The sequence below is a fragment of the Aricia agestis genome, chromosome 10, assembly GCF_905147365.1.
Source record: "Aricia agestis chromosome 10, ilAriAges1.1, whole genome shotgun sequence".
NCBI lineage: Eukaryota > Metazoa > Arthropoda > Insecta > Lepidoptera > Lycaenidae > Aricia > Aricia agestis.
In genome coordinates, this window is record NC_056415.1 from 4,992,793 (window position 1) to 5,220,933 (window position 228,141).

The window sequence follows — 228,141 nt, forward strand, 5'->3', positions numbered from 1 at the left end:
GATGGATAAAACTTGAGTCGGCAACTTTGGCAGCTCATATCTTCGAAATGTGACTCTTTACGTGGTTTACTCCAAGATTTTTTTTTGTTCGTATTAATGTAAGCTATCCATTTTTGAAAAAAATATTCGTGAACGCGAAAAAACACAATAACGGACAGTAGGTCGGCCAAAATCTTCATATCCCTTTCCTACTACTAATAAAACTTAAAAGTTTTTGAGTCGATCTTGATGATAATATGTATTGTTTTTAAAATCTGGATTAAGGTGTGCGCTACATAATATTACCTAGTTATCATAGAAATAAATATATTTCGTAACTGTATTTACGTAAATGGAACCTGAGGACATTATATATTTTATAATTAACATTAAAATAAAAGAAATGTTATAGAAATGATAATACAAAATACCGTACATTAAACGTTTAACACAAAATAGTTACTGTTAAATATAATTTTCTTTTTCTTTCATTGCACTCAAATAAAAGGAAGAAAAATGAATTAACCTATATTTTGGTATATATATATATATATATATATATATATATATATATATATATATATATATATATATATATATATATATATATATATATATATATATATATAATATTATCTATGGACGCTTCACACCACGTCTGTCTGGCCCCGTGGTAAGTACCTGAAGGACTTGTGTTACAGGTACCAGACAACGGAAATATATTTAATATTTTTATACTATGCATATATTTAAGATTTTTATTATATGATACACAATTTACACATATTTAATACACATCCATGACCCAGGAACTTTGAAAACTTTTTATTCCGTCGGCGGGATTCGAACCCGCGACCCCCGGCTTGAGCTACTAACGCGCTTACCACTGAGCCACAGAGGTCGTCAAATATATATATATATATATATATATATATATATATATATATATATATATATATATATATATATAACTGGTAAATATCTATATATATAAAACTCAAAGGTGACTGACTGACATGGTGATCTATCAACCACTGGACCGATCGGGCTGAAATTTGGCATGCAGGTAGATGTTATGACGTAGGCATCCGTTAAGAAAGGATTTTGATCAATCCTACCCCCAAGGGGTCAAAATAGGGGATGAAAGTTTGTATATAATAATACTTGCTAACGTGAGCAAAGCCGCGGGCAAAAGCTCGTTTATAATAAAAAACTAAAACACAGTGTAGAGTACAGGTGTAAGCAAATCCTATACAACATGATAACTATTGTATGGAGCTCGTAGGCTTGTAATTAGGCTCCCGTTACAAAAGACAGCGCTCTGTGTTACAGCCATGCGTATTTCTACTTGGTACCGGATTGGTACTTTGTTTTCTGCTTTGGTACTATTGGATATAATATGATATATCTCTATCCTATATTATATTTCTTCACGTTTAAAAAGATTTAATATTTTTATATGCGTACCTGGCCTGGTTTCAATGAAACCGGCCACCGTCACCGAAACCGGTGTGGGGAGTATTATTACGGGCGAAAATCGAAATACTTTACGCGGCAAAACAACATTTGCCGGGACAGCTAGTATTACCCATAAGTTCAGTTTTTTAAACCGTCGCCTTTGAAGTCGGTAAGTGGACTATAATTATTTATATGCTAATAAAGTACGCTATGTTTAAGTGCCAATTAAATTAAATACACTTTTTATAGTAAGTGTGAGCTTTTCAGTTTCAGGTCGTTTACTATATATTTATATTCAAGAATGTATATTATTTATACTTTATACTTTACTAGGTGACGTCCGGAACTTTGCGCCAAAATTCGTTTATGGCGCGGGAACCGTAAAATTTTCTGGGATGAAAAGTATCCTATGTCCTTTCCCGGGACTCAAAGTATCCCCATACCAAATTTCAGCAAAATCGTTTTAGCGATTTGGGCGTGAAGATAACAGACAGACAGACAGATAGACAGTCACATTTTTGCATTTTTAATATTAGTATGGACATCATCCATACTAATTTTGCTACTACTAGCTGTCCCCGCGGTGTTACCTGCGATTAAGGGAAAATAAATTGAGATATTTTCCTGCAGTAAAAAATAGCCTTGTTAATCTAGGGTATCAAATAACTCCATACCAAATTTTATTAATTAATTAAAGTCACTCCAACCGTTTAGACGTAAAGAAGTAACAAACATACAAAGTCATAAGCTTTCGCCTTTTTAAATTATTATAATATCTAATATATATAAAATTCTCGTGCGAGCCTATCTATATATATCTGCTAGGGTTGAGAATCGGACATCTACTTTTTATACTGATAAAGTGCATTTGTTGAATAAATAATAGTAAATTATTAAAACTCGAGACTGACGGCGATTACTGTTTGTGCGACCGGATAGCGATGGACGTTGCCATGGTGACATACTTATTTAGTCACTTCAATAAAGCATTTGCTTGCTTTCCGTTTAGTGTGGTTATATCTTATTAGAGTGATTATATATCTTTTTCTATAGTCAATGCTATTTGGGCATTTTATTAGGATTTCATATATATTTTCTAAGAAGTGGTTCTAGTTTAGTTTTTATATTTTACTTTTATTCGTAGTTTACTAGTATACAGTCTACCGATATGAATTAACACTATAGAGTATATTAGGTATATATTCAACCGGTAAAAAAATTGTCTTTCTAAGATATAATAAAATGCATGCAAAAGTAAAAAATATAAAATATATCCTTACGGCGTTACCGAACAAATGCTAAAAGTTTCCTTCTGAAACAGAACCAAGATTACACGTTACTTACAATTTGGGACAAATGAGACAGGGGCCCATAAACTTATAATGGAACTTTTCGGATATCAAATTCGGAAAAAAGGTCTCAACTGTATTCGGTAAATGTTCGGCGCCCGAAGGAAATATAATTAATTCAAATGTGGACAAAATCCTGGCTCACTGGGATACAAGTATCTTATGTTTGTTTCATGGCTCGTTTTTAGGAGCATTTTTGGGGTCGGTGTAGAGCCCTATAAAACCCTGTTAGGTCTTCATTGTCTGTTCGTCTGTCGCTCACAGGTTGTTCTTGCGGCTTTACAACAAATGGGAAAAGCAAAATTTTATACGTCATGCCTACAAATACATTATAATCTTTTGACGATATAATATGTTATTTGACGACCTCTGTGGCTCAGTGGTGAGCGCGTTGGTAGCTCAAGCCGAAAGTCGCGGGTTCGAATCCCACCTACGGAACAAAAAGTACTTAGCACGGGGCTAGACTGACGTGGTGTGAAGCGTCCATAGATATATTATTATCTTTTTTATATCATACATAATATCCATATCCAGTAACGACGTCATTTCTTTATTTAGTCAGTGGTTTTTTTTTCTGTATAGAATGATAATAATAATTAAAGACTTGAGAGGCAGAACACTATTTAAACTAATACTAAAAAAATGCCCCTTTTTTGCATAAACGGAGGTTGTAGAGCCGGATGAATGATTTGAAATAAAAAAAACAATTGTGCATTTTATATGTAGCCAGATATGAAGTAGATAAGTTACAGGGTTTGTTCAATTTGTAAGGGAAAAATGAGTACTTAAATGTTCGTATGTTACAGAATGTTAGACTTAAATAAATTTCTAAGGAATTAAAGTCCTGAGTAGTCCCGCCCGTCAGACGAGTTTTAAGAGGGCGACTAATCCCAAAAATCAAACATCGTCCTTCTCTCTTCACACTCACGCCCGACTTTCATATACCAGGTGAAAAAGAACGACGCGGATTCATCGCCAAATTAGTTTTTTCTCAATAACTCGATAAATATACAACATTTTAAAAATCCGCTAGGTCGATCTCTCAATGATAGAATTTTATACAATGTGTTAAAATATTAACTTAGTTCAATGCACGGTTATGGCAATAAATGAAAAATTCGTGAAAATTAGACGCATCTTTGTGATTTTTTTCTATAGAGAAAATTTTAAGATATCGTGTTTTTGCTCAGATCGAATTCTCGGAAATATAATGTAGTATCTAATTTTAGAAAATGAAACAATTCGGAGCTTATATTCAAGTATAAAAATGAATTATAAAATCGACACTTTAGGGTTAGTCGCCCCCTTAAGGATATAAAATACTAGATGACGCCTGCAACTCGGCCGTTGCGCCAAAATTCGTTTATCGCGCGGGATCCAGACCTATTTTCGGCTTAAAAACTATCCTATTTTCTTTCTCGGGATTCAAAGTGTCTCCATGCCAAACAGAAAAATCGGTTCAGCGGTTTAAGCGTAAAGAGGTACCAGACAGACAGACAAACAAACTTTCGCATTTGTAGTATTATTATCAATTTAGCCGCTTACGGAACCATTGTGCGGGAATCCGAATCGCGCTTGGCCTCTCCTTGCGTACGTGAATATGAAGTCGTTATGTTCAATATATGAAACGCCGAGCCAGCGCATGATATGGAAGGATGAGTGTTAGGAAATGGGTTCCGTAGATTGATGGAGGGGTTTTTCTGTCGCGACGTATCCCGGTGTGCGGATGAGACGGGTTTTTTTACTTTTTCCCCGGCCGTGACGGAGTGATTTGAATTTCCGTCGATATGTTTTGGTTTTTCGCGAGTTTCCGTAAATCAGTTTTATGTTTGACGCTGTGATATTGGCATGTTTTCAATCTTTACAGTTTTTCTAGTGTAATATTATGACATAACTAGCTATTTGACCGAGCTTTGCTCGGTATTCGATAAAACACGCATAAAATGACATTTTCTAAAAATGATTCCTAGCTAGATCGATTTATCTCCCCCGAAACCCCCTATATACTAAATTTCATGAAAATCGTTGGAGCCGATTCCAATCATATATACTTATAAATATATATATATATATATATATATATATAAATATATATATATATATATATATATATATATATATATATATATATATATATATATATATATATATATATATATATATATATATATATATATATATATATATATATATATATATATATATATATATATATATATATATATATATATATATATACAAGAATTGCTCGTTTAAAGATATAATATAAGATATAATAGAAGACGTAAAAGACAAAGGCATGAATATCAACCAATGAAATCATGTCACAAAAACATGAAACGGAAAAATATACTTACCTGTTAAAATATATTTAATCCTGATTTACTTACGCTTAGGCACAGTAGGTTTAAACTGATTCATCAGTAAAGATGATTCAAAAATCATATCATAAGATTTTTGGGTACGTTGTCTGGTTGAGTAATTAACATAAACAATTATTATTTTAAAAAAATATTGAAACAGACTTCCAAGGTAAAACAATATTCTTCAAATGATCTAAAAAGTATGAAATAATTCTTATTATTCATTAGTGCCTTTTTCAAAACTCGACTAAACCTCAACGAATTCTGTACTCAATTTTCATTCCTTTGAAGTCGGTATTAGCCCAGAACTGAGATACTTGAAATATAACTTAGCCAGTACCGACTTCAAAAGAAAGAAAGGCCGGTCAGGCTTTACAGTCTGTGGCGAAACCCGGGTTAGCTCGCAACAAGGTGATGCTGTGTTTGTGGTGGGATTGGAAGGGCATTATTCATTATGAGCGCCAGGCAAGACCATCGATTCTGAACTGTACTGCGAGATTAAAGCAAGAGTTTGCGAAAGCGACTGATGAGATTAAAGCAAGAAGTTGAGAGAAAACGGCCGGAATTAATCAACAGAAGGGGTGTGGTTTTTCACCATGAAAACTCAGTAAAAATTACGGGAGGTTTGGCTGGGAGGTGTTAATGCATTCGCCGTATAGTCCTGACCTTGCATCTTCAGATTTACATCTGTTTCGGTCGCTGCAGAATTCCTTAGGCAGTATCAGGTGGACATCATAAGAGGACTGCCAAAACCATTTGTCGTAGTTTTTTCATCAGAAGCCCCAAAATTTTTATAACAATGGGATCATGTCCCTACCAACAAAATGGCAAAAAGTTATCGAACAAAATGGCACCTATAAACTCTAGTCAATTGTAAATAAACTTTATAAAAAAACCTTTTGAATTTTTATATAAAATGCGAAGAAACTTTTTCCCAACCTAATAATTATGGTTGTGATGATGATTATCAATCAAATTGATGTATTGGCCTACGAATAATAAAAACTAAGGAATCGTAACTCCCATACTATTACCGTTTTAAATTTGGTTCCTTTTGATCTGTCATGTAACGTCAGCTTAGTACCGCTCAAGGTCACCTAAATATTGCAAATGTATTGAAATGTGTTATACCTAAGGTACACTTTTTTGACAAGTATTTTGGAGCATGTTTTTTGACGGAGTTACTTTTCCTTAGTTTTTATTATTCATAGGTATTGGCTTACGCTTTCAGTTGTTTAAACTACGCCGAAATCCCCGAACCAGTATCTATAAGGATTCAAAAGTTCTGTTCGGTACCTTCGGATCCAGGGTATAGCCTGGTGTGAAATCCTACTTTTTGGTAGCATTCACCTCGAATTCTTCAGAAAAAATAAAATCACTATATGTTTCCATACAAACAAGGTCCCCTCGATTCCTCATGGATCCCATCATCAGATTACCACCCTGTGCAACAAAAGGATTATGAATTTTGTATGTTCAACCATTACGGCGAAGTTATAGTTGAACATACAAAAACATATACAGACGAACATATAACCTCCTCCATTTTGGAAGTCGGTTAAAAAGTATAGACATTACAATAGATTAATTAAGGGCCAATTTTTCAATCGTTTCATAACTAATTAGAGACAGTTTATTTCGGAATTAATTCTTAGTGTCTAAACTCTAAACACACTAGGCCGAAAAAACATTTGCCTGCAATGTATTTTAAATTACTGATGAGTGATGAAATGAAATGAAATGAAAAATATTTATTTCTAAGTAGGTTAACAAAGTTAACACTTATAGAACGTCGTGTCTACATGAGGCCTACCACCGGTTCGGGAACTACCCCGCCGAGAAGAACCGGCGCGGCGTAAGAAACTCGCAAGAACCGGCGGATGACACACCATGCCGAAATTACGACGAGTTATATTGTATGCGTAGCGCATTGCTGGCGTAATCATGCCGAACTTCGGCCGCGTATTTGCGGCCTAGTGTGTTTAGACACTTAGTATTTTTTCATATTTGCACAAAATCTATCAAAGTGCCAAAATAAGGTAAAACTTATTTACTATTCAAACTATTATAATACGCAAAAGTGAAAAGTATGTTGTAATTTGACATCATTTGTACGCCGAACATTAAGAACATAATTTAATATACGATATATAATTTAATAAACTTACTACAATGTATTCGGAGTATGCCAATGATTTCATAACAAACAGGAAATAAATAACTTTACTTATTGAGTTCGTTGCTGCGATTTATAGAGAAAATTCCATTATATTATTTTCATGTTTGCATTTCCTTTCCACAATATTCCCGCGTATAATGAACCTCGGAAACTTTAGATAACAGCAAACTGTGATTTAAAAACACTTAATGCCCGGGGCTGAAATAAAAACGACTTATCCGGGGAAATTTCTGCATGAACGTAAATACCGAAAACCATCTCGTAATCAAGGTGCAGACGAGCTACAAATTAGTCGCATAAAATGTAGTAACATTTTATGCGACTAATTTGTATATACTTATATAATATAAGATGCCACTATGTTTTAGAGTCAGTAAAATTTTAATTTTAACGTAATACGGTGATGCGATGCATTTTTCAAATGACCCATTCGAAAATTGAACTTGAATTTATTACACGAGAAGTAGGTAACACAGTAAATTGACCGATTAGTCGCCCACGGGCGGCGTAGAAGTGCCTGTTCTAATTTTGAATTACTAATTTCAATATAAATCTTCAACGAGTTGCGTCGTTGCAAAGAAGTCTACCATCTAACATTGCAGAGCTCAAAATATGCAGAATATAGTCTTTTTCATATTTTGTTAATAACTCACTCCTTATTGTAGTATTAGTAGCTCAAATTGTACGTGAATTGTAACATATGTTGTTAGCCCAAAATCAGTATCCCGTCTGCGCCTAATGGTACCGAATTTTTCATTACAGCATTGAGACAATGGGCGAAATGAACCGGTATGAAATAATACGGCCATACAACGATACTATGTACTGTCTTGAAAGAGCACTCGTTTGGATAGGAAAATTATAAGTATTGTCACAGTATAATTATCATAGAGTAGAGTTACTCAGCCGAGTTTTTAAAATGAAACTCCCTCAAGGCGAAGACGAGTTTAACGCGTATGCACTGTGATATTTTATTGTATTGCTATTTAAAGTTCTTTGGTAGCAAGCTAATGTGTGCGCGTGCCCGATCGGAAACTCTAGTATGAAGACGGTGTACTGTATTATTTATACTGTGTCATAGTCGAGGAGCAGTTTGCATTCAATTTGTTGAAAGCCATGTTTGACCCGATTCGCGTAACTATCTCCGTAATATTTTTATATTTCGTTTCATTATTATAAAACGTGCTTTTGTTGAAATTGTTTTTTGCTGCTCTGTCTTGGTTCGTGAAAATGAATCATGCCGTAATTAAATATAAACATAATTATTTGTCACCTGTCGTGATAAATAATTATGTTAATGTTTATGCTGTATACACACTTCTTCCTAAAAATATTATTATATATATAACCACTGAATCATTTTTGGTGTAACTAAAATAAATTTTGATATTTCATGAACAAATATCAAAACGTTTTATCATTTAAATTATATCAAAATAATTACTATTCATATAATACATGAATAGTATTATATGAATTATACTATTCATGTATTATATGAATAGTTTTTTTTCCCGCGCGAAAAAAAACACATTTCGAAATAGAGAAAAACATGTTAGGGTCAATTCAGACCGCAATGCGACGCGTAGATGCATTTTTAAAATTGTATGGATTTGACAGATTTCAATTGCGTCAGACGTCTTGCGAATCTGTCAAATCCATACTAATTTAGAAGTGCATCTACGCGTCGCGTTGCGGTCTGAATCAACCCTTACGTTGATCTATCTCTGGTTTGGCCTACTAGAGATAGGAATAGCTCACATTAGACATTAGAGACATATATTTTATGTCAATTGTGAGCTATTACTATCTCTAGTATTACTATCTCTAGTAGGGAATACCAGAGATAGATCAAATATTGGGAACGGCCGTTAGAGTGCTATGTGCAGGCTTCGGGGGACGGATTGAAAAATGTTTTAGAACTGATTAACTATAAGTCTATCAGGATCTAATGGCAAATTTGGATGGGAGCTTTAAAAAAAAAACTTTAATCATTGAATATTTTTTTACATTTGCATGTATCACACACAGAATCGGCCGCTATAAGGAAAAAAGTATCAAACGTTTTGCTCCAATGTCCCCAGTATTGGTAGCGTCAATTTCTTTTTTTAATTTTTTGCCATCAGATTCTGGTAGACCTATACCTATCCTGACTTATATAGGAGGGAGGTGAGACCATAAAGTTAATATACCTACCGGAATGGAGAAACAAAGGCCTGAGCAAGAGAGCTATCAGTAACACTGCGTGGTAAAAAGAGACGTGTGTCAATACATGACAGCAGCACTCTTTTTTTGACGCCCAGTCGGCACGTGCCGCACGTTGACAATTTAATTTCATAGAAATCATGTTCAATCATGCTTGTGTAAGTGTATACGTACACATATTTTTACACACAGATGAAACCAATTTCGGTTACGTTTGACAGCTCGAGATTGTTGCTCTTTTCCGCTAGGTATATTAACTTTATGGGTGAGACACACACTACAAGAGTAGGCTCTAATGATGAGTGAATTTTATTACAACTAACCACAAATATTTTCACACGAATTTATACGTGGGAGAGCCATGCTTCGGCACGAATGGGCCGGCTCGACCGGAGAAATACCACGTTCTCACAGAAAACCGGCGTGAAACAGCGCTTGCGCTGTGTTTCGCTGAGTGAGTGAGTTTACCGGAGGCCCAATTCCCTTTCCTATCCTCCCCTATTCCTTTCCCTTCCCATCCCTACCCTCCTCTATTACCCTATTCCCTCTTAAAAGGCCGGCAACGCACCTGCAGCTCTTCTGATGCTGCGAGTGTCCATGGGCGACGGAAGTTGCTTTACATCAGGTGACCCGTTTGCTCTTTTGCCCCCTTCTTTCATAAAAAAAAAAATTAAAATAAAATAAAAAAACAATGGCGGTATAATGTACGATCCCTGCGCCATTAATATTTTGAAGTAGGTTCTAATAATGAGTAAACATTATAAAATAACCACACACGTTTACAATTGCACATACAAATAATAATTATGTTCGACATCCTACTCAAATACAGAGGCGACGTGGCGTAGGCGACGTGGCGTAGGCGACGTGGGCGACCGCCCACAGCCTCGCGGTCCTAGGGCCTCCGGCCCCTTTGACCACTAGGACTTTTTTTAGGATTTACGAGTTTCGATACTCATATTTTTATACATAAAAATTTGAGTTTAAACAATTCTTTCTCTCAGTAAAATCCGTCCTCTAGTGTCATCAATCAGGGGGCCCCAAAATATATCTTGCCCACATCAAATTTTGGTCTTGCTCCGCCACTACTCAAATGCGCCATTAGTTGATTAAGCTCAGCGCAAAATACATTTCCTGTGTAATATTGTATTGGTTACCGGTGGAATTGCATTAGTTCTATTGGAATTGCATACAGTCCATTGTCTGATGCTGACTGGCTTAATGTAACTATTGCTTTTGATGTCTGCACCAATTTCGATCGAAGACGTTGAGAGGGATTAAATATCATATTATGTTCTGAATCCCTTGGTGTTCGAAGTGATTGAATGGGGAGTTTTCATATCGCGCGACACGATATCGCATCGGATATCGGAACGATTGTTTTAGGTATGAGCGACGAATTTGTTGACACAAAAAATTGTGTTTAAGTATGATTATGCATGATTATAGAGGTACCAAACTACGTTGGTCCCCCATCTGCCAAGGAATCAACTTCTCTGATAGTACGTGATTTTTTTTTATGAAATAAGGGGGCAAACGAGCAAACGGGTTACCTGATGGAAAGCAACTTCCGTCGCCCATGGACACTCGCAGCATCAGAAGACCTATACCTTACAAGTGCGTTGCCGGCCTTTTAAGAGGGAATAGGGTAATAGGGGAGGGTAGGGAAGGGAAGGTAAGGGAATAGGGGAGTGTAGGGAAGGGAATAGGGTAGGGGTCAGGGGATTGGGCCTCCGGTAAACTCACTGACTCGGCGAAACACAGCGCAAGCGCTGTTTCACGCCGGTTTTCTGTGAGAACGTGGTATTTCTCCGGTCGAGCCGGGCCATTCGTGCTGAAGCATGGCTCTCCCACGTAAACGATTATATATATTTTTTAATTTTACCACTCTACGACCTATATCGGGTAAAAAAAAAAAAACTTAATATTTACCTATTGAGGCTTCAGCTTTTTGTCACAACTTTTTGGCAAAAAATGTAATAAATAGATACAAAGCAATGTTGATGGCCATAAGCTTGTATAATCGTTGTTAACATAACAAAGGACTTTTAATAACCAGTGCAGCGGTCCCGTGGGATTCGTGCCATTGACATACTATATTTCATACAAAACATTGTAATGAGAAAATATTGAAGCCCACGTAACACTATGTATGAGTTCTATAAATTTTTTTGATAATTTTGGCTCTAAAGGTCACAGCACACATATCAACTCGGAAAGGGATCGGCACCGTATCGCCTCGAGCCGTTCAACATTGTTTGTATGAAACTCCCTACTGCAACGCACACTATACTCGGCGCGGCTAACCTTGGTCCCTATGACACTGACAGTTAATAACATTGTAATGGCGTCACTATTAAATTAGGATCATATTAGAGCGGTCTAAAAATGCCATTTATAAATTTTATGTAGCTTGTATAAAGCTACATAAAATTTATAAATTACAATGATATTCCGTTGGAACTTTTAACAATTCTTAACATTTACAAGAAATTATCTCAACCTGAAATTACGTTTACGTCCTGCAAAACTTACGTTGTGTGATGACGTAAGTTTTGCAGGACGTAAACGTGAATTCAGATTGAGATAATTTCTTGTAAATGTTAAGAATTGTTAAAAGTTCTAATGGAATATCATTGTAATGGCATAAAGCTGCGTAAAATTTATAAATGGCATTTTTAGACACATCCAATATGATCCTAATTTAATGGTGACGCCATTACAATGTTATTAACTGTCAGTGTCATAGGGATCAAGGTTCGCCGCGCCGAGTATAAGCGGAACCGTAACGTAATCGCCTCGCCTCGGAAGGGGACAGCGGTCGGCGAGCCGTAAGCGAGGCGTCGCGTCGCCTAGCCGTAGCCGAGTTGGCGTACAGGCGCTACTAATACGCTTTGTTAATACGTGCATACGAGTACGTTAGGTTGACGCCTGGTTGACTGCGAGGCGAAGGCGATACGGTGACGATCCCTTTCCGAGTTGACATGTGTGCTGTGACCATTAGTTGACAATTGTAGATTGTTTAATATAATGTTATTAATCAGCAGAAATAATTAGGAATGTATAATGTAAAATCGAACTGTAAGCGCCATCTTCTTAGACGATACGTGGGTACTTATAATTTTGTTAAAATAAAACTAAAACTTCACTAAATTAAAATTACACATTTAGGATTGGTCGTCGTCATAAATGAATGAGATTTGGCTAAATATCGTAGCCATGAAGCTATAATGATCGTAGCTGCTGCAATAATCAATTTTATATCAGTTCGACTCTAACAAAATATCTTTCCGTGATATATTTTGCACATTATTTTTTTCGTAAATAGGGATGACGACAAGGTCAAAGATTAGCTGATTTTTAAATAAAATAAAGACATAGCGATAAAATATAAGTATTTCCAAAATTTCAGTTTCATAACGTTTACGTTTTTTTTTGTTATGAGCCTTCAAAGTTGGATAGTCAAGTCGATTTTTTTTATAAAATGCCTTAATTTTTGTATACTTACCATTCGATAAGTTATGCAATTTATAAAAAAAATTTCTTATGATACCACTTTCATAAACGCAATATTTAACATAGCTATCGAACAAACTACCTAAGCGTGACGTCACAGTTAGGTATAATTTTGTGTGGATATCTTGGAGAGTTTTTAAGCTATCAAAGTCATATTTTCACCGATATTCCTATTTTTGAATGGTCCTTCACTTACCAACAAGAAAAAAAAATTTCGTCATGCCTATTCTTTATGCAAGCCTAATTATTTTGTATGACAATGTCCGTAGATGGTATATCAACGTGACGATGGTAATGCGGGTCACGTAGTGGACTAACGTGAAGTGCAATCGGGCGGTCGAAGTCGAAGTATCATGGGAGTCGTAACAATGCTGAAAATGCACAGAACTTATAGTCCTGTTGTAGAGAGTTCTAAAAATATACGTGACTGTAGTGAAAGCCGTGACGAGGAACTTCATAGGTGCGTCTGTCACAATATGGTTTAGACCTTACCGGCAGAGGAAATATTGTATTATGGTATATAGTGCATACGATGTTGAGCTTCTATCCATATCCATTCACGTATCCAGTATTTAAATCCTGTGGCCTCGAAAAATATTTTTTTTTTTAAATCTCTGTGGCATAATAAAAAAAAAAAACATTTATGCGCTGCATAATTTTGTTCCCTGTTGTGATTGGGTGTAATTTTCAATTATGAAGAATATTTCTAAAGGAACTTTTGGCCTAAGCAAATTGTGGATTACAGTAAAAACCTGAACACATTATTACCACTTTCCAACTGAGATATATCATAAACCACTAAAGCGCAAATTACAGTCATCCTCCAGAATCCGTAGATTAATCACTGTTTTCGTCCTAATTACTAAACTTTCAGCGTGTGTATAATTCCTTTAATAACTGACCACTCTCAGAGAAGCAATTTTCCCTTCTGAGGTAATCAAAACGTACCGATTCAGTTTTCCTTTGAAGATGAATTTAAATAATATTAATTATTCATGGCATTTAAGTAATAGTCCAGGAAAATATTCAGTTGGAATCGTTTGATAGTCGGAGCACGTTCCACGGGAAGTTTTCAGTTATTTGTCAGCGGGTCTTGGGACAAACTGTGTTAGTGGCCGCTCCGTGTGCACGTGAGATTTACGCTAATTCAGAATATAAAACAGAAGATTACATAAAAATAGGAGATTTTGGGTCTTTTCGTGACTTTCGTAAAGTTGAAAATTTGGTAAGACGTCCTTGTCCTTGGCCTTAGGGTAACGTTACTTTTCTGAAACGAACGAATGAAATTTATGACGTGTTTTAGCTAGTGAACGCTACTATTCTGAAATAAACAACAGAAACAACGCTATGGTGTGTTTCTATGAGTGAATGATGTAACCGGGAGCTTATGGGGAGGAGTCACTCCTAGGAACGCGACATGCAACTTTAGAGTTACTTATGTATTTTTTCTGGTGTTGCGTAAGTCTATGTGCGACAGCTATTATAGTTTACCATCAGTTTATCTGTCTGCTCTTTTCCTATTTTCTGTTATATTTTCCTGACTAAATTCGAAACAAATGTATTCAGAATGTCGGTCTGTGGCTCCTACCTTTCATGACTAAAAAATTGTTTTATTTTCTATTGTAATTTCTCTAATTATAATTAAATCTTTATTATCAAACCAGTTCTTCAAACACTTAGCGCATACCAGATTGACAGGATGTAAAACATAGAGTAAGGACCTGTCCGCGTTGCGAATTTTAACCGCGTGGATTTTTTTGTCAATTCTGTAACACATTGAATCTTTTAAGAGTATATGCACTGCAGATGAATTATATGAATAATAATAAATTCGCGAGATCAAAAATCGCACGGTTAAAATTCGGAGTGTGGACAGGCCCTAACCTATATATTTTTATTACATGTTGTGAAACGTCAATAAAGATTATTATTCTCTTCGCATAAGTTTATTCGAACGTGTACGGGCCGTCAACACCGCTAACGTTACCGCCACAACTCCCTAATGGTGATTAGCGTAAAACTTCACGCGGTACTTTGGTAATGTAGGTTTAAATATAATGGCTGATTAGGTACATAATATGCACACTAATTTTATAAATGTAAAAGTGTGTTGGTCATCTAATATAGTATATCAATATTGTCAATGATTATAATAAAATTATAATTTAATAATTTTAATTTAATTATTCAAATTATTTAAATTTCTACTAATTATGAATTAAATCAGCCGCAAATCAGATCAAGCTTGTTAATGTCTATACATTAACATGTGCCGAGCCTCTACCGTATTAATTACAATCACCATAATGACATGTTTGTCGAACTTTCAATTCAACTAAAGGGTCAATTCAGACCGCAACGCGACGCGTAGATGCATTTCTAAATTTGTACTGAATTGAAAGATTTCAATTGTGTGAGACGTCTTGCAAATTACATTAAAATCTGTCAATTCCATATAAAATTTACAAGTGCATCTTACGGCAGCTACGCGTTACGTTGAGGTCTGAATTAACCCTTAGAGTGAGATGTACAGCGCCTTTCAAATAATTTTATAAAAGAAAACTAGACGTAACAAATAAAATTACAAATACGTAAGTTTATCGAAGTATCATGCCAATTAGAGTTAAAAATGTTTAAACTTCCGAGCTCGCCGGGATCTGTCATGGTTACTAACGAGCATCGAAATACTTTACTATCCAGGAAGAATAACTTACGGCAATACTCAGAGACAGTAAATGATATTTAAACTTCAATTTAAATTTTATTGAAGAGTTTAACAGATAATGTATGGGGCTTATGTCAAAACTCAAAATCTTCATTTACACTTACAATTAAGTAATTAATATTCGAGTCTGAGTTCGGTAGTTATGAGACAGTAAAATGATTCCACAAAATACACATCACTGGTGGCAGAGTAGACAAAACTAAGGAGTACCTCGAAAACGGGTGAATATACGCGAGTTGGGCACGAGATCTCTTCTGAGACTGCCTACTCTTTAGTTCTGTTTACTCTGCTGGTGGCACTGACCTCCATTATATAAACGTACGCTGGACTTATGATACCCACCTACTTTTTGTGCCTATTTGAAGCGGAATCAGCGCCCCCAATGCGGGGGAAGAGAATTAAATCTGACGTAAATTGCAAATGGCCGCTTAACCGTTATTGGTTGTCATCACTAGTATTAGTTCCAAGTACTCTCACTACTGCTATCAGCGCCAATAAGGTGACTTTCAAACGTCATATTTTTTTACGTTAGATTTAGTTCTCTTCCCCCGCATTGGGAGCGCTGATTCCGCATCAAATAGGCTCAAAACATAGCTGTCATTTCAAAGGGTATCATAAGTCCAGCGTACTAGTATAATGGAGGTCAGTGGCTAAGATGTGTTATCACTTTGTGGAACTACTTTTAGTTGGTTTTCAATCTCAGGTCGGTTATAACAGCTTATATACTTTTTGTTGCTTTTAATAACAGTAGCTAGAGCCATAATATATGAGCGGTTGAATGTATTCTGAATATCATTCTATAATATGGTGATTCGATGCCCACGGGTAATGGAATATCACCCGGGGCAAGACGCTCATATTATCATTGATTCATTTTAAATATAACGTCTAATTTCTGAAGTAAATCTTTTTTAGCAGCTTAAATTAGACTTGATTGCACCTCAAATAATTTTTGAAAAACGATAAACTCGCGTCAAGATACGTTACGGTACCTGATCGTAAATTCGTAAGACCAAGATAAAGATGATCGCCATACGCCAATAAGGATTAAATCATCAATCAACAAAAAAAAAAACAATAATCTAAATTTAGTTACGGTTTGAAATAATAGTATTTTAAAAGATAAAACCGACTTCAAAATTGTACGTAATTAAGAAATAAAATTCCGTATCTTAAAAACTACTGAACTGATTTTGATGAAACTTGCAGTATTCCCTTAGTGAAACCATACCTTATACAACAAAAAAGATTTACTCAAATCGGACTTGTAATTCCGGAAATATGCGAACACAAACATAAAAACATACAAACATATTTACATAGTATACGTATTTGGCACATTTGTTAAGACACTGAAGTAGACTAACATATACAAAAACTAGGCAGTTCTGCAAATATTACATACATACGCGTCGAATTGATAACCTCCTTTTTTTGAAGTCGGTTAAAAAAGGAATTTTAAATCAACACATTCCCTTAAATATATTAACTTTTCATGCTCTGCGTTTTTGTTTCGAAATAGATTTAAAATTAAACTGTTGTTTCAAAGCAATCCACGTTTATGGGGATTTAATTTTCAAACTCGGTTTATGTAAAAAGTGTAATTAGTTTTTCATTAAAGTGCGATTAACGAAGTGAAGTATTTCGGTTTCACGTTTTTATTAAAAGAAACTGTTTATTATGCCTAATTTCCTCCTTTGCATAAAAAGTTGGACAACTTTTAATAGCATCGGAGAGCAAAAATAACTTTTTCGCAATTATACTTGTTTGCGAGTTATACTTCTTTGAGTCCCTTTTTGTAATGAAATTACTTAAGTAACTTGATGGTATGTCTGTGTTGGGAGCGCATTATAATATGTTGCCATATTTAAATGTATTTCTGCTTATTTTGTTTGCTTTTCTTTTTATATTCTGTTATTTTTTTTAAATACATTTAGAGCGCGTCTTACCTAAGTTTTGTAAGTAGCTCCTATATCTTATGATATTATATTATTGAAATGCTTTACACGGCCAGCAACAATACCTTTTTGTGACTGTCCTTTGAAAAATACTCATTGATATAAATAATAATATATTTACTCGTACGCTTAAATTCATCATAATATTTCATAGCTCGCGCACTCCATACTAACTATTTCAACGCAATATACAAATTATTTCATTTATTTAAATCAGGCATCTTGGCCCATATTATAAATACCGTACAGACTAACATAAGTACATACATTTAAACTTAACACTTAATACGCATTGTCTGCGACGTGGGGTGCGACTTGTGAAATAATATTGTCCTACTAGCAGTAACGTTTCTTTGCCATATAAAGTATTTCGCCCGTATTATTTTATTGAAGTGACTAAATAAGTATGCCACCATGGCAACGTTCATCGCTATCCCGTCGCACAAACAATGGTCGCCGCCAGTCTCGAGTTGTAATAATTTACTATTATTTATTCAACAAATGCACGTCTTATCAATATAATAAGTACCCAGTAGCCGATTCTCAGACCCACTGAATATGCATATAAAATTTGGTTGAAATCAGTAAAGCCGTTTCGGAGGAGTACGCGGCCTAACATTGTGACACGAGAATTTTGTATATAAGATTATATTACTTTTGAAATTTCTTCCAGCATGTAACGTAACTATCGCATATGAAAAACATAAAAAGCTCGTGTGAATCGGCCATTTTGTTATGTAGTTACGAAAGATTATGTCTGTGCTGGAGGGTCGCCAGCGCCGAATGCCAAACACCCTGATCGATGGCCGATGGCATTAGCAACACCGATGACCAAATGCAGATATATGTATTTAACAGTAGGTGCTCAAAACAAGATTTGTTTATCACGAACAAAGGATTTTTCCGTGATAAAAGATATGCTTTAAAAAAAGTTATGCCACAGTGTCGTCAGTCTCAAGCTTATTCATACCATATTTGGTCTCAATCTCAAACTATGTGTGCACCGATTTTTTTTAATGTATCATTTTAGTGATTGTCGTATTGAAATTTTGACTCTTTGTTTCAAATAATCAATAGTCGCACATATAAAGCTTAAGTGGTTATATCTTTTTTTTATAGTTCTTTATTTTTTGTATAATAGTAAAGAAAGGTTGTCGGATACCAAAAATTAGTTTGTATTCATTAAATAATTAAAATAATTATTAATTAATAATTAAATAGAAAACTTGGGCTGAGTGAACATAATATGCCAGGTTCACACGGCATTGTCCTGCACGTTTCCTGCACGTTTTTTTTGCAGTACAATCGACATGTGAATGGTTCTATATACATTGTATGCACCACTATTCATTCGTTAAGACGGTATACTGCAAAAAAAACGTGCAGGATCGTGTGAACCAAGCCTTATTTAGTTATATTTCGTCACTTTCATAATAATGAAAGTGACGAAATTGTTTGCTACGCGGCCGCTACGCGCGCCGGGTCTACGCGGCTACGAGGCTACGACGCTCTACGAAAATAGCACATTTCTACGAACAGAGACAATCATATTGTGCTCGTTATAATGCGTAACAAAATATCACCTGTATTATACTTCTTGAATATACAATTTACATAGAGTATAAAAAGTAGTATTAACGTATTTTTATGATATTATCACAAACATTTAAAAAAAAATACTACTGTAACCCAATGTAGTAATTTTTACTAAATAAGATTTTCCCTTGTAATATTATTTGCCCAATATTTTATTGCAAAGAGTATAAATTATCATTTACCTATTTAAGGGTCAGTTTACACCAGTACGGGACACGTCGTGCCTTGGCTTGGTGTGAACTTACACTAAGGGAAACAGACCGCGCTTGTATTATGCAGTCCGCTGCATGTTTCTTTTAATATGAGAAATACATTTTATAAACGCTAAATTACATTACGTACAGTTGGCTCAACTGTTCTTTGTAAATATTATGTTTATGAGAATTATGTAAAAGTATATTTTTAACGGATTTTATTTAGGAATTTTTAAAGCTATTTTGAATGTTTTTTTTTAAATGAAATAAGGGGGCAAACGAGCAAACGGGTCACCTGATGGAAAGCAACTTCCGCCGCCCATGGACACTCGCAGCATCAGAAGAGCTGCAGGTGCGTTGTCGGCCTTTTAGAGGGAATAGGGTAATAGGGAAGGGTAGGGATGGGAAGGGAAGGGAATAGGGGAGGGAAGGAAAGGGAATAGGGTAGGGGATTGGGCCTCCGGTAAACTCACTCACTCGGCGAAACACAGCGCAAGCGCTGTGTTTCACGCCGGTTTTCTGTGAGAACGTGGTATTTCTCCGGTCGAGCCGGCCCATGCTTCGGCACAAATGGGCCGGCTCGACCGGAGAAATACCACGGGCTCATAGAAAACCGGCGTGGAACAGCGCTTGCGCTGTGTTTCGCCAAATAAGTGAGTTTACCGGAGGCCCAATCTCCTACCCTTTTCCCTTCCCTACCCTCTCCTATTTCATTCCCTACCCTTCCCTATTCCATTCCCTACCCTCCCCTATTACCCTATTCCCTCTTAAAAGGCCGGCAACGCACCTGCAGCTCTTCTGATGCTGCGAATGTCCCATGGGCTACGGAAGTTGCTTTCTATCAGGTGACCCGTTTGCTCGTTTGCCCCCTTATTTCAGGAAAAAAACTGTAGTTTTGGTAGGTTAAACGTTAGGAAAGTGGATCAAACGTATGTTCTTAATACCATGCATAGAATGCCATTATTTTAATTCATACCTAGAAGGTAACAATATCATTTAGCGTTACTTTAGAAATATCTTATCCCTCACCAAATAAAATAAAGTTCATTCAGCATAAACGTATAATACGATCATATTGAATTTATTATTGAATAAAAAGCGAAAGTATCTTTTGTGCTGCGCTCGCAATTTATCTGTTTAATCATCGAATGTTGGATTATTCATCGGATCTCACAAAGGTAACTAAACGAAGGGAGCCCATTAAAATATTCAAAATGACTGCCAATCTTATATTCGAGCGGATGAGAGCAGCTTTGTATATTTATAGATCCTCGCGACTGATTGCTCCGCAAATTAGAGGAAAAAGATTTTTCTTTGTGACTTCTTAACTGAGTACTAAAATGGGTATTTTTTACAAGGGCCAAACTTAAAGTTTGAAGAAACTTATTTGCCACATATTGTAACTTTAAAAGGAGTTTTAGTGAATATTTTTTTTATGAAATAAGGGGGCAAACGATCAAACGGGTCACCTGATGGAAAGCAACTTCCGTCGTCCATGGACACTCGCAGCATCAGAAGAGCTGCAGTTGCGTTGCCTGCCTTTTAAGCGGGAATAGGGTAATAGGGGAGGGTAGGGATGGGAAGGGAAGGGAATAGGGGAGGGTAGGGAAGGGAATAGGGTAGGGAATTGGGCCTCCGGTAAACTCACTCACTCGGCGAAACACAGCGCAAGTGCTGTTTCACCCCGGTTTTCTGTGAGCGCGTGGTATTTCTCCGATTGAGCAGGCCCATTCGTGCCGAAGCATGGCTCTCTCACGTCAATTAATAGGGAGAGGAATACTAAAGGTTTAAACATGAAGTTTTAGCCATAGACTTAATATATACTGTCGTATAGACCACCTGACAACCCGAAAATGCGTGACCATTTTCGATCTGTCAATGTGTGCGTGTGCTAGTGATGTATATTTTACTATCGATAGTATAGTCCGTTCGAGTTATTTTACCTCAGTTTCTATAAGAAATAAATATAATGCAACTTTGACAGATTTGTATTTCAAATTAGGTATCATAAATTTTGGTGACAATTGAAAAGTAGATACACATTTTCTTTTGGAATGATTTTTCAATCGTCGGATGTGTTATGACATGAGGTTCTTATAGGGGTAAATAATATACACATAACACATTATAAAGTTACTTATTTATTACTCAGGTAAAATCTATCTGGTAAATCAGCCCTTACATTGAAAGTAAACGTTGAAAGTAAACAACACACATAGTATATTATATTTTATTCTTAAATTAAATACATATCATAAAAATTTTTATTACAATTATTTTTAACCGACTTCCAAACAGGAGGAGTCTAGACGTTCGGCTATGGATATATTTTTTATGTATGCTCAACGATTACTCCGCCGTTTATGAACCGATTATCAAAATGTTTCTTTTGTTGTACATTGTATTGTTCCGAGTAGTTATCATGCTCACAAAAGTGGTGGTCTGGTGATGGAAACCATGAGAAATCGAGGTGACTCCTTGATATTCAAATGGGAACATATGGTCCCAGAAAACGTTCAAAATCTTTCGATTAATAAATTTAAAAAAGTAGTCAAAGAACGTTTTGTGCCAAAGCCTAATAAGGTCAATGATTTCATAAGCGATGGCACATCTTGGGAGTAGAATGCTGAATGACTGCTTGCAAGGCTACTTCTACAAAAAATTAAAACCGACTTCCAAGGTAATGGCAATAGTAATATTATACTTAAATGAACTAAAAAGTATTAAATAATTCTTTTTCTGTACTCAGTATTAATTCTGTTTTCAATCTTCATTATTTTTGCAATCGGTACCAGTTAACCTAATCGGCAGTTCTCTGACAGAACAGGTATAACTGCAACTTATATACTTAGGACAGTACCGACTTCAAAATTATGAAGATTGAGTACAGAATAAGGATTATTTAATACTTTTTAGTTCATTTAAGTATAATCTTAAATGAACTAAAAAGCAATAATTGCTAATAATTGCTTATTTTTAATAATTGCTTCAGTAACAAGTGCAACAGTATGTCAAACTTACTGGTACAAATAAAGTTGGGATAGCTCCTTTAACCAAAATAGTATTTATTCTACTTTTTCTTTAAAAATTTTCAATGAAATGTTTGCTACATATTGTTGAATTTTTCTTGGGATTCCAACCAACACGCCCAATTAATTTCAGCCATTCCTCTTATTAGAGGATCTTGAGGGAATCTGTAAAACAAATGATTATGATATATATAAATATAAACCTTCCTCTAGTTTTAGAGTCACTCCATATTATAGTATTTATATTATATTAGCTATTAAATAAATAAATAATAAAAATAAATAAAAATTGGGACGCCCCGCCCCGCTCATACATTTTGACACGTCAGAAATTCTTTTAGTATGATGGGTCTACAACAAAATGTATGAACAGAGTGCGTTCCGCCAGGCGTCCGAATTTTGCTGATCAGAAATTTCGGATAATGTGCGGCCGGGCTTAATTTTAGTTCTATGTTAATGTAAAATATCGATAAGTATATCGATAAATTTGATTTAAGCACTAGCGTATATGTAAAAAATTTTGATGAAAAATGTTTCTTCAAAATTTGTGTAATTTAAGAACAATAGTACCTTTAGTTACGCAAAATATGAAAGTAAAAGGGAGGATTTACAATATTTTATTTGAAATAGAGAACTAAAGACAGAATATAGCAAAAATAAACACTTCGTAGCAATTAGGATATGAAGATTAATTACCTGTGAAATGTATATTTTTCAGGATTATTCTTATGATTTACACTGCTAACACTTACAGCACAAGTCATCATTTTTAAATATAATAATATTTATTAAAAATAACAAACAAATTGAACAATATATTGGAAATACCGAAAGGGCTTAAAAACGACTGACGACTTTTGAAGACCTGTCAAATAAAAGTGGTTACAATTTTCATTAGACTGCCTCTCTCTTTTCATCTTGTTATAATTCCATAAAGGATTTTCTTCTCTCTCGCACTCTTTGTTGGTCTTTAGCATTATAGGTTTATGGTTTTAGCAAACAACATGTCAATCTATTGATTGACATGTTGTTTGCTATGTATGTTAGTGTACTCTATTGAGTACACTACGAGTTACAAATTATGACCCGGATAGCTTTAATAATATATCGTCAACTGCCTAAATGTACGAAAATTATGAAGAGATAAGATTTGTCTACGAAGTAAGTAAATTTTCGATAGCCTATAGTTTTTAAGCTTTTATCGCGGGTTTTGAGCGCGGCGACTGAATCAAGATTCTCCGTTACGAAGAAAACCCACACCACACCCCACTCCGATAGTGCGACACACTCGGTGCGGCGTTGCCAGACTTCAGCACTGTGTTCGTGTGCGTGCGACTAGACGTAAGCGAATTATAATTGCATAAGTTGATAAAAAATGCTATGCTACAACTTTACCGCGGCAGTTCCCAAGTGCCACACGTATTTTTTTTAATGTTGGTATTTGTACAGAGTTTCACATCTAGACAGTGTAAAATATAACGTACATGTCAAATACAGTTTCTTTGAAAATGTTGATACGCGAATTGAAAGCCGTCCTATTTAGCATCGAAATAAAATCGCCATTCTGCGAAGCGGCAGATCAGCGTTGTTTGTGTCCGGGTACAAGTTTATCCCACTTTGTACGTACACTTTTGTACAATTTGTAACTCCTGACTTTGATCGCTCCGAGTGCATCGATACAGGAGTTTATCAGATTTGCGTATGTTTGCAAACTATTTCATGTTGTATGTTAACATTTGGCCTAGTTTGTTTATTGTAGACTAGATGGCCATGTGAATTTTGTATACTTTATATAATACTCTCCTCCCAATATTAATTATCCCTGGACGTCTACGAATATATGTATCAGGAATAAAATTAAGCAAATCGGTTTAACCGTAGCGAGCGTAACAAAATTTAAAATTAATTTAATTATTTATATAAATTTAAATTATATATATTATAATTTTTATAGTACTACTTCTATCAAAGAATTTATAGAGTGACTTGCTCACGCAGGTTTGTTCGTCGTCGGTTATAGTCAAGTCCAATAGATAACGAAAAACACTGACTGCATAATATGAATCCAATTCTCTAATGGTATATGGAAATTAGAGGTATAATATAGATTATATACAATACGTAGAGTAAGTGAGATAGATGTCGTAAGAAGAATATAATTCAACTGAACGTGTAAATAATTTTATAATGCAAAACGTTTTATTTACCTATTAAGAAAATTATACGACCATAGGTGCTGTTAAAACTTAAACGGAATTCAGAACGTTAAGGTGTTGATGTTGAATTAAAAAAAAAATATGAAAATTGCAAGCCTTTGACGTAGTTTTAGGCATATATATTTTGAAGTTAAACTTTTTAGGCGCTTTGTGAGTAAAATAAAAAGAAAAAGAGGGTCGAAATAATTTCGGAGAGAGAAAGCAGAAATAATTTCACTTCTGACTAGTAGTCTCAGTACCTCTTTTTTATATGTGAATTAAAAAAATATATAATTTGCATAAAAATGTACAATACCTTAATCAAATCAGACAACAAAAGCCGGGACAAAGTATATTAAATATACATGCTGGAAATTCTTCCTTCTCCCTTCTGTAGATAAATCGCAGCGTTACGAGCCAATCGGAAATGTATTAGTATTAATTATATAGCAATTTGACTTCCCTGCGCGTAAGCTCAGGCGTATATCACGCAACTCTCGTATCTCGAATATAAGGAGATACTCGTAGTTCTCAAGACTTACTTTTGTTGCAGCACAACGTTGTCCCCTGTTTCCTCCCTGGATAATTTATTTATTTATTTTGGAAAACCAACAGCTTTTATTTACAATACAATAGAACAAATTTTATATAAAAAGAAGGCCAATAACAGGTTTTCACGATTAGAATAGTGCCGCGCCGGTAGAGTTATATTTTTTTTACTGAATATCTATGGCCACTATTAGCATGTCCCTATGTTTTCTTTCATAATCTAATAATTACAAAAATCCAAAAAATGGCCAGATTTTCCACTGTGTTCAAGCATCCAGAAAACAAATTTGGCTAGATTATACAAAAAAATGATAAAACATGGGAACCTTGCTTTAATTTGTAACGAAAAATGTATTTAAATCCGTTAAGTTTTGGAGAAGAAATCAGGGGACAATGAATCGTTAATTTTCTGTTATTTTATAAGATCAAGCTGCAGTTGTCTCTATCGCGCTCTGCGGGGGGAGGCTTGTGGTTAGGGAGACAGCAATAGATTTTACAAATACTCGTTTTTCATTTCTATAGCCCTAGTGTCTCCTTTAAGGCAACATCACTGCCGCCTACTGAGACATATTTTAATGTTGTTTAAACTTCAATTTAACGAAGACTTTGACAGATATTGAATGGGCTTATGTCAAAAATTTTATTTAATTACAATTAAGTAGTTAATATTCGTCTGTAAGTGCGGCAGTTAGGGTCATAATAACTTAACTTTAATATTGAAGAGTTTAATAGAAGATGTATAGTCTTTTTTATTTACATTTTCATTCAATTACAGTTAAGGAATAGTTAAGACTCTCGGAGTGTGGCCGTTAGTAAAGCCGGCCGGCCGGCCGGCAGTAAAAATATGAAAGAATACTGAGAGATTTTCGGGGCGATATGTAAGATTTCCTTTGTCTATCCGTTAAAAGAAACCCGCGTCCAGATAGTTTTTCAAGCACACTTATTTAGTTACCTAGCCTCGACTTTCATTTATAAAATAAGTTATTTTCAGCCAAATTATTTGCTCTCTACTATATAATTCTTTTAAACAGATAAAACTAAAATATATTGCAGTAAGCTGGCTAATCTTAAAGATAAACGAAACAATTATTTAGCGTTAATTCTGTTGACTCGCGTCCCAGACCAACATTACTCTCTATTAACATAACACCGGCTTAACGTGTAATATGAGTGAAGACGTAAGTGGATGAAGCGGATAACTAACATTTTATAACACTAGAGCAGTGGCTTCCAAACTTATTTTGTCTACTGCCCACGTTGAGAACAAATTATGTTTTTGCGCCCCCATTGTTTCAATTTATAATGCATCCAGATGAAATGAAATTACAAACTAACCCCAAAAACTTCTTAGGGCGTTCGCCGCGTTGAGCGTGTGCCCGGCGCGGCTGTCCGGCGCGGGCGCCGTCTCTCGCAGCGGCTAGTATAATTTTGATCTCGCGGGTGTACAGTCGATACCTATGGATTTTTTATTGATATATTACCTTTTTTTTTCGTTGGGGGAATGCGTTTACGCATCCCAGGGGCTTGGGGAAGACCACCGAGGTACGTGGGACTCCCCGGGGTGGACGGAAGTCGCACCCGGGACTACCCACTAAAACCCCAACGGAGTTCCTGCTCCTGAAGGTGGGACTACGGGAAACGCGTGATACATGACCGCAGCTCTGCCTCTTCAGGCTCAACTCGTGGACACCATTCCACATTACTCCGCGACGATGCGCTGGTACACCTAGCGCATCGTGGCCTACCCGATTGATATATTACCTAGCCAACAGACAACGACACCGACGTGTATAAAGGCGTCAGCCAATCAGCCCATTTGTCACGTCTAGATTGTTGACCCGTCGCCCGTAGGGCGGGCACCACTGCACGCGCGGCCGCCGCCGCCTCCGCCGCCGCCTCCGCCTCCGCCTCACGCAGCGCTGCTCTATGGGATGACTTGAAACAAGCACGCCTCGCGGGTGGCCGCGCCGGGCGCACGCTTAAGGCCCTGTATTCCCAGAAACGGATGATTTTCAAGATTTAAAAGTGACAGTAGACACAAAAATATAGTTATTTAAATTCTGCAAAAATATATGTGTTATTAAACTAACTATATAAGGATCTAACATAATTTATATTCTATTACACAATATCATGAACTTCACTCGATAGAAAAAAACCCAAAGTCACCTCTTCTTTTAACGAAATTTCCATACTATGTCCAAATGATTTGGAATTTTCAGATAATTTTTGCACTGAATTAAAGACAAAGAATATATTTAGGGCGTTTCGTTTTTTTAACTCAATTTAATTGATGTATAAAAAAACGACGATCGAAAACTATAAAAAAGCAGGCGCAAAGGTTCGGCTGGTACGCTTTCAGTCATACACTTATACGCAATTTTTTTTCTTGGTCCCACACCGACCTCTTTAGACCTTCAGCGCCCACAAGGGGGTCTATCGCCCACTTTCCGAAAGGCGGCACTAGGGCAATTATTAGTTATTTCTATTCTAATATTTTGAACAAACCGTGTAACTTACCTACTTCATCACCTGGATAATATGTTTGGCTATACATAAAATATACATTTTTTTTATTCAAATCGTTTACCCAAAAGTTTATGCAAAAAACATGTTAGTTTTTTTTTTCAAATTGTTACTTACCCACTTTATTCACTTACGTCTTAAAGTGACATATACCTTCATTTGTTTCTTTCGTTATCTAGTCACGTTCGTTCAGCAAGTTTGTGATTTCTTATGACACAGAATCAAATCTTTCCCCGGAATTGCCGTCGGTATATATGATATTCACATTCGGTACATCACGTTTTTCTTTTTTATTCAAATCCTGATGAAACACGTACCGGGTATAATTTTATTCGGCCCTTAAATGTTATTTTGGAATCCACGTCCCTCACAATAGAGACGAAATTGTACGCGAGCGAGGTGTGCGTAATGAAATAATGTTTTATGCGCGCTAAAACATTTTTTTTTGTTTAATATTTTAAGAGGATTTACGTTTTGTTTTGCTGTGGATTCGACGCACCTATTTTAAATAAAAATACATTTTGAAAATATTTGCTAAATGAGCGTTTACGTGTGAACAAGGACAAAAATGAATAATTTAATAGGATACATAATGTATTTATCGTATTATGAAAATCTATATTAAAAGCTAAATATTTAGTTTTAATAATAATTTTAGCTAAGCTTGAATTGAAAGTTAATAGCGTACCATTGATTCTATTACCATCACCATTATTTCTTGGTGCTCGAAATTCTGGCACCACGTTCTAGAGCACGTCGCCGTCGGAAGATTTAATAAAGTCGTATCTACAGCGTTTAGCGTGTAATGGCGCCCGTGGTAAACTAATTAGCTGCCACTTTGGCCCCTTGATTGCTTTTGACACGTATCTTTCATGAGAGAACACTTTAAATATACTTAACTAGATGACACCCGTAACTGCGCTTAAATTCGTTTATACATTTTTACGGGATAAAAGTATTTTATAAATGTCCTTTGCCGGGAATCAAACTATCTTCATATCAAATTTCATCAAAATCGGTGCAGCGGTTTAGGTGCGAAGAGGTTAAACAGAATAACATATACACTTTCGCATTTATAATATTAGTAATTTTAGTATGGATTTAACGTTTCGACTTAACTGCGCTTAAGCTCAGGCATATCCTTACTTCCATACTAATATTATAAATGCGAAAGTGTGTCTGTCTCTCTCTCCGTCTACTTTGAGTCCCGGGAAAGGACATAGGATACTTTTATTCTTAAAAATGTACGGTTCCCGCGCGATAAACAAATTTTGGCGCAACGGAGTTGCGGGCGTCAACTAGTTATATCATAAAGCACTCGTATTTCGAATATAAGAAGATAGTTCTTGAAGGACTTGTACTTACTGTAGCACACTTACTGATTGCTTTTGACAAGTATCTTTGACGAGAGAACACTCTAAACACTCCATCCACCCGCGTAAGGAATTTCCTGAAAACCGTGCATTTTGTCGCCAAAAAGTAGCCTATAATCTTCCCCGTGATCTACGCTATATCTGTGCCAAATCATTATAATATACAAATCGTTTATTATTGCGTTCAAACAAACAAACCCTTCAGATGTTTAATATTAATAAAATTTAATATATAACTATAGATTAAATCTACAAAGTCTACAGGAGGTTCCGAGGACGACTTCCGAACACGTCGCGCCCCACGTCGCAGACAATACGTGTTAGTGTTCAGTGTTAGTTTTATAGTATAAAATATGTTATGGGTGTTAGTCTATAAGGTATATATTATAATATTGGCCAAGATGCCTGATTTAAATAAATAAATAAAAAAATTAACCGTCGTTTAGTCGCCATTGTGTGCAGATAATATTATGCAACAGATGTTACTTTAAGAATACATTATGAAATATGTACTCCGCTTAACTTTCGAGGAAAAGGTTCGTGTAAAAACTACAATACGTGCGCACATAAAACCTTTATTACACACTAAAACCTTTTCGAATAATGCACCTTACGACACACGGTTTATACCTATGGAAATGTTTTTCTGTTACGGGACAGAACAGCCTTTTTACGTCCATGGATGACGGTAGTTGCTTTCCATCAGGTGACCCGTTTGCTCGTTTGCCCCCTATTTTTATTTCCTGATTATTGTTTCACGTACTCACTAGTTGTTTAAGTATTATAGCAATTGATGATATTAAAACTAGATGACCCCGTGAACTTCCTATGACTTTCCTGCTAATATAAACCTTCCACAAACATTTTAAGACTAAAATTTGCCAAATCGCTTCTAGCTGAATCGTGTTTCTCGAGTTTTAACGAGACTAACAAGTAACAACATATCATTTTTATTCAAATAAATTGACATTTAAATATTTATAATTTATGTGAAAGTTTCTTTTTTCTGTCTACCTGGAACTGTTCGTCTTAACCGCTTAACCGATATTGGTGGACATAGAATATAGTTTTTATCCTGGAAATATGTAAGGTTCCTTGTCACAAACGAATCTTGGCGGAACAAATTAGTACCAGGCGACGACTAGTGCTATACCTATTTTAATGCAATCTATATGTGAAATCGTGTGCCTTGTAATTATATTGATGACATCCGCAACTCCGTTGTGCCACAATATCGTTACTCGCGCAGGAAACGTACATTTTTCCATGATCAAATGTCCTATGTCCTTTCCCGGGACTCAAAGTGCAATGCCAAATTTCAGCAAAATCCGTTCAGCGGTTTCACAGAACGACAGACTTTCGCATTTATAATATTAGTATAGATACAGATAGTACTAGAAAAAACGCGAATTCGCAGAATATAGAGCAAGTTACACAGACTTTCGCATTTATAATATTAGTATAGATAAAGATAGTACTAGAAAAAACACGAATTCGCAGAATATAGAGCAAGTTAGACAGTGTAGGTAAAGTTGTGAGTTTGCATAGGTAATCACCTCCCCAACCCTGCTTATCTCACAAAATCACGGAGGATAAGAAGTTACTGCATATTGAATGTATAAGAGAACTGCTGCAGTAAAAATACGGGGTAATGTTTTATTGTGGTTACTTTGTAGAGTTAAATAACGAATGGCTTATTGGATACGAAACCCGAACGAGAGATCAAATGTCTCGGAGGCTTACGTTATTTGAATATTCTTATGTTAGTTCCAGTATACACAATTTGGTTGCCGAATACATTAAATTTGGTTATCTTATATATAAAATGCTCGTGTCACAATGTTAGTTACCGTACTCCTCCGAAACGGCTTTACTGATTTTTACCTATAATATGCATAATATTCAGTAGGTCTGAGAATCGGCTACTGGCTACTTTTTATATTGATAAGTGCATTTGTTGAATAAATAATAGTAAATTATTAAAACTCGAGACTTACGGCGACCATTGTTTGTGCGACGGGATAGCGATGGACGTTGTCATGATGCCATACTTATTTAGTCACTTCAATAAAATTATAATATGGACGAAATACTTTATATATAGCAAAACAACGTTAGCCGGGACAGCTAGTAACTTACAAGTTATTTTTATTTAATACCTAAGAGAAAATTCTCCATGAATTTTTTCGAATGAATGAATTTCATGAAATCGAGTAGTTTTGAAGCCTGATACATGCCAACGCATTATCAAAATATATCCATACTAATATTATAAAAACGAAAGTGTATCTGTCTATCTAACCGACGAACCGATTTTGGTGAAATTTTGTATGGAGATAGTTTGACTCCCGGGAAAGGACATAGGATACTTTGTATCCCGGAAAAATGTAAGATTCGCAAGCATTTTGGCGCAACAGCCAAACTGTTGCGCCAAAATGAATTTTGGCGTTACGGGCGTCATCTAGTCTTTATAATATATAAGCATCGTTAATCATAAAATTCTTGAATGACTTTACATAAGAAATTTTGTATGAATGATTCTTGACTCTTCAATGACTTTGCTTATAAGTTCTAGTAGATTGAATAGTGCTTGAATAATACGGTTATAAAATTCTTGATGTATGATTCTCGAATGATTTTCCTTACAAAATTCTTCTTCATTCCACGTTCATCACAGCCAAGTGCGAGTTAGTTAGCGTTAAGAATGCACTTCTATCTGAGAGTGTTTAATCCCGTATCCCCCGCTCGTCTAACGCCCTTTGTCCACTGCCGACGTCACTTTGACGTCACCAACAAAAAAACTTTATCCATCAATATGGATAAAGTTTTTTACGGAAGTTCGTACCAATATTATAAATGCGAAAGTATATCCTTCTATGTGACCGACGAACCGATTATGCTGAAAATTTGTATGGAGATATTTCGAGTCCCAGGAAAAGAACATAGGATACTTTTTATACCAGAAAAATGTATGGTTCCCGCGTGATTACTGAACAAGCGAGCTGCCTCGCGAGGCAGTTGCTTGGTCGATCAGGACGTGCCTCGCTCGAGGGAAACGCATGCGTTGCTTCGCCTGAGCGTGCCGCGGCCCGAGCTGAGCGTTGTCGGTTTTTGTCGATGCTCAAAGGGGCCTCGGTACGCTTGCCGCGCTCACTAGGCACGTCCTGACCAACCGAGCAACTGCCTCGCGAGGCTGCTCGCTTGGTCAGTATGCGGCTATTAACGAATTTTGGTGCAACGGAGTGGCGGGCGTCAATTCGTTGGAAATAAAATTCCACTTTATGACCTAGGCTATAAGTTTCATTTTCTAGCCTAGGTCATAAAGAGGCATTTTTTTATTTTTGTCGGTGACATCCCGTCGAAGGCGACAGTGGACGGACGGTCTAATGTGAGATAAAGGGGAGTGGCTCGTTAAGTAGCAGCTTAAATGATAACGTTGAAAAAGTTCAAGAATTTCACGCTCTTTGTCTTTTAACTTTATACATATTTTTGTATGTTAGGTAATGTGATACACGATTTTGTCGTAATATTATGCTGAGATTTTTTAAGTATCATCAATAAAATATACATACCTACTTAATGCATTTTTATTTAAATCGCTTTGTCCCTTTAACAGTATGTAGGTATATAACGAGAATTCAATTTTATTCAAGTCTAATTATTAAAAAACCTAGGATTTAAAATAATAATAATGTTTTTTTACAAAATTCGTCCACTACACATTCTGCATTAGGTGCGTTTTTTTTTTAAATTTTTCAACATCTCAGCAATTCTAGGTACTAACATCTTAATTTTGTATTTGTTAGATACCTAAAGCCTAAAATTACGTGATATTAGTGTAAAAAGATCGTAAACACTTGTTCAATGACTGTCACTTCACTCACAAAATAAAACGACGGATGAAAACAGCCCGCGGGCCGGCTTTGTCCATTATACCTGTGATAACCGATCAGCCGTACTAGTCGCCAGTGTTAAAACCCTCCCTTTATGTGACTTCTGACATGTCTATTGTAGCGTTAACTGTCCTATGGGTGTTTCGATAACGTATTCTGTATATGGGACCTTGGGGCAAGGGGTAGTTAAACATATTGGCTTTTATTAATAAGATCTTTAGGTACTAGCATCATACCATAATGTACACTATAGATTTTATTATTTAGAAGTAAGATTAATTCACCAATATAACAAAGAATTTCACAATTTGGAGTATAGGTAGCATAAACGAGCCCCGGGCTTCTATTAAAATGTGTAGTTTCCGTATAAGTCAATCGAAGCCGTCGCTTCAAAATTGATGCATTTGGAAGTGACAAACAAGTCAAACTATGACTCCCTGTCAAAAACTTGTCATTTTCTATACAAAATACAAATCGCGATTGACAATGGAGTGTCAGATGTTTCTAATCTACTGTCAATCATGGTTTATAAACCGTCAAAAAAGTCACGACATTAATAGAGTCGCCACTTGTTTCCGGTGTGGCCTCTTATGGCCACACTGTATCCAGTCACTATAAAAGATTTTGATACTTTATATTAAATACAGTTTAAAAACACGTTGTAAATATTATGATTTATATATATTATGTAGTTAAGAAAATTTTAAATAATTATGATGTAGTTATATCATGTGTTTAATTTACGACATTACAAGAAACAATCTTTGTATATGTCATAGTCTGTCTCTGTCAAGAAAGTGAAGAAATTAAAAAGTGGCAACATCGTAGTGTCATCCCTTTCAAATCAATCTAAGAAATAATCGGTCAAGTGCGAGTCGGACTTGCGCACGAAGGGTTCCGTACCGTTATAGAGCAAAAATCAGCCAAAATTGTGTTTTTGTATGGGAGCTCCCCTTAAATTTTTATTTTATTTAAATATTATTAAATAACACATATTATAATTATGGCCTTTGTGAAAATTTCAAGTGCCTACTTGTTGTCATCTTTGTTACCGAGCAAAAAATGTTTGAAAAATTATGTTTGTTGTATCGGAGCCCCCCTTAAATATTTAATTTATTTTGTTTTTAGTCTGTGAAAATTTTAACTCTCTAGCTATTAACGTTCTTGAGTTACAGCCTGGAGACAGACGGACAGACGGACAGAAATCAAAGTCTCAGTAATAGGGTTCCGTTTTTACCCTTTGGGTACGAAACCCTAAAAAGAAATGACACTACACTGTTGCCACTTTTTAACTTCACTTTCTTGACGGACTATATAAAAATGCAATAACTCGATTAAACGGTCGAACTGATGTGGCTAATTTTAGTCTTTAAATATTCCTGGAAGTCCAGGGAAGGTTTATAAGTGACACGAAGTTCACCGGGACTCTAGTTCTCTAGTGCTACATATTATTATGAATTTATAACACCTGTTATTTAAGTACCCCCTCCCTGAGAGCTGCAGAGCTACTTTGATGACCAGTGAGAGCTGAGAGAAGCTCACTCCTTTTTTATTATGGAACTACTTATTTAAGAAAATACAAAAAATAAATAAGTGAAAAACAGGGTTTTGTTATTTTAATAAAATATGATCATCCAAATAATATTCTACAATGCAGCCGGAAACAGAATCATCGTCACTTTCTAGGTCCATGTAGTGGTGGTGGTACAACAGTGGTGTCACAGTGAAGAGGCACTTTCATCTTCAATAATCAGCTCTTCAATATTGAATTTAGGATATCCTAATAAAGGGTTAGTTCCCACTTCTTGTATTTATTTTCAGTGTTTCAAAATGATAGCATAAATTCTCCCAGTCATTTCGGTTATTTCGTTAAACGCTTTTTCTGCTACCTGTAAACGTAACGTAAAAATTAAAACGTAATAATTATAATATTATATTACCCTGCATCAAAGTGTTAAAGGAGTTAAGCACATACACTGTGACACGAGAATTTTATATACCTACGTCTAAAAACGCAAAGCACCTAAGTGAAAGTATCAATCATTGTTAGGCGCGTTATATGATAGATTTCTTTGGCAGTTCATTGTTTACGTAAACATAAGGTTTAAGTAAAATTGTTGTTTTATTATACCACATAATACTTACTCAGGCTACTTAGAATTGCATTATACAATAAAATAAACAAATAAAATTGATAAAACAAACGCTTAATTACCTGCTACTATGGCGATTGTGCGATCAGAATCGGAAATGTGGACGCGAGAATTTCAGTGATATTTTCGCGTATTACTATTTTTCTTCAATAAAAATCTTCAAATTTTCAGCACTATGACACGTCTTTCACTTTAATTATTAATATTAATCACAGTACCATGTTGTTTTCACATTGTAAAACTAAATTTAAGCAAATTTAAAATCTTTGTTTTTTTTTTTTTTTCTTCTATTTTGGCAACTTGAAAAATCTTTGTTTTGTAAATTTTATGTCATAGAGTATTGATACAACAAAGGGACAAATGTCAAAAGAGTGTTGCTATTGCTTAAAAAAAAAAAAGTTTCGCCTCCTAGACATTCTTGACGCACTATATGTAGAAAATAACAAGTTTTTGACAGGGAGTCAATGCATGACCGCTACCGCCATATTTCGCCGAGTACAGTATAGGTTGGTTAAAAAATATTAACTCACTTTACAATGGCAAGAACAACTCAATTCGATAAAGCTAATGGATACATTTTAAATAATTTGTTGAAATCGCTGCAAGGATCGCAAGGCGAGCGGAACTGAAAATTATTCTCCCGGTGTCTTCGGGCGAAGTTGGCAAGAAGTCATTTTCAACATCTGATTTGTTAAGTTTGACGGTACGAGTAGCGAAGTTAGACATGTATAGTCGGCGAGCTCGATCGGGAGGTAAGGGGCGGTTCACTTTGAAATGCGAAGAAGAGATACGATGCTATGCAACTTTAGGTGCTTTCTTTGTAAAGTTTTGTGTGTGACTGACAATTAGTCAGAATGACAGTGTAATGTGAAATTAATTCCAACACTCACCAACAGTCAAACGAAAGTCATGATTGATGGAATTGACTGACCAGGGTCCAGGACATGACCGTCTAATGGATGCCAATAAGGCGTCCAGTGTAAGAAAGTTCGCTTTTGTGAAGCATGAGCAACACGATGAGCCTGGCTAGTTAAAATCCTGAATATTGTGTAGTCTGTTCAGTGTCTATCGCCCAATGAGACAGGAGGTGAAAATTTACTTAGAACCTACTCAAGGGGTTTTTAACACATCAATCCTCAAGCGGCACCCGGCTGTCACATAACATACGTGTGGGAAACCCATGCTTCGGCACGAATGGGCCGGCTCGACCGGAGAAATACCACGTTCTCACAGAAAACTAGCGTGAAACAGCGCTTGCGCTGTGTTTCGCCGAGTGAGTGAGTTTACCGGAGGCCCAATTCCCTTCCCTATCCTCCCCTATTCCCTTCCCTTCCCATCCCTACCCTCCCCTATTACCCTATTCCCTCTTAAAAGGCCGGCAACGCACCTGCAGCTCTTCTGATGCTGCGAGTGTCCATTGGCGACGGAAGTTGCTTTCCATCAGGTGACCCGTTTGCTCGTTTGCCCCCTTCTTTCATTAAAAAAAAAATTTGAAAATCTATTGTGTCTGTGATTCCCACGATCGAGGTATTAAGCACCTTCAAAAAAGTAAGATGTGTATTGGACATGTGATTATTGTTCAATGTTCAGTGCATTGATGATGTTACATGATGACACAATTTATTACTATAATATATAATTCAAGCATATTACCATCCAGTCTCGATGTAATGTAACAAGAAACATTTTTTTTATTTAATATCGACTTAACGTCAAACAGCGGTTTAATTGGCCAAAGGTTAGTTTTAGGTTTTAAACACCGAAAAATAGTGTAAGATAATCATGATGAACTTCAAGACGATATTCCAATAAAGGTGATTCTGAAACTCTCAGTTGAATAAAAATAATATGTACTACTAAAAACATAGACTACGAAGGCGACAATATAATAATGAAACAGGAAATCGGCCAAGTGCGAGTCGGACTCGCGCACGTTGGGATCCGTACCGGTATAGAGCGAAAGTAGGCAAAAAAATGTGTTTTAGGAAATCCTTAAATATTTACTTATTTTAAATTTGATTATTAATTATTAAAATAAAAAAATAATTAGGGATGTTGTGAAAATTTCAGAAGCCTAGCTGTTACCATTATTGATTACGAGCAAAAAAGGCCAAAAAAATCTGGTTTTTTGTATGGGAGCCCCCATTAAATCTTAACTTTGTTTTGTTTTAAGTACTTGTTGTTATAGCGGCAACAAATATACATAATCTGTGAAAATTTAAAAAGTCTAGCTAAAGAGAGAGATACAGCCTGGAGACAGACAGACAGACGGACGGACGGACGGACGGACAGACAATGAAGTCTTAGTACCTAATAGGGTCCCGTTTTTACCCTTTGGGTACGGAACCCTAAAAATTGCACTCAATAATAACGCAAAATGACGTTGAGCGTAATTTTCTTCTTTTAGTACAAGATATAATATGTTTTAACTTTGGCCGTAACCATCCGGTTTATACTTACGTTTACTGTCCCCCGTTATGACTTGTGGCGCCAAATTATATTGGCCATAAGTTAAAACGACATAATATATATATACGTCTAATTTTAAATTATAGGATATAATATTACTTCAGAGATTTACTTCCGAGATTTATGCACTAAAAGTTGTTCTCTTCACGTTGGGCCGTGAAGAAGAACCTTAGAAGAATCACGAATTATGAAATATGAAGGCCTTAGAATTAAGAACGCTTTTTTTCTCGATGATATGGAATTGAGACTGCTTCATTCGTAACGTATTTACCATCAATGAATATAACTTTATAATATTATGTTAATCATTTTGTAAACACAACTCGAAAGTAAGTTGACATGGACACAAGCAGAAATCCAAAAATTAGTGTTTTTGGGGTTTAAAAAGATAAATTTGACAAGTACAATGTGTCATGTAGTTAGTCAGGTAACATGCAACATCTAGGAGTAAATAAATACAGTTATTAAAGCTTTACAGCTTTTGAGTGACACAAAAGGAAGATTTCGCAGTCTAAATAATTAGTAAGTAATAAAATGCAGCTTTTGATATTCTCACACCTGTTGGTATAATTGATAATTTAGTGACCGTTCACCTTATATCATTAGGCCTGTAATTACCTAACGTCGTTAGTGCGAGGGTGTTTGTTAATTTTGAATGTTTCGTTCCTAATAGCGAAGCCACATCCCGTTGCGTTGCGGACTGCGGTACCGCAGCGTAGTAATAGAAGTTAAATGCTATTTTCTATTAATTTCACTAATGTGCTAATTTTCATGTTATAGCATTCTACGTTGCTATTTTCTAAAATCGCGACGGCAAGTTAAATTATTTATTTACGCCTCTATACACCGACGCTGCGAACGGCGAAGCAGCGATGTACCGATTTACTGTCTCACCCGCCACACGACAATGTCTTATATTGCATCTCGCTCTATTCTTATTTCGCATTGGTTTCGCAGATATTTCGCGTTTCGCAGCGTCGGTGTCCTAGAGGCGTTATTGCTGCAAACAATATGAGCAATCGCATTTTTTCCCAATTTAATCACGATTTTAATTATTGCTAATGTGCATTTAACAATTATTTCTTATTGCTTGTCCTATTTTTACTAACATTACCGAAGCGTATGCTCCGTCGTGTTGTTTCGTCGTCGGACGCTGTATAAAAATTATGGACAGCTGCAGATAACGACGCAACGTATCGCAACGCAATTGAGCAGGGTGCTGTGTGGCTTCACTTTAAGTCCTATACGAGGTGCCCCCTGTGTCCTCATCAATGAATCTGAGAGACACAATTAATAAAGTGTATAACAATTAACACCATTTCAAAATCTCTTATTAAATTATTTTATGAATACTTTTGTAGTGATATAATTTATAATTTTCAATTGCCAATATACTCTATGTAGAGTACTTAAAAACTATTTCGTGTGATTTGGAAACTTTTGGATTCTATTTATGTACAATCATTTTAAGAATTTTATTATTATTCTGTTTCTTTTGGCCTTCAGACTTCATATACAATTAACGGATTTCAGTTGTATAATAATATAATGGAGCTGCATTAAAACTCTACATACCCTGCGAATAGCAAGATGCGGAAAGCAGTTTAAGAGTAACAGACCGTGTCGTTTATTTTGGTTTTATCTACCTCAGCAATTACCGGACAATCTGCGGAATTATGACTATTATAAATTCCGTGTTCCCGGTAAGAAAGCCGTTAGGGCTTGCTTAAATCATTTTTATTAACTTGAAAGGTTGAGTTACGAGAAATTTCTGCCGCTTATTATTCGGCCGCCGCAACGAAACGTACAGATTTTCTTTAATTGTATTCTCCGCATATACAGGGTGTAACAAAACTAAGTGATAATACTTTAGGGTGTGTAACCGTTCCTTGTAGAGATTTCACTGTGAAAGTCAAGAAAAAAAAAGTTTTCAAAGAAAGAAAGAAAAAAAAAAGTTTTCACTTTTGTATGGGAAAACTCGTGACGCTCGGGCCCTTGTGAAAAAAATTTTTGTCTTTCAGCGCTGCCACTTTCTCAGTGAACTCTCCACAAGGAACACGTAAACACCCTAAACTCTCTCTAAGTATTATCAATTATTTTTGTTATACCCTGTACATTTTAAATGAGCTTTTCTGAGATATCTTTTATATAGTCGTTGATATTCAAACTTGGAAGTGAAGCATAAAATATTATGTTTATGTTTAATTATTTTATGCAGTTTTTTGCTATAACAAAAAAAAATTGCAAGTTTAATCTTCGACATCGAAAATGTGTTGTACCTGTGGAACTGCACAATTCTCAAGTAAAAATCTCAATGTCGTCCCCAACAGTTCTTTAGCAGTATCTATGTATATGTCGCAGCCGACTGGTTTAAATAGCCGTTCAATCACACAGCTAGCCTTTTGACTGAACAACGCCATTCAATCACACGGCTATACGTCGTTTAGCTGACTTGTTGACTACAACGTTCAACACTACAGCTAGACGACGCTTAGCCAACTGGTCTGTTTTTCTTTTGGCGGGGGGCCGTGCCCCCCGAGCCCCCCTTTTATTTAAAGGCGGTCGCCGGCTGCTGCCGCAGCACGCTCGCTACGCTCGCTCGCCTCCCTCTGTGTTGTGGTCTAAGTTCTAACCTAACCTAACCAACTTTTGGACTTTCTGGATTGTGTTTGTTTTTGTTTTGACGGGGGGGCTGTGCCCCCGAACTCCCCTTTCGGGGTAGGCTGCGTCCATCCATTTCATAATCCCGTAATTTCTCCTCGAATATTTGTTGAAATTTTAATTCACTCGAATGTGCCTCGATAATTTTTGTCTCTTTAATAACACTTGTAACTTTTATTAACTACTTTCTTTCCGAAAAACAACCACAAACACCAACAAACACTGCTAGTTAACGCCAAATTGTAAATAAAACGCACCTAGCGCCGCAGCGGTGCGCGCTGAACTTCTTCAATTAGACGGCGGCTTTTAAATCAGCTGTAGTGTTGAACGTTTTGAGCGACTAAAATATTCAATAGAAAAGCTAGACGTGTGATTGAATGGCGTTGTTCAGTCAAAGGGCTAGTTGTTTGATTGAACGGCCATTTAAACCAGTCGGCTGCGACATATACTTGAGCAAATCTCAACACCAATTTGCTCGGAGTTTTCAATATTGGGCGTCGGTTGAATCTCGTTGAGATGAGGGGATGCCGTAATCTCCTGAACACATAGCGCTATGAAAACGTAAGTGTTCATAAATTCTGTCGATGCAAAGGGACGGGCCTATGTTGGGTTACACGAAAATATTTCGCGTAGCGTTATTTAGTTTTAACATAAAACTCGATACTTTTACCTGATACGCCAAAATATTATGTAGACATAAAAAACGTACCTACTCAGTGTATGTTTTTCTAGTATAAATATATTTTGTTGCGCCGAAATTTGCTGACCACGCGATACACGTACATTTTGCAACAAGAAAATCTCTTATGCCCTTTTCCGGGACAAGTATGTTCATACAAAATGTTATAAAAATCGGTTCAACTGTTTAATAGACGAATGTCGGATAGGCATTCATAGACACACGTCTTCTGATTCAAATTAATATTAAAAGCCGGTGGTAGGCACCAGTGTAGTGAATATTTGAAAAACACCGATGTTTAGAGAGAATATTTGAAAAAAAAATATCCTGAATAAAAGAAAGTAGTATGTATATTGTTTAAACTCGTAGTATAGATATTATGCATATTGTATGTGTTGCATTAAAAGCGTATGCGGAACCCCCTATACACATCCCTGTCACCCTGACCATTAGAGTGCTCGGTTATGGATCATTGACAGGCACTGCCAGTGGTCCCGAGCAAATATTTCGGGCCCAGCCTGTCGTGTGACGTCACAGGCCATTCAGTTACCTAATTAGTCAAACGCCATTCGCTATTCGAATAATTATATTGGTGCCAATTTGAACTTAGTTGCATTATTGTCAGTTAAGTTTAACCAGTTTCTATTATTTTGTTTACCGGCTTGCTAAAAGTGGACGTGGTAACAAATAATATTAGACGTATTTTAATCCATCAATCCCCAAGCGGCAGCCGGCTGCCGCATAACAATTGAAAGTCTATTGTGTCTGCGATACCCACGATGGAGTTGTTAAATAAAAAAGCTAAAGAAATAATTTAATCGGAACTTGAAATGGCAACGAACTATTGAAGTTCGTATCAACCACTCAATAGAGCAACATTGATTTGGTCGAGTTATATATACTTTTAAATTTTTATAATCTTATAACTATCCCTAATATTTACGCGGAGTCAATCTTAATCGGTTTATCTGAATTATTAATGGGTAGTATAATATACCAACCCAGTTTCGCATTATATTAGTACGGATTTGCAGTCCAGCTGAGAACTAACACTATTATCGACGGAGCATTATAATCAGCCTTTGTCTGTCCTCGGTAATTGAGATACGGAACTGAATTAGTACACTACTCAGGTGATAATTATTATTGAGGCTTGGCGCACGCGGCCACAACCATCTCTTGTCGCTGTCGCCGATCGTCATACTCTAAAATATCGAATCGAAGGAGTTGGAATTAGAATGTTTCGTTTGTGTTCTCGTGTATCTCGTGTATTTTGTAAGCGGGTCCCTAGACGATCAATACAATTGCGCAATATCATACACAAAAATTTTTGAATAACTTATTTGACAATAAGATTGAAAGGCAATTCAATATCAACCCTAGACGGTCAATAATATTGCATAATACGAGATATTATACAATAAAATTGATCGTCTAGGGCCCCGCTAATAGTTATCCATGTATTTCTTCGTTTTACCTTCTGTATATTTTTTTAAGATAAGCACGATGCCCTTCCTTTTGAAGACTCAACAGGACAAACAAACAAACAACCTTATGGTATTTAAGCCAAAGAAATAGCGTCGCGAATAGTAGTCGCCCGTCTGCTCCAACCTCTACGCCTCATGAGTCATGCTCTCAATTAATTGAATTGATTACAAGATTATAATTATTATAATTCTATAGCTGTTAAGTATAAATGCTTTGTATTCGTCTATTAATAGCTTCAGATGTTTTTCATGACTTAATTTGATTAAAATGCAGCATTTTGGATAAGTTAAGCAACTTTAGGAGCATAAATTTATATTTTTATTTTATCGATAGTACGACAAAATTTATAATGCTCTATGTCTTATGTTTTTATGTAGGGGTGTATCATAATATATGTATTCTTAACCTGAAATATAATAATTGACGAAAGTCAATTATATATATTTGTACTTTTAACCCTTAAAACTTTATTTGGCTTGTTGAATAAAAACTGGCCTACGTAATTCACCTACTTACTATTTCCATGTAAATTAAATGTAAATAAAAACTACCTTATCGTGAACGTGCGGGATTTAGTATGGAAACTCTACCTTTTCAGTAAATGAACATTTGTTTTGTGGTGAAATAAGAGTTAAGTATTTTCTTCAGCAAGATTTTAAGTGCAGCAGTTTAACATGCTACGGCCCGGTTGCGCCAGTCTGGGTTTAGGTAACCCTGGGTTAAATATTGTTATTTTCTTGTTTCCCGTATTCATAGAAAAACATGATATTTAAGAGGAGTCCACACCGCCGTTTTTCCATACAAACGTTGTCCTCTGTTTCCTCCCTGGATAATGCCGGTAGAGTTATGATTTTTTTCCTGAATATCTATGGCCACTATTGGCATGTCGCTATGTTTTCTTTTTTTCATAATTTTATTATTAAAAAAGAAAAGAACGTCCAAAAACAAAAAAAATGGCCAGATCTTCCTCTGTGTTCAAACACGCAGAAAACAAAACTGGCTAAAATATACAAAAAAAAAAAAACACGGGAACACAGCTCACGCCTTGCTTTAATTCTTAATGAAAAAAGTACTTAAATCGGTTAAGTTTTGGAGAAGGAATCAGCGGACAACGAATCGAAGATTTTCTGTTCTTTTATTAGAACTTTTGTCGTGTTGTCTCTATCGCGCTTGAGACTTGAGATTGGTGAGATAGCAATATATTTTCAAATACCTATTTTCAATTTCTCTCGCCCTTGGTGTATCCTCTTAACATCCTTTCTCGAGTTGGCACGAGTTATTTTTCCCTCCATTAAAAAAAGGCATTATTAAACGTAATAACTAACGCAAACAGCGCTTGCGCTGTGTTTCGCCGAGTGAGTGAGTTTACCGGAGGCCCAATCCCCTATTCTTTACCCTTCCCTACCCTCCCCTATTTCCTTCCTTACCCTCCTCTATTCCCTTCCCTACCCTCCCCTATTACCCTATTCCCTCTTAAAAGGCCGTCAACGCACCTGCAGCTCTTCTGCTGCGAGTGTCCATGGGCGACGGAAGTTGCTTTCCATCAGGTGACCCGTTTGCTCGTTTGCCCCCTTATTTCATTAAAAAAAAACTAACGCACAGTACATATTGTACCCGACCGCGGTAGGAGAAAGCTTGTTCTTAGAGTAACTTATACCTCCGTAGGTATTAAAGTGTTCTTTTCTGAGTGACATCTTGCGCTTACTCTAAGTACTTCTTTTGGTAATTTATGTGATACCTATTAAAATATAGTCATAAATATTCAATATACTTTAGTAAAATATTCAGTAAAAATAATATAAATGAACCGGCAATATTTAAGTAATAATAAGTCCTTTTAGTCTTTATGAAATGTTAACATTTATGTTTTATTGGGTGCGAGTTGCTTGACCCGATTCGGTAATTCCTGCTGCATAAGTCATTCTTAATTGAAAATTCAATTCGAGATAATGAAGCTATTGTATGTAAGTGTATGATTTTTAAGGCGAATCGTTTCATGAATTTTTTACTTACATGGATGATAGTTTATTGGTAGTTTTACTTGAATATCCTTATTTACTCGTTTAAATTATGTATAGGAATAGGCGTATCGATTAATAAGTAAATATGGCGGCCCGACGAAATGTTATCGTTCAGCCGCGCGCAAAGTTATCGTGCGCCTAATTTTACATTTTATTTTTATACGTATCTATGTTTGTCCCACCGAGAATTTTCCCACAGATAGGTCGTTGTAGTCCTGACGTCACTGCAACTTTTGAAGATCTAATATTGTGATTACTTCGTATTCTAATACCACCAGTAATAGTTTAGTCAACTCGGTGGACTCTAGTCCACCAAGTTGACTAAACTACCAATTTTATTTTAAATAATAATATCTATAAGGCGTCCATTATATATTTGTTATAATAGCCCAGGTCACATTTTATAATAGGCATGATGACAATTTGTTTTTTTGGTTGGTAAGTAAAGGCCCATTCTAAAATAGAAATATTGGGGAAAAATTACTCTGATACACATAAAAATACATAAGAAATAAAGCTGAATGAAATTTTGGGTATACTTATTTTTAATCGTTGTGTCTTTATTTTATTAAAAAAATAGTTAATCTTTGACCTTGTCGTCATCCCTATTCCCAGTTATAATTACGGCGAATCGAAACAAATTCATGTCACAACTAAATGTCAAAATCTGTGCCTCATTGTACCTCTAGTAAAACTCTGGTAAAATACACTGACGTCAGTAGATTTAGTCAAGTTACAAAGACATTACGCATAAACCTGGCCAAGAGACACTCTCGATATTACTCTCTTTATTTGTTGGAACAAAAAGCGAAGCGAGAACAGCCGTTGTGTACAGATGTACACGTTTATTGTGCAGACACAGGCGGGCTGTAATACTACATTTTGTGTCTAATTTATGTGTTAATTTTCCTCTACACGTGCACGTTCAAAGAATGCAACGAATTACGGAATAAAACAAGTGAAAACTTAAATTACTATTGCATAATAATTAATACACTTTCGGTAAAAAGTCGTGTAATTGTGTTCGAAAACCCTTCCATTTTCAACGAATAATTTTCACGAATAGAAGTAGTTGACAAAATCCGGTCACAGCAACTTGTTAAACTGAAATTTCGGATTAAGCAATCTGAAAACAGTGACTGTTGCGTTATTAAAAAAGAAAGTTTGGGTTATAGTTCCAAACTCGCTGGGTTCGCTCGCTCGTGCGGCGAAGTTCACTTACTGGGGCCCGATTCTTAAGTCTTCGAAATGCTCGAAGGGAAATTCATCTTTTTTAAATTGTATTCATACTAGTTAATGCCCGCAACTGCGTTGCGCCAAAATTCGGATATCGCGCAGGAACCGTACATTTTTCTGGAATAAAAATGATCCTGTGTCCTTTCTCGGGAGTCTAAGTATCTCCATATTTAATGTAGAACCTCCATTGTGGGTATCGCAGACATAATAGATTTACAATTGTTATGCGGCAGCCGGCTGCCGCTTGGGGATTGATGAGTTAAATCAGTTCAGCGGTTCGGGCGCGAAGAGGTAACAGACAGATACACTTTCACAATTATAATATTAAAGTAATTTGCATTAGACGAATATATCCGATCGCAGGCCATCTCACTCGTGATACAGCAACGCGAGCGAGATACCCTGCGATCGAAAAGACGTTCAACGCCTGAGAATCAGACCCCCGGTCGCGCCGCTCGCGCGGGCCTGCTACAACTTTTATTACTTCTTGGCTGGCGTCGCTTTTACATGGTAGTTTCGTGTAATATTAACGACCATAATACGTTTAAACTTTACCTTCACCTGGCTCGTGAGTGATGAAATTGGATTTCACATGGCTTTTGTAACATGTTTCAATACCTTGAAGCGAAGACGATATTCTATGCTATTCTATATAAGTACTTAATATAATATGCTATATTACGACTTATATATTAACAACTAGATGGTCAGGTGAACTTTGTATTACTTCCTTCCTAATATTCGTAGAAGTCCAGGGTAGGTCTGGACTTCCACGAATATTTCAAGACTAAAATTAGCCAAATCGGTTCAGCCATTCTCGAGTTTTAGCGAGACTAGTAGTTACATTTTTAATTTATTTACATAGTGGTATAAGTATATGGTATTTACAGGTAATCGTATAAGATTCCTTTTAAAAACTTGGAAATATTAGTAGCGGTTCGACTGACGTAGAATCTCGTAGAGGTCACGGCGTGGCGCATAAAAACCCGTAGCATTAGCTCTACGGGTTTTTATTCTGTTTAGTACAGGGCTGTAGCTAGAGTCAAATTTGAGGTAGGGCAGCGTCGGTTACAGGTAGGGCGGAAGCAAAAAAAATTGGTCAAGTGCGAGTCGGATTCGTGCACGAAGGGTTTCGTACCGTTATAGATAAAAAATAGGCCAAAATTGTGTTTTTTGTAATTGAGCCCCCTTTAAATATAAATGTTATTTTAATTGTATTATTAATTAATTAAGTGATTTCGCAAAAATGTCCAGTGCCTACTGTTGCCATTAATATCACTATGCAGCAAAAAAGGCCAAAAAACACGAATCCTTAAATATTGATTTTAGTATTTGTTGTTTTGATTTATCTCTAGGTCAATGATGTATTCAATTCATTCAATAGTTATTCTTAGATACTTAAAAAAATTCTGTGACAAAGCATGAGCACTATATCTAAGAACTACATATTATTAAATCCTCAATTACGAAGAACAAGCGAACAATATGGTTAAACTTCTGGATGTAGTGATCCACGAGTAGCGATTGTATTTTGCGCTTTCACCTGTTTTGAGCAGTGAGGTTTTTCGTCGTCAATTTGCTCTTCAACCTTCCGTTTTTTTCCAAAGAAAGCCCGTATATCCATCGCGAAATCAAAGAATATTCAATTTAATATTATGTCAATACAAAAAAGAACTGTATTTATTTTTGAAGAAAACACTCTTTACTTTACTTCATTTGAACCAAACAACCAACAATCATAAACAACCTTTCGGTAATGTAAAATGTTTATTAACTGGGATTCCCCGTACGAAAGATTGCCGATATTGCAATCTATGGTATTCACAGATACTATTATAATTAAATGGACGCATCGCTTCATGTAATCGTGATTCAAATGCCATCTATACACAGAACAAAGAATTATTATCGACGACTTCTGTGGCCCAATGGTTGGGCGTGTGGCAGCTTAATCCGGGGGTCGCGGGTTCGAATCCTGCCAACGGAACAAAAAGTTTTTAAAGGTATAATAAAAATCTTAACTATATTATAATGTATAGTTTATATAAGAATAAAGTATATTTCTGTTGTCTAATACCTGTAATGCAAGTCCTTTAGGTCTTCCTTTTTAGGGTTCCGTACCCAAAGGGTAAAAACGGGACCCTATTACTGAGACTTCGATGTCTGTCCGTCTGTCCGTCTGTTTCCAGGCTGTAACTCAAGAACGGTAATAGCTAGAGAAATGAAATTTTCACAGATTATGTATTTCTGTTGCCGCTATAACAACAAATACTAAAAACAAAATAAATTAAATATTTAAGGAGGGCTCCCATACAACAAACGTGATTTTTCTAACATTTTTTGCTTAACTATCAATGATGACAACAGGTAGGCACTTGAAATTTTCACAAAGGCCTTAATAATATATGTAATTTAATAAATACCTAATAATAAAAGTAAAAAAAAAAAATTAAGGGTTAGGTAGGTAGGTAGGTCCCATACTATTTTGCTATTTTGCTCTATAACGGTACGTGCGCGGTATAACCCTTCGTGCGCGGGTCCGACTCGCACTTGGCCGATTATTGGTATTTTTAAGGTAGGGCATTGTGATTTTAAGGTAGGGCATTGCCCCACTATGCCCCCCCCTAGCTACGGCCCTGGTTTAGTATCATCGTTTCTTCCATGTAGATCTTATTTTTTATTGCTTATTTCGGAAATTATTAAAAAACATTATAAAAATGTATATAATGTATGAAATTAATTCATTAGTATTTAACATCAACAAAATATGATAAAATATAACTCAGTAATTTTCAGATTAGTTCAATTAACATGAAAGAAAAATTATGTACTCTCAACTAATCTTATATCTTTAAACGAGCAATTCTTGTATTTGGTATATAATATATACAGTGTGTAACAAAAATAAGTGATCTCTCATATTTTCAAACAAACTGTGCGCGGGTTTTTAGGGTAAAAAGTTTGCAATAAAAATACCTCATCTTTATTTCATATTCTAACATTTCCATAATAAGAATATTTTTTCCATGCTACTTGTTTATTGCTACTTGTTTGTTACTTGAGTAAGCCTGCAAATTGAACAGGACAAAATAAAAATAATAGAACTTCCTCCTTTTGAAAGCCGGTCAATAAAATAAATGGTGAAAAATAAAAATACTGTACTGTGCGTAGAAATACTATAACTTTTTAATATATTTTTCAAAGTTGCTGTGTTAAGAAATATTACAAAAGACATCTGGTAAACTTATTAAAAAAAGAATCCAAGTCTCATAGAATGTACCTATCGTTTTTAATTTAATCAAAGATTTCATAAGAATTCGAGTTGGGAAGTTCCGTAGAAGTTTGTCTCCAACAATGCCCTGAGTTATATCGCAGTGAATTACAAAATTTAATTATTACTAGCTGTCCCGGCAAATATTGTTTTGCACTATAAAGTATTTCCGAATTCGCCCATCATTTTATTTAAGTATGGCGCCATGGCAACTTCCATCGCCATCCCGTCGCACGTCCACACGGGTTGCAGTGAACACAATCACATATTATATATTTTCTTACAAAGCGAAGCTTGACGCACGTGCGTAGTCTCTCCGTGCGCTGTGGTGGATTGGCGGCTTTAATGTAAAGCTTAATTTTATCAAGAAAAAACAAAACTAATTCAAAATGCCAATATAAGTCCTAACACCAAACATAACCCGCCTTTACGTCGTAGTAGGTTAAAAACAAATGTTTTTGTTTCGAAACCAAAAACAGTTGAATAACGTTTGCGCTTTGTTTGTTCTAAGCTCATTAGAGACAGTTCGTTTAAAATTTACCTGCGAACCGCAAAAGTTTTTCGGGAACTCTAACCGACTCGGGGGGTGACACTCCACGTTAATAGTCGAAGTCGATCCCGAGGGGTTTGAACTTCCCGAATATTAGGACAAAGACGAAACTTGGATATTGTATGGACGTCCATCAGCTACGGAATAAATCGTTTGGTGTTATTTTCCCTCTGAATTCATTTGAAAGTTAACTTTATGTCGTCGAAATAGGGGTCTTGCTACAGGTAAAATAGCATAGAACGGTGGGCACGTCGTTATTAAACGAGGTACCGATATATTCAAATTGGAATATCTCGTGAACCGTGCTAGAAACTTCTGTGTCAGGTATTATTGGGATCAAACATGAAGTTAAGGTTAATAAGCTGTTCGGAAGAAGATCGTAAGATATCTATATATTTACACTGTGTTACACTGTGTTTGCATAAGGCAAAATGTCTGTTAATTAAATTAACATCATAACTAAAACAAATAGTCTATTTAGGTATATTCAACCTGGAAATGTAAATTGTTCTTGTAGGACAGGGGTCACCAATTAGTTTCGCTCGAGGTTCGTTTTAACTTTTAAGAAATAAAATGACCTTCACGGTCCACACATTCAAAAAAATATTAAACAAAATGTAATTATGAAAATTACAAAGGTGTTTTGTTTGTATCAATGAGAAAAGTGTCAATTTTTGTTGCTACATGCTTGGCCCGCAGTCCGAACACGGTCGGCGGTCTGAAAGCGGACCGCGGTCCGCCATTTGGTGACCCCTGTTGTAGGATATAAAAAATACACTAGCTGCGACGCGGGCTAAAACTAGTAGGTACTAGGTATACATACTATATAAACGATTTTTGTTTAAGTAACTTTATTAAAAATTTTATTTTGCACATATTAAGTATACAAGTAGTAGTTATAGCGTATCTTGTGATGGTATGACAATAGTTATAGCTTCACAAGATACGCTTATCAATGACAAGAAAACATTTTAGTACAAAAATTGCTCCACTATATAATTTTTTACTTCCAACCTACGAATAATATAGTTTTTATTATTCGTAGCTTCCAACCTATTATTATTTATTTCAGAGCTTTCTCTGTTCCCATTACTCCCACCAGAATACGGTAACAGTCCGTAACGTCACACCATTCACCTTTAGTACCTAATTCATTTAGGTCACGTTTTATAATTAATTTACTAAACGTGAGACCGCACTACGCGGCACTACGCGGCTGCGACGCGATGCGACACCTCACGTTCCATAGAACTGACGTTTGGTGTTGCGTCGTGTCGTGTAGCCTTGACTCTCGATGTCAGTTGCAGTCTTAAAATCACGTAAAAATCAGCATCCATTAATACACACTCAAGAGAAAACGTTTAAATGGATTTGAAAACCTTTTGATATAGTCTATAAAAGAGATCCATTGTCTCTTAAACAATGGCATCGCGAGATAAATATAATAGAACGGTATCTAGTGTATTGTCATTTCGACTCGTCGCCCGTAAACAAAACACGGGGAAAGGCATTTTCAATTCAGTGTGAAATGCTCGAAGTTTTCTGGGTATATTTCCGACTGGCTATCGGCGATTATATAGGAATCGGGTTACATTTGTGCAGTTAGGGGGAGCTCATCAGAATCACGTTACGGAGCAAATCGCCGAGCTGCGCGTTATACATTGCTGTAAATATTGGAGTGTGATCGCCGAACAGATTAAGATAACTTTCTTTGTCTTATACCTTGATGTACGATATCAATATCGAGAATATTTGAATACAATTTTCGGCTACACTTTTCAATGTCTTGATATAATTATTACATCTATATTCTTATATATAAAATTCTCGTGTCACTATGTTAGTAACCGTACTCCTCCGAAACGGCTTTACTGATTTTTACCAAATCTTATATGCATATTCAGTAGGTCTGAAAATGGCTATGGAATGGCTACTGGGTACTTTTTACATTGATAAGTGCATTTGTTGAATAAATAATAGTAAATTATTACAACTCGAGACTGACGGCGACCATTGTTTATGCGACGGGATAGCGATGGACGTTGCCATGGTGACCTACTTATTAAGTCACTTCAATAAAATAATATGGGTGGAATACTTTATACTTATGGCTGGTTTACACGTATTAAGTAGATAAGTAGTAACTAAATTTTAAATTAATTTGAAGTGCCTGCCCGAAATGTGTCAAGTAACAAGCTCCGCCTGCCAACATAATAGAAAATAGTCAAATTACTAATTTGAAATTTCCTTGTTTAGTACTTAACTAAATTTTAACTTGCTACTTGCGACTAAATTTTGTGTTTACATGCAATAAATAACTTAAAATTAAGTTAACATTTAGTTAACTAATACGTGTAAACCAGCCCTTATAGCAAAACAATGTTTGTCGGGACAGCTAGTAATAATATTATAAATGCGAAACTGAGTCTATCTGTCTTGCACGATTAAACCGTTGACCCGATTCTAATAAAATTTGTTACGTAGCGCCTTACTTGAAGTCTTGGGAAAGGAGATAGGATATTTTTTATCCTGGAAAATGTACGGTTCCTCCGCGATAAACGAATTTATTCGCAACGTAACGGAACGGTTGCGTGCGTCATCTGGTAAATAATATAAAACCGGCCAAGTGCGAGTTGGACTCGCCCATGAAGGGTTCCGCAGCGGCAATAAGGTTTATTTCTATGAAATTAAAAGGTTTTCGATTTATTTTTATATTTCAGTTGATTTAATGAAAGTTAAATTAGGGTTTACTATTTATGACGTACTTATAAAAATACTACTTGCTAGATCTATCTATCTATGCTAGATCTCGTTCAAACTAATTTTCGTTGGTAGTTTTTATAGTAATGTAGGTACGTCATATTTTTTTTAGAATTATCATACCCCTACTAGTTAGAGGACACACACACACACACACACACATTTTACCACTTTGAAAGAGTCTCTCTCGCAAACTATTCAGGTGAGAAAAAATTATATAAGAAACCTCAATATGATTTGAAGACATAACGCACACGTATAGGTTAGAATCTAACTGAAACAAAAAAAATCTTTTTTCATCTAAACGTTAGATGAAAAAAAGGACCTATGGGGACCCCTAAAATTTTATAATAATTTTTCTATTTTTGTATCAAAATCTTAATGCGGTTCACAGACTATAATATCTGCTTACCAAGTTTCATATCATCGTCTCTTATAGTTTCGGAGAAAAGTGCCTGTGACATACGGACTAACAGACAGATAGACAGATATGACGAATCTATAAGGGTTCCGTTTTTTGCCATTTGGCTACTGATCCCTAAAAAGTATCTACCTTAATATAATTCTATCTTATAGTCAAGCAGTTCTTTTTGAACAGAAAGCAGGTAATAGATACCATCATTATTGACTACAAAGGTATTATAATTATAACATAAGAGAGTTTTCCATTAAGGGAAAACTAAAAGAAATCCATTAAGCTGGTGTATTGTTGGTGTCGTTATTGCTTTGTCTACTCATATTGTTACCGTATACAAAGCAAGAAGCTCCAGATTATACTATACTCGATGACGCCCGCAACTCCTTTGCGCCAAAATTCGTTTATCACGCGGGAACTGTACATTTTTCTGGGATAAAAGTATACTATGTCCTTTCCTGGGACTCAAGCTATCTCTATACCAAATTTCATCAAGATCAGTTGTGTGGTTTAAGCGTGAAGAAGTAACAGACATACAGTTTTTCGCATTTATTATATAATTATATAACTATGGATTTTAAATCGACCTCGATTTGTTTGAGCTAAAGCCACTTTTGTAACATTGCTATAATTTTAAAAAGTCTATAGTACCTAGATAGATTTTTCAAGATTCGAGGATGTAAAAATACGTATTTGTATTTAAAAATACAAAAAATACTGATCCGTACCTATAATAATCTTGGTGAATAATCTTGTTCTTAGTAACACACAGTTACTTGTTGTTATTGTAGGTAGTTTAAAATACTTTTGACTGATTTTTTTTAGTTGGGAAATTAAACTAAAGTGGTAAGTATAATAAACAGTTTTTATATACTATTTTTCACTTTAGTTTTTACAATAGTTTACAATAAACGTGTCCGGTAATGAAACTCATCACACACAAATTAAAAATATATCCGTCAGAAGTAAGTATTTTAAACTATTCACAATAAAATATAGAGGATGCGAAAATTTTCAAAGACACAATATCAATAATAAGTATTATGGTTTCGTTCGTACTTAAAATACAAGCTAGGTCTAGTTTGAGGCCTAGGACATCAACCTTTAATATGTTATTATAAAATATGGTCTTTGAATTATTGAGTAAGTAAATTAAAGTTAAATAAATTAAAAGGTACTTCGATCGCGGATTCCAGGAAATGCAAAATAGCATTTCCTGGAATCCGCGATCGAAGTATTAATTTATTTAACTTTGTATTCTATTGTTGTCGCGATCACCTGTGCTCTTATGGGGCTTGAAGAATTAAGAGAATACACCAGGGGCTAGAGAAATGAAAAAAAAGTACGTGTAATATCTATAGCTGTCTCCCTTTCCTCAAGCCTATACCACAGAACGCGATAGAGACAACTGCAGAAAATCCAGAAAATCAACGATTCGTTGTCCCCTGATTCCTTCTCCAAAACTTAACCGATTTAAGTACTTTTTTCATTAAAGATTAAAAAAAGGCTTGAGCTGTGTTCCTATGTTTTGCTTTTTTTTGTATAATATAGTTCCTATGTTTTGCTTTTTTTTGTATAATCTAGACTGTGTTCAAACGTCCAGAAATCTGTTTTCTGGACGTTTGAACACAGCGGAAAATCTGGCCATTTTTTTGGGTTTTTGAACGTTCATATCTTATTTAATAATTAAATTATGAAAAAAAAAAGAAAACATAGGGACATTGTATTAGTGGCCGTAGATATTCAGGAAAAAAATTATTACTCTACTAGCATTATCCAGGGAGGAAACAGGGGACAACGTTTGTATGGAAAAAAGGGCGGTGTGGACTCCTCTTAAAATAAATTACAACGTCTCAACCTCAACCGCATCTTATGCAGAATTTCCACGACCTACAAGGAAATGAATTATGTTTATGCCGTAAATAATGTTTAGTAATCTTGGTATAAAATAACTCGGGCATAATTGGAGGATGAAAATGCTGCAGGTGTCCCGAGGCGCGACATTTTTACGGCGGGGGAAGAGTTAATAACGTTTTATGTAAAATACGCTAAGTGCTTTAATTTGAGAATTGCGGAGATGCCGCACTTACATTCTCTGTTATTCGGTTAATTTTGTTTTCCTGCGTGTAATGCGTACATAATGTATGAGTGGTGCTTTACCTACCTATGGGTACTGATCCGACAATTGCAATTCGACATTCGACTCATTCGACAAAATAAATTCAGCTACTGAAAGATGAAAAAAATATTCTTGCGATTTTATTATACTTTTGGCTTATTACGTTATAAAATAATAATAAAAAGATGATTTTGCGAATTAAAACATTTGTGGTAGACAAAAATACTTTGGGTTTAAAAAAAATCTATGAGTATTTTTGTTATTGTACTTTTTGTTTTCTAACTCTTTTATTTGAGCTATTTCTGTAAACAAGGGGATATTCGGCTAATTGATTTTCATAAATTTCCTATACCTCATCTGCCTGGCATGACTTTACGGCTCATCAGTTTATATCCAAAGTACCGCCATGTCGGACGGTGTCAATTTGGCATACGCCACGATACAAAAGTGACGCATCAGGCACATCGGCCCTTAATCGGAGATAAATGAATTACGCCGCCATCCATCACTGTCCGCTATTTTAAGATAAAAGCCCCAACGGTCTGCACATTATCGACGTTCAACACTATATTAATAACTCTCATGAGATGGGACTTTCTGATATGAACTGAAAGCTTAGAAGGATGAAACACAGGTTTACAAGGATTTTCAGCGTGTCAGCAATAATACAGCCCTCTTATAAGTGTCACTTGAAAATCAGTTTCACACCACAGTGTAATTTTAGTACCTTTTTACCCGACTACGGCGAAGCAAAAAGGAGGGTTATGATTTTGGCCTGAATGTATGTATGTATGTATGTGGGTATGGATGTTCATCTATTCCCTCGTAAATTTAAAACTATACCCGTTTTATTACATGTGGGAGGAAAAACTAACATCGGTGTACAGTCTGTCAAGAAAAGAGTAGACGCTGAAATAAATTATCCAAACAATATAATCACGGTCAAATGGTAGTTTTTGCGCCTTGTGTTTTCACAGAGAACACTAATAATTGTACACCTTCCTTCGCCTCCTTCGATTACGGATTCTTGGAAGTGCTATTGTATTCTATTGTTGTCGCGATCACCGGTGCTCTTATGGGGCTTGAAGGATTAAATATTAACGCTCTGACACATTTTTATTAGCAATTAAAAATGTGCCTACAGAGCAAATGTTTATGTACTTTTTGTGATTTGAAAATATAAGCTATAACTTGAAGAACAATAATTGCCTTGCATTCGCTCCCCTATGAAAATGTCGTCTACCACAAGATTCTTGTAATGTACAAAAAAGTAAATTGTCACAGCCTCGTGATTGGGCTGTGATTTGGCATCGAACATTTCCTAGACTTTACCCGTTAGAGTAGAAACGAAACAAAACTATATACAAAAAAAAATATTTATTTATACTTTTTGCACAATGTACAATGGCGGACTTAATGCCATATGACATTTACTATCTACTTTACATAAATATCCATAAAACAAAGCATTTTGTAGATATTGTGCAAACTAGCTGTGAATTCCCTTGGCGCCGGCCGGAATGGAGAGGTATCAGCACTATCCCCACACCTTTAGCTAAACAAAGGAAAAGATACTCAAGTACCTATCCCGATTTACAAAATTGAGATCACTTGGATTATTTAATAACATTTGAGTAGTACATTTTCAATACTAGATATAGCCAGGTACTCCGTTGTTAGAACTTGTTCATACCCTAAAAACATCACACAAACATTCGCCTGTATAAGTTTGTAGACTAGATGAATAAATAATATCTATAATATCTATGGACGCTTCACAACACGTCAGTCTGGCCCCGTGCTAAGTACCTAAAGGACTTGTGTTACAGGTACCAGACAACGGAAATATATTTAATACTTTTATACTATACATATATTTAAGATTTTTATTATATCATACACATATTTAATACACATCCAGACCCGGGAACATTGAAAACTTTTTGTTCCGTCGGCGGGACTCGAACCCGCGACCCCCAGCTACCAATGCGCTCACCACAGCCACAGAGGTCGACGAAAATCGCGTAACTCCGTTGTTCCGTCGGCGGGATTCGAACCCGCGACCCCCGGCTACCAATGCGCTCACCACTGAGCCATAGAGGTCGACGAAAATCGCGTAACTCCGTTGCACCAAAATTCGCTTATCGCACGGAAACGTACTAGACTGTAATCAACAAGACTTGGTTGACCACGGTACCCTAAAACGGAACCCTAACCAGCTGATTTTTCAAATATTGGTAGGTTAATAGTTATATAATTAAGAGTAACATTGTCCTACAAATAGAACAATCAATATTTTAGGACCATCAAATTTCTATCTCTGTTAGCTACCACTTTCAAGATTTTTCGCAGATAAAAATGTTGTTTTACTTATGCAGCTTACAAAATGAAGCTACTAACAAAAAATTAGCTTAATAGTAATAAAAATTGTTCTAGGGCTCCCTGAATATACGTTTTCCCGAAATAAAAAGACGTATCCTATCACCTATGTTATATCCCGGGACTCAAAGTATCTCTATACCAAATTACAGCAAAATTACGTAACAGACAGACAAACTTTCACTTTAATAATACTAATATGGATACTCATAATTCAGAAATTGGGCATTACTTACGTTATCCTGCCAAATACTCACATACGGTTTTGCTCGATCGAGCAATAACGTCGAGCAAAACCCGCGGTTCGGGCTTTCGTCCACACATTCAGCATTGCTCGATAGTTTTATTCTAAATCGATATATTTAATTCCATCGAGCCGCTCGATGCGAGCCTTCGAGCTGTCAGTTTAGCGGTCCACACAGTAATTATTACTCGATTTGGAGTAAAACTAACGAGCAAAACCACATGTGAGTACTTAGCAAGTCTATTTACTGAGCTTTCTTTCACTAAAGCTTGACCGCTGTAAAGTCGACCCACTCGTACGAGGGTCGACTTTACAGCGGTCAAGCTATAGCTTTTTTGATTAGCCAACGTCAAAATAACCAACAACATTGAACATATCCTTGGAAGAAACAACTCAGAAACTGAACTGTTTAAATAGATATTATTTACTACGTCATAAATACTCGTTTACTATTTACATAATACAACAGGAGCGTATTGAACAATAGGAAACGGTGAACATTTCTCAAGACGTTCGAGGCAGTATTTCTTTGGAATTGCACCTGGCCTGCCTCTCGTTACTTACCCTGACAATAATCCCGGATGGAGGCATTTTTTACCTACGCCTGGGTATGCACATTGTAAGCGAATGCATTTATTTAGGTTCTATATTTGCTACTTTTGTAATGCTACTATTAATTTCGTTTGCTTCTAAGTTCTCTTAGGACCAGATGATTTTTACAAACAGAGGTTGTTACAAATAAAAGCGAAATAAATTTTAAATCGTTTAATAAAATAAGTGATGTATTAATTTCATATAAAGAACACATTTCAAGAGCAGTCATTTGCATCACTTAAAATATACACAAAACCCTTGGGCTACGCCAGAGTCGGGTACAAGGATATAGACGATGGATTGAGCTTTATAACTTTAAAATCAACTACTGTTAAAAACCAAATCAAGCACATAATACAGACTTTTCTAAGATTTTGACTGCTCTTTTTTCAAACCGCTCAATCCATTTCCTACGTCCGTAGTAAACAGAAAATAATATTAACGTTAGATCAGATTCCTTGTTCATTACATGTGGGGCGATGTAGCGAGCTCATAAGGTCTGCATTCGGAGCGAACCGGAAAACTTGCGGACCAGAAAATTTTTGATAAATGAATGCCGCACCCTTGCATTCAGTCATACCCCATTTTTCCGCTATCTGTGTGGAATCGCCGCGAATTTGCGAGTTTTAATATGATATGATGTAATTTGTTATTTCTTTGGGGGAATATCTGGCACTGAGTTTTTGTAATGACAGTGAACATAATATTATGCTGAAATATTTTAATTGCATACGGGTTTCTTTTTGCGTAAATTTGTTTTCCTGCTTGTAAATATCTTAATGCTCGATACATCGACCCAAATATTGATCTTACAATTTAATACAACAGTTACTGTTAATAAAACAATTAGAACCGAAATGCGAAGCGTAACTTTTAAGAAAAATCGTAAGGCCGTTCTACGTAACGTCGTCCCATCGAAAAAATCGGAAGTGTAGACATAAGATTCTAAGACTATAAAGCTTTCTGTCCTTAAACGAAAAAAATATATTCGTTAAGTAATACATATTATATAAAATATTATAATAAATTACGCTCTATGAATAGTTGATCGCGTGGAGCGCAATATTTGTTCGCGAGGCGTTTTGTGCGCTAGAGACGTTTTTTGAGCTTACTTTTTACCATTGCTACCCCGAATTGTTATTAATCCAATTGATCCAGTCCCGATATCACAGGCCAAAAACAGTATTACATACACATCATACATAATAATGTAATACCAATTACCACGGCTTTTTTTTAATAGACCGAACACGTTTGACGTTTATTGAAAATACCATTTTACAGTTTTAATTATACCGATACTGCATCGAAACGGAATCGAATATATTGTATTAATGTTAGATAGAAATGACAGCATCAGGGTAGTATATTTATGCTGCAATCATAAACGAGTACTGTGATTATAGCAACCTATTTTAGACTCATAATATGAGAATGAGAGGAACATTTCGCAAGCAGAACCACGTAAACAAACACTGCGCCGTCTATAATATATATCTATATTTTGTTACAAATAAGAATCTTTCGTATTCAGAAGTTTTAAGTACCGACATCTATTATTTCCTGTAATAATATTCTTTTATTCGTCCATTTCCTCCCGCATAAAAACTTGTTCTTATCAAAATATTATTTCGTTCACGACGACTGATGCGCGATATCACTTTTGTAAAATATGTTAGAGTACATTTACAACATCATTAAATAAAACATGTTGGTAACCCAATTTCACTCGCAACGGACGCCATTTTGTTTGCTCCGCCATTTTGACTTCATTGCGAATTTCGAATTCGATCTCTGCGAACTTAATTATTCCATTACAAAAGTACTTTATCATTATTGCACAGGCTTTTTAAAGTAAACTAGTTTACACTTGTAAGTATGTTTACGCCATATGTGATGTAAGGTAGGAGGTTAGTAAAATAAATAAGTATATGATAGCTAAGTATAGTGATCGAAAATAATGGTCAAATGCCGTGATAGGTTCATACTGATACAGAACTGTTGGTAGGACTCATAGTAAAAAAACTTTATTTTTCAGGTAATTTGGTTCACATCGATAAAAACAAAATGATCAGCCTATGCTGCGTTTACAAATAAATATGATGCCAGCTCTTTAATACATTTTATGCTAACACTTTATAAGTACTGGAACAGTGTAAACCCACCATGAAATGGCACAGATATTGTTCTAAAATTGTTCTACACTAAAATGGTACAAATAAACTACAAAAGTAAAATTGTATCAGGTACAATTAAAATACTAACATAAGCGTGTGGAGCTGGAATGAGTACTCTAATGGATAGAACGAAAAGTATTTTTATCTCTTAAAACACATGTAATTTTAAATCCAAATATGTCATAGTTCTATAGCAATTTCACCAACATTTTGTAATGTACAGCGATAGTATTAGCATAGAAAACATTTATGTACTTACTGTTGTAAATGGCTAAGTGTTTCATTGGGCAAGCAAAATTATGTACTTTTAATTATACAACACTTGACTAACAACATACAATAAAAATATTCGAACTATCAATAAATAATTGATTTTTGCTGATACAATGAACTATTTAAATTAAAATATCACTCTCCATAACTACATTTGATAGACAAAGATTTTATTAATCAACAATAATATTTTCACATAATAAAAACAATTACGTATTGCTACATCCAGTTTACAACGTGGACATATAAACCTTAAAAATACGCACTGATCGAGTATTTGAAATCGGATATAATACATACTGAGGAATTTTATTCAAATATCATTTTGTCTTTTTTCAATCTAACCTTTGCCTCACATGCCAAAGCGTGGACCACAATGCTAGTAGCGAGTACGCAAGCTACTGGCACGTTTAAGTGGGCACTAAGGTGCCACGCACACTTTGAATAGCGCTTGTATTTTTAACCTTTTAGGTTGCGGGGAATGCTATCCATTCGTGGATAGTTCATCTTTGAGCCACTGGGGGACGGCGCGGCCGAGTCTCACGAGCAGCTTGGATAGGGCCGTGTTATGAGGCGTGTAATACCGCTTGAGGAACTTGGCGGATCTCTCCTCCATCGGCGGATAAACCCGCCCCTTGGATTTGCCCAGACATTTCGTTTTCTCGTTACTCACCGCCTGGCAGAAGAAACCCTTTTTCGGATCATATCTGTAACAAATGAACCGTGGTGAATGCGAGTCAATGTTTTAAATATAAATTACAAGGACCCGAGCTCGACGATTTTTACATGGGTGGATAAAGGATGAATAAATGAATGTTACGTGTTATGCTACGTTAAAATGTGCTATGAAAACGGATAAAAATATGAGCTGCTTATATTAAAAGTAAACAATAATTTTCAATTTGTTTGCTGCCTTATTATCGAGGATATCTTTACTTCACATTGAAGGGTAGATATACTTTAATAAGCGACTCGTTTTAATGGAATCTCATAGACAAGGGTCCAGAGACTCAAAGCTTAAATTAATTAGTTTTAATTACTCGCAAAATTAAAACTAACAACGAGGAAATTAAGATGCTCTATTAAATTGTTTATGTTAGTTAAAACAAGAGTGAAATTGCTTTAAGTCGTTCCACGTGTCGAGTAGCAAATCGAATTAGAGTAATTGAGCTTCAAATTACAGCCGGAGTCACGGCCAGGACGAGTTAATCAATTACAATGGAAACTTCTCAATTTTCCCAACTCGGGGACAATAGGGAAATATAATTATAATGATTTATTGTCATAATTCCGCCGTTTTGTTTTCAAAACACTTTATCCCACAAACAATTGATCCCGCCTAAACTTTGCCTTTTGTTTCGACTCGTTCGCGCGCTCAACTATTCTCCTCGAATATAATTATTAATCACGATTCCCTGGAAGTTACATTAATCTTGAAATTACGTTCACGTGAAGGGAATGGTCATATAACATTACGTATAGACGGCAAAGGGTTAAGGGAACGGTCCCTTTGTGTAACGACAAACAGGAGTATTAATATGTCAAACAGAACAAGAACAGATACCATCTTATCCGCTTCGCCGCACCGGTCTATTGAAATCGACAGTTTCGAATATCATTAGATTGTCTGTCAAAGTTTTAATGCTATTAATATTAGTACGTTCATTGATATCTTTGTCGAGATATAAATAAAAATTTCCAAGCGCATTATTTAATGCGTACTTACATATACTATAAGATACTAGCTGTTGCCCGCGACTTCGTCCGCGTGGACTTCAGTTTATAGCGCGCGATGTCAACAAAATTGGTGTCAAAAGCTTTTATAAAAAAAAACCCTGGTACCCCTTAAATCAAAACAGCTGTGCAGTGTGCATATTATAATATTTCAATTTTTTAAATTAATCTTTATATTTGCTAAATTTTTAAGCTTATTTAGCACCCCAAATCACACAACTTTACCCATAAACTATTTATCATTGATTGATTGAAGTACTGATTTATTAAATAACGTAAAGAAGAAAGAAATAAAGTAAAAAAGAAATAAGTTACGTAAAAAAGAAATAACAATCGAAAAAACCGAATATAAGATAATACCACCTCTTATAGAAATACTTTTGGGCAAGCGTTAGCGCGATGTAGGATACGCACGGCGCCATCTATTTTGAATTTTTGGGACTAACTTAATTTGAACAAATTTACGCATTTTTACCCTCTTACAACGCTTTTTTCCAGTAAAAATGTAGCCTATGTCCTTTCTCAGGCTTTAGACTATCTGTATACAAAATTTCATTACAATCGGTTCGGTAGTTTTGGCGTGAAAGCGAAACAGATAGACAAGACAGAGATACTTTCGCATTTATAATATACTATAAGATATAACATATTTAGAAAGGATTACACGCCATAAGCGATGGGATGAAAAAGGCAATAAATAAAAAATATCAAATTTTATTTATGAGGATGTTACGTAGGAAGGTATTGAATCCTCAACTCTGGGGGATACGTTTCGTTTTCGGATTAAAAATAACGAAGTTAGAATTGACGGTGAAAGGAAAATATAAAAAAAGAGAGGTATAAATTAATATTAAAGTTGTTGAAATCATATTATATACCGTACCTCCTACTATCTAGTATTCAAATATTGAAAAAAAAAGGTCTTGAAAAAAATTTATAGCCAATCGATGTAGAGCTAACTAAGATCTAGAAAACATTCATTACTAATTATTTAATTCAATTAAGATATAAATACTTTTACGACGTTATATTTAACAGAAAATATATTACCTAAAAGGAAAAGTTACATATCAAACCCGAAATCCTTTCACGTGACACACTTTTTGACTCAACATTCCATGTCTACTTGTTTGATTAAATGATGGAATACATACGGTAAGAATTACATCTAATATATAAAATGCTCGTGTCAAAGTGTTTGTACGCGAACTCCTCCAAAACGGCTCAACCGATTTTAATGAAATTTTGTATGTAGTATCAGAGAAGTTGATTCCTATGCAAATCGGGGACCTAAGTAGTTTGGTTGCGTTACGTCAAACCCAGCTGACAGATCACAAAGATATTCGACCAAATAACGTTGGTCTATCAATTGCATAGGAATCAACTTCCTCGATGGTACATTCGTTAGGCCTAAAATAGGTTTTTATCTACTTTTTATATTGATACTAGAAACAATTTATATGGCAAAATAACATTACAGCTAGTATTATATTTCATAACAGTACTTACTTAAGTAGCCTACTGTAGTCGCGGTAGGGTGCTAGCTTGAGGCTTCTCTGCAGCGTCGCCATGACAGCGGCAGGGTCAGAGCGGAGCTGCGCACCGTCTAGGACCAGTAGCTGGTGCGCGCCGAACTCCGCCGCCCAGCGCTCCAGGTAGTGGCTGTACTTGCCCGGGTTGAGGCAGCGATTCCTGAACAGAAAGGAGCTCATTATTATTATCGTTTCCACTGACGCGGAGCTGAGCGGAGCGGAGCTTAGCGGTGCCGAATTGACCAATCACGATGCTCGAAATTTTCGCTCCGCTTCCCTGTCATTCCGCTGGAATAGCACGATTGGTCAATTCGGGCACCGCTAAGCTCCGCTCCGCTTCAGTGGAAACGCACCCTAAGGTTATATATCGGCCCGTTGCCTCGGGCGAAGCGGGTATCTTGATGCTGATGATGCCTGCTTCGTTTGAGGCTCGGTGGATTGGCTTTTTGACATTTCATTTGTCACCAGGTGCCGCTATTTAGCATAAGGGTCTATCATGTCAAACTGCTGTCTATGTCACGATATAGCTGCCATGTGTCACGATACTATGTCTATTTGACACGATAGACCTTAAGGCTACATAGCGGCACCTGCTGTCAAATGAAATATAAAAACCATCATAGCCAGCAAGCGTATCGTTGACACAATAGTGATAAAAAGTATCACTGTATTATACGAAATCGGCACTGTATTATAAACATCTAGGATGTGATTAGGTTTGTTAATCCATCATCTGGCACCTGCTACAATATTGACAACGGAAACTAACAAAGTTAACGATGTCATCAAAATCAAATTAGTTCTAACTGAAAAATCAAGGGAATTTCTAAAAGATCCCATCAACAGATCACAATTTTGGTGACAATAGGACCCAAAATAAAGTAGACTCTACCATAACGATAAAAGAACTTTGAAAATTGGTTTACAAACGACAAAATGATTGTTGAACATACAAATAAATGTAGCCGATTATAATCGGCCAAGTGCAGAGTCGGACTTACTCAGGAAGGGTTTCCGTACCGTTATAAAACAAAAATAGGCCAAAAAAAGGTTTTTTTTATACGGGAGCCCCTTAAATATAAATTTTATTTTTAATTATCGAAGTAAACATAACATAATTATTGAGGATTTAAAAAAAAATCAAATTGCCATTATTGGATATTATGGATATGGAGCAAAATAATTAAAAAAAATCACGTTTGTTGTATGGGGTTGTGGAAAAACACAATCTGTGAAAATTTCAGAAGTCTAGCTATAGCGGTTCTTAACATACATCATGGAGACAGACAGACAGATGAACAGACAACGAAGTCTTAGAAATAGGGTCCCGTTTTCCCGTTGGGTACGGAATCCTAAAAACGACGAATATACATTAGCCCCTCGTTGTTTATTATGCATAAGGAGGTCATTTCTATTTTCATACAAATCAACAAAATATGTGTTTACATATAAGCAATATTTACTTGTCCCTAAGTCTCAAGCTACAAATTATGTTTGCCTAATATCTACAATATTAAGAATTCAATCCAGTTTTACAATCAACGGTATTTGTTTACCAAATATCAATAGAAAGGAAGAAAAATAGCTTTATTTTAATCCAATTTGGCATTTACTCGGAAATTCACGATTCTATTAGAAATGTAATAAATATTAAGACGGATAAGCTAAAGTAACTTAAGTGATGCCTTATTAATGTGCCATTTCGTCGGCCCCTAATCTAATAAATTGGAATTCGGACTTCATTTGGCACGGCCCTTATTAATTTAACTACATTATTTGCTAGTAATAAGATTGAATGAATCATAAAATGTAATATTGGAATACAATTTTTCCGTCGTTATCTATACCGAAAGCCATTTTTCAACGATAGAAAATTTTGCAGCTACGCCCATTTGTTAAACTGATGAACAAACCGATTAATTCGAACACGCACAAAACGAATTACACAAATTGGTCTAATCATGCAATATTTATCGATGTTTAATTATTTAAATTCGTTTTGAATACTGATAAAATTGTGTTTTATACGATGACATGTAGCTGCTTTTTTTTCTTTGATACTAACCCAATAAGGCCCCTTTACGTTCGCCACGATGGATAACGATGATTGCTGCCATGATGGCGGAGCTGTCTATAGTTTGCACAATCGACTTCGTTCACATAATATTATTATCATGCACATCTGACTTTCGTAATCGCTTAATGTATTGGTTCATCATAGACCAACATATTGTGCTATATTATGTGTATTTAGTGTCCCATCCTCATCAATCTCATCAAATTTATTCACAGTAATTTTGCTATAAGCCGGTCCCTAGACGATCAATTGTATTGTGCAATATCGACAACGTTAATTTGACAATAAGATTGAAGACGCGCGATGTTCAATATCAACTCTAGACGGTCAAAAATACGTACGCAATACGTGATATTGCGCAATAAAATTGCTCGTCTAGGGGCCCGCTAACTCGCTACGATTTCACTTTGATATCCTTTGTTAAGAGCGCACCTGACCCTAACTTGACTACATTATTAAACCTAGATCTCAAAATCTGTAAGGTATATAAAACTGCTTTTTGACACAATTAACTTCAGTTCATGAATATTAAATGCTCAAGACGAAAACACGATTACTGAAAAAATGCTCGGTAGTTTCTTTTTTACAAAAAACCTTGTTTTAGACACATTTTTGCTTGGATCTTGGAAGTTTGCTGTCTTTTCTTTAATATTTTTTAATATCTAAAAAGGCATTGATAAAACTTAAGTTTGCTCAAAACACTTTTTTCATAATCATTATAGTTTGTCTTTTATTCAAATAAAACTAACTTGGCGATGATTCCGTGCCGTCCTTTTTCACCTGGCATATGAAAGACGGACGTGAGTGTGAAGAGAGGAGGACGATGTTTGATTTTTGGAGTCAGGAACGCTCTTAAGAACATTAGCGGGTTTTCGTAAATACCTGAGGTCCCTGAGCGGTTTTGGCGCGGAGTCGTTGGCTGTGATGACGGCGTGGAAGGTGTAGTTGTTAGCCACGGGGTCACCGTGCGATCGGATGTGTTGGTACCACGAGTACGCCCTGTGGACAAAGTATTAGTTGAAAAAAAATCGTATGAAAAATCGCGCCATTGTCGCGTCACGCGGCAATGGCGCTACGCGACAAAAAAATTCTATGGAACGTGAAGTGTCGCGTCGCTCTGCTGCAGTAGTGTCGCTTAGTGTGGTCGCAGCGACAAAACTTCACGATAAATGAAACCTATGTGACGTTACGATGTGAAATAGTTCCTATAAAAATTTGAATATGTTTAAAATAACGAGAAGATTTTTTTTCATTCTCATCAGCAAAATGACATCAGAATCATTGTGATAAGTAAAAGTCTACGTTTCTCGCAAGGGTTTATGAAATATGAATCATTCTAGTAGTCATTACATGCATATTCTCTACCGGGCCATAATAGAATAGAATGAAAGGGTACTGCGTAGGTTAGCATATGAATTCGATGTGATCAAACGACAGGGGGATGTGGAGACTAAATTCAGTGGCACGATGGAATGAATTTATAGCTGGAGAATATTTTGAAGTCAACGTAACGTCACGTTTCATCAAAATGCATTTGCATCGTTCAACCTTAGTAATGTTATAGGTGTAACACTAGGTAGACCACTAGCAAGATTTGAAGCTTCAGTCTGAAATTGCCTTTACTTTTTGAAGCTATTATAAAGTTTTTTATTTCATTTATAATACTAATATGTATATTTATAAAAAATATATATAATATAAAAACAAAAAAAAAATGCTAATAAAAATTTAACCTTTGCTCCATGTATTAAGTTAGTCACGATAATTAAGAGATTGCCATAAAATATGAATGATATTGTGTCTAGGTATTACTGTATTTTTCTTTTATACAAAATACTTGCTATGTTTTAAATATCTCTATTCCGAGATGCTTTTTATCCAACAGCTGGAAAAGATTTTCTTGTCGTGCAATTTTTTAAAGAAAACAACGACGGGTTTAAGCGTAATACCTAGTCGGTGTGACACGATGAAATTTGTCTCTAGCAACTGTACTTTTCTTTTAAAATTTAGTATCATTTCGTTCATGAATTTTATATAGCCCTGTCAGGAGAACTCTGCCCGTGACATTCCTTAAATATAGCAATTTTTGTATGAAATACTCGGTGCTGTTCTCTCACTATGTTACCCTTTTGAACGTTTCAATATAAAATGTCTTGTCGCATAACGAATGTAAGTCAGACGAAGGTGAACAAAATGTTAAAGGTTATATAATTTATTTACCATCAAATATTTATTTTAAGAAGTACATACTTAGATTGTCAGGAAATTCTTAGAAAACTGTAGGTAGTTACGGAAAAAAATATGATAATGTCTCTTGTAAACAGTAAATAAGCTGTAATCTGCATACAATAATCGTAATATTTTATACGATATCATGATACAATATTATTATACAATAATAAGAAAACATCAAAACAATCGTAGTCGTTATTAAAATTAGTCTCCCCTTACAATATGTTTGCGACATTAATATATTTTCGTACAATAACATTGTTTATACCGACCCGAACAGTCGAGAAATATGGGACACCGGTATTACTTGGAGAGCATTAATTGCCTGTTTAGGGAGTGATACACTGGGACTAGGGTTACCAAAAATAAGGAAAGTCCTGACAGAAAACAGAGACCTGAAAATAAAACTGGACATTCTGCCATTTCCGTGGAAATACAAATACAAGATGTTGATCCGTTACCGTCGTTAATGGCACGGGAATCGTACATTTAAAATCTTAGGGTTATTTGACGTGGGAGAGCCATGCTTCGGCACGAATGGGCCGGCTAGACCGGAGAAATACCACGGACTTACAGAAAACCGGAGTGACCACCAAAGAAAAATCTATTTACCAAATCACAAATTGGATATATAGGAAACGTGTTCCGGATGCGTCCACACAAATCCGGACGGATGGTGTCCCCGAGTGGGACCGAATTAACCAGCCGTAACTGCGCTACTAATTTTCTTCTCTCAAATGAGTTTTTTCATACAACACTGCGGTGGGATATTTATGCGCTATTTGCTTGAGCTCGGATTAAGTACGGGCCCGCGTTTCGCTATAAATTTTCTATTTGTTCCTTCCACTATTAAGAATCTGTTCGATGCACGAATTTCGTTCCGCGAAGCTTTTAGGCTTTTTTATATTCGTCTTTTTCGTTTTACGAGATATGGCAACGTATTCGATATTTCATTGTAAAGACTTTTAATATATCAGTTTAGTTTCTACTGAAGCAACTCTATGTTTATAAAGTCTGTTCTAGGACATGAATACGTCTTTACATACTAAGTTTTTCAGTATGAGAACTGTACGACCCAAACCACAAAGCGAGTCATAAAAATTCACGCTTGCCTAGTGGTTTGGAGAAAAGCACTTCTCATGATTTATTGAATAATGTTTAATCACAAAAACTTTCTCAATTTAAAAGTTATAAAGTAATAAACTTATCTAGCCAAATTGGTTGACCTAAACCGGCATAAAATAAATTTGAACAATTTCGTCTTTTCTTCAGCGTTGTTTAATTTATTCAATCCAGACTTGAGTATTATTTCAATATTGTTTTAGACGAGATCGATCTGTTCTAGTTTGTAAAGTAAATTCAAGTATTAGAGACAGACGTTATTAAAATGTAACCTTTTTATTTCAGTTTTTCGGCTTCATACAGAAACCGTGTTCTGGTTCAGACAATATCACGACGAAAATTGTAACACATAGTCGAAGTTTGAATAACTTATCAAAACCTTGAAGTATCACAGACACTTCAGATTCTTTTGCTAATGTATTGTTAATATTTTATATCTCCTACTCTTTTATAATTTCTAGCTTTTTTTTGGTGGATCAATTTTCCTATCTTTTTGCTTAAAGTGTGTGTACTATCTCATGCCACTTTTTTTTTTTATTATTTCCCTATGTCTGCGGTAGGCCATCATGTAGGATTCTTATTAATAATAAGTAAGCTGTTAGTTTACCACCTATTTGGAAACAACCCATTATTTCACTCTTCATTTAAAACTTCATGACTTTCTGCCGTACTCAGAGACATTATGAATTATGATTATCCTTCAATTTAATGAAGAGTTTGACAGATAATGTCAACTTTTTAAATTAATTACATCTATGATCTATGTAATTAATGTTCCACTCTGAGTGCGGCAGAAATACTTACATATAATAGTACAAACCTTTTAGACGGTGATATGAGTATGGCGATGATTTTTGCGTTGGGCAGCAGCGCGTGCGCACGCCGCGGCACCAGCTCGCCGTCGAAGTACGTCGCCGACTTCTCGAAGTAGATCCTCGTCGAGTTGCCCTCTATAGGCGGGAAGAAGTTCAGATACCTGGGGACAAAAAGACAATTATGAAAATGTAAGAATAAAAGTACAATCAGATAAATAGATTTATAGGATAGGTATGAAGTAGATAGATAGGAAGTTAATATTACAGCTGTTATAGCGTATTTTAGCCACAACCGTTTTTAATTTGATATGAGGTGTCAAAAAGCCAATACAAGATTTAGTGTCTTGTCTTATAGATTTGACTATGATCGTCATTTTACGTACAATAACGACTTTTTTACGTAGAATAATAGCTGTCCCGGCAAACGTGGCTTTGCCATAATATAAAATACCTATTTCGCCCATATTATTTTATTGAAGTGACTAAATAAGTATGTTACCATAGCAACGTCCATCGCTATCCCGTCGCACAAACAATGGTCGCCGTCAGTCTCGAGTAGTAATAATTTACTATTATTTATTCAACAAATGCACTTATCAATATAAAAAGTACCCAGTAGCCGATTCTCAGACCTACTGAATATGCATATAAAATTTGGTAAAAATCAGTAAAGCCGTTTCGGAGGAGTACGGTCACTAACATTGTGACACGAGATTTATAAATATATATAAGATAAAATTTCTATACGAATTTCATAGCAAAAAAACCAATTCAACCTTAGATAACAGCGCAAAATAGCCTGTCAATCTCTTGACTGGAGTCAATCCGGTGAATTGTGGAATTTGTGTAACGGCAAACAGAGGCTGCACTCGCGCGCGGGGATACAAATATTTATTGACATCTAGCTCTGAGGGCCGTGGAATAAACTTGTTTAGAAATTTCTAGAAAATATACGATAAGTATGGTATTTTTCTTTGCATCCATACTAATATTATAAATGCTAAAGTATGTCTGTCTGTCTGTATCCTCACACCCGAACGGCTAAGCCGATTTTGCTCAAATTTGGTATGGGAATAGCTTGAGTCCCGGGAAAGGACATAGGATACTTTTTATCTCGGAGAAATGTACGGTTGCCACCCAACAAACGAATTTCGTCGGCGTCATCTAGTAGAATATAATAGTAGGTTCTCTAAATGTTTCATGATATTTGGATCCGTACCTACAATATAATTTGACATTATTTTATTTTATAACGCAAGTGTAGGACTGCCGACTGGGAGCCAATTCTTATGCCTCGAAATCCTGATCTGTAAAGCTCTCTCGAGCCATTGAACGAAGATTGCAGGTATAAGACTCTTCTTATACCATTGCTCCCTCTGGAGCCTGATCGTGCGAATTGTTGTACAAAAAATTTCGTATGATAACAGGAGTTATAATAATTATTAACAAGCGAAGAGACCATTACAATGGACTGCGTCAAATGCTTCCACCATGCTACTCTTTTACTCGTATAATATAATCTCTGGGAGTTCTGCACTACGTTCTGGCGTGGATCCATGGTAGACATTTAAACCTGCACCACGAGGTCTTCCCACAAATTACTGCGGCCGTACGAGCCCTGCCTCGTTAGCTTTATAAACTGGCTTAAACTTCGCCAAATTACTAAAACTAGAGATCGCCCAATGGTCGAAATTCGACCTTACTTGCAACGACATTAGGACTACTACCTATATTTTGTAAAAAATATTGACTTCATCATAGTTTTTTTCAATTCTTGTCTCTAGGACTCAGCTAATCTCAGACTGGCCGTGTAAGCATTGTCTAATAGTATCTAAAATTAAATTAAAAAAAACAATAATCCATTTTCAATTTGTCAACTTGTCAGCAGACTTCAACCATAAATAAAAGAGTATAATTCGTATGTATAGGCTTGTCACTCTAAAAACTGTCATTTTTTCTAGTAGTAGTGTCGTAGTGTGTGTAACGTTTTATTTGTTAAAAATATATATGATAAAAGCATAATTTTAAAATAATATTAGCTCGATGTACTCCTTCACCATATAAACTATAACTGTGCGAAATTTCATGCACCTACGTTTCCCCATTTTTCGTAAAAAGGGTTACAAAGTTTTTCTCTCACGTATTAATATATAGATAAGACTTTCATGAGTCACAAACCGAAAGTGAAACAAAATGTAGATACTGATATAGTTACCCTGATAATAATTTGGGAATGATTACTTAAGTAGTTAATAATATTAACTAAATAGAAATGACTATTGTTTGTATCAAATACCTATTGGTCATTAAATTATTTACAATACTGTAATATTCTCTTTTCATTGTTTTATATTTTACGTTAATACTATACCTACTTGAACTTTAATATGTTATTTATATATTATATCTTCAGGCAATACCTTTTATTATGTGTGTACATTGTACCTATATCAAAATTAATCGAACACGTGTAACCACTTACGTCTTTACCCTTTCTTATCTCCTCTCGAATCATGAAATTCATTTATTCAATTATTTGGTCCCAATTGAAAGGCCTTTGTCGATTGTACTTGAGCTCTTGTCTAGAATCGAAAGCGGCTTCATAAAAATACAGATTAATAAAGGAAAAACAGAAAATGGCTCAAATTGGACCCAGGTCCACCGCTAAGAGCCCCCGCATACTGCAGACTTTCGATCGGCCGATAGTTTGGTTTGTCTCAATCTCAGTTTGATTATTGATCAGTATGACGCTGTATGGAAGTGCCACAGATTTTCTTATTTTCCTCTTCTGAGGGAAGTGCGCATATGACAACGGTACCGAGTCGGCCGATAATTAAGTTTGATGGGCAATACGATTTCCTTCAAACTTAACCATCGGCAAACTGTCGGCCGATGCCTAATTAGTACGACGTTCTTCTACGCGCGCACACGACGCCGACTGTTTGGTCGGCCGACTCGGCAGAAATCCGAATTGTGTCAAATTTTCCATTCAAAAATCTATCGCTATGAATGGAATAGTGCGAGAACAATCGACCAACTGTTGTCTAGTCTGCGCACTCACCAGCAAACCAACTGTTGTCTGTTGAGTTGACGTAGTGTGAGCGCTTACAGCCCAACCCGATCAAACTATCGGCCGATAGAAATAAGTCTGTAGTCTGCGGGGGTTCTAACCCAGATTTCAGCCTTTTTGACAATTTGCCAAGACACCTATAATCTAAATTCGAAGTTCGCTATCGATATTGGAAGAAATGCTAACAGAATTTTTGCCGGGAAACATCAAATACAATTTGTGTTATGCAATATTTGTAAGAATAAAACTTTGGGCAGTACTTCAGAAAGTATTTCCTACTTCAAGCATGTGAGTAGAAAATTGTTAGGTGGGCCATTTCAGAAAAAACGTGTACAGGGTATAAAATTTCATTTTAATTTTTATGTCAAATTTTTCTTTTTTTCTACAATGTAATAGGAAATATACTTTATTATACAAAAAAACAAAAAAGAACGCGGAATTTAAGGCATTCTCCTGATAATATCGAAAATGTCACATAATGCTACCTGCTCGTTGTTTTAAATTGTTTAAAAATTAACCATCTTATTTAGCACTAATACATTTTTGGGATCAAAGGTACTATACAAGTTTTGCAATGTGTAAACAATAACAATAATCAAAGAAAAGTGATTAATAACAGTAAACCTTGGTCACATACCTGAACAAAGAAATTTAAACACCTGCACTTCAACAACATTTCCGCGCTTTTCACTACTTAGTTTGCCAGTAAAAACAAAAAGACGTACCTATCGATGAAGAACATACGTTGTTTTGCCAGATTGTGCCGAATAATTTCTAGTATTAGAAGAATTTTTGCAAAAGCGAGCGGTCACAAAGCGGAATCTTCCGGAAGACTAAAATTTTCGTTTTAAATTCAAATTAATTTTTAAAAGAAATTACATATAAAAATATATAATTGATACTTTCAGCTGATACATTTGACTTGTGAGATTATAAATTATGTATAGAAATTTTTCAAATACTGGATATTTTTTAAAATCAATCATTATCTCATCTTAGTTGGGAAGGGAACGATACTTTAAAACCTTCGTAACAACAATACTTTAAAACCTTCGTAAGTTTTTTATTTAGTAAAGTAACAACAAGACGACAATTTATATATATATGTATTTAAACATATACTTTTTTCACTTAAATTAATATATTCTGTTAAAAGTAATTTATCTCAACAAAATAAATTAACAAAGTCGAGGGACAAGGCAAAATCAGGGGGTACACGTTTTTTTGAAAATGCCCAGGTACACTTAACACGTTAACTGCGTAGACCCAAATCCTTAACCTAAATTTAAGTGCGTTACGGGGATGAGCACGCCCCTTTATGAAATTAATTATTATGCGTTACGGGTGCAAAAGTGCCCCGTACACCCGACTTCATTTAAACCCCTCTAAAATTGTCAAAAATAGTATTATCATTGTTTTTCTTATACCATTTCAAAGAGTATTAACTGAACTACACTCTCCTTACTCCGCACGTAGGTACAATAAAAACAAAAATATATATAATGAAAAATAAAGTGCGGGGTGCTTCTATCCCCGTAACGCAATTAAAAACAAAAAATACGGGATTCCAAAAACCCCTTAACGCACAGAATACATTTTTATCGATAAAATGTTAGTGATGGGAGTAAAAAAATTAAAACTATCGATATTTTAAATAGATGATACTCGTATTTATTTATTCATAATAATTATAAGAATGACTTTAGGGAACATTCCAAACAAACATATTTTTATATAAAAAATAAATTATCTTAGAATTACTTAACACTTCGTTAATGCGAATAACCGATAGTATAGAAAAAAACTTTACTGAATTCTAATGTTTCATATTATAACACTGCAAACAATATGCTTTATTACACTGACGACAAAGTGTTTTAACTTTCTTTACTTTGTTATCTGCTTCCCGACTGCTCATAGATTTTCTTAGCTCCTCATAACAACCTGAACATTTTTTTTTCTTTTCACCAATTTATGTTTAGATTCAGAAGGCTCCAAATCATCAGATTTAACGTTGATCAAATTTGTGAAAGAATCAATGATGTGTTCAACAAAACCTTTTTTGGAAATGTTTGTGTTTTTCACAATATTGTAAACAATCCAAGCATTGGTTATAGCAGTTCCAAATATCAACTCCATAGCTACTTTAGCAATTGGTGATAGGTTTGACCAGTGCTAGGGCTGGTGATCACATCGTATCTTGGACTTAGGTTTCGCTGAAGGACCTTGCGGAATAATGGTGATGATGGTGGTCGTCGGGATAATCGTGAAGATGTTGATACATCATGCTCATCGGCTTCTTCATTATTTTTACCATGAGATAATTCCAACATACGCCGCGAACGCTTCATTTTGAAAAATAGTCGATAAACACTTTGCTTCTTAGGACGCGCCTACGCAAATGAGCTCATCACCCCGTACGGGGTAAGCAATAATCTGTACGGGGTGATATAGACCCCGTAGACGCACTTAATTACAATTTTTACTCGCTGGTCGCAACGGGGCTCAAGAAACCCCGTAGATTATTATACCGATTCTTGATTCAATTTCAAGCCAGGAACATAAATATCTATTCATCTCATTCATACAACAAAAATCCTCAAAAATACAATCCCCGCAAGAACGAGTAGACACTACTTTTTCAGCACCGCACTGACTGATGTCAACGTACGGGGCGCGAAAGTACCCGTAACGCAGTGAACGTGTTAAAAAGTCTAGAGAAGATATTGCGGTTAAATCTTATTTCGAGTAAATCAGGATGAGGCGAATTAGAGTCACAGACCACAGTACAATATCAAACAGTAAAGTAACTAAGACATGTCCTTGAAATCAATGGCATTTAATATGATACATGACTTGTCTCTGACAATCTCTCTCTCGATTCTCGAATTTGTTAAATCCAGTTCTGAAACTGACTGACATAGTGATCTATCAACGCACAGCCCAAACCACTGGACGGATCGGGCTGAAATTTTGCATGCAGGTAGATGTTATGACGTAGGCATCCGCTAAGAAAGGATTTTGATAAATTCCAACCCCAAGGGGTTAAAATAGGGGATGAAAATTTGTATATAATAATACTTCTTAACGCGAGCGAAGCCGCGGGCAAAACCTCGTTACTTATAAAATATGAAAATATAATTTTCATAATCGTGAAACAAACTAGGTACTTATTGTTTTCTTTTGAAATGTCGACTAATCTGAACGAGTTTAACTTTATCTCTGGATAGGAAACAAGAAACAAAGCTGTTATAAAAGTAAATGAAAAAAGCATAATTGAGATACAGTTTTATGCACATAGACGTTTCACTCCATTTATTGCACTAATCTGTACCACCAAGTTATATGAAATCACACTTATGTGTGCATGTACCAGACTCACTCACTACACAGACGGTCCGGTCTGAAGATCATCTACTGTATACTATTTACATTGTGTTAGACCAGTCACGTATTTCCGCACCGACCACTTGTCACTAAACGTGATAACCGTTGCGACATTGAACCGTTTCCCTTATTGTGCTAACGATTGACACAAACTAGGCCATCTTACACAAGCTACACCACGGCTGTTAGGAAATAAACGAATGAAATAGATGATATCGAAAGTTTCAGTCAGGTATTTATAATAACTAGGCACAGAATTTCATACAAACTTTGATATTTTTTATGATGTTTTTGCCTTAATTCGCCGTTTGAACTCTTAGTGTGAAACGTTTCTTATTTTATTTCAATTTGTTAAGTACAAGATGGTCCCGTCACTCGTAGTTACATATTTTGTAAAAATCCTGTTTACTAATAATTAGACATGGCCAAAATGCCTATCAATGCCAGAAACACCTGGGCATTGATAGGCCTCTTATATATAAATAAGCTACCTAGAAATGCCCAACATGCCCGAGAGTTATACATTACCCACACATATTTAATTGAAGCGATGTTAAGTAAGGTAAATACTGCTCCGGATTCTGCGCCACGATAAATACATATCTTTTATTCAAGAGCCATCATTTTAGCGAATAGAAATATATTCGAAAATGTTGCGAGCGTAAAAAAATGTGTATAAAATCCGCACCTTTAATCCTCGACGCATAATCTACATAATAGAAGGAAAAAGTAAAAATATTTTTTGCTGCGAAACGTTAACTGCGCGGCAAATGTGTGAGCAAATTAAATTTTCGCGGTTAGCTAAAACTTTGCGCTTGAACGTTAAATTTCTACGATCGACAGAACTAAAAAAATCTGCTGAACAATTAGGGATTTTTATCTGCACTTTGCAATTTTTGCAATTAATTTGCGAATTTAAACTGCATAAGAAAATTTAGATTTCATCTTAAAATACAATTAATATTATTAGTCACTAGTATCTGCCTTATGTCGGCACTACATATAGGCGAACGCGTTGGCCGACGCGTTGGCCGGCGCGCTGGCCCAATGTGTAGAACGGGCGATATACCCACCGCCAACGCGCGAACGCCCGTACTACACAATGGGCCAGCGCGCCGGCCAACGCATCGGCCAACGCGTTCGCCTATATGTAGTGCCGACATTAGACACTATTGTACCAAACAAACTTTTTATACTACGAGCTACGAATGTCACAAAAGTATTTTTTGTGTTTGGATTATTTCTTTTATTTTTCAAAATCTGTTATTTGCAATAGCAATATTCCTAATAAAACTTTGATAATTCATCAAACCATTCCGCATTCTAAAACATTCGACCAGAAAAAAGAAATTAACTTTGCATTGGCACAATGCAGTATGCTGTATGCACGAACCCTAAAATAGTAACTGTAAAGCAATTTGGGCGACGTTTGTACATTTATATTTGGTACAATCGGCTGTTTGTGTGATTTTTTGTCCGTTTTGGGATAGTAAACAAGCGAGTTAGTTAATTGGCCTGCACGACGGGCTCGGTTTTTCAATTTAGCGCACTCATCCGTGCGCCCAATTTATTTTGTAGATTGAGTACCTTCAAATCTAATGACGGAGATGGCTTTGATGTTTTATTGGTGCCTTTTTTGTGTATCTTCGTATTGAGTTCGAGCTGAAAATTAAAAAAAAATCCAAATTGATCAAAAAATCTTTCGAAATTGTCCCAAATGATGCCTACCCAAAAATAGAGATCGAATCCGGGCGAAAACGAAAGTATAATAGTGGTAACAAAATTACAACTCATGCATATCAAAAGCATCCAACATATTACATGATACATTTGCCATGATACCTGCTGCGTAATGGTCTAAAAGGATTTTTCACATGAGGCCCTAGTGCTTAGTGACACTTGACAGGGTCACCCATTTGCACTATAATGGCGGCTTTCATCCGCCCACAATTTTAAGATCGTTCCATAAAAATTGAAGGATAATGCGAAGGTTAGGTTAGGTCTCTTTGGTGGGGTGAGGATCGTGAACGGGAAATGGGAATACGGTATTGGTAGAAAAAACCCCCTAGCCAAGACTTTCTTTATCGCTTCTTTATAAAATAGCCGATCAAAATGTATGGAATTGACATAACGAGATAGAACGTCAACTTATTACTATCGAGAGCTTATGTCAATTCCATACATTTTTATCGGCTACTCTATAAAGAAGCGATAAAGAAAGCGTCTTAGCTAAAGGACCAGTTCTCAGACGGGTCATTATCGGTAGACTTCGGCTGCGTCGGCGCCGCGCTGTGTCTGATGGGGACGCAGCCTTCGATCAGACGGTCTCACGTTATTGGTAGCTTTCCTTGTTATTTGTAGATATTGTACAGTGTACACATACGATTTGACCCCATCAGTTTTGTCAAGCGATCTTAAAATTGATTTCCTCTTAGGTCTCAACTCCGCAGCGGCCTTCGAAGAAACTTGCCGCGCCGCCGACTGAATCTTAAACAACTTGTACCGTATACAACTTTATTATAATATTGCTTGTATCGATCGTGAGAAAATATAGGTGGGCAACTTCAACGACGCGACGTATTCGAAAAAGTAAGTGATCAATCTATTTATCTCGACGAAGGTACTTAGGAGGCGTCCACAAATTACGTGAGGTGTTGAAGGGCGGGGGGGGGGGGGGGGGGGGGTCAAGTCAAATCTCATCTAATCTTACGTTGGAGGGAGGGGGGGTCTCGGCAAATCTCAAGTATTTTTTTTTATCGTAATATAATTAAGATTATTCTCTAATTCGTTCGAAAGAAAATAATTTCGTTCATGCATCTACTGACTGTCAAACAATCCAACGCGTTTACGTAAGATTTTAAGAAACCTACATTTAAAAAATTTTCACGTGAGATTGGGAGGGGGTTGAAAAAAAATCTCACGAAATCACCAGGGGGGAAAGGGGGGGGGGGGGGGGAATCAGAAAAAAAAAAAACACCTCACATAATTTGTGGACGCCCCCTTATACTGTTAGCTAGGATAATTATTTTACTAGGCATAATTATTTAGACTAAGTGGATAGGTAAAATGTAATAAAAGAAAATTTTAGCTATGGTTCAATCTTCATAAGGGGTCTTAATAAATTAAACAAAACATTAACAACAATCAGAACAATCACCAATATTAAAGCCTGTAATATACACTTAATAATATAGAACCTACGTTTAACAGAGAATAATTAGATATCATAGTTTAATAGGACCTGCTAATTAAATTGTTAATTACCGAAAGGTCGGCTAATAAAGGTCGTATTACGCACGCTGGAACCAATAAGGGCGAGGCGCGAGGGTGTCGCCCTATTACCATATATGTCTCGTTTTAGGGCGACGAGGGTGAAATATTTATTCAACTCTTTATTATGTCATGACTAATACCAGGTAGGGTTGTGACGGCGCCATGTTTATATTACTATATTTCCAAGAACGAGTTAATTGGAAATAGCTCATTTGGGATTTTTGGGACCCGGCATGCAGACGAAGGGTTAACTTTAAACTTTAAATTGGATGATATTTGCAATTCAAAATACTCGGACGTAGACACTAGAATTCTATCGTTGTTCGTAAAGTGTATTATTTTATTGAGTCGTATATTGGGGAAACGGTCCGAGACAGGAGCCGGCGCTGGGCAGTGTACATTTGGGTCGAGTGCCAATAACACAAGAAGATTACACGAATGGGGTTATTCCAATGGATCGTAACAAGTGACCGGCTAACATACTGTATTGTACAATAATATTAGTTGCTGTTAGTTGAACTATCAGGGCTAACGCTAAAACGCGGGCGGATGCGGGCGCGGGCGCGGTCGCACGCGTCAGAATACAGCCGCGGGCCACGAAACCGCGAGCGGCCACCCGTCGCATGCGCCCATCTCATTTAGCGCTGCTAGTATAATTTTTATCTCGAGCGTGTACAGTTGTGTCGAGTCGATTACCATGGATTATTTACTAATTTATAAGTTCGCAAAAAGACGTTAACGGAAACAACGTTGACTGCGAAAAGCGTCCGCGCGTGTGACAGTCCGTCGCCCGCATCCGCGTTCCGTCGCACGTGCCTGCGCTGCCCATACTACGAGTATTTTTCATTATGTCGGCACTACATATAGGCAAACGCGTTGGCCGGCGCTGGCCTAATTTGTAGAATGGGCGTTCGCGCGTTGGCGGTAGGTATTTCGCCCGTTCTACACATTGGGCCAACGCGTCGGCCAACGCGTTCGCCTAGATATTATGTAGTGCACTACTAGTCACTACTAGTCAGCATGCTGACTTTATACACACGCGAGCGTGCGCCCGCGCGTTTTAGCGTTGGCCCTTAGAGAAGTTGATTCATAGGTAGATGGTGGACCTACGTAATTTAATTTGGTTGTGTCAAATTCAGCCGATAAATCGCGACTAACATTGATTTGACATAACCCGACCAAATGACGTTGGTCCGCCATCTGCTTATGAATCAATTTCTTCGATGGTAGGTACAAGAGAATTATTATTGTATTTCTAACCAGAATATAGTAGCGGCACAGTGTAAAATTTGGCTGGATTTATATACGTTCGCCCGAACGCGCGGTTGTCGGATACAACGCGAGATGACAAGAAATGTATGTAAACGACAGCGCGAAGGCACCGCTATTTAAATAAACCGTTACATAAAATTACTTATAATCTCGCGATGTAGCGGCCAAGACGCACGTTCGGGCCGCTGCATATAAATCCAGGCTTAAAGTAATTTTGTTTGTACAGTAAAGGAAAATTCCTGTATATATCTGTTATGACAATATTTGTAATATTATCTACGAAAAACGAATGCATTTTCTTCAAAAATTGCCCTAAAAACAATATTCAGGAGGTCGGTAAACGATTAAGTATTCCATCTTTTATAATCGATTTTTGAGTGGCACTTCGATTACTCGGCTGACACGTTATCAGATTACACGGATAAAAGAAAAAAGAAAGAAAAAAATCGTTTGAGTTTCGCCGGCGGATGACAGGGTGTCTCTTTTGTTTCAGTTATCGCTTAGAAAAACGAAACTCTTTAGTTTTGATTAATGTATTCTGTACCCTTGCCGTGCCCTGAGAAGCCGCTTTTGACACTTTATCACAGTTATACGAAAATAGTACAACGATAGGAAATAGTACAATGCCAAACGAGTTGTTTATTTAAAAACGAGTTGTTTGTTTATTTAATTTAAAAAAGTACTTACAATGAAAATTAAAATGGTCTGTATCGCACAGATTTCAATTTATATATTTTTATTGCAATAAATTTCATTCGGCTGAAAAAAAATTAAAAGACTAGACAAAGGCAATTCGAGAATTTATGTCATCGTGCATCGGGCGACACATAAAAATGTATAGAAATGACAGAGCCCTGCAGTACTCCCCGTGATTTGTGGCCAATTCCATACATTTCTATACGCACATTGCGAGCGACGGCCTGACGGGAGTGTTTTTCGATTGAATTGTGACACAAACTTATGATCATCACTTCTTTTATGTCTCTTGTTTTATTGCTAGCGTCTGTTTTTATGATTGGCTGGAACGGGCTTATCTAAACTCTCTATACTAGTCGACTAAAATGGGAAATCTTTGCAAGAAATTCGGTAATCATCAACAAGAACTACAAATATTTTTTTTCGTTTTGGTACTACTGTATTTAGGCAAATTATGCCGATTGCAGCCGATAATTATATGATTGCCCAGTTTCATTACAGCAGTCAGAAGACAAAAACTAAATCTACTCACTTTTACAGCGGCTTTTACTTTCAGTTTCTGTAATCGAACTGCATATTGATACGTGTGTATAGCACTACTTAGAGTCGACTCTCACTGCCACGTTGTGCTGCTTGCTTAAGTATTGAAACACGCAAAACCACGAGCGGCAAGTTTATCAATTCAACGTGAATCTTCTTGTATAAAAATAATGTTCAGTTGTAATACCTCGATCGTGGGAATCGCAGACACAATAGATTTTCAATTGTTATGCGACAGCCGGGTGCCGCTTGGGAATTGATGGGTTAGTCATCTAAAATTGCATCACATGCATATACGCGTCACGTTCCAACGTTCATGTTACTAATTTTATCACTTACCAATCAAGACCCTTCATATAGTTGTTGTTGTTGAAGAACTGGAGCTCTTCATACGTGGTCGGGCTGGGTAGGTTGGGCATCAGAGCTGGGTGCATTGACAGGAACGTGTACAGCGCTGTGCTTCCCGTCTTCTGAGGCCCAATGATCAGGATCTTCGGTAACGTATCGCACCATTTACTCTTGGACCAGATGCGCTTGTGTCGGATGTCGTCGCATGGGTTCTGTTAGAAAACAAAGAGAAATTGTCAGATGAAACGCTTTACCCTTTCGTGATATCGTGGACTTATAAGTGGAAGTCCTAAAGGATGATCCGAAGAAGGCTGCGTTTCCACTGCATAACAGCTAAGCTGCGTTGTGAGAAATGTCTTTTCAAGTCCAGTACAATCGCTGCGCTGAGTGAGGTTACGCAAAGGGAGGCAACTTTATTGGTTTTTGAAAACACGTTCCTCACAACGCAGCTCAGCTCAGTTCCAGTGGAAACGCATCCTAACTCTAGGTATTTATCTCGTAATTGTGATGAGCTATCATACTTGATACGTAAACTGTACACTGTGCGAGCACGCAACTACTTGTGTCTAGTTAGTTTAATTTCATCATGGCCTCTAGCAATTTCCAAATCACAAGTGCATCGAGATTAAACGTGACTATGACCGTGAAATTTCAGAAGTGTTTATAAGTACTTAACGAAAATTACATTTTTTGTCACGACAAACAATTTATGTGAGTCACAGTCACGACTCACGTCTTTCTAAACGCAAGTCCAAGGTTGGACCTTGGTTCAAGTCGGGTCATAATTCCATCGGCGCCCTATAATTTACTGTTTGCTTCCCCATTAGTAGTCGGTTAAGCAGCACTTAAATACGAAAGTTGGCGCACCTAATGACAAAAACTTTCGCCATAAACATCGAAAATTAGAGGTAAAGAATATAAAGCGGGTAAACACCCCGCCGAGTGCTCATATTAAAAGATTACTCGACGATAACGCGGGAAATTTTAACACAAATAATATTTTTGACGAAATTAATGCGGCTAAGTACGGTCAGCGTTGAAATAGGGTGAGGATAAAAAGCTCCTTCCCGACTAAGCTCGACTCGAAATAAAGTTTGTTGGAAATTTTCTTGTCATATTAACATATTATATGGGAATACTTTGAGGTGCTCGGTTAAAATATCGGGGTTGGCTTTTTGCTTTACTGTTACTATAATGACATTTAGATCTAGAACCTTTTAGCTGCTATAATAGACCTAAGGATAAAGCTTAGGTACTTCAACAATACAAAAAATAGAACATGACATTTCAGTACCCCGATTCTACTACTTTCGTTTTTAATAATATTCGTTGACTAAAATTAACATCGTTTATGTTAGAAAAAACACAAATTGACATGTATAAATTATTTATAATTATTATTTATTAAAAAAAGGATAATAAGGAAATATAATAAGATAAGTAGATAAATTATAAGACATAGCTGTTTATGTACAAGTTTTAGATAAAGATAAGACTTAAAGACTGTATAAAATTTGCACGCCACCCAAAGACAAAACAAAAGAGCTTTAACACCTAACTAAAACATCATATTGTACCTTATTTCTGCAAATGATTTCTATTTCTATTTCATTCAACATTGCTGCAGCCTCGTTCCTTATTCGACGGAGTCTTTCAGATTATCGAACAAATTGAAATTCTCATAATTCACATATCGTCGAATAAAGGTAGACTTTTCGAGTTTTAACCAATGAAAACGCGTTTGACGTTGTTTGAAATTTCTTGAAAATACAAATATAAATTGCACTTTGAGAGGCAACGAGGAACGTTACTGCATGCCGAATCAAAATAGTAGAAATGGGGTACATATCAAAGGGTAAAGTAGCAGACTAAACAATACAACATGACATTTGAGTTGCGAGCTTTCATTTGGCTGATTTATAACATATGTTAGAGAGTAATAAAAAAGCCTTGAATAATTATACATTGAGCGGTATTTATTCGAGCAGATTTTCACCTTACACGTCTCAAAGTTATTTACAGAATGAATCAATCAATGCAATATGGCTGGCTTTTATACCATTTTACACAAAAGAAACGGAACTTCCGTTGACAATTCAAATATAGTAAAATAATTAAAAATGACTAAGAATAAGTTAAATACATAGTTCTAAGTATTAATTAATGTACTTCCCATATTTAAGATAATTATTTATTTAAATATGAGAAGAGGAAGTTATAACGGATGTAAATCATCCTCCCGCCATTTATAACTAACTTTTTTTCAAAATCAAGTACCTTACTTATTACTATTTAAAATATGATAATCACTTATTAAAATTATATATAATGACTAACATAATATACCGATTTAAATAAATAAATATAATATCATATAGTTTGTCCATTGACATCCGCTAACACATATTTGTATGAACCGTGATGGGACACGATTAAAATAATCTTTTAAAAGTGATATGGAGTTTCGTAGCTACCAAAGCGGAAAACCTTTGTATATTTTGTAAGCGCGTTAGTGACATACCGAGAATCAATCTCGCAAATTAAATCCGGGATGTTTTAATATTGGTGAATATTATGATTAATTTTTTTTACGCGACGCGAGTTCAGTTGAAAGAATATGCTCCATTGTAATTATTCATCTAACAACGTATGCGATAAAAAATGTAAAAACATAAATCAACGTCCGAGTTCTATTTACATTTTTGGTACGTGTTGAAATGGACTGTACATTTTAGTATTTTTTCGTTCGCCTCGCATTTTTATTACTAATCCTTTGATATAAAAATGTAACAACATATAAATTATATATACTTAAACTATATGTAATCGTTCTTCATAATGCAGCTTGTAAAATAAATTGAATTCGTGATAATAATATAATATATTTCTATGTGCCTTTCTTCGACGAATACAACGCTTGAACAATTCCATTATAACGCAAACAGCCTGTAAGATAATATTATGGAAATATGAGTGGAATCCTTAATGGGGGGTCTGCTACTAAGGATGCGTACTGCGTAGCTATTGGAGAATTAGTAGAAGATATTATGGAAGTATGGACACGGAAGTATGGCTATGGAAGTATGATTATGGAAGTATGGATGTAACTCACCCCCCACAGCGGGCTGAGCTCGTCGGGCCGCATCTGGAAGTACTTGTCGGCGAGCGCGAGCGGCGGCGCGGACGCCAGCCGCACGTTCGTCCAGCACCGCAGGAACTTCACCACCGACTCGAACGTGTACAGCGCCAGGCGGTCGTTGCCGTAGTTCGACATGTGAGTCATGAAGATGTTGATCTGGAGACAGAGATGAGTTGATGAGTATACAGAAAAGTTGATCTGGAAACTAGGGAGGTTTGATCAGGCGGTTGTTCACAATGCGCAGTTCGACTCGAATTCGGAAACTTCATCGCGCGACATCCAATAAAGGCTCGCCGTGCCAGACATTGACCAATGAAGGCACGATAGTTTCCGAATCCGTGTCGAACGGGAATCGTGAATCGCCCTGCTGGGGACAAAATATTGTATCATAAAATATTATGCATTAGTGACAGTACCGTCGAATCTTCTATCGACTCTCAAGGCGGAGGGAGCTTCTAAATTCGACAGAAGATTCTGGCCGCTGTGTATGGGTTAGCGGAGATTTGTTCCAAAACGAAGCTTACTACTCCGTCAATACGTAATAAAATTATCAAATTGCAATAATATGAAACTAAGGGCCTGTTTCACCACGTTCTGATAAAGTGCCTTAATAGGCTATTCAAAACTTTTTTGACAGATTCTCCATACTCGATCTGTCAAGTTAATTGTGCCTTATATATAGGCTAGCCTTATCAGTTATCAGGAAGTGGTGAAATAGGCCCTAAGTCTATATACATTTTAGTAATAGTGTCAAAGGTACTTTCAGCGCATTATATTAGTAATTTGGTTTTACTTTGTTTCGTCATTTTGTTGTTCTGTCGCAGTCGTCGTCACGATTAGAATGAATTTAAGGAAAAACCCGTTCAAAGTAAATACCGAATCCCCGTAGAACAGTAAGATTTTATTTTTTATTTGGAAGCGCTAAGTAAATGGAGTTACATAGGGGCAATTCGGGCGCCCCTGGGGGCACTTTGACTGGACTTCCGATCTCATTGTTTTTTGAGACGCCCGTATACTATCCTCGTTGGACTAGATACATAAGTTACATACGGGATTTGGGCAAACGCGCCTGAGTAAATACACAATATACATATGTACTAGAATATGTTGCCAATGACTTCGTTAAAACCTTACATCTTATATGCACTTTTACGGGTGACGGGTCTCAATTGTATGTCTCAATATGTCATTAAAATTCGTTCAGCATTTAAGATGTCAATTGTATTAAGTGGAGCTGACGAACAAAACCGGATTAGTCCGCGAGAAAAAAATTACACAGTGGTTAAAAAACTAGTATTAATTACTACTACTACTACTGAACTAATCCGTTTATGTTGGAAAATTGACTTTTTAAAGCCTTATTAGGTAACGGGTTTTGATTGAAATAATTAACAGGAATTGACGAAGATGGGTCAAAAGAAGACGATTCGAAAAAAAAATACTTTTGCACACTGGTGGACTTGTCCGGTTTTGTTCGCCAGGTCCTCAATTAAGATATTGCTAGATGAATGGCACGGTTCATAGTTCAAGTCAAATAATCTCCACATTTAAATAGAAACCTAAAGGCGTGAAAAACGCATTTTATCCCTCCGGATCCCTAAAAAGAGCGTATAAGATCTTGCTACACAAAGTCTGAAACAGAATATTGTTCCACATAAGTACTAACCGAAGTAAGAACATTTTCAGTTACGTCGTACTCTATGTACTAACAAAGGACTATCCGTCTTGTACAAAGCCCAGCCTATTGTACCCACACGATCTCTATGAACGCTAAATAATAGACCTGTCTCACGTACCGACCGCAAAGAATAAAGAGTCTGACTTATCATTTAAAGTTTACAGTTTAAGTCTTTGTGACTACGCTCTTAGGAGACTGTTTCATAAGTCGCATTGTTGTAAACTCTTTGTGGTATGGAATAGAAAATTATTTCTGAAATGGAAAATGTTGTGGTGACATACAGTGCTTTTGCTTTTTTAATCCAACATTAAATTGGTTTCGATTAATAAGTTTTTGATTTAGTTTCGGTCCAACAAAATTACATAATGCTCTTTTAGTCGTTTTCTGCTTGGTGAATTCTTCATAATAATAATTATAGGTACCTATACCAGAATCTGATGACAAAAAGTGAGAAAACAAATTGACTCTAGCAATACCGGAGTAATTGGAATAAAACATTTTGATCCTTTTTGTTCTTTATAGCGGCTTATTCTGTGTGTGAAGTATGCAAATATAAAAATTTATCTCTATAGGTAGGTAGCTTATCCAATGATCAAGGATATTATTTGAAAACCTGCCATCAAAATTTGCCATCAAATTCTGGTAGACCTATAGTAATAGTAGTGTGACTTAAATCTTAATATTCTAATATAAAACTTAAATCCACGAGGAAAAATAGGATTATTGAACTAGGTATTACTCTTACAACTTTTTACCTGTGCAAGAATATAAATTGCGATAGCAAATATTTTCGAGTGTAAATGAATGAGGCAAGTAATAATAGCTCCCACACCGGTTTCGGTGACGGTGGCCGGTTTCATTGAAACCAGGCCAGCTACGCAGGAGTAATTTTATAGTGCCCAAGTATGTGCGCAGTACACAAGAGCACTCTCTATTCCTTTACTCTCATAACCCAGTGGGACGGACGACCGATACGACTGGCGAGAGATCAGGCGCAGGACCGACTTTTTACATGCGCATCCGACGCATGGATCATCTTACTTGTCAGACAATCAGGTGATCAGCCTGCATTGTCCTAACCAAACTTGGAAATAACATGTTTCCAACGCGTGAATCGAACCCACGACCTCCGAGTCAAGAGCCGCGCTCTATACCACTAGGCCACGGAGGCGTCAAACGAAGGAAGGAGACAAGTACTTAATGATAGGTCAAATTGTACAAGCTATAAACTGTATTCACTGTTTTATTTAGTTAGCTCAGTATTTTCAAACACAGTCACGTGACACGAAATAAACAATTACTATTGTGCGCCTAGATTTTTTGCTGGTTTTTGCAGTGTACGAAAACGGCTGAAAATGGTCGAGAATATTTTAAAAAGTTATTAATCACCCGCGACATCCATGATGGATTGTGTCCACAACGGGGTTCTTGGGATGGAGTGGTGAAACTGAGCCTTATTTTTGTCCTTATACCGAGCAAACATTATGTGTTGACATTGTATAATATTCTTATATTATCTCCTATCGAAATAATCATGTAGGCATTTCACAGCTAGGTGCCACAGGTCCTCAATCTAGTTATTTGCTATAAGATTATGATATTTTAGCTCAGGTATTGTGCCTATTCCTATCGGGGACTCCCTCAAAAATCTTATGACTCCCCCCTTAAAATTTAAGGAAGTGACCGGGCCTGGTTTTTTTATTCGAGAGCAAGTTGGTAGAGACTAGAGAGTAGACATATAAAAGACAGACTTCATATTAAGAGATCAAAGAAAGACTCTGTGGTAATTATCTCATTAGCCGTAGTAGGTACTCAGCTACTAATTAATAGTAATTATGTATGGGTAATTAATACGATCGAATTAGGACAATGCTATTATTAGATCCTAGTGCCGTCCAGTGACCGAAATTAGAACGTATCATTTCATTTTTAAGAGCCCATATGACCCTAACTTGACTACATACTTTAACCTAGATCTCAAAATCTGTAAGGTCTAGAAAACTGATTTTTTGACACAAGTAACTTCAGTTCATAAAGATTAAATGCTCAAGACGAAAACACGATTACTCAAAAAATGCTCGATAGTTTATTTTTTACAAAAGACCTTGTTTTAGACTTGTTTTTTTTTTTGCTTGGATCTTCGAAGTTTGCTGTCTTTTCTTTAATATTTTTTAATATCAAAAAAGGTATTGATAAAACCTAAATTTGCTCAAAACACTTGTTTCATAATCATTATAGTTCGTCTTTTATTCAAGTAAAACTAACTCGACGATGATTCCGTGCCGTCCTTTTCACCTGGCATATGAAAGACGGGCGTGAGTGTGAAGAGAGAAGGACGATGTTTGATTTTTAGAGTCAGGTGAGCTCTTAAGTTTGAACTTTTGACGTTTATTAGGCTTCTTTTGTTGTCTGTAATTGACAAACATAGACAACTATGGTTTGTGCGTTCTAAGATGATATGGGTGACAGTTTTCATGTTTCTTGCTACGGGCTTGCTTTTGATTGATTGATTGACGGGTTTTTTTTTACAAGAAAACAAAAAAAAAATCAAAATGTAATAAATTATATTTCATCTTCAAAAACAAATGTTTCCTATAATTGTTAATGAATAAAAATGAAAAGATGCTAAATGCTAACTTATTAATAAAAATTATAAATATTAACTGTGAAATAGGAGTATAAAATTATTGTTACGAAAACATTTGAAAAATTTCATATGCATGAAACGGAACTTATGTCAATAGAGATTGACTCTGTTGAATCGAAATCAAATCGATAAAAAAGGGCGGCCATCTTAAATCGCCGGCACCACTGAAATTTCAGTACGAAATCGATAATTTCGATTGCAATTCCTTTACGAAGTGATTCGATATTTTTAAACTATCGATTAATTTTTGTTAGGTAACTTCCCTACTATTGTCAATTATAATGTGTCACGCATATCATCATAAAACGCACAAACTATAAATCAAAAATCCGATGCTATTTTAGCCCGGCCGCACATTGTCCGAAATTTCTGATCAGAAACAGTTGAACGTCCGCGCTGTCTCTTACATTTTGTACTGAGCCGAGTGAGCTCGAACTCGCCGGAAGGATATTTCGGATAGTGTGCGGGGTGGCGGTCCGGCGAAATTCAACTGTTTCTGATCAGAATTCGGACAATGTGCGGCCGGGCTTAGACAGCATAAATACAGCTTTATTTCTTTATCGATCCAGTCTTTTACCATAAACTACTGAATGTTATTCTTAATAACGAATGTTATTCTTAATAAATAACGCGTTCTCATTGGTCAAAACTATGAATCCGTTTTTTCAAAGTTTGTTTAACGTATTAAACATGCGAATAAAAGATGCTTATTATTTTGCTGTCTGAAAGTAAACGGATTGGATCTTACGAGGACCGAAACCGTTCTAATAGTAGAATTAGAGCTGTATCATAACTAAGAAGCAGAAGACGAATGCGAAATAACTAAAAAGTGCGCTAACGAAGGCGCTCTACAAAACAGACCCAAACTGAAATTTTGGGGCAATGCTTTGGCGCACAGCGATCCGTCACTCAAAACTTTCATCACTCTATAGACAAATTGTACCGAGCACTGACAGACATATTCGTACGGCGGGCGGCGGGTTATTGATGATCGTTTAGAGCACTCGACCGTCGCTCGTTACCCGTAACGAGTGTTGACCGACCGCACACGTATCCGCAACTAGGGCTGCCAGCTAAATACCGGATAGTACAACCGGATATTACCGGAGAGCAACCGGTTGATGTCACATAAAAACCTGTTATTAAAATTCCTAAAATTTTCAAACAAGAATCTAGGTGCAAACAATGGAATGACAGCAATTTTCAAATTCTATGTATAACTAACACGCATAATATACCAAACTGTCTCCGTCGCTCAAGCTATTTCTATGTGACTTTATACAATTCTAAACATATAATTTGTTTGGTACCTATTGTCTGAAGCCGCTTGTCGTCTACTCCACAAAATTATCGTCGGACGGTCGTTAATGACTCTATTTTGTGTGCTTAGTTTATATAAACGGATTAAAAAACTGGCAAAGTCTAATAGCGCTCAGTCACCACAATAACAAATTTAAAAACCGCATGAAATAGCCAAGACTGGCCATGTGTTGAGTGGAACCATTACATTCCAAACAGTTCGGACTCCATCTAATTAGACCGGATACACGGATGGACTACATCCGGTTAAGTGTGTGACAACCCTACTCGCAAGTATCCGCACGTATCCGAACGGCACAATAAAATTCAATTTTCCAACCAGTTTAAGGGGACATTGTTTATTATTACTGCTCGCATCTACGATGGTTGTGTTTCTCGATTCAAATATTTTTTACAACAGCTTTGCTTTTATTTGTTATTAAAATATTGATATAAAATTTCTGCTGACTTTAAAAGTCTGATGACGATCCAAGAACATTTTCGTTACATATTCCAACTAATCTGAAATCTGTCTGAAATGAAAGTCTATTCAGAGTAGCCAATAATTCAATATTACAAAAATACCGTAAAAATAAGTACTTTACCGGTTGTATATCTCTAATGCATCTTCAATATTCTATGCAGAAGAAAATAATTAAAATCTAGCTTTAATAAAGTAAAAGTAATAAGCTAAGAGAATTCACTCTTGTCAGTTTTCATAAATCATAAAAGAGAAATTATGTTCATTTTTACAGCAAAGAAACCGTATAAAACCGTGCTCTTGATTCTAGAATCTAGGAGATACATAATACACATTATTATAATTTGTGTATTTGAAAGGCAGGTATCTTATAACTGTCTTACAATTAAAATTAAAAATCAAACAACTATAATACAAGTAGTGTCTAAGAATAACTTGGAAGACAAATATGGCAGAACTCGAATAACTACTCTGCGATAGTATCTTTATTCGTAAAAATAAATATTATAATAATATATAGATAAATATAATAATATTACGAATGTTATGTTCTACCTATCATTAAACCTTTATAGTTTATACGATAAAAATAAACTAAACTGCAAGATCCAATGCAATTTAGAATACAAAACAAATAAATGTGCATCGCAGCGGGCGGTTAGGCACGATCCCACTGTTTTCCACCTCATAGAACTCCCAAACTTCGTCTAGAGCCATTTCGACTGCAGCGAACTGCCGTACACAATTATTTTACATCCCAATTTATACGAGAATAACCCTTCCGCCGTCGACGTAAAGAGCTTAATAAAGGTGAAATAATTCTGAACGGTTTGTACGTCACAACACTACGACAGATGAATTGGAAACTCCAATAAACCGAAAGTTTATAACTTAATACACTTTAAAACTGAATGCTCTTTATTTCATTGCGGCTGGGTTGCGGACCGTTTTTTATCTATTTCCAATATTTTTTTAAAATACCTGCGTTACATTTATCCTAAGATCCAACCGTAAAATCGTGCAGGAATCGTTTTTTTCGATCAAATATATTTTAAAATAATCTTTATAACGTATAGAATGGATTAATGTTGGGTTGCCTTGTCAAAAGTAGCCGCAAGTACCTCTAATTAAGTTTAATGTTCATGAGATAAATGCATAAATTTGCATGTATATTTTTTTTCAATAAATTTTACATCATCTGAAAGAAAATGACGAGACAAAATAAGGTATAAATGGTTGCCAGCTCAAAGTCGGCCGCAACCTAGGGTTGCCAGCCCGTAAACAGACATAGTTGTTCATCAAAATTGAAGCATCGTTTTTTTTATAATTTTGGTACAGAATTAAAGTTTTATGCATTTTGTACATGAATATCCATGGTTGCCAGTTCCACGATAGCCGCAAACTCGGGTTGCCATCACTTTTGTATACGACATCCCGTGAGGTTAGGAAGCGCAAGAGAAAAGAAGCACGCATTGTAACTTGCGATAAATGAGGATATTGCATAGCAGCTGTGACACTGACAGCCTAGTCAACAAATATTTGTGGATGGAAAAGTCCAAAACAGAAATTGACTTGGAATTTGAGCGAAAAGTTCCTTTATACTTCCTACTTTTTTGTGTTAAACGAGTATCCATACTATACACTTTTACTATAATATTATAAAAGCGAAAGTGTGTCTGACTATCTGTTGCTTCTTCAAGCCCAAACTATTGAACTGATTTTGCTGAATATTGGTATATCTATAGATGCTTTGAGTCCCGGGAAAGGACAAAATACTTTTTATCCCCGAACAATATACGGTTCATTCGCGATAAACGAACGAGTTGTGGGTGTCATCTAGTTACTCAATAAATTATGAAGTATTCTGAGCCGTGATAGCTTTCCTTTTACCATATTATATTTTTTTAAAGATTTACAATTTTGTCGGCATCAATAATATGGTGCATAATACGCCAAACTACGACTTTAAACATTAAAGGTCCTGCAGTCTCTGAGCATAACCGCGGACAGACAGACGGACAGTCCGAAGCTATAAATTCCCTGTTGACTACGAAAATCGCATTTGTGTACGCCGCATTGTTTCGTGTAGGATTCAGAGTTAGTTCTTCGTTATCAATTTATAAGAGATTGTATATTTATTTAATGTAATATGTTTAACGGTCACGCCATTTACAAAATTTTTCAATTCTGTTTGGGACTTTTCCATCCACAAATATTCGTTGACTAGGTGTACCTACTTGTTTATTGTTTACGTTGTTCTTCTTACAACGTAAACAATAAAACAGAGATGCAAATATTTATAATATAATTAGTGTCAGTGTGAGTGTCATGTTTTAAAATCTGATAGAAATTAATAATGGCATTTTTGAAAATTGAAAAATTTTGAAAATGACGTGAACGTTAAAAAATTACATTAAATAAATGTAAAATCTCTTATAAATGCTATTGGATCTTAAAAACACATTCCTCGCAAGACATCTCTGGTGGAAACGTTGCCTTACACTTGTTTTTAGTTAGACTCGCCGTTTGGGTGACCAATAAACTGCTTCTATCTGTACTCACGGGGTTGTTGACGACGGTCTGGAACAGCTCGCCGCCCTGTATGCTGCGGTCGAGGCGCTGCCGGCCGCCGGGGTACCGCTCCAGCAGCAGCGTGTGCGTGAACAGCCCGCACGTCTGCCGCGGCAGCACCATCACGCCGCGGTGCCGGAACCCGCGACGAAGCCTATGAAAATTAATGACTTCTTAATAAAGGTATCATTAGACTTAATTCGAGTTATTGTGAAAGACGAATGAGAAATTATTATCCATCTGATATATTAGATTAACTTGTATTAAAATTTTGTGTAAACAGAAAAGCATCATAGTTCTACCAATTCATCACCTATTGAAATGGCACATACTTTGGGTGGAAAGTTTGTGCCATTGTACTTAGCTCCGCTTTACTTTAATTATAAATACATAACAAGTTATTTACAATTAAAGCGGAGCTAAACGGTATTTTTGTAAGAATTTCATGACCATGTGAAATTGAATGCGAATGTTAGCTTCGTGTTGCTTAGTTTTGATAGACACAGGTCTACTTACACTTAAATTGACGATTCATTTATTAAAATAACAACCGAAATTGGCAAACGTACGTTTCACGTGGAAATTAACGGCTAAGTGAAACCCGGCCACAAAGGCCCGGCCAAAACGCATTTGCCCAAACTCGCTAACATTACGCTCCGTATTTCTGTCTCTACAGTCCACAAACTTACGTGTTAAGAAGAAAATAAATTCAACTACATCAGAAGGTTGTTCGTAAGTAGGTCAGTAGTGTCGACAAAGTTAGCGCACGACCAAGCGTGGGCGTTTCCTTTACAAAAGTCTGCTTTCTATCAGTCTGCCATTTTACACTCAAACCCGCTAGACCGATTCGCATAGGTACTCGTATTAAAATACTTTGGGTCTCGAGAAAGGATAAATAATAGTTTTTATCATCGAAAATTTTACGATTTCAATGCAATAAACCAATGTCGGATCAACAAAGTAGGATACGCCCTAGTTTCCTGCTGCTTTCGTCCATACAATTAATAAGGATAAAATTAAACGGTCTTACTACAAAAGATTTAAACACCTGTTGAACAGTTGATTACAAAAAAAATCAGTACAAAATGGTCTTAAAACAACTGTCCAACAGATGTTTAATCTTTTGTGGTAAGACGGAAAGAGCTTTACGTTAAATGTGTATTGATGACTGTTAACTTTATACCAAAACTACCTGTCCCGGCAAACGTTGTTTTGCCATAATATAAAGCATTTCGCCATAATATAAAGCATATTATTTTATTGAAGTGACTAAATAAGTATGTCACCATGGCAACGTCCATCGCTATCCCGTCGCACAAACGATGGTCGCCGTCAGTCTCGAGCTATAATAATTTACTATTATTTATTCAACAAATGCACTAATCAATATAAAAAGTAGATGTCCGATTCTCAACCCTAGCCGATATGCTCGCTAAGATTCACGAAAATCGGTCGAGCCGTTTCAAAGGAGTTCAACCACGCCACCCGTGACAGGAGAATTTTATATATTAAACTAGATATCCCGCGCGGCTTCGCCCGCGTAAATTAGGAATTTTACAGAAACCGTACATTTTCCCATAAAAAATATTTCCCCCATTTTTCCCACATTTTCCTGAGTTTCTTCGGTCGTATTAGTCTTAGCGTGATAATATAATATAGCCTATAGTCTTACACGATAAATGATCTATCTAACACTGAGATAAGTTTTTAAATCGGACATGTAGTTCCTGAGATTGACGCGTTCAAGCATACATACTCTTCAGGTTTATGATATTAGGTAGGTATAGATTTTTTTTAATTATCGCTTGAACAAACTCGAGTTTCGATCTAAAAGACTATGAAATGGTATAATATGGTAGTGATGATGATGATGATGAATGTAATTTGCATAGTAGCATATGCTTTCTGTTCTTAAAACAACGCCGAAACTCCCAAACTTGTATCTATAAAGAATCAGGAGTTCTCTCAGCACCTTCCGAACCACGGTATAGGTTATATCTCGGTGCAAAATATTACTTGTTGGTAGCATATGCTTAGAATACTCCTTACGAAACCGAAGTCACCACATGTTTCCCTATAAGTTTTGAGGAGTTCCCACGATTACTTATGGACCCGTCATCAGATCACCACTTTTGTGAATATAATACCAAATTGGCATGATACCCTATATACCTAAAGAAAAATTTTGAAAATCGGTTAAGAGGAGTCCACACCGCAGTTTTTCCATACAAACGTTGTCCCCTGTTTCCTCCCTGGATAATGCCGCTAGAGTTATGTTTTTTTTTCCTGAATATCTATGGCCACTATTAGCATGTCTCTATGTTTTCTTTTTTTTCATAATTTTATTATTAAAAAAGATAAGAACGTCCAAAAACCCAAAAAAATGGCCAGATTTTCCTGTGTTCAAACACCCAGAAAACAAAACTGGGTAAAATATACAAAAAAACTAAAACATAGGAACACAGCTCAAGCCTTGCTTTAATTCGTAACGAAGAAAATACTTAAATCGGTTAAGTTTTGGAGAAGGAATCAGTGGACAACGAATCGAAGATTTTCTGTTCTTTTATTAGAACTTTTGTCGTGTAGTCTCTATCGCTGTGTAGGTGGGAGACTTGAGATTGGTAAGACAGCAATACATTTTCAAATACCTATTTTCAATTTCTCTCGCCCCTGGTGTATCCTCTTAACAAACGGCGGAGTAATCGTTGAATGTAAGAAAACGAACATAACACCTCCCCCATTTTGAAAGTCGGTTATAATTGTAGCCTGTGTGTTATTCTGATGTATAAGCTATATTATTGTAAAGTTTCATTAAAATCCGTTCAGTAGTTTTTGCGTGAAAGAGTAACAAACATCCATACATCCACACATCCATACATCCTTACATCCAAACAAACTTTCGCCTTTATAATATTAGTAGGATGATGATAACTAATAACTAATAGTGAATTTAACTGGACTTAGAGCACGCTCTGACATAATAACACTAAGGTTGGGTTGCACCAGAGGCGTGGTTAAAGTTAAAGTTATGGTCAAAGTTATGGTTATAGTTAAGGCTAATTTAACTTTAACCTTAACTTTGACCACAGAATTTGACAGAAGACGTTGCTGGTTTTTTTTTTATGAAATAAGGGGGCAAACGAGCAAACGGGTCACCTGACGGAAAGCAACTTCCGTCGCCCATGGACACTCGCAGCATCAGAAGAGCTGCAGGTGCGTTGCCGGCCTTTTAAGAGGGAATAGGGTAATAGGGGGGGTAGGGATGGGAAGGGAATAGGGGAGGGTAGGGAAGGGAATAGGGTAGGGGATTGGGCCTCTGGTAAACTCACTCACTCGGCGAAACACAGCGCTAGCTAGTTTTCTGTGAGAACGTGTAATTTCTCCGGTCGAGCCGGCCCATTCGTGCCGAAGCATGGCTCTCCCACGTATGGTCCGACAAGGCTTTATAAGAACGTGGGCGGGGACGCTGCTGGTAAAGGAGAACTGTCAAAAATGGCGTTTTTGTATTATGACATCGTTAGTTCTTTTTTTCGCCACGTGCATTTATAGCCTTGTCGAGCTCTATGGTTATGGTTAAATGTGGCGTCTTGATGGCGTCCATTTTTAACTTTAACCAAAGATTTGACATTTTGCATTGTAGTTAAAGTTACAGTCATAGTTAAAGTAAGTTGGTGCAACCCAACCTAAGAGCAGAATAACAAAAGTTATCTTAATCGGTTTACTGACAAAAGTGTTCGCAGCTGCTTTAATTCGCCCAATGGTCACTTAAATCTTGGTATTTACAGTTCTTAGTTCCAATTTAGTTTAAAACGAAATCGCAGCATATTGTTCTCGAATATGAAATAAGTTTTTTTTACTTTGAAAGTTGTTCAAAGTCCAATTTTCTTAAAATTAATTTTCCTCAAGCGTTTAGAAATTTAAAGAATTCCGTACTGATAGTACGGAATTCTTTAAATTTCTAACTTTTAAGGTTAGAAAATATTTGGATAACCAATTAATATTTTAAAGCGATTATAATTGAGAATATTAATTGGAGAACCATTTAGAAGGCAAACTATTCTAAAATGGCTTTCAAAAATAATTGTCTTTTGTTACAAAGTCAACACTATTGCTTCGCAGAAAGAAACCCTTCAATAATTATAGTGGCCAAGCGTACTGCACAGAATCGAATTAGCGCACAACGACCAACGGATTCAACCAAAATGTTAGTCAGACAACGTAGTATTATGTCATTTCCCCAACACATAGCCCAAGATGGCCGGTTTATTGGCGTCATAAATACAACAGCTTTACTTTGAATACTAAACTACCGAACGTAGGAAGTCATAAACAACCCATCGACCAACATTAAATTAAGTTTAATATCGGCCGTAGTTAACAATTAGTTGGCCTCTTCAAGTATATAACGTAATATACGACCAAACACGTACCTAATACATTAAATTTAAAGTTATGAGCCTATTATTTAACATTGTTTTATTAAGTTTTAAAATTTTCTGTTACCACTTATGGATACATGAGTTGCAGTGGTGGAAAATTGTGATGGACTTTTTGTTGTTTGGAAAAGATTTTTATTGACTTTGATTTCTTAAAATATAGATATTTAACGATGTGAAACCTCGCACATTTGTCACCGTACGCACCGCATTTCGTGAACTATGCGGCGCGTTCGGCGCGTACGGTGCTGACAAATCAGCTTAAAACCTACCTGGCCGGTCTCAGATGCGGGTACTCCTCCGTGCTAGTGACCTTGACGTCCCAGACCTTCCTCCACGCCTCATACAGGGGCTCATGGACGGGATACACCCCGGAGTGGTGAGGCGACACCGAGTAGCACGAGTTGGTCGGTATCCCGTGCTCCAGGGCGAACTGCTTGTTCAGCATCATCTCAGCTTCGAGCTGCGATACGTTGTTGTACAGGTGCGGCTGCTGGTGGTTCCACATGTGACAAAACCTGGGAAATATGATGGTCGATTAGATTTCGATAGAGTGGGTCCAAGCGGGGATAGTCAGAAAATTTCGTACTTAGACTACATGGTCTCCAGAATGGTCTCTTTATAATGAACAAGTTCATAAAATTCCTACAAGGCTAACATTTCCTAAAAGATGATTTAATAAAAACGAGAAGTTCGCTAGTCCAATTGCACATAACATTTCAATTTACATTTCTTTCTCTTCTCTCTAGAAGCGCTTGAAGCTCCTCTTACTCCACTCACCAGTTAAAATGCTCTCTGTTCTTCAGCAAGGCATCGTCTCCTCTATTCTCCAGGACTGTACCATGGTGGTAGTACTTGGCACTGAAGCCCAGGTTGAAGCGGAACCCCGGCACCAGTCGCTGGAGTGCCGCCTGCGACGCCAGCATAGCTGATACATCCTCCTCGTGTAGTCGAGTGCCTGTGTTCAAGGATATAGTTCAAAGTTATTTCGATAGATGGCGTTGTTATTTGTTTTATTCGCACTATCGACAGTTTGGTTATTTGATACATATAATATAAGGACTGTAGTAATAAATACTTATTTAACACGCACCCAATAAAAATTAAATGAAGATGGGATAATGCTATTGAAATTCATAATTAACTGAAACGAAATATCATGCATTTTGGTAGAATTGGAAAGTTGATTTCTAATTTTACCGTTTTATTCATACACGTAGTGTCATAAAACATTTAGGTATTCAAATTAACATAGCTATTTTATGAAACAAAGAAAGAACAAAACACCCAGATATATTCGGGGGGGAGTGATGTGGCGGTACCCACAATTCGCCTAACATTCCTGCATCGCGCTATCGAAGTTTCGGAGAACGGCAAGATATATACGTCTGATATGACGTCAGTGGGCTTCGGCCTGACCGAGCATAACATCTCGCTCGGTCGGAAGATCTTCCTTTTCGGCCGCCACGAACAACGTTAAATTGGTGACCACCGACAAGAACACGCATCCTTCTGGACATTAATCATCATCAACACTCCCCGCCCATCCGCACCACGTCAGCAGACATCAAGCATAACCGGGTCGCCTCGACCATAAGCCGCGTTGGAGGTCCGCGCCGGTCGAACCCGCGTCTGGCTTGAACGGGGCAGCCATAGGCTACAACGACCGGTCAACAAGCAGAGCAACGGGGTCGCTCTCCTGGTCATTGCACGCGTAGCTTCGGCCCACACCTGACAACACAAGCGCATCGAAGAATACCACAGGTCTTCGGGGGGGAGTGATGTGGCGGTACCCACAATTCGCCTAACATTCCTGCATCGCGCTATCGAAGTTTCGGAGAACGGCAAGATATATACGTCTGATATGACGTCAGTGGGCTTCGGCCTGACCGAGCATAACATCTCGCTCGGTCGGAAGATCTTCCTTTTCGGCCGCCACGAACAACGTTAAACCACGTACTCGTATAAGCTAAGGTCTCACATTTTCATAACCTATTTCGGCTGGAAATACAACGCGTATAGTTCCAGTGTATTAAGAGAAGATTGCCAATTAAACGTCTTATATGAGCGCTAATATTGGCCAATATTCGCGGGATATGGCACTCAATTTCACATATTATAGTTAAGCCTGTTTGCATATAATGAAAACGTTATGTAAAGCCACATGTGCAAACACAGCGAAACAATTAGATTATTATGTAATATTCAGTTTTTGGCATGGGCAATAATCATGATAATTGAACTTACAGCAAGATTATCTATGATTTTAACAAGGTTAAATCCATACTTACGGATACTTGGATATAAGTATATCCATACTAAGTGTACCTGTCTGTCTGTCTGGAAATGACATTTGGTATTATTGGAGTAGCTCTATAAACAAATTTTTTGACCCTAGTACCTACGTATGCAATCTTGAGAATTCAATTCAGTAATAAATGCCTATACCTGATAATACGTTCTTTGAACTAGCACCAAAAATATTGAATCGCTTTCAATAGAAATAGGCGCGGAAATGTCCTATTATATTATAAGTATAATGTGGAAACATCTGCACCTTTGTCGGAGGAAAGGGTGCGCGAGTTTACCAAACACAGTCAGCAAAAATGAGACCCTTTCTGGGTTTCTTTGTTCGATATCGAATGTACGAACGGCTCTCAAAACGATGTGAAATAATGGATATTTATTGCAGTACTTTTTTGCCAATTGGGCCTTTTATGCCAGTAAGGATAGCAATTGAAATTTTTTTTTTAATAAAAACTGGATTTTGCTCGCAGCTTATTCCGCGCCGAAAATCACGCGAGAACAGTCAATGTTCCCGGGATTAATCTCTTCTACGTCCTTTAACGGGACTCAAGTCATAGCAGATTTCATTAAAATCTGTCCAGCAGTAAAAGTCCCAAAGGAAAATACACAAACATAATAGACAGCTGATAGACACACTTTCGTATTTAAATTACTGGTAGAATGCTGATCCCTATTAAAAAGTCAACAATAATAGACTAGAAATTGAACTAAATTGTTGACCATTACAGTGCTCTGAATGACATTATAATTTATATTAATCGCTTTAATGAAATCGCTGTAATCAGTCATACACATAATTGTAACAATCATCATTACCATTAAAGTCAATAGACGTTACCTTTGTATTGCATACAAAATGACCGTACTCATACAAATTGGAGTGAATAAAAAGGCAATCAAATCAGGTTTATCGTAGGCAAGGGTCGTAATGACGGACAATAATTAAATTGTACTCCCGCGTACTCCTGACTTTTCAGTTTTTATATTTTTATGTACGATAATACGGAGAATATGGACAAATTACTTTGCCATTTTTTTTTGTTTTTCGGCTTTTTACTGGGTTCGGCTTTTTTAGAGTCGGAATCTTAAGTTTGGATGAGCAATATTATGGAAGTTTAAACTTTTTATGAATGACTTTAGAAAAATGTAGAGAACAAAGTTCAATTAGTAAGAAAACATTATTTCACATCGCTTTAATCAAGTACGAAGTAAGAAAACTGGAGGAGAACTGGTAGTCAGTTGGGTTACCAGTTTTCTCTTATCAGAAGTGATGATAACGCAGTAGCAATTAATGGCTGACACAAAAAGTATATACCTATCTATAATTCAAACTTTAACTAATCCTTAGCCCGTTTCAGTCTCGAAATCAGCGGTCAGCGGGGGAGGGACTGAAGCCTCAGACTTCACGATCTATGCAGCGTAAAGCCAACGATGTAGACCTAAATATAAAACTTTTTAAATCATTTTCGACCGTTCGCGGTGTCATACGCGCACCGTTAACTATTTTCAATAAAGCCGCGGCGAGACGTGCGATACGGTATTTGTTGGGGATGTCCCCGTCTCTGTCCCCACTCCTCGACCCCCAGTCAGGCCCCAGTCCCCGGTTCTGTCGCGAACGTGACCGGGGCACACATTATCAGGTGCACCGCCGGCGTAATTCCTCATACTCCCCTGTGTTTAATCTTCGCACGTGCCACTATTTATATTGCGCTGTCTGTTTGTTTGTTTAATTGAAACGTTTAGATTGTGCAGTACTAGCACTAGTAGCAGATAAACGTACGGTCGGAAAAATATTTTCATATTGATTTATTTGTTCGTATGAGTTTAATTGTTTAGTAAGAGCCAGTCCATACGGTGCGTTGCGTCAGCATTGTGTCGACGCAGCGCTGCCGTTGCGTTCTTTTACAAATAACCAAGGTGTTCACACGGCACACTGCGTCGACGCAACGCACACATGACGGACAGCAGTCGAAGACGAACGAACAGACGAACAGACGAAGCGGGAGGGGTTAGGTTAGGTAGCAGTTGACGTTAAGTCGACAGCTTCGTAATAACGCTGCGGTGACGCAGCGCCTGTGTGGCCGGCTATGCGTCAAACGTCAGCGCTGCGTCGACGCAACGCTGAAGCAACGTCCGTGTGGACACTTGGACAGGCTCTAATCTGTGGTATTAAGCCCACTTGCACTACCCTAAGCTGGTTACAGGAAATTCTTATTAAATATCATCTTATCTCTCGTTTTTTGTAAATGAAAGAGAAGGAATGATAATATTTTAACACAGGTTAAGCTGTAACCATGATTGATGCAAGACCTTAAGTCCATCGTCGTCAAAAAATATAGCTATTCAATTATCTAAACTTTAAACATCGACCGCACGGCAACTATACAACGTTTTGGTTATAAAATTTTAATTTTTTTTAAAAGGTATGGAAGACCGCAACTGTGTTAGCATTTCATAATTGGAAACGCTTGTTCAGGAGACAATTTTCGCTAAAAGGTATTGCGACTATTTCATACGAATAAACATACAATCTTCTCGTTATTATTTTTATAGAACCATTTGATGCAATAACGTTTTGTGTGTGATATTGGCTGTTACAGAGAACAAATACTTATCTTTTCTTAAGAACAATGGGTGTGTTAAGTAAAAACATGGCGAATCGTGTTATTTGGATCGTAAATCGTAATCAAGTATCATGATATTTATATAGAGTGTGTAGTACGACCTAAAGCGTAATTTTCTAGCGCGATTTGTTTTTACAATGGTCTAAGAGCCGGTGGGAGGTCGACCTTCACCGATCTGATAACCAGATGAGACATATTTTTTATCAAATATAATTTTTAAACAAATATGCCTATAATTACTAATATGCCTATAATTACATATAATTACTTGCCTATCTAAAAGTGCTCATGGCTATTTTTAATTAACTTTAATCGATTTTTTTCATCACTTGTGAACAGGTAAATCAATATAGGTGAGTCCATCGTTCTGCTAACTTATCGAAAGTTATATCAAATTTTAGATTATTTTATTAAAAAATCAGTTATATAGACTTGCTTGAAAAAAATCATACTTTAAGAACTATTGCCTAGCTAAAAAGTTAAAAAAATAGCCATGAGCACTTTTAGATAGGCAAGTAATTATAGGCATATTTATAAATTATATTTGATCAAAAATATGTCTCATCTGGTTATCAGATCGGTGAAGGTCGACCTTCCACGGTCTCCTCTACTACAAGATAAATATCACGATTAATATCAAGCGCGTAGCATTTGCTTTTCGCCTAACAATTAATAAAAAAAAACAATAAAACAATCACGTTACTACCCGGCTGTTTTGATTTCTTTTTTTACATTGTAAGTAGCATTTAATAATATATTATTATATTATTACCGTGGACTTGCAATACTTCATATTGGTTTCCGCACTACATTTGGTCTGTTGCTTACATTGTATTTGATAGCTGGAACTAGGAGTAATAAATGGTTTAGGATCAATAGCACGTAAAAATCGACATAAAATATAATTGTGGAACACTAACAAAGACGCGTAATAAAACGCCAACGACTTTAAACTGAATTCCGGACTTTGATGCCATTCGTTTTGTGGCACAGTAAACGGTATTGGTATCCTTACTAACATTATAAATGAAAATTTGCGTCTGTCTTTCTATCTTGTAACCAGCGTTGACAGATTTTTTTGTGCCAAGTCCGGACTTTTGAACTTTGGATTTTTATCTTTTTATTTGTGTTAAAATAACGTTTACGTGACAATAGATAGCTAAAGTAGCCAAAGAAAATCCATCCCTCTACCTCCCACACTCCTATCTTCATTACGCGCGCACCTTTCTTTCTTAGCTCGCTGCACGTACGTTCGAGCTTTCCCCGAAAAGCGGGACTGAGAATGTCCCGCGCGGGACATTTAATTTTGATGAAAAAATCGGGACGTCCCGCCAAAATCGGGACGTCTGGCAACGCTGCTTGCTGAACCGATTAACATAATATTTTAGGTGTAGATACTTTGAGTCTCCTTTGTACTTGATACCTTAAATGGGTCCTGCGCGATTAAAGAATTGCTATTCAACGAAAATGCGTGCAATCAGGTTGACAATAAAAGTATAATATCATTAACTGAAACTATGTGGTTTAATGATAAGTGGACTTTAAACATTTCGGCTTAGCAATTATTGATTTAATGCCGAGAGCCACAAAAATGTTCCAGCTATACTCTCTACCAGGGCCTGTAGACTAGTGGCAAAGCGCTAACGCTAACGCTAGCGCTACAAAATGTATGCGATTTGACATAAGTCATCGCTTCGCTAGCGAATACTAATGTCAAATCCATACATTTTGTAGCGCTAGCGTTAGCGCTAGCGTTAGCGTTTTGCCACTTGTCTACGGAGGCTGGTCTCCCATTCCTATACTAGCTAAAAGCCGGGCTTTGTGAGGGCTCGCGTCGTCACACCTCGACTGACTGATCTGATAATACGTCTACATATAAAAAACCTTGACTGACTGATGATTTAAACTTTAAACACATCTACACATTAAATAAAGATTACTATGTTAAGGCACAATTAATTAAAAGTTTTTCCGTAAAGTGTACCACAAAATGTACAGGTTGTGCGATATATTTACTAGGCCTCGTTTGCGCTTCGCTCACCCTGATTATGATTATTTTACCCTCAACACTAAATAATTACCAATTAATTAGGCATAGCAATTTAAAGTGCATTTAAAAATACATTTAACATTAAAATAATTGCGGTTTTTATTGGCAGGGTTTCCAATGGGGCCGTTTTATCGAAAATATATACAAGTGCGGTTGCGGTCGGCAGCGTTTTCCACCCTTCTCCAAATATATTAAAACTCATGTGGAATTATCATAAAATGGGCCGAAATACTTTAAAAATTCAACCCCTTTTATGTATACTCATTGTGTGTTACGTAAAGATTATTTTATGTATAAACGGACAAAATATAATGCGGCCATTATGTAGAGTACAGTTATTAGCGCTAACAAAGGTACACAACCATTGGAATAATGTGGCTGGTAAAAACTTTGATACTTAAAGCATTTTTTATGACATAAGGGAACAAACGAGCAAACGGGTCACCTGTAGAAAAGCAACTACCGCGACCATCGCCCATAGACACTCATAACATCAGAATAGCTGCAAATGCGTTGCCGGCCTTTATTTACTCATATTAATAGTTTGGTGCTTGTGTTTTTATAACAATAATTTTGATTTTCTTAGAATTAAAGATTCTGAGTAGTAAGTACATAATAAATTACGTTTATATTTATTTAGGTACAAAAACCTACAGCAATTCGACGCAGACTGTGCAAACTAAACTTAACTCGAAACGAAATTTTTAACTTCAAACGGAAATTAGAAAAAGTGTTTTTTCTAGACCATGAATTCTAAATGGTAATTAACGTTATCCAAAGTTGAAGGAGTGGGCTAAAGCCATTAATTTCCTCTTATACAACTTGGAAGTTTTCAAATTTTTTGGTTAAGCCAAGTTTAAGATTTGTTTAAACATTGTAGAGTGTAGACGAACAAAGTTTGTTTTGATTAATAGTTTGTTTTATGTTGCGAATTAATTCCTTCAGTACGGTGAATATAAAGGTAATAAAATCTCTCATTCACGATAAATTGGTTTTTAATTAAGCAAAAAAGCCGTATCCTGTATATGTAACAAAACTAAGTAATTATATTAGGGTGTGTATAGGTCCGCTATATAAGTAGAGTTCGCTGTAAAAGTAAGTCTGCGTCCCCTTTAGACACGGCGCGGCGCCGGCAACGTGTTATGGCACGACGCGCGACGCCGCCACCTTGACACGGTGCGGCGCTGCGCCGTACCGTATCACGGTGGCGGCGTCGTGCCGTAACACGGTGCCGGCGCCGCGCCGTGTCTGATGGGGACGCAGCCTAACGCGCTGAAAGAATAACTTTATTTTCATCTTTGTATGGAAAAATTCATGACGCGCGGGCTTTGCTCTTTCAGTTCTACTACTTTTACAGTGAACTCTATATCAGTGTTTCCCAACCTTTTTCAGCCACGGACCCCCAGGAATACACACCCTAAAGTATTATTCCTTAGTTATGTTACACCTATAGTGCCGTTAACCGTAGTGGTATAATAATCGCCACAAAGTGAATTTTTGCTCCTTTGTGGTGAGAGTTCCAACGCATCATCGACCGACCTTCGAGAAGGAGTTCTGGCCGATTGGAGTGGTCTACAGGAGGTTCCGAGGACGACTTCCGAACACGTCGCGCCCCACGTCGCAGAAAATACGTGCTTAGTGTTAGTGTTAGTTTTAGTATAATAATTGTATGTATGTTAGTCTATAAGGTATTTATAATATGGGCCAAGATGCCTGAATTAAATAAATAAAAACTCACCTCTCTCTCCCACGAAGATGTCGTCTATGTCCACCAGTATCCACCTATCGAGGCTGAGGCTAAGCTGGCCGTGGCTGAGGTAGCTGAGCGCGTCGAGGAACAGCAGACGATGCAGCCAGAACTGGAGACCGGCTCCGAACAGCACGCGCTGGACGCCGTCCAAGCGGCCGTGGTCTTGCATCACCGTGGCGAGGAGTATCCGCTCCTCTGTAAAAGTATTGTCTTGTTACTTTTGGTTTACGGTGGTATTTAGATTTAAAGGTGTTCGCACATTTATAAATGATGATTTTATAAGACTAGCTGTCCCGGCAACATGTTTTGCCATATAAAGTATTTCACCCGTATTATTTATTGAAGTGACTAAATAAGTCTGTCACCATGGCAACGTCCATCACTATTCCGTCGCACAAAAATGGTCGCCCTCAGTCTCGAGTTGTAATAATTTACTATTATTTATTCAACAAATGCACTTATCAACATAAGTACCCAGTAGCCGATTCTCAGACCCACTGAATATGCATATAAAATTTGGTTAAAATCAGTAAAGCCGTTTCAGAGGAGTACGTGGCCTAACATTGTGACACGAGAATTTTATATAAAAAATATAATATTATATTATTTGTGTTACAAATATCGCCAACCTAAAATGCAGTTTGGCGGTTTTTAGGATAAGGGCATAATGTTGTAAAATAATGGAATAAATACTTAAGAAAAAACGTGAAACCTCGCACATTCATTCGAACCGTACGCGTCGCAATTCGGTGCGTTGGACGCGCACGACGCGTACGATGCTGACAAATGTGCGACCAGCTTAATGCTTACAATATACATTGAATCAAAGAACTAGGATCACATTATCATAATAACTTTAGGACCTTCTCCTATTTTGTAAGTCCGTTAAAAATCTTAGGCAAACATTACTCAGTAGGTTTCGCTGTCAGTTTTACCACAGTCATGACTGTGACTGATGCATAACCTGTCGTGTAATGCAGTGACTGATGGTTGCATGAAATTGATTGACCGCTATTTGGATATTTTGGTTTTTTGTCATGCAACCATCAATCGTGACTTTTGAGTGAGTGTTGTCACATCAGACAAAATAGGAAAAAAATTAGAAACGTGTACCTTTGAAAATTTTGGCTTTGACTGACATAAAACTGAAGAGAAGTGAGTGATTGCTATACTCCACTCGGCCTAACTTGTTGCTAGCGGTCGTTGACTCGCTGTCAAAAACTTGTCATTTTCCATATAAACCGCGATTGACAATGAAGTGTCAGATATTGTCAATCGTGGTTTTATATGGAAAATGACAAGTTTTTGACAGGGAGTCAATGACCGCTAGCGACAAGTTAGCCGGAGTGGAGTATAATACCATTCGTCAGTCCATCAGTGGTGACTGATGGACTGACGAATGGTATTATACTCAATTTTGAATTATGTTTGACTGATGGTGATCAGTCAAACATAATTCGAGATTGATGGAATTGACTGTTGCTTGTATGAGCGTGTAATGGATGCCTTATGGTCACTATGAAAAAATTCTTATGATGGTTATAACTTATAACTGTATAACGGTAGATCACCAAAACCTGTGAAATACAGCTTTAATTATTATACAATCACTTTTTGTCTAGTCTAGTAGTCTAGGGAAGTATAGAGTTTATAAACGTTCAATGTACTTGACGAAAAGTGCGCTACTTCCTAAGTAGATACACTTTGCAAAACATAGTTACGCTTTTATCCAACCCTAACACAGGATATTAAAATATACAGAATGTTACTCTTAAATTCAACTTTGTAACAGAGTATACAGCTCGATAAAATAGATAACGTGAAGTTTAAACTCCTTTGTTTTACTTTTATTTAGTGTCTAGATTTTAGACTAATATAATATGGGACACCTTATTACTTTTGTGGTAGTAATATTCAAGCAACATATTATTATCTATTCGATGTTCCTTTCTAAAACATTAAAAAATCACAAGAGAGAAGGTGGCGAGGTACTTATAAATTCCTTTGAACTGTGAAATTTTTGTTCATTAAGTACATCATATTTTGTCAATTTGTCATATTTTTAAAGTAAAAAAATCCCCACTCTATTAGACTGAGAAAGTTCCTACAAAAAATGAATGATATATTATATAATTTATAGCCCACCAAATAAAGTCATCCACAGTAGCGGGGCGCCGAAATTTATGATCATTGTGATCACTCAGTCAATTATGGCTTATTGAATAAAACAACACGGACCTTCGCCCCCGTGAGAACCAATTACATGCAGCTTATAAAGTTAACAAATAAAAACAATCTGGCGAGGGGACGTCGAAATTTTATTAAAATACGCGAACGGACCCTCGAAGCAATCTTCTTATTGTACCAATCTGACTTGTAAAATATAAATCATTTTATTTCATTGCTAGCGACGATGTAGCTTTGAGAATGCCATGCATAACTTTCCCCCTTCTGACACAGTTGCCAACGGTTTGGAAGATCTGCGAATCGCTGTCATGATTAATAATGTTCAAAACATGGCGGAATAGGCTTTTGTGATGCAGCATCAATTGGGTCAGAGCAATATTTTTATTATAATAATATATTATACAATAGAAGCTGTATTCATAATGCATTAAAATGTCAAAATCGCAGTAATGCAAGTTGGCGTCATGATTAACAACTCCATGCCGATTGCCCAAAGACATGGCAAGATTGAAAAAAAATCGTGATACATCAGCTATAGTTAATAATTATCTTGAAGACAAGACGTAAAGGCAATAATAGATAAGAAGGGAAGAACCTGACATGAGTTGCCAAATGTTGACTAGACCTGCGAATGGCCATCAGGGTTCATCCATAAAGTATGTCACACCTAAAGGAGGTCGGAGGGGTTCGTCGAAGTGTGAGAATATGGCGCGTTCTAAGTTTTGTGAAATCACATTAAAAATTTAATAGCGAAATTTAAAATGTTGAGAAGTTTTTAATTTTTAAATAAAAAATTACAACCCACATAATTATGTGACCACCTGTGGCAAGGGGGAGGGGGAGGTATAAAAGTCATGACAATCATATGACGTTCTTTATGGATGATCACTCATGAGTCATGACACACTTTTCAAAAACATGGCGGAATGGAACACATTTCGTGATGCAGCGCCGTCGGAGTCTATGTAATCTATTTAGTGTAGTGATCGTCCGCCGACTTTGTCAATTAGTGTGGCAATTAGGACTAAATTCCTTTGAACCGTGACCTCCGCCATCGATGTGGATATTAGTTCTTAATGGACTTAGTGCTAACTAGGATAAATTTAACTCTGAAATGCAAGTTGAATCACTTGAATTAGGAAGAGATGTCTTAGAAACTTTTATAACCTCAAAAGTCGAACATAGAAAGATTCCATATCGATAACAATAAGTTTCATGTAAGCCTATCTCCAGTAGTCTAATTGATTTGAAACTTCTAACAAAATATTGCATTATTATTAGCTCTACGCATGCAAAGTTTTGAAATAATCAGACTACTGGAGACAGGTAAAAATCGTGCGCAAAGATTCACACATACCACGGTGGTAGGCACCATGTTTTCAGAATGTCCTATTCTGAAAACATTTATTTTAAATTTATTCAGAAATAAAACAAGTTTGATTATGATTTTGATACAGCCCAAGCTGATAAAAGCGTGTTAAAAAGGGAAATACTTGTTTGGCATTTAATAGACCTTAAAACCAGTGGACCGATTTTTTAATTTGTCGCAGACAAAGAGCAGAGACGGGGAAGGAAAGGGTGTTGATCGCGACAAAATTTACGGTTTCCGCAGTTTATCCTTGCACGACGTAGGTAGGGATTTATATATAGTTGCAAATTATCCACACTTAATAATATAAATGCGAAAGTGTGTCTGTCTGTTACCTCCTCACGCCCAAACCGCTGAACCGATTTTGCTGAAATTTGGTGTTGAGCTACTTGACTTGACTTTGAGTCCCGAGAAAGGACATAGGATACTTTTTATCTCGAAAAAATGTACGGTTCCCGCGCGATAAACGAATTTAGGCGCAACGGAGTTGCGGGCGTAATAAAAGGAAGGGAAGTAAGTTATCTTAATACAAAAGCACCGCGCGCGGCTTGTATGCGTCGCCACGTACGGCACACAAAAAATCTCGGCGGTACCAGCCTAGTAAAACTGGCCGAGATTTTGTTGTGTGCCGTGTGGCGACGCATTGATACTATGGCGCACACATACAAGCCGCGCGCGGTGCCTTTGCATGAAGATAACTGATAACTTACTTCCTCTCCTGTTACTATGTTGCGGGCGTCATTTAGTATTGTATAAATCTGCGAACAAATATTGGACAAGCTCTCGTTGACATGCCAGCCGAAGTGATGCAAACACCGCACCGATACATAAAAGAGACATTCATACTATGTAACTGATGACCCAGTATACTGGCATAATGCTTCCTTTTAGTGGCACTAAATAATGACTTATTAGCGTTATTAATACTAGAATCCATATACAAAGGCACTGATTAATGTGTAAGTAAGGGAATCTCTGTGATCTATAAAAGCATCTAAAATATGAGTAAGCTTACGTTTATTTGTCAAAGCTCGCAGCTTCCTAGCGTAATGTAGCTCGACTGAATAACAATTATTTATCTTCAACTATTTTTTTTCTTTCTTTGGATCTTTTAAAACCCTGTGACAGGAGACAAACACGGTTTCTAACTTTAATCCATACTAATATTACAAATGCTTGTCTGTCTAACACCTCTACAGGCCCAAACCGCTGAACCGATATTGCTGAACTTTAATACGGAGATACTTCGAGTTCCGGAAAAGGATATAGTTAAGGGGGCGACTAACCCTAAAGTGTCGATTTTATAATTAATTTTTATACTTGAAAATAAGCCCCGAAATGTTTTATTTTCTAAAATGAGATACTACATTATATTTCCGAGAATTCGATCTGAGCAAAAACACGATATCTTAAAATTTTCTCGATAGAAAAAAATCACAAAGATGCATCAAATTTTTACGAATTTTTCATTTATTGCCATAATCGTGCATTAAACTAAGTTAATATTTTAACACATTGTATAAAATTCTATCACTGAGAGATCGACCTAGCGGATTTTTAAAATGTTGTATATTTATCGAGTTATTGAGAAAAAACTAATTCGGCGATGAATCCGCGTCGTTCTTATTCACCTGGCATATGAAAGACGGGCGTGAGTGTGAAGAGAGAAGGACGATGTTTGATTTTTTGGGTTAGTCACCCTCTTAAGCTATTTTTTGTGGCGAAAAAATGTTCCCGCACGATAAACAATTTGTATGGGCAAGCGCTATGCGATAAACGATTGCAATTTTCAATATAATAAGTACTTGTAACAAATAAGCAAAATCTTCGAGACAAGGACCCCGATTCTAGTGAATCCTCCATCAGCTGCTAATCACGCCATAAGCGGTAACGAACGGTATTGTAGCCGTTTATAATTGAGTATTTCGAATAAGGTCACGTAATTAATAACACGTCAGAGTTTGATGTGAAAGCAATTGAGAATTCATTAATTATTTCGCAAATTACTCACTCATAATTACCCTGTATTTGATAAAACGTTGGCACCCGCTTTCATTAATCTTAGGGATTAGGGACTAAGATTTTTACTTGTGCCAATATGCGGGGTCAATTATTTAAAAGTGCACGATTGGGGAAAATGTCAAAAGAAATTATAATCTATTTCAAAGAAAAACTGGAACAACTTCGTTAGATTTTTAGTAAAAATATTTTTGCTATAAGAAACAATTTCTGGGACGTAATATCAGAATTTAAGCTTACTATCTAATTCTAATTATACGTTTTAAAATTCACCGTATATTTTGTAGATATTATAGGAAAAATTAAATATGTTACTGTATATTGTATTCCCTTAATACCTCGATCGCGCCGCTTGGGGATTGATGGGTTAAAAGAACTTCATTTCAATTACTTAGTGACTTTTTTGTAACATAACAAATATGACATAATAATTAATAAGAACGGTCATAAATGCAGCCAAAGAGAGGCGTTCTTTGTTTTTATCGCACCATTAACACTAGTGGACAGATATAAGACGCGCAATAAAAGAACGGAATGATCTGTCGCCTCCGGTATTTCCAGACAATTTTCTTTTAGAGTTTAGACTTTAGACCATTACACATTTAATTTTCAAGAAAAGCTTTTAATTTTAAAACCCGACAAAGGAATAACGTTAGAAGTTTGTGACTTGTTTATTCGTTGTATATGGCTGCTTTCTGGTATATACGCGGTGATAGCCAATACTTGACAATCTAGGTGCCACGCCCTCATCATCTGTTAAGACTTGAGTGTCACATCCCACAATATATAAATGTAAATCAATTGTGCAGAAGTGGCTACTAAACCTTAATTATAATGAAACTGAATTACTTCTATCAACTATATCGTAAAGTACACACACACACACATATACACACTAGCACACACTCACACACACACACACACACACAACCATGATAAATATTAATGTTAAGTCCTTCTCATATCCGCGGGTGAGACCTGGAGACCTGAAACACAGGGTATCCTAGCTTAGGCTCCAGTTCACACTCCAATTTAATACGTTAAATACCTACTATGTTAAGTTGTGTGAAAAATAAATTTTCCCGCCGGCTCGACCGGAGAAATACCACGTTCTCACAGAAAACCGGCGTGAAACAGCGCTAGCACTGTGTTTCGCCGAGTGAGTGAGTTTACCGGAGGCCCAATCCCCTACTTTATTCCCTTCCCTACCCTTCCCTAATTCCTCCCCTTCCCTACCCTCCCCTATTACCCTATTCCCTCTTAAAAGGCCGGCAACGCACCTGCAGCTCTTCTGATGCTGCGAGTGTCCATGGGCGACGGAAGTTGCTTACCATCAGGTGACCCGTTTGCTCGTTTGCCCCCTTATTTCATAAAAAAAAAAACAATCCTCCGAGTGATTTATGGAGGAGGGCTAACAGAGTCTAGTTGTTTAAAGCCTTGCTAATCACCACTCGATTTCGCCGCCGCCATCGTTTTGCCGTAGCGCCCATGCCACGGGCTTCTAAAGATGTTCGAGTTTGCTTCATTGCTGTTGCTACTCACCTCTGGGCGTGAAGTCGTTCTGTCACAACATTTGGGGGAAGACCTTTGAGAATTTTTGGTTCCTTATATTCCAATGCTACAATAGTATTTATCATGTTCTACTTACCACTGGGCGCGTAGTCGTTCTGCCGCAGTGCCCAGGCCACCGGCTCGTAGGTAGAGCTGTTGGCGCGGAAGACGGTCCAGTGGTCGCCGGGCAGCGGGCCCCAAGCCGTCTCGCCCGCGCGAGCCAGACGCAGCACCGGTGAAGCGGGGTTGAGAGTTGCGTCCTATAAGAGTAACACTATGTAGCATATTACGTTCATTTTTTACTTAAGAATCATCGATATTTTATAATCAGTAGAGTTAATTCTTAATGCAGATCTATATAGATCGGTTCATGTACTCCTAAATGTCAAAAGATTTCAAACGCAATTCTCACAACCAACGACCATTTCAGTTCGTCATAAGATTAATCTTACTAGAGATCGCCCAATGGTCGAAATTCGACCTTAGTTTCAACGACATTAGGACTACTACCTATATTTTGTAAAAAAAATTGACTTTATCATATTTTTTTCAACTCTTGTCTTTGGGACTCAGCTGATCTCAGACAGGCCGTGTAAGCATTGTCTAATAGTATCTAAGATTTAATAAAAAAAACTATAATCCATTTTCAATTTGTCACCTTGTTGTCAACAGACTTCAACCAAAAATAAAAGAGTATAATTTGTATGTATAGGCTTGTCACTCAAAAATCTGTCATTTTTCCTAGTGTGTGTAATGTTTTATTTGTTAAAAAAATGTATGATAAAAGCATAATTTCAAAATAATATTAGCTCGATGCACTCCTTCACCATATAAACTATAACTGTGCAAAATTTCATTCACCTACGTTTCCCCATTTTTCGTCAAAAGGGATACAAAGTTTTTGGATTACGTATTAATATATAGATTTAGTTGTATAACATTTCAGGTCTAGTTGGCGTGATCATAATGAAACTAAAGGAGGTATTTTGAACTGTCGGCAGTAAAATATAGGTAATAAAACCTAAAAATTCCTGGAAGCTTTTACTTGACATTAATGGGAAGAGATTGGAATCACAAAATTAATAAGGTTGTTTTATTACGAGGTGTTAATTAAAAATAAGTTATTTTATGATTTCAGTACAAGTCATAGATTGACGAAATTTTCTAAGAATTCTTGGCCTAATTTAAATCAAATAGGAATTCGGAAAAAATATTTCAGTTAAACATTTCGCCATTAATATTATAGAAGGTACCGACATCAAATAACATAAAAATGATCGGGGATTTACTGTGATGTCGAGGAAAAAGTCGACAAAAGTATTCCTTAACCTTTTTATGTCGTGTTGATTCGGGGTTCCGACCTCGAATCGACAGGTTAACGTGTAATAAAATACATCACATTTCGTCTCACGTGACCATATCTATATTTATCAGATATTTGTAACACACGCAAAAGCAATCTAAATGAAAGCTTCCATCTATACCATAATATTTTAATACCGTAGATATACGATACGTCGAGTATAATAAACGTAATTTTGCAGTAAACTGGGTATATATTGTCGGCGACAGTATGGCGTACAATAAATTTCAATTTACCTTAAGCCTAAGATTGGTATGCATGAAAAGTGGGAATCCTTTCAGTTGAGCGCCAACGAGGGTCTCCTCGCCGGGCGTGGCGAACCCGACGACCCCTACCGAATATTCTCGACAGTACTTGTCGAGGAGTTCTCGATTCCATTTGTCCATGTTCGCGTACTTCGACAGAGACTCGAACACGATGACGCCGTAGCGCCCCTTGTCCAACGTAGTCAGCACTGGCAGACTCTTGCCTGCCACTTCTACTTTGTATCTGTGAAAAAAGAAATATAATGTTATCTTTCAGTAGGGACAAAACGTATAAATACAATAGCGTTGTATAGCCTTATAATATATTTGTTGTGTTTTTGTTACATTACAAAGTGCTCAACCCTAAATTGAAAGAATAAAGTAATACACAATATACTTGACATCTCAGGCATTAATAATAGCTCCCACACCGGTTTCGGTGACGGTGGCCGGTTTCATTGAAACCAGGCCAGCTACGCAGGAGTAATTTTATAGTGCCCAAGTGTGTGCGCAGTACACAAGAGCACTCTCTATTCCTTTACTCTCATAACCCAGTGGGACGGAAGACCGACACGACCAGCGAGAGAGAGAGGCGCAGGACCGACGTGTTTTTACCCCATGCCCATCCGACACATGGATCATCTCACTTGTTAGACAATCAGGTGATCAGCCAGCATTGTCCTAACCAATCTTGGAAATAACATGTTTCCGACGCGGGAATCGAACCCACGACCTCCGAGTCAAGAGCCGCGCTCTATACCACTAGACCACGGAGGCGTTAACTCTCAGGCATTACAGAGACAATGGTATAAGACATAAGTCTCAGGCAGACGATACAAAAATCTTTTATCGTGTTCACATTTACCTACAACATACAGTTTACTATTTATTATTCATTTCATAGATCTCGGCAAAATATTCATGAATACGAAACGAGAAAAAATTATACATTTACATTTTAACTCGTCAACTTCGCTTATGTTATGTTATTTACGTCAGGGTAGTAATATTGTTTGTCAGCGCTGTAATAAAAGTCACACAGAGTTATGTCGAGGCGATAACTTGTGGTAGGGACCCGACGGCCCCTGTTATGTGGTCGGTGCGTGGCGTCGGTCGCGTGGAATGGAAATCCTCGCTGAACTTACTTAGGCCGGGGTTTGGTATACCTTTGTCCTTTATGAACTTTCAACCGCACCGAATGATATATACGAAATGAATATTTATTACACGGTAACACCTTTATTGCCTAGATACTGGGAATTTTAAAATAAGTAGCGCAATGGATTACGGAAATTATTAAGAGTTTATATGTATACGTGGGAGAGCCATGCTTCGGCACGAATGGGCCGGCTCGACCGGAGAAATACCACGTTCTCACAAAAAACCGGCGTGAAACAGCGCTTGCGCTGTGTTTCGCCGAGTGAGTGAGTTTACCGGAGGCCCAATCCCCTACCCTATTTCCTTCCCTACCCTCCCCTATTCCCTTCCCTTCCCATCCCTACCCTCGCCTATTACCCTATTCCCTCTTAAAAGGCCGGCAACGCACCCGCAGCTCTTCTGATGCTGCGAGTGTCCATTGGGCGACGGAGGTTGCTTTCCATCAGGTGACCCGTTTGCTCGTTTGCCCCCGTATTTCATAAAAAAAAAAACTAGGTGCAGTCAATTACTTTAGGGATAAATAAAAATAAATAAGAAACCACGAGGGAGTATCTTCAATCTAGATAAAATTTTCACGGAGACGGGGGAATCTTCGCTTTTTCTTCCCTTTTATTTTATAGGTTAATCACCAGAGATAGAAGAAAAGCTTTGAAGGCTATTAAATCATAATCCGGAATTTTCGATAATAGTAGTTACTGTAGGTAATGTAACATTATACTGATACTTTGCTTCTTACGATTCCTCATGAAATATGCAATCGTAATAAAACAATTTCGTATGAATATTTAATACGAACCAAATGAAGCGATCATACCGATATCGAATATCAAATAACCCACAGCAATTTAAGCAATATTAACCAATTCGATAGGCAGCCGGGTCTCCAGATATTGGAAACGCAAATATGCGGCCGCGTCGCTCGAGAAGCGAACCGAAAGTATTGAAAAGGCCTTCGCTCGAGCAGCGGCTAGTTTCAATTTGGCAGGCTGCATTACCGCACCGAATAGCACTTACACGGGGCCTAATGTACCTATGACGTGTGCTCCATTTTCAGCGCAGGCTTTGTGGTACGTTAACCCCAGGTTACCTTCATATTCACACCGGCGCTTTCAATTGAAATCCTCGCAGACAGAAAAATGTGGTCGGTTTTCGATATTTAGTGTTGAGGATTCTTGTAAATTAGTGTCGAACAGACGCTTCTTACGTCAACGCCATTAGTTCGCAAATGTAGAGTAACAAATCCGAAATCGAAGCGAGAAAACCCGAAAAACTTTCAAAACCTACGCTACGTAGCTAACGTAACTTTTTGAATTACCTTAATTAGTGTCCAGCAATTGGAGACAGTATTCCATTTAAATTAAAGCCGGCGACACGGGCCAATTTCACCGGGACCGGGCTAATTCGTGATAAGGGACGGGCCGGGTGAGGGACGACGTCACGATTAGGGTCCCCACAATTTCGCAGATAACGAAAATTATCGGGCGGACCCCATCTCTCGCGGCCGATTGAAATGTTTATAATTACGATCACGTTCCAATAGGAGCGCTCGTCGATTCATGAAACGATGGAAACATTACGGCAACACAGGGTGTAAGGAAACAAAATGATAATACTATGTTTGTAAAAGTATCAGCACTAAAAAAGTTGACTTATATGAGAGAGAGCCCCGACGTCATGAATTTTTTACCAATAAAGAAAACGTAAGTCTTTCAGCGCTGCTACTAGGAAAACATACACAATATGATAACTTTGTGTTTTGTTCAGATAACGCATTGAACATTATTACCAAGTAAACCGAGATACAAGTAGGCAATAAGAGTGCTCGAAATATAAAAAAAAACATAAAATATTATGAATTATGAGAGCAAAGAGCGCAAAGAGCGCAACGAAATATATCGGGTCATTAGGCGTTGGTGAGAGTTTAAAAAAGCATATTTATAAGTGGGTCAGCGATAAACAACAAGTTGTGAGAACAAGGCGCGATAAGGACGCCCTAATGGCTGGAGAGACGCGAGTTAGTAAACTAACGACCGCTGCCCGCCTACTCCGGCAACTTCTTGGCGAGTTATTACAACTTGGGTCTTTGACGCTCCCGTACTAAAAAGCTGAACTAGACGGATGGTTAGATTGAGGAACATACAGATTGTCCATGCTCTAAGCCCTCTGACCTCTTACAGTCTAAACTCTAAGCCCTAAGGGGTCAGAAATCGTCATTTTCATACATAATCTGTCCGTGCCAAAACAAAGGTTTTCATTGTCATTATGACAAACTGGACAAGTTAACAACCCAGTATGATATCGTGTGTTTTGAAATTCTTAGTAATACAAATCATTACTGTAGATCTGACTAATATTTTCTGTGCTGTAGATAAACAGTTTTTAATTAAATATTAAAAATAAAATCGCTTATCAAAACGTTGATTACATAGTTTCATTATCTTTGACTACATACTTTCATAATTTATTAAATTACATTGACTTTAGCTTTCATTTAATATTACTGACTTCCTCTTAATTTGTTAAGAAAGTGAAATTGCCAATTATTCATAGAAAATCAAGAAAACCCTAAAATGTTGTAAATAAAACTCTGCCCCCAGAGAGATTTGAACTCTCGACCCCTGGTTTACAAGACCAGTGCTCTAACCCCTGAGCTATGGAGGCCTGTGCTGCACATGTTTAAATACTTCAATGGATAAATACACACATACGCTATCCTTGAACACTAAAAACATTGCAATTATTGTTTTGTTTTTATCGATTCGCATAAAATTAGATGCGGCATCATTACGAACAATTAAATCTAGTGTTAATCGTGTCAAGCGCGCTGCCAATTTAAACAAAATTGAGTTCTTAATGGGATTACTGTTCAAATATCCTGTGGTGTTGTAAGCCCTTTTTGGCGGCTTATCACTGGAGGGTTAGCAAGGGCAGCTGTTTCTTAATTGGTCCCGCCTTCCTTACGATGACTTAAATCTCACTTATAACTTTATTTTGTAAACCATTTATAATTTTATAACTGACACTTTGAAAGATATATAGCAGAACAAAAGGAATCGTTATTTCATAAATTATAACCGATGTTATTATAAATGTAAACCTAGACATGGACTAAAGTACCAGCTCATGTACCAGGTATCTACATAATTATCAAACAAGAATACAGCTGAAAGTTAGATTCTTAAATAAATGAATAAATGATAACATATTGACATAATATCCCTTGCCATCAAATTAAAACCCTCCTCACAAAAAATCCACATACATCAGACATTTGGGATGATTTAACATTGATCGCAATCACGCATATCGATGTACAAATGATGCTACATTTCACGTGGCTTTAATGCCAGTCGAATCTGATCTTTAATCGTTTTAATTTCGGCGGCCATGGGGCCGAACGAGCCCCTAAAAGGTGGTTACTCATCAAGTCAATTGAGCGGCGCCGGCCCCCGGGACATTCTGACCCCGCCATGTTAATTTGTGAAATTACATTCGCCGTGTTTGCCTCCCGTACTAATCCGCCCGCTGGAAGTGAGCCGTTTCGGTTTTATTCAAACTTTGATTTGCAAACTGCCGGCCGATCAATATTAGATCAAACTGTTTCGATATCGAAATGAGCCTGGACTGCAATGAATTCAAAGAGGTGACAGACGTGCGAGTAAGTACGCGGACTTATGGCTCGACGATCTTAGTCGCCTGTGTGTCAGCAAAGAGCTGCGAGGCGCGAGCCTGGGGGCATGGTAATCCAGTGTGAGCGATTCTCGTGTGTCACCACTCACCGACGCGAGCCGAGTACCTAACTTCGCGAACTTAAAACCCGCGTACTTCAAGTTCGTACGTCTATCAGGCACTTTAGAGCACTTTTTACGCTTAAGTTTTACGGTGCGGAATGACCGCTGCCGAAACGAACGGAGGAAGCGTTGCGGCCGTAACGTTACTTTTTATGGAAATTTGTTGAGCATTTAGCGCGATAAGACCCCCTCTAATCAAACGCGGACATTCAATTCTATGATCGTTACGCAATTTTGTGATTCTATTTAATTCGGGCTTCTGGCCTTTGACTGAGACAATCAAAAGTTCACGCGACATTAACGGTTCCGAGAAGCGCTATCGGCCGCAGATTAAATTTAACGACTTACGCCGAAGTAAATTGTGAATGTAAACATGATAAAAAAGAAATTTACTTATCAAAATATACGAAAGACGGGGGAAATATACCGGCAAGACGGTACTCGAGTACGGCCGACGTCGAGGGAGTTTTGAGTCAATAAAAAATATAACAGGCAAAAAGCAATTTCTTTCCCGTCAAACATTTCATAAACAAGCGTATAGCGTCGAGAAGTTGAGCCAGATGTAAGTGGAAAACTATTTTATCGCGATGGAAGTTTCGATGTAAGAGTGACGTTCTACAAAGTCAATTAAATACGAGGTAGCCTCTAAACAAGACAGCTTTGAAATCCATTAATTTAACTTTACACAGAAAATATAAAATCAAAGTAGAGAACATATTGTATGAGAACAAACCACAAAGATTAGGTTTTACTAGGTTTAGGGCCTGTTTCACCACTTCCTGATAAGTGCTGAATAGGCTATCTACAACTTAACTTGACAGATGAAGTATGGAGTATCTGTCAAAAAGCTGTGAATAGCCTATTCGGCACTTTATCAGAAAATGGTGAAACAGGCCCTTAGAAGATACTTAAATAATTAATATGATGATAGGATTCCAGAAGTTATATCTTATAATTTAATTAAGTAATAAAAGAGTTCCCTGAGAAACTAATACGACAAAGTAATAAAATTATTAAGTAAATTGAAGTACGAAAGTTGTTTGAGAATATTTAGATATATTTTCTAGGTTTGAAGGATATTAAATGCAACTATTAATCAAAACGTTAAAATTAACGTTTACTTCTTCACTTCTTTTGTAAACAACTCATTCGCTGCTGTGGATATCATTGTCTGTGAAGTGTGAAGTAGCTCTAATATAGACAACTAGCGACCCGCCCCGGCGTCGCACGGGTATAAAAATAATATATAGCCACTGAAAAAATGATTAAAATCGATAGCCTATGGGCTATGATCCTTCACGTGGTCTACTTCTTATCTGTGCCAAATAACATAAAAATAGCTCCAGTAGTTCGCGAGATAAGCCCTTTCAAATAATTTTCCTCGTTTTTTCCACATTCTCCTATTAGTCTTAGCGTGATAAAATATAGCTTATAGCCTTCCTCAATAAATGGGCTATCTAACAATGAAAGAATTTTTCAAATCGGACCAGTAGTTCCTGAGATTAGCGCGTTCAAGTTAGCCCTTTCAAATAATTTTCCCCGTTTTTCCACATTTTCCTCTATTTCTTCGCTCCTATTAGTCTTAGCGTGATACAATATAGCCTTCCTCGATAAATGGGCTATCGTGAGTGTTAACTCAAAGAATCATCAAAATCCGTTGCGTGGTTTTAAAGATTAAAGGGAACAAAGGGACATGAGGGAAAAAAGCGACCTTGTTTTATATAATACCTATATATTATATAAGATAGCAACATAGATTGAAGTAACCATAGAGAAAATATTTTATAATTAAGGCTCTAACCGCCGCACAGTGGAAAATTTGGGTCCGTATCGGATCAAAAATCTGTAACTTCAAGGTTTTTCATCGTATTGTATTGAGATTTGGCACATGTATACAGTGATATACAAAGATTTAAAAAATAATCAATTTTTGAATTTTTTTTAATGTATACATATTTATTTTAGGTTGAAAAAAAGAAAAGAGAAAAAAGTAATATGAGTAGTTATATTTTGTTTATTTTTTTATAAATGAGTACTAATATGAGTAAAATTAAGAAAACTCAAAACAATTACTTATCACACAAGCATAATAAAATACACAAAATTATAAAATTGTATAGTACCTATCTCCTACCTCACACCAAACTAATTGATTTCAGATTAGACAAATCTTAAAATATTATTGGTTTTATATAACTAGGTTTTAGTTACTTATAATGTTGTATCTAATTGTTATTATCCTCACTATTCCTTCCGGTGTAAATGTAGGATCACCTTCAAAAGACTTTGTGCCTCTTCATCAAGATCCTTCACATTTCTCACATAAGGGTTTATATAGATCTGAAGTATATAGAAGTGTTTTAAATACGTCTTCATTTGTAGCTAAACGGGAACATTTTGTGGCATGGTGCAGGCGCATATTTTTGTAGTCTTTATTGCGCGACTACTGTACATCTTCCGACATTTCTCCGTGTATAAGTAATTTGTGCACGGAGGATGACATGTAGTACCAATCATAGTTACTAACATAAATTCGCGCAGTTTCTAAGGCATAAACTCCAAATTTTTCGGGATCGATCATCATTCTAGAAGATAGAGCTTGTAAAATAATATACAAGCGTTTAGTCAATGTTTCATCAACACCTGTTATGTTCGCCGAGCAAGTGTAATTGTAAAAGGACCTTCGTGCTGTATTTCCATCACTTGAGTTTCCACTTATCTTCTTCGTTCACCAGAAGTTGATGGCAGTGAATGTGCTTCAGACTCCGAAGCTGTACTGAATATCCCGACTCCAGTCAGCTTGTATTATTCCGAATAAATTTGTCCTTTTTCCGTGATGCTTGAGCCCAGCGCTTATTGACAGAAGGCAGAATATGTCTTTAAATGTCACCAATTACAAAACACGAGTTGTTTTCAGAAACATTTAATATTTGCTGTAGAACTATGGACAACGATTCCAAGGTTCTGCCACGCTCCATATAGGGAATGATGAAATCGCCCTTAGTACAGTTGAAAGTTGACATTTTAATGGAAATAACCAATTTAAATAAGTGTCACTTAACATGAAATACACGCTGAAGTGTGCAATTTGAAGATATTTGCTTCCCCTTATATACTGGTTTTTTAGATATGAAATACGTACTAATATCAATGTTATGCATATTTACTCACGCAGGACGAGTGCAGACTAGAATATAATAAGCTATTGCTATCAAAATATTATGATTAATATTGATTTTGCACACTATGTCAGCAGTAACCGCAAAAGATACCGAATTATCTACTCCGACCTCTATCACATTTTTCCCCATAACTTCCAGGACCGCAAACTTCCGCAGTTGATTTCTTTAATTTTTCATTTATAAATAGTTAGGCTATCAAATAACACATAAAGTTGCGCGTGGGGAGGCGTGGGTAAATGTGAAAACCTTCGACGAAAAAAAAGAAAGTGAAAAATAGGGTATGTCAATTTTTAAGTACTTACTCAAAAGTAAAAGGCATATTAAAAAAAGTTAATAGCTCATTATTATGAACATAAAATATCCTTTTTAAAAATGTATAAAACCGCATGCTTGTGCTAAATATACTTTTTCACAATATTCATTTGAATTATGTGTATGCAAACATTTGAATGAGCCATCCGCTACTTCAACTTACTTCAACCTATGAAAAAAAAATATTTAACAGTTTTACTCGTAGTACAAAAAAATGTCTGATTAGGATTATTTAGTTATTAGAGTATCGAATGCAATAAATATTTCATTCAAATTGTAATATTTTTAAAAACCATTTATGATATGCTCTAGTTCTACCATTTTCCATAGTGCGCCGTACTCAGAGACATTTAATTGTGATTAACATTCAATTTAATGAAGAGTATGACAGATAATGCTTATGTAAAAAAAAAATCTGAGTGCGGTAGTAAGGTTCTAATGTCTGCCTCAAGTGTTTTTTTAATGAAATTGGGGGGTTGGGGCAAACGGGCAAACGGGTCACCTGATGGAAAGCAACTTCCGTCGCATAGGACACTCGCAGCATCAGAAGAGCTGCAAGTGCGTTACCAGCCTTTTAAGAGGGAACAGGGTAATAGGGGAGGGTAAGGAAGGAAAGGGAAGGGAATAGGGGAGAGTAGAGAAGGGAAGGGAATAGGGTAGGGGATTTTGCCTCCGGTAAACTCACTCACTCGGCGAAACACAGCGCAAGCGCTGTTTCACGCCGGTTTTCTGTGAGAGCGTGGTATTTCTCCTGTCGAGCCGGCCCATTCGTGCCGAAGCATGGCTCTCCCACGTATAAGTTTTACCAGGAACTTCACAGATACGTGCTTGTTAGGTACAGCATGCACATACTTCTCCTAAGTTCAATTTATTCAATTCATTTGCGTTCTTAGAATCAGGTCATGGCCACATTTGAATTATTCATTGCATCTTCAATCATCATTCTGTATGACGAGGAGCATATAAGTAAGTTTCAGGTACACGTTGATAAATAAGCAGTTAAAAAAAACTATTTGAACTTTCTCACCGAGTAACATAGACAACCTCACCATAGAATAGATTAGGTATAATATTTTACTGCTTTTTTATTAAGTGCCCTGTAATCTATGCATAAGCGGTATTCACCTTTTCTTCTCACGCACTAATACTATTGGACTCGCCGCTCGCGTATTTAAACAAGGTGTTGCAAAACAAAGTCATAATACTTTAGGGTTTGTAAGGCTGCGTTTTTACTGAAGCGGAGCAGAGCGGTGCGGAGCTTAGCGGTGCCGAATTGACCAATCACCATGCTCGAAATCTTCGCTGTCATTCCGCTGGAATAGCACGACACGATTGGTCGATTCGGGCATCGCTAAGCTCCGCTTCAGTGGAAACGCAGCCTAAGAGTCCCTTATAAAGAGTTCACTGTGAAAGTAGTAGATCTAAAAGAGCAATTTTTTTTCTTGTATGGGCAAGCGCTCCAGCGTCATGAATTATCCCATACAAAAGTAAAAAAAGTTAATCTTTCAGCGCTGCTACTTTCACAGCGAACTCTATATAGGGGACTCATACACATCCTAAAACATTATCACTTAGTTTTGTTACAGCCAGTATGTATAGATAATTTATTAATCTTTTTTTTGAAAATTGTACCCCTCTTCCCTACTTCCTACGAGTACACCCCGAGAGTAGACCGTACTTATAGGTAGTCTAGATTCTACACTCTAGAAAAAAGTATTTTATTTTAAACACATCTTTATTGCATGAATCTATTTTTGTTACATAATATCGCGTCATGTCGCGGTTTGGAAACTCCTCCGAAGCTGCTGAACCAATTTTGATGTGTGTCCCTTATCGGTTAGATCGGAGAATCCGTCAACATTTTTATACCCATTTTTCATACCTAAATATTCCGAACGTATGTGGCAAAACAACGTTGCCGGATCAGCTAGTTTCTGTTATGAATTCACGCATTACAATGATTAGATACACGTTATGACGAGCGCATTACGTATGCGGTATAGCGTTTTCTAAACTTGTCACCGCTCAGTCCAGTGACATCCATGGCTTTACCAAATCTATTCTCATATGCAGCAGTATCCCCGTTTGTGAATGCGACATTGCACGGATCATGCGTCGCTTAGTAATGCATTACGGCTAGGCGGCATCGTTCCCGGCCAGGTTAATATTATATTAGCTTTATAGATTTAGAACAGGTGTGATTGACAAAATATCAAGTTTTGTAGAGTATTCATAGGATTATGTTTGATTAGGAATAGGAATGTACCGAATATATTTTTAAACCTGAAACTAATGAAGAACTTTTATTTAATGTCCATTATTCCACAAACCCTACACGTGGCTTTGGAAGTGTGGAACCCATATTAAGTATATGTTCTAGGAACTTACTTGAACTGAAAATAATGTACCTTTTCGCTGTATCCCTATTTTCGTAGAATTTCAGCGCAGTTCATTAAATTCACTTTAAACGCTATTCTTAGAGCTGTTTGCAATTAAAATGACTGCCTTTTAAGAAATGATGAAATATGAATGATTTTTTTCTATTTACCTGTTTGAGATAATAAATGAGTAAAGGAATTTAATTTTCGTTCGTACCCTTACACTTCTAACATTTTCCCAAACATAATATAATATGCCGACAGCGACAAACCTAGGTAACGAAATGTTGACAGGAGGGTCGTATGAAAGTCGATTTAAAATGCCTTTGTCAAAGTAAGAGGGGTCGAAATTTTGGTTTACCATTTCTACAGCATAATATTATATTTCGTCAAGTTTTTGGATAGGGAAATCAGCAGGTTTTTATATTGAGTTGTAAGATGATGATAGATAACGCGAATGTTCCTGGCTATATTTTCGCCTTTATGGTGGCATGGTGTTCGTTGCGGAGCCACTTTAGGTACTATGATTGTGTAGTACAGCTTTTCGCATTAACCCATGATGGGTAAATGTAGTGTATTAAAGATGGACGCGCCTACTAGGGAGGTAGTTGGAAATAGTTGGAGTGGACGCCCGACTACAGCGACGATCACTTCTCCACCAACAGCCGCCAGAGTAGTAGTGTTCAGTTATACAGTAATCTGTGTTTAATTTCCTCACCCAGCCATTGTACATACTGTACACTGTACACCAGATACACCGGCACACTCGCCGCAGCTGTAGTTGACGACAGCACAGTAAACATGAGCGATTACATAATATAGATGGGCATTTTCGTCTTTAACTAGTGGCATTAATCGTATCAGTCATGGTTATTCACAAAGGACCAATGTGAAGCCTTAAAGTTACCACTATAACCACAACACTGATGATTACTGATAACATGCTTGTAGAGAGTCCAAACCTTATTATTCCACGAAGCCTACACGTGGCAATAAAAAGTAGAAAGGTAAGCTCTACCTGTAACCTATATCACGATGTAGATTATTGTCAGCGACCTCACGTACCTACGGGTGCGTCACGTAATGTTTATTTCCATACAATATTTACTGTTCGGCATTTTTCGAACAAGAATTTCGGGATCGCGAGCTACATTTTATCTGCCATGTAACGTTCCTGGTCGGTTCGTTTTTAGTTTAATAACTAATACTACCTATACAACATTTTTGGTACATTTTTTTAAGAGCCTATGCTGTCCCACAGGTACAATTTTAATTATTTAAAATTTTGCAAAGCACCTACTAGTCCTACTACCGGCTTTAACAACACCAACGCGTCGTCGTTGTAAGAGTCAGTCGTCTTACTTGTTGACCTCCCAACAGGCTGCCGTCGCCGTGAGATGAACCGACGTAAAAACGGGGCGTCGTCAATGCGGAAGGGCGCGTCAGTTACTACTTCTTTTTTCAATAGAAACTCACCGGACCCTGTTAGCGACGAGCAGCTCAGCGATATCGCGCCCCAGCCGCCAGTACAGCGACTCGGCGATGACCAGCACCTTGGCGTCGATGCGGAGTAGCGCGACCGGGCGGTGGTCGCGCGACTGTTTTTACAACCAATAGAATGAGAACTCACCGGATCCTGTTAGCGACGAGCAGCTCGGCGATATCGCGCCCCAGCCTCGAGTACAGCGACTCGGCGATGACCAGCACCTTGGCGTCGATGCGGAGCCGCGCGTCCGAGCGGTGGTCGCGCGCCGTCTGCGCCGCCAGCACCGAGCACTGCGACAGCGGCCGCGGCACCCGGTCGCGCCACACCAAACTACAACATACATTGTGTTTATTTCAAGAAGACTACTGATGGTACATCCATCATATTCGACACTATCCGATAGGTCTCGTATACTCCAATCGCGAGCTCCGAGTTGTCAAAAATGCTTGATGAAAGTGCAGGTCAGTTTTAGCCCGGCACGGCACTGGCTTACTTGTCAGCCCCAAAAACCTCGGAGCTCGCTGAAGCATGAGAATATTATGAGCATTAAAAAATTAGGATTTATCTAATGCCAAATGGGTAAGTACCTTAATTCTAAAGGTAGGTCAGATTACAAAGTGAACCTTTTAAATATCGAATGACCTAACAGGATTCTATTATTTCATCTGAAAATTTGTTTAATTCCTTGACTCAAGATCAGGTCTACTACGGTATTGTAGCTAGGATTTTCGTTTAATATAATAATAATAATAATATAATAATATCTATGGACGCTTCACACCACGTCAGTCTGGCCCTGTGGTAAGTACCCGAAGGACTTGTGTTACAGGTACCAGACAACGGAAATATATTTAATACTTTTATACTATACATATATTTAAGATTTTTATTATATCATACACATATTTAATACACATCCATGACCCAGGAACTTTGAAAACTTTTTGTTCCGTCGGCGGGACTCGAACCCGCGACCCCCGGCTTGAGCTACCAACGCGCTCACCACTGAGCCACAGAGGTCGTCTGCCCACACAACAGGTACCTAAGCTTTCGAACATTTCACCACGTGAAAATCAAGATTAATATAATCCATCTAGCGTTATAAAACATAACTAATAAGTTCACAACTCGGCTGGAACACGTTAAAGTTTCAATTATGAATTAAGGTGAAGTTACGTTTCGCGTGGTTCCAACTAATGAAGCCGTAACGAGTTAACTCGCGAACTAAAACCTAATTCTCTACAAATATTCATAACTTCACCATGTTCATTACTTCCATATTTCGTCAAAAACTGAGCTCAGAATTGAAAATAAAAATAGAGGAAAGAGGCCGAATATTGATGAGCAGTATCTTTTGTATACAGCTCGCTGATATTAGGTAGACTTTAGAAATGTGTTGATTGGAATTTGGAAACATATAAATGAATATTCGCAGGTATCATTTGAATACTATACGTGGGAGAGCCATGCTTCGGCACGAATGGGCCGGCTCAACTCGACTCGGCTCGACCGGAGAAATACCACGTTCTCACAGAAAACCGGCGTGAAACAGCGCTTGCGCTGTGTTTCGCCGAGTGAGTGAATTTAGCGGAGGCCCGATCGCCTACCCTATTCCCTTTTCTCTTCCCTTCCCTACCCTCCCCTATTACCCTATTCCCTCCTAAAAGGCCGGCAACGCACCTGCAGCTCTTCTGATGCTGCGAGTGTCCATGGGCGACGGAAGTTGCTTTCCATCAGGTGACCCGTTTGCTCGTTTGCCTCCTTATTTCATTAAAAATAATTTTTATATCTACTTGTCATTTAACCCTTAATTAGGCGCATCAAGAAAATCACACAAGTAGTCGCATGGGGTCTATAGTGAAAATTAAGTTGAAGAAATGAATAAAACGAAGTATCAATTATGCAAATTGTTAGAGGGCCTTACTGTTATTAATATTAATCAACAAAAACCTTTCTTTGTCTCTTCACAACAAAAATAATCAACTTCTTTTCTGTTTCGAAATGTCCAAAATATTACTAAAGCTGAGATTGAGATGAAAAAAAATATATTTTTCACTCTGATAACCAGATTTTTTTTGCAGCACCAAGGAATTAGATCTAGAGATAATATTGACAAACATATTTTCCTCACTTTTATGATTTTTTACGCAGTTTTGGTCATCACCCCCTGATCATCATCATTATCACCATCCAGTGGTCAGAGATAATTTTAATCATTACTGGACTCTTCAATCTTGCTTTCCGATTCATGGCCATCAAAAATCGGTGTATAGTTTCGAAGTTCGGAGGCTAGCCTCACAAAATATCTTTGATCTTCAGAAACCTTTCAGCCGCTATTGTACTACACTGTCTTGACTCATATTTACATTCTTACAAAGAAATAATGTAAGAAAATGCTATTAATAGAAAAATATATTTATGAAAAATCCTAAATTATAACAAAAATAATCAAACAATTAAATATAATATTACAAAAATAGTGGTCGCATGGGGTCAGCGCTCAAGAGAGTAGCGACGCATGCACCAGAGCTAGCTGACCGGCTACCACTTATTAGGATACCCCGATAGGAGTTAGGAGACTACCGAGATCGTCGTTGCATTCCTAGAACTCTAGTAAGTACATATTTTTTTCGGTTTGAAAGTGATTTGACCCCATGCGACTAATTAAGGGTTAAACATTATGGTTTCGGAATTGGGCTCCGCAACAATTTCATATTAACATCATTAACTAAACAAACAAATATGTCGATAACAACAACAAAACAGATGGCAACACTCTCACATCAATTTTATAAACCGTATAATTAAATAAAGCAAATGCAATTAAAAGTTTGTGGAAATTGATTACCATGTAATCCGGCCTGACAAAATTCTGACGGAAATCAATCAAACGGCGCGCCAAAGTTAAGGCTGCGCTTAAGTCGAGCCACATCAAAGGGCCATTATGGTTTATCTCAATAGCGTCAGAATAAATAAAAGGAATTTGGGAAAATATTCATCCCCAGTCTGACTACACGGGCCGCGGCTCGCTGTGGCCTCTTTGCTTTAATGAAACCCCGGCCGGCCGCGGGAAAACTTTAGCGAATGCCTGAAAAGAATAACTGAGCCAAGGCACTGTCATTTCCTACCCCCAAAAGAGTTTCATTAAAATTGTTTTTTTCATCGCTCCCTTTATTATAATTAGACCAGTTAAAAGACAACGTTCGTACCGCTTTTCAGGCTGAATATTTAGGAGTGTATCTCGACTTATCTGATTTTACACAGGATACGTAGAATACACGTTATCTTATCTACCTACGAGTATAAAAATGTTATGTTTTAAATTAAATTTTTAAATACGGACCTTTATTTGAAATGACATCATACAAAATACCTTTAGACTTTTAAGCCTCATTTTGTATTCCGGCAGCGCTTTGTTAATAACTGTAACTACGGTCTCCCTTTGTACACAATCATCATTACAATTTAAACTTTTGAGTTTACAATAATTGTCATTGGCTAATGTAATCGCGAGCACACCGCAATACGGCCGGCTAATCCCCGTGTATGTAGCTGGCTAATCTCGGCTAACAGCGATCGCCGGCTTATCTTATTGTCACTACGCGATTGACCCTACACGCCTTAATCCAGTCAATTTATTACTATCGCACGGCAAATAGTAGCAAAGTGCTCGCAAACTTTGCCTAATCTCGAAATGATTGACGACCGAGGCTTCCGCGAAAGGCATTTCAGGGATTATGTTGTACTTGTAACTGTTTCGAGGCGTGAATTCCGGGAAACCACAAAACTTTCATACAACTTTAAATTAAATTAAAAGGTTGTTACATATGAATTTCAGAACCTTTGTAGTTAAATACAAATAAAACACAATTATACGTGCACTTATTCCACTATATTCATTAATTATTATAAATTTTAGCTAAAAAAACACGACCGGTTTCGAAATAATTCATCATCAGGTTTTTGTAGTTAAGATTGTATTTTATTGCGTCCAAATACTTTTAAATAACATTTGCATCAATTTCCATCTTATTCGTTAAATAATCGTCATAATCATCCCAAGTCAAAGCTGTTTATTACGTTATTTACAACAGTTTTAAACATAAAAACAACGATAAACATCCAAACCACATAATATTACAGTAAACCTCTCAACAACTGCGAAGAACTGCATCAAGCACTTAATGCTGTTAATTCCGAGAGGCACTTAGGAGTTAAGACCGACAGTGAAGTGCAGTATCTCCGACCGATAGTGGACAACGTTACGATTTACTAAGCGGTTTTTGTTTGAACTTATAAGTTCTTAAGTTTTTTTTATATATTTTGTAATCAGGGACATAATATTATGTTAACGGTTTTAGTTTATGGCTATTTAAATGTATCAACTATCAAGTACATCTATAATAACCTACATAGACATAAAAATTCTCATTAGTTATTGTAAAATGTTATCCACGTGTCTCTCGAAGGACTTTAAAAAAACGTTTATTTCAGGTAAGATATATCCCAAAGGGGAAATTCTTAAACTAGCAGGAAATAAATTTTATTAATTTAGATACAATGAACGGCAACAGCGAAGCAACATTGCTCTGTTTTGCTGCGGACTGCGGTGCGTCGACGCTTGCTACAATAATTTATACTTAGCTTCATCGGATGCCTATTTTTTGACGTAATGAGGGAAAGGACACTTTGCACTGTCATGTAAGGTGTGCGTGCATGCGGGCTTTGCTACAATTACTTGGCATAAGTGTCTAAAACCACTAGGGCCTAGGACGAAGTTACGCGGCGGAAATTCTGCATGATTACGCCCGCAATGTATTTTAAATTGCCGATGACACACTATTCCGTCGCGTTCCGTCCGTATATTGTATGCGTTTGACATTGCAGGCGTAATCATGCGGAATTTCCGCCTTGTAACTTCGGCCTAGAGTGTTTAGACACTAAAAAATATATAAACAGACGAACATATAACCTCCTCCGTTCTGGAAGTTGGTTTAAATGCGTTTTTTCCGTTCGACGACGCAACGCACCACAACGAAGCAGAGTGGCTTCACTCTCAGCAAATCTCAAAACAAGATTTTAATTATAAGCCGATCCTTATCCCTAATATTATCAATTTTCGGATCGGCGTCTCCGGTTTACGGCTTACCGGTATTTAAATTATTGAGTTTTGCACGTTGCCAAAGCGGCTTTCATTAATTAGTCCGAACACAAGTTTTGCTATAAATTCCAGCGAGTCGGAAAACTTACCGCCCGCCTCCTCCCCACCGCTCATCGCGGCGTTGTAAATTTAAGCCGATAAAATAAAATATAGCGGCAACACGACATCCGCCTAATTACTCGGAATCGCCTTATTTTAGCCCCAAATTAGTATAATTTTTAAAAGGATAGCCGCAAACAATGCGAAAGTTGGCGAAAGTCAAAATCAAATTAAAAGTGTTCCAGAGGACGTTTCTAATTTTATTAGCGGTTAGGACTGACATGTTTACGAAGTTGGACGGTGAACACTTTGCTAGAGATACAGACTGAGACTTGGCGTAAATCAGAACAAAAGCTTTAGGTACAATTTCAGCTCGAAAATAGGTCCTAATTAGCTGAACTGATTAGATGTACGACGCGTGTAGACAAGTAAAGCACCTTCGTTGCTGGTTTTGTCTAAAATATGAACGGGACCATTCCGCTACAGACGGTCCTCAACGAGAATTTTTAAAATGAGCATTAGTTACATTTTTTAATTGGAATATACGTAAGAAGATGTGTATTTACTAAAAAAACAACTTTTATCGGTAAAAAATGGAATTCAAATAATTTAGAACGTTTTTAAACAATATCATCTAAGGGACGCGATGTTTTTTCCCATATTTTTAAATTAAAATAGCGTATATTTCAAATCAATGTTTAGTTGTAGTATAGTTATACAGCAATACGTAGAAATCTTTTGTATAAATTACACTATTCAATCGTTTTGAGTGATTTAGACGATTAATTTTGTCAGGCCAATAAACAACTGAAAATTCAAAAAAACTACAATTTGGTGCAGTGTTATTAAAAACTTACTAGTATAATTATATATTTCATGTCAAAAATTTTAAAATTTGTTAGAGAATTACGATTTAATTCACCTTAAACATATTTGAGAATTTTGATGTTGCACCCGCGATCGTAGAAATGTTAATAATTTCTAGTACTTATTACTATAATTACTTTTATCTAGTTATATAGTTTCTTTGTTTTATGCTATTTTGAAATATAGGCAAGTTATTTTGTAAAAGTTTCGCACTAAACAGTATTCACATATGAACTCATCACAGTTCTTAATGGAGGGTCAAATTGGTTGCACCCGCGACAGCATTTCAAACCTGTTTTGTGGCCCTTCATACATTTGATGAGGTTTTCATTTATAAATCATTGTTAAACTAGTTAAAATGTATCCCTTCAAGGGATATTTTATTAATAAATATGCTTCATTTTGCCTGCAGGAAGCTTTAAGTGTGCAAACTGTTGCACCCGCGATAATGGAATCGCCCAACGGGAATTCTTGCAATTTCCCAGCAAGTTATTTTCCTTGACGTATCCATACTATAATATTTTAAATTACGAAAGTGTGTCTGTTTCTCTGTTTGTCCGTCCGTCTGTATGTCTGTAACCTCTCCACGACCAAACCACTAAATCGATTTTGCTGAAATTTGGTATGTATGGATACTGTGAGTCCCGGGAAAGGGCACAGAATGCTTTTTATACCGGAAAAATGTACGGTTCCCGCACGATAAACGATTTTTGGCACAACGAAGTTACGGGCGTCATCTAGTATATATATATATATATATATATATATATATATATATATATATATATATATATATATATATATATATATATATATATATATATATATATATATATATATAATAACGCCTCCGTGGTCTAGTGGTACAGAGCGCGGCTCTTGACTCGGGGGTCGTGGGTTCGAATCCCGCGTTGGAAACATGTTATTTCCAAGTTTGGTTAGGACAATGCAGGCTGATCACCTGATTGTCTGACAAGTAAGATGATCCATGCGTCGGATGGGCATGCAAAAAGTCGGTCCTGCGCCTGATCTCTCGCCGGTCGTGTCGGTCTTCCGTCCCACTGGGTTATGAGAGTAAAGGAATAGAGAGTGCTCTTGTGTACTGCGCACACACTTGGGCACTATAAAATTACTCCTGCGTAGCTGGCCTAGTATCAATGAAAACGGCCACCGTCACCGAAATCGGTGTGGGAGCTATATATATATATATATACTAGATGTCCCGCGCGGCTTCGCCCGCGTAAATTAGGAATTTTACGAAAACCGGATATTTTCCCATAAAAATAGTTCTTATGTCCCTACTCCCTTCACTTGGTTTACTCTATATCTGTGCCAAATATTGCCATAAAAATTGCTCCAGTAGTTCGTAATTTCTAATATTTCCCCCGTTTTTCCCACATTTTCCTGAGTTTCTTCGGTCGTATTAGTTTTAGCGTGATAATAAATAACCTATAGTCTTATTCGATAAATTAACTATCTTACATACTCTCAGTTCAAGCAAATATACTCTCAAGCAATATTAAGTATCGATTTTTTTAAATTATCGCTTGACAAACTCGAGTCTCGATCTAAAAGACTATGCAAAGTACCAATAACAGGGTCATTATAGGCTCATAAGTCATAACCATGGGACGATGTATGGTATAAAATGGTAGTGATGATGATGATGATGATGAATGTAATTTGCGTAGTAGCATATGCTTTCCGTTCTTAAAACAACGCCGAATTTCCCAAACTTGTATCTATAAAGAATCAGGAGTTCTCTCAGCACCTTCCGAACCACGGTATACCAGGTATACCTCGCTGCAAAATCATGCTTAGAATACTTCTCACGAAACTGAAGTCACCACATGTTTCCATATAAATTTTGAGAAGTTCCCTCGATTACTTTGCATCCTTCATCAGATCACCACTTTTGTGAATATAATACCAAATTGGGATGATACCACATATACCAAAAGAAAAATTTTGAAAATCGGTTCACAAACGGCGGAGTAAATCGCATTCAATATTATTCTAAATTGAAATAGAATAATATTGAATGCGATGATAGCGCCGTCCGCCGGATCTAATGTAAAACATTCCAAAATCAACAACTCCTTATAAATAAGAAATTAATTGAAAAAACATTTTCCAGTAGACCAAACTGTAAATCTAAACCATTCTCGAATCTCCACGAACACACACAAAAAATTTCATCAAAATTGGTCCAGTCGTTTAGGAGGAGTTCAGTCACATACACACGCACACAAGAAATATATATATTAAGATATATATATATATATATATATATATATACAAGGTGTAACAAAAATAAGTGATAATACTTTAGGGTGTGTATGTGTTTCTTATAGAGAGTTTACTGTGAAAGTAGCAGCGCTGAAAGACCAAAAAATTTTTTCACTTTTGTATGGGGAAACTCGTGACGCTCGGGCCCTTGCCCATACAAAAGTGAAAAATTTTTTTCGTCTTTCAGCGCTGCTACTTTCACAGTAAACTCTCTACAAGGAACACGTACACACCATAAAGTATTATCACTTATTTTTGTTACAGCCTGTATAAAACTTAAAGGTGACTGACTGACATGGCGATCTATCAACGCACAGCCCAAACCACTGAACCGATCGGGCTGAAATTTGGCATGCAGGTAGATGTTATGACGTAGGCATCCGCTAAGAAAGGATTTTGGGTTAAAATAGGGGATGAAAGTGTGTATATAATAATACTTCTTAACGCGAGGAACCGCGGGCAAAACCTCGTTATATATAAAAGACGAAAATCTATTAACTGCTCACCACTTTATTTTAGAGCCCATTTTGAGGGGCCAATTTAAAGAGTTGGCGAGTCAAAGCTGTCTGCCAACATCACGATACATGTTTCCACGTTGTATCGGCAGACGCCATAGTCCTTCCATTGTCCTAGTTACCCAGTCCACTAACACCTCACCCCAGGCCATAGCCCTGTATCATTTCTAGAAATTAGTATCCATTCTCTGCAATACTCCTACACTGGCCGCTGGCTCTTCTTGATCGTACTCTCATAGTGCGGACAGGGAGAGTCGCCGGCTAGTATCATATTACATTTATATCAAAACTGTGTAACGGGCCATAACCCATCGATCGTGGAATAACGAGACACAATAGCTTATCTATTGTTATCGCGGCCGGATGCCTCCGCTTAGGGCTTCATGAATTAAAGTGTTGGCTTCGGCCCCACGCATGCCTTCCAAACGTCCGGGATTTAATTACTCGTGAGCAAGGAATGCCTTACACAAACATAATAAGTAATAATATAAATATTTTTTTACTTCTTTAACATCAGACATTAGCTAATGTCACAGCCTCATGACAAATAATTGTATCTGTCCACACAAACAATCAAGCAAACGAGACCTAGATAAAAGTAAAGTATTATTGATTGGTGTTTGATAAAGGTGGACACCATCAAAGGTAACTACCCCGCGTAAAAGCTAGTGTACCACCCGGGGGCAAATACAGGGTGTCACAAAACTAAGTGATAATACTTCAGGGTGTGCATGTGTCCCTTATGTAGAGTTGACTGTGAAAGCAGCAGCGTTGAAAGGATTACTTTTTTATCATTTTATGGACAAATTAATGACGTTGGGGCATGTAGGTATATAGTAACTCATAGTAACATGGAATTCAAAATCAACTATTACAAGCAATGAACGCTGTAGCACCTCCATCGTGGGTGTCGCAGACACAATAGCCGGCTGCCGCTTGGGGATTGATGGGTTAAATTATCATCACTTAGTTTTGTTATATCCTGTATATCTGCGTAATAGGATGTGGAGGTTTTGCCGGCCTATCCAACAATAGAGCCTCGAGTAAAGTCCACAACTGTCAAAGCGCTATTCAGTGGTTCTGTATACGATTAGACAGGGGACGTTTCGGTATGTCACTGCGAACAATTCCGGTCGAATATTCAAAAATGTTTTGTTTATTTGGAGTTCTCGCGTTCTAAAACCTATCTGCGTTTTCGGACAATGGATTATTTGCTTGCCTTACTTCGAGCGACTTAATTAAGCGTGTAGGTGTTGTGTAGTGTTGGACCGAAGCTATGGCTTCGGCCAAATTATCCCTGTTCAGCCTCGGCAAAATTTCGGCTTCAGTCAATATCAAGGCCGAAGCATAAAGTTAATATACCTAGCGGAATAGATAAACAAAGGCCTGAACAAGCGAGATGTCACTATCAGTAACACCGCGTGGTAAAAAGAGACGTGTGATACATGATAGCAGCAATCTTTTTTTGACGTCCAGTCGGCACGTGCCGCACGTTGACAATTTAATCTCATAGAAATCATGTTCAATTATGCAGTCATGCTTGTGTAAGTGTATACGTACACATATTTTTACACACAGATGTAAACAAATTTCGGTTTAGTTTGACAGATTTCGTGATTGTTGCTTTATTCTGTTAGGTATATTAATTTTATGGGCCGAAGTCGAATACTCGCTAGAGATGAATTTAGAAAATAGAAATTAAACGAAAGCTGACTCGACCTACTTTCAAATTTTATCTGATATTTTAAATTATAATTTTAAATATTTCTATTGATTGTAAAAATGGTCATCCGAATTAAAGAGTTGCACCTACTTTAAGTTATTCCGGAATAAATTGAGATTTAAAAAAATCTCAGACATTTAAAAATTTAAGCTTCGTTTAGGCTGAAGGTGATAACTAATAAATGATAACCGTTTAATCGGCTTCGGCTTTGAGCTTCGGCCACAATTGTAATGCGAATTGTAACACTACACTACATCACACTGTTTATACAGTTTTCGGTGTATAGTACGCAACACAAACAAAGGCGCACTAATCTATGCTGTTCTGCGCGATCTGACCGCGCGCGATAATTTCATATTATTAATTTACCCCCCAGCGACGTGTTTGCACCCGATAGTAACCGAGTAAATTGGATTTTGTTCGAATAACGCATTTCGACTACAGTAATTAATTATGTTTGAGTTTATTTCGCGATGTTTTAATTTTAAATTTTATACTGATTTAAATTTAAAGCGCCATTGATGATGCTTTATGATAATTTGAATTTATCGACCCGTGCTCAAGAGTATTCATTGAAAATAATAATCGCTAAACCCACGGGGTCCGTATATTTGTATGCTACGAATTGTCGTAGACATTGCTAAGAGCTTGCTACGTTACGTATATTTTTTATGCCGCGGCCGCACACGCGTCTATCGTCACGGAGCTTCGTGCTATGAGACGATACCATTGGACGATACACGCAGATCGTCCAATGGTATCGTCTCAAGCACGAAGCTCTACGCATGTGCGGCCGCAGCATTACAGTATACGTACCGCTTCGCTTTACTTAGCACTAACTCCTTTTATAAAAATATTCCATAGTTAGCTACGATGTCTGCTTATCTGTGTCTGGCAAATAGGAAAAATAGCACGACAGATGAAGACAGCGGACTGTATAATATTGTTTGTTAGTAAGTGGGATTAAGTAGTATATTTTATTATTATTATTTATAATTATTAATATTGTACTATTATTTATTTTGGTTAACATAATACATATATATTTTATTATTATTATTATTAGTTTTGTGTACTTATAATATAGATGTAGTATAATCTTGTAATTGCGCACGCTCTATCTGATGTCTTATGTCACAATTCACATCTTTCTCCGTAGGGCTGCTGTAAGAAATTTCTTTAGAAATAAGCAGTTCCTTTTTTCGTCTTTCTATGTCATTTTTTTATGTAAACAGTGTCTTGTGTGCAATAAATGTTTAAATAATTAAAAATGAAATTTTAAAAATGTCGGTCAAACTTTATCTCACCTTGTGAACGGTGCCGTGACATAATTGGTATAGAAGAATATTGTGAGGACGGACAGCAACATTACACCGGCGACGCACTTCCTCACGTTGATGTGGCCGGCGAGCCAGAAGCAGCAGCGCAGCGGCGCCGCCGTCTTGTGCGCGTGCGCATACTCCCCGCTCTCGAGCAGCGGCGCGCGCGCCTTGCGACCCTCGCCCGACATCCCTAACATCTACCACCACTATATTTACACAACACTAACACTTAGGCCTCTAGTATACTGTACGATCTCTATCTCGGAACCGTGATAGCCGCGCTAGTCCTCGGTGGAAACTTCTGTCGCCACTTGCCGTGCTTCCACATCTCATAGGAGCTGGTGGGCGCGCGCGCCGGGCTGCGGGCTAGGGCGCCGCTGACGGCCATCTCGTGCTGACGAACGGGTCCGCTGCCTCGTTATAACGGCCGCCGACGCATCCTGGCGGGGTATGCTCATCACGGCGACGGCGGGCGCACTCGGGGACAGAGCTACGGCATCCGCGTGCGGTGCCAGGGAGACCCGTCCGCAACCGACATCGGATTTATCTGGAACAACAACAGAAGCTGTTATAAACACAATCATAATCCTCGATAATTTTTTTTTTAACTATTTGAGCTTTTAGCTTTGAGCGCGGCAACCGAATCAAGAGATTCCGTAACGAAAACCAACTAACATTTGTCTAACGTCGTTTTGTTACGGCCAGACTTCGGCTCGGTATGGCTCGGGCTGTAGTGCTCAGTGCTCACGTTGCCAGACTTGCACGGTGTTTGTGTGCGTGAGACTAGAAGTATGCAAATTATAATTGCATAAGTTGATAATAGATATTTTGAAAGACATTAATTTAAAGTCGAATCGACAATAATGCCAATGCCGGTTCGGGATCTAGCCTCTTACATAATTACATGGAAAATCTATATATTAATACGTGAGAGAAAAACTTTGTAACCCTTTTTAAGAAAAATGGGGAACGTAGGTGCATGAAATTTTGCACAGTTATAGTTTATATGGTCAAGGAGTGCATCGAGCTAATATTATTTTAAAATTATGCTTTTATCATATATATTTTTAACAAATAAAACGTTACACGTACTACGACACTACTACTAGGAAAAATGACAGATTTTTGAGTGATAAGCCTATACATACGAATTATACTCTTTTATTTATGGTTGATTATGGACTTTTATTTATGGATTATTGTTTTTTTATTTAATTTTAGATACTATTAGACAATGCTTAAACGGCCAGACTGAGATCAGCTGAGTCCCAGAGACAAGAATTGAAAAAAACTATGATGAAGTCAATATTTTTTTACAAAATATAGGTAGTAGTCCTAATGTCGTTGCAAGTAAGGTCGAATTTCGACCATTGGGCGATCTCTAGTACAAATAGAAGCTCTTTATTAATGTCACAAACAATAATAATATGTTACCGTGTGTGACATAAAAGGTGTGTATCTGGATGAGATCGGAATATTATGGCAATAATAAAACACCTTATTAACAGCGAGTCATAACTCCTGTAGCGAAATACAATAATTCGTGGAAATGTGGATACAGCATTATGTCTCCGTGTAAATTCACCTCTCGAATTCCGAATACTCGCTTACCTTAATTTGATTGGAATACTATAATTATTGGAAAGTTTCAGGTATCCTGATTATTTACGACATCAACATATATTTTATTAAATTTTTGGCTTACAACATTGAACAATCTTGGTATACGTGCTCATTTGACACTTCAGCATGTATTGTAAATTAACCAGTATCCTAATTACGATAATATACTATAAAAAATCTGTCGTTTAACATTAGCAACGTACTCGTATATTGGGAATATTGTTCTTTTATTTGGTAGGATCCGACTGGATTGATACATGTTTGAAGCTGTATTTTTATAGTATTAAATCGAAATCGATGTACAGTCGTGTCAATGCATGTTTCGGACCTACAATTTTCTGACTCCCTCAAACCATTTGACGGCATCGTTACGATATTTTTTTTTAATGGGCTTTGGCCCACCACACATTCCCACCACTGTATCTCCTGTGTGTGTCGCCAGGATCGACACTGGTATCCAACCACGAAAACCCTTTGATATGATCGTTACGATACAAATCTACCTAATGGATTTCTATGATCCGCTACGTCTAAATGCTAATAAATAAGCCTAAGCCACCCCGGAAGGCCCAGTAAATCCCATCACACAATTATTTAAAGCTACATTAAAACGCTTTCCTATAACTTTAAACAAATTCATTGATCCGCGAAATTGGACGGACGGACCCGAAACTCTGACCTTTCATTAAAACTTAAAAAAGGAATTCCTCTATTGTAGGAAAGTTGGTAAATAGGTTGGCCATTAACTAAATGAGTTAAATTCAGTTTAGGGGAAATAACATTTTTCCTTTGGCTCCATAGTTTAGCGGAAAGCCTTTGTGTCGGGCGAACTAGTTGGGATGCTGTTTGTTGTCAGGTGGCGGCAATACTGTTGTTTATAAAACGTTTTTAATTACGATGATGTTGCATTCTTTTAGGTATCAAATACCTAAAATTTTCATGGCACAAAAATTAATTACATCAACGTAGCTAGCACGGGGTTTCCCAGTCGATTCTTCGGAAGAAAGTAATGGCAGTTTCTTTCCCATGTCTACATATCTTATTCCCGAGCATGGCACCACCTATCGACTTGAGTTTCAGTGGACAAAGACAAGAAACTCTTTCCATAGCAACCATTAAAGCAACGGCATTTTTTTTTTTTGACATTTAGTTTCTTGGTTCTTTTTTTTAATTATGGCACCTCGGCTATAAAACCATGGCCAGTGTCGAGTAAATGGCGGCAAATTCAAAAAATCGACGTGTAGCAACCTTGTCTATAGCCAGAATTATAGTTTTGATCTACGAAATACGAATAATAAAAACTAAGGAACTTTATTATTCGTAGTTTGTAGATCAAAACTACAATTCCGGCTATAGACAGGGTTGCTATACATCGATTTTTTTAATTTGCCACCATTTACTCGACACTGGCCATGGTTTTATAGCCAAGTGCCATAATAAAAATAAAAACAGAATCAAGAAACTAAATGTCAAAAGCGGATCGTCATGCTTGACTTATAGATTTTCAAAAGCGAAAGATATCGAGATAGGAAAGAAACTTTTACTCCAATGTTTTTCCGGTAAAACTGTCAAAATTTAGTTTCTTTCGTTTGTCTACGTGCTTGTGCTAGCTATGCAAGTGTAAATCGCGAGAAAAACAAGAAAGAGTGTCTCGCGATTTTTATAAAACATATCGTAATAAGTCCATACCTATTGGTAGAGCTAGTGGAAAGGGCCTCCCGTGCAATAGACATTTGTGCTAATTTTAACAAAACGGTTAAGACATTAATTTGTAGTCCATATATCAAAAGAAGCATATTAATCTTTCCTCCTTTGATTTGTATAATTGTATCAGACTTTAACAAAAGTAGAGCTAAAGACTAGTAGTAGACTTTAACAAAACTATAATTAGAGCTATAATACTACTGAAGTATAGTTACAACAAACATTTTCATAATATTCCACCAGTATCACTATTTATGGACGTTTACATAATCCGACGGAGTATCAGTAAATTGTAGTACCCCTATAAATCAATTATGCACTATATTTCTTTTCTAGAATATTTGAATTAATATTAAAATATCCGAGTGGAATTCCCGCCCCGGCCGCGGATGGGAGTCGCCCGGGGAATCCCTGATTGTACGACCCTCTGAATATTAACTATTCCACTATCAGACGTAAGACCTTATCTCAAAGGCGAATTCCAAACATTATCTCTGTAATATTAATAACTGAACTATAGCGCAACTTAGATGCATAGCTGAAGGAAGAATTTCTATAGAATTGTGTACTATTTGTAATTTAATTGCAAATTAAGCAAAACTCAACAAAGTAAAAATAAGTAGGTCAACATTATTAATCGTGGTTTTACACATTTTATATTTAAGGGAAGAAGAGACACTCATTTTTAGGCTTACGACCGTTTTATGCTACGCCTACAGGATTTCTATTTGTAATTGAAATGATTTTACAAATTTTTTATCACGAATGTAGGTCAGTACTAGAGATCAGTCTGTGAGCATACACTGACAATCGCGCTGTCTATAAAAATTGCACGAACACTTATAAAAGCTTGAAATCTCATCTATCGCGTAATATCCTTTCTTCGTGTGATAGCGGGACGGTGGACAGCGAGCCGGCTCCATTATCTTCTTTGTAAGTTTTCACTTTACTCCTGTTTGCACGCTAGTCTCTAGTCAGTATACGGAGGAATACTGAATGGAGTCATTTAATAATGTCAGACTTTCGCTCGCGAGGAATTTCAAAATAGCACGAACGAACGCATATTATCGTAAATCTTAAAGCTACGGTTTAAGAATAGAAATTTCTAGAACGCGACATTTTTTTTTCTGCCTAAACTTTCCGGCTACGAAATTGTTGCTGGAGAAATGGAGGAGTTTTATGATTGTACCAAAATACTCTTGTTTACAATCCCAGCACTGTTAAAAATAGTTATGATTGTTTCAGATACTATTTTTGACTTATGACTAAACAGGGCAGTGGGCACCAATAAAAACTTATGATACTAATAACAGTACACGATATTAATACAAACTGACGGCTACTCGCGTACGCCACTCACGTCCACATATATTATTCAATCTCTCACGCACTACGTAATTTATAAGGATAATAATCTCTCCAAAGTTTTTCCAACTTATTATAACTTATACTTTTCTCGGCATCGAGTCCGACGTTCGTTAACTGTTAACATGAGTCTTCCATAAGACGGAGGGTCGCGCTTAAAACTGTACACGTCGAGGACATTCCAGTGTAACGTGGTCGTCTCTAGATCGAGTCTCGTCGAGATGAGAGCTCAGTTAATATTGGAAACGTATTTCCATGTTCTTGCCTCGTGTAAGGACCATCAAATTTTCAGCGCGGCCCATGTTATATACAAAACAGCAAGCAGTAACTTATTGTTATCCCTATTAGTACTAGTTTTCCGAACTTTATTTTCACTGCGATAACTGCGATTTATGAACAATGTAATATGTACTATTTTTACGACTGTGAAATAATGGTTATTGCACACTTTTGTTTATTTATGTTAATGACGTATTTCTCTAGCAAACATTTATTGGCTCAATATTCATAAAACATAGCGTTATACGGAAAGTAAATAAAAGAATTAGAACTAAAGAAAGAAATACTTGGAAAGTTTTATATGTCAACAACATAAATTATTGCATTGAACATAACCTATTCGTACAGAAACATTTGGCGCTTAATAGATGTAAAATTCTCTAACGACCGTATAATAACGTTATTTAAATAATTACGACTATTAAACTAATTATTTACATTTCCATCGTAATATTTGAATCGTGTTATTAGCTGCGTGTCGAGTCATCGTTAGTGACATGGAGTACAGCGGGGCCACGTTGCTATGATGCACTGCGGCTTCGGAACTAAATAACGCATTGCCACAGCTGCGTTGCGCCGACGCACGTCAACAATATCAGACGAGTATAGCGTAAAGCGTCCTACTTTCCGGATGACGGAGATAAAAGAGGTATCCCAAGTTGGGAATCACTGCGTAAGATCTTGTAGGAGCAGTTCTACGTCTACTCCAGGCCGTTATTTTTAGGGGTTCAGATCGGATTCAGAAGATCTGCGTCCGAAAGCGCTTTCTATTTTGCTTTTGTTTGACAATTCAACGCATGAATATTAGAAATTTAAACATCACCACAATAATACATATTATGACGTTGGAGTTGGGCCGGGCTGCTACGGCAACGTTTTTCAAATCGCAACGTTACGGGGCAATGTGGCTTCACTCTTACGCGGAAGCCGGGGCAGTATTAGTGTATAACTACAATACAATCATGTAGTCAATGCCACATTAGAGTCATTGGTCATGCGATAGCAGCACGAATGTTTCATGAATCTATTAAGCCTTTTAGTTTCGATTATCACCTGCATAATATGGTCGTCGTTGGTCGATCCTTTTGTCGTTCCTTTGTTTCTGTCTAGACACCAGAGCAATAATTTTGCTTGCTACATTGATTAATTTATCAAAGGGATAAAATTCAAACAAAGAGAACTTTCAAGGGGAATCTACGAATACTTTCAATAAAAAAAAAAAACATAGATTAGAAACAAATATTGTGTTAATATTATGTCTGTTTAAGTGAAGTAGGCGAAACTAAACTACATAGAGTAGACTATACATAGAGTAGACCACAGGTGCCGGGAATAATTTATTGCAATGAAGTCGCGGAAAATATCAAGTGAATAAGCTCAGCTCCACGATGCACAAGATCGACATAACGAGATGGCATCAGGGAAGACAACTCGCTCTCAAAGGAGCATTTATCACACTAACAATTAAATGCAGTCGTTAGTTTGCAAACTTTGATCGCTGGAGCGGGCCGCAGTTGATATTATATTTGTTAATCTGCGAGTTGCTGAACGCGAGTTGCTGAACGCGAGTTGCTGAATGCGAGTTGCTGAATGCTAGTTTCTGAATGTTGGAGACAACAATCAGGCGCTAATTGTGATTCCGCTAATTTGCATCGTCACTCGCTTCTCGCCTCCGACGTTTAGTTTGTTGCATAAAACAAACATTACACTAATTTAATTGATGCAAGATTTTACGCATTCTAATGCAACTGCAGGCTTCGGTTTTACGTCAGTAATTATCCAATTACATTAATTAGAAAGGCAATGCACTTAGAAAGGACATACCCAAATACCAGGTCTAAGTTTGTTAAATATAAGTTTGTACGCCATTAATACTATTTTACTTAGCGAAAGCCGCGGAAAAACTAGTATATTTACATATCAATTTACCCTAATAGTAAGTGGTGAAGGCATAATATGCCAGATCGTTCAAAGGTCTTACCAAGCAATTATAGAAAAAGTACATATTCGATTTCATCAATAACAGAGTATCATTATACACGCTGCAGCTCGCAGCTGGCAATGTCCTACATACATCGACATTAACTAAGTATCGGCAGAGCACAGCGTGGAATAGATCGGGGCGGTTTCAAATTACATTCGGGCCGAACAATATCTGGTAATGGAAGTTGCATCAAACAGGTATCTCCAATTAACGAAACATCCGCGCCGCTAACTATTCGATTTTCATGTACGATTGCGGCCGGTAATCCAATTTAAATGTTAGGTTACTTATTATACTTGCACCGAAACAGTGTTCGATTAGTCGAACATCGAACAGCCTCGAATATACTGTGCTTCATTTATAATGCAAAACGGTGAATTATTAATGAATTTAGCAATTTTAAAAGGGTTATTAACCAAGAAATAAATCAAGATAGAACGGCGACGCGCGTGCGTTGCTAAGGAATTGATCGTGTCAATTTTTGCTTTGCTTTTAGTTAAAACAAATAACTTACCCGTGGCAGACCTCCTTTTGACCGATTTACTTTCGTACTTTTGTTTTTACAATAAGACACTGCACGATGAGGCATTCTGCACAACCGCTCTAGTGTAATTAAGTCGACACGTGCGCGCTGACTGAATGAACGTTTAACGAATCTTGCACGACAGAGCAAGATTGAAACACGCGCGCTTAGCCGTTCTATCTTGATTTATTTCTGTGGTTATTAAGAAAATGAAATACCTAGATGAATTTTGTAGTCGTCTGCTTCGAGTGTGCAAATGTACAAGCTCTACAAATATAATTATAACAAAAGCTACTAACAAATGTATGCAAACAAAACCAAAGTAGCAAAGAATTTCCAGATGTTCTATTTATCTCTAATTATATTTCTCTAAAAGCTTTGTGTTTCCGAATCATTTGATACATCGTCTAAAACAAAAAGCGATTAAGATAATTGCAGTCGAGAAATGCGTAAAATGCACTGCAAAGTGCACCGATAAAGAACGTCACAACAAAACAACTTTTCCAGGGAGATTCCTTTGTAAATGGAAATTGCTCGGTTAGTTTAAATTACGTTACTTCCGTTGAGATTATGCGATTACGTGAAATTTATGCAAGATATTATACAAGGACAGTGTTGTTGCATAACGCCTTTAGTGTCCGAGGCCCGAGCGTGCCCCCCCCCCTCCCCCCTCTCCGCATGATGTATGAGCTTATACTGTCAAGTTATTGCCATCTAGAACGACTTTACATTTGCATGTCGTTACGGCCCGTTACATATCGCCCATCGTCTGTGACACTCGATGTTATACTTGATTGAATACATTAAAGATCCCGATACGAGAAACTCGAGATAATAATGTAGGAGGTATTTTATTACACTTAAGATTCTCTTCATTTTATGTATGAAATTCTCGTGTCGCGGTGTTTGTTGCCATAGCCCTCCGAAGCGGGAGGACCGATTTTAAGAGGAGTCCACACCGCCCTTTTTTCCATACAAACGTTGTCCCCTGTTTCCTCCCTGGATAATGCTAGTAAAGTTATATTTTTTTTCCTGAATATCTACGGCCACTAATACAATGTCCATATGTTTTCTTTTTTTTCATAATTTAATTATTAAATAAGATACGAACGTTCAAAAACCCAAAAAATGGCCAGATTTTCCGCAGCGTTCAAATGTCCAGAGAACAGATTTGGCTAGATTATATAAAAAAAGCAAAACATAGGAACACAGCTAAAGCCTTTCTTTAATATTTAGTCAAAAAAGTACTTAAATCGGTTAAGTTTTGGACAAGGAATCAGGGGACAACGAATCGTTGATTTTCTGCAGTTATCTCTATCGCGTTCTGCGGTATAGGCTTGAGGTAAGGGAGACAGCTATAGATATTACACGTACTTTTTTTTTCATTTCTCCAGCCCCTGGTGTATCCTCTTAATGAAATTGTGTGTTAAGTCCTTAGAAAGGATTGGGTTAGTTTTTTTTGCCTTCCGGAAAAAATATAAAAAATATTGCGATTTCGGGCGATCTAGTATGTTAAATATATTTTATGATCAAGAGATCTTCAAGATTTCATAAGACAGGTATTATTATTTATATTAATTTTAAACGCAGTGATAAGTAACACATGATATTATATGGGTTGAATAATGAATATTGATTAAGCGCTCATCGGATAAGTCCCTAATCCATCCGTAAACTCAATACATACACAACTTTTCTTAAGCGTTATGAGGAACTTAAATTATGGGACATGAAAATCCAGATATTTACGCTTATAGCGTGGGGAGATTATCCACTTTTATGTCGTAGTAAATATGAGCGTTTACCCTCGATTGTAACGTCTTTATATTTTAACATTAAGAACAGAACCTGAGTACCGTATGGTACTTTTTCTTTAGTAAAAAAACCTAGGTTGTGTAAGCTACGGTTTCCATGTGTTTCTAGGTGTTTTTACATAAATAAACAGGTACCTAAGTGTAGCCGATAAGAACAGTAATAATCCCTAACAAAAGTAGATGATAGACTTAGCATGATAATAATGATCGAGACAATGATAAACGAGCCTAAGAAGTGATGACGATGATGGTATCATTTACGTGTAATGCGTACAGATTACGCTAAAAAATCACTTCGAAATTATTAATTCGGCAGGTCGTTAGAATAAATTAGTATCATTTGCATTGTGTCAAGTCGTCCGAGTAATTACTATTGATACTCTTTATTTTTATTAATGATATCAAATTGTAAAGCCGGCGCGGCGGCGGTCTCGTAATAATCCTCCCGACCATTAGGCCGGGCCGAGCTTGCAAATCGTCCGCATATTTTGGGCCAAGATTAATTGTTCTCGAATATCATCTATCACGGTCGGCTCTCCCGTGACGCGCCGGTTGTGCGTGCGACGTTTTATCCTAACCGCAATAATATGTCTCGGACCGCATTAAAATACCATTAAATTTCATGCGTCCCGTCGCTGGGGATTCTATTAAACACCGCTTGGATTGTAGGTCTTTGGTCACACTAACTACTGTGGAAATTACCTGTAAATGTTGAATGAGACCTTCTTAAAACACATTAAACTTACAAAATATTTATAATTAAAAATTGTGCACCATGCTACAATCAGGCTACTAGACTTAAAAAATAATTAGAACACATCGATCGCAATAAGTTCAAAGACATTTAATTTTTTTTAATTTACAATTCGCATTTTCATCGTCGAATACGCTTTTGTGAGTCCAACAAAAAGCTCTCTCCAATTATTTTTTACATTAAGCGCCCGTAAGCCTTATTTCACGAGGAGAAATTAGGACGATCTCTAACTCCCCTAAAAGATAAATCCCGAGTTAAAAATATACCCCGCCGAGTTTATTGCACGGCGGACAGCAACAAATGGAGTCAATCTTTTTTGCTGCAAAACGCGCCGGTGGAACCGAAACTTGTACATTTCCAACGTGTAAACTTCGATATCAATCAAGCCGACCCTTTCAATAAACGCACCGCAGATTCCCTGAAGCAATTTTTCGAGTAATTTGACTTCTAAAAAATATCCTTTCGCCGGGCCCAGTCGGGTCACAATTTTCATCTCCTTTACAAAAATCGTAAGTGACGCTGGGTTTGATGTTAATTAAAAAGTTGAAAGAACGTTTACATCCTGTGGGACTTTAACGATGTACTAAATCAAATCAAAATTGTTTTATTTCTGAATAAATTTAAAATAAATATTTTCAGAAAGTCTTAATGGTGCCTACCACCGGTTCGGGAACTAGCCCGCCGAAGAACCGGCATAAGAAACTCGCATGGGGCCCACTTTTTACCAAAACATGACTAGGTATACGAACATAAAAATTAAATTACATGAAAACAACAAGTTTTTCGTAGCACGCTACGCCGCGCTACGCTTTACGGAACAGGTGCTACGCTCGTAGCAACACTTTTAAGATCAAGGCTATAACCATTTTATTTCCTGTAATAAATCAATTAATTATTTTTTGGGTTTGAGGCCGGTAAGACAATTGGTCCAGTAATCGATCAAATATTTCTATTTTTTGTCCTTATGTTATGCATACTGTCTTGTGAATTATTCCGTCTTTTTCATTTTCTTTTTAGAACGTAGTTCCTTTACGCGCGTTCGGCGTAAAGGGGACTAGACAGAACGACATTTGACCTTGATTTGACCTCGACACTTTTTTATTAGTACCTGCATGTTAGGGGCAGATGGCGTTGATAGTTCAGTTTTTTTTAAATATTGAATCTTAAATACTGTTAGACGAATAATACACGGCCAGTCTGTCATCATTTGACTTACTTAATCTGAGACTGTTGCAGGAATTATGTCTAAAAAATAATATTAGTCAATACTTTGACACTAGAATATCAATAGAAAAGCGTTGAAATTTGAAACAATTTAATTTCTTATTTGAGGTCGAATTTCGACCATTGGGCGATCTCTAGTGTTGAGAAATAGAATCCTATATTTGTTTTTGTTGTGTTGACTCCTAATCAATAATGTGTGTTGTTGTGTTCTTCAATTTCACGCAATAATGACTCATGTGTATCGGAGGTAAGTGATCATTTTTTTACCTTTGTTTAGTTTTAGTTGTCGCTTTATCATTTATTAAAATTGCTTCACAAATTAATCAAAAGGAACTTCGTTCCATTCGGGTGTCCCTTGACACCTCTCTAGTTTTTATTTTTTTATAATTTGGTGTCTTTTGCGTATGTGACGTTTAAATTTTCTTTAAATATTGTATAGTCACGTGTAATTTATTATTGTAGTGTATTGTGGTGTCTTATTGTTGAATAAACGTTATTACTATTATTATAATTTTCTGCAAGCCAGAATTTAGCAATTTTATCTTTTTTAAATTTAATAGAATTTGATAACCAAAAGCCTCCTAACATCCACAGGTAAAACCCGAAAACATTGTAAAGTAAGCTAACAGAAAATTCCAGAACAGGTCGCCTTTCAAAAATTCCTCCGGTCGCTGAAGTGGAAGGCATTTCAATTTTCACGTTCTCCACAATCGGAGCTCGACATTTGAATACAGTTCGATCACCGAGCAACCGAAAACTTTTAATTGATAAATATTTCAGTCAAAAATAAGTCGACTATAAACATATCAAGAAAGGGAAACAAATTGCTGAAGTTTGTTGTTTATACTATTAGGTAGTAAGACAGTATAAGGTTCAAAAGTGGAATATACAAGATGTTAGTGTAAACACCGTTAGGCCGCGTTTCCACTGACGCAGAGCGGAGCGGAGAGGAGCTTAGCGGTGCCTGTATTGACCAATCGTGCTATTCCAGCGGAAGATTTCGAGCATGGTGATTGGTCAATTCTGCACCGCTAAGCTCCTCTCCGCTCCGCTCCCCGTCAGTGGAAACGCGGCCTTATCCTTGAAACCATCAAATGAACCCGTCAAAATGAACAACTTTTTCTATGAGAACAATGCTGGGAACTCAAAAAAATCCGTCTTCATACCCATTCAAATTGCCGATCCGGGCATCCGTATAATGGGTATTAAGACGGCATTTTTTTGAGTTCCCAGCTTTGTTCTAATAGAAAAAGTTGTTCATTTTGACGGGCTCATTTAATGGTTTCAAAGATAACGGTGTTTACACTAACAAACTGTATAGAACTTATTACTATTTTACAAGCTTTGAATTTCTTACTCGTTGAAATAAAATCTAGGACAAAATATGAAAATTGAAGATGGTGGCCAATGGTAGGTGTTGGCGTCAATGGCGTCAATGGTAGCGTCGATCTCGGGCAATAGCCCGAGATCGACGCGACGTCGATTGTGTGTGCTGTAGACAGCATATCGTAATTGTGGTGGCAATCATCTATCATAATTCATGAGACAACACCTCACAAGGTGAGTATCCAGTAGGTACAACTTGTACACACACAGTAAAGAGGAGCATTTCACAACCTCTTATGATGAGTCTATCTTTACACTCACAACGACTAACAAAGATACCGATACCGGTGAAGAAACATTACATGCCACCGTAAAAGGAACGTTCATACATCATTAGCTCTTGACATCAAAAGGTCTGATTAGAGCGTGGCTTATGCAGTTGCAGTGTTTGTGCCGTCTTAATACTCTGTCGGAGGCACAGACCAGCCCATTTCTCATCTCAAACGCCAACCCAAGACAGTGTCGCTTAGCTCTTGAGGCTAGCTAGTATCATAACCCGAGAGCCAGCGACAGCCAGGCTTTCGTAATTTTATAAAAGCTGACAGTTTGCCTGTACATTACATACCCCTATTCAGGTAAGAAAGACCAGAAACTATAGAGTTTCGATCACGATTACTTTAGTTTCGGTTCTGAAGGTCTACCTAACCTTTGATAAAGTATAAAGCTCATTTTTTTTTGTCTGCTTTTCTTCAGGATAACTATAAGAATCCCGTCTTTCATTGTCGGACATTTTTGACAGTTCCTTCCCACTGTCAGACACCCTTAAATTATTATTTAAGGGTGTCTGGACTTTGAGGTGGTCTAGTTATCGCTGGCTCTTGGGTTATTAGGAAACTCTCCGACCGGAAAAACAGCAACGAAAATAGAGCTCTATGATGACACAATAGAAATGAAAATCGAGCGAACAAAGACTCTTCTGAAGATTTTCGCTGCCAAATAATTTTTTCGTGCGGTTCAGAGGTTCAGCCTCGCGAAATAAACGCCTCTGCCTTTTGGAATACTAATGAGTTTCTATATCGGAATATATTTCGAATTGATATGCACGTTGTGGTTTCATTAATGCGAGGGTCTAAGAGCGTGATTTAGTTATATCTGCGCGAGATAATTTAGAGAGTTACTTTTGATTTACGGTGAAATCTTTTATCGGGTCTAGGGTGAAGTAAAGCGTGGTTTATACAGGTATCGTGTAATCTCTTTCGTTCTTCATCATTATCATTTATAGGTACATCAGAAAGACAATAAATCATTCGATAAGCTTTCCTTACATACAGATTTTACAAGATGACTGTTCTGAGGACTAAGAAAACTCAAATTCAATGTTGCAAAAGCAAGTAATAAGACAGCAGCTGGCTAAATAAACTTAGACATTCATACATCATCAGTTTATGATCTAAAACACACATAATATTTTTGTCACTATGTGATTTGTTCTCCGTATTTGGACCATAGTTTGATTTTTAATTTCCTGCTAAACAGCCCCTCGCATCGATCCGTTTAAAAACAATGCTGACGCCATGAGCCTTAGCGTAGTATTCAAACAAAACACTAATCGATATTTACGACATTAATTTGTTTGTGCCGGGCCGCGCGCCTGGTAGCAATTGAGGGTTTTTAACCGACCTAACTGCTGATTAAGTGGTGATTATCATTACACGACTACTATATGACATAGACAATATTTTTAAGATACCTAACCTTGATTTTCAATTATACAGCTAAAGATATAATAATAATAATATGTATGGACGCTTCACACCACGTATGTAAGTATTATGGACATAATACTTATATACGTGGTGTGAAGCGTCCATACATGTAAATAATTAAAAAACGATTTAATAGAAAAAAATATGCGGCCAGTCTCAAAACTCCATATACACTAAAAACATTACAATTAAAACTAGATTCATTAAAAGGACTACCAGATCAATTTGAATAAAGACACAGCCAAATTACTAAAAAGTCCAAAGAACTTTGACAAATTGACAGTAGACACCACAGACTATACAATTTTCTTGTTCAACCCCTAGAAAAGATATAAGGATACTTACTATAATATTCCATACCACGAGACAAGTGACAAATACTGTTACAATTTATTACTACTACTTTTGTAATTTCTCTTACAAACCAAAAACTACATGCGAAATACAGCAAACGAGCAATTTCTTGAGAATTTCATATTATGTTTGATCATTAATTTGATTCGTACAGGAAGCGGGGCTCCTGCTCTCTGAATTATAATAAGTTTCTTGGGAAAGCGTAAGGCGCGGAAAAATGTCTTTGAAATAATTAGCCGTAAATGTTATTCAATTCTCTCCTTTATGATCCCGGATCGTTACATTTTTGGTGGGAGCCTTTGTGTTCCGCGGCCCGGACATATTTCTTAAAAATATGTTCTGAATTGGGAATATTACGTAACAATACAAGTAACTTCGAATAAATTATATTCGTGAGTAATTGAAAAGTTAAATTTCAATAATATAATACAATTTGGAACGATTTACACATTAGATATTAAAAATAAAGTTTAATTTTCAAATTTAACAAAAAAAGAGGTATTAAATTAAGTAAGCTTACTAAGGTGATAATAATAGTTAAAAAAAAAAACTAAAAAAACACGCTTTAATTATTTTCACCTTTTATTAGAATTTTCAATTAAAAAAAAAATATTGTATTGTCATTGACTCTTAATACGTATGCAAAGTTTCGAATTAAAAAGACAACAGGAGATAGGTTAATATCGTGCTCAAAGATTCCGTTACAAAACTCTTATAAAAGCGCGTTAAAATGTAAGTAGCTAAAGGTTATTTAAGGAATTACTTTTCAACATTTTTATTTTATTTTTAATCAAAACATCCACTAGCACCCATGACCCAACTAAGCTACAATATTTTCTCGTTTCGGCGTGAGGTGGTAGGGTCGCGCGGGTCGAACCCCGCAGGTGTCCCTAGGGGTCGGAGGTCGGATTGGAAACCTGACCCTATTGTAACGGAGGCCGATTCCCGATTAACTGGATTACAATTAATTGAAGGCAATGAAAATTGACAGATTACTTTTGGCAGTATGAGCGAAAGTTTTGGCTATCGACCTCTGCGGCAGTTGGTTAGAGCATCGCGCCAGTCGCGGTTTTAAGTTTTCAACGTTACTGGATCAGGGATGTGCATTTAATATGTGTATAATATAATAAAAATATTTATTATATATGTTTAGTTAAAAAATGTTTAATATATTAATTCCGTTGTCTGGTAACACAAGTTTCCCGAGAACTTAGCCGGAACCAAACTAAATACATTCCAAGAAACCAGCTAACATAATCATGTTTATGACGTTACATAAATTTAAAAACAACCCCCGATTCAAAAATTGCAAATAGATCAAACCCAAATTTTTCAGCACATAGCTGACTGATGATGATGAACTATAGGTAAGAACACTCTCGATAATGTCAGCTTTCAAACAAAAAATAATCGGCCAAGTGCGAGTCGGACTCGCGCACGAAGGATTCCGTTCCGTTATAGAGCAAAAATTGTGTTTTTTGTATGGGATCCCTTAATTTTTTTATTTTATTTAAATATTATTATTAATTATTAAAGTAAACATATATTGTAGTCTTTTGTTAAAATTTCAAGTGCCTACCTGTTGCCATTATTGATATCGAGCAAATAAAAAACAAAAAATTACGTTTGTTGTATGGGAGCCCCCTTAAATATTAATATTATTTTGTTTTTAGTCTAGACGGACAGACGGACAGACAACGAAGTCTTAGTAATAGGGTCCCGTTTTTACCCTTTGTGTACGGAACCTTAAAAACTAGATCAAAATCGGTCCACCCATTTGGACGCTAATATGCCACGGACAGACACACACAGACAAACAGACAGACACACCAAATCTATAACACCCCTCTTTTATGTCGGGGGTTAAAAAGAACGCACTAAATAATAACTCTACAAAACACCAATGAATACAGTACGGAGCGACATAAAAGAAATCTGCGACAGCAAGTAACACAGTCCCACTCATAAAATATTCAACAGGTTCCCGTAAAGTTAGATCCGATTATAATATAGGCAATATTGTAATAACATATTAAGTTCGGGCTACGGAACCATTCCGAGTTGGGAGTGGGATTTATTCTGTCCAACCCCTTGTCACAATTTATGTTGGGAGCAAACTATCGGACCTTTTCCTTGGATTCCAAGAAACTGACGCTTTGTTTCAAGATAATTTATTAGCCACTAGTCCGTTCATAACACTTGTAAGGGAAGGGAAATTTTTATGATTCTGATATTTTTTCGTAGCATCTGGCGCATTTTTTTCTACGCATCGATTGAAGAAAAACACAAATAATCTAAACACGTTTGAAAACAGCAACGTTAAAACTTTTTTGTTTTTCTAGATCTAAGCACTATTTAAGTAAAAGTAAGCAGTCATAATATTAATATTGCCTCCAAATGTTTACAAAATAAACCAAGAAGCATTACGAAAGCAGCACTAATTAAAATGAGCTACTTAACTAATTGAAGAAAAATAAAAACTAACTTTTGCTAGCTCAACTTTTACGCTAATGACTCTAAACAAGTCATTTATTTTTATCTTTCAACGACATCAGCAACAACAAAGAGTAATTAAAATAAATAAACACCCATCGAATAAACAAATACATAAATAATGGAAAAGTTTGACAGAGTTGCGACAGTATAGATGCGATCGCGACAAAACAATAATATAAATCTCGTTATCGTAAAATCTTACCTAAGCAGTTGTTGACATATTTACATATGCCAGTCCGAAGATTTACAATATTTGTATTATACAACTATAATTCCGTATTAATAAATCTACTCGATTCTAATTTACATAATATCAATAGAGGAAGAAACACTTATTGTCACACATTACATACGCGCGGAGCGGACGAGAGAGCGGCGGGCACGTCCGACCTATATAACGGTTGGGGGCATACTGAACTGAAAATACACTGAGGCGGCCGCGACGCGGCATCGCTACGGTACCGTAGACGTAAGGCGGGCGCTACGAGTTTACTACGGCATAGGGCTCTCGCTGACTTGAGACACAATCTAAAGGCTATTGCTAAACAAAACACATGAAGATTCACACACACAATCAAATATTTTGTATAGCAATAGTCTGTCTTAAGAGTCTTAAGACTGTTCTGTCTCGAATAATCGAGAGGCGTTATAACTCGTAGTAAACTCGTAGAGCCCGCATTACGCCCTTCTGCGCGGAAAAATTAGGCGAATTCCGGCCGCGACAGACCATTCATTCAACGCCGACTCGATAGAGCCCGCGATCCCCGATTAATTCTAAGCGGCCCAATAAATATTATCACCGAATCCTTTGTCTTGCGAATGTATTGCAACTATTACGGGAAATATTACCTCATTTCGACTAGATAAAAATGATACAATCAATTCTGTAAAGCCCCGCTATTGATATAGGCATGTTACTGGGTCTATGCTATTTATAAACTACTTTACCATTTTTACCACATAATTAACTTTTACTAATTTATTTATTCACACGAACTATACGTATTGAATAACGTCCCGTTAATAATAGCTTTGCGGCTCAATAATAACGTAGCAATTAAAAAGTTATTTCAGTATCGGAGAAGTTCTGTTTCACAAAATGAATATAAAAATATTTGTAAGTGAAGATTTAGTTAGCAAACAGACGATCCCACTTGGTTGGTGGAACCACGACCTTAAAGCGCTTCGAACCAAGTTCGAAGCACCATATAGTGTCAGACGATCGAACTTGGTTCGAAGCGCACCAAGGTTGTGGTTCGGTCTGAACCAATTTCGTCTGGCGCATGGTGCGCCATACATAATTATTTTTAATATCGGGAACGGCTGGTTCGAAGCGCTTGCACATCGGACCAACATCGAACAATTTGTCGATCCTGTCGCTATTGTGCCATATCATATTATGCACAGCACATTGCGACATTTTATAGCGTCAAACGTGGATTCCCAGCAACGCCAAGAACACCGTAAATATTGCGAAAAGAGAGAGTGATATCAGACGGTTCACTCGGATGATTATTCACTCGAGTGAATGCTTCATTTTATTTTCATTCTATGTTCACACGGCTTAGAGGGAATGACAAAGGAAAGAACATACACTGTTATTTTCTTTTAATATGTCTTCGAATGAAGTCGTGCGTTTTGGAATTACTTTAATTTATGATCATTTATCAAAGAGTTTACAAAAAAGAAGCAAAGAAAATGTCGAAGGTGGTGGGTGCGACCATGGATTGAAAGAAGACATTAATTAGGAGCTTCAAATACATTGTTGAGAGAACTAGCCGTTGAAGATCCTGATTCATATTGTAATCATCTTCAAATTCATTTCGATTCATTTCATTCGAAAATAAATTTGAAGAACTTTTACTTCTTGTTGCTCCGTTATTAACGAAAGAAAATACTTTAATGAGATATAATTTATCCACAACATGATAGACTCCCCATACCTCCTAAGTCAAATTCTATTTAGATGCCCGTCTCGTACCCGTAGTAGCTTAACATTTGATACAGCTGTGTGTAGATCAAACTATCCTAAGAATCGCTTTATGGTGAGAGCGTGTGAAAGGCATAATCTTAATTTTAATGAAATTGATATATTCAACTTAAAATTTAAATCATTTGCTGCCACAATCAAAGAAATATAGTTGTTTTCTTGTAATGTTAGTATATTTTGTTTTCTTCCACACTATTGTATAAAATTGTGTGAAATTTTCTTAACCAACTTGAACATTGTGTTATTTATAATTATTATTGACTATCAACCGTTGCATAAACTTCTTGTATCACAAATAATTCATCCATGTTACTGTAATATTTATCTGTGAAAACTTTATTGGCTCATATGTGCTACTTTACTATTTACAGTTGTTATGTGTTAAAATGCTGTTTGTTTTCCAATAAATAAATAAATAATAATAGCTCCCACACCGGTTTCGGTGACGGTGGCCCTATATGCTTTAATGAGATACAGCATACCTAAATGAATAAAACTTCAAGTTGTACCAGTACCAGGTATCTTAATACCTGGGTACAGGTAATACTTTTGGGAGTTTAGAGTCAACACGTGACGTCCGTCGACTACGGGACCCGAGACAAAGTGGCCGAACCCGAATGATCGCTCTCTCAGTGTTCAGACCGTTTATTTCTCGTTCATTCGGAGTGGGAGTGAAAGATGCCGCATGACAATATCCAACACTGTTGGATCAGTTCACTAATGAATTCAATCGACACAAATGTTTCATTTTGTGTTTAGATGTATCACTTGGAGTGAAAGATGAAAAATTAAAGACGAAAATGAACAAAAATGACCCGTCTGATATAAACTTTATAGAGTTGTTGGAGTTACTTTAAGACTTTCCATTTTTGTGAAGTCCTTTTACAATAACGCATAATTATTAATAAATAACATAATTAATCAAGCGTTTCGGATACATATAGAAACATGGATTAATGGGCCTTTTTTGGCCCGTTTTGATAAAATAGGCGGCACATCGCAGTGGAGGGTTCGGAGTTCGATGCGGTCGTCTGGTGGGTAGAGCTCACCGCGCGGTTCGTGGTTCGGCCCGAACCAAGTTCGGTCGTGTGTTTGTGCTATTAGAGTGAACAACAGCCTGTTGACTGGACACGATCGATGCGACCCTGTGACCATTTATTGTTAAACGGTACTGGTGTTCCGAAAATGTCTTAACACTGGGTAAATTATCTAACATTCTTTACTATTCGACGTACAGTCACCGACAGCTACAATTCTTTAATTCGTAGAAATCAGAACTAGAACTAAAGAGGATCATAACTGTACGGCTTCTTAAGGCCCCTCGTTGCGGGCCGTGATGGATAACCATAGTTGCGACTATGATGGAGTGCGACCAGGATTATTATGGTCAATCATAGACAAAATATGCTTCTCTACATCTACACGGTTGTAATCGCTGATATTGGTGGTCCATCATCAGGAAGTTTATTGCAATACGCGCAGAGTCGTCGTTAAATCGTCTTAGTTTTTTTCTTACTCTAAACGTTAGTGACGGTAACTGTAATAAAGTTTACTCAGCATTACCCACTGTAACAATAAAAACCCTTAGCTTATTGTTATTACAACCATACAATCCGGTGAATCCGGCTATATTTCTTATTGCGAGAAAATTGGGAACCCTCTACACGGTAGGTAAAGATGGTCAAATATAGGTGACTATGAATATACAAGCCCCAGGCATCATGAATTTTTACATAAAAAGGAAAAAATAACTTTTTCGGCGCTACACTCATACAGCGAAGTATGTAGGGGACCCACACACATCATAAAGTATTATCATTAAGTTTTACACCCTGTGTAGTTAGTATCCATGATTACATAAGTTGTCTTCGTCGTGGACAATCGACTTTGACCATGGACAATTCAAGACGAATACTTCCCTACACATATTTTGAAATCGACTGAATTCGCCAACGTGAAGAGAGGCTTCTAAGGTAACGCAACATGTATATTGTCAAAATAATTACTCAGTTCACTTTACGCCAGTATTATAGTACTCTGTGGTTCACTTTTACTTTGATCGTCTAACCGGGGAATATCTAACACAAATTGCACGTTAAATGCATGCACGCTATCACGCACCTACGTGATCACTATCGTTTTCGATCTATCGAGAACGTATATGTACAGTACAATGTACGTATGTAGTATGCTACATAAATATACCAAATACATTAAGGCGAGGATAAACCCCAATTTGTTATTCCGTGACTCCCGGTTTACCTAGTTCCAATACAATAACGAAGTTTTAAAAAATATGAGATATAAAGCACAATATTTAAAATACCTTAAACCATAAACATTTTAATAAAACGTAATACTTTGGCTGTAATTAATTTAAAAAACTCACCTCCGATAAAAATATATTTCATCGAAATATAAGGATTAACTAGGATAATTATACATTATATTTGAATAAATTGTTAGTAAATCTATATTAAAATCTCCTTAACCGATCAATTTTGTTTCTTAATGTTTATTTCCAAAGATATTTAAAAAAAAACATGAAAAATAGAGAAGATCCGCCCGAGTAACTACAGTTTTATGCTTAGTTAAAATGAATCTTATTGCGATGCGTATACGCTTGGTCTTTGGTTGTGTGCAAGGTTATCGTTTTGGATTGAGATTAATTCCCGACTAGTCCTCGTTGACTACGGAACCCTAAAACGGAACCTCAACTAGTTGATTTTTTGTAGATTGATAGTTATGTAATTTAACAGTACAATCCATATTTTAGAACTATAAACTAACCATCAAATTGAAATATTTAGGGCCTGTTTCACCACTGTCTGATAACGTGCCCAATAGGCTATTCACAACGTTTTTGACAGATTCTTCATACTTGATCTGTCAAGTTAATTGGTGGATAGCCTTATCAAGAAGTGGTGAAACAGGCCCTTAATCTTTTCTATCTCTGTTAGCTACCACTTTCGATACTAAACCAATCAATGGTGAACTGCACTGTTTTGCAGACAAATATCACTTACATTAGTATTCGTTACACACTCAATGGAGCAAACCTTACTAGAGTCGGTTAAAAATAAAGTTATAGAATGCATTAATTGAACGGAATGTGGCGCTCGGATGCAATTCAATTTAATTTCAAAGTTTGTTGCCCGCAAAGTTCGATGGAGTGAAAAAACGCGCTTGGATCGTTAGAAAGATCTTTTGTCAATGATTCAATGTGTTATAGAAAGGAAATACTTTTGTTCCAAACCCTTTCATCCACGTCTTCGAGTTTGTTATTTTATAAAGGTAATAAAGGGATTTGTAGATCCAAAAGCGTACCTATTATCTCAGGAGTACAAATAAAATTGTTACAAAAAGAAAGAAATAACTCGAAGTTGCGTAAAGCTATTTATAATAATGGCGACTGAGAGCCGACTATTTTTATTCCACCTACGACTTTACCTCGAATAACTTCGGATTGAGATGATAATCCGTATTCCCTGGACCCTTATTTTAGTTAGAAATCAGCCTTTACATGTTTTTCTTAGCGAAAGGGGCGACTGGTAAATGTTAGGTCAAACAAAAACACTCTAACTCGTTATCCGCTCGGAATGTTTAAAATCTCCGTGTTTGTCTAAGGGGAAACTCCATTATGTCTTTACTTTTACAAACCTTGGAAGAAATTTATTAAATTTCAAGGATGTGCTTCTCTTTTAACTTTAAAATACCGTAAGAAGCTAAGGAAAAGCAGAAAATTATACAAAACACTTAACTTTTGAAAATTTTAGGTAGGTATAGTCAATATTATCTATCTGTAAACAGTACGAGTAATAATAATTTTAGACATTGCTCTTTACAAAAATAGTTTCGTATGCCACGCTAAAAAGAGTTCATTTTCTTTGCTACAAGACAAAAAAGTTTATATCTAACTTCACTACATTTCATTGTCTATAACTTAACCTCCAAATTGCTCGAAAGCGTAGGCGTACCCTGGCTCCTGTGACAATCTCATAAGACAATAAGGAGCAATCAGTCACCGGAGACGGGGAATGGCAGGCCACCTGGGCCCACGATCGACTCGAATTACGCCAAATGTGTAATTACAATTTGTAATTGCTTCGCCTCTAAACTTCATTACGTCTGATTATATTCTAATTACTAATTACCTTAAATACAAAGGATCTGTCACGTGCCTACAAAAAGAAATTTGTTTTGTTTTTCCATTTAGTACTTAATTTTAATAATTGAAATATACTTACCTTCGTATTATTTAACATGCAGTCTGATATGTCTAGAGCAGGGATGTTGCGGATCCCGATTTTTTCACATCCGCGGATGCGAATGCGGATGCGGATTTTTAGAGGTTGACATCCGCGAATGCGGATGCGGATGCGGATGTTTCGGATCCTACATAAATGTAGCTTATAAAATGAAAAAGTATTATTTTAATTTTTATTAATGTGTTACAAAATAGTAGTACCGGTTTCCTAGAACAATTTTTTTAATTAATATCAAGCTAATTTTTCGTGACTACCTTCATTTTGAAACGCATTTTGAATAGAAAATTTTTGGACCATCAAATCGAAATATTAAATCATATTTATCTCTGCTAGACTGGGTTTCACCAGAGGCGTGGGTAAAGTTAAAGTTATAGTTATAGTTAAGGTAAATTTAACTTTAACTTTACCCTTAACTTTGCCCGGAGAAATTGACAGATGACAGCTGATCCAACAAGGTTATACATGCGCGTGGGCGGGGGCGCTGCTGGTAAAGGAGAACTGTCAAAAATTGCAGTTTTTGTATGATGACAGCGTTAGTTCCTTTTTTCGCCACATGCATTTAAAACCTTGTCGAGCTCTATGGTTATAGTTAAATATGGCGTCTTGATGGCGTCCATTTTTAACTTTACCCAAAGATTTGACATTTTGCACTGTAGTCAAAGTTAAAGTTACAGTTAAAGTTAAAGTTGGTGCAATCCAGTCTTAGCTACCACTTTCGCAGAAGAAATTGTTGTTCGTTTTATCGAAATGAAGCTGCTTACAAACAATTACTCTAAAAATTGTTCTAAGGAACCTGTACTATACTAATACTTTTGTAAGAGGTAAATGAAAATTACATTAATTCCCCTGTATTAACCTCTTTCACTTTTTTTGTTTGTAAATACACGAAGTTATAATTAATAGGAGAATAAAGCATAATACTTCAATTATTAAATAGTACCGAATAATGCAGCTTTTTATTAAGTATGGAGCACAAACAAACACGTAGTGATTAATTTACACAAGGCAATTGATGCACCACATTAAACGCGTCGGATCCTGTCACCGTTTTTAGAGATCCGTAATCAATAAGGAACCCTTATATTTTCGGTCTGTTTATCCGTCTGTCTGTTTCTCCGCGGTTTCGCTCAGAGAATAGCCTACAAAGCCGAAATTCGGCATGAATGCACATAAATATAAGCGATGTCGATAAAATGGCATATAAAACCTTTAAAAAAAATTATGGGACCTCCCTTACACATCAAGCTGGAATAATTCTTTTTATTTCTCGTCCACTCTACCGTATGTGGTGTCGTTAAATAGGGTTTTTAAAAATATTACGAGTATTTCAAGATAATTTTCCGATTTAAGGATCCATTTGTGAAATATGCAAAGTTTTAAAGTGGAAGAAATCGTTAGTGTCCAGTGTCTCCCCCTTCTACCAGCTATTAGCTAAACGGTTGATTCTGAAAAAATATAATATGTAGAAAAATTCACGGGAGTAGGAATAAATATGCTAAATTCAAAAAGAAAATGATCACGGTTAAGAAGACTTCTTAAGTTATTGAGAAGTACAAAGGAATTTTTCATTCAAATTCCTTTGAATGTAACTGAGATGATGTTGTTAGTAGTGTAAAACATGTTATAATTTCATTGACGATACAAAACTTATCAAAAACTGGCGGTACTACGGAACCCTCTATTGTGCATGGCCGATACTTGGGCGGCTTTTTCGCTCCCATTATCATTTGGCACGCGCCATTCACAGACCCCGCCGCTTTTTTTTAATGAATTGAACTCGTATGACATTCGCATCCGCATCAAAATCCGCATTGATTTAATGCGGATGCGGATGCAGATGCGGATGTCCAAATATATGCGGATGCTCCGCATTTGCGGATGCGGATATTCGTAACATCCCTGGTCTAGAGCCCGATATCATATTTCGGATGTAAAAAAAATACACATTTGCACAATGTGGACAAAATTGGCGCTTCACCAGTCTCGATACCTTGCGTCTGCACCTGGACGTCACAAAAAGATCTAACACATCATATCAATCACAAAGAAAGAAGTCGCTACGTGTACATTTTACTCATGAGATGTCTAAATTGCTATTCACCGATTTTAAACTCATTTCTGGTCGAGCGCAAACAAATTCATCGTAAATAAATCCAAAAACCGAACTCTCCTACCGAACTGAACTCCGGCGTAATCGGGTACAAAGATTACTTTTTTAAAGGAATAACATTCATAACATGCAAGCTAAGGTACTTCGGACCTTTTGTGTCTAACATCGCATAAAAGACAACATCCCGTCAAGCCACTCTGAGCAAGTTACAAATGTTTACCCTACAAAAGGTATTTTTCCTCGGTTCATCGCATGACGAAGTACAAAACACAGTATAAAGTAAAGAGCAGTAGGTACCTTTTTATTGCCGTACCGCCGAATTGGGTTCGAAGCCTATCAAACAACAAAATAGTTATTTTAAAAGCGTCACACAAACGACAAACGACACATTTTTTTAATTGTAACCAATCAGAAAACGTTTTACGTTAGTTCGATATTGACGAGGTTGACATTTAAACCGTACCGAATTCATTCAAATGCTCACGTTCACTTGAGACACAAAAGTCTAAAGAAGGTTGCAAAACAAAATATTAGTATCAAGTTTGGCGCTTCTTCATAACATGTTTTGTATTACAATTAAAACATAAGACTATCGTGTATCTCAAGTAAGCGCGCACGTTTAATGTTGGATTGAAAAAATAAAATCAGGCTACGTCTCTGTGTTGGACGATTTTCATTTTAGCCCGAGTTACGCTACTGTACATATTCGTATTGTGTACAAAGTTTCTTATACAACAACAGGCTTTTAGTCACCTTTCACCGAGGTGAAACGAGCCTTTATGAAAGCCTTTCAGGTCGGAGGCGACTTGCAGCGCTATTCAAATCGCAGGACGCTAGTCTTTACATAAATCAAGTATTCAATAAACTGTTTTATCACATGTACCTCGTAATATATTGTATACGAAGATATATGATGTACTTACATTGTAAACGATAAGAAAGGAAAATAAGATTCTTGGTTGTTAAAAAAATATTCAGCGGGGCTAAAATGGTCGCTTTACAGAATCATGATATGAATCATAATATGATTCATTTTTCTAAAATCGCAAAATGCAACTCTGCTTGCAATTCATTTCTGTATTTTTGTACTGATTTGGCATTTGTCAGTTTGACAGTTTTGACAATTCATTTGCTGAATTGATTGAGAGGAATTGCTAAATGTGGCCATTTTAGCCCTGCAGGTAACTAGATGATAAAATACAGTCATCTACTGCCAACTTAATGAGTTAAACATTTTAAATAGCTTTTGATTTTTTGCCGGATACATTTTCCATTACAAGACTAACATGTTGGTATATCTACAAATATAAAAAAATATATATATTAATAGAAAATACAAAATAGTGTATATTTGTTAATAACATGCACAGAGCTGATTTCGAACTTTGGCATGGTTTCGGTAAGCTAAGGCTGGCCTCACAGCCGGAATTTCATAATCGGAAATTCATATTCTTACAGATCGATCTATGAAATTCCTAATCTGAAAAAATCAGAAAATGTGTGGAGCGTACTGATATTGTATGGTATTCCGGTGTTTCTGAATTAATAATATTAATTCCCGATTATGAAATTCCGGCTGTGTGAGGCCAGCCTATGACTCTGTACTACAATATAACTTTTTAATCCCGAAAAACTACAATATACCCAGGCTAACCGTGTATCTCATAGTAATACAAAATCTAGTACAAAGCTACAAAATGCTACGTTATATTATTGTAGTCTGGGAGCCGATTGTTAACTCCTTCTCTAAACAGATAAGCGCAGTCCGCCCGCCCGCCCGCCCGCCCGTCTGAGCCCGTGAGCGCTACTTGTGAGGTCAGTAAGCGGATCATGAGATACGCTACATCTACCAGACATTCTACTATTCACTTTTAATATTGTGGTTGGATTTATTAATCCTATTATAACATTTTGTAGAATCAAATATAACAAATAAACTGGCTGTCCCGGCAAATGTTTCTTTGCCATATAAAGTATTTCGCCCGTATTATTTTATTGAAGTGACTAAATAAGTATGTCACCATGGCAACGTACATCGCTATTCCCGATTCCGTAGCATGCAAACAATGGTCGTCGTTAGTCTCGAGTTGTAATAATTTACTATTATTTATTAGACGACCTCTGTGGCTCAGTGGACTGTACCCGCGACCCCCGGCTTGAGCTACCAACTATTAAATATGTGTATCGTATAATAAAAATCTTAAATATATGTATAGTATAAAAGTACTAAATATATTTCCGTTGTCTGGTACCTGTAACACAAGTCCTTCAGGTACTTACCACAGGGCCAGACTGACGTGGTGTGAAGCGTCCATAGATATTATATATTTATTATTATTATTATTCAACAAATGCACTTATCAATATAATAAGTACCCAGTAGCTGATTCTCAGATCCACTGAATATGCATATAAAATTTGGTTAAAATCAGTAAAGCCGTTTCGGAGGAGTACGCAGCCTAACATTGTGATACGAGAATTTTACATATAAGAAGATGATGTAAAAGCCTGGTCTATGTCGCTAAAAATTTTTTTTAAATGTTACTAAGGTGTTAGAATGATGCTCTCATTACTAGCGGCTTGTTTTAAAATAATACTTTTTAAGAATTTCAGCTGAACAATATATTTTCCGAGTCCAAAATGAAAATACAGACGGTGGGTTGTTGTTTAAAACACGTCAATATTTCAGAAGCCTTAATTTAAACCCACAGCGTAGTCGGAGAATGCACCGAGAGAAACTTTTTTCATAAAAGTACGACGAGATTCGGTTACGAAGAAAAGAGCACAAACAAGCGAACAGTTACTTATTAACTTTTATAACTGTTGTTCAATTTCAGACGGTCTTCGCTCCCCAAAACATTCTGAAGAAGAAGACCGCTCGACTTCGACGTATCTTTATTTCTATCAATACACTCGATAGAACTGAGTTCAAATGATTTTTCTATCAATGCAAATTCCCGTACATCGGTCCTTTCATGTTTCACTAAAGGCCTTTGTAAGCACATAAAGGTAATTGGGAATGCCCTAATATTGGACCCTTTGTATAGGTCGTTTTATTATCTTTACAGAGTAAATCATACTATACGCGGAGCATAAAAGCAATGAAAACGACTAGTGTTATTTCAACATTTACGCGGCCTAAAGTATTTTAATATAACTCAAATTAAATTCAGACTGGAAAGTTTAAAGTTATTTGCATTGAAGTAAGTTTTGAGACGGAGCACTGTATGGATTAAAAATTATTCCCTTGTCAGACGTTCCCTAGAAATTCAGTGTACAGTAAGACAAAGTTAAAAGGCAGAATAAATTCGACAGTCGACGAGACAATGCCAAGGATGTAGACAAAAGTTTTTTCATAAATGTGGATCGCGGGCGAACAGCTGACGGCAGCCCGGGGCCGCTGTACTTTAAGACTTGCTAGCAGATGTATTAAAAGAGGAAAATGGGTATATTTTGTCAGATTTTATGAGTTAGCTTCGGGCGACATGAATGAAAGTTAGCAATTACTGCAATGCACCACCCGATGTGTCAGCTGGTGAAATATACGGTCGCCCATTTCAAAATCCACTAGGAGACAATTCCCACATTTTTAGGAATGTGTTTTATTAAATGGCGCGCGGTAAGTTTAATGGCGATTACTTTTTGCACTTTCATAGATTTATGCACGCAGGGTTTAAAGATAGCAGACAAAACATTCCTTCCACCTATAACAAACTTCTCACATAGCGGGTACATCATCAACAAACATAGTAATGTCCAATTTCCACGCCTTTCAATTTGCGCCATATACATTACACGAATTGTCTTAGCCGTTAAATGGACAGACGATATAAATAGACGCGGCACAGAAAAGCTTGTAATTGGATTTGTTATTGTAACAGCGGATTGTCATGTCTAACCTAAATCAAACTTTATTTCCGTCCTGTCTCCGCGGACTCCGGACTCCGGAGCTGCCGGCGAGCGGCCCGGGCGTTAGTGTCTGTCCAGATGATGACGTTTTAGCGTGTTTACACACGGCGCTGCAGCGGCAGCGTTTTTCGCCGCCGCGGCGTGTGTGTGCTTCAGCCCTACGCGCGAAGTGTATACGCGCGTTTCAATTTCTATTGCATCCAGATACCGCGTTTTACGCGCGTTTTTACGCTATAAACATGGCCTCGAAGTTATCACGCTCCAATCAAATACGTCCATTCACCACGGACTTGCGCGTCGTACTGGACGCTGCAATGGCACCCAAGTATCTCGACTCGCGCGTCTTTCGCGCGTTTTACGGGCGAGTAGAGAGTCCCGCTCATTGCTAGCGTTTTACGCGCGAGTAAGAAAACGCGCGTAGGCATCTGGACGCGATATATGTAGCTCTTCTAGTATCTCGGGTACGCACGTACGTAAAACGCGCGAGTCGCTCACTCGCGCGTAAAACGCCTCACCTGGACAGGCTCTTATGCCTCAATTACACTTATCGAGTAAAGTAGCGAGACAGTGCCCTCGGCCGAGCACATCCATACAAAACACACCTCGTACTTGGCCGAGAGTGCTGTCTCGCCACTCCACTCGGTAAGTGTGATCAAGCTCTTACGACCGATATTGAAACTATAACCTACTTTTGCTCATTATCATAAGCTAAGAGGAAGTGATCGACGGTGAGCTCTATAATAGAGGCGAGTGAATCAGAAATTATTTAAATTCAGATCATTAATAGTGCCTACAATAGACGATGTGTCGAACTCGGCAACGTGCGACTAAAATGATTTTTATTTTACTCTACATCGCGAAAAAATCAAAAAATGATTTCATTTTTATTTTTGGTTAGGTATTACAAAAATTTGAAAAGAAAAAGCTTCGATCAGTTTTCTAAAAAATAAAATATTTATAGAATCCTTTGATGTTTCGAAGTACTTTTTTTATTGACATCTAGGTATAAGTAAAAATGCTTCAGTTGTTTAACAATGAAACTGTGTCGTTTTCTTTTGCTATTTCAGAAATAAACTTTTGGAAATGTAATCACGTAGATAATTAGTGTAATGAAAACCAATATAATGCAAAAATTTGGCTCTACAATCCTTGACTACCGAGAAAATCATCAAAAGCAAGGAGAAAACGTTGCTCAGCCTTCGAGCATCCGCATTAAAGAAATGTCTAATGAATTTAGGCTCGCCCTAAATACCAGCGCCCGGCTCTTATTATAGCAATTAACTAGACGAAGTAAATGAGTTAAAACCAACACAAGTTACGTAATCAATTTATCTCAAGGACAGGAGTAGAGAGCCGACCTTTACCACTTTACTGTTTAGCATCAGACATCGTTATCACCACAGAAATAGATCAAGATAGATACCGCATGTCGCTCCATTTGTATGAAAACGAGCGTGCCTTTTCCTACCTACTGTGACGTACCGATATAAGAAACGTGTCCATTATCTAGGCTAAAGTTTCTATTTGAATTTCTACAGCTCAATACGGCACTTTCAGGCATTTAGGCATTTTTAAAATTCCGATTGACGTCCGATTGCGATAGCAGGCTAAAGAACAGACTTTCGAAAGACGAGCATTGCTCGTCGTTTGGGAACGCGATATGGCACGCGAAGTACATACACATGCGGCATCTATCTCGGTCTATGTCTGTGGTTATCACTATATTAAGGCTTTTACTTTGTTGTACATATCCACTACTAATGACGCATTAGCTATGTCACACTATGCGCTTTCGTCTGCAATTTTCGTCATCTTCTTTCATTCAACTTTCGTTTTGGCGCATTCAATAATTGAACGCAACCTCAACATTGTCATTTTTGTTTTTTGGATACGGTCAGAGGGCATGTGACGCGGGCATGCCTCACGTTCGCTTTTGACTGCGCTATAGCGCATGCCCTTGACGAACAGATTGAGTCACAAAACTAGTGTTTTGACGGAACAAACAGTGATTAAAAAAGAAACATTAAAACAACAAGGGTTTGTCCAAACCTTGCTGGTTTGGACATATCCTCATATATCCAAAATCCTCAAAAATATGGGTATCTTTGAGAATTTTGCCAAACGCGTGAATATAATATTTACGTTTAATAACTTTTGGTCTTAAATTTACATCTATTACTCGTAGTTAAAATATTACAGAAGTAACTATTTTAACGAACGTTTGTCATACAAAATTGAAAATAAAAACACCCATTTCATACCATTCTTCCGCAATTCGCGGTTGCGTTTATTTATTTTCAATAAATGAATTTATATCAGCGCCGGAACGTGCAGACGTCCACACTAAACACGGCTCCCTGGAACAAAGCCAGGAGGAGAACGTTTTGACTATATTGAGTGGTTCGAAGGTGACAATGTTAAATATCATAAAATGTTTCAATATATTCATAAAACATTCCCACTTCTATGTCGCGCAAGCGAAAATCAAAAAGCTTCGGCAAAATATTTGCACAGTTTCATTTTAATTATTACCTGTTCCATTAAACAAACAAGACCACATTATATTGTATAATATTGGCATCATAAAAGTCACACGTGAAATAATTGTGCAAAACGCATTGCAAAAACTCTCGCGTTAATAAAACATTACGGGCATTCATGCACGACGGCGCAGCGGCGCGCACGAGAGAGCGCACACAAGTGAAATCGAAAATAAACTCACAATAATAAACATTTCACTTTTAATTAACAGTTGATAGCACTGGCAAATGCCTTTTCGGGACCAATCATCATCTCTTGAAATCACGAATGTCGGACCTTGCCATTTAGCCGAAACTTTTTCGTTTTCGCTTCGTTATAGAATCGCCGATCAAAATGTATGGAATTGACATAAGACGAGTCGAACGTCAACGTCATATTAACGAACGCTTATGTCAATTCCATACATTTTCATCGGCGATTCTATAACGAAACGATAACGAAAAGATTTTGGCTCACCCCCCTTACCTCATCGGTGAAAAGGAAAATTCGCTTTCAGGAAGGAATTAACTTAATAAACTGTAGACCTCTAATATGCTACCCAGTTTTTTTTGCCAATCATCATCGATAGACGCATTTTATTCTCATTTACGGGAATAAATATCGGGTCTTCATCGAAATTTGCGAATTTAGAAAATGAAAAGGTGTCCATTAATTAGTTTAAAATATTTTAATGGTGTCCCTACTTTCTGTGCACACTCTAGTCTGGTTGTCCGTACCAAATTAATTAAGCAGCCGAGCGAAGATGTGAAACCCACCAAGAGCTTTGCATACATGTTAAGAATTTGTCGACAGTTTCAACGGAATATGTAAAATTAATTTACTACATTGGAAAACTTGGTGCAAAGAACATAGAATAAAGATAAAAGAAACTTCAAACTTGTTTTCCTCGCGGGTTTGATTTCGCATCTCATTGATAAAAATTGTAATGATTGCCTATGTCCAATGCCCTATTTCACCAATATAGAGGAATTAAAAGCAGCCTAGAATTAAGACTACGTAGCATTGTATTTTAAGTTTTTATCACTATAAAGTTTATACAATGTCTTTCGGGACCTTAGGTATTTACTAACCTAACCTTTGAGTCTAAACATACTTATACAACTTTAAAATATACAGAACAGCGGCGCGTACGGCGCGGACGCGGGACGGTACGCGACCGCGACCGACGAAAATTCAAATAAAATGCCACTCACTTTGTACCCTGGCTGTAGGTTTAATTTTGCTCTACGCCACTTTAGAGTAGGGGCCAGCCTGCCTAGCATACGCCAACGAGATATCTCACTCTCGAGATAATTAAAAACTACTCGTCTCATTATGTCAAAATCTCTTTCTTCTTCTTTGTCGTTTTCTTCATTACTGAAGGTCGCGCCTGGAAAAGTTCTCCTCTACTTTGGTTGTTAAGCTTTTCCATTTTGTTCGGTCTTCTGCTTCTCTAAGGGCGGCTGTTATTTTCAGTCCAGTGAGTGTCGCAATTTGGTCACACCATCGGGTAGGTGATCGACCCCTGGGTCGCTTGCCTTCAATTATCTCGACAAAACTCTATAAAAATTGTGTTATTTCGATGATACATCTACGCGAGAAAAATGTTTATCATGCTAGGGTCAATAGAGATGAAGAGACAAACCATCAAACATCGAGAAAACGTCATGTAGAGTGAGATATCTCGTTGGCATATGCTAGACAGGCAGGGCGGCTTCGGTCGCTAGAGCAAACAATTAAACGAAACCTATAGCCTTAGGACCTACAATATTATTTCGCATCGCCGACTGAACTACACTAATTATGTATGTATTATTTATTTAGTTCCTATTTAGTGTTGGTTTAGTGGTTGGTGAAAACAGACATAATTTAAGTCTAATGAAGCACCTTTGTATTGCATTAATCATCACGTTTTAAACTAAACATATCGCTAAATAGTCAAATCTCATATCAATTATAAAACGTTGCATAGGGAACATCACAAATCTCGAACAGACGTTGCCACTTAAAATAAGCTGGCAAGAATTCAAGTGTCTTCAACCTGAATTCTGTTCATCATATTATTATCCAGATGTTCTTTATCCCTAAACTACTGATTTCTGAGACATTTTCTATCAGTCATACATATATGATTTTTTTATATTATTATAGGACTGGTAAAATGATACAAAAGGCAAAATTTATTGGTGGAAGAAGCTATATAAACATCAAAAATGTCGACAGACATTTTATTTATATGGTAAATTCATTAGCAGAGTTTAAATAAACATAAAAATAACCTGTACAATGTACATTACAGAAAATGTATTTCAAAACAACTAGCAAATAGCAAATTAATTATTCATTCACTAATCACGGAGATAAAGCAAAGACAGAGAATGTTAAACATACTTTACGTTAGCGCAAAGTATGCGCAAGTATACAAAATCTAAAATGCAAATAGTTTATGCACGTAATCTGTACTCGAGAGGAATTATTTAAGAACATATCATTATATAGGTACACGAGCGGCGAGCGGAGTCACATTAATATACAAAGGTGACCCAGAATTTACAGGAGACATTAGATAGTTTGAAGGGTGCCGACTGCCGCACCGCGCCAGCTAACTGATGGACGCTAACGACACTCCAGCGAGAGAAATACTTGATGGGTGACCTCTAATGGATCCTCTGCTTCTTGCATTTCAATATGTGGATTTAATCAACCGCCTATATTCCTACACGTTCGTTTTGCTGCAGACGTCAAAGGATTGTTATACCAACAATATATTATTATGATTGCAACGAGAACATCTAATTACGCTTCAAGAAGGAATCCCCAGTCATATATAGGTGCATTCTACGTATTCCTCGTTATCTCCAATTCACAGTGGGACCAGATATGTATTTGCTTTTGTCTTTCACCCGCATAATGCTCGAGACCCGTGCCAAGCGATAGGACATAAAGAAAATCTTTTTACGTTATGACAATATGTAAAACAGCAGAATACACGAGCGGTATTGAAAACCGGAGGTAAAATAGAAGTTCCGAGCGTTCGGACTGTATCAGCAATATTATAGGAATTAATACTATAAACAAACATCTCAGATTGGCTCATTTCCAAGTAGGTTAGGCGCCGGCGCTACTTCTCGCCGCGTTGTCAGACCATTTCATATGCAACTAGTTTTATCAGCAACGAGAGCCAGATCTGAGGAGGAAGTAATGTGACCTACAGCTGCAGATTGTTTAGAGATGCACATTCATAAATAAATGTGAACGAATGTACCTCTGACATTAATATTTTGATGCTGTTTATCGGCGCGAAGCATAAGCTCATTAAAATTTCGTTTGGCGAAGAGGATTAACATTCATCATGTCAAAAAATTTCGCCATATTTTACGAGAATCACCGTTCTCGTCCTGATTCACTCAAACACCTTAATTAATATTTTAATTAAACCCCTGACAAATTGGGCAGGTATGGGCACTATATTCGGGAAATTCTCGTCGACCGCAGCGTCTATTGTGAATCGACATAGCTCGGCTAAGTTGAAAGCTCCAATTATGTGAAGTGAGTTGTTCACACAGGTGACTCCTTGATTACGGCGGCATTGAGCTGTCCAATACAACGGCACCGCTTCACAAACGGATTATCGTGTGCTGTTCATCTCATATCCAGATTTAATTTACTTATTTCTGCTTGATTTCATTTGCCAATTTTCAGTACGAAAATAATTTATATCAGAGCCAAACGTTGAATCTTATCGGTGGTATACTAATTACAATTATTTAAATTCAGTAGAATACGCATATTCTATCATCCTAGACAAAGTCATACTATCATAATAAAAAAAAAAAACCGGCCAAGTGCGAGTCGGACTCGCGCACCGAGGGTTCCGACAGCTTAAAGGTATTATAGACCTGAGTATTTGGTATGAATTTCAATTTAATACCTCTACGCGTTTATGAGGAAATGGGTAGTAAGTTTAAAATTATTAAAAAAATATATATTATGTGATGTAACTAAAAATTTATGGTTTTCGTAATTTTTCCTTTATCTATGCTATAAGACGTTGCTTCGTACCAAATTTCAAGATTCTGAGTTCACGGGAAGCACCCTGTAGGTTTTGATTCCCTTGCAAGTGTCGAAAATTTGCGGCATAAACGGCTGTATCTTTTGATTGCGTTGGCTTAGAAGTTTGATTTTTTCACAGCTTCAAGGGACAGTAGACCTGAGTAATTGATATAAATTTCAGCTTCATACCTCCACGCGTTCCTGAGAAAAAGGGTCTTGACAGACGGACGGACGGACAGACGGACAACAAAGTGATCCTATAAGGGTTCCGTTTTTTCCTTTTGAGGTACGGAACCCTAAAAACTCTTCTGTGTATCTTTTTCAATAAGATAGTTTTATATACGTCGCTGAACAAATTGGTACTGTCACTGGCTCCCTTAAAATAACAAAACACAGGCGGAGAAGCCGCACATTCTTGCCAGCCAATATTAGTAAAGCCGATATAAGTCCTTCGGCGTAACCTTTCCGTGCTTAATAGGATTCCCGACGTCTAACCAAAAACTTATTTAGAAAGGTTACATACAACATTCGAGATTACCACGTCATATTAGTTTTATTAGTGGGTATAGCTAAACATAAACTAAATTTAACAAAGTACACCAAATATTCTTAGTGGCAATTAAGATATAAAATATTGAATTTAAAAAGACATTTAACACATTTAACATTTCAATACTCTGGATTTGACAGCACACAATATTTTTAACAGAAAAAAATCTTCCTATAAGAAAAAGTTACAGGTACTTACGACAATACTACTACTACGTATAAAAATGGCCAAACTCTATTTTTTTAGCCCAATTTTATACTACGTTTTTGTCTCGATCACGGACGTAAAAAAAATAGTCTCGATAAGCTAAGTCTATAATAATGTTGTCAGTTTTACGTCAAAATGCCAGTATTAAACAAACCTACTCTGCATTTACGATCACCGTTACAGCACTTATTTTTGATGTGAACGTTATGTGTGGCTGAAAATAAAAGTCGCAGTGAAATGTGCTGATTTTAGGTTTTAATTACGTAAATGAGCGCTTTATATGTGATAGGGCCGATAGGACACGTTTACATTATTGCCACTGAATTTATCATCGTGCACCAACGTACATTTGTAGATTTATTGGTGTACTGTTTCGAATAGGACTATTAACGTCATATTATGATCATAAAAGAGTATCTAGGTTACATTTTATATTGTGTGTTTGGTCTCTATTTAGACTCTGGAATAGGCATAATCTATATCTCGCGACTCTCCCAGCCCTCTGCAGGTCCTTGGTCGAGAGCGGAAAAAAGTGGTCTGCGGTCGAGACGTTCGCACATAGCGTCATCTCGACCAAAGAGGAGGCCAAGCGCATAAGGGAGCGAGAGGCTCACGACCACCGGCGAAGACGGCTAAGGCGAAGACGTCGCAACAGGCGCGACATTCCGCCTTAGCCAGGAAACTCGGGGTGACGGTTTGGGGATGCCGCCACTCATTGCACCGAGTCCCCGAGAGAGTCGCGATGCGCGTTGTGTTCCTGCGCATCGCGACACAAAGAAGACGACCGGCCTACGCAAGCCCCCCATGTGGGGCCTCTGTTCGGCCTAGGGGGACAAGAAACCCCAACAGCGTGAGGCCATAGACGGCCCCAAATTTAATTTTAAAAAAAAAACCCCAACAGCGTGGGCCTGCTTTGGGTGAGCAGGCGAGCGCGGACGGAAGCCACGGAAGACGTGTAGGTAATAGGCCCTCGCGTCTCTGTCCTGCGCGGAAGTAGGAACACGGTCGGGTTTTAGTGGGTACAGCTGCGGCCACTTACCATTGTGAGATGATATTCTGTTGGTGAATCGAAATAAATAAATAAATATATTGACTAAAAGTTTAGTAGCAGGATCTAGATGACCTGATTGTAGGTCGTTTACAGAAATTAGCATAAAATGAAGTTGCTTCCACCGTTCTCGCATATCTTTTGAACGGATGTATTGCGGTTTTCATTTATATGTAGAGATAAAGTTCGAGAGGAACCTGGGTTTATAATATGCACAATAATAAATGCACCCGAGCCTAGCCAGAACGGGTCGTTAGCATTACGATATGCACATTAGGGATACAAAATAATAACAATAACAAGTGTGAAAAGCAACTTTCGAAACACGTTTTGTGTGTCAAAAGCTTTACATTGTTTCATACTCTCAAACAGATGACGTTCATTTAAAATTAACTGATTTCAGAGTCGTTTTAATTAAGCCCGGAAACAGCATACTGAAGTATTACCGGAATAAACAAAGGGATTTTTTCCTCCCTTCAAAGAGTTGTTCGCTTAACAAATGCGGGTCATAGATATTCTTTTTTATTACGTTTCACTTTGTTGCTTTGAAAATTAAAATTTACTGGCAATTGGAGCGGTCGGTGTTGAGATACAATATGGAGTTATATGCTTTTGTTCTGTGATTCAGATTTCGTTGTGGGCCTTTAAAGACAGTGTAAGCTTGTCCTGGTCTTCAGATAATATTGTTATTGTTATTAAAGGTTTTCTGTGGTTGGCACCGTTGTCGATTCGGGTTGATGGATATTCACTTGTAGAAATATGTGGTAGTCCCTGCGTCAATCGCTGGGTATCAGCGATTGACGCTTAAAAAAAACAGAATATATAACGTCTGATCAAAATTGACTATCAAAGTACCTCTATAGCAGTGGTCCCCAACCTTTTTTTCATGCGGGCCACAAACATGATTTCTGTCATTCATGTCTTGGTGTCGCGGGCCGCAACGAAAATTTTTAGTGTTAAAAAATAACGTTCTTCAAAATTAACGATTCAAAAGTGGAAAAAATTCCAAATATGGTTTACCGATGAGTGTGATTTACCGGTGGGCGTGAATTTCAAAATGGTTTAATATCACGCGGGCCACAAATAAAGTCCCCGCGGGCCGCGGGTTGGGGATAGCTGCTCTATAGCCATTTTGTTCACTTGCAGCTACAGCATGTCTCTATAATACACTGAAATATTACCAACAAGCCCGCGCAGCGCCAACGTTGCACGTTGCACACCGCGCGTCCGAGCTAATGCACTAATGGACTTTTGCTACACCTCCACATAACTTCCTATAACAGCTGTTGCTTTTTGACGTACAGCTGCATTTTTTTCCACAACAAGTTGCTTACACCGCCAATATTTCTTTATATTACCTACCTTAGCTTTTATTTCATTATAAAAATAATATTGCATCAATTATTATCTTGGTCATTGCACTTCTTAGAAATTCTAAAGTTTGTACACTGACGAGTCCCACAGAACTAGGTGCTAATGCAGACATCAGAATGCACATATTTGTCTTTTGAGTTACGGGCCACGTTTAGCTTGTGACAGTAAAAAGCTAATGGAAAAAAGGAACGGGTAATCCGTATGTAAACTCGGGCCTGTTGGATTGGGGCCCTTTTAGCATTAGCGCGTTTACTTGCCGTCGCGTCACTGCGTATTTGCCTTCAGGCTGTGACTTCCTCAACCTGTTGGACGTTATATTCTTCTTCTTACAAACACGATTTCATAGGACCTTCTTTTAACATCCACGACATTTTTTTTTATATATGGCACTGCCTACCTTATATCATTTTACGTTTAATGAACCGATTTGAATGAAAATACATAAATAATTATTTTTGACTAATTGAGTAAAAAAAAAAGGTGGGGTTTGTAAAAACAACGCGCTGGAAATATTACCACGACACAAATAAAGCTTTTATTAAATATTGTAATGACTAAAAAAAAGACCATAAAGTAATATAAAATCAGTTATACAGAATCCACCACAATCATAAATTAGTCCATCGACGTCTGGAGAGATTTGGATGTCGTTAGAATTATTGAGTACTCCAGTGATCTGACAACAATGTACCAATTAAGTAACAGATGTAAGGGCGGAGTGGTAAAGCTGGGTCCGCCCTATTCGACTTGAGACAGCCATTAGTGATAGTGTCAGCTTGCTGGACTCCTCATTACAATCGGTCATATGAATTGCGATTCGTCGACTAAACATAAAAGGATATCCGGTTTCTGCTTACGTATAATATCGAAACGCGTGCTATATCAAGAGGTGTTTCTCTCACAAGTCTTTATTTCAGACAGAAATAATGAATCGTACCCCGACTCTACTATATTTTAATACAGCATTAATAGTACAGTTGATGAAGGCAAAAATCAGGCACAACCTCCAATTTCGTTGAACCTCCATCGATTTGGATGAAATTTTGGAATTGAGTATGTTTTACCCTCTACTTCAAAAGTGGCATACGCTCGTATTGCGCTTTTTCCAAAAAGGAGGAAAAATGCAGATCTAACCATTCTGGCTTTAGTAATTGTGTTTAATTAGATAAAATAAACGTTTTTTCAATATTTTTAAAATAAAAAGGGTTAATAAGTGCTGGTTACGTGGTTATCGCAGTAAAAGTTAGGCTTTAAGCGTCTCTATCTTGGCTATTTTTCATCCTACAAAAATAAAAAGGAAACCAAAATCTTTTTTAGGAAACGAACTCAAATTTATTGTTTATGTTTTTTATGAATATCCAATTTATATAAATTTGAAAAATTAAAATTTTATGAAATCACCTTTTTTTTCAAAAGTAAGCATTCTAAAGCAGGTTAATTTTTTAAGATCATAATTTATGATAAAATAAAGAAAAGTCTTTAGGGATTACCATACATTTGAGATATTGTAGAAATGGTGAACGTTTTATTTTTCGTTTTTTCCAAAAAAATTCGAAAGTGTCATCTTATTTTTATCATAACTTGCTCAATTTTAATGCTATTAACGTTTTACAGTACTCAATAGAAAGGTAATTTTAAGTAGTTTAAAAAGTGTTCAGGAAGTATAATGTCATAATTTTTTATTTTTTTTATGAAATAAGGGGGCAAACGAGCAAACGGGTCACCTGATGGAAAGCAACTTCCGTCGCCCATGGACACTCGCAGCATCAGAGGAGCTGCAGGTGCGTTGCCGGCCTTTTAAGAGGGAATAGGGTAATACGGGAGGGTAGGAATGGGAAGGGAATTTGGGAGGGTAGGGAAGGGAATAGGGTAGGGGATTGGGCCTCCGGTAAACTCACTCACTCGGCGAAACACAGCGCTAGCACTGTTTCACGCCGGTTTTCTGTGAGAACGTGGTATTTCTCCGGTCGAGCCGGCCCATTCGTGCCAAAGCATGGCTCTCCCACGTATAAAATGCATCAATTTTCCGTTATTTGTGTATGAATGTTTAGATTAAAGTACTCGCCGAAAAAAGTATACATATAATCACCTATATTTCACTTTAAATTAAAATTAGAAGGTGATTAAAATTAGGAATTTATTTGTTTCTTAATTGACTTCAATTTAGGTTATAACACATTTTTCGTAAAACCTTATAGTTTTTGAGTTATTTATAAAAAACCGCTTTAAAACGTGTAGTTTTATCACGAAAAATCACTATCTTCGATCTTTAATTACTCAGAAAGTATTGATTTATTCCAACAACTTTATTAAACAAATTTTGCTTAAAATTTGTCTGTTTATCGATTTCTGCGGTTACTTTTATTTAAAAATATTTCACCCCCGAGAAGGGTTTGCCCCCAGGGCAAAAGCGCAAGTTGGCACTATGTCACTTTTGTTTCTTAGGGTATCCCCCACCTACTCACCAATTTTCATGAAAATCGATGGAGGTTCCACGAAATCGGAGGTGAAAACCTTCAGTGACTCCACTATAATGCAGCTTTAATTCTCTTTCGATCTAGTCCATTTCCTAACAATCCACAAGGTGGTTTTATGAAATGTCAGCGAACGTCAAATGCGTTGTCATTGGTCAAAAGTTAAAGCCAGTCCACATACGCGTCAGCGTGGCGTCGACCGACGCAGCGCTGCCGTTGCGTTGTTTTACATACAAATAACCAAGGTGTTCACACGGCGCGCTGCGTCGTCGCAACGAACACATGAATGACGGACAGCAGCCCCCGAGTCTAAGCGAGAGTTGACGTTATAATATAAGACTGCTTCGTAATAACGCTGCGATAACGCGGTGCCCGTGTGGCCGGCTATGCGTCAAACGGCAGCGCTGCGTCGACGCGAGGCTAACGCAACGCGCCGTGTGGACTGGCACTCAGTTGTTTGACGTGTACGAAAGTACCATTTTGCTATTTGATGTTATGGCCATATTGTCACTGCGATAGCGCAGCGCCCGTGTGGCCGGCTATGCGTCCAAATGTCATCGTAACGCAACGCGCCATGTTTTTTTTTTTTTTTTTTATGAAATAAGGGGGCAATCGAGCAAACGGGTCACCTGATGGAAAGCAACTTCCGTCGCCCATGGACACTCGCAGCATCAGAAGAGCTGCAGGTGCGTTGCCAGCCTTTTAAGAGGGAATAGGGTAATAGCGGAGGGTAGGGATGGGAAGGGAAGGGAATAAGGGAGGGTAGGGAAGGGAATAGGGTAGGGGATTGGGCCTCCGGTAAACTCACTCACTCGGCGAAACACAGCGTAAGCGCTGTTTCACGCCGGTTTTCTGTGAGAACGTGGTATTTCTCCGGTCGAGCCGGCCCATTCGTGCCGAAGCATGGCTCTCCCACGAGACGTGGACTGGGTCTCCGAGCCAGTCCTCACGGCGCGTTGCGTCAGCGTTGCGTCAACGCAGCACTGCCGTTGCGTTGTTTTACATACATATAACCAAGGTGTTCACACGGCACGCTGCGTCGTCGCAACGCACACATGACAGGCAGCAGCCCCAGAGACGAAGCGGGAGGGGGGGGTGTTTGATTGATGTTAAGACTGCTTCGTAATAACGCTGCGATGACGCAGCGCCTGTGTGGCCGGCTATGCGTCAAACGGCAGCGCTGCGTCGACGCGACGCTGACGCAACGCACCGTTTGGCACTCAGTCGTTTGACGTGTATGAAAGTACTATTTTGCTATTTGATGTTGTGACTTGTGGCCATATTGTCAACTACATACCTAAATATCGACCAACATAAAAACTTCATTTATTTGATTGCTCTTTACAAATCAACAAACAATGCTAATGACCAAAGTTAATTAAGTACTAAAGATGTAAACTGTTGGCCAATTAATAAATAATTATTACTTATCAGAATAAATTAACATAACATTTCTTTATTTGAAAATAAAACATTTCTTATTCAAATATTTACAAGCTCCTTTTTTTCCTTCCTTACAAGCTTCCATTTTTAACACAAAGGAAAGAAGCGGTGGGCGAGTAGTAATTTTAATGTAGATTGCATTTTTAAATAAATACAACAATATTTGCTTATTTTTAACTTGGAAATGGAAACATTATGTACTGAAATTACTGTGAATACTGAATACTTTTATACGTGGGAGAGCCATGCTTCGGTACGAATGGGCCGGCTCGACCGGAGAAATACCACGTTCTCACAGAAAACCGGCGTGAAACAGCGCTTGCGCTGTGTTTCACCGAGTGAGTGAGTTTACCGGATGCCCAATCCCCTACCCTAATTCCTTCCCTACCCTCCCCTATTCCCTTCCCTTCCCATCCCTACCCTCCCCTATTACCCTATTCCCTCTTAAAAGGCCGGCAACGCACCTGCAGCTCTTCTGATGCTGCGAGTGTCCATGGGCGACGGAAGTTGCTTTCCATCAGGTGACCCGTTTGCTCGTTTGCCCCCTTATTAAAAAAAAAAAAGCTTTTTTTTTTAGATCGTTTCGATCTATCTATAATTTCAAAGTTGTCTTGCTTTCTGAATAAAATATAATTAGACAAATCACAGTTAGATCTTAGCAAAGAAGTACCAATAATAAATAAGCTCAGATAAGACATATAATTCCAATTTCCAAATAATAAATTCGGTTAAGTCTATAAACCATTTCAGTATTCCTCTTTAAAAACCCCGTATTACCGAATATATCACGATACATATCGCAGACTGTGGTCGTTTTGTTCAGAGCGGAATAGCGCTCGAATTAGGGTTACCAACTGCTAGCTCCGAAAATAACTAGCACATACATTTATACTTTTGATGTATGAATCATAAGATTTTACTTATTGAACGTAACTTGTATGCAACAATAGAAATTAAAACATAGCGATTTAATTTACGATAGAGATCATAATTGTGTGTCTTAATTTGGGCAGGTAGTAGCCCTATCCAATGAGTGTGCGCGAGGCGGAAATCGTCGCCGCCGTCGAAGCATCATGTCGCAGTCAAATAGACCTGTAACTCGAGGCCCTATATCCGTCGTGAAATGAAACGTGATTCCATTCCAACTATACGATCGAATGTGCAACCCCAATTTCTTCGTGAGATGTTTTATTACTCTTATTTTACAGCTCAGCCGTGTTCAAACTAGCTCCTCGCATATTCATTTGCATTCAACATAAGTGTGCGATTCATCGATTAAGATTTTAAAGATTTCGAATCATAATTCCAGTACCTGAGAGATGCCACTTAGATTTTTAAAGTCAATTCAAAAAACTAAAAACAAAACTCAAGCGTTTTTGGAAAGAAGTTCCTTATCACGCGTTCGGCGTAAATCTGAAGGCTAGACAGAACGATATTTAACCTTGATTTGACCTCCACACTTTTTATTAGTACCTTAGGTTAGGTTTTAGGTGTTAAGGGCAGTGGGCGTTGATAGTAAGTATTCCTATGCATCAACTAGATGGCGTTTTTTTTAAAAAACAGCTACACGTTAGTTCTCCTGGGCGTCAATAAATGCCCTTTTTTGTATAATTTTTTTGAGTGTATATGTATACATACAGGTTTTTTGAACATAAGAAATAACTTCGTTCCATTCGGGTGTCCTTTGACACCTCTCACCTCCCACCTTATTATATCGAACGCCATAATTCTAAAAGTCCAATCTATCGGGCGAAAAACATTTCACCAGAACACAAAACACTTATTACTTCCGGTGAAATATGTTTCACGAATTTCATCGTCAGATTCGAAATAAATCTACTCGGTTACATAAAATGCGGTGAAAAATCGCGCGAATGTCCCGTCGCGTCACAAGCCGTCACTCACTAGGAGGAGCAACACCCGAATTAAATTCCTGTACCACGGCAAAACCACGTCGGCTCCTCCGAGTGAGCCAATTGTAGTAGAAAATTCGCGAATAGTTTACATTTTTCAGACAGTTAATACCAAGGCTGAGCGCAAACGGGCGACTAAAATGTCGCGCACTGTCGCTATTTTACACTTGTCATACTTTCTTTGCAACTGTTGTTATGTTATGGGAGGTAGTGAAGTGTGTGTGTGTAGCCACAACATTTGCGACGACGCAAAAGTGAAGTCGCATAATATTAAAACTAATGCCAATATTATTTGGTCTCATTGGTTGGTCCATGATGCAACAAGAATTAAGAGCGTGTAGAGTTGCATATTCGTCTATGATTCGTCTATGATATATGACGTGGCAATAACAGCATTAGATACTGGATACAAGCATAGGTATGGGAGCTAACTTTCACGAGTATAATGAAAATCTCATGCAAAGTCGTCCATCTGCACCATACCAAACATTTGGGTTGATATTGTGCGGTATCAGAGTCATTTAGCGGAACGCGGCACCAGAAACAATTGTTAAGTGGGCTGGAGCGGGTGCAGCGAGGAGGAGGACAGGCGAGTACATTAAGATAAAGAGCATTGGGCGGCCGCCAGCGTCTCGAGTGCCCGCCCATGCCAAACGTCACACTCACGCGACCGAGACACTTCATTAACTTAAAAATCAAAATATTTACCAACAGCTTTTAAGTACGAGCAACCGTAGTTAAGTTACTCCGAAAAATTCTCGTGTCACAATGTTAATCACCGCACTCCTCCAAAACGGCTTTACTGATTTTTACCAAATTTTATATGCATATTCAGTAGGTCTGAGAATCGGCTACTGGGTACTTTTTATATTGATAAGTACATTTGTTGAATAAATAATAGTACATTATTACAACTCGAGACTGACGGCGACCATTGTTTGTGCGACGGGATAGCGATGGACGTTGCCATGGTGACGTCCATCGCTATATATTTAGTCACTTCAATAAAATAATACGGGCGAAATACTATAAATGTCAAAGAAAGGTTTGCCGGGACAGCTGTATATTGTTGTAAAAACTATTCAGTATTCGTACAAATTTTATACTGAGAAAGTGTGTTTGTCTGTAAACTCTTTACGTTTTAACCGCAGCGGTTAAAACGTAAAGCATTCACGTTAAAGGTTGCATAGATATTTTTACTACTTTTGTTGCTGGAGAAACTTACATTAGGTTATTCGCGCGATAAACGAATTGCCGAGTAACCAAGTTGCGGGCATTATCTAGTTCCTATTGAGAAAAGTTTATTTTAACTGTAATTACCTAATACTGTGCCAAACATGAGATCTTTGTAAAATTGATGTCACGTTGTTTTGTTTGCAATGTTTTGGTAGTTTTGTTATACGGTTTCATAATACTGGTTTTCACAACGTGACCACCTCAGCTTGGGTTATAACTTATAGCGTGACATAAGTAACGATTGTTTATTTAGCTTGTGTCATAAACTTATAACTTTTAATTCCAAGAAACTGATCTAGTGGTGTAGAGTCTGGTTCTCGACTAGTTTCTACTAGATCTTCGTTACATAGACCGTAATAATTTGAACAAAAGTCGTTACAATTATTGCGTATTAAAACAATTACCATTTATCTGTCAACATTGGCCCAATAGAGAATGTCAACATAAGTGGACTGAAGTTGTGCTCAAATGTACACAGGTCACGGAGACCCGCATTAGTCGGTCAACAGCGTCCTGATAAAACACATGTTTGCACATCAAACAGATTAGACGAGTATTATTTTATTGCCTCAAATTGGCGCTTTGTAAAGATGCATTAAAATCTGACGATACGCGCTACCAATGTCACAACGGTGACAGATATTTGACGATGCAATATTCACGCTGACTAGACAAGCCTTTGTTAAAGCAATGATACTGGCATTCCTTGTGGGCCGACTCTGATGCTCTGATGACCCTTAGCGTAAGTAAACTTCAGCTTTTTATTCGGGATGAACAACAACAACAGAACAAAGATTTCAAGTCTCGCAAAGCTCTTTTATACAGTCTATACATAAATAACACAAACGATCCGACTCAATCAACCCCCTCATAATTACCAAGAACCACAACTCAGAAAGAATCAATAAGAACATTTCTGCGAACAAAATATACGGCGGAGAGAACGATATTTTCACTTAATAGCCTTTCCTTCCGTTACAATAAAACCTCGAGTTTCAAGCGTGTCTTTGAGGGGTAAATATCTTAGCAGTTTCTTTTGAAGCGGGCGCATCCTCGGATAGGAGACAATAATGAATTCAACCCAGCCGAGAGTCAGTGCTCGAGCGTGCCCGTACGCTCTACTTTGCACTTTCACTGTTATAAAGCGATTAATGACTGCGCTACCTTTGAAGACACGATTCAAATAAAAATGCAATAATCCTCGAAGCGTTCCCCTCGAACGTCTGCGTCGGCACTGATAAAGTTTAGTGAAAGACGATGAACTATTTCTAATTAAGACTTCTGCAACTCTAATCCAATTTACTCGAGAAGTATTGATTTTAATGGGGCACAGACTCACCTAAAGATTTATAGCCGGTTGTACCGAGAACAGAGATATTAATAAATAATTGGTTTGTTTTGATTGTTTGTCATTATAATTTGTCGTAACGATTTTGGAAAATATTCTCAGCAATTTCAATGAAGGTAGACCATACCTAAACTACACACATACCTATAGTGTACACGTATTCAAATCCCATTTGTGTACGGGTTACTGATACAATTAAACCGGCTTGTTATATGGGAGTCCCTGTCAAGGTCAAACAGAGATTTCTCTGGAGATTCCAGTGTAATTGTTTAATTTAATACACCATACGAAGGGAAACGCGGATTACAGCGATGTGTTTTAATTTAGAAATCCATTTACGCGTGAGAGCCCTCCGCTGGTGATATTTTCATACACACAAACAAACGTTAAAAGAGCATTTCGCGATCAAACGGACTGCTTTATATAATTCCAGGGGAAAATGTTTATGAGACGTGGAAATGTGTTTTCTGCTGAAGGCTGACATGTGTGTAAGTGGCGTTGATGTTCGATAAGCTTTAACATACTGACTATATCAAAGTCGTTTTATTGGGAGAGGGAACTTCGTAAGCGGCTTTGGATTTTGATTTATGTATTTTTGTGTCTTTTTGCTTCGCTATTTATTTTTAAACCAGTCTTTTTGTACCGATAAGTCGGAAATAATGAATGGGTTCATGAAACCTACTACTTTGCGTATTTTGATCTAAATATTTTTACTATCTACAGTTTTTTTTACCCAAAACACGAACGTGAATGTTTTACCAATGTGAACGAACATGAAATAGACTTAATATTATGTAACATAGTCAGGACAAAATATTTTCGTTATTATACCTACTTGTCTGTTAAGTTTTAATTAAACGGACCGAATTATTTCATCGCATAAATTTTACAGAATTAAAGTTGTAAAGTATTTGCTTAACATTTTTAAAAACACTCGAATAGTGTCTGCGAGCGAATAAAACGTGCTTTAGAATCTGAAAGTAATAAGAGCGCACTTCTTGATATTGAAAAAGCTTTAATAATGAGTTGAAAATATTTCAAGAACTTTAAAACATCTTAACTGGATATTCTTAGATCTTGCTGGCTGAAATTAATTTTATTCAGTATTATGAATTTTATACTTTAAAAGTTCAAACTTGCGTATAATGCTTAAATTATAATACCTAACCAATATCAGATGACTTTATTTGAGATAAATTTTTCGTTTACAAGCCCACTCTTCCTTCTTTCACTCATATTAGTACTCATATCTGAGTTGGACGGATGACCGACACACTGGCGAGAGATGAGGCGCAGGACCTACTTTTTTTTGGGTATTCGACGCATAAACCTTCAGGTGATGAGCCTGCATCGTCCAACACTTGGAAACGACATTTCCAACGCGAGAATCAAACCTACAACGTCCGAGTTAAGTCTAACTCAAAATATTTCTGCTACTGCTAAACCGAAGCGTTATCGTAGAATCCTACTGAGTAATGAATAATGATGCATCAACGTACCACTGGTATAGGATTACGGGATCTAATGTTGTCTATTTATATCGCTGGCTGGGTTATTATGTAATGATATTATAATACGGTGCGGCGTGCCCGTGCATCGGTCAGCATGTTAATGTACGTGATCAGACGGCGACGGTGTTAATAATGACGCGTTCGTTGAATACATATCAGTAGGCTGCAGGATTCGCATAAGAAATAAAGTTATGGCGTCAGTCGTGTGCGTAACCAAACATTCCTTATTTAGATGCATTTAGACGCACGAACACGTGAAAATTAATAAAAAATATATACGGCAGTTTAGTTCAATCTGCGCGCGAACGTAAAATATAATGTGCGTAATTTTGGACGCTATCTACATATTTACGGGGCTTTTTGCGCCAACATCTTGAGGGGGGGCGGAAGTCCGCAAGTATATTGGTCTATGCTGCGCCTGAAAGATAGTTTACGCAACTCATATGTACTAAATACTCGGCTTTCATGCATATAATTATAGAGCCTATGCTCACAGCAATAAACTTAATAATATGTTGCAAAAGTGATAGAACAGAATTGCACTCGTTTTGCAAAATTTCAAGCTGTGTAAGGAGTTACGAGTATAAACAACTCCAAAAACTTACCTAGGCCGTTTTATAAAAGTAAAACTGAAATCCAAGAGCTGATGCAAGGTAAAAACCACAGCACGGATCAAATGTCTGTAATATGCCTCGCACTGTTATGTAGAATTCGAATACTGCATACCTATTGACCTTTTGGTATTTAGCCTTGGCACTGTACCGAACGTACTAGGTATACAAATTCCAATATTCTGTGTATTAGCCTATACAATTCAATCACTTAGGTAAATTCTTACATAACAAAATACGTTTTGCTTAAAATGCACGCTTCAGGAATAAAGCTAGCGTGATTGAAAACGGCAAATCCGAGCAATAACGTTTCCTTGTACGAATAAAATGCAAACGAAGAATTCGTAGCATAACCGGGCTACCTCCAAGTTTTTAGATCACGTCGGAATTCCCATTTATACTTGTATAATGAGCAAACATAAACAAGAACTCGTTCAAAGGGCGGGAATGCCTCTACTTAACCGCCCCGACCCGGATTTCGTGCCAAATATTTATTTTAATTACGTCTCGGTCGCTTTGGATCTTAGCTCAAATGTTTGAGCCACTCGACTAGCTATTGTAAATTAATATTTGCCGAATTATTGAGGCCGGGGGCGTCTGAGCATAAACATTATTCGAGCTCCTATATTGTAACATTTTTATAATCGATCGGAGACCACTTTGTAGTTATTAATAAAAATGTCTGGAGAAACGAAATAGAAATTAAATGTAACGTAAGAATATTTTTGATTGAATTTCTTCAAGTGAGCGGAGCTTACCTCGTAATCAAACGAAGACCCTACATTGAACGAGTAAATAAAATCAGCGAGACGAGGGCCGCGGAACGATGCGCCCAATGAAAAACTTAATACAGTATTTCATTTGCGTCGAATACGACTCTCGCAGACCGCACTTTCTATAGACGAGTTTTCATATCATCAGTGCTGTTTTCACTAAGTTAACATTACACCAGTGCATTTCCATTTATATTTCAGTCCCAGATCAGATTTTATGCGAGAAATATGACAACGAATTTTTATTTCTTATGTTTTTAGAGATGAAATCTGTGGATAAAATTTACACTTGATAAAACGAATATTAACTTTTTAACTTACATGGTTTTCCCACAAAAGCAATAAGGATCTAAACCCGAATAGAAACTAAAGGAGCCGAGACAATATTTTCTTTAATTACACAGCGCTGATCTCATAAAGTAGCGCCCCGTTCCGGTGCCCTACAAAAATATTAATCCCGAGATTCGCCCCGCCCAGTCGCGCTCAAAGCCGGCTTAATTAAAACTAAACGGAGCCCTATAAGGGACAAACTATCCTAGACAAAGTCGGGCCGCTGTCGAGTGCAAATATGCTCTTAGATTAGTTCCTAACAAGTTTACAACTCGAGCAACACGTAATGTACCTTTAAGTACACTTCAGGCTACCCGTTCAGGTTATGTTGAAATTCTAACACCACGAGGGCGTGCGTCGACAGGAATGTCTCCATGGCTCGCGATTAGCATTTGATTATAGACTCTAGCAAACACAAAATAGATTTCACTTTTCCACAAAGCGTGTTTTTGTACTATTAAGTTTTTTGGAACAATATTCTTAATTTTGGGTATGTACTATGCAGTCTAAGGAAATATTTTTGTCTGCCGACAAAAATGCACTGTCGTGCGCAAGGGAACTTCTAGGACTACCAATAGACGCCATTAAAATATATTTTAAGCAATTCATTTATATAAATACCCTTTCATAAATAACTCATTGCCTGGTATAAATATGTAAAAATTGAATATAATAGATAAATGCTGACTGTGTGTTGTCACTTGTCTCTACAGCCCTAGTAGACAAGTGGCAAGCGATTATTATCGTAAACGCTAACAAAATGTATGCGATTTGTCGTAAGTCATCGCTTCGGTAGACGGTAGCGAATACTAATGTCCAATCCCATACATTTTGTGGCTTGCGCGTTGGCGTTTACGATAATCGCTTGTCGCTTGTCCAGGCCCTCTGAAGTCGCTACAAAACACATAATTACAGTATTCAGTGACATTGAGAAGTTCGACACCGTCGGATACAACATCGAATATAACTCTCTCAGAATAATATTAGCATTATAATTTAAGCGAGTTTGAGAGTTAAGTTAGATAGAGGGAAGCCACGCTGTCTCTATGTCTCACGTTGCGTTGTGGTAAATCGCCGCAGTGACCTGTACATTTTTCTATGTATATTTTATGGTGTTCTACATGATACGTTTCTTCGTCGGACGCAGTGTTTTGGCGGGATAAGAACGTACTTGTTAATAACATAGGTCATAGAGCTAAGTTACAACACTGCGTTCGGCAAGGCAGTGTTGTGACATTGCTCTAACTACTTATTGCCGCATTCTAATGCGATGTTTTTGCGATGCGATCACAGATTACAAAATAGTTAACATGTAAATGCGATGCCGCAACGCATTGTTATGGCCTGGCCCCGCTCCTAGTGGAGATAATAGTAAAGGGTATAAACTGAACACGTCGGGTGATATAAATTTATATCAGACGCCGACAGAAGGTGCAGCATAGATTTATTCTGCAAATTAATTAAACTAAAATGAACATTCTGTGCACCTGATTGTGCCTTCTGGAACTATCTGTTGATAATACTGTGACAATGTGTGCCTAGAAACTTTACACTGTTTTTAGTTTAATTATTTGAGTCTTGTAGTTTGGAATACATGCATCTAGATAATTTGAGCCTACTGGCGTATAGAACTTTGAAATGAGATGATATTCAGTGCTCCAAAAGTTATTTTAAAAGCGATTGACATAATAGTAAACGTAGGTACGATACCTGCTCTATAAATTAGCCGTAACGATCCTAATCGAGTCAACTTAGCCGCTCGAAGCAAACATAATATTTAATTTTACAGCTTTAGAAAGTTACTGTGGAAATTTTCATAGAGCGGTAGCCTCTATAGGATTACATCAAACGTTAGAGGCTCTACCTTTAACCCACTCGAACGAAGGAACTTCAGTAATACTGGGCTAAGTGCAGCGCTCGACAACATGAATTTTAATGGACAACTTGTTTTAAAAGTTTCCACCGATATTGCACTGAATGCAATTGTAAAGAGTTTACTAATGCTTTAAGATTTAACTTTGCGTTAAACACTATCAACTTCGTTTAAATTTACTTGTTTACATAATATAGGGTAGTAAGTAATAACATTGCAATTGAAAGACCAAATAGAGTCATTTAAGTCCAATTCATTTAATAATTACCGAAAGCCTTTTCCGATGGTCCCTCAATCAACGAATGCGAAAATTATTTGGTAAGTTTGTTATTTTTATATATCATATAGATACAAAACGAAGGAATTTCAAATTCATAAACATAATCCATTGGGATTTGAAAATGTAACTGAAAAAAAAATGGGGCATGCAATGTTTGGAATAAACATAGGGCCCTAAACAGTTTCCGTGCTAGCGCGGCGGTATCCACTTTTCCAATAAACCATCCGGGCGAGTGCATAACGTGCCGAGATTACTTATGACCCCCGGACCCCGAACCCTGGCCCCCGGCCCTCAGCCCCCGGCCCCCAGCGAGGCTCCGGACCCGTAGCCGAACAACAATATTTGTTGGCACCAGACACGAGATTAATTTTTCCCCGGGCGTTTAGTTTCTAAGCTATTCATGGCCGCACTGACATTCAATAATAAAGTATGATTCGCAAGCGAAATCCCTGCCAAGCGAGATACGAAATGGATCTCCTTTCTATTATGAAACAGAATTGCTGCCACAAGATTAATTCTTCACGTAGATCATAACTACAGTCTCGTCTCGAGTGACTTATTTTGACGAACTGTAACGTGATCTCTATTGTGAGAATCTATTGTTGGTGGGAATATTATATTCTATCATTAAAAGTGAAGAGATTAAAATGTGGCAACATCGTAGTGTCATCCCCTTTTTTTAGATTGATTTGAAAGGGAAGACACTACGATGTTACCACTTTTTAATTTCTTCACTTTTTTGACAGACTATAATTATGTATATATGATACTAGCTGTTGCCCGCGACTTCATCCGCGTTAACATAGTATAATAACAAAGATGGATAGTTTTCTTTTTGTTTTTGTGGTTCCTTATACAAAGGGTAAAAACGGACCCTATTTAAGCAAACGTCAAACGCAAACGTCAATAAACTTTCATGTTTCTAACTCAAGAAATGACGGACTTTCATTGAAACTTTCTACCCCAATTTCACCCCCTTGGGGGTAAAATTACCAGAAACACTTAAATACGTATCTATTCATTTTTAATCAGTAGCACAAAAATAAAGTTTCATGTTTCTAACTCAAGAAATGACCCCCCCTTGGGGGTAGAATTTCTAAAAACGCTTAAATACCTATCCATTCATTTTTAATCAGCAGTCCAAAAATAAACTTTCATGTTTCTAACTTAAGAAATGACGGACTTTCATTTAAATTTTCAACCCCTATTTCACCCCCTATTACCTTGGGGGTAGAATTTTCAGAAACGCTTAAACACGTATCCAATCATTTTTAATCAGTAACCCAAACATAAAATTTCATGTTTCTAACTCAAGAAATAACGGAGTTTCATTCAAACTTTCAACCCCCATTTCACCCCCTTGGGGGTAGAATTTCCAAAAACGCTTAAATACGTATCCATTCATTTTTAATCAGTAACCCAAAAATAAAGTTTCATGTTTCTAACTCAAGAAATGACGGACTTTCATTAAAACTTTCAACCCTTATTTCACCCCCTTCGGGGTAAAATTTTCAAAATTCCTTCCTTAGTGGGTGTCTACTTAATAAAAGTACCCTACTCACCAAATTTCGTGGATGTAGCTTTTACAGTTTTTGCTCAGCGATGATGAATCAGTCAGTCAGTCAGTCAGTCAGGACATGTAATTTTATAAGTATAGATAGGTAGGAAAATGCCGGGGTGTTTTAGGAATATACTCAAGACATTTATCCATCTCTAAACACAACATAGGTTAAGGTACTACAGAGATACGCTCTGGTCTATAGCGGCTTAATTTTGGCAGCGAGGGTCGAATCCCGTGCCCAGGTCAGATCTGCCTGCTCAATATATTCCCTGGGCTTAATCCGTGACGCTATTCTACATTACATTTGCTTCAATATACAGTGACAGCCAGCGCTTAAGTGGATACTCCAGGAGCTAGGGAAATGAAAAAAAAGTACGTGTAATACTGTAATATCTATAGCTGTCTCCCTTACCTCAAGCCTATAGCGCAGAACGCGATAGAGACAACTGCAGAAAATCAACGATTCGTTAACTTAACCGATTTAAGTACTTTTTTCATTAAACATTAAAGAAAGGTTTGAGCTGTGTTCCTGTTTTTTTTTTGTATAATCTAGCCAATTTTTTTTTTTCACCTGATGGAAAGCAACTTCCGTCGCCCATGGACACTCGCAGTATCAGAAGAGCTGCAGGTGCGTTGCCGGCCTTTTTAGAGGGAATAGGATAATAGGGGAGGGTAGGGATGGGAAGGGAAGGGAAAAGGGGAGGATAGGAAAGAGAATTGGGCCTCCGGTAAACTCAACAAAACAAAGTTTTCTGTGAGAACGTGGTATCTCTCCGGTCGAGCCGGCCCATTCGTGCCGAAGCATGGCTCTCCCACGTATAAAGAGATTTTCTGGATGTTTGAACACAGCGGAAAATCTGGCCATTTTTTTGGGTTTTTGAACGTTCATATCTTATTTAATAATTAAATTATGAAAAAAAAGAATACATAGGGACATTGTATTAGTGGCCGTAGATATTCAGGAAAAAAATTATAACTCTACTAGCATTATCCAGGGAGGAAACAGGGGACAACGTTTGTATGGAAAAAAGGGCGGTGTGGACTCCTCTTAAGACAATATTAAGCTTGGTTTCCGAGCTCTTATGCTAATTCAAATTACAAGACAGAAAATAGGCATAAGTACGTACACACCTTATCCCGTTGATGTAGATGGTAAATAATAAATAAACAAGAAGCCGATTGCATAACCTTTTTAAAACGATATAAGTACATGTTTTATGGTAATAAGTTTCACTTTTTAACTTTTTGAAAAGTAAAGGTATGAACAGAGACTATGAATTTCGAGTCCATAAAGGTTAAGTAATTTTGCTGTTGGAGAGTTACGTTCCACAACATAGGATATTCTGTGACATAGGCTTGAAGTATAAAACGTACCTGGAACAAAAAACACCATGATATATTTCTCTACTCATTCAAATCAAAACACATAAATTCCAGCAATTTCGTTGTTCACGACAAAATATTACAAGCAAACTTTCATATCAGATAGAAAATGTTTTATGCGAGACAATACGTTTAATATTGGAAAAGTCCTACAACGTCAAATCTGAATTATGGGATAGTAAAATACGAGTATGAGTTCAATCTTTTTTTGTACATTCAACCGGGCTGAATATTTTCGAATGCTCAAAGCTTATCAAATTAAAATAATTCGTACAGAATATAAGGTGTGAAATTACATGGATAAAAATGCCTGGCTTTTTTTAAAATATCCTTTTACCCTAGAGATAGTCATTTACCTAAGCAATAAAATAATATTAATAAGTTTCAATTAAAAGCCGAATCGCACAGCAGAAAAAAATTACTAGCCTATATCTTTAAAAAAATACTATTAACCCTTTAAACAAAATGGAGGTCTTTTGTTGCTTTACAAATTAGAAATGCAAGAGTTTTCCTACCAATTGCCGATACCGTCGCCGTTGATTAAATTTCATTGTTTGATCGGACGAATTGATATTTCGTAGCGGGTAGAAATAAGAAACAGGTTCTAGCGCTTACAGACTCAGTCGCCATTGCTTGCTAGCTTGAACAGAAAATCTCTGCATTTTATTGTTACCAAAAAGCGTTCTTGGTCGTTGTCGTCTTAAAAGAAAAGACAGTTGACGAAATAAATGTTAGCTTTCGTAAAACTTAAACAAATCTACTATTAAAAGTTACCTATAAACTTATTGATAAGCTCTATTTTTTAAGCTTCGTTGTATTTTAGTTTAGGGCGACAGAACCGAAACAGTTGCGGTACTTTAATTAAAAAGAGAGTCCTAGCCTAGATTAATTAAATTAGGATAGATTAATTAACAACCAAATGGTACTTTTTTTAGACTTTAGAGTGAATAATTATAAAGGATAGAACTTATTTTTATCTTTATATTATTTTGTGAAATATTATGCTGTAATGTGAATATTTTCACACGCTGGAAGAAAATTAACGGTCTTCTACAAAAGTTTTAAACACTTGTTGAACAGTGGATTAGAATAAAAATCAGTACATAATGGTCTCAAAACAACTGTTCAATAGAATATGTTTACATCTTTTGTGGTAAGACCGTATATTTTTTAAACATACGGTATTTAGAAAAAAAAATACAAGACATGCGCATGCGTTTGAGTCCATTAATATTATGCATTTCTTATCGTAGATGTAAAATTTTATCACGATTATTTTACACACACGCAATTTACTCAAGACAGTGACTAGTGAGCAAGCTCATTATTTTTTAATAACTTGATTAAGTGCTGACAACTTTAAACAGAAAGACGTTATTGTACATACTCTCTAACGTATCCTATGTTTTGAGCATTGAGAAGAATATTAGAATAGCCATAATCGCTCATTTCCACTGAAATCCGTGGATCATAAATTCATGTTACGCCGTGTCTGTCTGTCAATCAAGTGAGGCGCTCATGCGTTACTCGCATGACACAAACCTAGAGGCTGGAAGGCACGGTAAATCAGCAGCTTGTACATGTACGCGTACATTAAAACACATATTTGTACGTTAAATAGGGGGACAATGAGAGGCACCGGTGTTATCATTTCAAACGAGGGCTCTATACGACCTCATTTAAGGGCGCTAATTCCTACAAATTGCCGTATGCGGCTTCGTCTTCGTAATTTATATAATTGGTTTTATTGTTACGGCAAACGGTGTCAGGTGATGAATTTCTGTCGTGACCGCGCACAATATTGAGATCGTTTGGCGAAACTGAAAGTAGTGCCTGGGAAAAGATTTAAAATATGCGCACGGTTGCCCCAGCATATACGGCATTCTAACAACATAGTCTGCCTAGTCCAGAGGAATAAACAGGTCAATACGTCTGAGTATACCATGTTTGTTTGTTGATGTGTTCCTTTACCGTACGAGCGTCCGAATTATGTACTTGAGATCTGAAAATGTCTCATTGGTACACGCCTCTACCCAGGATTGAACCCGCACCCTATCGAGTGCGAACCAAAGGTCTTCTGGGTGATTGACGCTTTTCAGACCTGATTTACCAATAGCGTTGCCCGTGCGCGCATCGAACGTAAAACTCAAAGATTGCCCTGTCCCCTTTCATTTTGCCAAGCGACCTTAAATTCTTACGAGGCCTATAACGTGTTACAAATTACAATGCTATCCGTTCCACCATAACTTACAGAATGTATCATAACGAACATCGATTGTATTTATCATACAATCAATCATAAGCACAGGAAGGCACGTACGCTTTTCGGATAATGGGTCCGTTTTAGGAATTTCTTACATTGTTCGATAATTGTTATTGTAATGAACTCAGAAATAACTAGGGTATTCCTTATAAAATTTCATCTATATATATAAAAATCAATTGCTGTTCGTTAGTCTCGCTAAAACTCGAGAACGGCTGAACGGATTTATCTTATCTTGGTCTTGAATTATTCGTGGAGGTCTAGGGAAGGTTTAAAAGGTGAGAAAAATTCGAATAATTGCCGGGAAAATCCTCAAAACAGCATTTTTCTATTTCCCATACAAACGTTTTCTAAATAAAATGGAGAGTCAATTTGTAATTTATTACCGCTGCATAAAGTTCAAATTCGCGTGCGCGTTGGAGGACCTAATATCGCGTTCTGAAACTCAACAAAAGTGAAAGTGAATCGCGAACGCGACAAAATTGCATAGTCTCAAAATACATAGTACATAAATAAACACAATTTTAGCTAACTTCAGTTGTTACTCTGTCCGATTATTTTTTTATTTTAGCTAACTTAAGTTGTTACTCTGTCCGATTATTTTTTTAATAAGACTATATAGAAATCGAAAGATAAATCTATATATATAAAAATCAATTGCTGTTCGTTAGTCTCGCTAAAACTCGAGAACGGCTGAACGGATTTATCTTATCTTGGCCAATTTTGATGAAATTTTTTGTGTGTGTTCGTGGAGATTCGAGAATGGTTTAGATTTACAGTTTGGTCTACTGGAAAATGTTTTTTCAATTAATTTCTTATTTATAAGGAGTTGTTGATTTTGGAATGTTTTACATTAGATCCGGCGGACGGCGCTATCATCGCATTCAATATTATTCTATTTCAATTTTAGTTTGTCCTGACAGATGGTGCTACGATTAATTTGAAAAAAATTTTGTTATTCAATTCATGTGCTGATTAAAATATTAAATAAATAACACATAGGCTACAATTTTAACCGACTTTCAAAATGGGGGAGGTGTTATGTTCGTTTTCTTATATTCAACGATTACTCCGCCGTTGGTTAACCGATTTTCAAAATTTTTCTTTTGGTATATAGGGTATCATCCCAATTTGGTATTATATTCAGAAAAGTGATGATCTGATGAAGGATCCATAAGTAATCGAGGGAACTCCTCAAAACTTATAGGGAAACATATGGTGACTTCGGTTTCGTGAGAAGTATTCTAAGCATATGCTACCAACAAGTAAGATTTTGCACCGAGATATACCTGGTATACTGTGGTTCGGAAGGTGCTGAGAGAATTCCTGATTCTTTATAGATACAAGTTTGGGAGTTTCGGCGTTGTTTTAAGAACAGAAAGCATATGCTACTATGCAAATTACATTCTTCATCATCATCATCATCATCATCACTACCATATCATAGTCTTTTAGATCGAGACTCGAGTTTGTCAAGCGATAATTAAAAAAAATCTATATCTACCTAATATTATAAACCTGAAGAGTATGTTTGCTTGAACGCGTCAATCTCAGAAACTACAGGTCCGATTTAAAAACTTATCTCAGTGTTAGATAGATCATTTATCGAGTAAGACTCATCATTTATCGAGAAGGTTATATTATATTATTACTCTAAGACTAATACGACAGAAGAAACTCAGGAAAATGTGGGAAAAACGGGGGAAATATTTTTTATGGGAAAATGTACCTACGGATTCTGTAAAATTTCTAATTTACGCGGGCGAAGCCGCGCGGGACATCTAGTAGTATATAGAATTCGTTTTGGAAATGTCGACTTATGACACCTATATTTTATTAATACGTGAGCAAAAAACTTTGAACCACTTTTTTTCGAACGGAGTGCATCGAGCCAACATTGTTTTAAAATTATGCTTTTATCATACCTTATTTTAATAAATAAAACATTACACACACTACAATGTGCACACTACGATATTTTGAAATTTGAATGACAAGCAGGTACACACGAATTAATATACTAATTTGTCCATTCAAAAGATGAAAAAAATTACTCTTTCAGTGCTCCTGCTTTCTCGTTGTACTTTACCTAATATTTAATAAGGGATACATAGATACACACAATAAAGTATTAACACTTTGTTTTGATTGTTACACCCTGTATATTATAAATTTGCACAAATCACAAGTCTATTCGCATTTTGGCACAATATGTTGTATACCTTGGAGGTACAGAAATATTATCTGGCATCAAAGAAACGCTCGCTCATCCCTTTACCTTATGTAATACGTGCCTACTCCACGCATCATAAAACTCAAATACAACTTAATACAGAGCTCATCCCCCGAGGCATCGATGTTCGGGAAATAACGCTCAAACAAAAAACTTTCAAGTGCCATAAATCAAGCGAAGACAAAACAAAGTTCCTCCGTAAAGTCTTATGGACCAAGAGCCTGCGGTGGCCAGACCTTCCTCCGTTTCGTAAATCTGAAAGTTCACCTGTTTGTGACTTTTACAGAGGTAAGAACGACCAGCAACTATGGAGTTTCGGTCGCGGTTACTTTAGGAGATATCCAGTTCTGAAGGTCTACCTGACCTTCCAGAAAGATTAAAGCTCAAGTTTATAGCTTATATTCTTCGCGGTAACTGGAGGAATCTTGTCTTCCAGTGGCGGACATTTTTCACAGTTGCTTCCCGCTGCTAGACACCCTCAAAGTCTAATACTTTAGGAAAGTTTAAGGATGTCTGGCAGCTGCTGAAAACGTCCGGCACTGGAAGACGAGATTCCTCCCCGAAGAATATAAGACGTTATGAAATTAAGCTTTACTCTTTCTGGAAGGCCAGGTAGACCTTCAGAACTGGATACCTCCTAAAGTAACCGCGACCGAAACTCCATAGTTGCTGGTCGTTCTTACCTCTGTAAAGGCCACAAACACGTGTTTACCTGTTGGTGGCCTTTACAGCTTTACGAAACGGAGGAAAGTCTGGCCATCGCAGGCTCTTACTCTAGGTACTACTTTCAATTCCGATACACAATATCGAGTCGATTAAGCAAATTTTCAGCTCGTTCGCTTACTGCAAAACTTTAGGAACTGAAATAACTACGAGGATTAAATTTTGGTTTGATAATAATGATCCATGCTAATATTATAAATGCGAAAGTGTCTGTTTGTTCACGCTTAATCCGCTGAAACGATTTAATGAAGTAGTAAATAATTAATTGAATTAGTAACTAGCGCCATTACCTGTTTAGGATTAAACAAAAAAAGTCGTAAAAAATTATAAGAAAGATATTATGTGTAAAGAGAAATGAAGCTAGTCAGATTTCCTACAGCCCTAAAATATCTTGATTATAATAAAAACATACAAAGGCTTGCACTAAAATATAAAGGTTTAGTACCTTTCTTTTTATGCCTTGAGTATTTCTTTATCATCAGCTATTTACATATTTTTATTTTATTTTAGACAAATCTTAGGAAGATTTTTATCCAAAATAATGTCCCTAATACAAATATAGAACTAAATCATCCCGTAAAACCTTCGGGGATTTCGCAATAAACCTTTTTAAATTAAATAAAACAAATGGTTGGTATATAAGTACTTCCAAACGAGCGATGTGTCATGTGAATTTACAAAAAAGGTTCTAATAGTACACGATTTGGGTAAGAGCTTGCATTTTTCAATCGTGTTGGGATTTCGATATAGATTGAAATATTATTGGAGCTTTAAGAGTATGTATTCCAAATTGTATTAAAATTTTAAGAGCCCCCGCAAACTGCAGACTTTTAGTCGGCCGACAGTTTGATCGAAAGCTTAATCAGTACGAAGATGTATGAAGGTGCGCACACTAAACGATTTGTATCGGCCGATAATAATGTACTAAAACCTAAATTTGGTCAAACCATCGGCCGACTAAAAGTCTGTCGTCTACGGTGGCTCCAGATTTAAAAAAATGGCTCAAGACCATTTTGACAAGTAAGTTACTAAAAAATAATCTTATTTAAAATATAGGAGGATTTTCACTCTATAAAAAGGATAATAATTTTCCAACGACAAGCATTCTCACATAAGAGCAACAATCAGCACGATACAGGGTGTGGATTACGAGCTATTAATTTAAACTAATCTCATTGTTTGACGGGGTCGTATTATCGTCATATACAGGGGCGGACAATAGTCCCCGAACTAACGCCAGACGCATTAATCCTGAAGAACAATCGAGACGAGCTCCGTTAAGACGACTCCGCACGTCAACACTGCTATCAACTATATTAATTACTGAGAAGATAGGGTCTTTATGTGGACGAGATGGTAGAGTTAACTAAGTTTTATTAGATTTTAGACGTGGGAGACCCATGCTTCGGCAAGAATGAGCCGGCTCGACCGGAGAAATACCACGTTCTCACAGAAAACCGGCGTGAAACAGCGCTTGCGCTGTGTTTCGCCGGGTGAGTGAGTTTACCGGAGGCCCAATCCCCTACCCTATTCCCTTCCCTACCCTCCCCTATTCCCTTCCCCTCTCATCCCTACCCTTCCCTATTACCCTATTCCCTCTTAAAAGGCCGGCAACGCACCTGCAGCTCTTCTGATGCTGCGAGTGTCCATGGGCGACGGCGACTCTCCAGCGATACCTGGGGAAAAGAGCGTATAAGGGCCGTCCAACAGGCCGTCGTCCTGTTGGACGGCCCTTATACGCTCTTTTCCTCTTAAAAATACTCAAATCAAATACACGTTACGGCGGTGCTAAAACATCACCGACAGGTACGAGTGAATTTCACATAACCACATATTTAAATGAGTGTAAAAGTTCAACAAATCGCGACGTAGCGTTTCCAGAAGTTGGGAGTTGAACAAAGTTAAGCCGGCATGCGGCAGCCGCGTGTGAGTCGTTTCACACCAACATTTTATCGTTGCGTTGCGGACTGCGGTGCGTTACCGCAACGGTGCCAGACTTTAAGGGTGAGGCCAAACGAGCGTAATTTTCTGAGTCGTGAGTCGCAGAATTTCGGTTGGCAGAAATTTCACAATAAGTATGAAAAAAGTAATTACGCGACCGAAATTCTGCGACTCACGCATGGTATACCATTATTTTATGATATGCCATTATTTCCGTCCGACAACGTAACGAATTTTGACAGCACAGTTTTGTCGAAAGAGGGACAGCAGCTGAAGTGGACGATGTGCTGTCATAATCTTTTTTATTGTGTTGACATGCGACACCACAACGAGACTATTTATGGTAGAATGCGTTGTTCCGTCCTAACCAAGTAACGCACCGAAGCAGTGTGACCTCGCTCTTATAGGCGACATGTGTAATAAGATAAAGTAACGCCATGATAGAACAAAGGTCCTCCGAGTTTCCGACGTCTACCAAACAATAACACTCCCTCGCACCGTCCCCACCTCATCCCACCTTTCATATAAAATAAATTTTATATCAAACCGCACCGAAACATTAACGAAGGATGTTTAAAAGCTTTTGCCGCATTACGACTTTTCGTCAACCCTATTATTTTATTTAAAAATCTCGTCGTCTCGTCGTGAAGTATAAATAGGTCGTATCCTGCCTACCTAGCATACGCCAACGAGATATCTCACTCTCGAGATAATTAAATTTTGACATTATCTCGACCAAACTCTACAAAAATGTGTTATTTCGATGATAGATCTGCGCGAGAAAAAATGTTTGTCATGCTAGGGTGAATAGAGGTGAAGAGACAAACCATCAAATATCGAGAAAACATGTAGAGTGAGATATCTCGTTGGCGTATGCTAGGTAGGCAGGTGCATAATTCTTGCCACGAGCCATTCTACGATTGAGGTAGGTTTTGACAAATCGAGGCACAAAACTTTATTAAAAAAGTTAAAATGTGTTTTCAGAATTTCAATTTATCTTCTTAAGTATATATAAACATAGATTTTCAAATGTGTTAGTCGCGCTAAAACTCGAAAGCGGCTGAACGGATTGGGCTGATTTTAAAGTATTCTTAGAAGTCCAGGGAAGGTTTTAAGGTGACACGAAGTTCACAGGGACAGCTAGTAGTACAATAAAAATGAATTTAGAGAGATCTACTTACGACACACTGTTTTAGTACAGTTTCGTAATTTTCTTAATGTTTTTAGTTTTTACACTTCATAGTTCAAATTTGTAGTTACAACAACAACAACAGAACGCTAGTCTGTAGACTACTCGACCTTAACCACCAACCGAACGCTCTTCGGCGTTTAGACCACAGCACTTGACACATTTCAGCAGTTTCTTCTTCTTCTTTTGTTTTAAACGGCCTTGGGGTTTTGCCAATTTCGCCTATAGCTTTTTCAGTCCGTTTAAATAAGTAATAGGCATTGAAAAAATGTCCAACAAACAATATGTCCAAAAAAGATACTTTTTCTAGACCCTTCACTGTTAGTAGATAACACCAACTTTTAGGATTTGCAGGATTCCTGCCATACAAAACAAGCAATCAAATATTTCGTTTTCATATTAACGATATATTTCTTTCTTATTAAATTCGATGCATTTTAGAGGATCACAGCTTACTCGAGTCACAATATTTGAGTTCTGACCAAAAGAACGCTAGGCTGTATTCCCTCTGGAGCTAGCTTTTCCGATGATATTTAGGTTGCATGTTAATTTAAAAAGAGCTATTAAAGTCAGTTTCCGTTGTGCTGGCCGTCCATCCGAATAAATGTCAACTGTAAATTGGCACAAAATGAATGCAGAATAAATGCGACCGCGAAACCTTGTGTACAAGCTGATGTTTGGTTTTTAATTCGTGTCATGCTTTTAATTATACGTACAACATAATTTCATTTATGTATAAGCGTAAGGCAACCTTCGGGTCAGATTAAGAACATGTCTGGGGCTTGTGCTAAAGTCATTTCTTATGGTAATATATAACGTGCATTGATGAAACTTCCATGCATTCATTTTTGACATTGATCAGTCGTAGTCGTTGCAATAGGGATGATGACAAGGTCAAAGGTTAGCGAATTTTGTTAATAAAATAAAGAAATCACGGTAAAAAATAAGTGTTCCCAAAATTTCAGCTTGATAGCATTTGTATTTTTTTTGTTATGCGCCTTTAAAGTTTGATATTCAAGTCGAATTTTTTTTCAATTAAATTTCTTAATATTTGTATACAATTCGATAACTTTTGTTATGAAACCACTTTCATAAACGCAATATTTAACATACCTGTCGAACAAAGTTGTCTCCCGATGCGTACAAACTACGAAAGACTGACGTCAGTCTTTCGTAGCACTTTGTATGGAGCATTTCGGGCAGGTCTTTTTTATGGGATAGGTATTTGAATTGTCATATCTTGGTGAATTTTTAAGCTATCAGAGTCATTCTTTCAACGATGTTTCTATTTTTTAAGTGTCCTTCAATTACCGATAAGAAAAAAAAATAGTCATCATGCCTATTATGATGTAATACTGTTAGAAATAAATCAAACGAATAATGAATACAAAAAATTATTACAAAAAATTATTACAGTAATTAACAGTTATAAACTTGTATTGAGACAATTTGGACTTTGTTATGTTCTCTGAAGATATCAAAATGTAATTTATAATTATAAGTTTATGAAAATGTGTAACAGAAGCACCAAAATATAAATAGGTAGGTTGTGCAGTGTAGTAAGCCGGCCGGTGTGTGATGTGCCGTGTGTCAAACGAATTTCTTTGACCTATATTGCAGAAAGATGTGTTCAAATTATAATTTATGTTATATATAAGCTGTGTCTTGCGCTAGAATAAGTTTGCTTATTATTAGTCAATGTTCTCAAGTAAGTGAATTATTGTAATTCTTTTTGAGAAATAAAGTCTTTAACCGTAACGATGCGATAAAATACTGTAAAAATAAGAATAACTTGATAGACAAAATAAACCTAAGATGAACAAGGGCATTTCTTGTGCATTTCCTTCAGAGCACCTTAAAAGTGTAATAACAAGCTTAGAGAGAGGATTTTGTGAATAAATCGTCGGTCGCATTGACCTAGACTGAGGGTTATCAGTATTGTGTGCGATATGTAGACGTTTTAGAAACGCCCTAGTTTCTCGCCTGATTTATATTAAATCATTTTGAGGGTGTCCGTATAAATTCACGTCATTTATTTTGAACTAGATGTCGCCCGCAACTCCGTTGCTCCAATATTAATTTATCGCGCGGAAACCGTATTTTTTTTTCAGGATAAAAATTATCCTGAAAAAATTAAGTTGTATAAGGACATATCCTTATACTACTTAATTTTTTTCTTTTTACAAAAGAAGTATAAGGACATATCCTTTCCCGGGACTCGAAACAGCAAACTCAGTTCAGCAGTCTGGCTAGTATAGACTATTGATTTAAGATCACCATCGTCAAAACTCAAAAATAGCAACCACTCTTTCAATCAAAATTGTTGGCTATTAGCTATAAAATTTTTACTGCGATAGAAACGTAAACATTCTGAAATACATTCTCATCAATCTGAAAATATTTTTATAAAATTTTATGTTCATAGCAGTTTTTATTGTTTGTTAGCTGCTAGCTGATCACTGTTTACCAGTTCAATATAACAGCATAAATACCATACGGTAGATTAACTCATTAAATTTTGTCTTCAAAAATTAAGCCAGATACATTTAATTTAAAGTTTTATTCATTATGGGAATAATTTTACAGTTTCTTTCTATTATGATCGTATTTGTTTACAAACGACCCCAAACATAAAGCTTAGAGAGAGGCTTTTTATATGTGGGAGAGCCATGCTTCGGCACGAATGGGCTGGCTCGACCGGATAAATACCACGTTCTCACAGAAAACCGGCGTGAAACAGCGCAAGCGCTGTTTCACGCCGGTTTATTTATATTTATTTTTATTTATACATATAATTTAAATATGTAGTAGTACTGTGTGTACTAGTTGATGCCCGCAACTACGTTGCGCCAGACATACAGTAATAATATTAGTACGTATAGTATGGAATTATGGATATTTTATAAATAATAATGAAAAACACCTTATGCAGTGATTTAGTAAAAGAAAAAATATTTTGTAGTACGCGTGGTAATTCAAATATAATCTTCCATACCTATGGACGATTAATCAATCAAGAACAAATCAAGAAGAAAAACGAATAGCATATCAGGCATTAGCCACGACACGAATTTCGCGTTATGGTCTTTTTGTGATTGCCAGAACGCGTCGTGGTCGTTTTCACTAGGGCCACGACGCGAATTTCGCGTCGTGGCTATTTCACTGTGACCACAACGCGTTGTGAGCCATTTTTTCGCTCATTGAGCGATTTCGGTCTTTGAGCGTAACATATATACTATTTAAAATTACGGATCCTACTACCTATGTGTCCGCTATAATACCAATAGCTGAACCTTACTTTATTATACCTTCTTAACGCTTAGAAGTACAGAAGATGCCACGTACCTGAAAACAAAAACAACAAAATAAATAAATGTAACAAACGTCGTCGGCGTAGTTAACGTCGCTTATCTCTTATGTTACCGCAACAGCGCAATATAGGTATATACAGTAGGTCATGCCAGATGCCTGAATCGGGCCCGCATTCACACTTAGCGTTTTCAAAGTGCTGAGTGTATTTTTTGTCAAACTGTATAGAATATAGAGTGGCATTAAAATTGCGTCTCTAGTAGCATAAACTGGCAAATCATTCAGTGCTATACAAACTAAAGTTAACGTCCTCAGTCCTCACAGTAAGAAAGGGGGTTTTATACGTGGGAGAGCCATGCTTCGGCACGAATGGAGAAATGCCACGTTCTCACAGAAAACCGGCGTGAAACAGCGCTTGCGCTGTTTCACGCCGTGTGAGTGAGTTTACCGGAGGCCCAATCCCCTACCCTATTCCCTTCCCTTCCCTACCCTCCCCTATTACCCTATTTCCTCTTAAAAGGCCGGCAACGCACCTGCAGCTCTTCTGATGCTGCGAGTGTCCATGGGCGATGGAAGTTGCTTTCCATCAGGTGACCCGTTCGCTCGTTTGCCCCTTTACTCATAAAAAAGGATATTACTTATCCCGCCTTTAGTATGATACTTGTAATTATCTGTGGTAGTTTAATTTCAAGGACGAGTTAGAGTTGCCCTACTATATTACGCTGTGGCAACAGCATATCTCCCTAACGGCCTACATGCGAGAGGTGAATGCCATGCAGGAAGCGCGCGACGATCTATGGAGCAATATCCCAAATATGATACGCTCCAACAAGGTGTTAGAGTGAGCTTAGATTATACTCTTGCGGCATATTTCGTTTTATTTTCACCTACATAATATGTCGGAGGTTACACGTTCAGTTTCTCATCGTCTGCGGGGCTAAAATGGTCGCATTTAGCAATTCCTCTCAATCAATTCAGCAAATGAATTGTCAAAACTGTCTAACTGACAAATGTTAAATTATTAGGTACGAATTACTACAAACCGACAAGGCTTTTTATGAACGTGAGCGAGGGCGCTGCACGTAAAGGAGAACTGTCAAAATGACGTTTTTGTATGATGGCAGCGTTAGTTCCTTTTTTCGCCACGTTCATATAAAGATTTTCGATCTGTAGACATGAATTGCAAGCAGAGTGACCTTTTTGCAATTTAAAAAAAACGAATATTACGATTCATATTATGATTCTACAAAGCAACCATTTTAGCCCCGCTGATCTTTTAATCTCGTAAAGATTGACGCGAAACTGAATATGTACCCCGCGGATTGATGAACTGATCACTTTTTATTACGTACTTTTTAGCCATCAATCTGGCGTCAATCTCAGATTGATGGACTAAACTGATGCGAGATTGAGCATGTTACCTACAACTATGACCAAAAAATTACATGTGAAACAAACGTTACATTAAATTTATCGTTGTAATAATAAGATACACGGTTCTTTCGCTACATTTATACTGGTCGTTTTATTTATTTTATCACTATTAAGTGAGCTATGGAATTAATTAAAACGGAGTATTTATACCTCGTTTCAATCCATTTCGAAAAAAAATTTTAAAACGACGAAAACTAAGCAACAATTTACTTAAAAACTTAAAGTTAGTTATAAAAAGGTAGAAAACAGTTGTAAATGCGATAACCAACAAATAAAACTCAACTTCAGTATTCCAATATGCCGTTGTACAAAACGTCCGTCCACCCCAAGAGGCATTTAGTCCATTCGGATGAAACATGTTGGTCTAATTAATTGACATAGTCTATTATTGTACGGATGCCACGTGCTCACTTGCGGTCACTGCAGACGGGATCACGTTCCAACACAATACGAACATACCACGAATTATACTGGAATAGTCGGTAACCTGATATTTAACAGCAGATGGAGGAGCACGTGGAACTTACGTAATAAAACATTTTATATACTAGCTTTTAGTCGCGGCTTCGCCGGTGTGAAATAGATTTTCCGGAAGAAAGTGTTCTCTATAAAACTATGACGAATTCTAAAAAAATCCTTCCTTTCAAAGATTCAAATTGTTATCTACTATATGATATTCACAGATAAGGTGTATTTCTGTTGGTGAAAAAAATCTTAAAAATCGGTCCAGTAAATCCTTGCATACTCACCATCCCACAAACTTAATATCTTTTTATTATGGACCTGTTAGTGATGAAAGTATAGATTACGGCTTTACACGAGTATACCTTCTATGTTAACATTGTAAAAGCCAAAGATCATGACCTCATGAGTCATGACTCGTGACCCACGTCTAGTCGGTATCTATACCAACATGTAATTATGCGTCTTATGTCTGCTTCCTTCTAACGCCTAGTGCCTACCGCACTACAGACTATTAAGATATCTACGAAATGTAAAAAATACGAGAATATATATATTTATACGTGGGAGAGCCATACTTCGGCACGAATGGGCCGGCTCGACCGGAGAAACACCACGTTCTCCCAGAAAACCAGCGTGAAACAGCGCTTGCGCTGTGTTTCGCCGAGTGAGTGAGTTTACCGGAGGCCCAATCACCTACCCTATTCCTTTCCCTACCCTCCCCTATTCCCTTCCCTTCCCTTCTCTACCCTCCCCTATTACCCTATTCCCTCTTAAAAGGCTGGCAACGCACCTGCAGCTCTTCTGATGCCGCGAGTGTCCATGGGCGACGGAAGTTGCTTTTCATCAGGTGACCCGTTTGCTCGTTTGTCCCCTTATTTAAAAATAAAAGAATAAATATCTAAGGATAGTTTTGGTCATGGAAAAATCTAATGTAATTGCAAAAGCAAGATGGAAAATATTGTGCTAATAGTAGTTTCGGGCAACATCTACTGTTAGAGGGCATTGCGAAGATCGAGATAGGAGTTATTACTTATTATGATCTCATAACAGAAGTGTAAATACGTCATAAACAATATTATGATATTTTCCAAATTCCTAGTCGCCAACTATCCAAGTATATTCCAGTTACAAATTCAAAAGTCCGTCTACAGGAGTCGTCGTTTATTGCAGGAATAATTGAAAGTTTTGACAAATTTTCTGCGAGATTCGCGAACTTTTAATGGCGAAAGGCATTTTGCAGTTATAGCATGTTGCGTTACATAACACGACTAATGACAGAGTTCAATCAATATCTTCGGGGCTCATGTCTTAAGCCGTGTATGAATTTATCATTAGATTTTGTAGCGTGTCGTGTCGTGGATATGTGATAATCGATCAGTACTCGCTATAATTTATGATTGGGCACGGGAAGTAACTTGGAGGGAATTAATCACTGACGTAAATTATTAGCATCAACTTAATTTATCAGGATTAGATTTCATAAGTGGGAAAGTAGGTACGAAAAACAATTTCTGATTAATTTCGTTGCGGGTCCCAAGACAAATTTAGCCTCGGGCGAGATCATAATATCAAAGTTTTCGTGGTAGGTAACCACTGGTAAAACGAGTTGCAGTGATGAAAAATATGTGGTGGGTCAATTCTCCTTTAAAGTAGGAAGATCTCGCGTACATATTTCCAGGCGCTTTATTGTTTTACTTTTTTAATAAAAGCAACTTAGCTACATTACAAGTCAGTTATTTAAAAAATCATTATTAATTCCAGTTTTACTCCCCTAAAAGGAGTCACATAAAACCCCTGTAAATCAAACTTTGGCACTATAATAAAGCTTCATTTTTTATGTCCAATGAAAAGTTATGTTCATTACCGAAACTTACCAAAACTTGATTTTATTTCCACATTTACTACATAACTCGCGCCCCAAATTGGCTGGTCGAGTTTACTACCTCTAGAATGACGGCGATATTTTTTTCCAAGGTACCTACTGAAAGACCACATACACACACTAAGCATAAGTCGATCGAAATTCGAATCTGTCTTTACTAAAGGGTATTTTCTATTTTAGCCAAAAATCAAGAAGTCATCAAAATGGCTACCAACCCACTTTTTGCTGCGTTTCTAATTTCTATGCTTGTCAAGGCTTGACCAGCGTCCACAAGCACAAGCGTGTAAAGAGACTATCTGGCTTGCGTGAGCTTGTGGACCCTTGTATCCGATCCGGTGTAGTGTCGGTTATTGGACACAGATCAAAGGGCGCTTGCTTGGATGTACGTAATACACTGTCGCATTCACAAGCGTGTAAACGCCTTCCAAATGCCAAGCGAGATTTGTGAACGCTTGTGCCTTGTGGATGCTTGCCAAGCCTTGGCAAGTATGGAAACGCAGCATTTGGGATATCCCATATTTATATATATAAAACTCAAAGGTGACTGACTGACTGATTGACATAGTGATCTATCAACGCACAGCCCAAACCACTGGACGGATCGGGCTGAAATTTGGCATGCGGGTAGATGTTATGACGTCGGCATCCGCTAAGAAAGGATTTTGATAAATTCCAACCCCAAGGGGTTCAAATAAGGGATGAAAGTTTGTTTATACTAATGCTTCTTAACGCGAGCGAAGCCGCGGGCAAAAGCTCGTGTACATATCGATGGCCCCAACGAATAAACGTACAAGAGCTCTTACCCAAAAATTTTTTATTTTTATTTTTCGTTTGCATGGACTTTGATACACCTATGTAAAGTTTTTTGAATTTTTTTGACTTAAAATAACGATTTTATAGCAATGTAAACCTTTATTGTACGGAAAAAGTAATAACATATCACATTAAAATTAAAACATGCGCTTATTGCAGATTATTTGTTTATTTGAGTTCACCAGAATAAACGTGTGAAAACAATCTGGCGCTCGTGTCTATCTTTTCCTGTGGGTTATGCACGTCAAATTCCATACATCTACGATTTTTAGGCTGCCTTCACATTACATCGCAAGCAGTGCGGCAGCAGCGCTGCAGCCGCACTGCTTGCGACGTAATGTGAAGGCGCTCTTAACTTCGCTGCCAAAATTATCGAATACAAGTTATCTATACTATAATATTATAATTCTGCAGAGTTTGTCTGTTTGTTTGTTTGTTTGAACGCGCTAATCTCAGGAACTACTGGTCCGATTTGAAAAATTATTTTACTGTTGGATAGCCCATTGATTGAGGAAGGCTATAGGCTACATTTTATCACGCTAAGACTAATAGGAGCGAAGAAATAGAGGAAAATGTCGAAAAAACGGGGGAAATTGTATGAAAGAGTTTATTTGAACGCGCTAATCTCAGGAACTACTGGTCCGATTTGAAAAATTCTTTTACTGTTGGATAGCCCATTGATTGAGGAAGGCTATAGGCTACATTTTATCACGCTAAGACTAATAGGAGCTAAGAAATAGAGGAAAATGTCGAAAAAACGGGGGAAATTTATGAAAGGGTTTCTTTGAACGCGCTAATCTCAGGAACTACTGTTGGATAGCCCATTGATTGAGGAAGGCTATAGGCTACATTTTATCATGCTAAGACTAATAGGAGCGAAGAAATAGAGGAAAATGTCGAATAAACGGGATAAATTATTTGAAATGGCTTATTTGAACGCGCTAATCTCAGGAACTGGTCTGGTCTGGTCTGGTTTGAAAAATTCTTTCAGTGTTAGATAGCCCATTGATTGAGGAAGGCTATAAGCTATATTTTGTTACGCTAAGACTAATAGTAGCGAATAAATAGAGGGAAATGTGGAAAAAACGGGGGAAATTATATGAAAGGGCTTATTTGAACGCGCTAATCTCAGGAACTACTGGTCTGATTTGAAAAATTCTTTCAGTGTTAGATAGCCCATTTATCGAGAAAGGCTATAGACTATATTTTATCTCGCTAAGACTAATAGGAGCAAAGAAATAGAGGAAAATGTGGAAAAAACGGAGGAAAATTATTACTGGAGCAATTTTTATGTTATTTGGCAAACATGAAGAATAGACCACGTTAAGGAACAAAGGCTATTTTTTGCGGAAAAATGTACGGTTGCGTGAAATTCCTAAATTACGCAAGCAAAGCCGCGCGAAAAATCTGTATATAATAAAATCGTAGGAAAGTCAATTCTGTATATTGAATATTTTTGTACAATAAATAATACTTGGGATGTGATCTACTGTGCTAACGCGGACGAAGTCGCGGGCAACAGCTAGTAAGATATAACTATGAATTAAGAGCCCATATGACCCTAACTTGACTACATACTTTAACCTAGATCTCAAAATCTGTAAGGTCTAGAAAACTGATTTTTTGACACAAGTAACTTCAGTTCACAAAGATTAAATGCTCAAGACGAAAACACGATTACTCAAAAAATGCTCGATAGTTTCTTTTTTACAAAAAACCTTGTTTTAGACACATTTTTGCTTGGATCTTCGAAGTTTGCTGTCTTTTCTTTAATATTTTTTAATATCTAAAAAGGTATTGATAAAACCTAAATTTGCTCAAAACACTTGTTTCATAATCATTATAGTTCGTCTTTTATTCAAGTAAAACTAACTCGACGATGATTCCGTGCCGTCCTTTTCGCCTGGCATATGAAAGACGGGCGTGAGTGTGAAGAGAGAAGGACGATGTTTGATTTTTAGAGTCGGGTGAGCTCTTAACTTCACCCGTAGGCCGTACGTCACATAATATTAAGTATAGGTACTGGTGGTGTTTTATACTGGATATTAATTATTATTAGAAACATGTCAAAGGCCAAGAGCGAATATTTCTTACTTTTAAAAGGAGAATGGGAAGCTATGTAAATGTAACAGATATATTGAGCATCACGTCTTATGGGGTTTGATTTATCTGTTTACCCTGCGATACGATACACATAAGATACGTTTGAAGCGAGTGCCTATAGAGAAAAGGGTTATCCTAGTAAATAGGCTTCTTTTGACCTTTCTACAGTGAACCCGTAAACCAATTTGTTTATTTTGCGCTCTTCTTGATTTACTTTTTAGTTTGTGTCGTTTTTCGGGGTTTAATTCAATTTATCGCATAACGTCTTCCATTTGATGAGTATACTGAGCAATGACAATGAGTACCTATTGAGGAAAAATAATATTATGTTTCTTTTACTATGGCACATCCCACATATCTGTAAAATTGAACCTTCGGACTTTTAAGCCTGTGAAACTAAAGCTTGTAGTGCCTATGTATGTATGTATGTATGTTTAATAGTTTTGCACTCTGTGCAGCCTGAATGGCTTGATGTACTAAGGACTATGAGAAGAAACGTCCCCACCAACCAACAGAGCAGAAACAGGTGTCATTCGAAAGATCTACTAGAATAGAGAATTTTTTACTATGGCGACATCTGACATCTGTCAAATACGTGGGGTTACAGTGCTATTCCCTCAAACTTGGCGCGGCGTCGTCATCGTGCCATGAAACGACGCTGCCACCCTGACACGGTGCGACGCCGCACAGTGTCCCAGTGACACGAACGGTGCACCGCGCGCCCCTATTCAGGGTCAAACTTCCGAAAAATGGCGTTCCAAACTAAAACGAGACATGTGAAATACCTATCAAACAAAGTCGCGTAGTGGGAATATTGTCAGATTTCAATCAAACTAAATGGGCCACGGGGCGGCGCACTGTTCGTGGCACCGGAAGTCGGAACACGCGTCACGTGACACGGTGGCGGAGTCGTATCGTGGCACGGACAGACCACGGTGACGATGCCGCGCCGTGTTTGATGGTGACGCGGCCTTAGGTTTTATATACCTATATTGATTTTATTTTATTTTTTCTCTTTTACATACGCATTACGCATTTCCTTAATGTGCAAATAAATAGTATTAAAATATGGTGATCATATTCAATTAAATCGTCATTTGTTTGTACATGAAATTAAAAACCAGCACAGTGCGTATCGGGTCACGCGCAATATAGGGCTCTGTAGTACCCCTAGTTTTTGATAATTTTTGTATGGTCAATGAATGTATATTTGTAACGTGTTTTTCACTACCAACAATACCATCTTAGTTATGTTCAAAAGAATTTGAACGAAAAGTTTCTTTACACTTCTTCGAATACATTTTTTTAGTTGATCGACTATTACTCTATTACTTATTTATGAAGTTTTCTTAGCCATGATAGTTTTCTTTTAAAGTCAGCATAATATCTCCTACGAATATTTCCACATTTCCAGAAGCAACCTGAGCTAAACAGCTAAAGCTGAGCCTTAAACCTGAGCTAAAACAATTTGAGCTAGTGGAAGGGGGGACACTGGACTCTAACGATTTTTTTCACTATAAAACTTAATTTTTCACAAGTGGATCCCTAAATCGGAAAATTATCTTTGAATACTCTGAATAATATTTTTTAAAAACGTACCCAACGACACCCCAAACGATAGGATGGACGCGGAAAAAAAATCACCTTGATGATGAGCTTGATGTGTATGGGGAGGTACCATAAAAAAAAGATTTTATATACCATTTTGTCGCCATCATTAAGATAATATGCATAAATGCCGAATTACAGCTTTGTAGGCCCTATTGTCTCTGAGAAAAACTGTGGACAGACAGACAAACAGACGGATGGACAGACCGAAACTATAAGGGTTCCTTGTTGACTACGGAACCCTGATATGCTGTTTGTTTGTAGAAAAAAGTTGTGTTTTGTTCAAAAACAAACACCGTTTTTTTGGAGAAGTTTATTTTTTTTATAAACCCCATTGATTTTGAAACTGACACTGATACTTAAGACTTTTCTGGGTCCAAGTGAACAAATCGAGACGTATCCCATGACTGTTGAAGGGTGGGGACGAGGTCCATACAAAATCCCCCATAGGCCTTTGAGATTGTGAGATGTCTTTAGATTCGTGTTTACTATGACAGAAGCACTGATTATATCAAAACGCACACAATTTTTGTTTTGAATAACCGTTATTTATCATTACTTACATCACAAAATATGAAGAAGCATCAGCAGCAATTTACTATAATGCAAATCATCGAAGCCTGCTCGATAAGGACTCAGTGGCGGAGCTAACACCTGGGCTCGATGAGCCCTAATGGCCTGTCGTCCATCGTGATTGATCGGCGCTGCGCCGCGACATATGTGTAGGGACGACACTGTATATAGGTAAAGCTTTTAACGCTAAAAATAGATGTTCTATTTTGATGGCTATATAGAAATATCTAGATTAGATTGTTATCTCAAAGATAGTAGGTATATGCGCGTTATCAGCAAACGCCCCCGTTTAAAATAGTTTTCACCAACGTTTTGGTGTCAAAATTCTCTAATACAAATGTATTATGAACGCAATTAATGATATTATGCATAACACAAGAAAATTGTTCTATTATACCTATATCTTGCTTAGGATATAGGTATTAAATAGATAAAATGGATTTTCTATTCTATTAGTCTCGCTAAAAGTCGACAACGGCTGAACGGATTTGGCTAATTTTAGTCTTGAAATATTCGTGTAACTCCAGGGAAAGTTTTTAAATACGGTAAAAAAAATTAGGAGTTCAGCGAAACGAAGCTAAGCCATGCGCTTGCGATCCCATAAGTATCAAACCTCATTTCTTTTTTATTTGGACCTTGTCGTCAAAATAGTTTTTTTTTTTTTACTTAAGGGCCTGCTGGATCATTAGAGATCTGCAATCTTATCTATTTATGATGCTTGCCGCCTAAGGGTCAATTCAGACCGCAACGCGACGCGCGATGCATTTCTAACGCGCTCCGTAGACCATGCGTTACGTGCTGTCATGCACGTTTATTGTATTTATATATGAAAAGTATGGCAAGGTGATTTTCGTGAATGGCTACTCGACGATGATTAGCTATGCAAAAATTAGCCTGGTACAAATGGTTCAATTTTTTTATTAAAATTAACGTATTCGCGTTGGTATGGCGGGCTGTAAGCTGCACCCGACAATTACGCTTTCGCCTACTTATTTTTTTTCGACTATCTGAAAATACAAGCATTTTTGTGGAACAAATCGTTCGACACTCGTTATTTATCCGACACGTTCGATTAACGCCCACGCGTTTGGGCTGCCAGTGCGAGCGCTATGACCGTCATTTTCCTTTTTGCCTTTACGTAATTATACCCCTGTAAAACCGCCATACTGGTACAAATGACCAATAATTTTGTGTCAGTATCTCCAGGCCTAATACGTCATGTCATGATCGTTTATTGTATTGATTGATGCGAATGACATGCATACTACCGACTATATGCTGTACATTGATTGACAACTTCTTTAATTTTTGGTCCTGCAATATGTGCATGACATGAACGCATGATCGTTTCGCGATCGGCATGTCATGCAACAATAATTAATACTGTCACGTAAATGCATGTCATGCTGAATTACCGTCTAGGGGGCGCATAAATTTGTATGGATTTGACACACTTCAATTGCGTGGGCGGTGGGACGTCTTCCAAATCTGTCAATTCAATGCAAATCTAGAAATGCATCTACGCGTCGCGTTGCGGTCTGAATTGACCCTAATAACGATGTTCTATGGCGTTTATATTGGCAATAGCGGTATTCTAGTCTGCATTTTCTTACGTGATGAACACCCAAAGCTCATTTCCTTATTTTTCGATTTATACCGATGCTACCATCCTCGTTCCCAACTTCCTGTAAATAACGCTATCGTAACCAGTTTCTAGTGTGATCGTTCTTATCGGACGAGTATAGTCAATAGTCATTAGCGTTTAACGTGCTTATTATAAAATTATATAAGAGACACTAAAACTATGGTTTTAAATAGTAGGTAGGTACTCCGTACTCTGCACTGACTACGAGAAGAGAGCTATAAAACATTTAATAACATTCTAATCATTTCCATCTAAGAAGCCATAACATCGTAAAAGATGAACGCAATCAGTGGGGCAGAAGTGATCAATTTCTTAACAATTTTCCCGTCATCTGAAATCTTTTCAGGGGCACAAAACATTTAGCCAATTCAATGGACAGGAGCTCGGGCCGTGATAATAGAGCCTATTGCGAGGGAGGCGCAGCCATCGCAAACATAGGGCATTATCGTATTGTTAGCCGTACCTACTAGTGATGTAACGAATGTTGGTTTTTTCACATTCGCGAATGCGAATGCGATTGCGAATATTTATCTTCAACATTCGCGAATGCGAGTGCGAATGTTTTAAAATTTCAAAAAAAGCGCGCGTAAAATGTTCGACAGGTTTGACGTTTTGTGTCGGCCATGTTTAAATTGAACATAGCCGAACCGATATTGCTTATAGTCTGCCAAGAAAGTGAAGAAATTAAAAAGTGGCAACATCGTAGTGTCATCCCTTTTTTCTTAGATTGATTTGAAAGGGATGACACTACGATGTTTCCACTATTTAATTTCATCACTTTCTTGACAGACTATAACTGAATGAATTTAGTCACAGAAAGTTCATTCTAAAAGTTTTGTTTTGTTTTGAGGTTAGTTTTATGTTTTGTGTTTCAAGTAATTGTTTAGTTTTTTAGTAAATAGAAATTGTAAACTTTATTTAAAAATGATAGTAAAGTAATAATATACTACTAAATGAATGCAAACCTTACATAGTTGTAACAAGGCTGATTAATGTTAGATTTGATAAGATCTCTGAAGTTCTTTTTTCATAAATGACTAATGAGGCTTTAACTTAGGATGTGGAAGTATGATTTAATAAAAATATCGAAGTGTTTTCTATTGTATTATTATATTATTTCAAATGCATGCATATAATAATTTCCTTTTTGATTATTAAAACATTCGCTAAATATTCGCATAATTTTTGCGAATGCGAATATTGAAAAATACGCGGATTAACGCGAATGCGAATGCGAATATCTGTTACATCACTAGTACCTACTCCCCGATCCCTTCGCGTACCCAATTTTTTGTGGTACCTTCGAGTGCCGTACATAATACGGACGCTCGTTATTGTGTTTATCAGCCCAAGAAATCCTTTCATTAAATCTGTTTTCGCAATTCAATTTTGTGGACACAATAGAGCAATTTGTTGGAATATGGGATAGGTACTCGATTTAAGTGATTTGATAAACTATTCATATTTCCACCAATAACAATCCATCGAAGTCTTTGGAGGCAATAAACAAAATAGTACAGGTTCCCTAGAACAATTTTTTTTATTACTATCAAGCAATTTTTTTAAAGAGTAACATTGTCCTACAAATAGAACAATCAATATTGAAGGACCACCAAATCGAAATATGAAATCCTTTCTATCTCTGTTAGAATTCGAGATTTTTCGCGGAGGAATTTGTTTTTCGTCTTATCAAAATGAAGCTACTCACGAAAAATTTGCTTGATAGTAATGAAAAAAATAATATTTTAGAGAACCTGTACCTAAAGAAAGTCATCTACAACAGCAATGCGCAATAACAGAATGCTCAACATTCGACAAATGCAATGGACATGTTAATGAAACGGTCACACTTTTCATAAATTTTAACAAACCAGAAGCAGCGACATATCGCATGTAACGAAACGAAAGTTAAATTCTCTTTTCCTAACATGGCACCCGGAATGAGGAAAAATAACTTCACGAAAGTAAGACAAAAAAGACAGGAAGTCTTAGGAAAAATTCTAACAAAAGAAAAAAGGAACAAAAATAAATATGGACCATAAGATGTTCGGAGACGTAAAAGTAAATCTTTTTGTCGTGAATCGTACTGAGGAGGCGCTCAAAAAAATTTGTTGCATTTTTTAAATTACGACCTGTCTCAATATTGAGTGAAGCTCTCCTCAGTCCGGAGCGCAGCACCTTATAAAATTATATGGACACATTTAATTCCATTTCAATTCAGAGATTTCTAAGTTTGGAACATTCAAGCTGTTGGAAATTCGCTGGGTAAGCCAAAGATAACGCGGCCGGTCCCCGTACATTAATGAATTCAGCTGCGGTCGGTGGAGGCCGTCCGCAGGTACGGTGCGGTCGCTCAGAATCGCATGCACACGACACTCGTGGCGGGAGCGAACCATTCTCTCTAGAACAAAGCGCTCCTGATCTAATCGACGCAACAATACACCTCGGACAGCCGGAAAATAAACCCGGAGGCACTCCGCCCGGCGCGGCCGATATTTTAAATCACGGACAATATTACGCAGCACGGATACAAACGAGTCCATTGTAGGCCGTATGCGGCCGACGGCCGTTTTAGATAACGTGTGACCCCAGAATAAAGCGCCCGGCGAACAATTAAAAACAAAAAAGTGGAGTACGCCAACTACTTAGGTAGCAATTTGGGAGCGGGCGCGATTAAAACATTTTTCAAGAGGAAAGTAAACGTTACGGTAATAATTCTCTTGAAATTGCGATAACCGGCCCTCCCCGATGTAAGCTTATAATTAAACATCGCGCTGCCGGGGCCCGTGGAGAGCGAACTTTTCGATGATCCCGTTCTTGTCGCACCTTCCCTCCGTTTCCAGGCTGCTACGTTGTAGTCGGTAATAATTTATGAGGAGGATTTTATGAAGTAAAGGGTCAGCTGCAAAAAATATTGTTGCCCATTCAAGAAAATCGTTCTTTGTATTCAGCATGAGCATGGTAGTGACCAAATAAGATAATCAGACAAGAATTAAATTCCAGATTACCTTTCTAGTGATCGATTGAATGATTTATTTTATCAACTACACACACAAAAAGTGTCCTTAAGAGCGCTCCTGACTCAAAAAATCAAACATCGTCCTTCTCTCTTCACACTCACGCCCGTCTTTCATATGCCAGGTGAAAAAGGACGACGCGGAATCATCGCAAAGTTAGTTTTACTTGAATAAAAGACGAACTATAATGATTATGAAAAAAGTGTTTTGAGCAAATTTAGGTTTTATCAATGCCTTTTTAGATATTAAACAATATAAAAGACAGCAAACATCCAAGCACAAATTTGCCTAAAACAAGGTTTTTTGTAAAAAAGAAACTATAGAGCATTTTTTCACTAATAAATCGTGTTTTCGTCTTGAGCATAAAAATCTTCATGAACTGAAGTTACTTTTGTCAAAAAAAAAAACAGTTTTCTAGACCCTACAGATTTTGAGGTCTAGGTTTAAGTATGTAGTCAAGTTAGGGTCAGGTGCGCTCTTAAGCTTAAAACCGATAAAGCACGATAGCTCTATATTCTATAATAATTATTCATTAAAAATCACAAGTAGCCAAACTCGCCTAAGCGAAAGATCGTGACTTACTGTGTAAAATTCAAGTAAGCCTGAACGAAATTTTTATCCGGCTTAATCCTAATTTAAGTAGCTCATTGAGATGGGATCAATTTTATGCGGATAATTTGGCAGTGATGCCCTAATCACAGGAGTGTGGACCGGATAGTTGGATAGTTGACCCGATTTTACAAATATTGGCAAGGAAAAGCTACAATTTGGCCAAGACAATTAGTTTACTACCTACATTAATGTTGGCTTTAGGCGGCTTTAAAAGGTTTGCGCAATTTTGCATACATGAAAAAAAAATCTTTTGAGAAAGGATTTTCCTTTGACTAAAATATATCAAATACATAATAACTACGTATGATAATATAATATTATATTCTCATTTCATTAAAGACTAAAATTTGGTTCGTATTCTTCCAATGCAGATTAAAGAAAATATGATATCTATACTAATATTATAAATGCGAAAGTATCTCTGTCTGTCTGTCTGTCTCGCTTTCACGCCAAAACTACCGAACCGATTGTAATGAAATTTTGTACACAGATAGTCTAAGGTCTGAGCAAGGACATAGGCTACTTTTTAACTGGAAAAAAGGGTTGTAAGGGGGTGAAAATGCGTAAATTTGTTCAAATTAATTTAGTTCCGAAAGTTCATAATAGATGGCGCCGTGCCGTCTCCTACATCGCGCTATCGCTTGCTCAAACGTCAACGTTACTGTAAGAGGTGGTAAGGATGAAACTTCCTTTTGAGTTTTTTTTTTTAATTATTGAGGAAAGTTGATCATTGATGTTCGACTTCGACCCCACGGCCCACTCCCGTTTTTAATAATCCCTACGCAATTACCTCCTCCTTTTTGGAAATCGGTCAAAAATAGGGGCGTTTTATGTGTGATGTGTCTGTCTGTCTGTAAATCTATACTAATATAAATTCGAAAGTATCTCTATCTGTCGAGCGCTTTCACGCTAAAACTACCGAACGGATTGTAATGAAATTTTGTACTGTACAGATAGTCTAAATCCTGAGAAAGGAAAAGAAAAGAAAAAATCCTTTTAACTGGAAGAAAGGGATGTAAGGGGGTGAAAATGCGTAAATTTGTTCAAATTAAGTTAGTTCCAAAAATTTATAATAGATGGCGCCATGCCGTCTCCTACATCGCGCTATCGCTTGCTCAAAAGTGTTACTATAAGAGGTGGTAAGGAAAGTATTGAGAAAAGTTGATCGTTGATGTTCGACTTCGAAGTTCGACCCCTCTTCCCAGCTTTTAACCCCCTACACCATCACACATAAAACGCCCCTAAAATAGGGGCGTTTTATGTGTGATGTATCTGTCTGTCTGTAAAGTGTAAACATTGAAGTTTGAAGTAAGCTTACCGCGGAAACACCTCTGTCGTGCAAATTTTGCAATTTGCAGTAATGTAGCCTACAAATTACAATCTACATGGTTCAACGGGAACTACATACTATAGTATAAGTTACTCTATGAAGGGAACTACCGCGCGCTATTTTTATTTTAACATTGCAGCTTCTAAAATATTTAACCAAATAAGAAAGCTAATTCCTTAAAGGGAAAGCAAGGGAAAGAATAAAGGTGTAACTTTTAGTTATTAGGAGGATAATTTAGCGCCAAATTTAAGGAGGTCAGCAAACTTTTGAAAAGTTGTTAACGAACTTCAATAGAATAGTCTTGGAAACGGTATAATTTTTTGGTAAAAGAACTTGAGTTATGGTTATGGATATTTCGGTATCATCATCGTCTGAACTGTATTTTTTTAAACAATTTCGTACTATGAATATAAGACTTCTGAGGGTAATTTATTACAGTTCTGTGATACTTTTTAAAAACCCAGACGTCTTCCTTGCTTTTATGATAGGCACAAGGTTCTTTTTCGTGGAATAACAAAAATTCGAAATAACATCTTACATAATATTACTTATTTAGCTACTAGTTACTACATATTTACTTATTACTTCGATCGCAGATTCCAGGAAATGCTTTTGTATTCTATTGTTGTCGCGATCACCGGTGCTCTTATGGGGCTTGAAGAATTATCTCAAGTTATTTAGCACTCATGATGCGTATTGAGCATATTCAAATTCCAAAATGCGGTATCGACAGACATGAAATAACCAATAACCAATATAATTCATTACATTAAATAAGGGTTCTACAAGAAATACAAAGAAACAGGAGTATTTTTATTTGTGCGGCCCGATGGCTTTGATCTTGGACCCTTTGATAAATGCCACTCAACATTCGGGCCGTCTAAGTGAATGATTTTTGGCGAGGCCTTGCTATTTAATTTGCATTTCAAACATGTTAGATGGACTGCTTTGTAAATTGTATTAGCATTACTCCACTCGGGCTAACTTGTCGCTAGCGGTTATTGACTCCCTGTCAAAAACTTGTCATTTTCCATATAAAACCACGATTGACAGTATTTGACACTTAATTGTCAATCGCGGTTTATATGGAAAATGACAAGTTTTTGACAGGGAGTCAATGACCGCTAGCGACAAGTTAGCCCGAGTGGAGTATAGAGATCGGTATACAAATTTAACCGCAGTGCTAATAATTCATCCTCTTTTTTAGAGCGCTTACAGACGAACGGCACTTGTCAAAGGCACGCGTCTAGTGCTGTCAACTGCCGTCGACGCGTGTCGTTGACAAGTGCCGTCGACAAGTGCCGTCGACAATTAAATTGGACTTAAAGCCGTGCAAGATAAAGCGCCCCATCCAAACAAAGCGATTTCCAGTTTAATCAGCGCGTCAATACATCAGGGCCATCCCTGGCATAATAACTAGCACCGTCCAAAATCCGGAATCCGGATACGCCATCGGCCATACACAGCGTAGGCACAGTTAACAGTTTACAGGCCGCGGACGTCTTTCGTCGACCTTATTACACTAGCGGTTTGTGGGTAGAACGTTTACGCGATGATCATTGGCGGAGAGCACTGTCTCGCCACCCTACTCGGTAGGTGTAGGTAGGCCTACTGCGAATACGGAATGCGGTACGGAACCTTAAAAAAAGAGATTTAACTCTAATAATGATTCCTATCATAATTTATAATATCAAATAGCAATCAGAAATCTCATTGTTTATTACGGTCTAGTACTAGTAGTACAATAAGCCAGCCAAGTGCTAGTCGAACTCACTACAGTTACATATTATAATATATCAAACATAATATTAAGTATTCATTCTTTCAGTCATATTTATAAGGAAAATAGGAAAATTATAATGAGCATATTATAAAAACAGACTTGTGTTTGCACCCACAATTCCTAAGACGGGATCTGATTTTCTTAAGTCTTTGTGAAACAATGAAACTATATCAAAAAATAGTAACTCCGACAAACTTTATATTAGGTATATCATGGACATTCCTAATGCCAAAATGTTGTTTATTGCTTGTAACATGACTCACTAATGACTAGTCCATATTATTATAGTGTTTACTTCATTCTTTCAGTCATATTTTTAACTGTAAGGGCCTGTTTCACCACTTTCTGATAAAGTGTCTAATAGGCTATTCACAACTTTTTGACAGATTCTCCTTACTTGATCTGTCAAGTTAATTGGTGGATAGCCTTATCAGGAAGTGGTGACACAGGCCCTAAGTTTATATCAGATTGATAATTTAAATAGCAATGGCATATCGGTCAGAGGTAGACGGTAGTCTGCGAAGCCACCAATTTATTGTCATACTTATAATATGGTATGCCATAGTTCACAAAACACCCTACAAGATATTATGACAATGCTATGGTTTAAAAACAAAGTGTCTAAGCCAGTGATACCCAAAGTGGTCCAACCCCCAAGGGTCCACGCGAGACTAGACGGGGGTATGTGACAGGCCATCACAATATAATATAATGCCCCTAGCCTAACTTGACACTTTTGTAGAATAATCACTGCTCAAAATATTTTGCCGTGTGCCATTGGTTTGCTATTCCTGGTATATGCGGATGGCGGATAATTACATAGTTGAAAAGCGCAGCGACTGCTACTTATAATAATAGCAAGTTTCATGGTTTGTATTCTTAATTAATTCTTAACTGTGATATTCTTCAAAAATAAAGCATCAAGTCTGCCGACAATTGGACTTATTTATTCATTCATGGTGATGGTTATTAGAAATAATTAATAAAAAGAGTAACATTATTCCCTAAAAATATTTTGAAACCAATAATAATTTCAGATTACTACTTAATTTTACAGTAATCTCTTGTATATTTTTTTTATGCGAACGGGTCACCTGATGGAAAGCAACTTCCGTCGCCCATGGACACTCGCAGCATCAGAAGAGCTGCAAGTGCGTTGCCGGCCTTTTACGAGGGAATAGGGTAATAGGGGAGGGAAAGGAAGGGAATAGGGAGGGGTTAGGGGATTGGGCCTCCGGTAAACTCAAACACAGCGCAAGCGCTGTTTCACGCCGGTTTCCTGTGAGAACGTGGTATTTATCCGGTCGAGCCGGCCCATTCGTGCCGAAGCATGGTTCTCCCACGTATAAAATTACATTATTTATGCAACAGGTATCTACGAATATTGTAACTTTGTGTGTTTTATGAGCTACCTCTTCTATTATTATTGAATTCTAAAAACAATCTGTAAGTAAACAATATTCCTAAAAACTCACATTTGAAATGAATATAAGTTAGTATTGTATAGAAATATCTTGCATTTGCTAGTACCTTTTAGGGAGACCCAGCGACGTAAACAGGTATTCCGGGAAGCTATCATAAACCACACAAGACTCCAGTTTTTTCTAGTCTTTCAAAGTCATTTGAATATTATTCTGACACTAGTTGCTTGAGCCACACCAAATGTTTATTTATCACACCAAACTGCTTCACTAACAACAAACAAAACTTTTGTATAGATACAGCTCCAATTTCGGACGCATCAAAGACTTATATTTTCAATAAAGTTCTTGAATTCTTGATTATATTTTTGACGTCTCAAATTTTGGAAAATGAAAGCACGATATGCGTTTATGTCAAAAGTGACATTTATTCTTCTCCTTCATTCACATTTGAATTTTGCAGGAATCATGGTTAATAATTTAAAAAAAACAATAATGAAAACTTGTTTTTTAAAATACTTAATAATATAATAGGGTAAATGACCAGTACAATGGACAGTACTAGTCATTGGACAGAGCATAAAAACACAATATTTATTATGGTTGCTTTAAAAACTGCCTATTTTTAAAGTAATAGAACGCCTGATTTTTAAGAAAAACAGTAGTTTTTAAAGCAACCTTACTAAATATAGTATTTTTGTGCTCTGTCCAATGACTAGTAATGTTCACCCTACTGCATTTACATGACGACAAGGATTCTTGTAATATTTATAGATTAACCTTTAGCTATGGACGCGCGGTCTCACAGACCGCTCATACCCTGTACGAATTGGATCTGTCTATTTAACTAAAATAAATACTAACCACAATATTATGTTTAGTTACAATTACTGTAAGCTGTAATTACGTTTGTAGTGGCCTTTACCAAATACCATGTGAAATGACTGCCAAAAATGTTGTCCATATTGACAGTACCATATTATAAGTTTATGATTAGACCTATGTCAAAAATTTTATGTTACATGTTCAGAAGTTAAAATTCCATTTTTTATATTTAATATGGCTTATATTTGTTCCCAGCTAGGCAAAAAGTTTTAAAACTTATGTTTCACTGTACAAAAATGTGTAACATTTTTCCTCACAGCTGAATGAAAGTCTTAGAAGTGACTTTTTTTTTTGAAGTGCTCCATTTTACAATATACATGGC

At 37.1% G+C, this 228,141-nt stretch overlaps 1 protein-coding gene, 2 long non-coding RNA genes and 1 other non-coding gene across 5 annotated transcripts; 2 read left to right on the top strand and 2 right to left on the bottom strand.

The window, feature by feature from the left end:
* Nucleotides 1-36,092: 36,092 nt before the first annotated feature.
* LOC121731446 lies at nt 36,093-43,393 on the top strand. The gene is made up of 3 exons (XR_006036234.1): nt 36,093-36,175; nt 36,211-36,212; nt 43,380-43,393. It is a non-coding gene; the product is annotated as an uncharacterized LOC121731446 (long non-coding RNA).
* Nucleotides 43,394-58,282: 14,889 nt separating this feature from the next.
* Nucleotides 58,283-227,316, bottom strand: LOC121731427 (bifunctional heparan sulfate N-deacetylase/N-sulfotransferase). Of its 2 annotated transcripts, none has more exons than XM_042120843.1 (15): nt 227,044-227,316; nt 140,599-141,160; nt 128,842-129,027; nt 116,382-116,634; nt 114,880-115,042; nt 107,645-107,851; nt 99,706-99,883; nt 99,198-99,443; nt 94,481-94,643; nt 85,787-85,969; nt 82,666-82,886; nt 70,094-70,249; nt 66,802-66,918; nt 63,820-64,002; nt 58,283-61,283 (listed from the first exon to the last, which is right to left on the bottom strand). In XM_042120843.1, the coding sequence occupies exons 2-15, from the start codon at nt 140,808-140,810 to the stop codon at nt 61,061-61,063; spliced, it is 2,691 nt and encodes an 896-aa protein (XP_041976777.1). In that variant the 5' UTR covers nt 140,811-141,160; nt 227,044-227,316; the 3' UTR covers nt 58,283-61,060. The 2 variants fall into 2 exon arrangements, with proteins under 2 accessions (XP_041976777.1, XP_041976778.1); XM_042120844.1 differs by lacking the exon at nt 227,044-227,316 and adding an exon at nt 158,028-158,220.
* On the bottom strand, nt 120,137-120,209 carry Trnat-ugu. The gene has a single exon. It is a non-coding gene; the product is annotated as a tRNA-Thr (tRNA).
* Nucleotides 201,607-215,474, top strand: LOC121731445. Its single transcript, XR_006036233.1, has 3 exons — nt 201,607-201,617; nt 206,791-206,800; nt 215,427-215,474. It is a non-coding gene; the product is annotated as an uncharacterized LOC121731445 (long non-coding RNA).
* Nucleotides 227,317-228,141: the final 825 nt, after the last annotated feature.

Excerpts from the sequence above, each read along its gene's own strand:
- LOC121731427 (XM_042120843.1), bottom strand. The coding sequence starts at position 140,810 with ATGTTAGGGATGTCGGGCGAGGGTCGCAAGGCGCGCGCGCCGCTGCTC. Across the intron at positions 82,887-85,786 it reads AGCTCAGCCCGCTGTGGGGG|AACCCATGCGACGACATCCG; the intron begins GTGAGTTACATC and ends GTTTTCTAACAG. Across the intron at positions 61,284-63,819 it reads GACTACAGTAGGCTACTTAA|ATATGATCCGAAAAAGGGTT; the intron begins GTAAGTACTGTT and ends CATTTGTTACAG.